Below are 288,358 nucleotides of genomic sequence, written 5' to 3'. Positions count from 1 at the left end.
CATCCTTCCACTGACTGACTAGCCACAGGATCTTAGACAAGTCACCTAATTTCTCTGAGCTTTTCTTATCTGTAAAACAATGATAAAAATCCCTGCCCTACCTAATTCAATGAGGTTGTTGTAAATATAAAATGAGAAAGACAAAACTGTTACATAAACATAAGGAGTGACCTTTGAGGAGCTCTGTTGCCACATTTTATACAGGGAAAGCTCAGTTAATACACATTTTTATTATTATAGTGAAGGCAACTTAGAAAACAAAATTCCAGCATACAAATATAAATTATATGTTTGCATAAATGCTGAACTACAAAAATCAGACTCATTTCTATCCCTCCCCACATCAAGGTACTATTTTCCTATTCATTTTATAACTGAACCAAGTAATACCTGATCCATTGACAAGCTTCAAGATCTTCTGGCTCCTTAATATGCAGAATCAGTTAATTTTACCCTCTGTCTATACTTGGTTATTTACATGAACAGAGGTAGGATCCCCACTCTGGTTCTGAGACCCTTTGTTTGAATCTAAAGCTTAACCAGTTATGTCCAGAGAGATCTAAATGTTGAGACTTGAGAATCAAATATGGAAATAACTTAACCCAGGAACCCACTCCACTCTTCCTGCCTTCAGAAGGAGTTCTGCAAGTCAGAGTAGTAAAAATCAGCTTATACTTATAGAAATACAATTTCCTATTTATAGAAACCTTTACTTCCCAAGGGTCTCTGATGAGATCCTCACAACAGTATCACCAGCAGAAGCCTTAAGAATACAAACAGCATTAAATGCACTAAGTCAGAACCATTTTATAACTTAGGCACCATTCATCACATAGTGGCAAATGACGTTCTTCTATTTATCCAACAGCTGCGTCCCCGTGACTGCCCAAACCACCCCAGAACCTAATACACAGACAGACATGCAAATACATAAAGATATTTACCATCTTCAGCACTACGTACTAATTCTTCTGGCAGAGTATCTACTTTTGCTTGATCTGTTCAGGAGAAATTAACAAATGGTTAACACAGCTGACCCTTGGCGAGAAGGAACAATGAGATTGTCCCTGGAAGCCCCTGGAGTTGGAAGAAATTAGTCAAGATGCAGTGAGGGGTGCAACCAAGATGTCTTCCCCAAAATACTTTCTCCTTAGATTAGCTACTTGAGCCAGTGCCATAGCGGGAGCTCCCATTTCAGCTCCGATGCAGCTTACATCAGCATACTGCTGCACACGGACTCCCAGGGGTTAGAGGGTTAGCTCAGAGCAAGCAATCGGCTGGCAGCAGGAGAAAGCACAGCGCTGCAACAGCCTCCCTATTCTTCTGGAAAGGGTAAGATGCTAGCCATGACTAACACCTTCCCAAGCCCATGGTCATTAACAAATATTTCTGTGCGTGCATCATCATTTGTGTACGCCTCTGGGAGCCTTGCTTGGGAAGTCAACTGAAGAGATGTAACTGGGGACCAGCTGCTAAGTGGAATCTTGGCAGGCTAGCGTGAGAGTGGGTATCGGTATTTGGAAAGGAGCGTGCAGGAATACCCGTCAGCTGATGGTGATTTTTTTTTTAACCCTACCCATTCCTGACTACTTTAAAGCTGTACCATGGAAATAGCCCCATGCTTCGCAGGCAAGAGGTTTGCCAAGCTGGACAATTGTTACAGAGTCTCTTTCTCAGGGTCCATCATCAACATCAGGAAGAACAATCGGGGCTGTCCAACAAAGGATTGGCCTCGCCTTCTCTGGAAGCGTTCAGGCGGATGTGGGGGTTGGCCACCTGTTGAGGAGGCTTTAGAGGGAATTCCTAAATTGGGGGGAGTTTGGAATGGGTGACCTTCAAGGTCCCTTCCAACCCTGAGATTCCAAGATCTTTGGTAGGTTTAGGACTGCATTCCAAATTGAGAATACTGTCTTCAGGGCCTTGAGAATCTCTGAATTTTAGTTGTTGTTTAGTGGAGTGGCTTTTTCTTTTCCTTTTTAAATTCTGACTTTCTAGTCTTAATTGCAGATGCATAACAAATATTCTAAACATGACAGTGGCTAATTTTTAATCGTGAGTTTGGCAGTGGTTAACTTTCACTCAGTAAATTTCCTCATGACCATCTGCAATCCCAGGGGAGCATCTTAGTTTAAAAACAACAAGAACAGGGGGCCGACTCTGTGGCATAGTGGTTAAGTTCCGTGTGTTTTGCTTCGGCAGCCTGAGTTCACGGGTTCAGATCCTGGGTGTGGACCTATACCACTCCTCAGCCATGCTGTGGCAGTGACCCACATACAAAGTAGAGGAAGACTGGCACAGATGTTAGCTCAGGGCTAATCTTCCTCAGAAAAAAAAGAAAAAACAGAAAAAAAAAAAACAAGAAAAAATCCTTAGAAGTCACGATTTCTAAGTCCATTTGTCTGGCTCACAAGTCCCTACATACATTATGCTTTATGTTAGTACTCAAGAAATCCTTCATCAATTAAAGCAGCAGCCAACAGGGAATAGTGTGCCTACAGTGTTGTGTGTCAGGTAGTCTTTGGGCTTATAGGTCCAGTATCCAAAAGAAACACATGAAAAGAAGGGATAAAAGAGAAAAGAAAGTCCTTGAAGCCAGGGCCTTTCCATCTCCATATCATGCAAAATTCATCAGACATCCAACACTGTCATATGGTCACTTTATAAATGATCTTGATTTTGAGTCTCAGCTCTGCTGTATGACACTAAGCAAGTTACTTTACCTTTCTGAGCTTCATTTTCCTCATCTATTAAATGGAGATAACAATTCATCCCTCACAGGGTTGCTTATGCCACTTAAATGAGATAATGCATGTAAAATGCTTAGCCAAGTCTTGGCACCTAGTGCTAAATAAATGTTACCTATTACTACTAGAATCATTAGTTACCACAATCTTTTAAAACTCACTGTACTTGAATAAACACTCAAACTGGGATTCTTCAATTCAAGGAAACCTAGTGTTCTAGTAACTAAAACTTGTGCAGTATTTTAAAAGCAAAGTTCTAGCCACTTTAGGGTGCGCCTCTTCAGCTCACTTGGAAAAGGTTATTCTCATCTGTTAACCGCTCCCTTTTAGGGGTTTCAGTGCACAACAGCAGGCAGTGAGGCCACAGAAGAGCACGTAAGCATTTTTAAGCTTAGATGGGGGCATGAACAGTGGGGCAAACTTTATTCTCACTTGATGAATCTGATGAAATGTCTTCTAGACTTTTGGAAGGCATTTTTCTAGCAGGACTCCTTTCCAAAGTTTTCAAAACAGGACTGGGTTCTTCTTCTGAACCTGTTACAAGACAAAACTGATGAACACTGAGCAGTACAAAAAAAAAAAAAACCAAATTCTTAATAACCAATGGACATTGAAATAGGTCAAAAGGAGGCATTATGCCATAAGCCTCTATACATTTACTTTATTATGTACTTCACAGAAGAAAATAAAATTTATCCACTATTAGCATACTCTTTAAAAAAATAGTTTTCCTGGTCAAGAAGTATTTGCAAGTATAAACCATATAGAAACAAGACTACCACATAAATAGAAATGTGATTTCTTAGTCTTCTACACCTCTATTTTAGGCACATGATTTGTTCTGTGCCAGACTTTGAATCTTTCCACTTCACTTTCAGCTTTTGAAGACAGCCACAAAATGGTTTTAGGAGCATTAAAAAAAATTAGCTGAAGGCAAGATTCAGCTGTTTAACATCTGTGTATAATCGGGTACACAGATTGTTGAATTCTCTAGATCAATGGATGTAGGCTTTTTGGGGTTCATGAGCTAGCAAAATTTCCAACAAAATGTTGGGAAATGACACGAGGTTGTCAACTTTTTATTTTACCTAAGGCATTCTAAGCAGGGGGCGGGGGGTACTCTATCATCTACTAATGAAAAGGCATTTTAAGGACCAAAATTTTAAAAAAGAAACAGGGCATAATCTCAGAATAAGAAGAGTCTTTTAAATTAAATATACCTAATGTTACAAAAAAATTTCTCTAGACAGTCCTTAATCTTTCTGTTTGACAGTGAAGACTCCATCATGGATAAGCCCTGGTCTGAGTACTATCACTCATGACTATTGTATTCTCAGTGCCTAGAACAGTGGCTGGCAATAGGCACTACAAAAATGTTTGCTAAATCAGCGAATGATTCCATTAATGAGTCAATGAATTTGGGAACCACTTCTCCAGACAATACTCTCCTGAAATGCATCCCAGTTCTGCCCAATGTTAAAAGGCATTCTACAGCAAATTGACTCTAAGATGAATTAGATTTGGGATGCTCTGTGTTCAAATTTAAAAGAATCCTTACTACAGGTCTTCTCAGACACTTTAATATGCTAATAATTTGCATAATCTCCCAGCATTTCCAAAAGTATTTGACTATGGAACCCTTTTTTTTTTTTTTTTTAAGGAGCACATTGAGGTATTGGTTGATTAAGAGCTCAGCTACAAGTCAAACGTGTTAGGTTACTCACCAAAATTATGGTGCCCTTTTAGTCAGGTTCCTCCCTACTCTCACCCCACAACCCATTTGTTTTGAAATAATAATTTAGGTTAGAGGATAAAAAACTATGACTGTACCATTTTATACCCCTTACTTGGCTTATAATTTTAAAATGTCCTATCTGGGCTCTGTCTGGGGGGTTATTTAATATTGATTATTTTGTTTTTAGATGGGCTTTTTGCTGTTCAATTAGTTATGCTGGTATACTATAAACATAGCTATGCACGTTAAGCACTAGTCTCCAAAGTAAGTGCAAATTTACAAGCCCTCCTCTTCCTGTGGGTCGGTTTACCCTGGTAACTCATGGAGTAGTTTAGTAAAAGTCTACTTCAACAAGTTTAACATGCTTATACTCTTGTGTATGTCTGGTTTCAGAGACTGGTATCTCACTTTCCTTTTCTTACCAGCAACATTTGTTAAAGGGGCTTCAACTTGATTAATTAGGTTTAAAGGTGGATTCCCTGGTCAGTTTTCAGGGAGAGGCCCTAGAGCTACTTGCAAAGGAACCCAAACCTCATAAGTCAGCCACGCAGTAAAGCTTATTTATTCTCATTGAGAGTGAGGGAGCTAAAAAATGACAAATTTTATTAAACTAGGAAGGTGATCAACACTAGTTGTTGTGCAACTTTGGTTAAAATGACCCAGGCAGAGAGCATCCTTTATCATTTCATCACTCTAATCAAGTACCTTCTCATTCCTATTTGCTCCTGGGTTTCTCCGCTAAAATTCCCTTGTTGATCAGAATAGCAAATGGAAACAAGCCCTATGTTTTATAGCCTAGCTGAAACCAGTACCCCTAAGTCCACTTAGATGAATGTGGTATTGATTAAGATCTCCATCCACTTAGCCAAGGCTGGAGCCAAAGAAATACAGCAGGCCAGGCAATGCCCTTAGGTGGAATCAGGTGAAGTCATCTGACCAAGGTCATATTCTAGAAGGGGATTCTGCACATAATTGAAAACGAGAAGGAGAGTGTGGCAACAAAACCACCACAGCACAAGGCATCTGAGGGAAAGAAAGTTCCAGCCTTGCACTTTGTTCCTGGTATTTAGCCACTACTGTGGGAAAATATTGCTCCTTAAAAGGGAAATTTGAGCCTATTTGTAGCAATTTCTTGCCACAAATCTTACTAGAAGCTTCTGTGTGGATTGCCAATTGAGAAAGAAATTCTAATTATTTCCAGGAGGAAAACCAGCTTGGATGTTTTAGAGGTACTTTCTAAACCCAAAAAAGTTCTTTAAAAAATGTTTTTGAAACCTAAAAATTGTATCGTTGATTAATGAGAATAAAGCCAGATTCTGAGACACTGCCTTAGGCAAAGCTGTCTCTCAACAACTCATTTGATTAAAGAATATAAAAGGAAATGGAGTTTTTTCTTAAGAAAGGCTAGGGAGAACTGAAGTGGTAAGAATTTAGCACCATTTGGGAGGGTCAAATTAATCCCAATTTAAAAAACTACATCATCCTTTACATCAGCATTCCATAAATCAACTAATTCACCAATGGTTTAAAAACTTCAAAATGCTCACTGGAGGTATTTCTCCAGCTTTCTGCATTAGAACCAATGTTTCCAGCTGAAAAATCGGAGTCAGAGAAACCTTCTTTTTCTTCCTCTTTCTCTTGTCTCTTATATGGTGATGCCAGAATCAATTCAACTCTACTTGTTTTTGTAGGGTTTTCTTTGTTCGTCAGGAGAGGAGTGGGTTGCCTATTCCTGGGCACACTAATTGCTTCAGGAGCCTCTTCGAAGCCAGGCTCCTGAAAAGCCCCTTCTCCAACCCTTGCAACCTTACTTTCACTATCCCTGTCCTCTGGGGGTTTTATAGTTTCAACAGTCTCTATTTCATGGTCCACATAAAGTTGTGGGGTTCCAGCAATCTCAACCCCACTTTCAGAATCACAGAGATCTGCCGACAAATCAGTCACAACTTCGCCTCCTCTCATCACTTGCTCACACTGGTTGACTTGAGATTTGAAAACATTACTCTTAAGCTTCATTTCAGAGGCCTCTGAGGCTGCCCAGTAAAAATGGGGCACTGTCTCCAAGAACCTGGCCCACTCTGACTGTGAAGGCTCCTTCTCAGGAATTTCCTCCTTCACTGACACCTGGAACTGATAAGAAGGAGTTTCAGATGTTTCTTTAAGGAGTTTCTCAAAACCAATATCAAAAGCACTCTCAGTTATTGACAGAGCTTCAGACTTTTTTACTGTTTCTTTTATTTCCTCAGGATGGAATTCAGAAGCATCCTGCCTGGGCACCTCAGTACTACCTATTACCTTGGATGGAGAAAGAGTCCCTGTATCACTTTCATGTTTTGAGGAAGGGGTTTCAATTGTTTCCTTCAGTAGTTTTTCTAAGCCAGCACTGAATTCAAGGAGCTCTGATTTAGGGTGAATAATTGTTTCCCTCACAATTTCTACCACTTCCTGAGGTAACTCTTTGCCATACTGAGCAACACTAGAACTGGATGAGCTAAGGGTTTGTTCTGATGGAGACATCTGGGCAGCTAAATATGATCTATCTTCATGAATTTCATCAGGAACTATGTTGAAGGAATAAAAATCCTTTCTGTTTGGAACTATGGTGTCCATTGGAGCCCACGGTGGGATAACTCCCAGAGAATTTTTAGGGCTACCTGCTGCCTGTACTCCTTCAGGAAATTCTGCTTTTACTTCTCCAGGAACTACTTCCCTCCCAACTGGATAACTAAACCAAGCTTCTCTATGTAGATTCTGTAATACAGTGTCTATATCATTCAATGCATGTTTGGGTGGAAGAATGACTTTTTCTACAGTCTCTGAAATTTCCCTGTGAAAAGGTAGTGCCTTATGCTGGGGAGCAAGATGAGCATCCCAGGAAGAAGGCATATCTTGGGGAGTGTTGGTCACATCCCCAGAAGAACCCTTTCTGTGAAGATGGGATGGTTGATCCAATGGGTGAAAACCTTCAGTCATCTGAACCAAGTTCTCCATGTTTAGCGGACACTCACCACCTTCAGCGTTCTGGGGGAGAGGTGTATTTCCCAAAGTTTCTTCCTCTCTCTGAAAGGCTGATGTGTTGTAACTCTGTTCTATCCCTTTTTCAAAAACTCTTTTCCCTTCAGGCTCAGAATTGAACCTAGTGGTAACAGATTCCAACTTGGTTTGCAAGGGAGAGGCTGAAGTTCCAATTGCTTCCTTCAATAGTTTGTCTAGACTAGCAGTCAAAGTGTTTGGTTTGACCTTTGGAGGAGCTACTGTTTTGTCTACATGCTCATTAATGATCTCCTTAGGTCCTTTGGCTTCTTCCTCAGTATTGGCAAAATCCGTCTTTTGAGGCCATGTCCTATTTTCAGAGACACTTGGTTCAAGCACTTGTTTTCCATGAACTTTTCCACCAGAAGGTTGGATTGCTGGTGATGAAGCTTCTGAAAGCAGCTTCTGTAAGCTGTCATTAAGAGTGTCTTTATAGTCTTTAGATAAAACAGTTGTTTTCACTATGGATTCTTGAATCTCTTGGTCTGAGTAATGCTTTTCTTCCTTGAACACTGGAGTAACAAACCATTCCGTATTCTTTTCCACGTTTTCCTTTGATGACTCATTTCCTGGCAATTGATGAGTGGACTTTCTGGGTGGTCTCAATGAAAATGTGGTTTCATCTGGTAACACCTGGAGTGTGCACTTTGAATTCAATTTCTCTAGTTCCTCTCTTGTGGGAACTTTCTTTTGGCTTAGAAGTGTCTCTATTTCATGGGTATTTTTCCCTGGTGATTTAATGTCACTGAATTCTTTGTGTTTCTGGCTATTAAAAGGCACAGAATTTTTTTGGCTTGTTGTGGTAGTATTCTTCTCAACATTATCCTGACTGTTCACATTGGCTCCTAAATCCCAAAACTGTCTCAAATTCTCAAATTGAGAGTGATTATAAACCTGTTCTGTGGTGGGTTCATCCATTCTTTCTTTTAGGGACATAACTTTAAAGTTGAGATTTGATTCACCAATTGGGGATCTGTCTTCCTCCAAAGGAGTACGTATTTCACTCCCAACATTTGAAGGATGTTGCAGTGCCGGTAAGGTAATGTCCCTTCCAGAACGCAAGCTGTCTGCCACTGGCAATGTTTTTATAGGCTCATTTTTCTTATTGTGAAATAGAGATGCTTTACTTGATTGGTCAGCTGAAAGATAATTTTTGAATGGACCTGATATTTGGGGCCTGGTCTCTTTAGGTTTATTCGAGGAATAAAAACTGGAGAGATGGGCTGCTTGGCCATCCTCATCTAGGACCACTTGTTTGGCAGTGACTTGATTATATTCATTCTGGCCCATAGATAAACTGTCCATGGACTTCACAAGCTGATATGCTTTAGCAGAGGGTTGTTCCTGACTGCATGAAGATGGGTGTTCTTGATGAGTTAACTTAGCAGCAGCTTTCTCACCTTCCCAAAAGGATATTCTTTCACTCACTCTTTTGTATTTCTCTCTTTGCACTTGGTTCTTGGGAACCTCATCAGCTTCTTGGAGCTGGACCTCGGGCTTCTTCCAAGGAGATTTGTCGTTGGCAGCCCCAGGTGGTGACTCAATATTCTTTGACTCTAAGGAAGCTTTTGGGACGTAAATATCCCTCCCCTTGCTCTCTCTCTTTGCCTTCACATTGTCTTTCAAACTTGGTTCTTTGATAATGGTTGAAGAATCAAAATTCACTTCTGAGTTTTCTCTATTTTTTTCATAAGCACGATGCTTGGCCTCTTCTTCACCCACGCTGCCAACATCCTGAACATTGCATGGGACTTGGTGTTCTACAAATTCAGATCCTTTGAGAGCACGGGACGAATAGTTTGGAGGAAGTACCCCATTTCCTTCTCCTATGTTTTTTGAACCTTGGCTATAGTCCAGAGCTTTACTCCCTTGATTTGGACCGCAGATTTCAAATGGCTGCAATATGCCTGGACCTTCCTTGCCTTGTTTGGACAAATTAATAGATTTGGGTTTGATATTCACATTACTATCTTGGCAGTTTCCAGAAGGCAGCATATTTCCCTCTACCTGGAACATTGAATCAGATCCCATAGGTGTCAATTCAACTTCAGTGGATAATGGAGCCTTTGAGCCATTTTCTTTTAGACTGATGTCATCTGTCACCAAGGCAATAGCAATCTGTGATTTTGAGTCTGTTTTTTCTTTGGGGTCTATTCCTCTGGGATGTTGGAAAAATGACTTATTGTCATCTGTGTGAGAACTTCTGTTAAACCAGTCTAGGACCTTAGATATGGAATCATCAGTTGTCTTCCTTATCTCAGTGGCCTTTGGACCAGAGCATGAGGACGTCTTAGCTTTTAGGGCCTTGAGAAGAGGGGGCTTACCTTGCTGATGGTCTCTAGAACTGCGATCTGGCACCTGAGATGGCTCAGGCTCAACATGAGACAGTTCATCTGCAACATAGAAATGCTTTTCTAAATTAGAAAAGAGAATGCTTAAAGAATTACTATTCAATCGCTCACATTATCTCTTAAAAAGGCACTTTGTATTTATACTTTCCACACCACTGTTTATATCAGCATTTTTCAGGGGTTATAACGTAAACCATCCTAATTAAGATATTCTACCAAAGATGTCCTATGACAGTAAAGGAAGATAAATGTAGACCCCTGGAAGTGAGGAGTGCAGACCAAACTGGGAAATTTCTTTGAAGTCTCTGGTTTGTTTTAAAAATTCACGTGAATTTTGAATTCTGATCCATATTATATTTTAAATATTTTTTCCTACTCTCAAATATTTGCATAAAACTGACACTCCAGGAAGATACACCATGTTGGTGTATCTGGCCACTCATAAACCCTAGAGGGGACTTATACCCAAGGTCGAGGAACACTGACTTAGGAGATTTCAGGAGTTGGAAAAACAACTTTCAAGGAAGATTTCAAAGAGCTCCCTCCAGAACGTTAGAACTACACAAGGAGGATATTGCATTCCTGGGAGTTATTCCTGATACATTAAACCAGAATCTCTGAAGATGGGGCTCAGGAACCTTTACTAACAGCTTCTCAGTGACTGTTTTGCATTCTGGAGTTTGAGGACCATGATATCAAGATGCTCCTCCATTATCCTCTATTTACCTTCAACAATTGTGAGTTATAAGTAGTTTCTGTGAGCGAAATAAACTAAAATGAGGACTGATGGAGAATGCGATCTCTACCTGTTCCCTGATGTTGGCTAACCGATGGCTAGGAGGCTAGAGAAGGATATTTAAGTTCTTTCTAAGTTATCGAGAAAGCAGAGAGAGTCCTTTCTAAGCCTTAATCATAGGGCACATTTAGAAGAGGAAATTCAGGCATTCTCCCCCTTTACTTAAGACTCAGGTGTTTCAGCATTTCTCCCTCTCCCTTATAAATGCTAAGCTATGTAGCACATTTTCCTGAAAATTATGTGAACTAAATTTTTAAGAAGTCAGCTACATTTCAAATTCACTAAAGGACATATCAGTTAATAAAATTCTATCTTTAATTTTAATCATCAACGTGGGCTAAATGTGAAAACAACAACGTCTTATACAATAATTGGCACATAGTGAGTGTTGGTTTTCTTCCTTAACTACACATTGTACTATTAAATACACGTTAATAATTGTGAAGTTCCTTTGAGAAATCTTTAAGAATTCCATGTTAGTCTGTTTAACAGAAGACTATTTAATGATGAAAAAACGTTAACACTGTCAGTGAAAAAAGAAGTCTAGGCATATAAATATAATTTAAAATTATATTCATGTCTGAAAATTATTGAAAGGCTCTACAATTAAATGTTAGCAATAGTACATACAGATGATATCTGTTTTCTGCGTGCATTTTTTTATTTTTTACATGAAGTGAGTTACTGGGAGTGATGGTGAGAGGGGCCAATTTTACTTCTGTCTGTTCATCCCTAGACCCATGTATTTTAGCTGTTGAGCTAAAATACCATATATCAGCTGTTGGCTCAGTGCATCTGAGGGCATTTCTTCTTTTTAAATGTTTTACAATGAAAGTTTATTACTTTTAAAATAAGAATAGTTATTTTAAAAATTTGATGCCAGGTAATGTTTTGTTTCCCCTGGGAAATTCTTTTGTTTTTTTCTAGCGTAATAAGGAGTATGATATTGACTATCCTGAAGCTCAGAGCTGAAGTCAAACTCTTATAATTTGCACAGAGTTTACCATTTTTTTGGCCCTAATTTTCTGTTTATGCTCCATTTCCCCTGTGTATATTTCTGTGGTAAGCAGGGAAAAAGCAGGGCACTAATGAGTAAGCAGAATTTGTTTATAAGCTCTGAGGCCAGAAGGCATCTCAATCAAAATGGGTGTAGCTGATGATGACTTCCTCCCAAATATCACGGTCAGTTGGGATTTAAAAATCAGAAAGCACAAATAAGTAGTTAATACAAAATTTTAAAGATAGCCTGTGGGAAAGCAGGTGCAGTTTGTAAAACGAAAGGCTTACCAAATATTTTCTATGAATTATAATAAAAGAAAATATTACCAAACAAATTTTTCATCTTTTTTTTTTCTTTCTTTCTTTCTTTGTGAGGAAGATCAGTCCTGAGCTAACATCCGATGCCAATTCTCCTCTTTTTGCTGAGGAAGATTGGCCCTGGGCTAGCATCCGTGCGCCTCTTCCTCTACTTTATATGGGACGCCGCCACAGCATGGCTTGATGAACAGTGCATCGGTCCACGCCCAGGATCCTAACCTGCGAACCCTGGGCAGCGAAGCCAAGCGCACGAACTTAACCACTATGCCAGCAGGCTGGCCCAAAATTTTTCATCTTTTGAATAAAGATTTAAGTAAGCATCATCCAATTATTTGCTAATGTTTACTCAAACAGTAATTTCCTCTAATGTGAGTTCCTTTATTTCTTGAAGAAGCACCTGATAATTTTTAATTTTTAAAAAAAATATTCTGTTCAAATGATTTAAAATGTCTGGGAGGAGGGGTGGTGAAAATGCTTTCTCATTTAAGAAGTAAATCGATCTGAACAAATATGAAACCATAGGGCTGAGCAAAAGTGATTCAGGGTTAACAATATTGACTACTAAGGGAAAGTGAGAGCAAATGAGTTAGAAACTTGACCGTTGCTACCATAAATTTTCCTGACTATAAAGAAATTATCATGGGGGCCAGCCGGTGGTGCAGCGGTTAAGTGCACGCGCTCCGCTTTGGTGGCCCAGGGTTCGCAGGTTCGGATCCCAGGCGTAGACCGACGCACCGCTTGTCAGGCCATGCTCTGGCAGCATCCCATATAAAGTAGAGGAAGATGGGCACGGATGTTAGCCCAGGGCCAATCTTCCTCAGCAAAAAAGAGGAGGATTGGCATTGGATGTTAGCTCAGGGCTGGTCTTCCTCACAAAAAAAAAAAAAAAGAAATTATCATAGGGTTGGATTAAGACTTACTAAAGATGGGACAGTGTATACAGAAAGATTTTTCCCATTGTTTCTATTTTTTAAAACATAAGAATTATGAAGTAATCATATACATAGGGGAAAGCAGTTTGAAGCATCCCATGAGAGTTGCAGGATCTTCAAGAGAGGGCTAGTTAGCTGGTTAGCAGGAAAAAGCAGCACTTGCATTGCCTCTCAACTCACACCAGCTGAAAGAGAAAGTTCCTCCAGAGTTTTTAAAGGCTAAGAACAAATGGCTGGAGGCCCTGGGCAGGCCAAAGTCTGAGGCTTTTTCGTAGTAAGATCTCAAAGTCTAGTTCCCATCCTTCGAGGCTAAGAAAGTGAAGGTTCTCCCGAAATTAAAAGAGAAACCAAAGTTTGATTAAACGATAATTGATAAATTTGCATTAGGTGAGTAATAATATATTTACTCTATACAAGGGTATTAGCATATCTTTCTTACTCTGCATAGATGCCTTGATTTAACTCAAAACACTGTAATTTGTTCAGTTAAATAATTGATAGTTACATTTTTTAGAGTAAAGCATAATGGGCCAGAAACTGTGCTATCCTGGTTCTTTTGGTTATTGATGATTGAGAAAAACCTCCAAACCCATTAAGAAGTATGTACATTCCCCAGTGGCATCTTCCTGAATTCTAGTTGGAATGCCTACGAGGCGAAATGGGGCTCCTACAGGGCTGGCTGGCCTGGCCATTCCAAGCCCACTGGGTGAGTTTTTATACTCTAGTAGTGACAACTCTCTTACCAGCAGGGGTTTTGGACAATTCTGATTCAAGCCTTGATAATTCTGATGATTTAGCTTTGTGTTCACTGATGGTGGGTGAATTCTCAATGGACTGTGGTCTTGCAGTTAAAACTTCTGAGGAAGACTGGTGCCCATTAATTGGAAAAGAACCAGAAGTTGTTGGCTGGTGTGTTTCATTTTTTGATGCACTTGGGCTTGAGGCTGATTGATGTAAAGGCAAGGGCCTTCTGTATTGGGAAGTCTTAGGGTCATTCCAAAACTCATCTATGTCCCTTGCATTTTCTGTTCCATTTTTCAACCTGTCAGATTCTAAAACACTGAATTCTCCCACTTCCTGGCCATGGCTTAGCCCAGGACTCTGTGGGGGTTCATCCTTCACCGCAGAGAATCTCACGTGCTTTAATGGCTCCTGTGAGTTTGAGGAGGAGTCATCGTCTAAAGAATGCTCCTTCTCAGTAATTCTCTCATGGATGGTTAGGCTAGGTGACACAATTTTGCTTTTTGGTTCAAAGTTCTGATGAAAACGAATGGTTTCTGAGTCTGTGCTGCTGGAACTGGAGTTGCGCTTCAGGATTCCTCTCGGAGCCCCTCTCGCATTCAGGGAGTCTGTCCTCTGTCTGGAAAAAGACTGGTTATCATCTTGCTTTAAAGTATGTGATTTGTAGATCATTTTCCTAGCTTTGGGGATTGGAGCTTTGATTTGAGATCCATTCTCAAGGTCTGGAGAAGTCTGCTTTGGTTTCTCTAACTTTTGGCTTAAAGTATCCAGGGTAGATGACTTTTCTTTTGACTCTGACACTTCACCTGAAAATTAAAACATATTAGATGATATATCAAATGGAAAATAACTCTATAATTTAAAACACCTATCATAAACAATCTACATTTAGCAAAAGTACTAAAACATTAAGGACAATAAAGTATGTAGCATAAGCACAGACCTAATTTAAGTCTTTAAAAATTCATGCACGATAATATATAAAGAACTTACACAACTGAACAACAAAAAAACAAACAACCCGATCAAAAAATGGGCAGAGGAAATGAAGAGACACTTCTCCAAGGAAGATATACAGATGGCCAATAGGCACATGAAAAGATGCTCAACATCACTAATCATCAGGGAAATGCAAATCAAAACAACACTAAGATACCACCTCACGCCCGTTAGAATGGCTGTAATCACCAAGACAAAAAAACAACAAATGTTGGAGAGGATATGGAGAAACAGGAACCCTCATACACAGCTGGTGGGAATGCAAATTGGTGCAGCCTCTATGGAAAACGGTATGGAGATTCCTCAAAGAATTAAAAATAGAGATGCCCTATGATCCAGCCATCCCACTACTGGGAATCTATCCAACGAACCTGAAATCAACAATCCAAAGAGGCTTATGCACCCCTATGTTCATTGCAGCATTATTCACCATAGCCAAGAAGTGGAAGCAACCTAAGTGTCCCTCGACTGACGATTGGATTAAGAAAATGTGGTATATATATATAATAGAATACTACTCAGCCATAAAAAAAGACAAAATCGTCCCATTTGCAACAACATGGATGGGCCTGGAGCATATTATGTTAAGTGAAATAAGCCAGAAATAGAAAGACCAACACTGTATGATCTCACTCATATGTGGAATATAAACCAACACATGGACAGAGAAAACTGTACTGCGGTTACCAGGGGCAGTGGGGGTGGGGGGTGGGCACAAGGGGTGAAGGGAGTCATATATATGGTGATGGACAAACAAAAATGTACAACCCAAAATTTCACAATGTTAGAAACCATTAAAACATCAATAAAAAAAAATTTATGCACGAACTTCATTGAACTGTACGTTTAAGATTACTCTGCTTTAGGGTCGGCCTGGTGGCTTAGCGGTTAAGTGCGCGCACTCTGCTACTGGTGGCCCGGGTTTGGATCCTGGGCGTGCACCCACGCACAGCTTCCCCTGCCATGCTGAGGCTGCGGCCCACATACAGCAACTAGAAGCATGTGCAACTATGACATACAACTATCTACTGGGGCTTTGGGGAAGAAAAAAAGGAGGAGGATTGGCAATAGATGTTAGCTCAGAGCCGATCTTCCTCAGCAAAAAGAGGAGGATTAGTACGGATGTTAGCTCAGGGCTGATCTCGCTCACAAAAAAAAAAACAGAAAAAAAAAGGAAAAGAAAAAAAGATTAATCTGCTTTACATACATACTTTGTGGTATTTTATACCCAATAAAAAAGTTTTTAAAAAAGGAATTTAAAATAAAATCCTTAAGGAAGCTAAGGAAAAACACAGAAGTCACTTAAAAAATTCATGTATGGGGCCGGCCCCGTGGCTTAGCGGTTAAGTGTGCGCCCTCCGCTGCTGGCGGCCCGGGTTTCGGATCCCTGGTGGGGTTCGGATCCCGGGTGCGCACCGACGCACCGCTTCTCCGGCCACGCTGAGGCCGCATCCCACATACAGCAACTAGAAGGATGTGCAGCAATGACATACAACTATCTACTGGGGCTTTGGGGGAAAAATAAATAAATAAATAAAAAAATTCATGTACGGAAACCAGAAAAAGGAATTCAACTTTAAAAAAAAAAAATCTCAGTACCTAAAACAAAAATTAATTTTGTCAAAAAGTTAAAAAAAAAAAAAAAGCAACATGTCCCAGTGACTTTTTTTTCTGTAAAATGTTTTATGCTATATAAACTGCATCCAGTGGAGAGGGAAAAATACACTAATATCAAGACAGGATAATTGAAACTCCTAACCTCACTGTTCAATTGTTAATTTTCTACCCTTTGTCCAATCTTTAATGCTTATGGAATCTTCTTACAGTTGCTTTTGAAGAGACTGAATTGTCTAGAATTTCCTCTTAGTGGTATGAAAGAATGGTAAAACTCCATAAGAGGCAGACTTAAATCAGTTAAGTCACAAACCTGATCAAATGCTCCTGTGGGACTAGGCTGATAATTACAGACGACAGAATCATAACATTGTCAAGTGGTCTTTTTTTCTTGAGGCAAACTTTTAATTTTAAATAGAGAACTGTGTCTGCACATGGTAGACATTCAATAAATACTGTTAAATGAATGAATGAATGCCTCAGGTCAAAAAATTTTCCAGTTCACTCCAGGGGAACCCAAAGCATGGAATCTCAACAAATGTCAGCTCCAAGACTGGAATGCATGAACTTCCAGTTTCTAAAATTTCTGCTTCCTTCCCTTAGGCAGGAAACCAATGGGCATAGTAGAATAAGAAAACCATCAGGACTTTTCACATTCTCTTGAAAGTTATATTAGTTAAAAGAACTCTGAGAATTTCCCTTAGTCCACAGATAACAAAGATAAAAATATCTAGTCCGTAAAAATAATATTTACCCTCTTTTGAAGTCTGAAAGAAACCAGCCCTTCCATTTTCTGACTGCTCATTTTTGGTTTGTTGAGATAAGTGATCTTCTGGCAACCTGGAGCTGTTAAACGGATTCTTCCTTTGCTGGGGAAAAATATTGTTTATTAAACTCATTTTAAATGTCATAGCAGCAACTCAGTGTTGGCAAATGCTTATTATCTCCAATATTTGATAGTTTTATCCAGTAAACTCTATCTGGCATGTTTGAAAAATGATTGTCCTGGTTAATCTGGCTAGCACAGAATTACCATATATGTCATACAGAAAAAAAAACTGTATAAAATATACTCAATTCTAGAGTCCTACAAGTTAGACAGAACCAGGCATTCAAATCTAAATCTCACATTTTGCAGAGGTGAGAAAACTTGGGTCTGGATATATCCAAGAGCTGGTCAAAGTCAGGGTAAACCTGAGACTCTAATCAGCACAGCTTCCCACCAGTGCTCTTTCTGCTGTACGAGACTCTCACTGTGCTAGATTAAAGCTGTAGTAAATATAACTGTAACTGACTTTTCCTATCAGGGTTTATCAAGGTATCTTGAAGTGCTTCATAATCACTATTATAATCATCAATTTTAATGTCAGATAGAATATCAGTAAATAGAATTTTTTTTCATTACTATAAGACTATCAATGTTCACTGCCTGTAAGTTTCATAAATTGGCAATTCCCTCCCACAAGCAGACCTCTAATACAGATTCAGGAAGCTATAAATAAGAATAAGGACTGACATGGAGCCAACAAGTCACATTCCATATGCTTAAAAGAAGCAGCCCCCAACAACTTCAGACTTTTTTATTCTCTATGGCAAGAAATCTGGGTCTTCAGCAATGGTATTCATCAACTTTTCCACCACAAGAGTGACTTCTTATATTAAATAGTAAAAATTATCTATATTTGGTACAAAAAAAAGGTACTACAAAATTCTCTTTATTACATAGTGCTTTGATAAAATGAGAAAAAAAGGCGTTCCTGCCAAAAATGAGATTTTCGAAGTCTGAGCTCAATCTACCTTAGCTGGAGACATAGCTGACTTTCCTGAGTTTTCTTGGGATGTATCAATCACGGTGGAAGCTGGATTTACCATGCTGGAACTGTAAAAAAAAAAAAAACAATAATTCAGAGAATAAAACCTCACCTTTGAGGAAGTATAAATCATGCCTCTGAAGCAGAAAGCTATTAAGGCAGGATAGGAGAGGAAGTTTGTAAAATCAAACTGCCAGGAAGGGAGAGGGAGTTGGGGCCTGGAGATGATTAAGCAGTGAAGAGAAGGCAATAGCAGAACAGAAACGAAAGACAGGCACGAGACAAGACAACACCATCCATCAGAAGCCTTGAAGTTTTTATCACAGGATCAGGCGCACAGGAGGTTCACAATTTAAATTTGTAGAAATGAACTCGTCTCAAAGTCAGAAGCTAACATCAGATGCAGACAAAAGGGAGCAATTGATCTCAAGGAGAGACTGTCATTGCTGAAATAAAGCCCCCAAGAGTTTTAGGGCCCAATTCCCCAGGCCAGGAGCAGAATGGCAGTGCTTACTCCAACTCAGGTTGGAAATAACTAAAAGCTGAGACAAGGGACTTGGCAAAGGAATGGAAGAAACAGCAGATCTAAGAGATGCTGTGCAGGGAGACCAGTGGGTTTGGGCAAGTTACTGAGAACTTTCAACCCAGCTCTCCAGGCTGGCCAGGTGAGTTCTTGTTCAAATACAAGAGGGATGAGGACAAGCACAGCATCCAGAAGATGGTGGGAGGTTAGAAGCCTGGAGCTGGCTTCAAGGAGTGAGGAAGATTCTCTAGACTATGATTCCCTCTCTGAGGGACAGGACAGCCCCAGGGTGAGAGTGAATGGAGAAAAGTGAGTTGAACAGGCACCCTCCTGAACAACTACTCTCTGGGCTATTGAGTAAGAGGGGCAAGAGAGGGTGAGAGTGGCCCTGGAGGGGAAGAAAATCCTCTGCTCAGACTTCCTGCTCCAGTCACCTTGCCTCAGGCATAAGAGGTGAAGTCACTGTTGGCTGAAACCGGTGTGCCTGGTTAAACTCCACCAGCTCTCTTAGTGGCACTACAGAGTCAAAAACTTGGAAAATACCTTGGAGAGTGCTGGCTGTCTACCATGCAGCAAAGGAACTAGAGGTTGGGGGAGGGGAGCAATTCGCCCCAAGGCCACAGAGCCTTACCCAAGATTATTGTCACTAAAATCATGGGCTAGATGTTCCTGCAGCTTCCTTTCCTTTCCTTCCCTCTGCATTCTGTTATTTTTGTACAGAGTTAGTCCCAGGAACAGGATGAGCTTTTGAGGAAGCCATTCTTCCTTTCATTACTCTCCTCCTTATTCCAGAAAGGAATTAGAGTAGATGATGTAGATGTATATAAAATACAGTCTGATCACATGGATGTGAGAAAGTGGAAAAAAAAAAAAGATGGGGAGCGGAAGGGAAGAAGAGTAGGAACTTATAATGGAGCCAGAATTAAAGCTAACAGAAAAGCACGCAACAGGAGGCCTCTATTCTTGCAACACGTAGACGTAAACTTGAACCAAGTTATCTAGCAGCCCATGTGAAAAAAGAAACCTGGTCACTGAAAGAACTCACAGTGTCCCTATAATAAAAATAGCCAGTAGCTCAGGACTAGAAAGTAATTTTTCTTGAGTATCATTTTAAGAAGCCAGTGAGTGATATGAGGAACCTTATAGCAGATGCTATGCTCAGTTTCTCAGAGCGTTTTGTATCATCTCCCTTGATAAATAAAGCAGTCATATAACCAGAGGACCTGAGCCAAGTGCTGATGGTTGGGGGTCTCCATGGAACACCCATCTTCTCCTGCCATCTTCCTCCTTTCCCCTTCCCATTCACCAACAACAAATGATAAGCAGAGCCTCTACATTATTCTCCCTCCGCTCCCTGGAAATTCAGTTCCTGTGCCTCCAGGCCCCCAACTCTGACTGCCCATCTTGCACATCATGTTTGCCCCTTCTTCCCAAAGATGAAACCAGTCTCTTACTAAACTCTATCCAGCTATGTATTTCATGTCTACTATGCAACCTCATTCTGTGTATACATATCTTATCTTCATAGTAAACTGGAGATCCCTCAAGAGTATCTTGATCATCTTTATATTCCCTGCAACGCCTTGTACAGCGCCTGGTACACAACTGGTAAATGACTGAACAAGGGAAGGCTAACTGAGCCAGTGCCAGGGAATGCAGCAGCAGACAGGTAACCATCGTTTTTTTTTTTTAAATCCATGTTATCTGCCAAATACAATGAGGCACATTATCTAGGTTTTAAACAAAATGTCTCTATCACTGTATTCAGAAAGCAAAAAAGAGGAAGAAACGAGGCATTCAGAGTACATGGTCAGAAAAAACATATCAGAAATACACAATATTCACTGAGTTACCTTATGGCTGGAATGAAGAAAAAGGGGATAAGGATGGGACACTGGGTTAGCTACAGTTCACAAGTCTGGTTAATTAGAAAAATTAAAACAAGAATCTTATGCTTCAAACTCTGTCTCTGAAAATAGAGTTACTTCCTAGGTTAAGCTCTGGTTTTGCTTCTTTCAAGGAACACAACAATGTTTTGCCTGCCTGTCTTTTATTGGGCAACCATCATCACAGCAACCATCTCAAGTGATGGTTGCAACATCCCTATGAGGTATGTTTCCTTCTCCCTATTTTACTTGCGAGAAAATTGAGGCTGGGAGAGTTTAAGTAAACTGCTTGATGTCACAAAATTAGTTTGTGAAACAGCGGGGGATCTGAACCAGGTGTGTCTGATCCTGACTCCAAAGACAACCATGGTAATGGCTAATACTGCCTCTGATTTCTCACATCAGTAAAGCGGTGGTTTGTGGCAAGAGGATTGGAATGAAGTCTGGGTGACTTTCTTCTCAGGAACTCTCACATCTGTCACTTTCTTTCCACTTGTACTGGCACCTCCTTTATTTCTGTCAACTGTACCAGCCTCACATTTGACCTCCTGACTCCAAAGTTCCACTCCCCTAATCCATTCAGCATTCCACCACTAAGCTGGAATAGCCTAACACACAACTTTGAGCATGTCCCTCCTCTGCTCATTACCTTTCCCTGGATCCTCAAGGCCCGTGGAATGAAGTCTGAACTCCTCAGGAAGGAATAGGAGATGCTCCACCATCTGCCCCCATAGAACTTCCCACTCCTCCTTTCTGTTGACCCTTCATGCCAAACAAAGTGGTCCATCTACTCACTGTCCCAAAAACTCACCTGACACTTTGCTGTCTCCACTCAACCTATCCCCCAGCCCCTCCCTCAAGTGTTTGCTCTGCTGTCTTTGCCCAAATCCTCGCTGTCATCTCCAAGCCCAGTTCAAATCTCATGTCCTTTGTGACACTGCTCCTGTATCAGCCCAGGTGGAAGTGGGTCTCCTTGTCTCAAATATTACAGCACATTTTATTGGTACTTTGGATTAGGAATTTGCTCCCTGCCTGGCACTATTTGTTATCATGTGATCAGATATTCATATACAGATGCATTACTCTTCCTAAGAGAATATAGTCTCTTTATAGCCAGATATTGTGTCTTTTGTTTCTTAGAATCCCTCTCAGAAGGGATTGAATATAAAAGATATTCAATACATTTCACAAGATGAGTTTTTTAAATTGTACAGCAAACCAAATTCTACATCCTGTGCTCTGTAATTTCTTCCCTCAGGCATCCTTCAAAAACTACCTGCAATACTAGAAGGAACACCTAGACAGAATTTGTTTACTTCCTTAAGAGGATTATTAAAATATTAGACTATGATATTGGCATTAGCATTCCCCTCCTAAAAGTGTCTGCATTTTACGATAAGTCTTTGATGACTTCACTAAAAAGAAAAATAATGTTAGGTACTGTGGCAGGAGTAGGTACGGGGCAAGAGGTGGGGCTTTACAGCAGTCTTAAAATCACATCACATAGGCAGCTGGACACTCCATCTGCTTCTAGGCCCAGCCATAAAGTGCTTCTGAGTACAGACAGCAACTTTAAAAAGCTTTTGAACCTTAACCAACTTTTCTCTCTAAAACAGTTAAAAATAACAACAGCAATCTTATATCTTCTTCTGAGGTATTTTTCAGCTTAAACTAACAGCGTCTAGAATCAGAAGCAAATTCTGCAAGTGATTTTTTTCACTTGTTTCTTGCTGCTGATCTCTCCCTTTGGACTGTGAGTTCCTTGGAAGCTAATGCTGTGCCTCATCCCCGGCGCCCAGCACTGTGCTAGCACGTGTTACACTTGATGAAGCTTGAACACATGAATAAACAAATGAAGAAATGGCTCAAGGATAAAGTGAGGAAAGCAAATTACAAAATATACTATGCCAAGCCCTTCAAGTCAGTATTTTTTTTTTAAGTAAAATATTACTTCTCTGGTGCTACCACATTTCATGCCACAGATGTATAACAAATATTCTCATCCAAGCATAAAGCACTGTGATGTCACAGTGAAACTATTCCTACCACAACTGATGTGGGTAAATCCAAGATCCTATAGGATTAAGAAAGATTCCTTTAAGAGCTCAATGTAAGTAATTCTGTGGGGCAGGCCTCCAAGAAATGAAATGGTCACATCACTGGATTTGCAATCAATCCAAGGACAAAAGATCAAATGCATTGTCCATTGATTGGCTCATCTCTACCTTGCCTTTGGGAGCAAGCTAGGTGCATGACATTGATCTTATTATTGGGGGCAAAGGCAAGTAGCTAATCCTTCTGGGAGAGGGAGATAGATATATACAAGCAAAAGCTTTCCAGGAAAAAGAGCATATAAGTGGAAAAAATGATTCTATTTCAGAACTAAAGTCATGGTTTTAATTGGTTGGTTTCTGTTCAACGGAGGGTAAGAGGGAGATTGGTGTCAGAAGTGAGTATCACTGAAGCACAGGCAATGAAGCTCAAAGACTAGCATTTTTCGTTCATACAATGACTTACAACAAAATAGTGTTTTAATTCTACCAAAAACAAAGTGAGGTGAGGATGCATAGTTTTGCTTGCAAGAAAACTCATCGTTTTCTCGCAATTTCATAGGGAAGTGCCCAGAGGAAAACCTGCCAATGCCATGGAAAGAAATACCACAGGGAAGGCTTTGCCCTGTTCTCCTTGAACTCATGTTGGAGACATTCTCTAGAGATGATTTTGATTAATGGACATTACAAACCTCTGCAGCAGCCAAGCTCCCTCCTACCTTCATGCCTTCTAGTTCTCCATCTTGAATGCTCCTCTCTTGTAGTTGTCCAAATTTGACAATGCCCCTCAAATTCTTCTCCATCTTTTATAATCACCAAAGTTGATGAATCCCTCTGAAGCGAGGGATTCTCAGTAATGCAAAGCAATGAAATCTGGATGCTATCAATCCTGTTCTTACCTTGTAGTTTAATTTTTTCTCACTTCTCTTTTTCTACTCACTTCCTGGGTTCCAAACCACTTCATTCAACCATTCATTTATTCATTTATTTATTTATTTATTTATTAACCCCTGATTCACTGCTATTCTTTATTTCATAATTCATTATCAGGTCGACTATTCTCATTCATTCAGTTGGTTAGTCTCTCACCCTCCTTCTTCATTCGTACATTCATTCATTCGTTCCACGAGACATTTTTTGCGCACTGTTGTAAGTGCTAGGAATAGGGTAGTGAACAAAATAAGTTATAGCAGTCAACAAAAAGTCCTTTTCCTCGTGGATCTGGGGGGGAGGGGACAATAAATACATACAAAAATAAATATGTAGTATAATGTCAGGTAGTGATAAGTGTGATGAAGGACGATAAGAGAGGGTACTGTCATTCATTCATTCATTCCGTAGATACTTACTGAGTACCTACTATGTGCTGGATACATTGTTAGATGCTTGGGACATGGTGGTGAACAAGATGCAGGTCCTCAACCCCGAGAAAGCAATGCAGTGATACTCAGCCCTGGGATTTTTAAAAGTTCCCTGGGCAGTTCTGACTTATAGGTCACAGTTGAGAACTTCTCATCAAGTAACCCACATATCCTATATCAATTATTAGATATCTGTGCCCTACAAACACCTCAAATTTCTTCTAATTTCATCTCTAAAACTCCATCATATGTTTCCTATTTTCTCCACTCCCTTGGATAGGTTTTCACCATCTCTCACCTAAATTTCTGTTATAATGTCCTAATAGAACTGTCTAACCCCATAGTTACCAGAATAATCGCTCTAAAAAGTAAACTTGATCAAAAAGTCATTTGGTGGCTCCTTGTTACTTAAAGGAAAAAGTCCAGCCTTTTGGCCAACATTCAAGGCTCCTCACAGTCTGGTTCCAGCCTCTTCTTTCAATATAGTTGCCCACCAGTCACGCAGTACATCTACCACAGTAGACCACTTCAGGTCTCCAACACGCCGGACCCGCATGTCATCCCCTCTGCCTGTACTGTCCTCTCCCCATGTCTGCCTAACATAATCCTTATCATCCTTTAAGAATTGCCTTAACTATGACTACCTCTAGAAGCTTCCCTGGCAATCCCTCCCATCCACCCTAGACACAGTCAATGTTGCTGTCTCTGTATTCCCACAGCTTTTTAATTACACTTATCACACTGTATCACAATTTATGGTTATACATGTCAGCCCCTTCATCAATGAGTACCTCAAGGGCAGGGACCATATCTTGTTCATCTTTGAATTCCTAGCTACCATCTTGTACACAATAAATACTCAATAAATGTTGGCTGACTGAATAAAGAACAAATCAGTATCCCTACAGAATGATTTATTCTACTAGGTGCTAGCAAGATATTAAATCAGTGTTTTCAATCAATTGCAAACAAGGACATTTAAAGACTTTATTTCCGATAAATATCCTGATAGTAAACCTAACCAACCTATGAATTAATGGTTCCATCCTCACCATTCATACCTATTTCTCTTTCCTATTTTCTCCACATCTCACTCTTACACTGCCTTTCTTCTGGCCTTCCTAACTCTTCTGCCTACTGCTCAGGCTGGCTCACAGTACCCCAGCTACATTCGCTCCAGCAAAAGCAGTCACTGACCTCTGACTGATGACATCTATTACTAGGGCTGGTTTATATAGTCAGAATAGGCTACCACCTCCTCAGTGTGATGTCATGGCACTGAGATGCCCACTGCCCCTAACTTAACTCTCTTTGCACCTAAGAACTTGCTTCCCTTGGCTGAGGCTCTGATCTGTATCAGGATGTATTCTAAGGGTAATTCTTTACTCTTTTAGAAACCATCAGGAACTGGAAGTCTTTCTAATAGAAAGTCTGCACAGTGTGGGAGACAGGCACATGATAGACCTCTGATTCCTTTCATTGTAATGTCCTCATTTGTGCTACACACCAGATGATAAGGACAACTTGGGCTGTGTGTTAGGATGACGCAGACATGTTCAGACTCATGTTTCTGTAAGGTGACCATTAAGAAAAGGAAAAAAGCTCAAAACTGCCATCCATACAGGCTTAAATTATTAAAAAATCAAGTATTCCTCAGAGTGGGATGTATGTTAGATCTCTTCAAAGGAGAAAGGAGGAGGCCACCAGGCAACTGAGGGATGTGGGATGGGGTAGGGTATGGGAGTAGGAACTAGAGGGTAAAAGAATTGGGAAGCTTGGAACACATTTGAGAAGTTATCATTCTTTTAGAGGCTCGGGCTGGCCCTGTCTGAGGCCACAGACCTAAAACAATATAAGCTACCAGAGGGATCAGTCCTCAGAGAGGTGGTCTTAAGGAAGAGATTCGAGAGAGAGAGAAATGAAAAGGCCAGTCCATTTCTAGGCTCCTTCAGACCAAAGAAGTGCCAACAGCAGGGCCATCTAAGGTCCTGGTCAGTAGAGAGGCTACTAGACGCTCAGTGTTGTTTCACAGAACACGTCATCTCAGGTAACAAAGGAGGGTCTTCTTATCCCAGAACAGGCCTACCTCTATAGTCAGGACAAGTTACACCTCATTTGTGGGCAGGGTGCTGACCCACATGGAAAGAGCTTCTCACCTCTTTATTGTTTACTCTCCACCTTGGTTCAGCCATGTCTTGTGGATTATTGTGTACATGTTCCACAATTATTTTGGGGGGGACATGATGTGCTATCAATGTGTAGTTCACCGACCAGTGCCAGTCTGTGAACTATTTGTTAGTGGTTCACAGTGAGATAAGTACAGAAATTGAAAGTATGCATTTAGAATCATTTACAGCAATTTGCGGAGACATCCCAGCACATGACCAGTGGGTTTATACTTCGCATGCCCTTGTTGTTTTCTGTATTTCATTTTTGTCATATTTTATAAAAGAGACCAATCTGTGATGATTAGAAATAAAAATTTTTTGTGTGTTTGAGGAAGATAAGCCCTGAGCTAACATCCACGCCAATCCTCCTCTTTTTGCTGAGGAAGACTGGCCCTGAGCTAACATCCGTGCCCATCTTCCTCCACTTTATATGAGACGCCGCCAGAGTATGGCCTGACAAGCTGTGCGTCGGTGCGCGCCTGGGATGCCAACCCGGGCCACCAGCAGCGGAGCACGCGCACTTAACCGCTACGCCACAGGACCGGCCCCAAAAATGTTTTTAAAAACCCAAACAATGCTCCTTTACCAAAGTTTGTGCCAACACTGCCCAGCTGAAAGTCAGTAAACAGAACTAGAACTGTGAGCATTTGGAGTTTCCCTTGCCACTTGAAAGGAGACCTCGTCTCTGCTCCTCCGTTCATCAAACCTCTCTCTGCTTCCTTGTGTAACAGGTGCAAACAAAGCTGAGTTCTGAAAGAATGCAGGCACCTGACAATGCTTGAGTACGTGCTGGGTTTTAACTGGTTACAGGCAGAACCCCACAGAATCCGTGCCCACAGAAAGAAGGAATCTTGCCACAGAGCCTATTAGAAAAACTCCTTCAGAAACTGCAATATCCAGTCACTATTGCCTCACACTCCCTGCCTCCTGATTCCTAGCTAAGAAAATATTGACAGGTATTGAGTCATTCTATTGAAGTTCACTTAGTCTAAAAGTACAGGCCCCAAAATATACTTAACACACCCAGTTTCCAAAGGTTAAAGTATAGGTGAGAAACATTGCAGGAACCTGATACTGAGTAAGGTAGCAGTTTCTGACGTGGAAAGGAGGAAGTAAACAATAGCTCCTTCTACAGTTCTAGATGATTACCACCCATGCCACATAATGAGCAAAGCATGCTGGATACATCTAACATTTTTTTCTTGCCTTCTCAACCATACCTCATCTATGTTATAACATAATTATAATGCCACCTGGAAATTGCCAATTTTCGTTCTTGCTGAGAAATGCTAAGTGGTTCCCACACCTCATTTCATTTAATCTCACAGCATCCTGGTGAGGTAGCTCTGTTCTGATTTACAGATGAGACCCGAAAGACTTGTCTGAGGTCACACAAGGAATGCAGAAAACAACGGAGACACAAATCGTGGAAGCTATATTAATGGCCTCCAATTTAGGAAAAGTGTAGAAATACCCACCAGCCTGCATGAGGTCATGAAGAAAATGAGTCGGCCTATGAGGACTGTGGCACCTCTGTCCCTCAGGCCCTTTAAGACGAAATGAGTTCCTTGGAGAAAGACAGAAAATCTGACCCAGAAAAAACTGGGCAGTGAGATAAGCTTGTCTCTGACACCTCCTAATCATCTTCTTTCCCCTTCCATGGTGCTTGCCCCCCTTCTCTCAGTCAGTCAGTGATCTGATGTCCCCACCCCCCATCAAACCCAGCTCTTAGGAGCTGCTTCTCAGCTCCTTGGTGGTGAATCTAAGTGACTGTGTTTTCATTCCCAGAGTTTCTAATATTTAAGATCTCATCTTTCCCCATGGAAGGAAGGCAGGTCTTCATTCCATTAGGGGGGTGGCAGGCAGCTGGTAAATGGGGAGTCACCAAGAGGAATGGGGTAGGGTGTTCCTCACACACTTTCTTGAGCTTCCTGAAATATCTGTGTGTATGTGAGAGCCATGCTTCCATTCATTGAACATCTACTATGTGCTGTGGACTGTTTTAGGAATTCTACATTTACCAGCTAGTTAAATTCTCAATTATCCTGCTAGGAAACTATTATCATTCCCATTTTACAGCTGAGGAAACAAAGGCCCGAGAAGTTAAGTCACGTCTAGTGCAAGGTCACAGAATAATTTCATGGCTACTGTTAAGGTGTATTAACCTCTAGCCAACATGGCCTCTACAGATATAACAGAATATTACAAACCGTCCCAGAAGGAAAATAGTGCAGCCTGCCACCCATGGAAAACAAAGTGAGTCCTCTCCAACAGGGAAATGAATAAATAAATGGGTATCAATAGAGTCAGTATTCCATTATCCATGTGATATAACTTCACTCATATTTGACTCTGAAACGCTTGTTGGTGCCTATATTATAGACCTTCTCCCTCATGTGTAAACTATGTTGGAAACATCCCTATTCCCCAGGGGCCTCAGACTTGGACCCTGACTCAGTGGCTGTCTCACCAGCAAATTCATTGACTTCATCCCAGTTGGAGACTCTAAATTGAATTGTCTTCACTGAGGAGCTAAAGATAAAATGCAACTGTGCTCCTACCAAAGGGTAACAGCTATAGCCCAAGGGATAGACACCAATGAGAAGATCCTTACATACCTAAAAGCAAATCGTCATGGCTCAAAGGTTTGTGGCAATGTAGCCCCACAACCAGCTACTTCATAGGAAGGATGTACAAATGTACATTTTGATTGGCCAGATGATAACATGTATGGAAAAGACCCAAAAATCAAAGCTGACGGGGAGGACAGTCTGCACCCTTAAGAGGTATTTATTGAGTACCTACTATGTGTCAGGTTTTCTGCATACATTTTCACTAATTCTCATTATCGCTTTTCCTGGTATATATTATCATTCCTATCTATAGTTAAGAGAAGAGACTCAGGTTAACTGACTTGCCCGTGGTCAAATGGCTAATAATTGGCATATTCAGGATTTGAATGCATGCCTGTATGGTTCCCATGCTCAAGTTTCTTTTACTGCACCAGGCTGTTACAATTTGATCATAATTCATCTCTTTCCTGAAATGGCCTATTTCTGTATTCATTTTGGAGTACCTCTTCATTCTTTTTTTAATCTTTTTTTTAAATTTACTTTTTATTTATTTATTTATTTATTTTTTGAGGAAGATCAGCCCTGAGCTAACATCCATGCTAATCCTCCTCTTTTTTTTGCTGAGGAAGACAGGCCCTGGGCTAACATCTGTGCCTATCTTCCTCCACTTTATGTGGGATACCGCCACAGCATGGCCTGACAAGCGGTGCCTCGGTGCACGCCCAGGATCTGAACCTGGGCCGCCAGCAGTGGAGCACACTCACTTAACCAATACACCATGGGGCCGGGCCCCCTCTTCATTCTACTCTAAGGAGAAATCCTTAGTACAAATAAAAAACAGCTATTGTTGGTTCTGGAAGAAATCACCACTCAGCATTTTAATTTTATTTAATATTCAGATGTGCTAGAAATTCTGGAAGCTGGGAAAGAGTACTACTCAAGCTTTGTCCACATCAGGCCCAGAATTCTCTCATACAAGCCCCCTTTCCCATGCCCATGAGACCAATCTGGCATTTGCACTCCTAGCCCACCATTTTGCCCATACAGCACACCAAGCCGTGAATCCCACGTGCAGCAGCACTCCCCAGGAGCTTTGTCTTACCTTGGGCTTGCGGGTGCTGCATCTTCTTCTGGCTCTTCTACAACACCGGCTAACTCTGAGGGAAGGAAAGCATCTTTGTTGACATTATTCACCCAGCTTTCCTTTGCCTCCTTTGCTCTGTCCTTACTCTGCTCAGCTGAAACAGGAAACAATAAAGACAGGAAGGTTATCTCTAATCTCTGTGACCTACAACTCTCATATCGGGCTCTTATCACTGAAGGCTCGAACCTGAACTTCAGGCCTTCCCTGACTGCCAAGGCAATCACTAATGAGTCTGAGTACCTCGGATCAGAATTTATCTGCAAAAGAAGTCAGTAGATTCCCATGATGTTAGCTCCCCGCCAAGCAGAGCCCCTGAGAGCAGGGGTGTACCTTTAAATGTGTAGGTAACTCCAAAGACAACTGAAGCAAAATTCTGACTGCCTCTAGATGAATCTGACCTGAATTTGGGTCAGGACAGAATGTGTATGGCCAGATGATGCTCAAGATAGGGAGTCCTCAGTGGGATAGAAGCATCATCATTACCAACCACTTAATCAACATCTATAATGTGCCCAACTCAAGTCTGGGCTCTGGGATACAAAGGGGAACAAACACTTCTATTCTGGAATGTCCCTCTCCACTGCCTCCTCCTGCCCCCAGTCTCTACATATCCAAATTCTACATACTCAGCTCAGATGCCAGGGCCCACATAAAACCTCTGTGCTCCCTTTTCAGGAAATAACTTCTTTTGCCTCGGAACACCAAGGACCCTTTACCTGCACCTCTTGGATAATTAGCATCAACAGAGTGATGACTAAGTGCCAGGCACAGTGCTGAGTTCTTTGCATGCATTATCCTATGAGGAGGGAGCTATTTTCCAAGTTACAGATTTGGAAATTAAGGATCAAAGAGTTCAAGAAACTTGCCTAAGGCCACATAGCCAGTGCCAGGAATACTTTTATTGGTGTTAAGAAGCTGAAGCAATAATAGGGCTCTCAATTTGCAAACACTCACATTCCAGGGTAGTATTCCCCACAAGTCTTTTTACATAAAGGCCTAGTTTTTTCAACTGCAAAATGCAGTTCGTAGTACTAACCTATACTCCTCAAGATTTCTGAAGGTCTGGGTGATTTTGACAATCAAGACGGCTGCGAGCAATGTGTGGCACATACTAAGCAGTCAGCCCTCATCTGCAAGGAGTCAGAAGAAATGAAATCCCAGCTCTGCCATTTGCCAACTATATGACCTTATCCCTTCTCTGAACTTTACATACCTCTTATATAGAATGGGGATAATAATACCTCCCTTACAAGATTGCTGCTACAATTAGAAATAATAGAGTAAATGACTATCACATATGAGATGCTCAAAAGGTGATAGCTATCTTCCTTATCAAGTACAGGCCAAATCTAGACAGCTTCTTGGGGGTAAAGGTTTACACTGACTAGTCCAGATTTAATTAGAGAGAAGGCAGCTGGTAAATATCTAATGAACTCAACAGAATTCTAAAGAAGCCCTCAAAATACTGTCTTTACAGTCTCTTAAATGATGCACTTGGTTGATTAAATAAGTACCAGATGTCAAGGTCATAGAACAGGGAGGCTAATCTCTTTCTCTCTAAGCTCTTCACCCTATTAAGCAGATAAGTTTCTGAATCTTCAGTGTTAAAAGCCAAAGAAAGGAGAGCTGGTAGATCTCTTATAAATCCCAATTGTCCATGAGGCTACAACTCAACACAGCATCTAAAGCACTTCCTTTGTCCTTCTATACCACACTGAGTCACTTAGCCTTGATCTCATCCATCCAAATCCAGGGCAAGAAAATCTTGAGCTAGAGGTCTACACACTTGCAAAGTATACCTCTAAATGATTTCCCTCAGCAGATTTCAGTAAGGGTTCTGACACCCTTCCCTTCTCCTGACTCCTCCTTCCCAAACAAATGCTGGCTCTATATGTACTAGCCAAATCAACTCACCTGCTACCTGGAGCCTCTTCTTTCTCATCGATGCTCTGATGATATCTGTGCCATGGATTTTGTCTCTGTGCCTTTTTGCTTTGGCTTCATAAAACCATTGGCCACTCATATTCTTCAGCTGCTGGTCATCTTTAATTTTTTCAGGCAAATGTCTACAAAAGGAAAAGCGCTTTACTTTGCTGAGAACTCACAGTAAATAAATGAGTTCACTGTGACTCTGCATAAACTTGTAAACATACAGCCAAAATGAAGCTCTCAATATTTTAGAAGATCCTGCACACTCCCCAGATGACTAACATATGTATGTTCCCCTTTGACTGAAAAGTCAGAGAAACCAAAGCCAACATTTTTAAAAAATTCGACGATGTAATCCATGATCCCCAGATGATTACTGTAATTTCTCAAGGGCAGATTCACTTTTTGGTCACAGTCTCCTATGTCCATTGTTCAAATGCAAAGACCCCAGGGAAAGATGACATATTAAGCTTCCCTAAGCCTTGGTTTCCTTATCTGTAAAAAGGAGTTAATAATAGTAACCCACCTCATGGGGTTGCCATGAGGATTAAATTAGCTAATGCACGTAAACCACCGTCCGAACATGCCTGGTACCTACTAAACACTCAGTGAATAACTGGTAGGGTGGTTGTCAGCTCACCAGTCCTTTCCATTCAGTGAAATGAGTTTATCAGAGACTTTTCTGGAAATCTACAGGGGAGGGTTCATGATGTCCCTGATTCTTAATGTTAGGGAAATGAAAACTGAAAAGGCAGGCTGGACTCAGAGAAGAACAAATTTATGGTGGAGAGGGAGCAGAGGCAAAGGCAGAGGCAAATTCCATTTGTGCACATACAGCTTTTAAGGGCTGCACAATCATTCATGCTCCAGTGAAACAGCTAAAAGTCTAAAGAACAAACCAAGTACTGCCCTCCTAAAGCATCCCTAATTTACACTGGCTGGAAAGACATTCTTCTACTTGACAAGTTTTTTAACCTCTGCATCTCTCTATCCATCTCAATAAAATAAGATCACAAAATCTATCTTTTCTTATTCAATAGAGATGTACTTAGAATAAAATGGAATAAGAGCCTTTAAGAGACTTTGAACTCTTGGAAGATAATGTGCTACATAAATCCAAGAGGATTTTGTGATTGACATTCAAGCTAATATGCACTCTTCCTAAAGTAGCAAATATAAGTGCTTTAGCCAGAGAACGTATATGGTAGCCACACCAATGGCTGTGCATGTGGGTTACACACAGGCACACCCGGGAGTGGGCAAAACAGGAGGGCAGTTACTAGGCTCTAGCAAGCACAGTTCCTCTCTCCCAAGTGTGCCTGGAGAGTGTCTTTCCACACCAAGTCCAACTCTGCTGGAACGTCCTGTCCCCTCTCAATTACCTAGGAAGAATTGACCCTATCCCAAACATGTCCAATCACAACCCTTGGACACACAGTGTCATGACAGCCCATCACCAAATCCTGACAGGGACAGTGTCATCACTTCATGGTTCTGAATCACCAGAGAAGTCATGGTTCTTACTCAACACTTCTAATGGTTTCCCATGGCCTAGGTTTTCAGCAAAGGTTTCCTCTTTCTGATTAGAGAGTGAATCCCTAGGGGCAAGGCCTGTACTCAATACATCTTTGCTTGGTGTCTGGAAAACAGTAGGTATTTATTCAGTGCTTGCGGAGTCAAGGAATATATATGAGGCCCCTGACCACCTGGCTTCAGGCCACCTTTTCAGATTCATTTTCTAGCACTTAACCCCCCTGCTCCCACTTGCCAGCATACTAGACTTCTTACTGTTCTCCAAACTGTTCTTTCGTGACCTCTGTAGATGTTAGAGGCAGGAAGGTGTGGCAGAAAGACTATAGGCTATGGAATCTCCCAAAATTAGGTCTAAATCCCAGTTCTCACCCTTCCTAGATATAACCTTGCACAGCTTACTGAACCCTGCTAAGCTTCAGTCTCCTTGTTTGTAAAGATAGGGGAAAGTAAGACCTAGTCTGCAGGACATTGGGATGACTAAATGAGGTGTGTACCTGAAAGTACCTAACAGGGCCTGGATCTTGGTAAGAGGTCAATAAATGTGAAATCTCTTGGGATGTCTTTCCCTTACTTCTATGTCCAGCACGTTGCTCCTCATCCTTCAGATCCAGCTCAAGCATCACCTTGCCAGGGAAGCCTTCCCTGATGCCTGAGGATACAGTTCAGCTTGCCTTCCTCCCACTCCTACAGCACCTCCACAACAGCACTTACCACACCATGTTCCAATGATGTATTTGCACATCTGTCGCAGCCACTAATCTGTGAACTCTGCAAACTCCTTCAAGGCGAGGACTATCTATTAAATCACCTTTATAATGCCAGCACCTAGCAGAGAGCCTGGCACAGACCTGAGACCCAGAAACTGTTTGTTGAGTGAATAAATCAATGAACAAATAAATGCTCAGCAGCCACCCCAGTCTGAGTCAGGCAAGAGATAAGAGAAGTCCTATCGCTGCTGGGGTCAAGTGAACCATAGTCCATCGCAACGGCAGTACCTTCTCCTGATGAGGCAGGACATCTCATCTCTTGGCAGAATGGGAAAAAACATGATGAATATGGCATCAGTCATCATCTTGTTGAAAGAGACCACAAACCCTCATAGCATAACAGCTCTCAACTTCTCTTCATGAGATTATTTACTTATTTTTGTTGTTCAACTGGAAAGCACTTTGTAGGAGTCCTTGTGCAACTCTTGACCTGCTCCTGCCTAAATGACTGTCTGTAAGACCCTGATCACACTAAGCTTTCAGTGCACATGAGCACACACTATGTGAGTCAGGCTCACTGAACACATGGTCCCTGGAAAGGCTGGTAGCCATTACAGTATGGAATTGAGGTTGAGTTTCTGGCTTATTTCTTTTAAAGTGGCAAAAGAATAGGAAATTCCTAATTCAATAAGTGCTATTTATGTATTTCCTAACATGAGAATCACTGCTAGGTTTAATCAATTTCTTTTTCTCTCTTAGTCACTTGGAATATTTTATAGATGAATCCACATGTGTGACATCAAAGCCAAGTTTTGTAAAGATGCAGATCATTTAAAAAAAAAAAAACCACCATTTAGGTGGTACTGTTAAAATCTTCTCTTTTACCAGCCCATGTTAATCTCTCATTTTTCCTGAACTCTCATTGTACCAACCAAATTAGCATTTGATTCCCTAATTGTTGTACCATTTAGTTAAGTGTGAAAAGGTTAAGTTTCTTGGGACTCACAGTTTTTAGCCCTTACCATCCTCTCCACAGATGCATGTTGTGCTTAGTAGAAAGCTGAGAATAGAGAAGAGGCTCAATACACACCCATGACTGGTGGGTAGAAGTGAAGGCAGAAGAGCACTGAGGCCAGAGAGGACACTGTCCTGCTGGTCCTCCAGGCAGAACATGCCAGTCATACCCCTATTCCTTCAGCTAATACATACAAAGAATGTGTTTTGTACTGGGCACCATGCTTGGCACTTAACATGCATCATCTCATTTAATCCTTACAATTTCATCATGATGTACAAAGAATTTACTCAACTGCAAAAGACAGCCATCTTGCCTCCTTTGTATGTTAAAGGCCATATCTGTTCATTTTTTCATCCACTAATTTATTAATCCCCTATCATATACCAGGAATGTGCTTGGAATTGTTAATAAAAAATTCAATCTACAGCCCTAACTGCCAGTGTCAACTCCTGTGGTGCCGAGAGAGTGTGAGCACTTGCAGAGGAAAGCCGGAAGAGCAGTGAGGCCCTCCAGCCTGGCTTCACCACTTTCCCCTCAGCCTACGCCCTTTTCCTCCTTGTACTTACAGAGCACACTCCTGCTTCTAGCTCTGCATGATGATTAGGCAAAGGCCTAACATCACAGACAGGATCTGGTTGATAATATTTAGTCAACTGTGGATCAGCAGGCTGGCCAGAGAGGCTGACTGGTCCATTCCCCACCTTTTTTTTTTTAACCTCTCAGTATATTCTGGGCAAGATGGTTAGATTACGTGATTTGAAAGTACTCTTAGGTGTTTGTTTTGAACGTGAGACCTGGAAGGGATCATAGATAGTTACAAATGGCCTCACTTTATAGATGAAACAATTGAGGCCCAGACAAATTAAGAGGTTGCCCAAGGTCACATACAGCTGGGATAGGACGCCAGCCTGACTCCTGGTCAATGCTCTTTCTACTACCCTATCCTGCCTCACAGAACCAAACATGACATTGGTTTCTAAGACGCCTATCAAACTTCACTCTTTCTATGAAGGAATGCAACCTTTGATAGAGAATCTGAAAACTAATATATGTGAAAATGAAATAAACTGCGAATGTTCTTCACAGTGGAAGATGAGAGGAAACATACGTCCTTTGTGTCATGGACGCACCATAGACTCCCACAATCTGCTGAGAGGCAGCACAGCACGTGGGAAGCACAGGCTTTACAGTTTGATAAGCAAGGCTTCAATCTTGCAGGGCACTTTACCTTTTCCACCCTATTTCCTCATTGTTGAGTGGGTTCAGTTACGCTGTTATGCAGATGAAAGGGGAAAATGTACATGAAGCTCTGTGTACAATGCAGTTCCTTGACAAACGTTGGTTCCTTTCCTCTTTGCTTTGATGGAAAACACCACCAGAGGTCTTGGAAAGCAGTTCTTCAATGACAACTGCCTTCATTTAAAAGAAACTAGGTCTTAAAGAAGCAGCTGAGAATCATAAGATGTGGTCGTGGTTGAGGTGGTATCTACTGCAAGAACGCCCATCACTGTAGATGTGGTTGTGTGTGTAGGGGGTGGGGGACGTGGTGCTGGTGGTGTACATACGCACACCGGCAACGATTTCCTGCTGGCACTGTGACACAAAGCACAGGAAACACCACCTCTAGAGTGTGTCATTTTCAAACCATAAAAGACTAAAATTATACATGTGTATGTATGGCAGTGATTCTTAAAAAACAAAAAGAGAGACAGAGAGAGGGAGGGAGGAAGGGAGCAGGGAGGAGAGAGAAAAAAATCCATCTTGATGTCTGCTTCACTGCTGGTTTGTGAAAGGTCTCCAGCTGGTAGTGAGGGAAGCAAGCTGGGTAGAGATGCATCATGATAACTGGGCCCAGCACTTGTGGCTGCATGAAAGACAGTTGTGGTGGCAACAGCGACCTGGACCTGTTATCTTCTAACTGTACCCCAGAGACAACACAGTGGATATTCCCTTGGGTTCAAATCCGTGTTCCACCATTAACAGGTTGAGTGATTTGGGAACTGGATACTTCCTCCGCATGACACTCATTTTTCTCATCTTTCATGAAATCAGGATGGGAGGTGACATATAGAATAAATCATCTCCAAAGTGTCTTGAATGAGCTTGGATGTGAAAAATTCGAAGCACTGGATATATCAGGAATGGCAAACAGATTTCAATTTGAATGGCAAATCTCATTTACAGCCATGCTGAAAAGGATTCTGAAGCAGAGTCTGGTCTTAGTGGGCAACAGTGCTGTCACCCATTAGTAATGTCTTCGTGACTACAGGAAGCTTATACTCCAAAGTGCATATTGAAGTAGCATTTCAAAGGACAGTCTGAATTTTAGTGGCAGGTTTGCCTTTCTAATGATGGTTTGTTTAGGCCAATACTATAATTATAGAATTCATGTTTCTAAAGCCACATACGAACTAGCAGGAGGATTGGGGCATTGTAAAATCATGTTAGGGAAACAGAGTTGAGATTTTAAATTTGCAATTGATAATCCATTAAATAGATAAAAGCCATTACATGGTAAATTCCTTGAGGCTGGGATCACGTTTCAATCACTCTAGAATTCCTTTCACATCATTGTCCAGAGCAGTTACCTATACTTAATAGGTGCTCAATTAAATTTCACTGCATTAAATAATGAAGAGTTGGTTGTAGGAATAATTTCCTCCTAAGGAATGAGACTATTAACCAGCGACTTCTGTCCTTTTTTAGAGGCATAGGTGGTGTGGTGAATAAGGGAATTAAAACATATTCATCACCTATTATGAGCTAAGAAGATTAAGAATTATCTTACTTAATCCTGACTTTAATCCTTTGAGTTTGGTACTGTGGTCATTCCTAGTCTCCGAGTTGAGGCTCAGAGAGGTTAAGTAACTTGCCCAATGAACCACAGTTGACCAGTGGTGAGGATAGGATTCCAACTCACGTCAGTTTTGACTCCAAGGCCCATGCAGGGAAGTTCTTTCCCTGTGTCATGATAGAACCCTTACTGTTCTTCTGAAAGAATAATAGCAATGAACAGCATGGGGCAGAGGGAAAAGCTCTGGACCAAGTCCTATTCTTATCATAGCTTTGGCACTGATCAGCTGTGTGACCCTGGCCAGACACTTCCCTCTCTGGGCTTTACCTTCTTTATCTATAAAGTGACTGATATGGAACAAAAAATTTCCTTTCCAGAGCTGTCAGGCTATAACTCTAATGAAAGAGCCAAAGACAAACAGCTGGGGGATGGTCAATGGGCTGGAAAGCAAAAGCCCATGGAGTAGCATTTTCAGAGACCAGAAACCTAGTTCTAATTCCATCAGCCCAGGAACAGAACAACTTCAGAACCAACCCCACAAGTCCCTTCAGTCCTAAAGCAAAGAGGGGGTCAGTGCTCCTCTTGTGGGGAGCAGGCCATGGGTTGGGCCTCTTTCAGTGTCCACAGGCTATAGGCCTCATGCCCATCTGCCCTCCCCACCCAGTCACTCCTCCCCAGCCCCAGGATTCTGCACCTGCCCACAGCCAAGTCGACATGAGGTGCTTGGTGCCTAATCAGATAGTCCCCCAGAATGCTGGAAGTAGACAGAGATTGACTCATACCAGATTTTTCACCACCTCAAGCCTTCTTCCTATCAGTTTACAAAAGCAAAAAACAAGGTAGTGGCAGCTGCTGGGGCACCCTCGGAAACGGGGGACGGAAGGAGAATCTGCAAACCTACCACTACAAAGAGACTCACAGCATTTCTGCTGCGGCTATAGGCTGGCTGGTGCCAGGGGCTACACACTCACATCCCTTACAAGGCTCAGTTCCAAGAAGAACTTTGCATTTTTGAGGATATTTTCATCAACCACTGCAGGTCCCTGAGAACCACCACCACTCTACTCACACAGAAAAACAGAACTACATGGAAGACTCATTAGCTTGGAATCCCAAGGGCCAAGAAAATATAGAAGAGAGGGAGGATGAATCCCTCTTCATAACCTGGCTAGAGAGAGGAGGTATAATTGCACATAACACATGACACCTCATTAATGGGAGGAACTGAAGGTACTCGCAGCAATCCAATATTCACAGTCCCCATGTCCTGAGGTAGGAAGAGGAACCCAGCGCCATCCTTGCTCCACTGCATTCTTTTCAAGTCTCTCCATCTTGCCTTCCAAGAGGATAAAAGAATTCCCACTATGTTTTAAGAATCAACTAATATTTTCTGTGTGCTGCCCCCTCCCTTTATTTCTAAAATGGGTATAACAGTCCTTACCTTGCCAAATCTCAGGGTTGTTGTAAGGAACATAAGAGGATAATGTTCATGAAAGGGCTTTATAAACTGAATGGGTAAAGGATTAATGCTACCAAGAGGCTCTGAGGGCGGATTAGTGAAAATCCCTGCCCGTTCTGGAGAAACTGCTCAAGGTACCCCACTTGCTGAGAATGGGGAGCAGTGCCCCACACTACGGTGACTTGTGGGGAGGAGCATGACAAGTAAGGAACCCCATTCTCATGATCTCCACTACCTATAACCACCTCCTGTCACCATCACAGCTTGGTGTCCTTTCTCAAACCAATACAGCCACCCCCTTCTCCATGGCCAGGTCCCAGGTTGGGCTGTCTGCTATTGTTTTCTCAGGAAGAGGAGGTGGAGTTAGTGAATGAGTACCTGAAGAACAGGATTTGATTCTCACTTCTGACACCTATGGGTTGTACAACCTTGGGCAAGTCACCTGAGCTGTCTCAAGGTCAACTTCCTCACACATCAAGAGAGTGTAATTATATCCCACCCCACCCCACTAACTGCACAAGAGTGTTGTGAGCTCAGAAGAATGCCCTTTGCAATTTGTTAATCACTGTCATTGGTTAATCATTTGTTAATTTGTTAAGCACTGTCTATAAATGAGTTATTATTAGTAGCCATAATTAGTTACTCTGGAGGGCTTGAAGTGAATTTCAGCACGTTCTTTTATAAAGCATTCATGTTCAGTTAGGGTCAAAATACACAAAATGGTGCAAATAAATCCATTATTCATGATCCTTGTCCCAGGAAATAAGATGGCTTATGCTCTTTTTAGATAACTCCTGGGATGGGGACCATGCAATTAATACTACTACCTCACATTCTGGAAGCCTTTCACTGTCTTCAAAGCCCAAGATTACACAGGCAATAGATGGCAGGGCCCGGACTCAAGCCCAATTTTTCAGCATCCTGGTCTCATGCTCCTTCTACCCTGCAGGTGAGTGGAAAGTGGTAAGAATGTTGACGTTGAACATCTAGGTTCTTCCCAACAAGGATAGTGTGTCAAAGCTGCCACTCCTTCTTGTGAGACACAAATGAAAAACTGGCTCAGTCAGGGCCAATTTCAATGGTTGTTAAAACCAATTCAAACATTTCTGAAAGCATGCAAAAATGTGAGCTACTTCTCAATTTATTTTCTTTTAAAAATTTTAGAAATTTAAAAAATTTAGTTCATGATTCAGTAAAAAAATAGTGAATTTGGTAAAAGAAAAATGTAGATATAAGTATACGCACATCCATATACATAAATGTAGATGTATATATATGTTTGCATATATATTATTTTTTAATTCAATGTTTAATAAATTAAAAGAGTTTAGTTAGGTTTTTAATCAAGACTCTATTTCTGGCAGGAGTCCTATGGGATAAATTAAGAGATACCAAGACGGAAAAAGTTCCTTCCAGGAAGTAAACCTAAAATTGGAACCCATAAGTTCAGGCTCCAAGTCAGAATTACCACTTATGGTTGAGAAAAAAAAGTGTTTCATCTTTTCACAGACGGCCTCTCTTTCCCTCATGCCCCAGGACCTCTCTGGCTCCTTACCTGACTCTCTCTTCTTCAACCCTCTTCAGGGCAGCATCCCGCTGCAGAACCTTCATGATGGCCTCTTGCTCCTCCTCCGTCAGGAAGCTTAAGTCAATCATTTTGAAAAGTGTACACAAAAAAATAGTAACAAATCTGGCTCAAAATTCTCAAAGCGAAACCACTATGACAGTAGCCCGTTGGTTAAAAGATGCAAAACGAAATGAAATAATATCTTGTTCAGTTCTGCAGCAAAAGTCTTGTGTTGGCTCAGCAAAGGTTTTAGGTGGCTGATTGCAAAATCTTGAGCACCCTCTCCCGTGAGGAAGTAGCGGTCTGTGGGATGATGTCGAGATGAGGCTCTCAGAAGGATGCTGCATTCCTTGCCAGACAGGTCACTTGTTCCTACAGTGGCATTCCTACTCACATTCCTCCTCTGGACCAGTCTTAGACACAGTTTAGTCTCCTTCTGTCCTTGTCATCGACTTGATGAGAGGCATCTGAGCATCACCTACCTGGGGAATCATGAGACAGTAAACACAGACAGTGAGAGGCAGTTCCTATAAGCATTGCTCATTACTACAAGATTTAAAATGTACCTGGGGAAAAAAAGTGACTATGTGAGATGGTCTCTGAGATCAGGGAAACCAGTTCTGCCGGCTTCCTGAGCAAATGGCAAAGGGGTCATGAAATATGCTTCAACTCAATTCCAGACTGCCAGATGGAGAGCACAGAAAAACATCTGTCAATGTTTAACAATCCACTGAGGAAAGGGCTGGTTGCAAAAAAGGAGCTGATTCTCTCTCCGCAAACTCGCGGGATGCTAGGCTAACAAGTCACACTAATGGTCAGTAAGATCAGGGAGATGTGATTCCAGTTGTCAAGTGACTATGGGTAAGAAATTAGAAATAAAAATTCACAAATGCTCACTTCTTCATGAGTAGGAACATTCCACTGGAGTATATCTGGGCTCCATAATGACAAGAGAGCTAATATTAGGTAGAGGTAGTTTGCACAATAATAGGAGTTGTAATTCTTCACCCAGTCCCACCTCTCACCTTTGCTGGGCCTGGAGAAACTCACCAAGCTTGTCTCTCTTCATTTCTGAAGAGAAAAAACACACACTGGTGTGTGTGTATAAACTGGGGGAAAGGAAGAGGCAGAATTTCAAAACACCCCACCATACAAAGAGAGTATTTTTAAATAGGACCATGGGCAAGAATCCTATTTTCTTTGAGGCATCTTAAACCCATGTGCAATGAGAAGAAGGTGACACCTGAAGAATGCCATAGCCAGATGGGACTTCAGAGGTTACCTATTCCAGGAGTGGTGCCCTTTAACAAGCACAGGGCTGCATATACAGTAGACACTAAAATCCAGGTGTTTAGTACATTTTAAAGCAGCCCCACTTAGGAATAAAATAGAGTACGTACACTAGTGAGAAATTTTTACGAATGAATTCATTTTGGCAAAACAGAACTATGAGGAAGTTCTCCCTCCTCCACTTGCTAGCTATGAACCATGAGCCAAGGTTCCTCCCTCTCTGAAGCTTGGTTTTCTCATTTGCACTTACCGGACTTTAGGATGCCCCTCACAGGTAGTAAGGATTACGTGAAATAATGAATATAAAACAGCACATACCTTGCATCCTATAACAAACATAGCTACTAAAAATATATTCTAGCTTCCCTTGAGTTCACATTTTGTTTGATCCAGCTGAATAAGAGTGTAGTTGGTTATATACGTTCCTTGCCTCTTTTGTATTATGTTTCTTTCTGATCTCCTCCATAAAGTATGGACTTCAGGGACAGGTATTCTGATGACCTTTGCTTGATCTTTTTGTAGCTCTTTGCATATTGCCCACAGTGACTACTCAAATAAATATTAAGACAATACTTCATTCTCTCCTTTTTTTAATTTGCATGCACTTGCATATGTTACTGCCTGCTTGTTCGTCTTGAACACCTTTCATCCTTTAAGATGAAAGTTACTAGCCTTCTCTAATTTCCATAGTCAGAGTTAAATGCTGTAGTAGATTTGCTTATTGTTCCTAACTCTTCACTCCCTCCCTGAAACAGAACTATACAACCATGTGCCACTAGAGTAAGCAGAGTATTCATCCTTACCTTCCTGATGTTGGCCTTGGTCTGTGACAATGAAATCAATGTGTCAATGAAATGTTACAAATGCAATGCAAGCATAGGCTGTAGATGCGCCTGTGTGGTTTGGGTTGGCTTCTTATATACTCCTGCCACGTGCCATAAGAAAAGCTTGCCCCATGTAGCCATTGCCTCTTCAGTCTGGGTCCCAGAAAGAAAGATACAAGGACACTCCAGAAACTGACCCACCCGAAGCAGGACCACCCCAGCTGACCTGTAGATATGAAAGCAAAAAATAAATATGTGGTGTTGGAAGCCACTGAAGTTTGGGGTTGTTATATAACACTTTTGTAGCCAGACCTTGACTAACACAAAAATGTTCTCCTCCATGTCTACACCTCCACTGCTATAATTATTTGTCTGCCTTCAGTCTCTTCCATTTGACTGTGAGTCTCTGAATGTGAACAAATAAGTGAATAAATAAATGAATGAATGAACCTAATCTAAACATACAACTTCACCAAGGGACAGCTATCCCAATTCTTCCATGCACAGTAGCTTTCTTTCATATGCAGTAACTGCCTTTGATCTCAAAGGCTGGCAAGGAAATAGATTCAGGCCACATTCTGGGATCCATGTCCCTGATGAGGTGTTACACTGCCATATAGTTCAATGGGAGATTGTTTTTAAGTTCAATAAGTAGGGGACAGGAAGAGAACAAAGAGAAAAACAACTTCAGATGTCCAGCAGTGGAAACTGGTAGGTTTGCTAAAGGGGGAAATGCCGGTTTCACCCATACCTTCAAGTAGAACTACAAGCTAACAAGTGCTTCTGTGTAAGAGCTTCTAAGGGTTAAAAGTTCTTCCTAGAAATAGACTGTTAGTGAGGCAAAGAGCAATGTCCTCATTTTACAAAGGAGTTCACACCTGTGTTCTATCCAGCTGAATAAGAGTGTACTTGGTTATATATTTTCCTTTTCTATTTTGTATTATGTTTCTTTCTGATCTCTCCCATGAAGTATGGACTTCAGGGACATGTACTCTGAGAACCTTTGTTTGATCTTTTTGTAGCTCTTTGCATATGGCCCACAGTGACTACTCAAATACATATTAAGACAATACTTCATTCTGGAACCCTTGACTCCTAATTGGGTAGCCAGGAGTCACTCCCCAGTCAGATTGCAGGACAGCGCTCAGATGGCAATCAAGACTCTTCAATATCAGGTGCTCCCCCAACTCCCAATATTCTGATGTTATCTATCATGAGAGCTAATCGAACATTTCATTCATTCATTCATTCAACATTTATTGAGAGCCTGTTACGTGTCTGGCACTGTTCTAAGCACTAGAGATACGGCACTCAATAAGATAGAAGAAAACTTCCTTTCCTTGAGGAGCTTACATGCTAGCTGGAGGAGAGAACGATCAAACTAAATAATAAAAAAATAAAATGAAATAATTATGTAACTTGTTGGAAGGTGAGAAGAGCCATGGAGGAAAACAAAGCAGGGAAGGGAAGGGAATAATAAGGTGGGGGGAGTTGGAGTTTCAAAGAGAGTGGTTAGGGTAGGTCTCATTAAGAAGATTGGGGCCGGCCCCGTGGCTTAGTGGTTAAGTGCGCGCGCTCTGCTGCTGGCAGCCCAGGTTCGGACCCCTGGCGCATACAGACGCACGGCTTCTCCGGCCATGCTGAGGCCGCGTCCCACATACAGCAACTAGAAGGATGTGCAGCTATGACATACAACTATCTACTGGGGCTTTGGGGGGAAAAATAAATAAATAAATAAAATTATAAAAAAAAAAGAAGATGACATTTGAACAAAAGCTTGACAGAGATGAGGAAACAAGCCACACAGGTATCAGAGGGTCTGAGGTGGGAGTGTGTCCGGCGTGTTCAAGAAGCATCAAGGAGGCCAGTGCTGGAAGACTTGAGTGTGCCAGGAGGAGGACAGGATAGAGCGGGTCAGAAAGGAAATAGATAAGACTGTAGTAGGTTTTGTAATAGATCAGACTGTAGTAGGTTTTGTAAGGGCTGTAAGATTTCTGGCTTTTCCTCTGAGTCGGAGCAGCATTAAGGAAAGGCAGAAAAAAAAGAGAAGGGAATAAATATTGACTGGGCACCTCCTACATGCCTGGCACTTTACATGTAAAGTAAAGATCATAGGATCCTCACAAAGATCTGAGGGAAGTATTTTATTATCTGTGCTTTTCAAATGAGGAGACTAAGGCTCAGAGAGGTGTTTGCCACCAAGCTTGTGTGCAGTGGGGCTGGCACTTGCCAGTGGCTTTGTCAGATTAAGCCACCCCGAGGATGACATCTCATTTAATTCTCCCCTCCACACAGATTCCTCAAACTGGAGATGCAGAACAAAACTCTTCTGTCTGGCTGTGAACCCTCATTCTCTGCTTAAGCGTAAAAGAATCACTGGCCCACAGCTGGTGGTCAGCATGGCGGCAACCTCAGTGCAAAAACTGGGAGGGATGAATTCTGGCAACAGGGATTCCCAACGTGTTCCCAGAAGGAGTAGCTCCCGGTGTGAGCAAAAAGTTCTCCTTAGGTTCAGCCTTCCCTCCCACCCCTCCTCCTCATGCTGCTGAGGGGTTTTTCCAAAAATCAGATCTGACTAAGCCATATCCCCAAGCTTAGAACCCTTCATCAACTTCCCATTGCCCACTGGCTAATGCTCAAAGTCCTTAACATGGCCTGCAGGACTCTACGTGAACTAGCGACTGCTTTCTTCTCCAAGCTCTTTTCCTTAGGCTCCAGCCACACCACACCAAACTTTTTTCACTTCCTTTTGCCTTCAGGCCTTTGCCTTCCTTTGCCTGGCACAAGGCCTCCTGAGCAAAGATCTCTTGGGTCTTAGATGTCACTTATTGCACAGAAGCCTTCCCTAACCTCTCAAGGCCAGGTTAGGTGTCCTTCCGGTAGAACTTGACTTCCTCAGTCAAGATACTCATCACGCTATCTCGAATCCCTGTCTATTCGTGTTTGTCTCCCACTAGTTTATGAGCAAGGTCTCTGAGTGCTTTGTATCCCCAGCACCTGCCACTGTGACTTGCATCTACTAGGCACTCAAATATTTAATACATGGACACAGGTGGAAGGGAACTGAGCTTCCACTTCCTCTTTAACATGAACCTGGCTCTAGGGGCCATAACGGAAAAATCAGATCCATATTATTCATTGAGGTACAACTCCAAGTCCTTTGCATGACTTTGTGGCTTAAATAAATCACATGACTTTTCTAAGTCTCAGTTTCCTCATCTGTATGATGGGTACATTCATGCCTACCTTCCCTTCCTTATGGAGATTATTGTGAAGCTCTGGTGAGAATGTAGGACACTGTAGAGGACAAATAAGGAACGAGCAGCAGCAGGAGCAGCAGAACAAAAGGGCAATTTGAGGGGTCCAAATGCAAACTGTGTTTAATTCATATTTTCCATGTGTCAGCCCTGCTACGCCAGATCTATAAAGGCCAATACTCTTCTCCTTGTCAATTGTCCAAAAGTTAAGCTGGAGAGAGAAACCAAGGCCCCCAAACAGTTGGTGCTTTCTTTTGATGGCAGCAAGAAAAGAGATAGGTTTGTAGCCCTAATCCCAATCATTTTGCCTGACCAAACCCAGGTTAAAGCCTAATTAATAACAGCATTTGTTCCCCAATGCTCTCTGCCACAAGGAGCCCAAATAGCACCTTCTTCTTCCCCAGACAGCTGTTGTTGTACGAAAGCCTGCAGACCCCAAGGGAGGGGAGGAAAACTCAAGTAAGTAGTGACTCTCACATGATGAGGTTTTCAGAAGAGAAGCAAATTGTTCTGACAGTCCCATGACATCAAGAATGAAGGCTTGAAAGAAAAATCTGGGAGGCAGAAGGAGAGCAGGAACAAATATGCTTGAGTCAGGGTGGGGTTGGGGAGAAGGGTGCTGGACAAAAACAGGCCCGATCAATTAAGGGGCTCACTCCCAGTGGTGACAAACCATCATGCATAAAACCAAATGCTTTGGAAACTTTCTAGATCACAGCAGCATTGAAGGATAAATGGGATACCTCACAGATGGTTCAGGAGAAGCCTGGGAAGGAACAAATGGAGTGGGACAATCAGAAAACCTTGCTCACCAACTTCCCAGTGGAAAGATCTCCCCACTGCATACCAAACTCGTGGTCATCACCACACTGCCAGGGCACCCATGCCCAAAGCTGCCAATTCCCCTGCTGGGCTGCTCCACTTCTGAGGCTTAGTTTGCACTATGGTTGAACTTGCGCATAATTTCCACCATTTGCCCTGCCTCCCTCAGCTCACCCTCCCTTTCACACAACAATTTAAAAGAAAGACAGCTTTCATGTTCTGCCTGGGTCTCCTTTGTTAAGGGTAAGAGAACTTCCTCCTTCCTTCAGCTGTTCCTCACATGATGCTTTCTAAGCCTCTCATGATCTTGGTCATTTTTCTCTGGACTGAAAAATGAGCAGGTGGTGTTAAGTGCTTTACACATGATCTCAGTGAATCACTCTGCCTAACCAGCAGGGCAGGTATTCTCCACATTGTGCAGACGACATTGGGCTCGAGGAGTTAACTTGCCTATGGTTGCTCAACTAGAATGTGATTTGAACCCAGGGCTGTAAGATTCTAAAGCCACAGTTTTTCATCTTTCACTACATCACCACCCCGCTTATTCTCACAGAGGTCACACAGCTAGTCAGGGACAAAGATGAGACTAGAACCCAGGTTTCCTGATTCCCAGCCCAATTTTCTTTCTACTCTGCTGTTCTTCCTTCAGTACATTCTACTTTCTTCTCTGTCATTTCCTCTGAGCAACATGCATCGACCCTCAAAGCATGACATGCTCTTCTGTGCACAGCTTGCTAGGAATAGGAAAATGACTGGGCCCTTTGGGTTTGTTTTATGGATAGACATGGAAAAAAGGACAAACATAGGACAGAGGAAAAAAGGCACCTGTGTCAACATGGAGGTGTTTATAACATGCTCATTAGCCTCTTAGAGTAGTAGAGATCCCTGGAACCAGAAACTATTACTAAAAAAACCTACTTTGTATGTTTAGACTCAATCAGAACCATTTGTTATAAGCTTACGTAGAAATGTGTTTATATGAACAGCAAACTTTGTCCACAGCACCATCAGGAAACAATGCTACATGAATATTTTCTTGTTTCTGTGTAGTCTGGGCTTTTTTCACTCTATTAAAAAACATGCAAATTATTCAATCTAATGTGTTGCCTAAATTGCGCTTCTTAAGAGGAAAGAATAATTAATTGTCTTGTGCTGGTTCAACGTAGCCTCCTAAAAAATGAGCTGAATGAATAAATAAAATGAACAAATGAAATGAAACTATGAAGAAGTGAACAAATCAAAGGACATAGATGGAATAAGAAACAGTTTGTTATCTGATAAGTTTCTGTTATATTTTTTCATAAGGAACTGAAAAATCAAAACTGACAGGCACCGTCAAGATACAAAGCTTTCAATTTTGTGAGGATTCTTCTAAAGGTGGAAGACTTCATTTGTCTCCTTCAGCTCCAGGCTGATGTAACTGACAGCTAACGTTTCCCATAGACTGTCTTGATGATCTCAAAGACTGAGGAAGATGAGGAGAAGGAAAGACTACTTGTATGTGACAATCCTCCCTACCCCTTAATCTCACATTCAAACCTAACGATAATGTCCCTGGACTTCTGAAGAGCTCACCTTCTGCCATTCCTAGGCCTCATGTGCAGACTTACGGTGCCCAAAGGAATCAAATATTTCAATCAAGCCCCAACCAAGGGCAAGACTATGAGAGGAAGATAGTATCACACACCACTAACCCTCATACAACTACTATGTTAACTACTAATGAGGGAGGCACAACCAAATGTTCGGGCCGCAGGAATTTAGGAAGGAGGTAAAATGAGGTGAGCCCCGAAGGCTGAGACGAAGGGAGGGGGCATTCTGGGCAAGAGCAGTGGGCCATGAAACCATAAAGATGTTCAAAAAGAGACTGGAAAGTAGAGTATAGGGTATAAAGGGGGAAACAGTACCTGGGGTCTGACCCCAAGGGGCCTGAAATACCAATGGCAGGAATTTGAACCTGAATTTTTCACATTTTCCAGTCTTGATAAACGTGCCAGAACCACCCTTTTCATTTATATTTCCTTGGTATATCAGGATTCCAAAAGATGAAAATAGTGAAGAAAGAAAGGAGCTGGGGAAATGGGCAGCTGGAAACTCATTTTAAACTTCACACTTGGGCTAAAAACTCAAATCTAAAAAAAAGATGACAATCTACAAAAGGGATGACTTACCTCTGACAACACATCAAGAAGGAACTTTAAGACACAGAGCAAACTTCATCTGACATTGCATGGAGCTGCTGTAAAAGCCAATGTATCCATGGGCTCTTATTGGCTACCCAGCTCGGGAAGCACCAGGGGCCTTGCCTAAGTTGGAAACCCCAGAGATGAACTTCCTCTCCCCTTAGAATGGCAGCATCCCCCACAGCCCCAGACCTCAATTCTGGAAGAGGGTAAGTTGTAGGTCCCAAAAGTTCTGATAGTATAGGTAGTCTCTGCCCTCAGAGCTTATATTCTGGAAAAGAGGACAATGTTGAACAACACCAAGAAGTCCTACAAAGCTGAAGAGCAATGTGCTATAAAATTTTTAACGAGGGGGGCTTAATGTAGTCCTGGGGGGCCAGGGAAGGCTTCCTTGAAGAAATATGGTATCTGTCAACTGTAAACCCTACAGGGATATCTAAACTGGGAGTTCTGTCACTTTAAGTATATTCATTATTGCTTGCATCCAAATCTGACTGATGAGCCAGACATTGCTCAAGACCTACTGAACCAAATCTTCAGGGCTGAGGCCCAGGAATCTGCATTTTTAAAAACATTCCCCTATAATGCAGATGTTTGGCCAGGTTTGGGAATCACAGCTGTAAAGGATTCCCACTAGGTCAGAAATGGCTGATGACTGGTTAAAGAGCACAGCAATCTATCAACGTTATGCATTTTCATTTGTATATTAAGTTTTCCAGCTGTAACGAGCAAACACAAAAACGAAATAACAGCTGACTGAGAGTCATAGCTAGCTCTTTGTGCAGATGAGGAAGCTGAGATGCAGAGGGGTTAGACAAATTGCTTAAGGTCACATAGCTGGGAAACCCAGAAGAGACCTTTATCTTCCAGGACATATGCAATTTCAACATAAATAAGGGTGTGCAAATGAGCTAATAAGTGGGTTAGGCTGCATTTCACAGCACCCCTGAAACCAGCATACTGATAACAGCAGGCAGTACAAACGAATTCTAGATTTAATTATTTTCTAGGTTTCAAATTCAGAGGAATTGAGTAGAGGAACCAGCTGATTTATTAACTAGGCTGGAATTAAACCCAGAATCATAAAGTTAACTGAACTGTAGCAATCACCAACTCACAATTTAAAAGGACTACATGAAGCCTTACTTTTGGTACTATCATGAACATTCCTACCTGGCCTGGGAGTGAGGGACTCTCTCCAAATGTACTAACTCGGGGGGGTTCCCGAACCTGGCTGTACAATAGCATCATCCGACAAGCTTTATAAAAAAATACGAAGGCCCAGGTGTCTTCACCCTCCTCCCTCCGCCCAATGATTCTGATTTAACTGGTCTGGGGTCAGATCCTACCTGGGATTTTTTTTTTTAAAGCTGCCCAGGTGATCGTAATGTGTAGCCAGCATTGAGACCATTGAACTAACTGGTCCTTTCCTATTTATGGGCCCTGCTCAAATCCAGGACCCAGGGGTGAGGCAAGCAAGGTGCCCAGGGCACAAAATAAGGAGGCAAGGTTGTGAGAGCACAGTCCCATGCACCTGCAGCATCCTAAGAGTGAGGAGCCGAGGGCACAAAATTCAAGGAAACACTCACTCTCGGGGCTGGTACAAGTGCAGCATCAGCACTTATATGATCTGTCTCCATAGATTTTGTGTCCTGGGCACCTCACTTGCCTCACCCTAGCCCCAGACCTGCTCAGACCCCTCTGGTCAGGCCATTAATTATCCCATCAAGGATAACATTAAGTCCCTGCTGCATGCAAGGTCTTCTTGCTCCTCTCCATCCCCTAAAGAGACACTTATTATTAAAACTGATACAGGTGAATAATGTCTACCACATCGGTTTACTATACCCCTGATATAAGAGGCTGCTGTGATGGAGTGGAAGGCACTGGTTTTGGAGTCAAAACATTGGAAGGGGATTGATCTTTTATTAGTTCTTTGACAGTTCCCTTATGGACTCTGGATTTGTTTCTTGGTCTGTACCATAAGGGCAGCAAAACCTACCTTACAGGGTTACTGTGAGGATGACATTAGGCTGCAAGTTAAATGGTCTGGCACATAGTAAGTGCTCTATAAACACCTACTGACAATAAATCTCCAACATTTCACTGACTCTATCACCTTCCCTCCTCACTTCCCTCCCCCCTACTTTGAGGTTGAAGTGTTACTGCTGCTGCTTTTTCTATTTACCTCATTGTACTATCTCCCATCTTCTAATCTCCCACCCCAATTTAAGAAGTCAAATTCCTGGTTTCTGCAACCATCCTTCCCCCGACTCCAGAGGTCTTTGAGGAGATAAAAGAAATCTAAATTTGGGATGAGGGATTGGTTGTAGAGAGGTTGAGTGGGAGGATCCTATTCTTAAATTACCAAGAATTCTTCTAAATCTTCCCATTTTATGCCTGGACCTCAGCTTTAGAAAATCAGAAGAGTCTGACATCTTGTCTCTGGTTCTGCACTAACAGCCTTCATCTAATTCTTCCTCTAGTGGTGGGCAGAGAAGTACTTAGCCTGGTGCCTGGCGCACAGCAGGTATCTCATTTATTGAATAAATGAAGGAAAGAAAAAAGAGATTAGAGGGAAAAAGCAAGACAATTCAATGGCATAGGGAAAAAGCCAAGAAGATTTATAAGAGTCGTAAAAAAAAAAGTTTGACAAGTTATCTTCCACAGATGTATTTGTTAACTCTCTGTGGTAGGCAAAATAATGGTCCTCTAAAGATGTCCACATCCTAATTCCTGGAACTTGTGAATATGGTACATGGTAAAAGATGTGATTAAGTTAAGGACCTTGTGATGGGGAGATTATACTGGATTACCTAGGCAGACCCAATGTAATCACAAGGTCCTTATAAGAAGGAAGCAAGACGGTCAGAAGGAGAGACAGCAGATGTGAGGATGAAGACAGGTTGGAGTGATGTGCTTTGAAGATGGGCATGAGCCAAGGAATGCAGGCAGCCTCTACTGGCTGGAAAAGGCAAGGAAACAGATTCTCCCCTAGAGCCTCCAGCAGGAATTCAGTTCTGCCAACTCCTTGATTTTATCCTATAAGACCCATTCCAGACTTCTGACCTCCAGAACTGTAAGATAATAAATTTGTGTTGTTTCAACCCACTAAGTTTGTCGTCATTTGTTACAGTAGCAATAGGAAACTAATACACAGTCTGAGGATAGATAATGTGCCTTAATCGTCTCTGAACTCCCAGCTTCTTGCCTGCAACTCTGTTGACTAAATATATACATCCTCGTAAGCAACACAGAGGTGGAAGCTTTCCTCTCCTTGCCTCATAGCTAATCAGTTGCCAGGTTCAATTGACTGAACCTCTGAAATCTCCCTCCAGTTTAACCTTTCTCTCCTTTTCGACCACTCATTTAGAAGGCTGTAATTGTCTCTGAACGTGGCTTCTTTCATTCCTGATTCTCCCTCACTTCTGTCTACTGTATACAATCCAGTATTCATATTCATATTCCATAATGTATACAATAGATTCATATTCCAAAGCCCCACTTTGATCATGCCATACCTTGACATAAAAACCTTCCCTAGTTCTTCCCTGATGGCAGGGTAAGTCTAAATTCCTTATCCTAGTGAATATATCCTTCTGGTTCCAAGCTCCCTATCCAACCTTATTTCCCACTGACCCCTTCCTACTCCATGAACTCCAGCCAAACTGCTCCTCAATATCACCTCTAATGCTATCATCGCCAGACCTTTGTTCTTGCTGTTCTCTCCACCTAGAATGTCTTCCCCTTATATCTGCACACATCCAAATCTTACCCATCACTCAAGTCCCAGCTTAAATGACACCTCCTCCACGAAGTGCTCCTGCAGTCCCCTTTCCCTTCATAAATATCCCTTCCACAAGCTGGCAATAATCACTTCATTCAATAGCACTTATCTGTACATTTCTCATCTGTAGTAGGAAAGGGCACAGGCTCTAGAGTCAGATAGACCTGAGGACAATGTGACCCTCTTATGCTTATTTAGCTTCTCTGGGCCTCAGGCTTTTCATCTGTAAAATGGGCATCACACCTATCTTACTGGGTTATTGAGAAGATTAAAGTTCATATATAGGTGCCCAACACAATAAGTATTCAATAATTACATAAACATTATAGTAGCTTATATACACATCAAATTCCCACTTCATGACCCTTTCAGGGAAGTATTTATGTCCACTTCATTTTTGTAGCCACATACTACCTTGCATGTAGTAGTGAAAAAATCTTTTAAATATGGAATAACTCACTAAAGTGTTGGGAGCATCTCTTCAGGCTTCCTATTCTGTCTATAGTATGGATGGCCTAATTTTTCTCCATTTCAGAGAGCAGGGGAGAAGTATGCCAGTGTTCTCTCTGATCATCAGTGTCAGAATTCTTAACATGGAAACTTCGCACAACCCACTCCCTTTGGTTAATGCCTCTAAACTACTATTCATCCAAACCAACAATAATAAATGAACATTGTCTTCATTAGCATAAGTTATACATTGTTTTTTTGATGTCATCGAGTTCTAGCTCAGAAAACAGCTGTTGTTCAAGAGCTAGCAGAACAAAGTTCACATTTACTCCATCACGTTTAGAAATCCCTTGCTGGAGATTTTCCTTCATTCCTCAGTTGGGTATGCAACAGAATTATTTTCCTTTAAAGGCATTCCTTAAACCGCTTCTATGTTAGAGGAGAAACTTGGTCCTTTTTTTCTCAACCCAGTTGGCAACAACACGATGGGGAAACATAACATTTAAAGACATAAGATCTGATGTGAAATCTAGTCACCCACCTACGAGTTTCGTGATCACCAACATAGCACTTACCTGAGCCTCAGTTTCCTCATTTCTAAATTGGGACTAACCACTACCCACCTCCCTTGCTGAATCACTACGAGGGTCAATGAGACTACGTATGGAAAGACATTTTGTAAATTGCAAAATGCTATATGATTATATTTATCCATTCACCTTCTAACACAGCATGAGCTCCAAGCAGACACCCATAAGACTGGATAAGAGGAAGGGCTCATAGCGCGTTCTAGAAGAAATGAAGAATTCTTTCACTTCAGCTGCCTTCATATAGTCCCTGAGACACAATAGAGAGTAGTATTGTAATTGTAGATGCCAAACAACCACAGGTAAGCTCTCCTCACAGGAGTCTTAAGGAATATCTGACTTGTTATCCGTAAGGTGTTCTGAGGTGATATTCCTGAAGGAAAGGTGCCAGTCGGTGTAACTACCACATAATTAGTCAGCACCACCTCTACCCAGGCATCATGTCAGACTCTTTACATATGTGACATCCCTGAATCTTCAAAATCCAACCATCATTCAAGGCAGTTGCTGTAATCCAGAAGGACCTTCACTATGATTGAGAAGGTGTAAGAAATGACCAACCAACCACATCTAAAACAGCACTTAACATTAATTAAAGCTTAACATTAAAAAGGGCAGCAACCAACCCAACCCCAGTTTAATTTTCCCCAAACTCCAGTCTCCTTACTTATTTCCCAAGATAGGCTGGCTCGGACTCAGTACAATCCCTCACAGAAGGGTAAAAGCCCTAATGAGCAAATCTCATGAAAAATTCAGCTGGTCTTTTGGAGAAAAACAGCTGGAGTTGACCTTAGGAATTCCACTAATTCCCCCTACCACACAGCCTAAAAATAGCCAAAGAGCATTTCTAGCTAGCGATGGCCCTTCCTTTAAAGGAAATAAAATGCAAAAAGGCATGCTGGGGTCATTAGCCCAAACCATGTAGTCCCCATGATAAATCCTTGGCCAAATGTTCCTATGAGAATCTGCCTTCACAAGGTCAACACTGAAACTTCATTGTGAAGGCTCCCCAGGCACTACTGGGTCTGCATAAAGATATACACTATCAGTCACTATTTACCTGTGTGGCCATGAGGAACTCACTTCCCCTTCCTTGGCTTCAGTTTCCAAATCTGTAAAATGAAGTACTAGACTCTGACCTCTAAGGTCTTCTCTGGGTGTAAGACTCACTGGAAGGGACGTTCAATGGCTCCTCATTGCCTTCAGGATAAAAGCCAAACCCCTCAGTATTACAGGGCCCCTCCATATCTGCCCCCTGCCTTCTTCTCCATTTTCCCCTACCCCATACCTTGAGGGTCCTTAAATTTACCTCTGACACCTCTGTGTGCCTTTAGAACATCAGCTCCCTCTGCCTATAATGCCCTCTCCCAGCTTCTTAAATTCCTACTCATTTTTCTTCTTCTTTTTTTTTTTTTTTTTTGCTTGAGGAAGATCCAACCTGAGCTAACATCTGTGCCAATCTTCCTCTATTTTATATATGGGTTACTACCACAGCATGGCTGCCGACGAGCGGTGTAGGTCTGCACCCAGGAACCAAACCTGGGCACAGAAGTGGAGCACACCAAACTTAACAACTAGGCCACAGGGTTTTTCAAGACACAGTCCAGGCATCACCTTCTCTGGGAAGATGAGTCTAGCCTCTTCCTTACAAGTTGGGTTAGAGTCTTCTCCTCTGTGGTCTCACTGGACTATGCATTATATACCAACTATCTGTTTACTTATCTGTCTTCCTTACAGGCCTGGCTGCTCCTTGAAGGTAGAGACACCATATCCATCTCCTCTGTATTCCCAGTACCTGAGCCTGTGCCTGACATTTGATGTTTGCTGATACTGTGCCAAATTCCACCAAAGTACCACATACCTTTTATAGTGTTACTCCAAAAGACCTGAAATTGATTTATTTTTTTAAAGGAATATTTTCTTTGCTCAAAAGGCAAGAAAGTAAACTATCTACAAGCTTTGCCTTATTAGGAAAAAATATATATAGCTGTTCGGAATTGTGACATAATCTTTGTGGAATGGAAAATATACATTACATTTATCCCTGAGAAACCTCTCTTCAAACCAACTGAACCACAATTTTTTTAAAAGGAGATTCAAATTTAGAAATGATGTCCAACTTGATGGGTTTTTGGTTTTGTCTTGTTTTGTTTTTTTACCAAGAGGAAGGAAAGTCTCCAAAAGGGATAAATTATACACTAAGCTTTCTGAAAATTCTCAGCCAAGCCCTGGAAAATCAGAGGAAAAGCAGCAAGAAAGAATGTGATCATGTATAGAAAAGCAAAATGCCTTATAACTACTAATAATATTGAAAGGTATGTGCATGTATTATGAGATAAAAAACTAAGTTAATTAATAGGTAGAACTTGGACTTAATAGAAGAGCTGGAGAAGAAACAGACATTTTTCTCTTCCTCGAACACTTTCTTCCATCTTTACACACATTATCCCTACACCATAAGGCAAACCAGCAAAGTAGGCAGTATCGTCTGTGTTTTACAGATGAAGAAATCGAAGTTCATGGAGGTTAAGGGACTTGCCTAAACACATACTTCTTCTAAGCTACAGAGCTGGGATTTGAACCCAGGTCTGCCTAATTCCAAAGTTCTCTCCAAGACACTAGGAAGAGCTGTGGTAAAGACGGAAAGAAGGGCCAGCCACACAAGTGCCCTGTGAAGGAACCCAAAGATGCAAAGAGGAGCTGGGGTTTCCCTCAAAACCCCTACACAACCAAAACACTGAGCTTTGACGTGTAATGCAACCAGTTACAAAGGGATTTTTATTTTTTATGTGATCTCAATTTACCAGCACATATAAACAAACTTCTGAAGCGTGGAGAGCATGCAGGGAGTATGACATTGCAGCATCAGCACATGTATGTTTCCAAAACCCTCATGAACAACAAAAATCCTTGCACTGATCTGGGAAAGAACTCTATAGTATTAGTCAATTCTTAAAATGCCCTCCAAAAGCAGGCAAAAATGCTCATCAACACTTCGTTAGCCAGGGTCAGCCTGTGCCCTGCCTGGAGGAACAGCCCAAGACCGGGGTTCTGGGCCTTGCTCTGCCACTAATGACTGAAACCCTTGGTTTCTGGGTGGCCTCGCCTGTAAAATGAGGCATTTAGTCTCTGATCACTCAGATATCTTCTACTTGTATAATTTTTTTTTCTCATAGGCCTAAAAGCAAATGGCCAGAATGAATTCCAACACCAGCTATCTACCAGGCTAGTTGAGGGAGAAAGAGATGTAGAAGATGACTACGGGAGAAAAAAAAGTCATCTTGCTGCCAAATGCAAAACGCCTTTTTAGAAACTAAACATTTTTCATAAGATATAGCTATACTGAAGGAGATAGTGATAATTAGGAAAATAGGATACAAAAACTGACAAAAGTCTTCCTTCCCTTCTTTCTGTTCCTCCCATCTTCCTTCCTTTCTCACTGTCCCTCTTCCTAGTCCCCCTGTCTGGGACTAGGCTCAGCACTAAGGATGCAACTATTAAGTAGTAAGACCGAGTTCCTGTTGTCAAGAAGATTTTTGCTCACAACAATAATAATAGCTCCCATTTGTACAATGTTGGGGTTTACTCTATCCTCTAGCATGTGCGCTCTTCACAACAACCTTGGGAGGTAAGGAGGACAGATGGGAATAAGTATCATCATAATCCCCCTTTTATTGATGTAAAAACTGAGGTTCAGCAGGGTCAAGTGGCTGTGTCCACACAGCTACTAAGTGACAGCTGGGAAGAGAACACATTTGCAAAGAAGGAAAAGGACTACAGATGAAGGGGTATATTTAAGTGTCAATTGTGTGATAAGTGGGGAAGTGAAGAGATCGGCACGAACTGCGAAGAGGGGAGACTGAGTTGAGCTTTGAACATGGGGTAAGATTCAGACAATTCACAGCCTACACTCACTGAATTCAATGCAGAAGACAGCAGAGTACTACTTTAGAGAGGTTGGAGTGCAGAAAAACAAAAGGATGTCTATATTTGTACACACACAGAAGCACACTGTCTTTCACTTAAGAAGTGGGCATTCTTTAGCCACCATCAGTAATCAGCACATGTGTACTCTGAGTATTTTTCCCAGGAGCAGAAACGGCCCTGAGCCTTTTCCCTTGGCACTCACAGTGGGTATCAGGGAGAGGACTCACTTGGGGTCAAGGGTATGCGATCTATAGCACTGAGCTAGGGTGAAAATCCCTGACCTTGGTACTCTTGACCAAAACTAACTACCTGAGCTAACTGGCCTTCTCAAAGTATTTTTCTCTGTGGGTGTGATGAATCACACGCTTGTAGAGCAAGCCTGCTTTCCCAGACTGCATTCACTGCTATCAAGGCTCAAGAATGTAATTAATGAGAAACCTGGACCTCCTCCTGAGGTGGGAAGGGAGAGGAGGAGAATGGCTGGGAAAGATTTCAAGGTGATGATAGAGCCTCAAAATTACAGAAGGGCCGAATAAAACAGGCCCAGGCTCTGTATATCAGACAGAATGGGATTTAAGCCAAAAAACAGGAATTGGGGAGCCTGTGGAATCAGGCTGAAGGATCCTTGAGAGGGGAGACCTCAGACACAAAGAAGAGTGAGAATCGAGTTAAACCAAAGACCTGTTTGGGGTTAGGGAATTTAGGCGACAGGAAGTCTAAGGTTTACTCTTAGCACAATTACAGGTTTTATGTCCTACTATGGGAGACTTCGGTCAACCCTCTAAAATTCTAATTCCAGTTTTATTTCGTCAGGTAACATTTCAAACAATACCTATTTCATCAAGGGTTCTGAGATGAAATTCACATGTATAATTCACACAATATAGGGTATGATGAGATTAAACAATCCCCCCTCATCCGCAACCCCAAGCAATCGGCAAGCAGTAGGGAAGGGATGGAGGCAGGGACTATTTGAGGGTGGTACCCAGGAAGTAGTTTTGGAGTTTGGACTTGAAGCTGCAAGTGACTCTTTCCATGAAAGGGAATTTAAACCTTCTCTTCCATCACATCAGAACCCAGTATTATTTGCAGAGCAAATGCAATGACCAAAGAGAAAGAGCTTCCAAACAAGAGAGCGAACCAGTTCCAGCATCGTTTCAGCCTTTCTGGCAGCTTGAGGAGCTCATGAGAAGGCAGCAAAGCCTTCCATAGACATCCACCAATGGAGACTCGAAGACTTGTCCTTGAGCAAGTGCCTAATAATGACTAAGTGTAGTGAGGAGGAACAGGATAGGCACACATACACTCTATCTAAAATATAGAATATATATATTTCCAATACAGAAGAGTTTATTTTTATGGATATATATATATATAATATACGACCATATTTAGTTCTCAGTCACTTGCAACTAATTTATGAAACCCTGAGAAGTCCTCATCCTATTGTTACATAGAGAAAGCTAGGCAGTGTGACTGCTAAGTGACTATAAAACCAGGATTCTGGTGCCCAAGTGGTGGGTAAAATCAGGGACCCTCCCCCGTAAAAGTCCCAACAAGGCTTATTTTAGTTCAGATGCAGTTGTTTATTGGGAGGGGGAAAGCAGGATGATACGCGAAGTTATTGCTATTGCTGCTGTTTCTATGAAGATCAGACATGTGGAACACTTATACAAGCTATCTCACTAAATTCTCAATGCAATACTGTAAGAGAAATATTATTATCATTCCTATTTTACACAGGAGGAACTGGGCTTAGAGAAATAGAGTAACTTTACCTCACCTGTCTTCTTAAATATTATGTCATATACAGATATGTGTACATATGTGTATATTACAGCTATCAATTACTTTCCACAAACTGAGATAATAGAATTTCAAGTTTTCATTTCAAAAACTAAAAACATATGGGTCAGATAATACTCATAAAATCCCATTCTTTTTTTTTTTTCCTAGCAGAGGTAGATCTTAAATAGTCAAACTATAATGGAAAACTGAAAATATTTAGGTAAAACAATCTTGTCTATAACTTTGATTTCAGAAGAAGATAAACACTCATTTTATAAATTTTTAATCAACAAAGGTCAATCAATAACTACCTCCTAAGGAGGTGCTGTGTGAGAGAACCTCATTAGGTACATTACACTGCAGAGACAGGCCATGATTGTGGAAAATCTGTGTGTTTTGGAGAAAGAACAATGTCCTGGGAAGTAGCAGGGTAAATTTTTATCCCAGCTCAGTTACTCTCCAGCTATGTGATGTTGGGCAAGTCAATTAACTTTCTGGGGCTTCGTTCTCATTTGCAAAAGGAGGGCGCTGAGAAAGATGATCTTTCTCATAGACCTCTGCCAGCAATAAAATGCTCAGATTCAGACTAGTTGAAAGAGCAAAATCCAGGCCACAGCAGAATTTGGCTACCATGGACCATGGCCCCATAACTCCAGAGTAGATCTTTCATTTTATCTCAAAGTGCAGAATAACACCACCCCAATCCTGCAGAAGCAAGTTAACATAGTCATTCTTTCAGTAGTGCTCAGGCTCCTCTAAAGAGTGGGATATTTTACAACCAAATTAAATATCCCTTATTCTTGACGGTAAATAGCAAATTGGCAAAATTAGTTATTATTAATCACAACAATAAGAATATCAAAGGCTTACACAGCACTTACCACATGCCAAGCACTGTTCTAAGCCCTTTACATCATTAACTCAATTTCACACAACAACATGCGGAGGTAAGGATTTTACAGATAAGGAAACAGGTTTAGAGAGACTAAATAACTAGCAAGCAGCACGTAGCACTCCACTCAGGCAGTCCAGCTCCATTGTCCATGCTCTTAACCATCACACCACTCTGCCTCTCTCAACAAAGGTGTCACAAAGCGCAGAGTCATTCTCTAGATGGCCTGGGTTGTAGCTTTATAAGTCTTAGGTTCTTTCTACCCCTTTCTCTCTGACCCTAGGGACTCACTGGCTGCCTCATTTTCTCATCTCTGGCTGATTCTGCCCACATATTTCTTCAGACTAGATTTCCCCAGTAGCCCAAGGAATGGAGGTCCCAGGAAGCCTCCAGAAGCCTAAAGGGCACTATTCAGCCACAATAGCCATGGGCTATGTGCCCCAGGGCAAACTTCTTAATATGACCTGAGACAATGTCCTAACATCAACCTTTACAAGGTGACTGAAAATTCATTTTTCTTAAACCCAGGGAGAACTTTGACCCAGTCAGAGGAGAAAAGAAACGTTTCCTCCGGAAAAGCATTTGATGAACTCATAAATTACGACTGAGCTTTGTAAAAGTTTAATGGCAGAGATGGTGCAATACAATGGTCTGAAAATAGAGTTTGGGTTTAAGGGCTGCTTAACCACTAAACGCCTCAAATTCCTTCTGCCTTATTCTTCCATTAGGAAAGCCAAAGCCCTCAAGAGGAAAAAAAGAACGTGGTGAATCCCATGAATGTGTTGCAAAAAGGAATAAGTAAATTAACAGAGATGTGAAGAAAAAAACTTATCTAAAGATCTAATATTCTCTGCCTCACTGAATTTTTTTTCATCTTAGATACAAGAGAAGAAAAAGTGGAAGAAAACACCCAAGGAGATCAAGAACTAGTCAGCCTGCAAAGTTTTTTCACTTCAAATTCCACGTCCATAATTATATCATTTCCCAAAATAATGGCTTTCAAATGCCACCACTAGCTAGGCTGAGATACAAGGGAAATAAATGATACCATCATGGGGCTTAACTTTATTATATGTTCATTTTATTAAATTTATGCACATGAGAAGCATAACCATACCAGCCTTCAACATTCACACACACACACACACACACAAAGAATTATACAAAAAAAAAATACATGGTTTTAAATCTTAGTTTCAATTTCTTCCCACAATTCTACAGAGCTGGTAAGGACAAAGTGTTTCCATCATCTAGATTTATAAACTAGTTTCTATCAGCCCTGGGAATCACTGGTTACTTGTACCACAGCCTTCTGCCTGCTGCAACACATCAGCATTTGCATGCATTTAATGCAGAATCTTCTTATTTGGCTATGACTTCTTGTTTGAACCAATCAGAAGAGGCTTCAAGGTAGGGAGGGAAGGATTAGGAGGTGAGAAAAGGGCAATTTAAGCAAAGAAAAATCCCACACCCACTCCACGTTGAAATTACAACTACGTATGGTCCCCGCTAAGGTGAAAAGCACTTGAGTGTCCCCTCAAAGCTGGAAGGCAAAAAATCCAATGAGGTCTTCTCTGTGGGATTCAGTCTTACCTGAGGATAGAGGTTTTTGTAATTCTAAACAAAACTAAAATGAAAAGACATTTACTAAATACCAGAGTGGATAGGACAGGGTTTCAGTACGGGCTCAGGCAAACAACACAGCTTGTTTGAGGGCCCCTGGAAATAAATCCCCTTCAGGGATGGAAAAGTGGGATTTCACTTCTTCCCTAAACAAGTATTATCTAGCAAATGTCTAATATCTTCCTAGGAATAAAAGTCCTTGCCTACCAATTTTGTAAAAAGAAAAGTAGACCTTTAAACAATTTTTACAAAAACTTCTTCCATTCTTCTGTTTCCAAAATAATTCAAAAAACTGATTTTTAAGATTTTGAATGAGATTTTTAATCAACAATGCAAAGTTACAGAAAGTCTGAATTGATCCAGGAGAATTAAAGAGAGTAAAACCCCCAATTTTAGTTCTTGGGGTCTATCAGAGTACACAGGAGCTTAAACGAGGCCCACAGACTGCACTTCTAGTTTGTTCTTCTCCAAAGCAGCTATATCCTGAGAGCTGTAGGCCACTGAAGGGCAAGAGTCAACAAAGGTAATCTCCATTCACCTTCTTCTTAGTAGAATGTTAATAGTAGAATGCCTAGCTCAAAAAGTACTTGTTGAATGAGTGCAAAATGAAAGAACAAAATATCCCCAAGGAAAGAGGGACAGTGACTTCCAGCTCATGCTGTGCTTAAGGTTGGACCCAACTAGGCCACATAAATAGTGTAAAAAATAGCCTGTTCTTGGCAGCTTTATTTGTAATAGCTAGAAATTAGAAATAACACCTTCGACAGGTGAATAGTTAAACTATGGTATATTCATACCATGGGATACTACTAAGCAGTAAAAAAGAACGAACTATAGATACATGTAACAACTTGGATGAATCTCAAGGCAATTATGCTGAATGTAAAAAAGCCAATCCCAAAGGGTTACATACTATATTGTTCCATTTACATGACATTCTTGAAATAGCAAAATTGTACAAATAGAGAACAGATTAGTAGTTGCCAGCGGCTAGGGATGGGGGTAGGGGAGGTGACAGATGCATAAAGTTATAAAAGAAAAACGGAGGGATCCTTGTGGGGGTGGAACTGATCAGTATCTTGACAATGGTAGCGGATACATGTGACAAAATTGTATAGAACTTAAGAGCACACGTGCATGCACACACATGCACATACGAGTCCATGTAAAATTGGGGAAATCAGAGTTGTACTGATGTCAATAACCTGGTTGTGATTATGGTACAACAGCTGTGCAAGATGTTACTATTGAGGGAAATGGGTAAGGGGTACACAGATTTCTCTGTATTATTTCTTGTAACTGCATGAGAATCTATAATTATTTCAGAATAAAAGTTTAATTTAAAAAAATATCTTGAAGGGGCAGGCCTGGTGGTGTAGCAGTTAGTTCGCACGCTCTGCTTTAGCGGCCCAGGGTTTGCAGGTTCAGATCTCAGGTGCGGACCTATGCACCATTCATCAAGCCATGCTGTGGTAGCATCCCACACACAAAATAGAGAAAGACAGGCATAGATGTTAGCTCAGGGCTAATCTTCCTTAGCAAAAAGAGGAAGATTGGCAATGGATGTTAGCTCAGGGGCCAATCTTCCTCACCAAAAAAAATAAATAAATAAATCTTGAAGGAACCTCTCCTCTGCCACCATCAGCACCACCAATTTGAGACAATATGTGTGTGTGTGGTTAACACATAAACCTTTCCTAACCACCTACACAGAACTCTCCCACCTCTAAACTCCCAATGCATCAATTGTTTTTATCACACAATCTAACTCCTGTTTTTAAATTAAGGACAAATATTTCAGGACTCGTATATCTCCTTAGCTAGGATAAAATCTCCTGAGACAGGGCCCATGTCTTATGCTTTTTTGATACCCGCTCAATGGCTAGCACAAGGCTGAGCCTAGAACAGAGACTGAATATAAGTGTTTTTAATAAATGAATAGGTGAACGAAGGAATGTATACATTTTCTACTCCTCACAGGAGAACTAGATAAACCAGAAATTTACAGTGCTTTTGCTCTGATTTTCTCAATTTCAAAAGGTCAGTAATAATTGTGCCTACCTACCTTACAGGCCTACAGCAAGATTAAAGACAACCTCCAGTTGAACCCACGCTAGTGGCAAGTGCATACATAGCTTTAGTCACAGATCTGTACTGATTATTTGCTGTGTGATCTTGTGCCAGTTAATTTCTCTGAACCTCAGTTTTCTCATTTCTAAAATGGTGGATAATACTATTTTTGCAAGGTTGTTATGTGAACGAGACATGGTGTACATAAACAGCCTAGCTCAATGCCAACCAAAGTAGATGCTCAAAAGATGTTTTTATCCTTCTATAGATACTTTCACGCACTAATACTCACTTCATAGTTCAAAATGGTGGCCAATTCTTAGAAAGTTTATGTCTTTTCAATAAATAAGCAGTACTTGATTCACGTAGCACCTTTCTCTAAATATCAAACTTTGCTTCCATTTACAATGGCAAAAGTAATGTAGACAAAGTAAATGCAGAAAAAGGATGGAGTAAATAGGAAGAGGTCAGTTCGAGGGGAAAATAATAAGGGCATTTTTGCAAGCTGTTAGGACAGTGTACTGCAAGTCCCTCTCCCTGCATATCGCTGTGGAAGAAGGCTTGTCTTGGGCTTGCTCTCCTCCTCCATGGTTTCATGCACTGCTCCCGTCCAAAGGCAGCACAGACACTGGAGGAAGACACACAAAAGACCTACTGATCCCTAAGAATGGCGGGCTGGTGGTACTGAAGGGAAGGAGGGAGGGCCTCTGTTTATTTTCTCTGTTAGGGAAGTATTTGTTTTCAGGGTAAGTCTACTGCTTCCTTCTCAGGGCTGGGAGTGCCTTGGTCCATTCTTAGCCTGAGGGTGATAACTGTGTGCAGCTGCCTGAAAACATATTTGCTCTGGATGTGTCATTGGGTCATGAGGAGTTCTCTGAGAAATACTTTACACAGGGGTGTCTCCAAGCCCAGGTAGTGGAGATATTTGCTGTCTCATGAGGCAGGGATGGACAAACACTGGATACAGTTCCAGAGTCCAGGTTTTAAAAGAATGTTCTAACTCAGTCAGTTGGTCAATCAACAGCATTTTGAGCCCTGACTATACACCTGGCCTCTGCTAGAAACTGAGGAAGAACCATGAACGACTGTGACAGAAGAGGTCCCCTCCCCTTCTGGAGCTCATGGTCTAATTCTGCATACTCACATATGTTTGCTTTACTCCTACTGTAGTGATCTTGCATGGCATAAGAGTACATTTTGTCAAAACAAATGTCTTAAAAATAGATAGAATATCTTTCCAAGCGGATTCTCTATAACTAGCAGAAACATACGAAAGAGAGAGAATATAAAGATACGTCTATGTTAGACAAGGAATGTGTGGCATATCCTGTCGATTTCAGGAAAGATGAATGTGCTGTCCAAAAGGATTATAAATTTTTAAAGCCTTATGAGTTTTACTCTCTTCCTTATTAATACAATGAATAATAGCATATATTTATTAAGTAATTACTATCTGCCAGGCACTATACCAAACCCTTCAAAGAATCATCTCATTTAAGCTTTAAAACAATCTTAAGAGTGATGCACCTAATATTTTTCCTGTTTTATAGATGAGGAAACTTCAGCTTAGAAAGACCAAGGATATAGAACCAGCGTCATGTGATTCAGAACCAGTATTCTTGATTTTCACAATAAGCTACACTACTCTATGTTGCTTGTTTTAGAGAGAAGGCCAAGGTTATTATTATTGAAATACGAAAGTATTGATCCTTCAAACATGTTAGGTTGAACCATGCACAATTTCCAATACACAAATGTTTTGACCCACAGAAACAGCAATGTCACATTGGTTCAACCTAATGTAATATGAAGACACAGAATGACATGAGCCTAAGCCCCAGCACAGCCCCTAACTAGCTGTATGACTTGGGGCAAATCACTTAACATTTCTAGTCTTCACTTGCTTCACCCCATAAGATGAAAAGGTTGAGCTGAATTTGTCTTTAGGTTCCCTTCTAGCTCTATAATTACAAGGAAAGAAGGCAGAGAAGCACCATAATTCATTTGTCCAACAGTTATTTATTAAGTGACTACTACATGCCAAACACTGTGCTCTCTCTTTCATTCTAAATTCATCCGCATTTTAAGGACCGCCTCCCAGCAACTTCCTCTGACCCCTGGGTTCCCACACGTTAGAGATAAAGAACTGCTTGAGAATTCTTACTAGTCTGCTATTTAGGAAAACTGGGGTATGCCCTATGGTGCTGGCAGCTCTTGCCCCATCACAATTCCACAGCAAAAGAAAAAACCAAAGGACCTAGAAGCCACTTTAGGGTGAAGAGATGAAGTATGGTGTGGCAGAAGAAATGGTACATGTGAACAAATGTGTATCTTCCAAAACAAAGAACTCTCAGTAACTTTGAGAGCCAGAACTCTGGCTCACAGTGACTTCCAGAAACATATTCCACTCCTTTCTGGACTTCACTTGCACCTCTGCAGGAAGACAGTCATTTAACCTTCTAAATTAAAAAAAAAAATCCAGAAAGGAGAGCCCTCAGCTTTGCTGCGTAGAGCATTCGAGCATCTAGTCACAACTTTTGCAATGATTAGGATTGAGAGTAGAAGATTACAGGAAAACACCAAATTGCAAGCCTAGAGACACTGATTCAACCCCTGGCTATGCTACTTACTAGCTTTGTGGGCCTGGACTTATCATTCAAGCTGCCTCTGCCTCAGTTTTCTCATCTGTAGAATAAAGACTGGGATAGATGACCTCTACACATCTTTCCTCTTCTAAAGGTTGACCAGCCCTTTATCATCTAAGTTTTTACCATCTAATCTGCCATCTGTTCCTTCTTGCATTGTCCACTGTGGACACAGCAAACAGCTGTTTTCCAACACGCCCATAATAGCTCTTCAAATACATACTTGAAGACTCTTATGAGTACCCACTTCACTCCCTCTCCCTCGGCCTAAATCAAAGTCCTAGATGAAGTGTGATTAGCAAGATGTTGAGAGCAACTCATGTGAGGTCATATGCCTAAAATTTGAGCTTATAAGAAAGGGAATACATGCTGCAAATAGCTGTTTGCTTTCTCAACTTCTTGAAACAGAGAAAGACCCTTAACTCTCAACCTCATTCCCTGGGAATTCTACCAGCTGTTATAAGAATACAAAAGCTGCAAGAGAAGGGGATTAGTAACCTCGACATGCTAACAGTCTAGCTGAGATTGAACCTACACACAATATGTAGTTTATGAATTCTACAGGATAGATTATTATGTATTAAAAAATATTTTTTCATATATGTGCTAAATTAGAGTATATACCTAGTAAGAGTCAAAAGAAGCCAGAAGAACAAGGTCAGATAAGGGATATAGTCTGCCCAGGGAAAGCCTATTGTTCTGTAGAAGATTACACTCTGTGAATCACTGAAAAAGATATAGCTCACCAGGGAAACCATGACACCAACCCAGCCTCTAGCGGGGGGTGGTCCTCAAATTAGGGGTGACCATGAGTTCTACCAAAAGAGCTCAGTCAAAGCTACCCTTCTGGGATAGTTCAAAATGTGCTATCTGACAGGTCAGTGGAGGCAACTGACAGCCTAATGTCTTCTGCCTTTCTGTATTCTATTCCAACTCAGGGCTGCTCATTTCTCTCTTAACCTGTAGCTTAACTTTCTGGTCTATTTAATGCAAATCATCTCTGAATGGGGCTCCTATGAAATGTGTCACTTCAAGTACCTTGAAGTCTCCAAAAGGATGTTTTTTCCTCTTCAAACAAGTACCTTTTGGAAACAACAAACTAAAGAGTCAAAATGATTTCACAAGAGAAGTAATCATAAAAGCAAATTGTTTGTTAATAAACTGCCCCTCACTCCATGCCACCCAGATTCTTAGTTTCAGAGCTTTTATTATATCTTAATCACCAAAAACAAATACTTATAAGGAATGGAATAATTTGAGAATTGTTATTGATGAAATTCTGTGTTTTAGAGATGAGCAGTTTTCTTTTTTCTCTTCAGGGACTTTGAATTATAAACCTTCTCCAAGAGACAGACATGGAGAAGAGTTTCAGCCACCTCAAATTTTGATAACATCCATGAAATGTAAGCTGATATATCTCATAACTGATGTTTTATAAACCCGTCCTTAAAAATCAAGGGCATGCTCTCAACACTTTCTGTCATGGAAATTGTTCCAACAGGAAAATAAATAGGCCTTTCCATGGTTAAGGCCTCACAGCTGTCACATTATTTAGTTCTGCACAAATGAAAAATCCTATTACCAAAAAAAAGGCTGAAGAATCTGTGGCTGGAGTCTGGCAAGCAATTGCATTTCCACGTTTAGTCAGTATGCTCCCTCAACGCAAATATGAACCCTTCAAAGTATTTAATTAAAAATAACTATGTGGTCTGAAAAACTAGTCCAGCACAACTGGCAACATGTCAAAATGAGAAGTTATTGCTTTGCCATCTTTAATTAATGATACTAAGCAACTCATTAGAGAAAAAAGCTCACAGTGTCCCAATCCCCATGCTCCAATGACTCAAAAGTGCAGGTTTGAACTCTAAAGGACAGCAGAACAAGCAATAAAACCTCCCACTCATTCAAGGTCACAGATAGACTTTGATATCACAAAACTCAAAAGAATAGAAATTTCCAACTGGGTATCATATCTCTCCATGAACTGCTTCCCCAACGATGGAACTTGAATTTATAAAGTCTTCTCTGCCTGTGTGGACTTGATTTCTACTATTTGCCTGGTATTTGAAGGGAGAAAAAAATATCATTATATTGGGGGGATAATACAGAAATACTCAAACATGAATTCTCATTTCTTTCTGATAAAAATTTAAATATTTATTTGAGGCTTACATAGAAGTAAAAAAACAAAAAAACAGAATTTCCAGAAATTGCTCCAGGAATTCATGGAAAGTAGAGCCCTTCCTCTGCACTTTCTTCTTGATAAATAAAACTAAGAAATACAAATAACTACATGGCCTTTAAAAATGCCTAGGTTCCCTCAAATGATTTTTGACAAGGGTGCTAAGACCATTCAACAGGGAAAGGACAGTCTTTTCAACAAATAATCCTGGGAAAACTGGATATCCACATGTGAAAGAATGAAGTTGGACCCTTACCTAACACCATATACAAAAATTAACTCAAAATGGATCAAAGACCTAAATGTAAGACCTAAAATTATAAAACTCTTAGAAGAAAACATAGGCCCAAAGCTTCATGACATTGGAATTGGCAATGATTTCTCAGCTATGACAACAAAGGCACAGGCAACGAAAGAAAAAAACAGACAAATTGGAATTCATGAAAACTTAAAAAATTTGTACAGCAACATACACTACCAACAGAGTAAAAAGGCAACCCACAGAATGAGAGAAAGTATTTGAAAATCATATATCACTAATAAGGAGTTAATACCCAAAATATATAGAGAACTCCTAAAACTCAGCAACAAAAAAACCCAATTAAAAAAAGGACAAAAGACTTGAATACACATTTCTTCAAAGAAGATATACAAATTGCCAATAAGCACATGGAAAGATACTCAACATCACTAATCATTAGGGAAATGCAAATCAAAACTACAATGAGATACCACCTCACATCCATTATGGCGGCTACTAACAAAAAAGCAGAAAATAACAAATGTTGGCAAGGATGTGGAGAAATTGGAACTCTTGTGCACTGTTGATGGGAGTGTAAAATGGTACAGCCTCTGTGGACAACAGTGTGGTAGTTCCTCAAAAAATTAAAAATAGAATTACCATATGACCCAGTAATCCCACTTCTGGGTATATACTCAATAGATCTGAAAGCAGGTTCTGGAAGAGACATTTATACATCCATGTTCATAGCAGCACTATTCATAATAGCTAAAACATAGAAGCAATCCTAGTGTCCATTGATGGACGAGCGGATAAGCAAAATGTGGTGAATACATACAATGGAATATTATTGAGCCTTAAAAAGAAAGAAAATTTTGACAAATGCTATAACATGGACGAACCTTGAGGACGTTATACTAAGGGAAATAAGCCAGTCACAAAAAGAGAAACACTCTACGATTCCACTTAGAGTAGTCAAATCATAGAGACAGAAAGTGGAATGTGATTGCCAGGGGCTAGGGGTAGAACGGAATGGGGAATTATTGTTTAATCGGTGTAGAGTTTCAGTTTTATAAGATGAGAAGAGTTATGGAAAGAGACGGTGGTGATGGTTGCACAACACTGTGAATGTGTTTGATGCCACCATACACTTAGAAAAGCTTAAGACGATAAATTTTATGTTACGTGTATTTCACCACAATAAAAGAAATCGGGAGAAAAATGCCTAGGTTCCTACTCCTTATAATATCACTAAGGAGAGATTAAGTGACTGCTCTTTGGTATCTACATTTACATTTCAGAATTACCACTTACTATGTGACCTGGAGCAAGTTACTTAGCTTCTCTGTATTTCAGCTTCCCCATTGGTAAAATATCACTTAAAATTGTGATGTGAGGATTAGATGAGTTTGTATGTATAAAGCACTTAGTCTAGTATAGTAAACATCACTTGAGTATCAGCTGTTATAATTACTACCACCACTAAATCTATTCTCAGCATCCCAAACAAAATTGTAACCCACCAAGGAGAAACCATTTGCATTTCATTCTCTGAAATGATGATGGCCTGGCCCCAGGTTGGATACCTGATCTAAAAAATTAAATCTTCCCTTCCTCAGCCAAAGCACACTAATGGGAACTAGGGCGCAAGTCCCTCTGTCCTTTGGGCAGCAAAAGAGGTAAGATATTATTCCCAGTTGCATTCATTCACCAAATCTTAATTGTGTACCTAGTCTGTGCCAGACACTGTACCAGGTGCTGAATTTATTTGCTCACAGCCAGCACTTTCTCCTGTGCTCTCTGGAGCCCAAGGCCTTGTTTCCTCACTGAAGTGTGCTGATTATCTAAAAGAAATGTTATATAAAAACATTTCCCAAGATGAAACTAACAAGAATAGAAGAGGGCACCCTGAATTGTCCATTTCTCTTTTCCTCCCTATAGTTCTATTTTTAAAAAAACTCATCTACTTTCAAAATTAATAAAGCAGATTATTCCCAGATAAGTTTTTGCCCAAAATCTATCAGGAAGGAAGACTTCAGGCAAACTTGCTTTGAAATTGACAAAATGACAGAGCAGACCATCCCTGCCTTCCACGCCACCCCTGGACTGCAGCGCACTGCTGGGCGATGTGAATAGAGCTGGGAAGGCTGCCCTGTGAGGAGACCAATAGGACCCAGGAAAGGCAATACACAAGCACAGAGAATGTACATAAGCCATCACTGCCGAGGAAGGTTCCTCCTTCTCTAAAACTTCCAGCTAGGCACCAGAAGCTAAAACTTCTCAAAACTTAACATTTACTGAGGCCCAGCTAAGATTTAGCCACATGTAAAAGAGCTGATATGATGATTGGTAATAACCAATTTTATGAAGTCACACCATTGTGTTCTGGCAGGACAGTGTAAAAAAAGAGCCCTGACTTGGGAGTCAGACCTGGACCTGAATTCCAGGGTTACTACTTAACAGCTGTGTGACTCTGGGCACATATTTAACTCCTCTAACTTTCATTTTCCTTATCTATGTTATACAGCTTAAAACTCTGACCTTTGAAGATCTTTGTGAGGATTAAAGGAAATGATTCATGTTAAACACCTCGCTGATGTCTGACACAAAAGAAACTCAACATGAGTTGAGGATGTTGAGGATACCTTGCCCTCTCCTTATTGTCAGGCAGGAAAAATGTCCCAAGGAACTCAACTGCTGATTTAGAGGAATAATGAGAATGGATCCCAGGCAAATATTGCCCCTAGTCTTTCTAGCCTAGTTCTGAAAACTGATATTTTTAGGACTCTGACAGCACTTGAGATATTATGAAAAATCCAACCAAACCTCCTCCAATAGCTCTTTCTCACCCAAATTTTATAATGGGCAATCAAGAAGGCTTCAGCTTTAATCCTGCTGAGACCCATACACCTTCACAATGCCCATATACACACAGTCTTAAGAATTGGGCTCCTCTCTTATGTAAGGACCAATAACCTGAGTCTTTAACATCTCTGAAGTCTTAGCTAAAAAGAAAAAAAGGAATTGGCTCTGCATCTGTGGCATTTCGTGGTGTGCTGAGGGGGTCCCCAAGACCAGCCCCAGGTTTTTGATGGTTCACTAGGAGGACTCATAGGACACATACAGTCATACTCACAGCTATGATTTATTACAGTGAAAGGATACAAACCACAATCAGCAAAGAAAAAAGACAGATGGAGTGAAGTCTCAGGAAAACCAGGCATGAGCTTCCCACAGTCCTCTCCCAGTGGAGTCACACAGGACATGCAACAAGTTGTGACAACAAGTGTGAACTATTACCAACCAGGGAAGCTCATGAGAGATTCAGTGCGCAGGGTTTTTATTGGGGACTAGTCATGTAGACACCCCCTGCCTGGCATGAACCCAAGTTCCAGACTCCTAGAAGGAAGGCAGGTGATCAGCATAAACTACATCGTTTGCACAAACGGTTTAAGTACAGTGAGCTACTCTCATCATTTAGAGTGGTGGGAACCCTTCTGAAATCCAACTACCCAGATGCCAGTCAAGGACAAACCTTGCAAGCAGGCCTTTCTAAGGACAAACAGTCTCAGACTTGCTATGTTAATTCTTTTCTGCACACATGGAACAAAACCCAAATATCTAATTAATAACTGCCCAGTGACCACTGAATTCTTATAGCCAATCGATGTATTGAAATTCTTAAAAAAGATAGTGAATCTAACTCAGTGCTTCCAAATATATTCATTCAGCGTATTTGTACTGTGTCAGCCTGCTGGTCTCCAGGCATTACTAAAATAACAAGTTCCTTCAGTCCCTGCCCTCTAAGAACTTTCAGACCAATAGGGAAGATAAGATGAGGACATAAAGAGCAATAACACAAGGTGGTATGCGGTGCCGGCCATAAAAGAGGTACAGGCCAAACACTAAACTGGTTAGAGAAGGGAGAGGAAACTTCCTGCTGCGATGAACCAGGAAGATCTTGGTAAGAATTATCAGAGAGCTACAGTTTTAAGGACAGGTAGGATTTGAGGGTAAGTGACAGGGGGCGGGAAGTGCTCGACAAGTGGAATAAAAGTACCAGTCCAGGCACAGACAGGAAACTACATGAACAAAGCACGGAGGTTGCTAAAGGGAAAGGGGAATATGGGTTGATTGCAAATTTCATAGAAAAAGCTAGTGGGAAATAAGAATGTAAAACAGAGGCTAGGATCAGATCACTGAAGGTCTCAAATGTCAGACTGAGGAGATTGTCCTTTATGCAGTGGGTGATGGGGGAGCCTGTGTGTTTTATATTTTTACTTTTTAAATTATTCTACTTTAGCACAAATGAAGGAGAGGAGTCACTACAAGCAAAAGGGCCAGGGCTTTCACAGTAGACCTCACAAAATCTAAAGAAAGCCAGAAGTGCCAGAAGAGTTGAAATAGAAATGCCATTTGGGAACAACGTTGGGAAGGAAGCAGTAACAATGCTCCTCGGGAGACGCACAAATCAAAGAAGACTCAAAGTTCTTAAACCGAGTTAACTGGGGGATGAGTGCACTGAGCCAGAAATACCTGGAAGGGCAGCCAGGTTAAAGGTAGAAACTAGTAGCATGGCAGAAAATTCAGTGGACACATCTAGAACTCCGATGGAGAAGAGGAACCAGCGCTCAGGAGAGAGGCTGTGGCTGGAACTGTAAATATGGAAGTGGTCGCCAGCTTAGAGGCTCAGCTGTAGCAGTGGGGGTGACTGAACTTGCTAGGGAAAGAATGCAGTGAGAAAGCACAGAGAAAAGAGCAGATGACATTGTACCTGTCAACTGAAAAGAGAAAGAACAGTTAGGCTGGAAAATCAGAATAGTAGTGTGTCACAAAGCTGGGGAAAGAATTTCAGGAAAGAGAGAGTTGTCAACCTAGCCGGTTGCTGCAAGGAGTCGAGGCTGACCAGGGCAGAGAAAAAGGCAGTAGATCTGGCAGCTGGCATTCACCCGTGACTTTTGCCAATCAAAGACGGGGTGGGGCAGAAACTGTGTGTGAGGAAGAAGGTGAGATAAAGTTCTGGAGGCTGAGGGTAGGGGAAGTGGTATAAAGAAGATACCCATTCTTCAAAAGAGATGGTTGTGGAGAGACAGTGTCCGAGCAATGGTGACACTGACTGAGGAGTCAGTGACTGTGCTAGGAGCAGCCGCCTGCCTCTTCTCCCTCAGTGGGCAGAGACGGGGAGCAGCTCAGGAACAATCAAGGGTGCTCTTCACCACCCAAAAGGACAGTGACAATTGTGCAAAGCAGCTGGCTTCCTCAGCCGGCCATGGTGGCTAACGACAGAACTGGTTTGAAAACCAGACCCTGGTTTGAAAGTGTTGGAGTCCGTTTCTAGTAACAGGTGTGTGAACAGACACAGAAACAGGTGTATCCTGGTGCTCTGCAGGATAAAGCTGAAGCCTTCTTGATTGCCCACTATAAAATTTGGGTGAGAAAGAGCTATTGGAGAAGGTTTGGTTGGATTTTTCATAATATCTCAAGTACTGTCAGAGTCCTAAAAATATCTGAACCAGATGGTTCATTTCACTCCAGAATTAACCATTTCCAGGTCACTGTTGTTCTTCTTGAGGAGAAGAGAGCATCTCCCCAGTCAGAAGCCTACCTGCCTGGTGTCCACCAGGAGGCACAATATTTGTCCCCAGACACACAAACCCCTTGGTAACAGGCATTTTGGAGATGCCAAACACTATACATGGTAAGTCCACAGCCATGCATTTCTTTTGCCTCGAGCCAAAAGAACTTGGCTCTTGAGCTTGGCACACATAAACACACACACACAGACACACACACAAACAGACACACACACACACAGAAGTTCTCTCTAGACAGACTACCTTGGTTCAAATCCTGACTCTACCACTTATCAGCTTTATGATCTGAGACAAGTTACTTAACCTCTGTGCCTCTTTTCTCATCTGTAAAATGGGCTTAATAATAGTACCTATCTCATAAAGTTGTGAGGATTAAATGAGTTAATTCATGTACGTGCTAATTGTTAGCTATTATTATTATCTTATTTGAGTCTCACTACAATGCCATGAGATAAAGCCAGGCAATCATTATCGGCTCCATATTACTAATACGGAAACTGAGGGTCAGAGAGAAAACTCTTGCCCAATTTTCACACAGTGCAGGACACAAGGCAGGATTTTTTAAAAGTCCAGTCTCCTTAATGAGATGTACAAAGCTCTCCATGATCAGTCTGCTGCCTACCTTTCTGACCTCAGCTCCTACCAGCCTTGAACATGAACATGAAATGTGCCCACTACACTATTTCCTGCCCTTCTTAAATTTCTGATCCCTATTCATCCCTCAGATCTCCTCTCAAATGTCACCTCTTCCAGGAAGCCCTTGGCACCTGATCTCCCTTCCCTCTCACCACCCCACCTCCCTCCTCTATGCTCACATCTGACTATTAACAGTATATTGCATGGTAATTACAGAGGTCTGTCTTCTCCATTGAACTCGGAGCCTAAAACAATTTTTGGCACATTAAATACAGTGAACACTCAGTAAGTATTTGTTGAATAAATAAACTCTTGTCTCTAAATCTGATATTCTTCCCACTAGAGCATATTGCCCCTTTGATCAACAAATGTTCACTTTTTAATAACAGTTTAAAAAGAGTAGCAACAATTTCACCAAAGATCAACCAATCATACTGTACTTAAATATTAAATTAAACTTAAACTCTTGGTCATTCCACCCACAGGTAGTGAAGCACACAAACACATTCTTCAAAGACCTGACCATTCACACCACAGTTGGTCCCATCTTGGTGCCTTTGGTCTCAAAGGAAAGAGACCAAACCCAAATCCATCAAAGGATTCATCCAGTGAGAAGGATCTGGAGCTTAGCACATGAAGGAGAACAGATTCAAAGTTCTGTATTCCAAAGCCTAAGGCGACATGCGTCCAGGTGTTCAAAGCATATATCTTGCTCCCCCTGTGCCCTGCATGCCAGCCAAAGATTGCTTTCAGTTCCTGACTGCTCGGAGTGATCCTGAGGAAAGGTTACCAGAGAAGGGAAGACAGGAGCACATTCACTCCATCCTCACTTCCTCACACACCAAGCAAACACCTGTGCTCAGTTCCATGGTAGGGTCACATCTGTCCCTGGCAGAATGTGACAAGCAGAGCCACATCTCCTCCATACCCCTGGCTCCCAGCCACCACCCAGTTCACGAGGGGAAGCAAGTGATCTTCTCTACATCCAGGCACCTCTAGCAACCAAGGCTGATCTCCCTAGTGGCTCTCCCCAAGGAACTCCGAGTATATGCCAGGTTTTCCCTCTGGTCTGGATAAAGCAGACAACACTCGAGAGAACATAAACATAGACCTAGAAACACACAAACACACACTTGTGTGTACTTGTGTCTGACCCTGACTGCTTGGGGAAAAGGGCCACCTAGTTTCTTGCAATTTGCCCATAAATGATAGTTTTGTAGGCCAAGCCTCCATACTCCTCCCCCCAGGAAACCCAGAGACTGCTAACCACAGCAGTGCACACTGAGCACAAGAAACTCTACAAAGCTCTAACCAAATTCAGCATGCACTGGGTGTCAACTATCCCCAGAATCCTAGTCTCAATTCTGGAGACATGAGAAAGGGCCTAAAACATTTTTTCTGGGTCCAAGCCTCAACCATTTTGACAAAAGCAGACCTAGGCCCTTTATTGAAAAGTGGTAAATATGTCCAGCTCCAAAGCAGGGCATATTTATCTTATTGGAATAATTTGGCTCCAAGTGGTCCAGTCCATAAATTAGTATACGGAGTCACCATTTTCCTACACATATTTATCTTCCTGTAGAAATCTTGAATTAAATAGCAGCACCATCTCTACAAGTACCTTTTACAAAAGGCTTTAAAATATGTTATCTTGTCTGTACTCACAAGTCCAAACAAGTGTGCCTTCAATCAACCTCAAATCCATCTTCCATACTTTGGACAGTGTTACCATCCTAAAGAAAAATCTAGTTATTTCACTCATAATATTGAGATATTTCCATTAGTTCCTTGCAGCCTCCAAGGTAAAGGACAAGTTTTTAGCCTGGTTTCTCCTTTGGGCTTCAGCCCACCACATGAGCAGCACCTCCAGCCATAACTTAGCTGCCCTGTGTGCCAACTCAGCGGTCTCTTCCTGTTCCCTTAGTATCCCACGCCCTTCCTGCCTCCATGCCATTGAACATGAAAGTCCCTCAAACTCTCCTCTCTACCCCACCCCCTTCTTAACCTAGCAAACTCCTACTGGGCCATGGTTCTACCTCATCTGTCACTCTCCAACTTGCCCTGGCAGTAGTTCTCTTTGCAATCTCACAATAAGCTATACGTATTCTAGTAGAACATTTACTGCATTATATTGTAAGTATTACTTTACCATTGTTGCCATTATTATGGGCGTTTTCTTGTTCTTTTTTTAATCCCAGAATCTGGTTGTCAACCTAATGATTAGATGAAAATCCAATAAAATAGTGGGGCTAATATCAGCAACTCCCATTTTCTATAGGTGGAAACTGAAGCATCTGTAAAATTACAGGACTTGGTGAAGTGCAGTTGGAAAATGGCAAAGCTTGTACTGTGAGAACTCTCAAGAGCCAACAGAGGAAGCTGAGAGAAAGAGAGGAAAGGAAGGAGAGATAAGGAAGGGAAGGGAACTGACACTTACTGGACAGCTGCTCTGTGCAAGGTGCAATGTTAGGCACTTTCATATATTCATTATCTTATTTATTCCTTAGAGCCACCTTGTGAGAGAGAGGTCACGAAAGGAATTTTTTCAGAAAAGGAAACTGAGACTCAGAGAAGTTAAGTTACTTGTTCAATCACACAACTAGTAAGTGGAGCCAAGGTTTAAACACAAGATCGTCTGACTCCAAAGCCAAGTCACTCTGCTACAAAGTGGCCTCTATAGGAAACATGGGCTTCCAGACTCACCTCGCCCATGGACACAAGCCAGAAACACCTTCCTTACTATAGCCCCTCCCCCATCACCTTGCCAGCCATTGTGCTGCATAAAACTCTGGTTTCTGACTTCTGCACCTCACAACCATCTGTCACTAACTATCAGATAGCAAGGCGTCCCTAGGATTCTAGCAAGAACATAGTGACTGCATTTGCAGAAAGGTGGTACGATGCTATTTCAAAAAGACTCAAGGGTGCATGTTATAAAAAAGAGTAAAAAAGTGTCGTATTTAAGTGGTCTGAGTCAGGCAACATAAAGAATTCTTCAATTTTAATAAATCCCCACATCAAGTACAATATGAAGACCTACTTTGCTTTTACTCAAGTTCTTCAATATAGTCCCTCACATTTATTAAGTTGTGATATCCCAAAAGAAGATGCAATTGGGGTCTTCCAGAACTAAAACATAAAGAAAAGATGACTTCCCAGTTCTCTAGAGTCATATTTCAGTTACTCCTTCCAGGAAGCAGCTGACTCCTCAGGCCATGGTGTGCTGGGGGAACCAGATTTTTTCCCTGAAAGACTTATATCAAGTCCGACACTACTATCTCTATGGTAAAAGAAATGTCCCAGGTTTGGGGGACAGTCCCAGTTTCAAATATAATAATCTGTTATGAGACTCATGCCAAACAATATGTCTTAACATAGGATTCAGTAAATGTGAATATAACATCCTTCCTCTAAAGGTGAATATAACATCCTTCCTCTAAAGAACCCCCCAAAAGAGGCAATACTGGGTAGTGGAAACAGCACAGGCTTTGAGTCAAGCTAAGTAACCTGAGTTCAACTGTTTTGCCATTTACTAACTGTGTGACCTTGGGCAAAGTACTACTTAACTTCTCTGTGCTTCCATTTCCTTGTTGGTAAAATGGATAATTATCATCTAGTTCATAGAGTTGTCCTTCCAATTAGATGAACACTGACCCAGCAAGGGACACATAGTACGTACTCAACAGACAGTAGGCATTCTTTTTATGATCATGTTCTTGTTATTATCCATAGCATCACTAAAAGGAACGGAAAAGAAAGACAATTTTGCTCTTCTAAGTAAAGGACCATAGATAACGTGATTTACCTAATGTAAACAGAACTATTACTTTACTTTCTAAGATACAAACTTCAGTTACTACATTACAGGGCAGTATTGATACTGAAATAGGGCACTAAGTTGCTGACTCATCATTTTGTAGTCCAGGGTTATCACCAGATATTCCCTGCAATACTTAAACTTAATTAATTATTTCTCTCTCTAGGTAATAAAATCTCCTGAATTTCATGCAACAAGCCCATTTTCAAGTATTATCTTGTGTGATCAAAACACTTGCCAAGGGACCAGCCCCATGGCATAGCGGTTAAGAGCGCACACTCCACTGCTGGCGGCCCAGGTTCGGATCCTGGGTGCATACCAACACACCGCTTGTCAGGCCACGCTGTGGCAGCGTCCCATATAAAGTGGAGGAAGATGGGCACGGATGTTAGCCCAGGGCCAGTCTTCCTCAGCAAAAAGAGGAGGATTGGCATGGATGTTCGCTCAGGGCTGATCGTCCTCAAAAAAAAAAAAAAAAACACTTGCCAAGCTATGCATCCTCATTCTGCATCTAGAACTGTTTTCAGCTTCCTCCTCCCCTGAATAATAGAGTGAAATGCTAGTAGGGCACAGGGAGATACTTGGTGTGTGAATGTGACTTTCTCATACTTCATAGACAAATGAGAGGAACACTTTTGCTTGGAAAGATTATCCTCTGATGATCCAAAACATGGGCTCTGCAGTCATATTGCCTAGGTTCAAATCCCTGTTCCTCCCCTTATTAGCTACGTCATCTTTGGCAACTTATTTAACTTATCCATGCCTTAATTTCTTCATCATCAAATGGGAAAAATAATAATACCAAAAATAGTATCAGTAATAGATTATTGTGAGAATTAAATAAATGGATGTAGGTACAGTGCTTAGAAGATTGCCTGGTACATAGTAACTGCTCAATAAATGTCACATATCATCAGCATCATTCACTTGCCTCACAGGGTTGAAAAAAGCAGGGTGAAGCAACCAGATATAATATAATATATTATACTAGCAACAAAAGACATACCAGATCAGATAAAAATACTTCTAAAACAATTAAGAAAGATGAATGCTACATAACCAATTACTACTCCCATGTGCCATCACTGCAGTAGACTCATAGTATTTTCAGACTGAATGACTATGGTTTCAACTGTTCACCAGTCACCCTGAATATGTGTCACATAGAAACTGTAGTTAAATCAGCAATGGTACCAGATAGGTATGAGGTGGTGAGTCCTTGGCTCATGAGTCTTTGGCCAACCACCCAGCAACTGCATCTCAATCTGTTTTTGCTGGTTTTCATTACATACATGACCTCATTTAATCCTCTGAATACCCTTGTGAGGCAGGTATGATACACTGAGGAAACAACACGCTATGGTGATAGTTGCAGACGTGGGGGTAGAAAGGTCTCAGGATGCACTCCCTAAACATGTCCCAAGATGGCAGACCTGAAACAACCCCAGAATCCATTCTAAATAAAAACCAAAGAATTAAATTTAAAACCCAGACCCCTCACTTCTAAAACTCAAATGACTAGTCTAAAACCAGCAGTGGTAAAGAATCTGCCCTAAAGAATCTAACATGCCACAGTTCAGTTTTCCTCCCAATGTAGATCGCAGGCAGAAGGGGCGGGAGTGGCTGAGGCACAGATCTGACTTGAGTGACTTGGCGTGGTCTGGGATCCAGCCCAGGCCCTCAGCCTCACGGCCCTGTGTTTTAATCAACTGACTCAGCCAGTGGCAGGAGAGCCCAGGCGCCTGTGGCGATGACTAATGGCAGCACAAAACATCTGTCTAATCAGAAGTTAATGGCGTCAGTTCTGTCAAGACTTACAGTAAAACAATGCCTCTGCAAGGGAAAAAAATGTCTATGCATCCAGAAGTTAAGCAATGTCTTTCTTTCTCCCCCTAACATGGAATGAAAATTTGTGAAACTGTTTACTGGGTCTTATACCCTCCCAAAATATTTATTGGTGCATTTATAGAAAGATGACTTATCTAAGAATAATAAATCAAATGTATTTCTAGTAGCAGCTGTGAATTGTCTAGAAAGTGTGACATTAGGAAGTGCTTTTATTTTGGCCTCCTTTTATTGCTATCATCATTATGTGGGATAAGATATAGGAAAGTGATTTTGTAAGTTTAAGTACTTCACATATGTAAAGAAGTCATTGCAATTATCTGAGGGCATCGCACCACATTTCAAAGATTTCATTTCAGAAGAGTGATTCATCCATTCTTTCATTTGTTCATTTACTAACCATTTAAAAATACTTTACTAAGCACCCATTGAGTGCCAGGCAATGTGGAGGCAGAACTAAACCAGACAGTCCCAGCCCTTGGGGGCTCAATCTTTTCCCAAATTGGTCTTTTCATCTCTATCGTATTCCAACCACATCTGGCTCCTCTCCTCTCTCCTCTCTCCCGTCTCCCTCTCCGACCCTCCTTCTCTGTCCCTCCCTCTGCTGAGACCACTCAAAAATGTTCTTTTCCCACATCCTGCAAAAGTCCTAGCACAAGGCCAAGTTCCCAGTGGGCACTAAGGAAAAATACTGTATTTACTGATTTAAGAGGTGAGGACTTAGTGACACACATGGCTTTTACCGTAAATAACCTGTTTTCATTATACTTGTCACCTTACCTTCCCAAAAGTTGCCTGAAAGCAGTTCTCCCCTCCCAAGAATCTGAGGAGGTTCTAGATTAATAGTAACAAACAGATGAGTGGAAACAACTCTCCTCTTAATGTCCAATGGATCATGTCTTCTGCACGAAGGCAATCAGCTGAGGAGTCCCTTAGAAAATCATGAAGGGGCACAGAAACCTCGACACAACAGGAAGTCAGAACATTTTCTGACACCTGATTCATCTGGCGGGGTAATTCTCTACCAAACTTCTATTTGGTAGACGTGAATGGAAAATAACCCAGAATCATAGATTTTTAAGACTGGAAGGGACCTCATCTGGTCCAAATCCCTCATTTTATAGATAAAGAACTAAGGCTCAGGGAGAGGATATGACTAAACTCAGATTTCCCAGCTGGTCTTTGGGGCACGAGTAGAAGCAGAGCCACCTGCCTCCCAAGGCAGGGCCCATTCCTCTCCCCAGAGCTGCCAGGAGCCGGGTGCCTGCCTGTGAGCAGCCCTGGAGGCAGTGGCTGCTGGTACTCAGCCAGGCCCCCACAGGTACACCACCTTTCCAGTTGCTTTCATTGCTTCCTCCTTGCATGCCTCTGTCTTGCTTAAGCCCGCAGGAGCTCTGGGACTCCCTGGGCAAATGAAAGGCTCTCTTGAATGGCAAGCCTGCTTTTAATCTACAAAATGGGACGATTTTCTGTCCTTTTCTTCTGTGCAGGATCGTGATGAAGATGAAAGAGATGCTAGCCATCAAGGAATCCTATATTCTTTGAAGAAAAATTAAAGTAGGGATCCAACAGGGCGTTGCACCATAATTAAATCCTGCTAATGTTAAGCCCAAGAGTTAGATACCAGCATTTTATAAAGACTGACAATGCTTTTGATCTTTCCACATTTAAATTTTTTTTTGAAAGCATACACACTTACATACAATTCAAATAACAAACAATAACACCTGACACTTGGTCCTCATAGGGACTCTGATGGGGAAAGTAGAGTAGGTGTCATTGTCCCCAATTTGTGGAAGGGAAAACCGACTCAGAGAAGCTACCTGTCACACAAATGCAATGTTGGAGCAATGACCTTGTCTAAGGATCTCGCCTCCTCACTGTGCAATTTAGCTTCAGAATTTTCTGCTCATATTTGCACATTAAAAACACTGAAGAGCTACCTTCTCTGCTACATTTGAGACATTTAAGACACTTTGAGTCAGTTAACAAGGAGCACAGCTTGACCCCGCAACTTCAGCAGCAGACCTCACAACAGGCGCTTCTCTCTGATGGAAACTAAATGACATATGGGAACTACGGGGGGTGAACTTTGGGGTTCACAAACATGATTAACCTTTATGACATTTTTAATTATTCATAATTTATTTTCTACATTCTTTCAAAAACAATCTGAGATAGCTCTTAGCTCTGACAATAATTCAATCAAAAGTAAGGGTTGTATTCATTTGTTCATTTTTTTAAAAAATTTACTCATACAGACACAGAGAGAAAGATTTGGAAGGCTATATCCCAAGTTTTGTCTTAGTTATTTCTGACTATAGATGTATTGATTCTTATTATTATTATTGTTATTATTATTAATGCTAATCTGTACTTTATCTTCTTCTACAATGAATATTTATAACTTCAGTAATAAGAAAACAAACAATAATCTCACTTATATGTAGAATCTAAAAAAAGCTGAATTCATAGAAACAGAGTAGAATGGTGGCTGCCAGAGGCTAGGGGTGGGGGAAATGGGGAGATGTTGGTCAAAGGGTACAAACTTCAGTTATAAGATAAATAAGTTCTGAGGATCTAATATACAGCATGGTGACTATAATTAACAATACTGTATTATATACTTGAAAGTTGCTAAGAGAATAAATCTTAAATGTTCTAACTACAAAAAAAATAGTAGCAATATATACGTGTATCAAATCATCATGTACACCTTAGACTTACACAATATTATATGTCAATTATATCTAAATAAAATTGGCTGGGGGAGAAAAAAATAAAAATTATTTTTATTTTTAAAACATATTCTTCATTCTGAAAAATGGGAAAAGAGGTTATTTCCACAGGGGTTTGAGAAGCTCTATTACTGTGAACCAAGTGAAGAGAAAATGCTAACAGTTCTCTAAGCCTCCAGATCAGAACCTCTGCTCTGCTTCTCCATTTAAGTATTCTCAGCCGCCAAGAATATAAAACAATATGCCAGGACATCCATTTTACACCAATATTTTGGGGAAAAAACTTTTTTATATGTATTTAAACCAAACTTGACATATGAAATCAAATGAAAAATTGCATAAATCCTTAAAACAATTTTCAAGCATGCTGGGGCCAATCTGAATGATACCCCAACCCCCAGGAACACTTGTCAGTCTTCTTTGCTACTGGGAACTCGTCTATGGAGAAGTTTGGGAAGCCCTAAGGCAAATAGTACCACCTTATTCTCTCTCCTTTTTGAGAAAGCAGCAACCTCATTAATAATGTTGCTTTTCCTGTTTAAAAAAAAAAAAAGTCAAATTTTTCTGCATCTACTATATCTTTAAAATTCTGCATAAAACAGGTGGCAGCAAACATATTACCAGGGAAATCTGGAAGCCCACAGGGGTGTAGGTCACCCTACCTCCCTCGTCTAAGGGGAGAATTGCCTGACCTGGTGTCCTGGGTTCTGAGGCTGGTGGAGCCTGGGCCACCCCTGGACCACCTCACATTTCTGTAGGACAGCAGACCACTACACACAAGGTGCCAATTCATTCATTCCACAAACGTTGATTGAGCAAAGCCTGAGAAAGGCCTCTTAGGGGACAGTGGAATCATTCACAAGCCAACGGTCAAATCTAACGGATCAGATGTGGACAATCCATCTTTCATTAGACCTCAAACCACCTCTAGGATAAAGCAAACAGGGCCCCTGCCCCACCCACTCACCAGCAGCTGGGCGGGATCAGGCAGGCGTTCCAGAACAGGAGTGCTGCTTGAGAGAAGCTAAGGATTCCCACCAGGAGGACTGAAACTCCTGCACCATAAATGACAGAACACCTCTAAAACGCTTTGAACAGTGCCTGGCACCTAGTGAGAACTCAATAATAGCCATTTTTGCTGTTACTATTCCAGCTTGCCCTTATTCAAGGAGCACCAAAAAAAGTGGAAAGAACACAGGTTCTAGAATCAGAGGCACTGGATTTGAATCCCAGCTATGCCACTTACTAGCCGTTTGACTAAGGGAAGCAATTTTTCCAGGCCTCAGTTTCTCATTTGTAAAATGGGGTAAATGACAGTATACCATCCCTTATGTGGCTTTGTGAGAATGAAGGACATATTATATGCAAAGAAGAGTGTCTGGCCCATAAGTGCCCACTAAGACTGTCAATATTGCTACTGCCCTGCCCCCTTCCCCACTGCTCTTTATGGTCCTGGAATCTGATTTCACCTGCATACCACACCAAGGGGCAGAAGAACTACAGGGGTGAGGGATGGGGAGGGGAGGGAACTGCTGAGGACCTTCCACAGAAACCCATCAATGTTTTCAGCTCCTTTCAACCATCCTCCTCTCTTTGGCTGTTCCATCCCACTGACAGCTGGGACCACCATTCCCTAGCTGGGAATTGCTGCCAAGAAAGGGACAGGATGCGGGACAGCAGTTTGAATTCATCCCACCTTCCAGTGTTTGTCTGTCTGTCTCTCTGAAGCCCCACTGGGCTTCCTCTGTACATCCCTGCCAGGCTCTATGGGTCAGGAGGCTGACTATGATTCATAGTCTTTTCTTATCTAGGCTTCCATCTCAACCCAGATCCCAAAGCTCTGGAGGCTGCTGGTCACAAACCAGCACTAAATGAAAATAAGGACTTTTCATAAGACAGGAAGTGGAGCCCCTCAAAGTCAAAGGGGATTTATAAAGGGAGAAGGGAGGAAAGGGAAGAGGGAGGAGGTAGGATGGGTGCAGAGAGAGAGGCCCACTTCCTACATGCTTCCGAGACAGGAGCCCTCTGTCTTAGCCGCTGAAACAGTTGGTTTTCCACTTTGAAAGATGATAAATCCCATTCCTGTGATTTATAACTTACCGCGGGACGAGGTCTGGGTGTAGGAAGAGAATTCCAAAACAAATCTGCTTATTTTCCAAGCAGAAATCATCAACCCGCAACTCCCCCTTCCCAACATCCCACCTAACGCCCTACCTTACTTCACCTGACCCATTCGGGGACAGTTACTCCGCAGCAGCCAGAATCCGCCAGCAGCCAGCCCCAAGCCCAGGGCCCGTCCTCAAAAGCCCTAGGAAACTCGAGATCCCAGCAGAACCCCCGCCGACCTGGACACCTCGGCTTCCTGGAGACTCGGCCCCCTGGGCAGCGGAGCTGGCTCTTAAGTGGGTGGGAAATTGAGGACGGCAGCTTGCCGGGCGCCAAAGCGCAGGTCACGTTTTAGAACTCACAAGATTCAAAAGCATCATTCAATACCAACTCCCTCATTGAACAGAGGAGGAAACAGAGACCCAGAGAGAAAGAGAAAGTTGCCCGAGGTAACACAGCGAGCGGGCAGAGAAGTCGAGACTAGAACCCGGGCGCTTTGCTTGAGTCGCAGCCGGGCAGGGAGCGCGTCTCGCCGCCTCCCGTGTCCTCTTGCCCGCAGACCCAGGTCGCGGGGTGCAAAGCCCGCAACCCCGAGCGCAGCGCATTACCTTCCTCGGGACTGGGCGCTGCGAGCCTGCTCTCCCCGCGCGGGGCGCCGGCGGCTCTGCCCCGCTCTCTCGCCTGACAGCCCAGGTGTCGCCCGGCCGCTGTCAGCGCAGGGCGGCGTGTGCGGGCTCCCCCCGCGGGCGGCGGGCGGGGACGCAGGGGCCGCTCCCCGGCGCGCGGGCCAATGGCGCTGCGCCCGCGCCCGCCCTCGGCGCCCGCGGGCTCCAGCCCTCTCCCTGCCGTTCTCCCACTCTTCCTCGCCCCCTCCTGGTTCTTCTCTCCCCCTTGGCTCTCCCCTCCTGGCCTCCTTCTCAAGTGTACCTTGCTCCCAGACAACTTTTTTCCTGTGCAGATAAAGAATGCAGCAGTTATTTTTTGACTACTGTGCGTTACGGGGCCTTGGAGCCCGAGAACGCGGAGCACGACGACCCCTCCACTCAGACAGCGGGGTCAGCCACCGCGCGGGGAAAGGGATGCAGAGTGGTATGGAGTCTCGTGAGCGGAGCAAGATGCTTTAACCGCGGGGGTCACGTCAGTTTACTCACACCTGAAATAGATAAAAATGCCTCCCAGGTTGTGGAAGGGATTAAGTGAGGTGATGGTTTAAAAGTATCTAATACAATAATACCTGGATAAATGGTGAGTGCGATGAGTACGGTCTGAGCCACCCTGTGGGTGTGCAATGAGGTACACTGCTGGAAGGTGCTGGCTGGTGGACAGGCAGGCACACCTATAAATACAATATTGTGTCATTGCCAATTAAAAAAAGTTACGCACGATGGGGCCAGCCTAGGCAAACTTCCGAAACTGGTTAACCTTAAGGTCTCCTCCTTACCATCTCCTCAGTTACTGTTGCCCATCCAACTGACGGTGGCCCAGGTCTGCCTTGGTTTCTTCCAAAGATCTTCCAAATGCTGATCCCCAAGGGCCTCATTCAGTGGTGGGTGCAGAACTGCTAACCTGGCCTAGGAATCCTTGCACCGGTGTTAATGTGTGTATTCTGGCTTTCACCCAAGCTTTGAGAGTCTAGTGTGTCCCTGTGCTGGGTGAGCACTCGGGATGCAAAAGAGGATTAAGCCACTCGCCTTGCCTTTGAAGAGACAAATATGTAAATAATTTCAATTCAGGGTAATAACTGCTATAATAGGTGTACAAAGTGTGATAGAATCACACACACACTGGGAGAGGAGGGCAATCAAAGCTTAAATAAGGTGTGACCAAGATAAGTCTTGAAGAAGGGCTCTAACTTAGGTCAGATGGAAGCAGGAGAGAACAGGGGATGCAGAGAGGCAGGTGAAGACATGGAGATGCCTGTCATATGTAAGGGCTATTGCACAGGGTGTGTGAGAGGGAGGCAAAGATGAAGCTTAGGAAGTAGGTAGACAGATGCAAGAGGAGTAGCCATGCCTGCCTTGCTTGGGGAAGCGAGCTTGATCCTGCTGGTGATGGCTGCTGCAGAATGATTTAAGCAGAGGAGTGGCATGACCTCATTTGCTTTTGGTACCTCGCCTTCAGTATTGACTATGCCTGCCTTGGTTATCTCCTTCCTGCCCCTCTAGCCTGGAGGGCAGGCACTGGATCTTGCTCACCTGTGGGGGCCTTGTATCACCTGGTACAGGGCTTTGAAGAAACTCAAAGCTCGCTACTCCCAGTGTTACTCCTCCCTAGGAAACAAACAGAAACTCCTAACTGCTAGGGAGGGTCTAAGGATTCTCACTGCAGGCTCTGGGGCAGGCAGGTGGGCGAGAAATTTTGAGGCAATGTCTCACTGGGGGCCCTCATCTTATCCAAAGAGGTCGTATGGCTAAGAGGTTAGAAGCTAGAGCTCTGAGGTCAAATGGCCAAGGTTCAAATCCTGGCCCCATCATTTTCTAGCAGGACCTGAGGCCAGTTACTTAACCTTTCTGTACCTCAGTTTGCTCATTTGTTAAAGAGACGATAATAATGCTCCTCTCCGAGGCTACTGTGAAGGTTAAAATGAGAAAGTGCATGTGTTTAGCAGAGGGCCTTGCACATAGAGAATACTGAATAAATCTCTGTAAACATGATCATATCAAGTCAGCAGTGGTTTGTTCCTCTTAACCAATGGTAGATTGCCACTCTTCAAAATGGTTTTCATATTTCACAGAATTCTCTGTTGACATTGAAGGGAAGGGCATAGGGATAGTTCAGTGCAGCGGTTGAATGTACACACTTTGGTGCATGTCCCGACTCTACCACTGGCCTCCACCGCTGAACCAGCTGGGTGACTTTGGACTAGTCACTTAACCTCTTTAGGCCTCTGTTCCTCTTCTATAAAATAGAGATAGTAATATGACCTGCCCCGTGTAAGGGAGATGCTATAATACACATAGCACATTGCCTGGCCCAAGGTAAGATCTCAATAAATGTTAGCTAATAGTAAGATCATGGTTAGAAGAAAGGCCTTATACTTTTTGGAAAGGGAGAAGTAATCTAACAGAAGTGCATTGGAAGGGGGAAGTATAATCCTGGAAAACTAAACCTAAATGCAAAGATTGGTATTGGATTTGTGAAAACTGGGACAGGAGTAGAAGTCAGCTTGGAAACCTGAAGGTGGAGCATGGGCCTGGAGGAGTTTTCTAGTTGGTCATGGGTTATTTAAATTTGGAACCCCTGTCCAAACAAAGATAAAATTCTTGCAACTCAGTGGAACTAAAATAAAATGGAGTGTTGTTTGCAGGGTTGTGTATGCCTGCTCTCTGAGCTGTCCTCCTGGAATGGTGGAATGCCATAAGCCTGTTGCTTTCAAAGGAGAATCTAGGATTTAACCCCTAACACCATCCAGCTGTGACTTTGTAGAGCCACAGGCACATTACCAAGTTGTTTAATCAACTAGTTAGTAGGTAAATATTTATTTGTGGGATAGGCTAGGTGTGGTTTCTTCAGATTTGAAATATCCCCTCCTCTATTTCTGACCCAAGAAATCCTTCTCATGCATCAAGGCCTGGGATAAATGTCACGAGATTCTGCCCTCCTAGGTTGAATGAATTAATGCTTCTAACCCCTCCGACTCCCATGGTGTATTCCTCAAGCCTTTTCCTTGGCATTGATTTCATTCTGTCTTTAGAGTTAGTTGTCTCAGGATATGCCACTACCCACCAGTGTTAAAGCTTACCCAATTCAGGGACCTCTTTTTGCTCTTTGTTTTTCTTCTCACCACCTCCATCCCTCCTCTGACCCCTCTGTACCCCCAATGACTTATACGCCACAGGCACTCAATAAATGCTTGTTAAATTGCATTGGCAGCCAGGTCTTTTATAGTACACATGTTGCAAAGAGCAGCACTGTTGCCACCATGGAAAAGTAAAACAAAAAACAAAAAACAAAGCTTCCTTGTGAAGACATGACTTTGTCTTTAAGCTATGTGGATTTATAACTTCTTATCCACCAAAAATGGAAGATATTGCTGAAATGCTGTACAATTACATCTAGTGTGGTAATGTGGTTAGATGACTTATAGCAATAGGTATCAAATGTACAGCATTTAGAACACAATTCAGTCATGGTACTGGGTCACCAAAGCAGGAATTTGGTTTTCTAAATAATTTGAAAATATTGAATATCTTTTTAAATTTTGGAAGTACAAAACTTTGGCCTTGGATCAAATTGTGTTAGCAATCTCTCCACAGTCTTTAATAATGCCTTACATTTCTACAGGGCTTTGTATTTTTCAAAGCTTTTTCCCTTTGATTATCTTGTTTGATCTTCACATCAAGCCTATGATGTAGGAAGGGCAGCTATTAGTATCTGCATTTTACAGATGAAGATAGGAAGGACTTGAGAGAATCAGGCCCTAAGCACAGGCCAAATGGCAAACTAGCAACAAAGTCAAGGTCGGAAACCAAGGATCTACTATACCAGAGAGATTTCTGATATTCATGAAGATTCTGGCATCATTATTTATGACCTGTATGAGCAATGATCTTATGCAGACATGTCTTAATTTATATTCATGTGCATATATTTTCATACAGAACTCCTTTTGAAAAGTAAAGAAAAACCTTTCTAGTAAGCATCTCCCTCAGATACATATGAGTAATAATCACAATTTATTACTTCAATGCCTTTCATCTGTGCATATCAACTTGCATTCCAACATTATTCTTTTAAAAAATCTCTAGGTTTACTCTATAAGTGTTTCAGAACAAATTTTCTTATTTTAATGTTTAAAGAAAGAACAAATGTTACTTCAGAGAACAGAAGACCTCCATTTATGTAAGATACCTAGAATATTTAAATACAAAGAGTCAGAAAGTAGAGTAGTGGTTACCAGGGGCCGGGGAAAAGAGGAAATGAGGAGTTATTTGGTGCAGAGTTTCATTGTGGGATGTTGAAAAAGTTCTGGAGATGGATGATGGTGATGGTTGCAGAGCAATATAAATGTACTTAATGCCACAAAACTGTACATTTAAAAAAGGTTAAAATGGTAAATTTTATGTTATGATACTTTACCACTATAAAAAAAAGTAGAAGACCATCTTGTTTTATTAATATGAGATTCCCTCTAGTAGAAGGCTCGTTATAATGTAACTCCTAACCTTTTTTGTTTGTTTTGTTTTTTTGAAATTCACCTTACCTAAGAGCCCCTTTATACTTGCTGTGGAAGAGAAGAGAGTAATCTGTAGGGAGCCCTACTAGCCTCTTTTTTAAAATCCAAACTGAGGTTGAGGTTTGTGTGATAGGGCAAGATCCTAGTAGATTATTGTAGCTACTATTAATCAAGTGTTTCCTACCTGCCAGGTATTGACTAGATGCTTTTACCTGTTATTTCATGTAATCATCCGAGCAGCTCTAAGTGGTAAGAGATGAGAAATTGAGTTTTATGAAGGTTAAGTTACTTGCCCAGGGCTACACAGCCAAACATCTTCCCAGAAGGTTATCGGAACTCTGGGGCTGACTTCCCCAAGAGGTAGTGGAATCTCCCTTCAAGCTACAGAGGTCTGGGTTATATGGTTGGACTAAAGCAGGGTAATTTCCTCAAGTATTCCTTCGGATGCTACTTCCTCTGTGCTATAATTACTGTTGCCTTCTCTTTACAGAATCACTGTGTCCTTTGTGAGTAGGCCTGTACGGTCCAAAATGGTAGCCACTAGCCACACGTGGCTACTGAGCACGAGAAATGTTGCTAGTCTGGATTAAGATGTATTATTAGTGTAAAATATCCACCAAAAAAAAAAGTAAAATATCTCATCAATAGTTTTTGTATTGATTACATGTTGAAAAGATACTATTTTGGATATATTGAATTAAATAAAATATATTAAAATTAATTTCATCTGTTTCTCTTTACTTCTTTTTTTGGTGTGGTTACTAGAAAATTTTAAACGAAATATGTGGCTCTCGTTATATTTCTATTGGACAAGGCTGTTCAAGGCTGTCTGGGTCACTTTCTCTACCTCAGTTTTCCCCCTTGGGAGAAGGGGTGTAACCTTTGTTTCCCATTGTCTCAGCAGGAAGTTCTCTCTTCACCTTATCCCACCACTGTGCCATGTCCAGAGAGGGCCTTTTGAGTTATTACATACAGATGGGCGAGACATATTAAAAGGGCTCACCTTTGTGTTCATTCCTCTGCTTTAGAATTCAAAGCACAGTAATTAAAAAATGTTGCCATTACTACTGACCGGAGTTTTTATCCTCTATTCCTTTTCAGATACACAGGAATCTTGATTAACTACACAGTTCGAGAATGGAATGCCTGGTAAAAATGAAACAATGTTGTTCCATTCCTTGTTTATTCGGTTACTCATTCATTCATTCATGTATTCATTTCATATTCCCAATATTTTTGGAGTGACCATTATGTACACAGTATATCGCTATGAGGAATTCAAAGATGAACCAGATTAGTGTCTGCTGCTGATTCTCTCTCAAAAATATATTAGTTTATTTCCTGCTTTTTATACTGAACATCATAGGTAGCATGACATAATGAAAAAGCCCTGGACCAGGGGTCAGAAGGCCCAGAATCTAGTCCTGGTTTTATGAGTTATGTGAAATGAGTTCTATTCAAATCCAAATCTCAGGTTTTTCATCTATAATATTGGAAAGGATAAAAATATCCACTTTGCCTATTATGAAAATAAAGTCAGATAATGGAAACAGTAATATACAAATTACTACTTCTTACTTATTAAAAGATGCTGCATTAGAAGCCAGAATATTTGACTTCCCTTCTAGACCCTACCAACAACATACTGTGTGGCTTTAACCTCTCAGGCTTCAGCGTCCTTAGCTCTAAAATTAAGAGGTTAGGCTGCATAGATTCCAAGATCTCTTCCAGCTCAAAATCCCAGATTTTAAGACTTTATTATTTTAAAGTAATCACTCTCTGAAGATCAGCATTTAAGTTTACCAGAGTCATAATTATCATATCAATTTTCCAGCCATAGATCTTATAAGATTTAAATGTATGAAACATTAGAAGCTTCTCTGGAAATTGTGCTTATTTGTTTGCAGAAAAATCTCTGCATCAGCTTATTTTACACTCTTTTGTCCTTTGCATCTTTAAAAGCCAAACGGAAGAGGAAAAATAGTAAAGAAATTAAAAACAATTGTTTCAGTTATCTATCGGTATGTAGCAAACCACTCCAAAACATAGTGGTTAAAGCAACGACTTATTATTTCTCATGATGCTGTGAGCTGGGCAATTCTGCTGGTGCTCACTCACTACTTGGTGTTTTTTTACATGGCTATATTCAGCTGGAGCTCAGCTGAGGCTGCAACATTCAAAATGGCCTCTCATCCTCCAGGGCGGCTCTCCACGTGGCCTCTCCTCATTCATTAATCTAAGCCCAAGCTTCTTCCATGGTGGCAGAAGCAGAAGCATTACAAGAGAGAAGCCCCAATGTGCAAGAATTTGTGTGATGCTTGCTCATGTCCTCTGACCAAAGCAAGTTTTGTGGCCACGTTCAGAGTCAATATGAAGGAGCCTGAATATCTGGAGGTATGCTTCATTAGGGACCACCAGTGTAACAGTCTACCACCACAACTTCCACTCAGCTGAGTCCTAGTTAACTGAGATCTTATCCCTGTCTCTCATGCTTCTGTATAAATCATTCCATTCTTTACTTCCGTGCCTTGTGCATACTTCTATTTTTGCATAAGTCACACTCCACTTTAATCATCAGTTTATATTTCAATCTTCCCTCACCAAAATGAGATGTTCTTGAATAAGGGAAGAGACAGCATCTTATTCCTCTCTGCATGTTGAGCATCTATCACAGTGTCTCCACATAGGAGATACTGAATAACATTGAACCACATGGAACTGAATTCCTTGGAACTTCACCAGATGTAAAGGGTAGAGCATCCCATTTCAGATTGCAAGGATTCCTAACCTAGGTTCTTTATTGTCACTAACTTCTATCTGAAATTTATCATTTTCTTCAGTTTTAAATGTAAGCAACAAACCACAGTAGAATTATCAGTAGGTGTGTGAGTTTATCACCAATAGAAACCCCCAATTTTTCGTATCATATTACAACTAACTTGTTGCAGATATTGTAAATAATACAATTTTTTAAATAATTTGAACAACTATTTTAATAGAATTGGTTTTCTCTGTGGTCTTAAGTATTTTATTTTATTCCACTTAGAAATATATTTCTGAGGAATACATGAGTTTCCCACACTGCCCAGGCTGTCCATGGCAAAGAAAAGGGGAAGAACCCCTGAGTAGAATGAGCATTTGACTTGGGAGACATTTGGGAAGACACCCCCTACCCTGCCCCCAACACCCCAGTAGAGCCTCATCAGCATTACCTTGTTAGAAAAGCAAATTCTTAGGCTCTACCACAGACCTTCTAGATCAGAAAACTCAGGGAGTGGGGCCCAGCAATCTGTGTTTCTACAAGCCTTCCAGGTGATTCTGATGCATACTAGAGTTTGAGAACAATTAAACTAGGGAAAACAGGCAGTTGAACCTGAGGTACACAAAGATAGCTGAAGACCATTTAATCAATCAGTAAGTATGAATAAATATTGACCGACGTCTCCTATTTCCTCAGCACTGGGAAAAGTACTGTAGGCAAATGTTCTATACCTTAATTTGAGTGATTATAATGCAGATGTATACATACACAAAAATATTTTATGCTCTACACTTAAGATTAGTGCACATTACTAAATATATGTTATATGTCAATTTAAAAAATAAGTATACATAAGTATACATAATCCCTGCCTTCAAGGAACTTTCCATTCACTTTAGAAGTCCATTTATTCATTTGAGTGCCAGGCAGTGTGCTAGATGGTTAGGGATACAACAATGAATGAGCCAGGCATGAAGTCTGTCCTCACAAAGTACGCATTCTAGCTGGGGAATCCAAAAATAATCAGGCAATTATGAAAAAACGATGATGCCCATTATAATTATGAATAATATGTACCACTAAATAATTACCATATTTCATTGATTCTAAGATGCACTTTTTTACAGCTTAACATTTCTGAAATAAGGATGTGTCTTACATTCTATGGTTTCCAGTTTAATTAGAAGGGTTTTTCTAATGGTACATAAAATAATGGTGCATCCTAGATTTTGTGAAATCTGATCAGTTCTAAATTATTAAGTATCACAGGAGTTCAGGGATATGTAAATCTTAAGCATTGTAGGAGTCACAAAGGGCTTCAAGGGCAAGGTGAGAGTCGAGCCACATTGAAAAAAGAGTAGGATTTTAAAGAAAGGAAGAACAGGGGCAACTGGATGAAGGCATGCAAGTGGGAAGGAGAAGCTGTGATTGAGAGACACAGGTCTGGGTGGGACAAGGAAGCGGGAGTGTTAGGAAGCAAAGAGAGCTGAGTGGCTAATAAGTTGAAATCAGATTATAAAAGGCCTAGAAAGTTGAGCAAATGAGGCAGTTAAGAATAAGGAGCAACTGAAGATTTCTGAGCAGAAGAATGAAAGGTTAAGTCCAACTTCGATATGAGGAATGGACTCAGCAACAGGGGCCATATATATATATGTCTGTTTTCAATTTTTGATCACCATTGTTTGAGCTTAAAGGAATGAGACACATTGCCTCAGTACTGAGGGAGATTATGAGCTCACAGCAGAGCCATGGTAAATACAAGATTACTGTATACACATGAGCATGTGGTAGAGACGAATGATCCAACACTCAGCCACTCCTCCAGATCCAATGGGAGAGCACACCCACTGGGTGTTATTGCTCTCCAGCAGCCAGACCTGAATGACTGCACTAAACGACTCCTGAAACCAGAGCCAGCTATGCCAGCGTTGAGCTGTTGACCACCGTCCCCTCCCGACTTGGGCCTCATGGGGAGTCCTAGATGCTCAAAGACTTGTTTATCGGCCTTTATTTTTGAAGATGTCTCATAGTCACTCCAAATTCGTTCATTTAATCCTCACCACAGTCATGTAAAGTAGGTGTTACCATCCCCATTTTACAGGTAAGGAGACTAAAGATCAGAGAAGTGAAGCAATTCGCCCAAAGTCACAGAGCTAGTAAGTAGCAGAGTTGGGATTCATACTTGCTTCTGTCTTCTCTCAATGTTTGTGCTTTGAACCAGTACTATCTGTGAATCTCAGCCCTAACCATATGGTCAGATCAATAGTTTCAGACCCCCTCTTATGGAGTCTGGAATTACTACTAATATAGCATGGGTTTGGTGTGTTCCCTTCTGCCCACCAAATTACAGCCTTGTCCCTAGCCCCTGTCATGCTTGCCTGTCTAGAAGACTGGATCTTGCCTTAACTTTTTGCATTGTACTTTAATTACTCTGCCAGGCAGAGAGCCTACCCTGAATCTCTGACCCCTTGACCTTCTTCTGCCAGTCTCTTCCTCCAGTAGAGGTCCTGCTCCAAATTAGATAAATGCCTGCAACCCCAACCTTGTTGCCCGCCTGCATCTGAGCACCACCACTGTCTGGAAACTGCGGCTGCTAAGCCCCAATCCCTGACATCTGATTTCCCTTTGTTAGGTCAGGGGGTGTCTAAGGCTCCAACCTAGAAACTAGAGCTGGGCCCAGATTGAGGGAGAGCTGGCCAATAACTGTGGGATGTAGAGGTAAGAAGGGATCCAAGGAGAGTATCTAAGATGAGGGCAAGGGGATGAACCCACAGCCAGGCCAGAGAAGTATCAATCCATAGGAGGCTGACAGAGAAGAGGAACCAGCCAAGAGGGAGGAAGACTGTGACTGGAGCCAACATTAAGGAGCAAGTGAGTGCAGAAGGGAGGATGGAGGTGAAAGCAGCAATGACTTCCCAAGCACTTGAATGTGGAGACAGGACTTCCTATAGGGTCTATGAGTGTAGATAGGATGGGTAAGGTCACTGAGCTGGTTCAGACACCCAGAACTGACCTCCTCTGGCTCTGTCTAAGCCCTCAGGCACTATCAGGGATTGTTGGTTGTTCTGACCAAAATCCAGCCCAATCCCAGCCTCCTTTCTCTCTCCACCCTCATTCATTCATTTACTTATTCAATTAACAAACATTTGAGCCTCCACTAGAAGATAAACTCCATGCAGGCAGAAGCATTGTCTATCTTTTTCATCATTCTGGGCCTAAAATCCAGAACAATTTCTGGCACATGGTAAGCACTAGATATATATTAGTTGAATGAATGAATAAGTGATGAATGTTTGGAAAATGTTTTGAGTCCTAGAGTATCTTCTGAATTGTGACAACCTTAAATAGAGTGCCACTCACATGTTGCCTGCTGATATTCACCAACAATAAAATTAGAAGTTTGAGTAGACTAACAGCTATCAGCTTGTACAGTCTCTAGTCAGGTACGTCCCATGTTAAGATCATTTTTAAATTTCTAAGACAAGAAATAGCACATGGACTCAAGAGAAGGTAAAAGTACATTTTAGTCAGGTTTTAGAACATTAAATGAAGTAATTTATTTTTTCCTTTTTTTTAATTTCAAAACTAATTTTTGGTCAATGATATCAATGCTACTAAGCATTTGCCACTGGTTTCAAAAGAATTTGCAACAAAGAATGCCTAAAAATTGCCAAAAATTATACAGTCAACATATACAGTAGGTAAAAAATTATGGAGTCTGACCACAAAATTTTCTGGACTTGAGTGGAGTCCTAAAAGGAAAATATTGATGCAAAGCTTTGAAATTTTACTTTGGATTACTTCTTAGGGCACTAGATCAAATAATACTCAAAAGTTTTCAAGATGCATGTAAACTCTATGTATCCCCAAATCATCTACACACTGACTACAGGATGCTGTGGTTAGTCAGGTTGAAGCTCTATCAGCCATCTTCATGTTCAGGGTAAACAAATAACAATTCTGGGACTTGCACAGAAACCATGGCAAACCCTGAGGGGTGCTTTAACTTTGAATTAAAGGAAACCGCAAGCCGCCATGCCGCTGACCATGACATGTTTACATCTTGTCTGCCAGGGGGTGAGTGCAAAAGAAGTTTCAGTGACTGACAGAGCTGTTGCCCATGGTGTGGTTAAAGCAGCCTACCAGTGTCAAGGGGAGGAGGACTGGGGGAAGTGTGATCAAAGGATCCAGCTACACACAGCTAGAGTGTCAGAAGGTCCGAGGCAAACTTGGGCTTGTGTTGGGCAGGTATTAAATCTGTTGGGTAGGTGAGTGGAGGAAAGGAACAGTTAAACGAGTAACAGATGTCACTCAAAGTGACATACAGTCTACCTGAAGATGACCTAAATTCTGGTTTATGACCATCAAAAGTGTCAGTCTGAGTATGGGAAAAGGCTTGCAGAATTTTGTTCAAGATTTCTCACTAAAAGTCATCCTGAGTGTCTTGAGGTAGAACGAACTGCATTGAGTAACAGAGAGAATGTTGCAACAGTCAGTGAGAACTGGCAATGATGCATTTCAATTCCTAACTCTTGCTAAATTCTGCCCCTCTAAGTAAGATGAAGCACTTGAGGCAATAGCAAATATTTCCCCTGACCCTGCACTGCATAATTAAATGGGAGTAAATGAGCCAATAGGAAGTAAGCTCCTTGCTTACTTGAGAAGCAGGCCCCGCTAAGAGGGGCAGGAGGAGACGGAGTGGGGAACACTACAAGAAGTCAAAGCCACGACCACAGGCCGGGGCTTCTGGGGTCTATGTAACGTTCATCCTGTGCAGGTGACTCGCAAAGCCTCTATCCCACTCTTTCTGCCCTTCCAGAGCCTCAGCAGAGACTGGCAGAGCTGAGATAGGGTTTAGGACAAGTAAAATCATGAGCTCCACTAGCTGCTACATCCCTCCCTAGGGAAAGGATGCCTGGCCCATTAGGTATACTGCCCTGGTTAAGAGGTCAGAGAATAAAGTTTGCATAAATTAGTGCTGCTTCCTTTTTTCTCCACTGTGCCCATTACATCACTCATTTACTTTTTGAAGGGCTGTTGCTAAGTGTGAAACTCCAAAGAACCAGAAGGATGAGTTATAGAAGAACGGGAACATTCCTCTGGCTAATTCCTAGAAGCTACTTTGCAACCTGGAACAATGATTTGTGTTTCCAGGCAATTGGACTCTCTATAGCAGAATCCCAGCTGGGGGATGGTGGGTGAGGAGGGACTGGAAAGAGCTGGGTGCATGCTCTCTAGCCAAGTTGGCTGGGGTTTGGAGCAGGGCTCAGCCTAATCCAAGGAAGCGTTAGGCAAGGAAACCAAGGCAGAAGCCCAACTGCATGGATTTTGTCAACACAAGAAGATTAAGGAAAAGGTGCCTAAGATATCCTAAAAAGCATGAAGGCTCAGAGCCAGAGATGTGATCTGGAATCCAGGCTGTCATTTCCCTGTTAGCGTAACTTTTGACCAGCATCTCAACTTCTCTAAGGCTCTGTTTTCTCATGTATAAAATGGGGATAATAATAATCTCATAGGGATGTTGTAAGAATTAAGCTCTATAAAGCATATGGGCTCAAAATAAACACTTTATTCTATTAGATTGTAAGCTCCTTGAAAGCCAAGAGTACATCTTAGGAGCACAGCAATGGCCACATAGAGTGTTTAATAAACGTTTACTTATAAATGAAAAACAAAAACCCAACATATTCCAGACTCTATCCCCAGGTGAGGCTGAGGGTGCTAGTCGATACATATTCTCATTCTTACTACTCAATGTGAAGTTCATAAACCATTGACATCACCTGGGAACTTCTTAGAACTACAGGATCTCTGACCCCACCCAACCTAATGAATTAGAATATCCATTTTGGCCTGATCCTCAGATGATTTGCTTGCACATTAAACTCTGAGACACACTGCTTAGTCAGTGTTGACTGGAGGACTGAGGAGGCCTGCATCTCCAGGTGGATGGCATCTAGTGGCTCCGGCTGGGAGGGGCTGGGGAAGGCAGGAACTGTCAGGTAGTGTCCTTACATTGTGACTGCTGTCTCTTGGGGCTTGGGCAGATGGCCACGCTGCTCTGCATCAGAGGAGCTAGAACCTCTGCTGGCCGGGCAGGGGCAGTCTGCAGACTGCAAGGATATGTGAGCAAAGGTTGAGTTTCAGCACCTCAGCCTGGGCTCGAAGGCAAAATCTAGAGATCAAGGAGGCAAGAAATCAAGTCCAGGGGACTCAGGTGCGAAAGAAGCTATTCTGGTCTAGAGAGCCAGAGTCTAGAGAACAAGAAGATGGGAGAAACAGAAAACAGACGATGCTACCAATACTTACTGAGCCACTTATGGATAAGATAGAGAGTGAGTCTTCATTTTAGGAAAGGTTGTTCCTTGTTCTGAGTCTCACCCTCTTCAGTGTGTAGGTGGATGTGTCTTTATAGCCTTGTGTGTGTAGTCTGATGGGGACTCAGCATCACGATGCACTTGCTCCTTCTGAAGCCAGGTATGAGGCAGGCTGGAAGGTTTCTCTGTCCTGCCGATTTAAAGAGACAACAGTGAAGGTAGGAGGGTGGACATTTCAGGGACTATTTTTGAAAGTTCTGTGAAAAAATGGATGGAAAGTCCCCCAACAACCTTTTGCTTACACTATAACCCACTCCTGCTTGCCTGCCTCCTTCATAACCTGCAGATCTCAGCAGAGGCCTATCTTTTCTGTTCACTGTGCCCAGCACAGGGTCTGATCAATAGTAAGGGCTGCGTATCTCTTTTTTGATTGAGTGAATGAGAACACTTACAGGAGACTTTCTCCATGGCTGCGTAGCTGGCTCCAAGGTTCAGGAATGCTGAAAGCCCCTCCACTCAAATAAGGGGTGGTCTTGAGCAAATCTTTGTGCAATCTGTGTTGATTCCTTCTCAGGGAGTTCTGATTAGCGTACAACACTGTTAGGTTGAAGATCCAGGTAATGGGAAAAATGTGTTTAGGAAATACAAAGTAAGACACACTTAGAAAATGTTGGTAGGTCCACGTGATAGCTGCCTTCATAGGGAGTTATTGGCAGATATCTGTTTCTTATGACGACGGTTTTCAGACATCATCCAGAACTTCTGCCACTCTGAAAGTTTGGAAATAAATAGGTCTTAAGTCTGACTATCTTTGAACCCCAGTAACCATATTTGACATTCCTAGTAGGTAATCTTCCAAAAGTTCCACAAGGAATTATTCATGACTTCCCTGATGACAAAATACAGCCATAAAATATAGTGTTTGGTATTTCTCAAGCATCTCTGTGGTGGATGAATGACTCTCTCCTGAAGACCCATCTGACAGAAAAAAAAAAAAAAGGCAAATAAATATGATTTAATGCTGCACTATAATTTTTCAGAATATGCAAGCAGCTATAAATGCTAAGTCAACATATTCCAAAATTGGCTCTCCCTATTAGTATATGTGCAGTAAATTATTAAGAAAAACTAATTATCTCTTTAGATAGTATTACCCCAAACATTACTTTTACAAGCATGGTAGAATGATTCAACAGGTTAACTCAAGTCTCTGCTTAAGCATCATTTTATTTAAAGTGACACTTCCTGTTAAACAGGTTTTAAATTAAAAAGGAAAATTATATTTGCATCCCTCGAAGATAAAGGAGAAACTACAGACTATTTAACTATCTACACTCTCTGTCTATCTCTACTTATCTTTGGCACCAGTTACAAAGGAAAACTACCTGGAAGGATAATTTCTCCCACAATAATCCCTTCCAATTGTACAGGACTTAGCAATTTATAAAGCATGTTCACATACATGATTTCATTTGATCCTCTTAACAGCCTTGTAAGGCAGGTATAACAAGAATTAGAGTTAACTTCATTTTATGAATGTGGATGCTGAAGCCATGGAAGCTACGTGACTTGTTCATGATCACCCTGCCAGTAGGGGTTCAGCCAGGCCTTGAACCCAAGTTTTGTGATCTCAGGTCTATCTCAGCTTTATCATCATTAGGTAAACTATAGTTAAGTCTGCCTGATGTCTTAGATCACATTGCGCGGGGAACTTGAAGGTCTTCTAGTGCAGTGGTTCTCAAACTACATTTCTGAGAACCCTAAAGGTCCATAGCGATGCTTAGGAAGCCAACAAAGGGAAAGTGAGAGGATAGGTACTGGCTACTATCCCAACCAAACAGCTCTGTTTTTATGTCTCATGTACTGGTGTTTCAAGTAAAATTTCTTTGGAAGAGAGTATTCCACTGCTTTAAAAAAAAGTTTGAAATTCCAGTATACTAATCCAAACTTCTCATTTTACAGATTGAAAAAGGCCCATAAAGATGACGTAACTTGTCCATGTTCACACCCAACTAAGACTAGAAACCAGATAGTTTTCTCCGTACCCAGTCCACTACCCTGTGGTTGGGGTAAAAGTTAAATCTCTCAGTACAGTGTTTTGTCTACATCTGAAATTCTCCAACCTTTGTGTGCACCAGGATCACCTGCGGGGCTTGTCGCAGATTTCTGGGCCCCACGTGCAGAGGTTCTGATTCACTAGGGCTGAGGTGGGGCCCAAGAATTCGCATTCCATGTGCTGCTGATGCTGCTGAGCCAGAGACCACATTTTGAGAACCACTTGTCTGCAAGATCTAAACAACTGAAGAGTCAACTGAATTGACCAGCTAATGGCACATTTCATCAATTTTATTTCATTCTGGGAAAATGGTAAAGGGAAATTCCTCCTTCAGAATTTATAAACTCATTGCTTTAGTCATGCCACCACACATTCCTCAACACCTAGCATTGATATTCTATCACATCAAAGACCTAAAACTATCCATGGAGCAGATGATGTGATGTTCCCGCCCATATCCCCTCATCTAACCTCTGAGTTTATCTGCAAAGGCAGTGAGCAGTTTCCATGCCAACTGCCAGCTTCCCAGCTCAATGGGTGGCATTGCTTTGTGTCTCTGTCTGAAGACTTTCTTTAGCCAACAAGAGCTTGCTCAGTCCACAAGCGGGTGTGTGTGTGTGTGTGTGTGTGTGTGTGTGTGTGTGTGTGTGTAATTAATGCCCCCACTTTCCAGGGCATCCTTCAAACAATGAGGACATGAATCTGCAGATAATTACTCTAGCTTCCCTATCCCTCTGTGGGACAATTTTGAAGCTTGTTCAAATGACTCCTCAGAGAGTCCCTAATGAGATTGAGTCCCGGTTTCCCACAGCAGTAACTCGCGCATGAATGCACCCTTGATTGGCATTTCTCCGTTTCCTGTCCACTTCCCCTACTTCTTCAATTGTGCTTCCTGGGATCACTTCCTAAATAAACTCCCTGCATCCAGTACTTCTCTCAGAATCTGCTTTTGGAGGAACACGAACTAAGACACTATCTCAAAGTTCTTCACCAAATTCGTGGAAGCATCACCTGCTAGCTGACCCACAATTGCTCTCGATCACCTTGCAGTCCTATGCCCTGGGGCTTTATCACAGATCTTTGCGCTGGCTAACATAAGTTAGGTGTACTCAATGGGTGTTAACCAACAAATAATACAATGATTGTTGCTGCCTTAGTAGCAGAAACACAGACTGTTGAATCACATACGGATACTCATGATGCATTAATTGTATACTTTAGTCATTCTTCAGAGAGAGGCCCAACTTCATTAGTATCAGATCTGTGAAGGATGACAGTTTAAAAAGACTGGCATTATGCATATTTTTCAGGGCACCACTATAAAAAGCATCTGTCAATTCTCAAATGGAGATAAGTTTCCTTTTATACCGTTAAAGTACGATTAACCTTCAGCAAATATTTACATTTGAGGAGTGGAGCTTCGGCCATAATGGCATCAACATTTGTCAAACTGCAGTGCAAATCTCAATTAAAAAGAAAGAACAAGCTGAGAAACAAATTATCCTCAAATTGAAGCCAAATAATGAAGACAGATACTTTTGGTTAAAAAAATAATTTAATGAATCAAACTTCATCCTAAATAATAGAGCTATTTTGTGTATGTCATTCCACTCATTGTTGGTGGCTTGATTTTTTTCTTTTAAAAAATAGCCTCATTGCAGTATAATTAACATATAATAAACTGCACGTATTTCAAGTATACAACTTAATAAATTTTTACATTCGTATGCACCCATGAAGCCATCATGTTGCCTTATTTTTAAAAGCAATTTTACCTAGTTTTAAGTCTATATCATTTTAAAATCTGATTTTTGGAATAATCCATTAATTATCACATTTATGCAGGTATTCATTATGTGCTAAAAGCTCTTTACTCCCTATTTGAAATGGCTATAGGAGTATGCTTCAAATGCATATGTGCAAAATAATTATTTTGGTTGGCACAAATTCCCATAACTTATGAGGCATATCTGGTAAATAGTAATAAAAGCTACCACTTATTTAGCATCTATCATTGCCAAGGTCCATTTTGTAGTTCTTTAGATACATCATTTGTAACCCTCACAACAATCCTATGAGGTATTATTAATTCTATTTTACAAGTGAGCAAACTGAGACTTAGAGACATTTACATAGCTAGAACATGACAGAGCTGGGAACTTCATTCATTCTACTATGGCAATATTTCCCAAACTGCTAATTTATTCATTTTTATTTATTCGACAAATATACCCCAGGCCCTAAGTTAGATGTTGGAGACATAGGAGTGAAGGTGATTGACATGGTTCCCAACATCATAAAGTTTACAGCCAGTGGTAAAGAGATTTACCATTTCATAGAAATATAAGTTTTGACTTATCCACGCCCCTTTGAAACCAACACCACAGTATAGTAAATATATGTATTGCAACCCTCATGACCCTGTGTAATTCCTGCCTCCTGCCTCTACCCAACTCCCAAAGAAGCAACCACTGATCTGCTTTCTCTCACTATAGATTTGTTTGCATTTTCTGGAGTTTTATATAAATGGAATCATACTTATGTATTCTTATTTGTCTGGATCCATCTCTGGATATATTTGAACTTTATTCAATTTTAAAAATTAGCTTTATCGAGGTATAACTTACATACAAAGTCACTAGTTTTAAATGTAGAATTTTATGAGTTTTGATATATGAATATCATCATGTAATCACCACTACAATCAAGATATAGAATATGTTAAGCAGAATATTTTAAATTTAAGCAAAGTTTTACCATTAAAAGCACAAAATTTATTTGTTTCAGAGAAAGTGCTGTGCACATGGAACATTCATACATTATCCCTTGAACACACAAAAATCAACGCCACTTCACCTCATTTTTAAACTTACACAGCTGTGGGAACTCACATTCTTGATTCTTGACAGGGAACCCTGGTGGTTGCATATTACTTTTCTTACAAACACCCCTTTGGTGCTTTAGGAAATAACTTCAAAGATAAAGTAACAGGAAAGGGTGCACTTTGATTCATTCACCGCAGTGATTCCTCTGTCCCCAACCAGTCTAGTGACCCACAACGGAAAGTTTCACACAGCTCAAAAGTTTCTATCAGCCACGTTGTCTCAGGCCTCTTCCCCTCCCATCTCATCTCCCAGCCTCCAGTCTCTCCCCATCCCATTCCTGCCTAAATATCATTGTTCCATTAATTGTTCTGAAGTCTTGCTTTTGGCACGCTGAGAAACTTTCCACGGCTTGCCCGTGCTCACAGGATTATGTCCAAGCTCCATAACGCCAGCTTCATGTTCTCCACCTGTTTGTGTTTGTGCTGATGGGCAGCTGGGAGCCATCTGGAGAGAGTCACGGGGCTGAGCCCAGCTGTTGTTTCGCGGGCGGGCTGTGTGTGTTTCATCTTCCTGAGCCCCAGCACAACATGTGGAGTGGCCCTGACCTAGAAAAATGGTATTACGACTGTATTTGCTGCAAAAGGATAAAAATTTACACCCTAAGCTTTAGAAAGCTTAGTAAGGCCCTTAATCAGCTATTGTTAAGAAATTTCAGTGATTTATGTGAATGTGGGAAGTCAGATGTAACAATAACTTAGAGGTTTTATGCTGCATGTGTAATTTATTTGTCAAATGCACAGCAGGATGTGCCTGAGTTACTTTCTGAAAAAGATCACCATTTATTCATTTGTCCAAATATTCACTAAATATCTCTTGAGCACCTATTACATGTCAGACTGTGCTAGGTCCTGGCAGTCTATCGGTGAAGTGGATAGATATTGTCTATACCCTTACAGAGCTAACAGACTAGCTGAATGAGTCATTACAGGGTAAGGAGAGCTACAAAGGGGAGGTACAGTGCATTCTGGGAGCTGTGGTGGACACTACTGCCCTGGCCATACGCCTCAGCACTCACCAGGCCAGCTGAAGGCTTCTTCCTGCAAGAGAGTCTCTGGCTGAGTGAGGACTTCTCTGGCCCACAGAGGGGAGGAGCATGCTCAGCCCCTGCACGGTGCAAAGCCATAGTGCTGGGGAACCAATGCCCTCAAGAGCATTCCTCCACCAATGGCAAATGAGAATTAACTACCCAGCTTCCTCACCCTCTGGGTGGGTTTTATGTTGTCTTAGCTTGGGCTGCCATAACAAAATGCCAAAGACTGAGTGGCTGACACAACAGAAATTAATTTTCTCACAGTTCTGGAGGCTGCACGGCTGAGATGAGGGTGCCAGCCTGGTTGGTTTTTGGTGAAGCCTCTCTTCCTGGCTTGTGGGCGGCTGCCACATCACCATGTGCTCATATGACTTCTTTGTGCGCTCTCTCAGAAAGAGAGAGAGCTCACAGGAGCTCTCTGGTATCTCTTCTTATAGACACTAATCCTATTGTATCAAAGCCCCATCCTTATTATCTCATTACAGACCCTCCTTAATTTTTAATCATCTCCTTATAGGCCTTATCTCCAAATACAGTCACATTGGGGGTTAATCCTTCAACACATGAATTTGGGGAGATCACAATTCAGTCCATAGCGTATACTGTCTCCCAGAGTTGCCCAGTGACACTGAGCCCCAGACACCCAGCTCCCAGTAACTTGTTCATTAATGCACTCTGAGTTGGCTTCTTTTTCTTCTTTCCTCATTTCCCCATCTTCCTACCAGAGATTCCTGACACTACCTCCCAAATAAGCTACTACTTGTACTCAAAATGCAATCCCAGGGTTTGCTTCTGGGGGAACTCAACCAATGACCTAGACTTGGTGGGCCTAGATTTCAGAGAGCCTTACCAGTTATGTCAAGATTTCTTTCCTAAGGGCTCTGTGGGAAGCCACTTAGGTCTTAAGCCAAGAAATGAATCTCTGGCAGAACATGGAGAAAGGATTAGAGGAGGTAAAAAGTATTTTCAGGGCAACTAGTTGGGAAGCAATTTCCTCAGTCAAATCAGGAGAATCTAGTGACTAGTTCCAGTAAGGAGGCAATGAGGACGGAGCTTGTCATGGTGCCTAGTCCATAGTAGCTCAACAAATATTTTTGGATGAAAATTAATGAATGGGTCCAATCCACCCAATCTCTAGGTAGATTGACAGGACTTGAAGATTGATTAGATCTGGAATTTGAGGCAAAGGAAAGAGTCAAGAATGACTCCTGGTCTTCCGGCTTGAAGCTGAAGTAGATGCTAGTGCTATTTACTGAATATGGAACACAGCCTCGAGGAAGAGGGGCAAGTTGGAGGGGGTAGGACATAATGAGTTTGGGGCATGATGTGCCTGTGAGACATCTAATTGATGCTGGGTGGGCAGGTAAGTGTACAGGTTTGGAGCTGGGTCAGAGATGCAGATTTGGGTCCCACCAGAGATAGATGAGCAGAGCAAGCCCTCTCCAGCCACGCGGGAAACGTGGCCCAGAAGAGCTCCACATTTTTCTACTTTCTGGCATTCATTCTAAAATAATATTTTAGAAGGAGTACAAGGGACAACTATATTTATTAAGAACCTACTATGCGCTAGGAATTGTACCAGGTGTTTATTTTTTGTTTGTTTGTTTTTGTTTTTGTTTTTTTTGTGAGGAAGATCAGCCCTGAGCTAACATCTGATGCCAATGCTCCTCTTTTTGCTGAGGAAGATTGGCCCTGAGCTAACATCCGTGCCCATCTTCCTCTACTTTATATGGGATGCCACCATAGCATGGCTTGACAAGCCGTGCGTCGGTGCACAGCAGGGATCCGAACCAGAGAACCCTGGGCCGCCACAGCGGAGCGGGCACACTTAACCTCTTATGCCACCGGCCCGGCCCCCTAGATGTTTATTTAATCTTCAGAACAGCCCTGAGAGGTATGTAATATTATCTCCAATTACAGGTGATGAAATTGAGGTGCAGAAAGGTGAAGTAACTTATCCTAAGTCACACAGCTGGTAAGCAGCTTCAGAAAAACTCTGCACTATCTTACTCCAAATTTCATGTTCTTAAAGAAAATAAGCATCAACAAAGTGTGGTTCTGTATCCTATGTCTCTCAGTCTCACCAGACTCCACAATGAGCAATTCCCAAAGTCAGGTGCATTCACTAGAAGGATCTTTCTATTTCAGCGTCCAAAGACTATTCTCTCTGCAGGACCCTGCTCAGCCACTCGTCACTCATTTGGACAGCTCTCTCTCCAAGTGGTCCCCCTGCTGGTGACCCTATTCTGTACAGCGCTAGCCGAAGTCTCAATTTCTGTCTCTGTAGATTTGCTTCTTCTGGACATATTGTTTAAATGGAATCACATAATGTGGTCTTTTGCAATGATTTTCTTAGCTAGTATGCTGTATAAAAGGTAAAATATTTAGCGTTTCCTCAACACCATACAAAGTGCAGGGAGTAACTCAAAACCTCCTTATTTCTTTTTATTTAAAAATATAGCATACTACCTTGGATTTGCTAATGTTGATATATAGTCCTGAAAATGTCCCAATTATTTTCCCTTCTGCAAACAAATACTTTTTTTTCATAGATCTACTTTAAACTTATACATTTATTTGGAAAGAACTGACATTGACAATATTCAATATTATATATTTTTCTATTCAGGTACATAGTATTTCCTTTCCAATCCAGTCTGTTAAGTCCAAAGTTTTGAGAACTTTCTTTTAGATTATTATTTAGATTTTGAACATATGCTATCAGTATTGTAGTTAAACTCTTTATACGTTTTGTGATGTTTTTATATGGCACATTTTCCAATGGTCTATTCTAAATTGTTGTTTCCAATAGACAGGAAAGCTATTGAATTGTGTATAAAAATTTTGGAAAACAATATGGAGGTTCTTCAAAAAATTAAAAATAGAACTACCATATGATCCAGCAATCCCATTTCTGGGTATTTATCCAAAAGAATTGAAATCAGGATCTCGAGGAGATAGCTGCACTCCCATGTTCGCTGCAGCATTGTGCACAATAATCAAAATATGGAAACAACCTAAAGGTCCATTTGAATGGACATTAGGTATTAGGTACGAATAGATAGAGAAAACGTGATATAGTCATACAATGACATATTATTTAGCCTTAAAAAAGGAAGAAAATCCTGCCATTTGCAACATCATGGATGAACCTGGAGGACGTTATACTAAGTGAAATAAGCCAGTATCAAAAGGACAAATACTGCATGATTCCACTTATATGAGATACCTAAAACAGCCAGACTCATAAAAACAGAGAGTATAATGGTGGTTGTTAGGGGCTCAGGAGAGGAGGAAAAGAGGAGTTGCTGCCCAATGGGTATAAAGTTTCAGTTATGCCAGATGCATACATTTTAGAGATCTACTGTTAAATATAGTGCCTATAGTTAAAAATACTGTATTGTACACCTAAAATTCTGTTAAAAGGGCAGATTTCATGTTGTATTCTTACCACAATAAAAAGAAATCAACTGGAAAACAATTATGCAAATACAGTTCTTAAAAGCTGGAAGTTAGAATCTATATTGCCTCATTCTCCAGATGTGAGGTAGTATTACTCTATATGTTCTAACTCTTTTAATATGTTTGTTGGAGACAGAGTTTCATAGACTACTTCCTGGTGTGGGGGTGGGCATCTCACCTGAGTCATAGAAGACTCCAGGGATTGGGCAAGCTGATTAACTTGAGCCAGAGAGATGAGGTCATTCTTTTTCTAGTCACTGTAATCTTGCAAAGAGCAGAGACTGAGACATGTTTCTTGGACCAGAAACTAGACCTAAGTGAGAGGCCCTTAGGCAGAAGAAAGAACGGAACAGTGGAGTTCACTCTGGAACTTGTCCCTGTCTTGACCTCTCCCATCCTCCTCCACACTGTAGCCACAGTGAGCTTTCGTCACCATAAAAGAGCATGGTTCAGAGGACCCGTCATGATCTGTCCTTGCTTGCTTCACCAGCCTCCTGTCTCCCTCCTCTCCTCTCTCTGGGACCCTATTCTCTAGCCATTAGTCAATTTCTTTCGGTTCCATAAGAAACACATCATTTTGATTTTTACCTCTAGGCCTTTGTACATGCCCATCCCCCAACCCCTCACACACCCAGCCCTCCAAACTGACTAATTCCTGCTTGTTGTCAAGTCTCCATTTAGACCTCACTTCCTCTAGGAATTTTTCCCTGACCCTCAAGACTGGGCTAGGTTTTCCCTTAGCACTCTGCTTTTACGCCTATTCCAGGGGTTATCCAACTGTGTCGCAATTGCCTATTAACTTGTCTGCCCCTCCCTCCTCATAGACTGAAAGCTCCTTCAGGCAGAGACAGAATCTATCCAATATCTGCCCTCATGAGATACGCCAAGTTAGAGCTGCCCAGTCGTTGCTCCCAAATTCCTGATCCATAGAAACTGTGAGATAATAAGTGACTATTGTCCTCCTGAATCACTAAATTTTGGGGTAATTTGTTATATAGTAATGGATAACTAATATACTATCAAAACTTAGTGGCTTAGGGACCACCTGGTGGCATAGTGGTTAAGTTCGTGTGCTCTGCTTCGGTGGTCGGGGGTTCACTTCCTGGGCGGAGACCTACACCACTCATCAAGCCATACTGTGGCAGTGTCCCACATACAAAATTGAGGAAGACGGGCACAGATGTTAGCTCAGGGCCAATCTTCCTCACCCCAAAAAAAAAAAAAAAAAAAACCCAAACCTTAGTGGCTTAAAACAACAACCATATCTCAGATTTTGTAGGTTAGCAATTGGCAATCTCTTGCTCCTTGTGGCATCAACTGAGATCCAGGCAGCAATACTCAGCAGATGGAGGATCCAAGATAGCTGCTGGCACTTTGTGGCCCAGAAGGCAGGACTCAGCTGGAATGATTGACCATAGAGCCTACCCTTGGCCTCTCCATCATGGTTGTCTCAAAGTAGCTGAACTTTTTACATGGCAGCTGGCTTCCCTCAGAGCAAGTACCCCATAAGAACCAGGAAGAAGCTGCATGACTTTTTATGACCTAGCCTCAGAAGTAACATAGTCATTTCTGCCATACTTCCTTGGTTGAAGCAGTCATACCACCACCCAGATTCAAGGAGAGGAAACAGAGACCCCACCACTTGATGGGAAGAGTACAAATAATGTGTAGCTGTTTAAAAAGAATTAACTTTATGAAGGTATAATTTATATATAATAAAATACACCTATTTAAACACATAATTTGATGAGTTTTAACAAATGCAAACACCCTTGTAACCGCCACCACAATCAAATTATAGAACATTTCCTTCACCCCAAAAAGTTCCCTCTTGTCCCCTCGCAGTCAATCCCCTCATCCCTCCCCCTCAGCACTAGGAAACCACTGATCTGCTTTCAGGCTTTTCTAGAATTTCATATATAGTTTTTCACACTTAGCTTTTTCCCTTGGCTAAATTCTTTTGAGACCCATCATGTTGTTGCATGTATCGATAGTCCCTTACTTTTCTATTGCCAAGCAGTTTCTATTGCATGGATATAAACATTTTGTTTATGCAGCTACTTGTTGATGGATATCTGGGTTATTTCCAGATTTAGATTATTATGATAAAGCTATTATGAACTATCATTTTCATTTCTCCTGAATAAATAACTAGGAGTGGGGTTGCTGGGTCATACAGTAGAAGTTTTTAACTTTATAACAGACTACCAATTGTTTTCCAAAATGGTTGTGCCATCTTACTTTTCCACCAAAAATATATGAAAGTTCTAGTTGCTCTATATCCTTGTCAACATATGGTATTGTCAGTCTTTTTAAGTTTAGCCATTCTAATGAGTGTGTAGTGGTATCTCATTGGGGTTTTAATTTGCATTGCCCTGATAACAAATGATGTTGAGCACATTTTTCATGTATTAATTGGCCATTGATACATCTTCTTTTGTAGATTGTCTGTTAAAATCTTTTGGTATTTATAATTGGTTGTTTTATTTTCTCATTATTGAGCTTTAGGAGTTGTTTATAAATTATGGACACCAACCTTGTCAGGTGTAAGTATTACAAATATTTTCTCCCAAACTGTGGTTTGCCTTTTCATCTTAACTAAAGAGAATTTTTTAATTTTGATGAAGTCCAAATTACGATTTTTCTTCTTTTTTTTGATTCATGCTCTTTGTGTCCTACACACAAAGATAAGAAATCTCTGCCTGCCCAAGGTCACAAAGATTTTCTCCTATGTTTTACTCTAGAAGTTTTACAGTTTTAGCTGGTATATTAAGATCTATGATTCATTATGAGTTAATTTTTTATATGGTATACGGTCAGGTCAAGGTTCACTTTTTTCCAAACAATATGCAATAGTTACAGTAGCATTTGTTGAAAATACTATCCTTTCTTCATTGAATTACCTTGGCACATTTGTCTGAAGAAATTGACTATATATATATACAGTCTATATATATATATTTCTAGATTATTTTTTCATGTTCTATTGATTTGTATGTTTATCCTATGTAGTCATATTTTAAAACTGCCAAAAGCATGTAGCAATTCACTGTAGCTGAATTGCTCTAATGACATCACACACTAAGCCCTCAGGCACAGTCCATGTCACCTGGCTTAGGTTCCTAGGACATGACACTCAGGCTCCAGCTTACCAACCTGGGCTCCTCTCCGTCAGAGAGAACAAAGACACCATAAAAGTAATTTCAAAAATTAGTTGGGCAGAGGAGATAAGTGGGAAAAAGATCTGATCTCTTTTTGCCCGAGTTCCGGTCATTCAAGTTAAACTTGGTTTGAAGAGACAAACAGAAGGGGGTATATTGCTGAGCTGTGCCTCTGGCCTAAAGGAAAAACTGCAACCCTTATAAATAAAGTGGGAAACAATCCCATTTTATAATATTGCAACACGCCAACGGATGTTGGGTCACAATATAATCCCCTCTATGAGTATGTCACCATGTCTGCTTAAAGGTAGGGCAACCTTCTCCTCTCAAGAGAATATTCTACTTTACGACTATTTTTTTGCAAAACCCCAATTTAGTTGTTTCACATTTGTCGGGAACAAAGAAGCTATAGCAGGGCTTTTCTATTTCTCAAAAGGAACTTTGTCAGTAAAATTTCTGATTTACTAGGAGTTTGAACTGGTTTGCAAAGTCAATAGGTTAATCACTAGCTCAGGTCTCTAAAAATTATTGTGAGATTTAATATTAAAATACTAAATCCCAAAAACATGCCTTAGGGTTTATTTGCAGAGGTAGAGATCCTCAGGGAAAATAGGTGAAAAATAAAAAAATTATATAATGTTTAGCAACTGTGCATACCAAACAGGTTCTTTGTAGTTTTGCCAAAATCAGACAACATTTTTGGCTTTTTCTACCACAGAAACTCTCCAACCTCTATTTCTGCATCATTCAACATGGCAAGACTAACAGAAAATCAAGGTCAAACGAGGGAACTCGGCAAATGGTTTTTATCTGGCTTCACTGTTTGACCACCAACTGGCAAACACCATAAGGAAAACTGCACAGGAGATAAATGATAGGGTAAAAGTACATTTTTGACCATGGGCCCAGGCTCTCGTAAAAGAAGCAGGCCTAAGATTTATAGGAAATGATTTGGGAATGAATTCAAAGTGCTGAAGAATGTCAAAACTGTTTTTCCATTTAACGAAAAAAAAAATCTCCATACTTTAAAAAATTTTCATGGTAGCTTTTTTTTCTCCTGCATCTGCACTCTATTTAATAATTTGACTCATAACCCCACCTGTTGTTGTTATTCTAGGGAAGACCAAGAAACCAAAAAACCTTTATTGGATTTGTAGATCACAGCAAATTACTGGCACTTAACAAATACATAACACTGATAGAATAAAGAGAGGTTCAAATGTGGTGCAACACAAATGATCTCAAACTGGTTAATTTTTGGACGACTTTTTACTGATGAGAAAAACTCCCTTAAGCAATAGCTAATTAATATTTTTAACCCGTTCAGTTCCCTTCCTCTAAGAAGTTCTTAATATGTTAATAGAACAGCATTAATCATAAAACATATGATAACCTATTTTTTAAAAATCAAATTCAAGAATGCCAAATAGGTGGCTTATGAAGAGAGTGGATGCCCAAGGGAGGGCCTCACTTCTGTCTTCCCGGGACAGAAGGATAAATAACTGACTCGGCTGTAACTAGGGGAAGTAGGTGCTCCCAGGATGTAAGCAATTGTCTTGATGCAGAGCATAAGAATACAGGAGAGGAAAAGAGGAACTTTAAAGGTTGTAGGTGTGTGATATTTTTTTCCTTCGAATTAGCAAAAAAGGAGAAAGAGGGGCAAGACGGAACCTATATTGGTTTTCTTGAGCAGAAAAGCAAAGCGAGAAGGAAAATAGGCAGGATTAAGGACTTTCAGAGGGGGAAGTTAGCAGGCAAGCATTTAGTCCAGGGGTCTGCAATTCTATTTGGAGCTAAACCCAAAAGAACTCTTACACAAAACAAAAGCAGAGAGAAGAAAAGCTGCCGCGGGAGAAGGGGCAGAATGGGGCAGAGGCGGGCAGAACCGCCATCACGCACACACACCCCTTTCCCCAGGGTACGAGTTGTTTGAAAACCCCCGACGTCCTGACGTCTCATTTTACAGCGGAAAAAACACAGAGACGAAAGTGACCAGCTCACGGTCACAGCACAGAGCCCGGATGTCACGTCTCTACACAACTCGTCACTTCCCGGTTTGCCAACAGAGGGAGGCGAGGAGTGCCTGTGCGTTTTCTGGAATCAGCAGGATGAGTTGTGACGGTGAAAATCACGCGGGGAGGAAGGCGGGAGGGCGCGACCGCGGCTGCGAAGGCGGAGGCACGGGACCCCTCGGCCTGGACTCTTCCCCATGCGGCCACCAGGTGGCGCGCCCGGCCCGCCGCTCGCGGCTGTGCCGGATGGTAGGAGAGGGAAGCCGTGGCGCGCCGGTCGCCTTGGAAACGGAGGGCGGGGCGGCGGCGGCGGCGGCGGCGTGGGTGGGCCTGGTCGGCTGGCCGGCCGGGAGTGCTACTTACGGACCCAGTGCCGAGAGTCCGCACTTGAAAGCCGTCGAGGGGAGGTCGAGAGACTGGCTGGCCTTCTCTCTCGGCCCTTGACTCCTTCCATTCTGACCCTTAAGACTTTACGAGCATCTCCGCCCCACCCCCGCCAGCCCTGGAGCTTGCTCTGCCCCAAATGAACCTGAGGTCGCGCCCTCCTGGTGTCCTCCACCAGGCGCTGTTCCTGGGCCGTTAGGCGCCGCTAGGAGGGGTTCTCACAGACCCACCCCTCCTTTTCATCCAGGACACGGAGAGAGAGGGAGATCTTTTGATCACTCCTCTCTCTTTCTGCCTTGCAGTAGAACCCCTGGATTCGTTGCTTATTTGTCCTTTGCTCCTGGAGGACAGGATCTGAATTTGATTAAGGTTTGTAGCCTCCATGATGCCCTCACAGTCTCCAGCACACAGCGGATACTCAGTAAACTAGTAATGCCTTCCATTTGTGTGGGGCTTGACCACTTGACAGTTTTCAGCCCGACAGGAACTAGGAAAGATGGAAGAGAATCTGAGGGTCAGAGAGGTTTAGAGTCTTGTCCGAGGTTGTCCTTCTCAACACCAGCATCCTTCTCAATACCAGCACAGAGCCCTTCCCACTGCTGTACCTCATAAGCGCTCCTGCGTTGTTGATGGTCTTTCATCCTCACGACCCCAATCCACGAATTGGTTTCAGCTCCTTGCCCTGGGTGCTGCAACATCCTTCTAGACAGGATGCTTGGTTTCTTTCTTTTATTAATTTGTTAGATTTGTATAGTACCTTGTTTGTTTCCTGACTCCCCTTCTTACCCCATAATTAACTCTGCTGGGCAGAGAGAGTTGAGGAAGTGATTGGGAGGTGGGAGAAGATGTCTCATCTGAGATAAAAAAGATTTCTGTGAAGGTAGAGAAGGAAAGTAATGACTGGATATTTACCACTGTGTGTGATAATTGCTCATGGATTTCCTTACCACCACCCTTAAGACCCGGCCCCAGGAGATCGTTTTTCTATTCACCACTACTCTTGGAAGACGGAGAGAAGCCTTTTTGTTCTCCACCACCAGAGTATGGAAGTACTGCATATATTTCCATTATCCTCACAATATTGTTTTCATGATTATGTTTCTTTTCTTTTTTGACATTTCTGAAATTGAAGGACAGCAGGAGTTGGAAAAAAATGTAGTTCGGCTTGTTAGAGGAGTTAATGTAATATACTACATTTCAAACTATTTGTTGTTAGTAATTCTGGATCAGAAGATAGACCAGTTTTTAAGCTGAGTCCAGTATAATTTGGGAACTGCAGTTCAAAAATGTGCCACTGACCAAAGGATTTGTATTGGTAAAGAAAATACATGCTAATATAATGCACATTATCAGTCATGCAAGTGAAAGTTGAAAACGTCATTTATCCAGATATTTTTAAATACCTTGATTTGAATATATGACTGTTTAACATATCTCCAAACTGGCTGTATTTCACATTTTAAAGCTGCGGTTGTATATATATAACCTATACAAAACGACATCTGATTTTTTTTTTTTTTTGAGGAAGATTGGCCCTGAGCTAACATCTGTTGCCAATCTTCCTCCTTTTTTCCTTTTTTCTCCCCAAAGCCCCAGTGGATAGTTGTATGTCATAGTTGTACATCCTTCTAGTTGCCCTAGGTGGGATGCCACCTCAGCATGGCTTGATGAGCGGTGTGTAGGTCCGTGCCCAGGATCCAAACCCGCAAACCCCTGGCCGCCGGCCACTGAAGCAGAACTCACGAACTTAACCGCTACTGCCATCATCAGGCTGGCCCCCATCTGAAGTTTTTTAAGCTAACTTTTGGGTGAAATTATCACTACTAAAAAGCTTTAAATGAATTCAGGTTTTTGGGACATATGCTCAAAATCATTTCTAAAACATTTAAAAATTGTATTAAAAATGTTCTTCTAGTGTAAGTGAGAATTTGAGTTGAAAAGTGATTTCACTTTCCAAATTCAGGATATATACAACGTTATAAGCAAATAAATAGGGCCAGTGGTAAAGAAAGTGCACATGCAGTATTTGCAAGTCAGTCGTTTAAATCAGACATTTATTGAACATCTATTTTGTGCCTATGGGAGATGCTGGCCTATGTGCCAACATCTGTTTTTGAATTCCCAAAGATGAGGGTTTACTGAAGTAGTTGCTGTTCAGGATTAAAGGAGTTATATTTGGTTGAAGATGAGTGCCATGAATGTTTTCAAGTATATAGTGCAATTAACACTAAGGTAAGATATGTGCCTTTTAAGTTAGATTGCTCTTTAGCAAAAGCTTTTGGAAGTACTGCGTTATTATTATTATTATTATTAGACTTACATGGGTGTATAGCTAGTTAATGGCAGAGCCAGGACTAGGCTTCAAGACTTCCAACACGCATATAGAGATCTTTTAACTAAATCATGCTCTCAACCCCTGATGGAATCTTACTCGGAACTTTTGTCATTACTAATGCTATATCTTCCATTTTATTCTACATTTATACAAAATATTAGGTAACAAACATCAGGATCCATTCCAAATGTCCAGAAAGGTATTGGAGCAGAATTGCCACCCCTCCCACCCTCCACAAAATTATGAAAGGAATAATTAGGAGACTTCTGGATTCTCATGGCTCCACAAAATTATGAAAAAAGTCATTAGGAGCTTTCTAGATATTGAGCCAGGATCCTGAGACTGTGCAGGAACGGACACACTCTTTGTTTTTTGGGTAATTTTGCAGAATCAAGTAAAGCGTTATGGAATAACAGTACATTTGAAGAAGATGGCTATTCTATGTCCATTTTTACTAAATAATCTTACTTTCCACTGAGAAGCATTTGGGGAATATTTTTTGAAAGATTTTCTGACAGAAAGTGATTGGGGAATAGACTCTGAAAAGGCTGGAGACCTGAGTCTTTCAAACCCAGCTTCCTCACCTGCCCTCACTCCATGACGTATGTTATTGAACGCCCAAACAGAGTTGGGAGAGGAAAAACAGACAGGCACAAAAGGTCACACTGTGGGCGAAGATCTCTGTAGCATTTGTTACCTGCACGATTTTGCTCAAGTCTTTTACAGTTGCTCATTATTTTTTAAAGCTCTCCTGGAGTATGCTTCTATCTTCCTATCAGTCTAAGTAGAGGTCTTGCTTCTTCTATATTTTATAACCAAGGGCCACGTAAAGTGCCAGGCACAGAGCAGGCACTGAACAAATGTTTGAAGTTATTGATGAACAGATTAGGTATCCATTTGTCTGGAATTATTCTAAGTGAAACCTCCCTGGAAGATACTTACATTACTTTGTGAATATTTTTCTAGGATTCTCACCCTTTACTGAAATTGAAATCCTCTAGGTGGTCAGAAACTGTAAAACCTTGTAAATGTTTATGAAAATCCCCATTGTTTGTAGGACATTGTCAAATGCAAAAGTACATTTTGAGGTAATGTCATTAGCTCATTGCGAAAATGCAACTATTAAGCAGGCAATCCAATTGGCTTACTAATTTTCTGGAAACTGTGTGAAACAATGAATCTTAATATAGCTTATGCATAAACCATTTGTCCTTAATGGATCCACATTTTCACTCATATTTTATTAAATTCCTTTGCTATGAGCTGTAGTTAGGTAACTGATTATACATTAGAGAGTTGAAAACATAAGAGCCAGGTAATTGAGGTGATTGAGCGAGATGGGGTCTTTTTTCCTCCAGTACCAGATGGGTACTGCAGGTGGGAACTGTAACACTTGATCTCTCCCATATGACTCAGAAAGAAAATGAGAGATTAATGTTGACATTTGTTTTAACTTTTAAATAAAATATTTTATAGTAAAAATCATTGTTAAATAATGTTATTGTAAAATGAAACACTTGTCAGCATGCTGTCTTTTTGTACGATAGTCAAGTTAAAAATTCTAATTCTAAAATAGAAAATAATATAAAAATTCAACTCTGCATCTGAAACCAAAAAAAGCAATTTTTTTCTTAGCTGATAAGATTCTGTGAACTGCGATGGTATAGTGACACATTTCGGTATGTAGCTTGTGGAATTATTCTCAATACTTTCATATCTGAGAAGATATCACTTAATATATTACCCTGTCTTAATGTGCTAAATCTTTGTGTTGTGTCACTTGTATAGTTTTCAGTTGGAAAGTATTGTAGTCTATTTTCACTCACATGTACTCAAATCTGTTAGAATATAGAAATGAACACACTTGGCTAGAAAAGAAAAATCTCAGACAAAGACTGCACCTCGCTGGAGGTCTGAGTGTGCAAGCAGCGTGTCTACAGGGAAGAAGCATGTTTTCTTTCAGAGAGTTTTTCCACGTGAATCCAAATGATCTATGTAGATTGCCAATTCAGTGATCCAAATCAGTAATGAAGGTTGACAATAGCAAGCCACGTAGATTAGTCTTTCCACGTAGCATCGTACTGAGCAGCAGGCAGACGTGCTCTGCTTTACAGCCACTTGCAATCTGAAGAAACATGATCTGGAGCTACAACTAAAGGGGCATAATGCTTATTAAGCTCTTTCTATACGTCAGACATTATGCCAGGCACCTTAAATATTAGCTTATTTAATCCTTACAACAGCTTTTAGAATAAGATTTTTGTTCTCACTTTACAGATGTTGAAACTAAAGCTCAAAAAGATTAAGTAACCTACTCAAGGTCACATAGGTAATTGGTGGTGGATGTAGGATTAAAACAGGTCTGCCTGATTCGTTTGTCCATTCACTCATTTATTCATTTGACAGAGATTTATTGTGCATCTATTGTGCTAGGTGGAGAAATACAGTAATGCACAAGAATTAGATCATCCCCACTCTCGTGGAGTTTCCAGCCGTTTTAACAAATAATTACAAAGGTTATGTTCTTTCCACCACACTCTGCTAGTATGTTGATTGAAGGTTAAGCACTTATTTTTTTGAGATTAGTGGAAATTAAAAGATAAAAATCTGTTGAGGAAGACTGTAATCTGAAAAGAAGTACTTTAGTACCATTATCAAATCCATGAAATATTCCTGCTTACTGTAAAAATCTGTGAATAAGCCATGCTGTGGCGGTGACGCACATACAAAATAGAAGATTGGTGCAGATGTTAGCTCAGGGCCAATCTTGCTCACCAAAAAAAAAGAAAGAAAAAAAAATCTATGAATAGTGGGGCTGATTTTGCTCTTTAAAAATATTATTTTTGATAATTTTTTATTATTAGATGCAAAAGCAATTAATAGCTGGTAAACAGTTACTGTTAATAATACTACATTATTATTATTATTTTGCATTTGTAAACCTCTTAACTGTTTAAAACACACTTCAGTATGTGCTTTTATTTGCTTTTTCTACCAAACCTGGCCAAACCTAATTCTTTTGGATCCTCGTTTCTTGGTGGTCATAGAAAGTTGTGCTTTTGTTTTGTCTTAGTTTTTAGAAAATAAGAGACATTTATTGAGCTTCTGCTATATGCAGTGCACTCTGTACACTATGGGGAAATAGAATGAGTCAAATTCTTCAGTCCTTGCTGTAAAGGAAGCTTGATAGGGGCAACAGATGTGGATGGATAACATAAGGGAGTGAGTCTCTTAGAAAGTTTGGGGGGGGGAATGCTGTGCCTGGGCTAAACACGGAACTCACCAGACTCAGGGCTCCAGCTGATGCGTGATGTCCCAGCATGTGGTGGGTGTTAGGTCCAGGGACATGGAAGCAGTCTGGACGGAAAAGCCAGTTTTAAATTAAGTCCCAGCAGTGCCTTATCTTGGGTAAACACAAGTAGAGGGGCAAAGACAGAAGTTATTTACTTTCCCTATGTCTCTTTTCTGAACAGGTCTATGTCTTACTAGCTAAGCAACTCAATGGAAAACACGGCGAAAGCAAATAAAAAGGATATTCAAAATGGGCCACCAAAAGAAGTCAAGTTGCCTACCAGTGAAGCACTTCTAGACTATCAGTAAGCTTAGATTATGATTATTATCCAAAAGTTCCCATATGTAAATGGCAATCATTGTTAAGACTCATATAACTCCAAAAGGAAAATGATGCACCCAAAAGCTGTCAGGGGAGCTGGATGGGAGGTGGACTGGAGGCGTAACTGTACTCTTGTGCTATGTGCATATTTTTTAAAGTTTTTGAAACTTTGACTATAACATAGTCCAAGTGGTAGCTATGAAACAGCACTCATTAATGTGGTTTTGGCTCCCTCCCTCCCTTCCTTGTGTTATTGATCACTCTCGCATATATACACAACAGCTTGCTGGCTTACCTCTTAAAATACAACAGAATAGTTAGCATGCATTTATAGAAGAATAAGAGAGGAAATTTCTCTTCTTTATTTAACTTTTCATTTATAGACATTCCAATTTGCGTTATCCCCAAATGGCTACAGATCAAAACCAAATGATTTAGAGAGAATTACTTTTCATAAGAAGAATTTTTCTTAATGTCTCACTCCCAGGAGCTGGAGACAAAACTAGAGGTGATACCTATTCTGTGTTTGTCTTTTATCCAACTAATGGAGAGTAAGCCCTTTGAGAGCTTTTGAACCTCAACTTTTGGCACAGAGTAGGTGTTTTAATGTATAATTCTTAGGGAGTGAATGAACATGTCAGTCTTTTCCCAAATAAGAATGTACTTCATTTATGCATTTATTGAACAAGTACTTGAATGTTTACCAAGTGCAAGGCCAGTGCTGGGTACTGCAGGACAACAGTGAACAGGACCACATGGTCCCTGCCCTGATGAAGCATGGAAGATGGACATTAAACAACTAAAACTTTTAAAAAAAATTACATAGCTATAATTAAGGTGCTATGAAAGAGAAGTGTAGGGTACTGTGTAACCATATAACTAAAGTACTTGATATAGTCAGAGGGATCAGGAAAAGTTTGTTTGAGGAAAGGATGTTTGACCTGATCTCTAGAAGAGGAACAGGTGTTATGGAGACATAGAGTGGTGGAGAGAGAGGCTTATGGAAAAGACACTGCAGGGAGGAAGAGCTTATCAGAGTCCAGGAACTGAGAGAAGGCAGAGTGAGGGAGAGAGGGCAAGAGCAGACTCTGGTGATTTAGGCAAGCGTCAGAAAAGCAGAGCCCTGTAGAACACTTGGGATTTGGGAATAAGAAACCATTTATTGGAGGGTGACAAGGTTGAAAGTGAGGAGCCCGTGATACTGGTGACTAGATCTTAGTTTAAGAGAATTGATTTTAACAACATTCAAGGAAAATCCGTCTCCTTCTTGAGAGACTCCAAATCCATTCATATGTTCTTTTTAGAAGGCAGTGAGTGAAAGGATCAGAACACTGAGAGAAACATCCATAGGAAGTGACTTTTAACAAAGTTCCCTTTTATTTTCTACTTGAGATAACATTAAGTTACTACCTGCGTGTGTTTCTCAACATAACTGAAAACTTCTCTAATCTCATCCTGGGAGAGGTGGACAAAAAGTCAGGCTCTGTGAGTACAACCTGGTCTCTAATTTGCTCCCACGTTTATACAGTGATGACATCCAATTATAACTGTTTCTCTCTCTTCTGGGTCAACCAGAGGCCAGTCTTTCTCCTCTTTACCAGAGGTTTACAAAGAAGCAAACGTTTAAAAATTCTCATGATCTAGTGCAAGATATAAATTGAACATCCCGTGCTTTTGTTCTCTTTCCTTTGTAAAAACTAAATAAATAATCTCATGGACTGAAATAGCCAAGGCCTTGCTGTACAATGCTCTGCTGGGACACTTTACTCATTCCATGTGTTCCCAGGTGACAGAACTTTTGACGCATGACAAATAGCCAAGACACCCCCCTCACCATCTGAGGAAGGATTGTCCAAGGGTCCCCAGGCAGCATCTTGTATTTCTCTTATACAATCTGAGCTCCTAATAAAGACCTGAGAGCACATAGTAGGTAGTCAATGGTTTCTGAACAACTGAACTTTTTTTGAATCTATCCCAAGAAAATAAGGTCATAAACTTCTATGGCTGTCTGTGAAGAGTTGAGACTGCCAATGTTAAATCTATAGTGATCATCTCTGAGTAATGATGGTTTTTATTTCCTCCTTTATATTTGTTTTTCCCCCAGTATTTACAGTGAGTATGGATATAGATATAGAAATAGACGTGGATATGGTTGTAGGTAAAAATACAGAGAGATTAAAAGTATAGATTTTTTGAAAGTCAAATTTACTTGGATGGGTGGTTTGGAGATTTGTGTTTTTATGTGGGTAAGGCACTGGGAATATTTAAGGTAGGGGAAAAAATAGGGAGAGTAATTTCTGCTTGGCTTTCTCAAAACAAACTGTGCACTCCGTGAAGACTGTATTTTACTCCTCTTTGTATCTCTTGCACAGCCGGGTGTATAGTGTGAGCTCAGAGTTTCTTCATTGAATAAATAATATTGGATCTTGTCTGAGACCCAAATCACACTCATGAAAACAAAAAGATATTTTTGCCTATCAATATAGGAGATAAATTTTTTAAAGTACTATGCTCAGTGATGAAATGCCTACTGTGAAAGAGGCACTTTCTTTTTTCTTTTTTTAATTATTTTGTTGAAGTCATATTGGTTTATAACATTGTGTAATTTCAGGTGTACATTATTATTTGTCAGTTTCCGTATAGAGTGCATTGCGCTCACCACCAATAGTCTAATTTTTATCTGTCACCATACATATGTGCCCCTTTACCCCTTTCGCCCTCCCCCCACCTCCTTCCCCTCTAGTAACCACTAATCTGTTCTCTTTATCCATGTGTTTGTTTATCTTCCACATATGAGTGAAATCATGTGGTGTTTCTCTTTCTCTGTCTGGCTTATTTCACTTAACATCATACCCTCAAGGTCCATCCATGTTGTTGCAAATGGGATGAGTTTGTCTTTTTTTAAGGCTGAGTAGTATTCCACTGTATGTATATATCACATCTTCTTTATCCATTCATCAGTTGATGGGCATTTGTGTTGCTTCTAGTCTTGGCTATGGTGAATAATGCTGCAATGAATACAGGGGTGCATAAGTCTCTTTGAATTGTTGATTTCAAGTTCTTTGGATAAATACCCAGTGGTGGGATACCTGAATTGTATGGTATTTCTATTTTTAATTTTTTGAGAAATCTCCCTACTGTTTTTCATAGTGGCTGCACCAGTTTGCCTTCCCACTAGCAGTATATGAGGGTTCCCTTTTCTCCACATCCTCACCAACATCTGTCTTGTTAACTATAGCCATTCTGACAGGTACGAGGTGACATCTCATTGTAGTTTTGATTTGCATTTCCCTAATAGTTAGTGATGTTGAACATCTTTTCATGTGGAAACAGGCACTTTCGTACCCACTGGTAAGTATAAATTGTTCAAATATTCTCAAACTTTTGACAGTAATAGCAATAACTATAAAGCAGACCTGCCCCTTAATCAGGTAATCCTGTGTATATAGGAACTCTATCCCAAGAAAATAACGTCATGAACCTCTGTGGTTGTTTATGAAAAGCTGAGACTGCCAATGCTAAATCGGTAAAGTGATCATCTCTAGGTAATGGTGGTTTTATTTTTTTCCTTGGTACTTGTTTTTCCCCCAGTTTTCTACAATGAGTATGGATATAGATATAGAAATGGGTGTGGATATGATTATAGGTTAAAAAAATAGATAAAAGTATAGATTTTTTTGGAGAATCCAAATTTGTTTTCCTTCTCAGAATTTTCAATGCAAGTGCATGGAGGGAGACAGTTGACACATTACTAACATTTTAATAATACAGGGAGGGAAGGGGAAAGGTGACACATATTGCTAAGAATTTCATATCGTTGTGCTTTAGAATCGTGCTATATCCTTTGCAAACCACTTTAGTATATAGTACCTTGTTGCTTTATCATCCCACTCACTTCAGCATTTAGTGTGACATGTGGTTACTAGAGCACTGAGTAGATGAGGGAGATATGAAAAGGAAAAAGTATCTAGAGAACAGTAGAGCTTGAATTCCCACAATGGCTGATAGTGTGGAGTTCTCAAGTTCAGTCTCCTCTGCTTCCTGGTAAATCCATCTCTTTACGAGGCCTGAGGAGGTTCAAGTGAATTCCCAGGAAAGGCTAGGCTAGGTTAGACCTGGAACTACCATATAATCCAGACAGGTGGCAATGAAGCCACCAAAACCTTTAGGGCATTTCACAATTCCCCCTGAGTCTTGCTGATGCCACTCAGATCTTTCTGAACTGCTTGCTGCAGAAGGAACACAAGACAAAGCCCTAGGCTGTTTGCTCCTCACTGCTCTGAGGGGAGGAGTGGTAGGCTTAAGTGTAGGGTTGCCAGATATAGCAAATAAAAATACAGGACGCCCAATTTCATTTGAATTTCAGATAAACAACAGATAATTTTTTTAGTGTAAGTGTGTCCCATGCAATATCTGGGGTTGGGGCTGGATATAGTCCCCAGTCTGATCTTTGCATGCTCAGTCATCACCAAGGTAGGCTGTCAGCTGAAGGCAGGGAGTCAGTCTGTTAACCAGCCCACCCAAAGACTCAGTCCCAACCAATGGAGACCACATACTAGAGATTCATTTGCCTGCTCCACCCATGCAGAGAATTAGGATTACCATATTTATAATTGTGGAAATTATGTGAGTAATTAGCACATATTTGCATAAGCTCTTTTTGGATAATTTTCATTTGTAATATTTTTATTTTTATCCTTAAAAATGAAAGGTGTAGAAGGCACTCCTTTAAAATTTTTGCACACTTGTACTTTAGTAAGAAGTAAAGGATGGTTTATACTTACCTATAGCCTTATTTTTTACTACTGTGTGGAGACCAACCTATCTATAGTAATCCCTTCCATTTACTGTTCTTCTCATATCCTGTTACTTCCCCCATAGCGTTTATCAGAATGTGTAAATAATAAGTCTATGTGTTTACTTCTTTACTGTCTAGTAAAACGTAAGCTCTTTGAGGGCAACGATCATGAAGATCTTGTTTGTCACTGTACACTGCCTAAAACAATGCCGGGCACATAGCAGCAACTCATTAAATCTATGTTATATGTGACTGCATGAAAGGGAACACTGATCAATTTAAATTGCAGAATTTTGGAACCGAAAAGGAACCATAGAGCTCCTCTCCTTCAATTCTCTCTTATAGAAGAGCAAGCCAAGGCCTAAATAGGTCCTTAGGCAGTTAGTGAAGAAGCGGCCCTAAAATCCAAGTTTCACAGTATCCAAACGGAGCTTTTTTGCCACTAAAAGATTTGCTTGTTTTGTTTTTATGTTGCATTTTCTCATCATTTGGCAAGAAGGAGCCTTATTTTTCTCTCTACTAAGTAGACAATGTCACAAATATAAATGATGTTTGGGGGGAAGGCTGAGGATGTAGGATTCAAATTCAATTGAAATTTACTAAGCACTTACTTTATGCTAGAAACATTCACATATTTCTTATTTTAATCCTTATAAAACTTTGTAGAGCTGGGTATCATTATCTCCACTGACAGCTTGGAAACTGTGGCTCAGAGAATTGACTTGCCTGAGTTCATATCATATAGGTAAGAAGTGGCAGGGATAGGACTGAAAACCAGAGTTTTTCATTCTTCAACCACTCCTCGGTTCACCACACCACGGAGGTGCTGTATTTTTGTTTTGTTTTTTTAATTGAGGCAAGGAGGTTTCGTAGAGCTATTTCCATTGCCTTATTTTGGTCTCAGATTTCAAGCTGTTAAGATTTACTGGGTAATAGAGATATGTTTAACACTTCAATAGCTATCAAATGGCCTATACCAAAGTCTTTCTGCATTTTTCTATCTCTTTTTCATACCTAACATATGCTCAACAAATACTTGTTGGGTGTTAAAGAAATGTTTTTGTGTCAGGAAAGAAGATTTTATTATTTATAGAAGAGAAGGTATGCTAATGAGTGTGAACCAATGGTTGTGCCTAGTTTATCTTACTCTCTCAAGAGGATGTGCTTGCCCTTATCAAGTCTTTGTTTCATTTGTCATTTTTGTCTGAATGTTTTTAGAATTCTAGAAAGCATGTTTTCTGTGTGCCCTTTCATAGGTTCTCTTAAACTGAATTATTTGTAGATAATTAGAAAGTATTAAAATCATGACTATGAAATACAAATGGATATTGATTTAAAAAAAAAACTTGAAGTTATCTCTCCAATATATATTTTACTGAGTAAAATATACTCAGAAACACAAAATCACTTAAGAAAGGTTCTTATCCTGAAGAGTGTTATAATATATTCAATACTTTATTTCATTTCAAATAATTTAGTTTAATTTTTAAATTTTGTCTCATTAATTTTTCCTAAGTAATTATAACACATCTTATCTTTGTTTATTATCAGCTGTCAGATAAAGGAAAATGCAGTAGAACGATACATGGCACAAATAAAGAAACTTCGAGAAAAGAACCAAAAGTATCATGAAAGAGTGAGTATCACGTTTAAAGCATCTATATCTAGTCATTAAATATTTACATGAATGCTTTTAAAAATTGTGAATTGTAATGAAATGTACTCTAGGAAATTATCTTCTTTGGTGCTTGGAATTGATTAATTTACAATCTATTTAAGTGTTTTTGTACACGTGCGTTGAGTGTACTGCTGTTCCTATTACATTAATTATAATGTCAAAGGAAGTCAGCTTCAATTATGTTATTTAGATCATGAGGACATTGAGTCTTATGTTCAAAATTTTAAAGCTCCAAAACCACATTTATCTTTTAATTTCTTATTTAACCAAACTATAAAACATTGGTTCTCTATTTTTAATTTATGTTATCTGTTTTCTTTTAGATTTTCAGAGTGTGCATATGTAAATATTATTTGAAAAGTACAATCTTGGTTGTTAAAATGGCATTTAATGTTTAGGACAGTATGTTGTTTTTATAAAATCAGATTAAAATGAATATCAAAGGGATGCTGTATATAACTATCAGGACTAAAAACCAACAGAGAAAAATTTGAGGGCAGTAAATGATAATTAACACAATTTATCCCTTAAGGCGTCTCATGAATAAGGAAATACTGAGGGTGTCTCCTATAAAAACATTTATTTTATATGGACCCCGAAACTTCCACACTTATCTGTTTTAAATGTCTTTTGTCTAAAAAGACTGTATCTACAAATTTTAACAGAATCTGGAGTCAGAGAACTGAGTCTGCATCCTGACTATTCAACTTACTGCTGATGTCATTTTGGCCAAAACTGGTATGAGCTTCAGTTTCCCTCTTGTAAAATGAGGATTCCTATCATCTCCATAGGGCTAATTTGTTCATTCATTCAGCAAATATTTATTGGGCAAGACAAGCCCTGGTGATGACATAACTGTGACCTTGACATTGTCATGACTCTCAAGGACTAGTCACTTATAATAGGGACTAAAACAGAAACTCAGGTCTATGGATGAGAGTGGAAAGGGGAAATTTGGCCTAGGTGCTTAGATACAAGTTCCACATGATGAGATCCAGAGCATGTAAGAGGAGTGAGCTGCCATCAAGGGACCAATGCACATCCCCCAGTGGTCAGCACTGGGACTCCTAGGTCAGCTTTGGGACTTCCATTTGGTTGTGGAAATGTTACCACCCAACGTGGGGCCTTCTGCTCGCTGCAAGACATGCCAATAGTAAAGAGGCGAGGTGGTAGGAGAAAAAGGACTTTTTTATTACAGCTTGCTAGCAAGAGGGAAGATGGCTGACTAATGTCTGAAAAAAACCATTTTAAGGGGCACAAAGTCTTACAGCAGTTATATAGGCTGGTGGGTTATAGGGGAGGGGCTTAGGAATGTTGACCTTCTGATGTTACAGACTGGGAGTCGCCACACCAGATCTTTCAGTTTTCATTGATGATGGCTATTAGCATAGATTCTCTGTTCAGGGGTCATCACATTCCTAAGGAACTGAAAAGAACAAAGTTATCATGTAATCACAGCTGGGAGATACATGCACAAGCAGGGGTTGTAAAATCAACATAGCATTTAGATCTCCTGGAGGGTGCATATGCTGCTGGGTTAGTTTGTCAGAGGTCATTCAAAGTTACAATAGGGTTTCTTTTCTACAATATGGCTTCCCTTATGTCAACCTTGTCTTGAGCCGGTATCAGAAAGGGTAACAGATCAGGACTGAGAATCACTTTCCCATTGGCCATCATTTGGAGCCAGAAACAAAGTTCTTGTTTCCATGAGGATTAGCTCAAGAATAGGATATGCCTAAATCTGTTCTTGGGGTCATTAGTGGGCCCAGCAGAGAAGAGCATGGAGAGGCAAACTCTACCTCCAATGGTATGTATCTATTTCTTTCCATTTATGCTGATACTGGCACAATTTAAGTCACCATCGTCTCTTACCCATCCTTCCTCTGTCCACTACATTTTCAACAGTGCCACCAGAATTACCCTTTGAATACTGTAAACATTTCAGTGCTTAAATCCCTGCAGTGGCTTCCTATTATACAGGAAATAAAATCCATAGTCCTTACTAAAGTTTTCAAGGCCTTGCAAAATCTGACCTCTACTCACCTCTCCAGCCTTGTCTCCAGCCATTCCACCTTTTGCTTACCACTGCTTCTTTTAAGTCTTAGAAAAATCAATCTCTTTCTGTTATTGTACCTTTACCCAGGCTGTTTCCTCTTTCTGGAATGCTCTTGTCTTGGCTAGCTCCTTTTCATTCTCCTAATCTAAGCTGGAGTGCTATGTAAAAATATGTCTCCATTACTAAATTGAAAGCTCTTTAGGCAGCAGCAGTCAAATCTAGGTAACTAAAAAGTTATCTTTGTTTCTCTGGAAGGACCCGGCATGAGTAGCTGTTTAATAAATACTTGTTGAGTAAATTCACACTAACACCAGTGGAAGCAAAAATTTTTGAGGTCACAGTTATTTAAATTGCTAAATTAAACATGACTCAAATAGCAAGACATATTTTTCTCTTCAGTTATGTCAAAATCAGAAATGCCCTTCTTCCTTCCCACTCATCATCTCTTCCTGTGTGTGTTTAGTTTTGTGTGGACTATCACCTCATTTATCTTTCTTTCTCTCTGTTTGCATTTATTGCTCCACTTACATCATTAGACATTACATAGTTCACTGTATCCACTTCCTTACCTCCCAATTCATTCTTTCGCCTCTACTGTTCCACCACAACTGCTCTAGCAAGTTATTAATGACCAATTAGCCAGGTCCAATGGGCTCTTTGTAGTCTTTCCTTTACCCCTCATCCCTTCAGCAGTCACTCCCATCATCTTGAAACTCTCTTTTCCTTTGGGTTCCAGGACATTACTCTCCCTTAGTTTTCCTCCTACTTCTCTGACCATTTCTTTTTGTTTTTCATTCATTGGCCTTTTCCTGGACCCACTCTTTAATTGTGGTATTTACAAGGTTTCTGATCTCAACTCTTCTCTTTCACTAGGAACTCTCTGGTGGTCTTACTTAACGCCATAGCTACAAATACCATCTATATGGTGATAATTCTCATATGTATATGTGACAAAATTTCTTAATACTATATACTTAAAAAATGAGCACATGTAAAAACTAGTGTAATCCAAGTTAACATTGTACCAACCTCAACTGCCTGGTTTTAATAATGCGCTATGTTTATATAAGATGTCATCATTGGGGAAAGCTGGGTGAATAGTAGATGGAAACTCTGTGTACTACTTTGGCAACTTCTTGTTCTTGTTCTTGTGAGTCTTAAGTTAAAAGCCTGTGTGATGGCCTTATAACAAAACAAAATCAATCCTTTTTTTGTTGCTTATTTACTGAATTGACTTTCTTCTATTTTATAATGTGATAATTATTCTTACCTCAAATAATAATCATTTACTTTACTTTGTAGGATAAATGTCTTTTTTAAGCACATTGGTGGATATATCTAACTAAATTCTATTTCAGTATATCACTCAAAATAATTTTTCAGATATAGTGTATTTTGAACATGTTGTCAGACACATTTCCCTTTCACCTGAAATTCATACAGGATTTGGGAAGTTTAATATAGATGTTATTAAATTTATATATAATGCCAAATATGATTTAGTAATGTTTATGGAACATTCAAGTATATTTTTAGGACATGTGATGCTGTTTTAATTTACAAATGAAAAAAGCACATGTTTGAAAAGAATAGTTATTGTGTTAAAAATTTGATCTAAGAGGATTAGATTCACTTTGAGAAATATTGTGCTAAGTATGGAAAGTAAAAGGAAAATTTCTTTATATATTACATATTCTTTCTTTATGAATTGCATATAATAGTTTTTAAATTATCAGTATGTTTGGAAATTTTTTGCTTATGTATTATGGTAAATATTTTTGAGCTAGAAATGAATTTAGAGGCCATTGTTGCCTTACTAAAATTAACTAAAATCAGATAAAGATTTATTTAGTATTCAGATCATATTGGATAAAGGAATTTTCCACTTCTACAAAAATAAGTGGAAAAGTCCATATTTGGAAAAAATATCAGCAGTGCAATAGTTTGGCAAGGGATATTTCCATTGCTATTATTCAAGTTTCTAAAAATATTTCATTTTAAAATAACTTATGTCAAGCCAAAATAATTCAGTTTATTTACAAGAAAACAAAACACGAATCTATTTCATTCAAGAAAATGGAATATTGGAAAATTGATTAAAGAGTAATAAATTGGTTATCAGTTACTAATATTGATTGACCTTCATTTTTTTAAATTAAACTTTTTATTTTGAGATAATTATATATTGGCATGCAGTTCTAAGAAATAATACAGAGAGATCCTGTGTACTCATTATCTAGTTTCCTATTACAAAACTTGAGTACAATATCACAACTAGGATATTAACATTGACAATATTGTCGTTGATGTGATCAAGATATAGAACATTTTCATTAATGCAAGCATCTCTTTTGTTGTCCTTTTATAGCCACTCACTTCCCTTCTAATCCCACCCCTTCCTTAACTCCTGGCAGCCATTAATCTGTTCTCCGTATTTATAATTTTGTCATTTCAAGAATGTTATGTAAATGGAATCATACGGTAAGTAGTCTTTGGGGATTTGCTTTTTTCCTTCAGCATAATTCTCTGGAGATTCATCCTGGTTGTTGCATGTATCATTAGTTGGTTCTTTTTTATTGCTGAGAAGTATTCCATGATATGGATGTACCACAGTTTGTTTAACCATTTACCTATTGAAACTATTTACCTATTTACATATGAGTTGTTTCCATTATTTGGCTATGACAAACAAAGCTTTTTATATACAGGTGTTTACATGAATCTAAGCTTTCTTTTCTCTGAGATAAATGACCAGTAGTGCGGTTGTTGAGTTGTATAGGAAGCTAATGTTTAGTTTTATAAAAAACTGGCATCCCTTTTAACAGAGTAGCTGTACCATTTTACAATCCCACTAGCAATGTATGAGTGATCCAGTCTGTTCACATCCTTGCCAGCATTTGGTGATGTCACTATTTTGTTTTAGCCATTCTAATAGTGATATCTCATTGTAGTTTTAATTTACAATTTCCCTAATGGCTGATGATGTTGAGCATCTCTTCATGTGCTTATTTGCCATCTATATATCCTCTTTGGTGAAATTATCTTCTTGTCTTTTGCCTATTTTCTAATTGGATTTTTTTTTTTTTTTACTGTTGAGTTTTGATAGTAAAAAAAAAATAGATAGATAGGTAGATGAAATAAGAAGCTTAGGAACATAGATGAGATAGCCACAAGAGGAACCCAGTCCAGATTTCAAGTGTGAAGTATTGGAATGGTGAGTAACCATTACGCTAAAAGAAAACAATTAGGGTCATTTGTCAGAAAAGTAAAGAGTAATATAAATTCCACAAGAGCAGTACTTTTTGTCTATTTTGTTCACTGATATATTCCTAGTGTCTAGAAGCCTACCTGGCACATGGTAGATGCTCCATAAATATTGACTAAATGAATGATGATTGCTAGAGAAGAACGGTGTCAGTGAGAGATTGAAGAAATTGACCTCCAAGTTCTAATTTTAATGTTCATTGATCCTATGATAGAGTGATAGACTGGTAGATTAATAACATAATTTTTTAAATGTGACTTTCTATCCAGTGGTTACTGTGTTGATGGATTTAATCTTATTTTGAGTCTTCCATGTTCCATAAGCTGTTAGAGATATTATTGTATAACTTATTTCATTAAGTGTTTCTTTGTCACTTTGCAAGCCTCAGTATGTGACTCTGTTTTGAAGAAGATCAAATGTAAATACTTGAGAAGATGTAGTTAACTACTGTTGATTTTCATGATAGAATAGACGCTTAAAGGATGAACAGGTTTGGCACATCCGGAACCTACTAAAGGAACTGAGTGAAGAGAAGTCAGAGGGATTACCAGTTGTAACAAGAGAGGATGTTGAAAAAGCAATGAAGGAAAAATGGAAGTTCGAAAGAGACAAGGAACAAAACTTGAAAGGTGATTTAAGAACTTAGAAAATTATCATAAAGCTGTATCAAGTTATTTCTTGAATGTATTAATGCTTTTGTCTCCCAATATGTTCAAAATGCTGTAAACATATTTTGGGTGACATCATTACCACCACGACCACAAACACATGTAGGTAAATGGACAGGAGAGGCAGATAACGAAGTGGGCAGAGATACTGAAACCAAGTGAGGAGGAGGGTTAAGGGCAGTGATCAAAAACAAAGACAGGCCGAACCACCTGACTCTTAACACCAGAGAGGATCCTGTTAGATACCATTCTGAACTCCTCACTGTGGGAGTTTGTTCTTTCTTTTCGGAAATTCTCTCATTTGGTGGCTTCATTGACTTTAGCCTCAGTTCAGACTTGAGAATGATAAGGTGAATATAACCATGAAGCTTTTCTCCCCCCAATATCTTTAAGGGAGCTAAGCCCCCATTTAGATGGAGGAAAAGGGATTACAGTTGGAAAAGGGGAAGTTTGGAGGACATGGATAGAATTGATGCTAGGTGTGGAAGATAAAAGACCCAGGACATGCTCTTGCCATGGGCTTAGGCAGTACTGTGATCCTGGGGGTGAGTCACACACAGTTCTAACACATATATTTTTAAAAAATTCCTATTGCTTCATTCTAAACTTGTTGCTAAGATTTCTAAAACCGCTTTTGCCGGAATCTCCATAAACATCATCTCTGCTAGGAATATGGAAAACATGGGAAAGAGACTTGAGTGCTATCAGGAAGCAGGATTAGAAGCTGAGAGGCCAAACAAGGGACTAGATTTTCCTGAATTTCTCCAAGTATGTCAGAGAGCCTACTTACCCAAGCTCTTTGCATAGAGCAGTCACTCTATTCATAGATATGTGTTGTTTTGAATGAAATAGTCACCAAGGCCAAACATCAATCAGCAAACTTCATTTTTAGGAGTCTCCAAAACTGTTCCTCCAAACCTCCTCCAACTCAAGTCTCTTTGTGGTGATGTCATGAGCTAATAGTGATGTCATGAGGTGGCAGCTCCTGTATTTTGCAGGGCTCCTCTCCAGGAGAATTCTGCTTATGTTTGAAAGAAATACTTTAATAAGTCCCTTGAGATGGGAGTGAAACCAAAGTGAATACTCAGATGTGCTCACTAAAGTGAGCTAAAGGGAAAGGGCCCAGTTAGTGGAGGTGTGCCCCTTTATAGTTGGGGCTGAGTGCTGGGATATGTTACAAGACTGGGGCCAAGCTGGGTGACTGAGCACAGTAGAGGAAGGCTGGGCAGGCATGGTAGTCCAAGGAAGAAAGAAGCCCACAGATGCTGAGGAAGAGAGGGAAAGATGTGTCTGCAAGGGATTTCTGAGGCAGTTATGTTACGTACCAGGTAGCCACTTGTAACTCAGTTTGGTTTGTGGAGCAGCAGCCACAGCTTCCCTTGGCAGCTTGTTAAAACGCAGAATCTCAGATCCATCCAGACCTACTGAGACAGAATCTCTCATTTTGACAAGATCCTAGGGGATACCTATGCAGAGTAAGATTTGAGTACTGATGTAACTCCTTTCTTGCAACTTTTAGTTAGGATTCTTTCGGTTGCAAGGATGAAACTCAAACTAGACTAAAGCATAAAGAGGATGTTAATTTTTTCATATAACCAAACAGAAAAGGCAGAGTGCTGCTGACCTGGACCCAGAGCCTTACGTGCTGTCAGATCTCAGCTTCATTTTTTTAGTCCCCTCTCCCACTCCCTCTCTCTCCCTGTTACCTGTCCTCTCCCATCCCTTACCCCTCTTCTTCTTGCTGTCTTCCCTCTGAAAGTTGGCTCCTTTTTCTGAGGCTGTTGTCCCAATGAGCCTGGAACTCTGATCGTAGACACCTCTGATTTTACATTCTTTTAACCTCAAAATGGAGGCAAAGGAGATATGTTTTCCACCAGTTTCAGTGAACATATTTCTAGGGAAGAACTCTGACCATATGCCTAACTTAGGGCACATGCTGACCCCTGGACCAATCCCTATGGCCAAGAGAAGGGGCCACTGTAATTGGCCTACTTATTTGACAAAGGGTAGGGGAAGTTTGTTACTAGAAGGAAAGAGAGAGGTGTTCTGGGAAAGTAGGACAACAGCCACTACATCCACCTCTCTTTCAGAGTCTTCCCTGGGGTCAACCAACCCTCCCTGCCAAAGCTGAATGTGGCACATGGCTGAAACAGCAGCAGTTTGCTCAATTAAGAGGACAGTTGACCATCTGGCTTATAGTAGTACTAATTGTTTAATGACAATAACAAGTGCCATTTATTAAGGGATTTAAAAATATGTTATCTTATGTACATCTTTGGAAAAAGACATGTCTGGAATCCTTCTGGACCTCTGGACTGAAGAACATTCCTCTGGCCTGATTGGAATGCTTCAGTCATTCTATAAACATTCATTGAGCATCAGCTAGTTACCAGACTCTGTGCTACATGCTGGATTTACAGAGATGAATAAGACGTGGTCTTGCCCTCAAGAAGTTCTCAAACAAGATAGTGCGTGGCAGTGAGCCAAATAGCCATTAAGTTCATTGTACCTGGCTCTTTGTAATTCTTCCTTTTCCAAAATATTCAACAGCATAATACTCAGCCTAAAGATTGAGTAGAATATCATAGTTAGCAAATACACCAGGGCAAACTGAAAGTTTGTATGGTTGAGATAGCTCAATATTTGTATATATTTAACTGGGGAACTTATCTTTCATGCTGAAGTCTTACTAAGTGGGGGGGGGGCGAGACATGTCGTTATGACTATCATGTGCTATCATTGCACACAAGGGAAGCCTACACAAATGAACTTTAGATAATAGAATCAAGCAACTTATTTACAAAAATGGTTGCCAAGAACCACAGAAGGATGTAAGTTGAAATCACTTTGCCCAGAGACTTAATGGCCAGAAAAATGACAATTTACTAATAAAAAGTATATGTAATATAATATATTGTACAAAATAGGACCCTTATCAGGCTGTCACAGGAATAATTAAAACTTGTGGGTTTTTAGGCATATAGGTTAATTGTCTATTATAGCTCTCAATCACAGACCAAAACCACACATCTATTTTATAATTGGAAGTTTAATTTTACTTAGATTTTGAATCACGAGGGATAGATAGTTTGAATAGTTTAAATTTCCTTAAATTGTAGATATAAAATCATATTGATGAGTTAACAGCACATTAATATCAGACCTTAACTTCATAAAATCAGATTGCAACAATTAATGGTTGCAAGGACAATTGAAATGACATGGTGTCTTGGTTTTCTTTCAACAGATATGCGCATGCAAATAAGTAATGCTGAGAAACTATTTCTTGAGAAACTCAGTGAGAAGGAATATTGGGAAGAGTACAAGAATGTAGGGAGTGGACAACATGCTAAACTCATTATCTCCTTACAAAATGACATCAATACAGTTAAAGAGAATGCAGAGAAAATGTCAGGTCAGTTGCAACAAAGCTAGTTCAAGTTCAGTAAAAAATCTCTAGAGGGCAGACATTTAGTGGAAGAAAAAAATGAGTACTCCCTGAATCATTCGTTACTCTCTGCTGTCAGCACAAGGCAGCTATGATCCTAAGGGTAAAGGTTGGAAGGAGGAAGTAGAGAAACTATCCCAGGACCACCTGTGAAACTGAGAAAGGGAAGTAAAGGGACTGGGGGGTAGGGGCAGAAGACTTGCAACCAACGGGCTTTGAGAAAGAAGCTTCATTCAGTTGGTGGTGTCTGCATGCTCCCACACCTGGGTCTGGGGAATTCCACTGAAGTAGGCGGGTCCTGACGGGGCTATAGTAGAAAAGGAATTCACCTGAGGCAAGCTAAGACAACTTAGCCAGGCTCAACAACCATTACAGTAGTCCCCCCTTATCTGCGGGATATGTGTTCCAAGACAAGACTTGCAGTGGGTGCTTGAAACTGCGAATAGTACTGAACCCTATATATACTATGTTTTTTCCTATACATACCTACCTATGATAAAGTTTAGCTTATGAATTAGGCACCCACCGTAAGAGATTAACAACAATAACTAATAACAAAATAGAACAATTGAAGCAATATACTGTGATAAAAGTTACCACAGATCTTAGCAACCTCAGCATATGATTTTCTTTCTTTATTAAGTCTGGAACTTTCACCTTTTCACTTAAAGGAAGCACTTTATGGCTTCTCTTTGGCATATCCTAATTGCCACCATCACTACTCTTGCACTTTGGGGCCATTATTAAGTAAAACAAGGGTTATTTGAACACAAGCATTGCAGTACCGTGACAGTCGATCCCATAACAGAGATGGCTACTAAGTGACTAACGGGTGTGTAGCATAAATGGTGTGGATAAACTGGACAAAGTGATGGTTTACTTCCCAGGCAGGATGAAGCAATACGGCTCAAGATTTCATCACCCTACTCAGAAGTCTCACGATTTAAAACTTATAAATTGTTCATTTCTGGAATTTTCCATTTAATGTTTTTGGACCACAGGTAATTGAAACCATGGAAAATGAAACTTGGATAAGGAAGGACTATTGTATAGAGAAATGCCCAATAAATGCTAAATTGTAGTCAGAAAAAACTGGAGAACAAACATGAGATGGGAAGTAGAGAGGATGTGGAGCAAGATGGCATCAGGCGTGATGAAGCTTACCAGGACTAGATCTGGGAACTGTGAGGCCACCTATCACTGAGGCAAGCATAGTGGCTTAAAAGAACATCAGAGACACAGAGTCAGCAAAGTCATAGGACAGAATAAATGGGAGAAATCTGTCCCGAAAGAACACTGTGGGTGGGTGACAGTTCTAAGTCCAGCTGGTGATGATGCCCTGTGTTGTGGAGCGGTTCAGGTGGGGTCATTCCCATTGTCCCCTGCTGGGGCCCTGTCTGGACATCCCACCTCTGGACCAATTTTTGTATAAGTTTCTCAGCTCGGGGCCTCTGTACCACAATGGTAGTGTAAATTTGGCCCCAAATCAGTCTGGGCTTGATGTTCCAATTTTTCAAAATGTTCTCCTCCCCAAAAGAAAAGGAGAGAATAAAAGTGACACTCAACTACCCCTGTCTATCCCCCAGCCACTCAGATCCTCTCTTCACATAAAACCACTATCACCACTTCCTTGTGTAGCCTTTCAGAAATATCTATGCATATATCAATATATACAAAGCATGCTACAAATACAATTTTTGTGTGTGTGTGTGAGGAAGATTAGCCCTGAGCTAACATCTGTCGCCAATCCTCCTCTTTTTGCTGAGGAAGACTGGCCCTGGGCTGACATCCGTGCCCATCTTCCTTTACTTTATATGGGATGCCACCACAGCATGGCTTGAGAAGCGGTGCGTAGGTGCGTGCCCGGGATCCGAACCCCAGGCCACCGCAGCAGAGTGCGCACACTTAACCACTACGCCACCAGGCCGGCCCCAGATACAATTTTTTACTTGCTTTTTTGTGTAGTAATATGGACGTCCTTATAGATCTGTACATATTAGTACTTCCTCATTCTTCCAATGGCTACTTTGTTTTGTTGTACTATAATTTTTTTAACAAGTCCCATACTCATCAGCATTTTGTTTCCTGTCTTTTACTATTATAAATAATGCTCCAATGAATATCCTTACACATATCTCATTTTACTTCAGTGAGTATCCTTGTATTTCTGTAAATCTCTAAAGAGGAATGGCTGGCCCAAACAGCCCGTTTATTTTTGCTTTGATAGGCCTGGCCCTCCATAGAGGTTGTACCAAGTTCACGTCCCCCTGTGTGCATGAGGATGCCTGTTTTCCTGTCTTCAACAACAGGGGATACTATCCAACTTTTTGTTCTTTGCCCGACTTACAGGTAGAAAATGGTATCTCATTGAAGCTTTAATTTCCATTTCTCTTATTATAAGCGATAGTGAATAGCTCTTCATAAGTTCAAGAACCATATGAATTTCCTTTTCTGTGAACCATCTGTTCACATGCCTCACCCATTTTTCTATTGTATTGTGGAGCTATTTGCATTTTAAGGAAACTAGCTCTTTAACTGTGATGGAAGGTGCAATACTTTCCCCTTTTGTCTTTAGTCTTTTGCTTGTGGGGTGTAGTTACGAGGAAATTTTGTAGTTTATCAGTGTTTGATTTTATGATTTCTAAGATTATAAATAAATTCTCCAATATTTTCTTCTAGGATTTTTATGGCTTCATTGTTCTATTTAAATCTTTGATTTGTTTGGGGTTTTTTGTGAGGTAGGAAACCAACTTTATTTTTTGCCAGATGGTTTTCTAGTCGTCCCAACATCATTTATCAAATAATCCATTTTTACCCTACTGATTTGAAATGCTGACTTTATCATACTTTAATTTCCCACGTGTGTTTGGATCTCTCTCTGTTCTGTTCCATTGATCTGTCTATGCATTTGTGTACCAGTACCACACTTTTAAAATAGTTATTGTTCTGGCATGTTTAAAATTTTTAAAATAGTTTATCCAGCATTTCTTCATTTTGCATTTTTAAAATAGGACGAGCAATCTCATATAAACTTACCCCATTCTCCTGATCCGCTCTGTGATTCAATGAATTAGGGATGGCTCTCTAACACACACTGGGCCTGAAGAGATTGCTACGTGGTCGGTATTTCCACCTGCACCTGCTCAGTTTTCTCCAGAGGAAGCTGAAAGGAGACCACACCACAGGAGAGGATCAGCACAATGAAGCTGTGTGACACCCAGAAGAGTGTGAAGAGTGGACAAGACCCCCAAAAAGCTGTGGAGGAGTAAACCAGAGCAGAGCCAGACACAACGGGGAAGGCAGAACAATGCGAAGCAAGCTCCAGCCAGCGCGGTTTTGCAGTCGGCTTCTGAGAAGTGACCACATTAGACCCGGCATATGAGCAGCCAGGAGTCTAAAGGCAGGACGTCATAATCTCTCACGCTCCCACTTGCAATGTCGCAAACTTTTATGAGAAGGAGACTTTTACATACTCTCAGTTTCTTCGTCTATATTCACAAATGAATGGTTAATGGTTGTTACTCAAAGCATCATCTCAATCACAAAGGAAAACAATGAGATTTTCACATCTTCCCTTGTGCCGGTTACTTTTCTTGTAAGAAGAAAAAGAGTCCATAGAATTTTATATGGAATTTGGAATGGAGTTGGATGTTATTATTGCTTTTTCAGTGTTAATATGGCAATAAAGAGCTACAGCTTTAGTCAGAGCATATTTGGTAATCTATTTTTTATGATTTACAGCAAAGCATTAATAGTTAATGTTATCAAACTCCAGGTTTTATGGTTTCAGATGCTAAGAATGTAAAATCCATTATAGCTAATCTCCTGATCCATTGCAACTTTTAGATTGATTGTTGTGTTTTGTTGGGTAGAAGTTTCGGATAAATAGCCAGCATTTGTCTGATGAAGTAGGTCCTGAATTGAAAAAGAAATTCCATCAGAAATGAGATTGGAATGATTAAAATATTCGAGTGATTACTTTGAATAAGAGTAAGAAAAATACCAGTTATATAGATGAGCATATGTAGGTTAAAATAATGAAGACTTCCATGTTCTTATTCTCCTGGTGTCAAGTTAGGCTATTCCCCAAACCTAGTGAAATTTCTTGTTTATAAACCACTGCCTCCCTCAGACACTCTTGTTCCAACTCTGTTAGGGCGGAAACTGACCTCTCCCAGCCCCGTTCCTGGCCGCTCCGCAACTTGGGAGAGCTCTCCCCTTCTCTCTTTTTACTCCCTCTTCCCTCCTCACCAAAGTTGCCACCAAAGCGCCATCATCTGCTGCTGCTACCCTGGTGCTGAAGCCTCAGATCACTGCCCACCAGATTTGGAGTTTGCCAAATTTAATTTTCTTCAAAATATTTTTCATTATCTTTTGTGTCCCAGGGACTTCAGTAATAGAAAGATATGGAAGACAAATTTTTACACTCCGCTTTCAGAGTTTTCATCTAACAGGGGAGCAGTTCTGCCAGTGCAAAGTACAGATGAGGGCTGAGTAACTCCTCTCTAACTCCCTGGCCCCCTTTCCAGAGCTTTGGCTTGGCTTCGGTCTACTGAAAGACCAGACCAGGTGATCTCCTCCCCTGTAGCCTAATGTCTTAGAGTTCTGCTTTGGTTGATTTGCTCTGTGGGGAATATTTCCCCTTTGGAACAGTGTTCTAAATAGCAGTTATGTTCCACAGCACTACTAGTACAACACTATTGTTTAGTTACAGAATAAGTTAAATGGGTCTCTGTGGACCAGACCAAATATCTAGCAACCATATTTTCAGCATCATTTGTATGGGGAAATACTTTCTGACTTCCAAATAATTATCCTTCAGATAGTATAAATAAAACACAACTAATGGGGACATATAACATAGATGTTATCATAAAACACAGCTAACTTGGATTACTCTTGGGTGAACTCATTTGTAGTACAGTTTCCTCCTGTTGCACGTGGCTGACTACTTCACTTTATTCAATCTTTGCTCAAATCTTACCTCCTCAAAAAAAACTTCTTCTGATCACCCTATCTAAAATAGAGAATTTTAGTTTTTCTTCATCACATCACCACCTGAAATATTATTTGCTTATTTACTTATTTACTGTCTGGCTTCCCCTCTAGAATGTTCATGTCATAAGGGCAGGCAAGATTCCCAGTGCCTTAAATAGTGTCATACATGTCAAAAGAGCTTGATGATGATTTGTTGAATAGAAGCAGGCACAAACTGGACTCCTTTATCCAGCTTTTTCTCTCCACTCTCTAAAGCAGCCTTAATGTCACTGCGCCTTGCTTTCCTTAAACAGAGGTGTTGATTATATGATCTCTAAGCATCTTTCAAAACCTAAACTTTTATGATCCTTTGCCTTCTCAGTTCTGACATTTGTAACCTAAGAAAATCTGGAGAGGACAGAGAATCCTGCTCTTCTTCATCTCTGTCCTCCTTCTTGCTCTGAGCCCAACTCGGAACCAGGTCACCTGACTTTCACAGCCCCCTACTCCACTCTCTGCTCTTCTCATTCTGTCTTTCCTGACCCAGGGAACGCATGCCAAGAATATTGGAAATTTACTTAGATGGAACCAGATGTATAGGATGCTATTCAAGCAGACAATCAAATCTTCTTTATATTTCTGTTGTAGAATCAGAAGTTGTGTGATACAGGGCCAGCCCCATGGCTTAGCGGTTAAGTGCGTGCGCTCCGCTACTGGCGTTCCGGGTTCGGATCCCGGGCGTGCACCCACGCGCCGCTTCTCTGGCCATGCTGAGGCCGCGTCCCACATACAGCAACTAGAAGGATGTGCAACTATGACATACAACTATCTACTGGGGCTTTGGGGGAAAAAATAAATAAATAAAAATTATAAAAAAAAAAAAAAGAAGTTGTGTGATATGAAGTGTGGGCGGCCGCACAAGTACTACAGTGTTGGAAAGTCTCCCTTTGGAGAGACAATCCCTTGAAAATACAAATATCCATGGGAGAGATATCATCTTAAACTAATTCACATTAAGGTGTTAGTAAATTATGGGTGCATTTCTTCTAAATGGAGGTACTAGATGCTTCAGTAAAAATGTGCCTTGAAAATTCAGGGAAAAAAAAAATGTGTAGAAAGGAGAGGTGAGGATCCTGGAAGATAAGATTTACTAACATCATAGTTTTCCCTGGGATCAGTCTTGTGAAAGCTTCTCATTTTCTTTTTAAAGAACAGTATAAAATCACTCTGGAAGATGCTAGAAAGAGAATAATCAGAGACACTTTATTGCAACTGGACCAAAAGAAGGAGTGGGCCACAGAGGTATATTTCAATTTTCTTAAAAACAAAACAGAACTTTTTCCCCTATTTTTTCTTGTGTTATATTATAATGGTTAAGAACTTGGGTTCTGAAGTTAAGCAGTTTAGTTTAAATCACAGCTCTACCACTTACTGGGTGTATAGACTGAATTTGTTATTTTTCCGGGCTTCGGTTTCCTAATCTACAATAATAACCTTTAAATAACCTTTAAAGAATAGTATGAGGATTGAATGAGGTGATTTAGGTAACATAGTGCCTCATAAGGAGCAAGAGCTCAGTAAATTATTATTCAGTTGTTTTTAAGTATAATAATAATGGCTACAACAAATTATTACATAAAAGTTTTAGATGAATGAAATATAATTTATCTAAAAATTACTTTCTTACATATCCAAACCTAAGAGAGTACAGTTTACATTGCTAGAACTTTAAAAATTGGGGATATAAAAAATGTTTGAGATAAAATTTCCAATCTTACATGTTTTCTAGTCTCTGTTTTGCACAAAATATCTGAGTCTCTTTCCCTGTCACTGTGCTTCCCCTCTCCCCAGACTATCTTCTAAATCAGTGAGGTCCCCACTGGGATTTTGTCTGGAACATCCCTTCTTCAGTATCACAAGTGTCTGGTCTTTTCTAAAGTTCTTCACTGAATTTCAGTTGCTATTTTTCATTGCTTCTCTGTTGGTTCAGTTGTTCTTTCAGTGTTACTATCCTATTACACGATTTTTACTGATTTACACAAATATAGAGGATTATGGAGAAGTGACTAATGGTTTGTCTGCCCATGCAATGTGGCCACTTTGTGACTGAATATAACTAAATGGTGAAACCAACAATTAAGTGATATGACTATAGTTAAGATGATTAAAAATGCATATGTAGATCAAATATGCTTCGAGTATACATATTCAATATATAGTGAGGACTGTTCCAGATACTGTTCCTAGCATTTTACACTTAAGTCACTCAACAACCCTATAAGGACTCGCTGATGAGAAGACTGGGGCACAGAGAGATTTTGTGACTTGCGCAGAGCAAGTGGCAGAATAGAGGTTCAATTCAAGATGTCCCCTTCAGATCTTTGTTCTTAATCATTACACTGTACATTTTCTTTTCTCTACATAAGGCTGAACACACACTTGCGTGAATGAATTTTCCTCATTTCATCTGGCTATTTTAGCATATAGTTTACTTCCTGTATTCCACTGTTGTGCAACCTGGGCTGTATATTGCAGTCACCTGAGAAATTTGTTTAACCCAGGTGGTGCCTGGGTCCCCCCTACAGAGATGCTCAAGTAATTGGCCTGAGCTGTTGCCTGGGCTTCTGGATTTTTCAAAATGGCCAGGAGATTCTAATGTGTAGCCAAAGTTGAAAACCACTGCTCCATTATTGGTGAATTAAGCCATTAGCCAACTAACTTCATTTATGAGCAACTTCTTAACTTTTGTTCAAATGAAATTCTGTGTTTGAGGAAACTTGAGAATTCTCAGTTGTAGCTAGAATATAAAAGTTCCTGGTTCCTAGGAAATGTGGGTCCACTCTTAGTTTAATTAACATGATTTAAAGAAAAGAGTTGTTATTGCAAGGCTTCCAACTTGAAAGACTTAGATAAATTTACCCTTAACATATTTTTAAATTATTTCTATCTATGTTTATGATCTAGAAGATTTTTCCTAATTTCTCTTCATTTGGTTGTGTGCTTCAGTTACTAAATATTGAATTTGTAACATGGTATCCACATAAATGTACCTCACAGTTAAATATGATCTGTCATCCACTATAAATTTCCTTTGGGTGGAACTGTAAATATCCAAGTAATTGAAAATGAATTTACATTTTATGAGCCTTCTGACAAAGTAAGGCTTTTCCCGTTTTCTTCGTCAAAGTTTCTTTTTCTAGGAGACTGTCTAGCTACAGCCTGCTACCCTGAAACTATTTGCTATTAGGTTTGTAACATGTATATTGTTATCACTGACATGCAGAAATATTTCAAATTAAAAATGTAGTAATATAATCTATTCATGCTTTTGCTATATGTTGGATTATGTCTGTGACCATAAACTTGAAGAATGTTTGATCACTGCTGTTTAGCCATCTTAATTGTGGAGGAGATCAACTTAATGATTGATTTCACCATGGCAGTCAGATTCAGTCACAATAGAGGCCAAATTGAATGGACAGCCATTGTCTAGTCTCTAAATTGCCTGTATTAGGCAGTGTAAATCAGCAAAAACAATAAAGTAGGATAGTAAAGAAAGAACAACTGAACCAAAAGTTCTTAGGTATGTTTCCAAAGTAATTGCAAAACATAATAATTTAAAATGAATGATGAGATTAGTTGATCGTGCATCAGCACTGATAAAATTGAGAATCACCGTGTGACAACTCTTCCTTAATACAGAAACTTTCTTTTAGAATGCTGTAAGATTCATTGACAAGAGCAGCTGTCGAGAGATCTGGGAGAATGACTGGCTAAAGAAAGAGATAAGTGGAATTTTTAAAAACAGTTTCTTCTTTCTTGTTTTTTTGAGCTGGAAATGACTTTTGTTTGTGAGCTGAAGTCATGGGAAAAGCATGGAACTGTGACTGACTGAGGTAAAATAAAAATCAAGTGGAGTCCTGATCTTATTACAAGCTGTTACGCGAAGAATACCATAAATAATTTCAACAATAACCAGAAATCATTTTTGGGGTCACAATTCACACAGTATACTCAAATACATGAAGCTTCTTTATGCCCTAAAACTGATCTGGCCTTTCTTAGGACCCTACTTCCTTCTGGGTGGTGGGAGCACGGCTAAAGGATCATTCTAACCTTATTCTCTGCTGTTTTAAGTTGCCTTTTTGGAATGATGTGGTCTTCTTTGGATAAATGTTTAATCTTCTAAATATCCATTCCTCCCCTTGCTCTTCTGCAAGATGTTCCCTTGGTGTATAGGGAGGTGGGGGTACATGCCCTCTTGTGGGGCATGTTACTAAAGAGGGCTCAGATCTAGGAGGTCTCCTGTGGATCCCGGCTCCCTCTCACTTTCTGCTGTGGAGAAGTGTTTTGGTCTGGTCCCTGCACTGGTGACTTCTGAAATGGACTGCTCTGGCCTTTTGGACATTGTGTTGCAGCCAACATCAAACCCAGAGTTACAGCCATTTGCCACTGGTCAAAATGTCCCTGCCCACTGCAGTCTCTACATCCCATCCCAGCTTGGTCCTCAGGCTGTCTTCAAACCTCCTTCTGGAGAGTATGCAGGAATAGTGGACCCCCCGTGCTGCCTTAGACTTAGCTGTCCGCCTGTCTCCCTACCAGTGCTGCAGTACTGCTCTTGCTTCAGCAAGACTTCTAGACCTTCTTTGTTATGAGGTACTGCCCTGTTTTCCTTACATTGTACATACTAGTCCCTCTGCCCTTATCTCCTTACCTCCTTACCCACATCTGCCTGGAAAATGCCAACTCATCCTTCAGGCACGGACTTTATCAATTTTGGGGGAATCATTTTGTAACCCCCCCAAGGAAGTCTTCAGTGCTTTTTCCCCAGTGCTGTCTTGTTTCATTGTAACTCTTGCTAAAATATGTTGAAATTATCTGTTTTTGCATCTTTCTCTTCACTGCACAGAGCATGCTCTGCCTTTTTGAGTATATATCCATGAAACCTAATGAATAATTTATGTTCATTAAATAGCTATTGAATGAAAGAATGTCTATGAGTATAGATATATTCATTGGAGGGATAAATCAAATATACGGCTTAGATGTTGGGTGAAGATGTGAGAGCGTGTTGTTGGATGAAACAGGCAGATAATCTTTGGCCTAGATGTTATAAGAGTGCTACCGAGGATGTGCAAAACTCACAACTTTGAAATTCCTTTTACATCCAGACAAGTAGCCACCCAGCCTATGCTTAGATGCCATCCAAGAAAGAAAACTATTTTTTGAGAGAATTCACTTCAACTACATACTGCTCTTGTTAGCAAGTTATTTGTACGTGATTCTCAAATGTACATCCTCAGCACTAACTTGTGTGTGTCTTTAGCTCTGGAGGTGTATTTTTCTTTGCCTGACGATATTTCCACATAGATGTCCCAAAGGCTCTTCAAACTCAGCATGCCTAAAGCAGAACTCATTAAATTTCTCTTTAAATGTTCTCTTCCTGCATTTCCTTTTTCACAATCTGCTCAGATCCCTGAGATAAAAACGTCACTGTCAGTTTCTCCTCTTCTTTTTTTCTTGCTCCCTGTTTGACTGAATCGAGTTGGTGAGTCTAGAAAACAAGGAATTTAAAAATTAATATGCTTTCTGTGATATTGACAATTATCTTTAAATTGCCTTTATAAAGTTGTGGCGAATAGGAGTCCATACTATTTCCAAAAACTAATCAAGATGAATCCACAATTTAAAAAAATAAGTATTAATTAAAAGAAACTCAAGGTGAGCTTAACAGTTAAAGAATATTAGAGAGGAATTTTGTTCTTTTGCTTTTATTAAATACAACAGTATGATCCTAACCATAATAACTTAACAATTCAAATCTTAAATCTTGTAAGTTGTCATAGATATTGGGTTTCAAGAAAGTGACTACAAAAATTTATATTTGACTGATAAGAAAGGTTGTTTTGGTGCCTTGATCCTTCCCACTAAAGCCATAAATTACGTTTTGTTTTGTTTTATTTTTTTACTTCTCATAATTCAGTGGAAATAAAAGACAGAAAAAATGTCAAGTTTAATTGAATTTTCAGCAAGAGGAGCTTAGTAAGAAAGGATAAATTGTTTTAAGGAAATTCAATAGATTTAATTTCTTTTTATTTCAATAAATATTCATTTTAACATTACTAAATTTTCTCACAAAATTAATTAAAACCATTTCTGGTTATAAGTACTATCACAAGAATTGAAAATTGTCTGGAAATAGAACAATGTATGTCAATTAATTTCTTTGAGGAAGGTTTAGAATGAGTAACAAGGGATATTTAATAATGGAAATCCTGAAAATATTTCTCCATTTAACTATCTCTCAACAATAACTAAAAACTTAGATCTCTGGGAAGGATGTGAGACCTCCTATACATGACTGTCATTATCTGGTTTTATTTAGCATGCTTATTAGGAAAATGAAGAAAATTGAAATTTCCAAATGACTTAGAATAACCTAACAAACGGAAAGCCAGAAAAACTAGACAAAAGGATTCAAAGAGGTTAGCAATCAGAGTTTCAAGTGTGGGGAGGCATAAAGCTAACTTGGATCTGGCAGGGGAAAATCAAGAGCATATATTTAATTCAGGATCCTAGGTCCCTGACTTATAATAGTTTTAACTAAATTGTCTTTCCCTTCTGCCTAGAATGTATCCTCTCTTGTCGGCCTAGAGAATCTCTACTTGGCCTTCGAAATCATCTGTTCTGTTAATCCTCCCTTACCCCTCACACCTGGCAGACGCAGGGTGAACCTCTGTCTCCTCCCACAGCAGCTTCCGTTACAGTTTTATCACACTGTATTCTGTTTTTATCCCCATCTTTCTCACTAGGCTAAGAGATCCTTGAAGATTATTGTATTTTATTGACCCTTTGTTCCTAAAGTGTACTGTAGTTTCTGGCACATAATAGACATGCAGTACGATTGAATGAATGAATGAACATATTTCTCAGAACCACCCCAGCACTCAGAGAAAATGTAATTGTATTATAGAGGCTGATAGAAAGGACTACTAGGCCTGTACTTCTGTTTTTTTTTTTTTTTTGGTGAGGAAGATTAGCCCTGAGCTAACATCTGTTGCCAATCCTCCTCTTTTTCCTGAGGAAGATTGGCCCTGGGCTACCATCCGTGCCCATCTTCCTCTACTTTATATGTGGGACGCCTGCCACCGCATGGCTTGATATGCGGTGCGTAGCTCTGCGCCTGGGATCTGAATCCACAAACCCCGCGCAGCCAAAGCGGAGTGCGTGAGCTTAATCACTACGCCACTGGGCCAGCCCCTGTACTTCTCTTTTTAAAAATGCTGTGATATAGTATTTTTTCCAGTCTTATTAGTTTTCTATGTTGTTTACAGTTAACCTTAGGTAGATCCTCATATACCACATTGATAAATTAATTAATTTTATTTTCTTATTTATCTCTGCCTCTAGCTCATATGCAAGTCCAGTGAGTTTTTGAAGGGTAAGGAAGGACAACTCCTGCCATTCAGTAATAACTGCCTAACCATGCAAACAAGTTCTGCAAATGATCTAGAAGAGTCCTACCCCTTCCTTCTTAGAGAGGAGGACAAAGCAAACCCAGTAACAAATAATACAGGATAGATCTTCCCCTCAGGCGAATGCACTTTTAGGGGTTGAATTTCCTAAAGACGACTAAACAGAACTAAGTCCATAGGTACCAACATCCATTCTCTTCCTCTGAAAACAGATTGCAAATCACAGGAAGGAAGTTGAAGAATTGGAAAATGCTATTTATGAACTGGAAGAAGAAAATTTGGTGCTTATTGATCAACTATTCAACTGTAGACTTGTGGATCTCAAAATACCCAGGTGAAATATCTAGAAAGTATTTTGTAAACATTTATATCTGTAAAAAGTTGTTGTTTTTTAAGATGATTTAATTCTTTAATGCTCCAGCCAGATTGCAATAGTTGAAAAGAAAGGAACTCACAAAATAGTCATGGTAAATGTATAAGATTATTACAATTGACCATTGGTACAGTGCAAACAAATGCTTAACATGACCATCACAACTGTTGACCTTCAGAAGCCCTCCAGGCCGTAGGGGAAATGGGCATGAAAATATTAACAGTCCCACCAAAGATGTTTGAGGACGGACTTAGCACAAAGGAGGAAGTGGTCAACTTTGTGGTAGCTTCCTGGAGGTGCTCTGGGCCTCTGGTTACCTTGTGGACTATAGAATTGTTTCCTTTGGTAGTTAATGAAAGAGTCGAACTACCTTATAGGCAGAGAAAATAGCCTGGCATTCTGAGTCACATTTATTCTTGCGCAAGAGAAACCAAATGTGTACGTGGCTTTGTATTTTAGATTATCTCTTTTTCTTATCTGACAGAAGAAGTCTCAATATACTAATCTTGATGGAAACTGGGACCCTGGAACATAGAATTAAAACTCAAAGTGGCATTCATAATTTGGACAACTAGTCGGAAATAAGAAATAATCTAAATAGCAGCGTGTTTAGGAAGAGAAAGAAAGCAAATCACACAGTTGTAGGGTGTACATGTGTGAGATGGGAGACACATGTCTGGGTCTAGGAATTAAAGCAAAGAAGTTCAACACGGTGGAAGGACCGGAAAAAAATTTGCACCCAAGTAGTTCCTATTGCTTGTGTGGCATGGAAAAATACTATTTGAGGCATTATAAAGTATTTGTTGTTTACAAGCTTTCTAAGGTGTTCCAAGAAGGGTGGATACAGGTAAGTTGTGAGGTTTTTGTTTGCTGGGTTAAGTGATGGGTGTCAGATACAAGATTGGAGAAAATGGGAAATAGTGCAATTACTTGATAGGCGGAAAGCTGGGTGAGGCAGGATAGAGAAAGTGGCTGCCTTGCCCTCCCTTCCACGATTTACATCTGCTGCCCTGGAGAAGTAGATACTGATGTAGATGATGTAGGTGCTCAGGCTGAATGAATCATCAGGCTGAATGGACTCCTGTATTTCCAGTCTCTTAAGCTGATGCCCTTGAGGGTCTCACTGTCCCCCTAGTAGGCAATACTGTCTTTTGCCAGCCATCCTTTTATGATCAGGTCTCCCGCTTCCACACTCCGTCCTGCCTCTAATCCTTGCCATCTGCTGCTGCTGTTGCCTTCTTTGTAATCATGTCTGATCTCTGCCAGCTGTTGCTGGTGCTATGGCCTCAACCACTGCTCTACCTGCTGTTCCCTGACCTCTTTTCCTCTTTTCTGAACCGGCCAAACTTTAGGAAAGAGCCACCCTCTAAACTGCCAACTCTGCTTTCTGCTTCAGTCAGTGCAGTCTGCTGTATTTGATTTGGCGCTGACATGGATGTGAAGTGCTAATTATAACAAAAGGGAGTTCCTTCATTGGCCAGAGAGAGCTTGGCAAGGGCAGGAAGGGAGATGAGAAACTTTTAATGGGGATTTTTATTAAGTTGTTTGCTGTGCCATATGCAATTTAACACTATCCTGTCTTCCCCACAAAAATCTTCAGTAAAATCCACATTGTTCATCAATGCTTTGTGGATTGGTTTTCTTTTTTTGTGTGGGTATGTAAGGAAGATCAGCCCTGAGCTAACATCCATGTCAATCCTCCATCTTTTTGCTGAGGAAGACTGGCCCTGGGCTAACATCTGTGCCCATCTTCTTCCACATTATATGGGACGCCACCACAGCATGGCCTGACAAGCAGGATCTGAACCCGGGCCGCCGGCAGTGGAGCACGCACACTTAACTGCTACGCCACGGGGCCAGCCCCTGGAGTGGTTTTCTTCGTTGAGAGATATGAGTGCTTAGTCTTGTTTCAGAGTTGGGAGAGATGAAATCAAAATCTCTCCAAGGGAAAAGAAATGGGTGACATTTATAAGAACTGGGTTAGGTGCCCTGGTGTAGGCTTCCATGGGAGCCTGAACTTTTCCTTTGTAACCAGCATTTATCACACTCATGATTACTTCTTTAATGTCTGCTTCCTTGCTAGATTGTAAACTCCTTGAGACAAGTGTTAAGGACATTTTAGAAAGATCTGTGTAAAGAAACAAAGACATATGTAAACCCTCAATTATCTGTTACACTGCTTATCCAGAGGGATAACTTTGAGTGTATTCAGGAGCTTTTACTGTACCCATTTTCAAGTCAAAGAAATATAATACATACTGTATATATTTAAAGGGTAACTGCCCTTTCCACCTCTTTGCTGAGAATTCAGTCCTGTTTAATATTAGTGAGGTGATGAGAAATAGACATGAACTGTCCCCAGTGGACATATTAAAAGTTCTATTTTCCTATTTGAATGAAAAATGGAGTATTCTAGCTAACAGAGTTACTATATTTCCCATTCAGAGCGCCACAAACTCTTTCCCTTCACAAATCACACAGAACGTCATAGTATTTGCTTGATACCTGAGATGAGGCAACTGTCATCCAGAGGTGACTGCCCAGGGACGGCAGTGCCCCAGAACTGAGGCTGGTGGGCCAACACCTACAAATCTACCTAACACTAACTTCATATAATAATGTTCTTTAAAATATTTTCTGTATCATTAAATATCAAGAGTTGTTGCCGTAGGGTGGTACAAAAGTGACAATAACAATAAGAGAGAAGCCAGATTTATGAAGCTTATGGCATAAGATCTTAATTATTCAAAATGGTAAAACCAGGAAGGAAGAGAATTCTACAGTCTCAGACATGTCTACCTGCAGACCAGAGCTACCTGTGAAACTAACCTTTACTACCTTCAGTCTTCAGAGAGTTTTACAGATATAAATATTGTATGTAGTTACATTATTTGCTGGAGGCGTAAGCATTTTAAATAACGCTTCATGCTTGTTCTTTAAGTAATTGACAGCCTGTAACCCAAGGGATTCACTTTGGTTGCTGAGCTGCTAAGCATGAGGGGTTGTTTGCATACCTGCAAAGGTCCAATTGCTTCATGCTGTCTTCAAGCAAACTTCATGGGAAAGCCATATGGAGCTTTCAAGGCATCATATTTTCTAGTTGAAAATTCAGGGGGCATCTAAAAAACAGAGCACAGAATTAAATACATGCACGAGAGCTGCAACAGCAGACATACAACTCACCGGGCTTGTAGCTAAAACATGCTGCTCTATGAAAGCTTGAACCTAGTTGTCATCTTGGATTCCTACTGCTCGCTGTCTTTCTTTCTCTCTTCATTTTAAAACCATCCCATTCGGGCTACTATAATTCTCACCTGGATTACTACAACAGCAACCTAACTCGTATCATGCTCACTCTCATTTCTGGGACTTAAATGTGTTATTCTCTTATCATGGAATGGCCTTCCCTCACCCCAAGTTCTTCCTTGGCAAACAGCCCCTGATTCTTCAAGACTCAGCTCAGGTTTCACCTCCTCCTGGAAACTTTCCTTTATCTCCTAAAGCTTAATCAGATGCCTCTTCTCTCTCCCCCCAAAACACTTCTCACACAATGCTAATTACCCATCACAGTACACCCCATCACCCTAAAATACTGTAAGCCTATCTGCCACCTCGCTGGGTCTTATGTTCCTCAAGTGTAGAAACTAAGTCTCATTTTTCAACTATGTGTCTCCAGCACCTAGCAGCGAGGTAGACACTAGAGAGCAGGTAGTACAATCTTTGTTGACTGACAGACTGCTTTCCTTATTTGTTCATTTAGGCGACTATATCTTACCCAAGCTGCTGGACAGGAAGTGCCACCTGAAGAAATGCCTTTGGAGTTACCAGAAACATATATAGGTATTATTTTATTGTAATGATGATGGATTTTTTTTCAATTTGACAAATGCTTATTGAGCATCTATTATAGACAGGCACCTCATATCCAAGAGCTATTCGGGGAATAGGTACACGCCAGCTCCTCTGTATTTCTCTTCTTCTTGCAGTGCTTGTCCTAACCTATCTCCTTTCTGTAGTCCTATTTGCAAATCAAAGTCACTATGTTTCACGGTGAATTAAATAGATACTGGTGGAGAGGGACAGAGTGTTGTCTACACTGGCGTGTTTTCGGTTCCAATTTAGCCGGCCAACCAAAATACAACACACAAGTGAGTTCCCATATGATTACTGCAGTTGATTAGCTGACAGAAGGAAATAACAGCTTAGAGTTTCTAAAAATGAGACTGACTCTCACTTTAATACATAGATTCTACATTTCTGATATAAAGGTCTTTCAAATTAAAAATGTGACAAGGTATGTATTGTAGTTTTATTTTTATCTGTCCAAAATGTATATATAATTAATTTCTTTGCATTCATCCAGAAAAGTCAAAATCACAACCCATAGAAGTAAAAAGTAGAGACACGATGATCTCATCAGTTGGGAGCAGTGCTCTACATCTTAGTCATGAGGATAGCATCGGATACGGCCAGTATCTGAAGACAGATGAAGGAGAGAGCTCATGTATAGAGTTTGGGACCTCTGATATGAAATACTTACTGTATGAGGATGAGCGGGATTTCAAGGTATGATTCATGAGAAAAAAATTTTGACTACTAAGAGAGTGCTATTTTATTAATTAATGGAGAAAATTAATCTAAAATATGGATATTGAAAAATTCTCTTTGCAATTATTAGTAAAATTTGCCCACCATTCACTGGATAATATTCATTGGATACTATTTTCACTCCTACTCGTGCCCAATTTGCTACATATATTCATTTATAGACCTCCATTGCTAGTATACCATGTAAGTTATCTAATGCTACATAACAAATTATCCCCAAACTTAGTGGCTTATAACAATAATCATGTATTCCGTTTCAGGGCATCTGTTGGTTAGGAATTCAGGAAGGGCTCCACTGGACAGTTCTCAGTCGGGCTCTCAGGCAGTTGCAGTCATATGTTGGCTGGGGCTGCAGTCACTGGAAGGCTTGATTGGGGCAGGAGGATCCACTTCCAAGTGGCTCACTCACATGGCTGGCAAGTTGATGCTGGCTAAGCTGGGGACCTCAGTTCCCCCTGACATGGGCCTCTCCACAGGGCACCTTTATTGTCCCTTTGTTATGGTATCTGGCTTCTCCCAGAGCAAAGCAATCCCAGAGACCAAGATGAAAGCTGCAATGTTTTGTATGACTTAGCCTTGGAAATCATACACCATCACTTCCATCAAATTCTATTGGTTGATGTAGTTACATAGTTCCATCCAAGGAGAGAGAATGTAGCTCCTGCATCTTGAAAGAGGAAGGAGTATCACATTGTAAGAAAAGCATGTGGGATAGGATATCTATTAGTGTGGCCATCTTTGGAAAGTACAAACTGCCACATATACTATTAGGTGAAATCTAGAGTATCAAGCCTTTTAATTTTAAAACCTTTTGGTACATTGCAATTACTCCCACATCCACCTCCTCTTATTTTCCTTCTTGGTACTACCAATACCTTTAAAAGTTCTCCTAGAACTTAAAGTCTGGTGGGAGAAAGAGTGATGTAAGAAAGCAGAAGAAACTGATAAATCAACAAAAACCATTTTAACTAAGTACAACTCATTCCTGCTACCATCAAGTGACAATTTAAAGACTAAAGTTCCAGTCTCTATAGCATTCAAACACCTCCAATAGTATCTTGGAATCATGACACTTGTTATGTTATGATGACCTCAGGCTAATGGACAATTGTCTACAGAATTCCAAAACTACATACCATTTGGTTGGATGAAAGACCTTCTTACTTTCCATGGAAGCTTTTGATGTGGTGGAAATGGCATTGTGTATGCTATGGACTAAATTGTGTCTACCTCTACCCCAAATTTATATGTTGAAGACTTAATACCCCATGTGAGTATATCTGGAGATAGGGTCTTCAGGAGCTAATTAAGGTTAAATGAGGTCATAAAGATGGAGCTCTAATCTTATAGGACTGTGGCCTTATAAGAAGAGGCTCTGCCTTGTGAGGACACAGTGAGAAAGCAGCCATCTGCAAGCCAGGAAGAGAGCTCTCACCAGAACCCAATCATGTAGGCACCCTAGTCTTGGACTTCCCAGCCTCTAGAACTGTGAGAAATAAATTTCTGTTGTTTAAGCCACTCAGTCTATGGTATTTTGTTATGACAGCTTGAATAGACTGATAACAGTGTATTACTTCAGAAGTCTCCTCCAGAGGATTCTGAAATATGTGGTAGACATCTATCGATTTGTTTTTCTCCTATTACCTTTATTGTAGCTCTATAATTATATATTTTTAAAACTAAATACCATTATATGCATTTTTGAGAAATAAAGCATTTCCTTCCTTTTTCATTCTTTGATTCTCCTAAATTCTAATAAATGTTTATTGAGAACCCCACAACATGCTTGTTAGATGCTTGGGAATTTAAGGGAAGAGCAGGAAGAAATGAAATGTCAAAGATGCCTACATGGCAGGCCCTACCCTCAAATTGCTTACATGCTAGTAGAAGACAGATAAGAAAATCGTTAATTACTGTACAAGAGGATTGTACCCCTGTATCTGTCTCTCTGACCAGTCTGTGAGCTTATCATTGCACCCCAGTACTTGGTATTTGGTATAGTATTTGGTATAGGGCCTGACACATAGTGGGCACTCAGAAGAGGTTTGCTGAAGTGTTGAAGGAATTCAATAGAGAGAATTATGGCTTGAGGAGGCTTCCAAGAGGAAGGCACATTGGGTAAGGCCTGAGTTGTTTCAACTCAGTTTGAGGTTGGCTGTGGGATTTCATATAAATTAGACTTCTAATTCTGTTTGTTGATATCTTAAACTATAGTTAATTTAACAGAATGTGGTAAGTTTTAGCTATACAGTAGCCAGAGGTCCTGTGAAAAGTACAAAATTCATGGAGAATGTGCTCAATATTAGAATATTTGTAGTCAAAGTGATGTTTGCAGATCTTTTCCTTTCCACTGAATAATATAGAAAACTCTGCTGTGGTTATATCCGGGCCAGCAGAAGGCTGTTATATATACAGCCAACACTTTTTTTTTACCAAAGAGCTTGCAGGAGATATATCTCCCCACTCCAGCTAGTGCCCCCACCCAAGCTCCCCAAAGACAAGCCTGCCAGCCTTGCTGCCTGCTCTTCGGGAGACCTTGCCTGCCATGCTCCACTGGGTATATAAGTTTACTGAGTGGTTTTTTATTTACAGTAGCTCTCATACTTCACATGCTATACAGCATTCAGGCAATTAGGAGGGCAATGAAATCTGTCAGATAAAGGCCAACCATTATAAAGAAAACCTAATCTATTGAGGCTGGTAACTTGCTGAATAACCTCTCCTGTTCTCTTCTGTGTCTGTTTACCATAGGATTATGTAAAGTTGGGACCCCTGGAAGTGAAGCTCATGAGTGTGGAGGGCAAGAAAATGCCCATTCATTTTCAAGAGAAGGAAAATCCAGTCACAGTTCTGTGAAGATGTCAGGAGCCCAGAAAGCCACATCACGTATAAAATTAGGAAGTCTTTTCTCTAAGACTGAAAGCTGCAAAGTAAAACAACAACTTTTCTTTATAAATTTTCTTTGGGAACTAAAGTATATCAGTTGCCCATTTTATTTACACTTAGGTCCATTTTTAAACCAGTTGTTATTTATAAAGGTCATAATTACACTTAAAATCAAAGTTCCAAGTATTCAGCTATTCATTTACCTGCATGGCATGAGTGACCAAAATGAAAGCACACTTTATGTTTCCATATTTTAGTATTCAGAGGGAAGATAGTGAGCCCAAGATGGTCTCTGAGGTTCCTTACCACTTAAAAATTCACTGATTAATCCATGATTCCAATATGAAATAGTTCAATTAGAAATTTTTCTAAGAAAAATTTAGCGTAGTGCTGACTACGCATCTTTCCCTCTCAGGGAAAACATTTCAAAAAGATATAATACAAAACATACACAAAGTCTTTCAGAGAACTGAGAAAAAAGAAACACTTCCCAATCATTCTATGATACCAATATAGTCTTTTTTTTTTTTAATTTAATTTTATTTATTTTTTTCCCCCAAAGCCCCAGTAGATAGTTGTATGTCATAGCTGCACATCCTTCTAGTTGCTGTATGTGGGACGCGGCCTCAGCACGGCCAGAGAAGCAGTGCGTCGGTGCGCGCCCGGGATCCGAACCCGGGCCGCCAGCAGCGGAGAGCGCGCACTTAACCGCTAAGCCACGGGGCTGGCCCTAGACCAATATAGTCTTAATACCAAAACCTGGCAAGTCATTACAAGAGTAGAAAATTATGGGATAGTATCTCTCACGAATAGACAAACAAAATCTTTCACAAAATATTAGCTTATTGAATCCAGCACTATATATATTTCATGAATAGGGAATTCAAGGTTGGTTTAATGTTCAAAAATCAGAGTGGAAACATGAGCAAGATCTGTGGATTATATCAATGTCAATATCCTCGTTGTGATGTTGTAGTATAATTTTGAAAAATGCTATTATTGAGGGAAACTGGATAAAGAGTACATGTGATCTGTCTGTATTATTTTGTACAACTGCATGTGAATCTATAATTATCTCAAAATTAAAAAATCGAGGTACAATGAAGAGAACATAGGAGGTAATTCATATGATCATCTCAATAGATGCAGCATTTGATAAAATTCAACAGTATGATAAAACTTTTAGCAAACAAGGAATATCTAAAAAAAAAAAAAAAAAAAAACCCTAAGCTGACATCACGCTTTCCCATTAAGGTCAGGAACAAGACACTAATGTTCACTATCACACTTCTATTCAGCAGTGCTAAATAGAACTGGAGGTTCTAGCCAGTTCAACAAAGGCAAGAAAAAGAAAAGCATAGAGATTAGAAAGGAAGAAGCAAACTGTCTTACTTCTAAATGTCAAGGTTCTGTATGTAGATAATCCAAAGTAATATCTACAAAGTATTAAAATTTGTAAGTGAATTTAGCTAAGTCACAGGGTACAAGATCAACAAAGATCCATTATATTTCTTTATACTAGCAACAAACAATTGGGAAAAAATAAAATAATATCATTTGTAATAGCATCAAAAACATCAAAATCAAAGTATGCATCTGGTGAAATAGGAGCAGACTTCTATGCTGAAGACTTCAAAACATTGTTGAGAGAAATTAAAGACAACTTAAATATGTGGAATAAACAGAGAGATACACTATCATCGTAAATTGGAAGATTAAAAATAGTTAAGATGTCAGTTCTTTCCAAATTGATCTATAGACTCACTGCAATCCCAATCAAAATTCCAGCAGTTTTTTGGAGAAATTAACAAACTATTTCTAACATTATTATGGAAATTTATAATCTAGACAAAAGGCCTATGATAGATGAGACAATTTTGAAGAAAAACAACAAAATAGAGAACTTAACACTACCAAATTGCAAGACTTAATGTAACATTTCAGTAATTAAGACAGTGCAGTATTGGCCCAAGGATAAATAAAAAGTCCAATGGAACAGAATAAAGAGTCCGAAAACAAACCCACACATATACAGTCTCTTGATTTCTGACAAAGATGCCACTATAATTCAGTGGGGGTGGGGGAGGATGGTCCTTTTAATAAAAAATGATGCTGAGGCGACTGCATATCTGTATGGGAAAAAAATGAACCTTGACTCCTACATCATACCATACTCAAAAATCGAAGTGGATCAGAGTCCTAAATATGAAAGGTAAAATAAGGCTTGTAGGAGGAAATATAAGAGAATATCTTCATGTCCCCCTCTGCACACCCAATAGATCCTCAAAGCCTATGCTCGAAATTAAAAACTACATCTGGTACATGGGTCAATGTAGATTTGGCAGTGTTCAACACACACACCTTCACCCCCCAAGCCTACTGCTCCCTATGTCGCCCATCTTCCTGGAAAAAAAACATGCCATAAAAATCGCTAACCATAAAAAGATTGATAAATAGGAGTTTGTTAAAATTAAGATCTCTCTTCATTAAAAGACACCATTAAGAGAGTCAAAAGGCAAGCTGCACACCAGAGAATATATTTCCTATACATGTATCTAACAAAAAAATCATATTCAAAATATATAAAGAACTTCTACAAATCAGTAGGAAATAGGACTATCCCTTTTAGGGAAAAAAATGGGCAAAAGACTTAATAGGCACTTCACGAAAGAGTATATCCAAATGACTAACAAGCATAAAAAGGAAATCTACATTATTACTCATCAGGGAAAAGCAAATTAAAACCATGAGATACCTTATACACCCGCTAGAATGGCTAAAATTAAAAATTTGAAAATAGTAAATATTGACAAAGATACAGAGCATCCTGAACTCTCATATATTTGTTGGTGGGAGTAAAAATTCACACAAACACTTTGGAATATGTTTGGCAGTATTTATTAAAGCTGAAAGTATATGTATGTCATGATCCAGCAATTCCACTCCTGGCCTAATAAGAAACAGAAAGGAGTGTTTATGTTTACCAGAAGGCATGGATTAGAATGTTCCTTGCAGCTTTACTGATAATAGCCAAAACCTTAAAACAATCCAAATGACTATCAGCAGAATGTATAAATAAACTATGCTATATTCACACACTGAAATACTATACAGCAACGAAAAAGAATGAACTGCCATATTTGGCTATATAGATCAATCTTATAGACATAATATTGAGTGAAAGAAGGTAGACACAAAAGAGCACATACAGTATGATTCCATTTACACGATATTCAAAAACAGGACTAGCATACTAATCTTGATGACAAAAGTCAGAATAGGGGTTACCTTTGTGGTGGGGAATGACTAGGATGGTACATGAAGGAGTTTGCTGGTAATCTTGATCTGAGTGGCAGTTAACATTGATGTGTTCACTTTGTAAACATTCGTCAGGCGGGACACTTAAGATGTGTGTACTTGACTGATACATTTTATACTTCAGAAAAATTTCCCCCAAAATTGTGCCGCAAGTACCTGTATTTCAAGCCATTCCATAAAGTGACAGCGTGGAAAGGCCATGCTTATGTCTTGCAGTGCAAACGGCAGCAAGAGTGTTTCCTGACAGGAAGGCAGAATACTTTGATAGGGCAATCTTTCAAAGGTCAACAGAAACAGAAATGTCCTTGGAAAAGTTAATAACAACATGGAGCAGATTTGCCAATTTTCTCTTTAAGAAAGAGATGTAAACTTTTTATAGATAAGATTTATCTCTACTTCTGTCAGATAGGAAAAAAAAACCTACTGACTTTCCACTGGGACAAATCACAGAGCTTCCAGTAACCAAGTGCAGCCTATGTGACAGCTCACTGGTTTCAGCAGGTCAGCAGAAACTGACATTGTTTTTCTCTCACACTTGGAAAGTTCAGACCGTGAGATTATTAAAACAAGCCAGGCATAGCAGGGTAGGACTCCAGCGTTAATTTGTTAGTTGTGGTAGTTTCTATTTCACAATGTGAATTTGAATCAGAAGAAACTATCACATGACTTAAAGCCTTGTTTGCTGCCAAGAAAATGTCAGAGTCGAAAAGTCATCCTTTGGAAAAGGAAGGGGGAGACTGTTCTTTCCTTCAGTTAATATTGTGTTTAGAATTTGCAGACCAGCCGTATCTCTAAAACAAATATGCGAGATTTTCCTAACCCAAATTCTAAACAGCTTATGGTGGGAGCTTCATTAGATGACTACATTACAAAGGAAATTTCAGTAAAGTTGTTGTACCACGTGAACGTCTTATCAATGTCACTTATTCAGTGAAGAGTTTATCAAACGAGTCCTTCCAGGCTGGCACTGTGTGTAAAACATTAGGGGGCAAAATACAATTGCCCCTTTCCTCAAGATGCTCCAGGTCCCATAAGAGAGCCTGATGGGTCAGGAGAGCCTGTTGGGGCTGGAGAAAGCTGCTTTTGCTCTTCAACAATAACAGCAGAGAAGGAAAATGGGATAAGGCAGGACAAGATATTCTAGGTGGGGTGGGTGGTTGTGTTTAACTGGAAATATTCTATTTTTGGCACTATTAGTAGTAGGTTGGGAAAAGAAATTTAAGATGAGTTTAGGAGGATTTTATGTAGGTTTCAGTTCTCAGAATAACCAAGCATGTGAGTTTTACATATTGTTATTCAAGATTTTGGGGGGTAGGAACTAGATGTCAGCCTCTTTAGCCTCAGGCTCGGAAATTGCTTCTTTTGGCCCAGACATCAGATAGGTTTGAGGAAATTAAGGAAGTGTAGAGATACAAGGTAGAGTATGGGAAAACACATTCTAGGTAGTCCCTTTAAGTGGCTGCCTTGAATCTCCGGCAGTCACTCAACCCCTTTCAAACCTGGTTTCCTCATCTATATTCCATGGACCTAATTCCCATGTTGCAGGATTATTTCAAGGATTAGAGAGAGTGGATGTAACCTGCCCAGGGTGGGAAGGCAACACATGCAGTTGAAACGATGACTGACTTGTAACAGTGCTCTCGGGAAGTAAGGCCCAAGACGTCTGGTTGACTGTCCTCGCAGTGCATTTGTGTGGAAGATCGCAGGGAGCGCCTGTGTCCCATCCATCACGTGCTCTGAGGCGCTGACCGGGTCTGATGACAGCTGGGCCCTGATCGCTGGTATCAAGGGGCTTGCTTCATCCCAGGGTGGTGAGGGGGAGGGACTCAGCCGCCACCTGAGGGGAGGGCTCCAAGGCACCATACCCTGGATCTGCTGATCTACATCAGGCTGTAGGGACAAGCAGTAAACCCAGTTCCAAAATTCTTAAGAGTGTGGGGAGGGAGGGTGCGAGGCACTGCGGGTCTGTGGTAACATTTTTGTTTCTTTCTGAGTCCCATAGTCAGACACTAGAGCGATTCAGGGAACGGGAAGGCCAGAGGATTTCTGTGGCAATAAAGGGCTGTTTGTTAAAGGTCCCTTGATCCTTGCTTGTTTTACTAGGTCTCAACACAACAGTTCTCTGTATTTTTCTTGGAATAAAACTGGCCTTTGCACTAGACACAAGGAAATGTGCCCTCAGGCAGCGGAGGCTTTCTAAATATTAGTGACTTGAACTCGATTAAGTATTTCCATTTCCTATTCCCGTGACTTTGTGAGGCTCAAGTTCCCAGAACAGCTGTTTTTTTTTTGACCATGACTCTTTGGGTTGGTTATGTTTTAGGTCATGCTGTTCTTATGATCTGAGTAAGTGCTAAAAAACTTCAAGATACTTTTAAAGATTCTTCACATAGAAACATTTTCAGATTTCCAACAGTGAGTTTGAAAGGGACTGCATATTCAGATGGCCTCTCAGATTCTGAGTAAAAGGTTTTGTCAGCATTTCCTTCCTCAAGTCCTGTGCTCAACTCGCTGACCTCTCGCCTTCTTGGGTTAGGGCCATCTTTTTGTATAGTCTCAGCTATAAAAATATGCTAGGCCTTGCAACATTTCCCTCCTAAGAGGAATAAAAATTAGCTATGTTGGATTCTTCTCCATATGACTAACCGAGGCCAGGGAGGCATTTTTATCTTAAAGCCCTGGGACACCAAATCAGAGGAATGGCGGGCTCTGGCCTCACTTGAGGTTCTGGTGCAAGTGTGTAATTACCTTCAGATCTTTGATGTTCTTTGACTGTTTTACTTTTCATTTTTGCATCAGTCACTTTCCCCTAGCCACTTAAAAAATGTCTTCTGTGACTTTTGTGCTATTTCTGTAAAAATGGCAACATGGGGTACAGCTGGGGCTAAAATCTGGGGAGAAGGTACAAATTTTCAACATCTTTTAACGTTTACTGAACACTAGCAGTTTGAGTTTGCTTATTTTTCATTTTTTAAGCTTTTGATTTTTTTTGTATTTAATTTCTTTGAAACATTTCAGTTCTAAACTATAAACTATAATTCTTTTTTAGGATATCTCAGTTCTCAATGTACAATATGTGACATGGTAGGGTTTTGAAGTCATTGATCAGAAAAAGGTTCAAGAAATTAGCAATTCTTTTAATGATAATTGTATGACTATGACAGCAGCTGTTAGTTTTCCTTCGCATCTGTTCCCCCCCTTCCTCTATAACAATGCATTCATTTAGCTGTTCTAGCTGAGTACACGATCACCCAAATTACAGACTCTATTTCCCGGCTTACCTGGTAGTCATGTGACAAAGTTCTGGCCAATAGAACATGAGCAAAAGTTTTGCACAATTTCTGGGTCATCTCTTCCTCTGCCTTTCTCCCCCTTCCTCCATCCTGCTGCTTGGGATGTGGTGCTGCTCAGCAACAGTGGATTGTGGGACGAGAGGAACACCTTAAGGACTGTGGAACAGCAAGACACCTGTCTCCTAAAAGTGGACATCTACCAATCTTGTGGGCAAAGCTGCCATGCCAGCTCAGACTTTATGTGAGACAGAAAATAAACTTCTGTCTTGTCTGAATCATTGTTAGTGTCAATTTTCTGTTATCCACAGCCAAACCAAATCCTAATACAGAGGCTAATAAATATTTACCTCACGAGAAGTCAGTGTTTTCAATAGTAAACTGTAGTCTCTAAGACACTAAATAAGGCCTGGATAAGTATTTATTCTCTGTTAAAGGGGGAAAAAAAAACAGCTTAAACTACACACTTTATCTGAAGGCATCTAAAATTGCTGACCTGAGTATACCTAGACATGGGGGGCTGACTCTTTTCAAAAAAATGTTGTATCGCACTAAACTGTAGTCTTACTGAAGCTGCCTCAGGACCAAAGACTCCTGCGTGGGCAAAGACATGTGGGGGTTCAGGGCTCTGCTTTGCAAGCAGCTCGTGGGACCTCCACCACACTGGGCTGACATCAACTACACAAACAGAGCAGGGCGGACAGTTCCAAAGACTGATATTTTACAAGGCTCTGTAGTAATACCAACAACAGCAAACAATGTGCTTATTATATGCACTTTACATATATTAACCTAGTTGATCCTTCTTATAATTCTATGAGGTAGAGTCTATAGTTACTCTCATTTTACAGATGAAGAAATAAGAAGAAGGAAATCTAGTAACTTTCCCAAGCTCCCCAGCTAGTAAGGGGCAGGGCCAGGATTTGAACACAGATGTTTCATCTCCAGAATCTGGGTCTCGGCCACAAGCTCTTTTGCATCTCTATAAGAATAATAGCGACTATGTATTGAAACTTTGTCATGTGCCAGGCTGTTCTAAATGCTTCTATTTATGAATTCACTAAATACAACCACCCCATGAGGTAGGCGCCATTATGTCATTGCACGGGTGAAGAAGCTGAGGCACAGGGAGGGTATGTAACTTGCCCGAAGTAGGGTTTAAACACAGCGTGGCTGCAGAGTCTACACCATGACCGCTGTGCTGCACTGTCTCAGCAAGCAGCAGGCGCTTCCCTCGACGATGCAGATGCGTTCAGAAAGGGCAAAAAATTCTCTTCAAAAGATAAAATTTTATGCAAATTGTCCTCTGTATATGTCCATATTCCAGGCTCTCCATCTGCATTTCTTCCATCTCCTACCCCAGTTCATCTCCAGTCCTAACTACTCAGCATTTCCCTTCCTCCCATTGATTCTGCAGCCTATCTCCTTGTATCTCTTTTTTTTAACTTAACTCCTACTCTAAGTAATTAACACCATTAGTACATTTTCTTTTTTTCAGCTTTATTGAGATATAATTGACAAAATTTTGAGATATTTAAAGTGTACAATGTGATGATTTGTTATCTGTACACACTGTGAAGGGATTCCTCCCAGAGTTAACTAACATATCCAGCACCTCACATATTTACCTTTTTTTTTTTTGGTGAGAACATTTCAGTTCTACTCTCTTAGCAAATTTCATTATAGAATACAGTGTTATCAGCTATAGTCATCATGTTATACATTAGATCCTCAGATGTTATTCTTCTTATAACCAACACTTTGTACTCTTTTATCAACCTCTCCCTATCCCCACAGCAACCAATTTTCTACTCTCTGTTTCTATTATATAGATATATATATATTTTTAGATTCATATAAGTGATACCAAGCAGTATTTGTTTTTCTCTGTCTGACTTTCACTTAGCATAATGCCCTCCAGGTTCATCCATGTTGTTCCAAATGACAGGATTTCCTTCTTTTTTAAGACTAAATAACATTCCATTGTATATATATGCCACATCTTCTTTATCCATTCATCCATCTATGGACACTTAAGTAGTTTCCACGTCTCAGCTATTGTAAATAATGCTGCAATGAACATGGGGGTGCAGATATCTTTTTGAGATAGTGACTTCATTTCCTCCAGATATATACCCAGAAGTGGAATTGCTGGATTATACAGTTCTATTTTTAATTTTTTGAGGAAACTCCATACTGTTTTCCATAGTGGCTGTACCAATTTACATTCCCACTAACAGCGCACAAGGGTTCCTTTTTCTCTACGTCCTCATCAACACTTGTTATTTCTTGTCGTTTTGATAATAGCCATTCTAACAAGTGTGAGGTGGTATCTCATTTGGTTTTGATTTGCATTTCCTAGATAGTTAGTGATGTTGAACATCTTTTCACATTTCTGTTGGCCATTTGTATGTCTTCTTTGGAAAAATTTAGGTCCTATGCACATTTTAAAAATTGGATTATTTGGGTTTTTTGCTATTGAGTTGTATTAGTTCCTTGTATATTCTGGATATTAACCTCTTATTGGATATGTGGTTTGTGAATATTTTCTCCCATACCATAGGTTGCCATTTCATTTTGTTGATGGTTTCCATTGCTGAGCAGAACCTTTTTAGTTTGATGTAGTCTCACTTGTTTATTTTTGCTTTCGTTGCCTTTGCTTTTGGTGTCAAATCCAACAATTGTTGCCAAGAGCAATGATCAGGAGCTTGCCCTCTAGTTTTCTTCTAGGGGTTTTTCAGTCTCAGATCTTACGTTCAAGCCTTTAATCAATTTTGAGTTGATTTTTCATGGTTGGTGTAAGCTAAGGGTCCAGTTTCATTCTTATGCATGTGGCAATCCAGTTTTCCCAACACCATTTATTGAAGAGATTATCCTTTCTCCATTGTATATTTTTGGCTCCTTGGTTGAAAATTGACCAGATGTGTATGGGTTTGTTTCTGGGCTCTTTATTCTGTTCCACTGATATATGTGTCTGTTTTTATGCTGATACCATATTGTTTTGAAGACTATAGCTTTGTAATATAGCTTGAAATCAGGAAGTGTGATGCCTCCTGCTTTGCTGTTCTTTCTCAAGATTGCCTTGGCTACCGGAAGGTGGTACAGGAGGTGCCAGTGGTTTCCCATTCTCCAGGGAGAATCACAGCCAATGCCTAGGTGTGTGCTAAATAAGAAGCCTGACTCTCAGGCAGCAGCTTTCAAAGAATGCAGATGGACCCCTTTCAGGGAAAGGGTAGGAGATGGGCTATTTGCCTGCTTGCTCTGCGCTGAGCCCTGGGGGGACAATCCGCTGTGGCAAGTCCTCATGCACCATTAACAACTGCTCCTTTGTTTGCTATATTCTCCTGGGTCTCACGAACACAAGTGTTACTGCACAAAGGGCACAATCTCCTCGCTGAAAGACAGAAGCCAAAATAAAAGCCAATCATCAAGAGGCAAGATGGTGGCAGAGAAAGGGCATTTTATTAAGCGAAAGCTAGGAAATCAGAAGATGGGGGTGCCTAGTGTCCTAAAGAACCATCTTAAGTGGGCACAGAATCTTGGAGCAGTTATATAGGCCAGTGGGTTATAGGGGACGGGGTTAGGAATGTTGACCCTCTGGTGTCACAGACTGGGAGTTGCCACACCAGATCTTTCAGTTGTCATTGATGATGGTTACCAGCATAGACTCTCTGTCTGGGGGTCATCACATTCCTAAGGAACTCAAAAGAACAAAGTTACCGTCTTATCGCAGCTGGGAAGTACATACATAAGCAGGAGTCGTCAAGTCTACAGAGCAGGTAGATCTCCTGGAGGGTGTATATCCAGTTGGTCAGAGGTCATTCAAAGTTACAATATGGTTTCTTTTCTTTTCTTTTTTTTTTTTTGGTGAGGAAGATCAGCACTGACCTAACATCTCATGCCAATCCTCCTTTTTTTTTGCTGAGAAGATTGGCCCAGAGCTAACATCTGTGCCCAGCTTCCTCTACTTTATGTGGGACGCCACCACAGCATGGCTCTACAAGCAGTGCATTGCTGCACGCCCGGGATCTGAACTCGGGAACCCTGGGCTGCCACAGCGGAGCGCGCGCACTTAACTGCTTGCGCCACTGGGCTGGCCCCTACAATATGGTTTCTTTTCAACAATATGGGCTCCCTTACGTCAACCTTGTATTGAGCTCCCTTACGTCAACAAGCAAGCATCGCTGGCTTTCACAGCTAGGTGTTTTGGGGGCTCATCCCTTCCGTGGGAGTCTTAAAAGTTCAGGTACTAAATGTGGGTCCAAATCCTTCACTCCTCAGGGAAAAGCTGGAATTGGGAGTTCTCTCCTATTGTATTGTGCTGTGCTAGGGGTGGGGTTTATGGCAAGAGTGTGTCTCAGCCTTTCCCTCCATTTCTATGTATTTTCTCTTTCACCTGATGTGTTGGAGTCTCTCAGCTAGTTTCTTTCAGAAGGAATTTCTCCGTGTGTATCTATACATTCAGTGTGTCCATGAGAGGAGGGGAGTTCAGGCGCCTCCTGTGTCACCATGTGGGTCAACCTCCAGTACCTTCTTTTTCTACTGATTGTCTCTTATCTTTGGCCAGCTCCTCCAGCTGGAAGGAGCCTAAGTTTTGCTCATGCTGGAGGACTATTACAATAGTCTCCTGACGGGTTTGCCAGTTTCTTCTTTTGTCTCTCTATAGTCCACTCTCAATACAGCAGCCACAGTGATGCTTTTACCAACAAACACAAGTTCTTAAAGAATTCTCTGCTCATCATTTGCAGTGGCTTCCCAGCTCAGAATGAAATCCAAACCTCAGCATGACCTAAAAGCCCTGGCCCACTGCCATCTCTCTGACCTCAGCTTCCACTGAGCTCCCTCTCACCCACTCCGCTCAAGCCTCGCTAGTATCCTTGCTGCTTCTCAGAGAAGCCAAGCACAGTACCCTTTAGGATCCTTGCTCTTTCCTCTGCCTATGTGGGTAGGTGAGCCAGTCTACACATCTTTCCATCTTGCTTCCTTACTTCATTCAGTCTCTGTTCAAAGGTCACCTCATCAGAGGCCTTCCTTGATACCCTATCCAAAATAGCACCATTCTGCTCACATCACTGTCTCTTCACCCTTTTCCTCATAGCATTCATCACTTGTCATAAACTATTTGTTCATTGCCTACTCTCACAAGAAAATAAGCTCCATGAAAGCAAAGCCCTATGACTTATCCTCACACCTAAAAGTACTGGCACATAGAGGACATTTGATGTGTTGAGTGGATGCACAAAATGAATTTACTTGCATGGCAAAGAAAACTCTTCCTTGGCCTGTATGCCAGTTGCTTATTGTCCTTTACTTCTTTCAGTTCACAGCCAAGCTTCTTGATGCCTCTACATTCTTCCCATCTCAAGTACATGTCACCTGGCTCTGCCCCTGCCAATGCCTGGGTGTAACTGGGGGTAAGATTTAAGTTCCTAACCGCTGGATCCCATGGGCACGTTTGAGTCTTTATTTCCCTTGTGTTGACCATGCCCTGCTTCTTCAACTATTTCCTTGACATCTCTTTTCTGGTTATTCTCCAGCTCTGACTGTTCTTTCTTAGTCTCCATCAATCCTTTTATTACCCTTTAATAATGGAGATATTCTACACTCATCATTGACCTCTTTCTTACTCCACACAGTTGTTCCTTTGGTAATCTCAATCACTGTGATGGGTATTCTTCTGCATCAAGTATTTTCCATACTTTGGATATTGATTTCTTTAGATTTCCAGAAGTGGGATTACAGGGCAAAGGATACATTTTTATGACGTTCTGAAACAGCTTTCCAATTTACAACGCCCTTAAAAATGATCCGAGTTGTGAGTTTTCCCTCCCCAGAGTGATAGGATTTGAAAAGGCAGAATAGGTAAAGAATATAGATGCAAAGGGGCAGAGAACTCCAGAGTTCCATTAAGAGGCAGCGAAGTTTCAAAAATGGAAGTATGAGAAACGTTGGAACTGTTGTAGGCCTGGAATTCTTGATAAGCGTGAGCCACACACACTGGAGGATTCCAGCAGTTAAAGCGCAGGATTGAAGGGGAGGGGCTGGAGCTTACCAGACACATGACTCTCCCATGTGACGGATCAGCCTCACCCTTCTCAGGAAGCGACATTTGGGGAGAAATTATAAGGGTTTTAGCAGCTCTGTGCCAGGAACCGGGGACAGAGACTGTTACACATATTTCTATAGCTGTTATGAACACCAAACAATGGGTGCAGCCATCCTCACACCTACCTCTTAAGACCTGCTTGTTGGGCTTCTTGGGATCTCGGAGTCTTTCCCCTCCTACTGCAGTACCTCTGCCTCCTCCACGCCCTTGAAAGCTCCTCTCAATAAGCAATTACGTGGAAGTGAAGGGCTTTTCAGTTCCTACCCTACTTCGGGACAGAAACGATCAGAGAAACACAGATTTCACTTTGTGTCTTTTAAGACGGCCACTAAGCTAGCTGGCAGTGCTAGTGCAGTGAGCTTGATGCTTCCCTGTAAAGGGGAGTGGGGGCTGCTTACTTCTCTTCTGATATTTCCTTCCCTACAGTCCCAGTCAAGGACACGATAACTCGGTGCTTGTTTATCAGGAGTACAGGCCAGCTGGCAAATGCTCAGGCTCAAGGGAGAGAGGCAGGCTGCCTGACTGCAGACGGCTGAGACAGGGCGAGGTTTAGCTCCACACAGTGATTCTCACACAGCAATTTTTATTTCAAAACCAACTTTGAAATAGTTTTTGTAGCAGAAAAAAGAAAAGCCATTTTGAATGAGAACTTATTAGGAAACAAACTTTCCTTAAAATTTTTTTTTCACTTTTCTCTCCTTCTAGCTATTTGCCTACAAACACCAGTTTAACCTACTCTGTCTCAAGACACTCACATCTGCCCCAAAAGAAATACCATAGAAAGAACTTGACACAACTTTTGACAATGTGGGTAGTTTCATACAGCATAAAAACCACAGCTGCATGCTACATCAATAACAAATGGGACATTTACTAAGTGTTTATACCAAAATTCAACTAGAAATACTAGCTAGCAACTTAGAAAACACTTCTGGTGACACACCAAATAGAATGTCAATTCTTAGTAATAGCAAGGAATCAGCTTGAGGTTTTCTGAGACAGACTGCATGGAAGATGATACTGAAGCCTTTCCATTTAGAGCCTATTCAGACAGCAGAATTCCAGAAGGGCTAGTCAGACCCCTGGAAGATAGCAAGTATGGCACAACAAAGATCTAAGCTAGCTGCAGAGGTCACAGATGGAAGCTGTGGAGCCATCTTCTCTGGAAGGTGAGAGTAAGTCCATCTGGTTGAGTGCTGCGGCCTCTCCAAACACTCTGACCCAGTCACTGCTGAACACACAGGAGCCACACTCACCCTGAATGGAGAGATTTTTCCCTCCATGGAGTGTTGAAGAATAAGCATTTGCATCAGTACTCTGAATTCAGAAACATGTTTATTGATGATGATGAACAAGAGAAGAGCCTTGAAATTATTTTAGTTCAAGGAGAAACTTTATCCCATAAAGGCCTATTTTCCAGGAGTCATGTTTTGTTGGCTTGTGAAGAAGTAAAAGATTCTTAGTCGAACATAAGGCCTCTTCCTAAATACGGATTCTGGTTAAGAATCCTGGTTAAGGGGCCAGCGCGAGCGGTTAAGTACATGAGCTCCGCTGCGGCGGCCCAGGGTTTGCCGGTTTGGATCCCGGGCGTGCACCGATGCGCCACTTGTCAAGCATGCTGTGGTGGCGTCCCATATAAAGTGGAGGAAGATGGGCATGGATGTTAGCCCAGGGACAGTCTTCCTCAGCAAAAACAGGAGGATTGGCAGGTGTTAGCTCAGGGCCGATCTTCCTCACAAAAAAAAAAAAAAAGAATCCTGGTTAAGGATATCTTAAAAAAAAAAAAAAAGCTGAATGATAACGAGATGTTAAATCAAAACCAAAAAATTAATTGTGAAAATGATTTGGGATGGGTACAGCTGCTCTCCGCTAATAACCTTATGTCTCTCTACAGCCACTATCAACTTGCTAGTGCGGTAGTAAGATGGTTGTGGGCACATATAGGTTTATAACCTGATGAAGTCATGCATTTAACAGCTGATTTATCTCACTTCTTATATTTTGATTAAAATTAATATGATCATGTTTTGCATTTTTCCTTGTCAATGATGTCTGGGCATCAGAGCAGGAAGCAGGAAATTTCCTCCATAGGAGAAGACCATCTGGGAACAAAGAGTGGTCATCAGTCTAGACCTCAGAGGGACACAATTTCCCTTTCAGTTTATATATCTGAATTAACAACAGCAGGTCACAGAGAGAACAATGGACCATGAAACCAGTCTGACTTCTCTGCCTTTGCTTACCCACCTGAGCAAGTTCCTTTTCTGGTTCCTGATTATAATCTGTAAAACACGTAAAATATGGATAATACTTATCCAACAAGCCCAAAAGTTGTTTGAATAATAGGATGGAAATGTTTATGAAGCACCTTCACAAACTGAAACATACTAAAAAAATAAGGTAATATAAAAGGAACAAGCCACAGACCTCAAATATAATATCCACTCAAACACCAGAAGAGACAAATCAAAATCTGTGGTAATGTTAAAGAAGTTAATCTACAAAAGTACAATTTTTCAGTTTATATGAAAATGGTTTAATAATAGTGAAACTTAAAAACTGGTAAAATTAACAAAGTATATTGGCTAAAGACTATTTTTTCCAACCATGGCAAATATTATGCAGACATTTATCAATGCAAAGCTTTTAATCCCTCTATCATGTACTCTGAATCCTACTTACTATTCAATGTGAAACATACAGTCAGAGGTCTCTTTGGCACACATAATTACATGCATCAATATGTCAAACTCAAAGCATTTTCTCCCTTAAACTTACCTGACCAAAGGCATCTGATCAAAAGACAAAAATGAACAATTTTAATAAGTAGTTCAGTTTATCACTAAGAGTTTAGAAGGTAACAGAGTACAAAGAAGTCTTTTTGAAAATTAAGTTAAAACAGAAATAAATTTTACATTTTATTAAATCAGCAAATATAATCACCTGGGTATACTTTTATTAGCAAAAAATAATATTGATGATAAAGAAAAAGGAAAAAAGAAAATGCACCTCAGACCAGAATACCATAACAAAAGTTTTGTGGAAGCTGCATTTTATTTGAAAATCCACCCATTTTTGCTAACATACATTTTAATATTGTAAACAAAAATAGAATCTGCAGAGACAATGCAACAAGTATGCTTAAACTCATGTACAGAATTGCTTTCCTACAACGAACTGTCCTTCTTAAGGCCCCTCTCAACCCAAATGTTAAGATGTATTTACACAAAGCACCGATCAACAGTGCAGTTTAATTCTTTGTTAACTAAACTCTTGGCTAGACATTAACTTTAAAGATACTATTTCCCCTTATTTAAAAGGTACATGATCATAACATGGCACAAGCCAAATAAAAGGTTCAAGGATTTTGTCCCCTTCCCTCCCCCCATAACACCTCCTAGAGTTTTACTGAAAAGAAGGAAAGTCTTGAAGTGAAAGCAATTCCTCACATTCATTTTGGAAAGGCCCTAATGTCAAATGGAAAATAATGACATGCCAAGCACAAAGCAGTAAAGTTCCTTCCCAATGCACTAATGCTGAATTTAAAATGTAGTGCTTTTCCTAGTCAGTGAACTGTTCCCTTGCAAAATCCTAGGCACAGAATTGACTATAAGGATTAATGCATTTATAATGCTTCCCTAAATCCCATAGAGACTGAGAATTCTTAAGCGATTCAGACCTATGGACTTGCCTTAAAATATTTAGTGCTCTGTATGTCAGCTGCAAGCATTCTGAATCAGATTCATTCTTATGGATAAAAATCAAACATACTGTGTACATCCATACTCATTTTCATAAGGAGGTTTGATACAATATTAATGTTACGTAAATTGATAATCATAAATAAATACAAATACTTAAGGAATGTCTACTGCAAACTGAATATATAATTTTTTTAAAAAAGAAAAGTTAATTTTAGTTACTGTTTCTGTGAGGACTGGATAAAAGAAAGATACTGCATAATTAAGAATTATGATTTTGATCCCCCCAAAAGAGTTCTGTTGCATTACAGTAAAGGACACAGCTCTTCTTCTCTCCAGGCAGCTTTTCCAAATACAAATTTCATACTTTCCAAATAAGGGCTTTTCTTGGTAGGTTACTGATTATGGGTATTAATAGAAGTTGAAAGAACTGAAGGGTTAGTCACCAGAAAGACAGATCTTAGTCTGAAATCATGGCAATTCTTGGCTTTATAAATTGTACTGATATGTTCTCCTATAGACTAGTCCCAATTTCCTTCGTGGGCCTTCACTGGGTTACTGTAGCATTCTAATGGAAGAAGAGAGTTTAAGAGACAGCAGTTTGGATTTTGCTGGAAGTAAGTATTTGCTGCTTGAGCACTTGTCTTTTTGAAATAATTCCATTCTCTTCCATCTAATTACATAAACTGTATCTGGAAAAAAAAAGAAAGAGTGCAGGTTATTTCACTGCATTATAGGATGACTTCTCACAAATACAAATGTTTTTGTGGCTTTCACCATTAAACTGGCCCAGAAATGTTCACAGCATGCTTATCACAAACTCTGATTACAAAACAAAGTCAATATTATCAGCTTATCATGTGCCAGAACTCAATATTTGAAGCCTAATTACAGGGCCTTCCAAATATCTTTCTAATTATAAAAACCGAAGGGTAGGGGGAGAAAGAAGCCGAATGAACAATTTTTCCATGACAAGCTCAGAAAATCTCTCCATGAACACAAATATTCCATGTAAAAATCTCACTTAGGAAAGCAAAATTTGAAATATTATTTCCAAATGATATCATAAAACTAGCGATAATTAAGGAAACAGTAATATTATGCTTACTAAATCATTTCTTTACTAATATAAACCAAAATCTGAAAGATCTACAAAAGAATACTTTTCAATAGGGTGTCACTGTTCACTCTGAGACTTCCCTCATGATATCCCTTAAACTGCTCATCCAAAGACATTACTGAAGTAGATGTGCTAATAAACTGTTGTCAAATCAGACGAGTACAAACTCACAAAGATCTAGAAGGTTTATCTATACTGGGGGCTAGAGCACCAAGAAGAACAAATTACACTGTCTTCCAGCAAAAAGAGGCAGTGTGGATCAAATGCAGAATCTTTCTATCAAAAAGGGCGTAAGTATTCACTTGCCCTTAATTTTTAAAAAATAGTAAGCTGTTTTTTGGAAAATGTTATTACTTTTTAATGAAAAGACATATATAAAAATATAACCCCTTAAAGAAATTGTTAAAATGAATTCTTCACAACTAACTCTGGCCATTATATTACAACTAAAGATGCTCCTAATCAAGCTCTAATCCAATGGGTAAAATTGTGTTATTTTCTACAGATCTTTTAAGACTGACTAAAACACCCAGTTTTTAAGGGTGGTATTTGATCTCATCCATCTGCTCTGAGCAGTGGATGCTTCTATGTAAACATGAGAGATGGTCCTTTGATTTCACACCTTCTAATTATGTTAAAAGATATTTTCCAAAAGTTGTTTGTCTTTATGTCCTATCTTGATCTATTTTTATTCTTCATCTAAAGAACAGAGGAGGAGGAGAAAGAAAGAGAACCTAGAGTTCTTTAAAGAAACAAAGGAGAAGAGTGAACTGTGCTTCATGTTTGATAACTTTTTTAAAGTATTTAAGTCCCCATCTCCCCCAACAAGCAGCAATACCTAAAGTGATTTATAAGAAATCCTCCAAAGAGAGCTCTGCAAAAGGGTCCTTTCCTGAAGCTCTGTGAGGACTGTGACTGGAGGGGCTGGATGCTGCCGACAGCTGGGGGAAAAGAAGACAGAGAGAAGGAAAGAAAAAAAGATCTCAGAATGACAGAACATGAAAGCAGAAAATGTAATGAAAGAAGAAGTGGTTTTTGTTTTGTCATCTTTAATAAATATAAAGGCAGCCTTTGTAGAAAATGGAATTATTAAAACAAAAGTTTCAGTCACGTGTCAAGTTAAAGGGTATCCAATGGCATGTGTTTTTCAGAAAACAAATTCTTGTTTCTGAAATTCCAAAGGAATAAAGTCTTTTACCCAAAAAGGTCAATATAAGCTGACCCATGGTTAAGACTTTTATTGTATGTGTGTGTGGGAGAGGGGAAGGGAGTGCATAACTGTGTGTGTGTGTGTGTGTGTGTGTTTTAATTGAAGGAAGATGGCTTCCAGGAAGATGGCTTTCTGTATCCAGGATATCTCTCAAAAGCTGTGCAAACTCTGACCTCAGTCCAGACCCAAAGCATCTAGCTGCAATATTCTTTCCTTCCTTCCTCATAAGAGGTAGAAAGTCCTGTCCTTAGCGCTCACATCTTTTCACATGGATTTGGCTCCTGCCTATTTATCTGGAAATGCTGCCGTTGATACAGATACTCTGGGAGGTGAAAGTGATCTTAGAGGTCACCTAGTCTAACTGCCCACACTGCCCTGAATATAGGGAATACTTAAGATCTTTGATTCTGCTTCTATTGGAATACATTTGCTTAATTCTTGGAATTTGCTTTTATCATTTAATTTGAACATACAGTAAGCAAATAGACTGTTGAACTCAATAATATATCTTTAGTATTCCCTCAAAGGAAGAGAGTTCCTGAAGAACCAAGATGTTCGTTTTCATATATGTATCTCCTTCACCAAATCTAAGAGTATTTCAAACCAGACATTAGCCATTTTAGTTTGGAACAAACTTTAAATTTTTTTCCCTCTCCCTAATATCTCCCATAAGACTGAGATATTATAAAATGATCTGTTCTTTTAGGGACGTTCAACTGAGCATTAAATCAAAGTTGACTAAGTGGAATAGTTTCAATTCATACTTGAACATTCAAATCCTATAAAGGATTTCAAGCTTCAAAATGTGGTCTTTGCTGGTTCAAAGTGATCTCATTTCTGCCTTTTAATTTTTTTTAAGAAAGGCACTATAGAGAATGAATAGCCAAGGAGTTTCAGCAAATATTACATCACAAGTATATGCAATTTGTTGTCCTGGATGTCAAGATCAACAGAAATCATCCTCAGTTATATTAGTGGTTGAGTCAATTTCCTAACCCATACCTTGTTCTCAGAAATAAATATTCAAAGACAATGGGAAGAGACAATGGGAAGGATGATAGAATTACACAAGCAGCTACACACGGGAGGACGGACGCATGTCTGGGTTTGGGGATTCAAATATCATCCATGCAGAGACAGATTAAGGTGCAACGTAATTGGAAAGACATCTCTTCCTCCCCCTTCAGCCCAACCATGGACAACCGTTCAGAAGCAGAATGATTTTAAGTAAAGTGATCATCAGTTACTGAGGTGGAAGGAGTTTAAGATTAACTGAGTTTCTCTCCAAAACAGATTTTTCTCTTTCACTTGAAATTAAAACAAAAGCCAACAACAACAAAAAACCCTGCTTACTGCAGACAGCATCCTCAAAATCATAAGTCTCCTATGAGAGCCCCACACTACGATGTCTTCTTAAATTACATGCTTTCATGAGGGCGGCAGTCAGAAGACTTCACAGTTCTTGAGGAAAATGCTCCTGAAGAATATGCTCAAAGGGAACATTTCCATTTTTCTCAATATGTGAGCATACTACTAGAGAGAAGTTCTAGAGGCTTACAAATAAGGATCAATTGATGACGATCAATTTTCCTTGGGAGATATAGTGCTCGTTTCTAACTAAATACTTCTGTTCTCTTTAAATGGTAAAATACACACGTACACATATCTTATACCAATAAATATGTAGCTAAATTAAAACATGAGAAAATAAGACTTAATATCCTGCAATAAGTTTCATATCATCCATACCCATCTCAAGCAGACAAAACCATGGCCCAGTCTGGTTTAGCTGACTGCACAGAGTGCCAAGGACCAGGACACACAGTAGCCCTTGACTCTCCGGTCCCACCCCTTCCCGGCACCTGTACCAAAGCACAGGCACACCATGCACTGGTGAGAAAGTAGTCAGCTCAGAGAGTAAATAAGGAAAGAGAAAGAAAGTAAATATGCTGCAGTAACCCTATTACAGCTCAAGGAAAGCAGAAAGAGCACGAAGGAGCAAAAGGATCCTGGTGGGTGAGAAGCAGCAGGATTTAAAGGGTCTGAGAGAGCCACCTGTAACTACAAAGGGTTGACTCTCCCTCTCTTAACATTGTTGTGAGTAAAGTAAAAAACATGTAGGACTGCTAAGTACTGGAGAATAAGGAATTTAAAAAAAGAAAAAAATCCAACTATCATTATTTGAAAAATCACCACATTTTGCAAGCCAGCATAAGACAAATTGTTATTGACCATTCCAGTCAAATCCTATTACAAATCTGTCATCACAAAACACAAAAACAGCCTTCTGCCCATTTATTTTGAATAATATTCTCTATACCAAAATTCCCTCAGAGCTAAAAAAATGAGTTCGGCTATCAGTTTGTTCAAATTAAATCCACCTATACGACAACTGAATACGCCTTTTACACAAAGTGGTCATTTTTACTAGTCTAATACAGACATACTTAGTCTTACTTTCTCACTTTATAGGAAAATGAAATATTGAGAAACAGTGAAAGAAGAGCAGCATACAAATAAAAATACTAAAATTTATAAGTAATTGATGATGGCCACTCTTAGTTGAAATTCCCCTAGCCGCCCATTCCACTCTTTAAAAAACAGTTGAAATGAAAAAAATTCTAACATTACCAAAAATCTTTGCTTTTATTTCCAGAGCAAAGAATTTTTAGTTGTAGAGCATGTTTAGTATAATAAGGATAGAGTACAGAAATCATAAGTTAACTTTAATAAAAAGCAAACATACCTAGAGTAAAAGAATTTTTAAAAAAGAATTCTACTGATACACTAAACATAAAATAAAAATGGTTACTTCTTCATTATACTCCCACTAAATACCAAAGAGAGAAAATTCAGGTTAAAACAAGAAGATAGTAGCAGTCTCAGAAAGTGAGACTTAGCGCAACTGAAAGCTTGTGGGAGAATAAAGAATTGGATATTTAAGGGTAAACCTCTGATACATATATCACTGGCTGTGCTTAAAATTCTTAGAAGCAACTTTGCCACATCTTTACATTTGAATGTTTTAGTCCCTCAAAAGCCTGGATGATAAATAGCAATGCTGTAGAGACTCATTGGGTCTTTGTTGGAGAAGCACAGTCAACATCTTAAGAGAAAAATGGGTATACTTCCTTTGCCTGGGATGATAGAGCAGACTTTTGTAGAAAGATAGAACTGAATCTAATCCTTGCTCTTTTATAAAATGAGGTTTAGAATATCTAGGCCCAATACTCGTATCCCCCTTTATGGTGGTCTTAAGGATTAAATTAATATACATAAAGCACCCAGCACGCTGCCTGGCATATATTAGTTGCTCAAATTAGTTCGACCTTCCCTATCACCTACAATCAAGTGCTCATCTGTTCTTACGTAAGAGGCCCAGCTCAAATGCCATCAAATCTGTGCTGCTCTCGCTCTTCCGCTGTGTCCTCAAAACTGTATTTCTCTTACAGGGGTTCTTGCTCTACTGTCAACCAGTCACTTGTGCTTCCATATTAGATTCACCTTTATGGGCTCCTCAGATGTAAGAAACATATTTTACCTGTCTCTTGTTCAGCAACTAGCAGTGACTTATATATAGTAAGCATCCTATAACATGTTAAATTAAAATGCTTTTTGGTGATAGAACAAGCACTGTATAAAAACGGTCTCCAGGGGCTGGCCCAGTGGCGTAGTGGTCAAGTTCACATACTCTGCTTCAGTGGCCTGGGGTTCTGGGGTTCAGATCCTAGGCATGGACCTAACACAGCGCTCGCTCATCAAGCCATGCTGTGGTGGCGTCCCATATACAAAATGGAGGAAGACTGGCACAGATGTTAGCTCAGGGCCAATCTTCCTCACCAAAATAAAAAAAAATAAATAAATAAAAATGGTCTCCGAAGTGGGATATTAGAAGAAAATATTAGAACTTCTCTTTTAATTTTTACCCTTTTAAAATTTCTGGGTTTTTTTACATTTTTTAACATACCTAATATATTGTTGTAGAAATATATAATTTATAAATAAACATATACTGAGGGTACATGCGTAAAGAATATTTTCCTGATATCGCTGTGCAATCAAAACATTTAAAGACTACAGCTCTACTTAAGAGGATTCCACAGAGACATCAGCTATAAAACTAAGTCACAGAACAGTATGTTGTTTCTGGATAATGTTACTCATGGCGCATTTGAATCCAGTTGCATAGGGATATAAACATACAGTGTTGCATTTCAATATTTTATATTAAAGATAATGCTATTCCTCAGTTGTCTCTGTGAAGTGTAGCTAAAAGAGAAGATTTCTCTACTGTATAAGGTAGACAGCCTGCCCTGTAGGTTGAGTCTAGTGTTTCTGATAACTACGTCTTGGGTTTGTGCTTAACAAAACTCCATCTTGGGCTTCTGCCCATCAGTAACATCACAAAGTTATGCCAACATTACTCATGTCACCCTCAAAGCACTACTCATCTTGTCTTAGAGGGCACCAGATTGTGATCTAGGAGCATTCCTCTTTGAAGGTATGTTGTATCTAAATCTCTCTAAAACTGACGACTAATGCTGGAGTGTACAATAACTTAAAACTGGTAACAGAAGCAATATGTTATTCCAAAATGGCATCTTAAGTCACCTTGTTAGAATTATGGCAACCCCAACTGACAAAGAGTTAAAGAAAACCAAACTGGAGAGAGGGAAATAGATCACAAGATTGCCTAAACTCATGAGAAAAAATACTATGAATTGACATAGGCTAAAAATAAACATCCTCCTCCATATCAGAAATGCTTCCAAGGGTAAGAGAAGTTCTTTTAAAGTTCCATTTGATGGATGGGAATCACGAAAACTGGCTCAACTTATCTGAATAAAGTGTACACTGCTGATTCATATTAGATTTCAACTTTTTACCCTTGAAAACCAAAGACAATGAAATGCTAAAGTTTATGTCAACTGGTACTACAAAGAGACAAAATAATTAAATGCGCCTACAATGCACCACTTACTTGCTATTTATTAGAAACACGGCACTTTTGTTTGGTTAAAAACAAATTCCTAACTGTGTTCCATATAGGAGCTGGAGGCTACCCGCTTTCACCTGATTTATATAGTGGGCTTCCACTAAAAATATCTAAGGAGAAGAGTTCCCTAGACTTAGACATTTTCAAAAAAGGTTTGTTCCTCCCCAAAAAACAGATTAGAGAGCTTATACATTATATTAAATTGGACCAAATAAAATTTTTAATTATTATAAAATAAACTTTGGTACTTCAGGGTAACACCATCTCCACAAATGTTGAGTCAATTCAGGAGCTGCTGATATAGTCCTGAAGAGTGATGTGTTGTGATTCCTATGAACAATGTCCACAGTCTATGGCTCATATGGATGATTCAGGCCCTAATGGAAACCATGCTGAGCCAGGCTGCCCCGCCCCCAGCCCCCAGTCACCACCCTAGCCTGTGTCTATCTATGTGTTTATCTGACGTCATAAGATAACAGTGAGTCATAATTAAGGCTGCAAAATAATGAACTATGAATTATTTACAATCAAATGTAATCAATATAATTATTACAATAATCTGTAATGCATGGAAAGAAATATAAACTGTACTGTATTATAATAAATTAGAATTTGAGAATAGGACAATTCAGAGAATAGGGACAATTTCTGAAAATAGGGCAATCTTGTAAAATTTTCTTCTAAAAACAAACAGAAAAAGTTCCTTATAATCACCAATAAAAAAATACAACAAACCTCCACATTTCTAAGTCAATTTCAAATATTTTCACTTGATCCTTACAGCAAACCTATAAATTACACAAGGTAAAAATCAGCATTTTATAAAGAAACTGAGGCTCATCAAAAGTTACACAGGCAACTTGCCCTGAAATACCTGGTTAGTGAGGAGAAGAGTTGAGACTGTTGAATTGTGTCCCCCAAAAAGATATGTTAAGTCCTAACCCCCAGTACCTAGGAATGTGACCTTATTTGGAAACAGGGTCTTTGCAGATGTAATCAAGTTAAAATGAGATCATTAGGGTGAGCCCTAATCCAATGACTGGTGTCTTTACAAGAAGAGGGAAATGCCACGTGAAGAGGACGGAGACACAGGGAGAACACCATGTGACAGAGGCAGAGACTGAAGTGCTACAGCTGCAAACCAAGGAAGGACTGGGGCTATCAAAAGTCGGAAGAGGCAAGAAAGGATCCTCCTCTAGAGCACAGCCCTGCTTACACCCTGTTTTTGGACTTCCAGCCTCCAGAACTGTGAGAGAATAAATTTCTGTTGTTTTAAGCCATCAAGCTTTATTTTATTATCGTAGCCCTAGGACACTAATAACAGACTCGAATGTAGATCTGCTGACTCCAAGGCTGGGGCTTTGTTTCCTCTCTAAAATCTGCTATCCCAATTAATTTCAACTCAGCTAGAATTTATGGCTATATTTAACTTAGAGGAAAAAAGTTAAAGTAAGAGTAGAGAAATAATTTTTTTAAATGAACTTCTCTAGTAAATCTGTGCTTTCTATAAACACCGTGCCATACATAGTCACTGACATTTATTATGAAGATTTTGTAGAACTTCACAGTCACCCCAAATTTTATGAATATGTTCTGGTTTTGTTTAACACAAGAAATTAGATTCCCACCTTTTAGAAAGAATGTCCTCAGCAAAAACCCAGTAAAAAGGCTTTATTCTATAGGCTGTCTTATTAACAATAGTGGTCAGCAGATGGGACTCAGCAAATTTCTGTTTTGACTGATTCTGGTGTGCTCCGGGGACTACAGAACCATTTTCACTTATGGTACTAAATCCCAATTCTCAAAGTAAATTCCCTCATGGTATCTTCTACTAGGCAAGGATGAATGAACACAACTCACTGCTGACAAGGCAAAAGGCCTCCTTCACAGAAATCCAGCTGGGCAGATCAGCTGACAGAAGAGGCACTGCCAACACCCACAATTAACACACCAAGAAAATGCAAAAAAAAAAAAAAAAAAAAAAATCACTAAGCCTAAAAGCAAAGAGAGTCATTAGTTCTTACATACAAGAAAGTCATTAAAAATGCCATTTTTTCTAAGACTTGAATTATTCCAAAATCTAAAACCAACAGTGTACCCATTTAGAAGGGTTAAAAAGCACTCACAACAAGCCATTGTTTCCTTTCAGACACTTAACTGATGTCAGACTTACTTAAAATTGGCTGTTACAAACAAAAACACAGCCGCCATTTTGCGTCTTTAGCCATATCCTCCATAAAAAAACCTGGCAATCCTCATAAAAAAACACCCAATACCAATCAAGAAACCAACAAAACTTTTAATACGCTTATTTTAAAAATTAAATGCTGGGGACGGCCTGGTGAGGTAGTGGTTAAGTTCACGCGCTCCGCTTCGGTGGCTCAGGGTTCGCAGGTTTGGACCCCGGGTACGGACCCAGGCACCACTTATCAAGCCATGCTGTGGCAGGCATCCCACATATAAAATAGAGGAAGATGGGCATAGATGGTAGCCCAGGGCCAATCTTCCTCAGCAAAAAGAGGAGGATTGGCAACAGATGTTAGCTCAGGGCTAATCTCTCTCACCAAAAAGAAAAAAATTAAATGCCCAAATGTAACACTTTATGGTTTTCACATTGCTTTGGGAAAACAAACTGATACGGGATCAGTGTGAGTTTCTCATAAAAGGATAAGAACATAACAAACACAACAACCCTCTCCCACCAAAAATCTTCAACAGCATCTAAACTGTGTTATAAACATTCTGAAAGAATGTTACTTCACATCACAGTGACTTTCAAAAGAAAAGTGATACTAACTAGGTTAACTGTCTTGAGGCTTAGTAACATAGTAGCTGCGTACTACAACATGGAACTACTGGTCAGCAATGGACATTTCAATTTATATACCAGTTAAGTACCAGTAAGGTTTATATAAAGTACCAGTAAGAGAAAGCATAAGAGTCCCCATGTTCCCCAAGTTAATAAATAGACACACTAGCAATCTGTAACAATCAAATAGTGAGCAAAATTGCGAGGAAGTACAGAAGAGGAAAAAAGCATTAACCACAGGGATCTAGTATTTTCTATATAGCCAAACATCTAGGAAAATGCCTTATGTAGAACATACTAAAAAAAAAAAAAAACAAAGCTACACAATGTTAGGCAGGAACAGAACATAATACCCATCTTTAAGCAACTAACAGTTACATAAAAAATATCTTAAAAATACAGAATAAGCCAGCACAAAAAAATGGGAAGAGAACAGGGTAAGTGCACAGGAAGGCATAATTTCAATACTAATACTACAGTATAGTCTATTAAATTAAAGCTATAATGAAGACAATTTCCTAAAGAACAGAACAAAGTCTGAGCAAACAGCCATCTAGAAGGTACGGCAACTTTTTCACTGGCAGGCACTGATGCAGCACTCATAGTAACCTAGATGTACATTTGAAATGCCTCACTAAATAACAAGAAGATCAACATAACTGGGAGGGCTGAGGTACTCTCAGAATTATTAACTTGATTTAATAGTAAGTAGGGAAGAGACCAGGAGCTACAAGTTACGCCCTAGGTAAGAATGGCTCCCAAAAGAAACACTTCAAAGAGCAGGGGAAGAGTTTTGGCAATAGCTGTAGAACTGAGATTTGATTAAAGGTTCCTGTTTTGATGGGATTTCATTTTACGTTTAAACCACCAATTTACTTTACAATGTACAAAGAGATGTTCTCTGCCCTCAAGGAATTTTTAATCCAATTGAAAAAAAGAGAGTAAAATAATGAGAGAACAATTAAAAGGTAATTCCTTAAGAAAAATTATTTTGGTTATGGCTAGCATTGAAAGGACAAAATTAATCCAAGGGACTGGCTAAGAATCATTAAAAACTAAAGCATGAGAAAAATCTCACCTACTTCAAAGACAAATAGCTTAATTTTAAAATTACTACAAATATTTAATCATGAAATTAAAGGTGTCTTCTTCATTCCTCAGGTCATTTAATATTTTAGCTCACAGTAACTACTAGCCAACAAATTAAACCAATTTTGAATACTGCTATGAATTATTACAACTGCTATAAGTGAAAAGAGAGATCAATGAGGAATAGAGTAAGTTACATGATGGAAAAGGCAAGTTTTCAACCAGATTCACTTGACAAATAATGTTTAAAAACTTTTACAAGTCAGGCATTGTTCTAGAAACCAGGGACACAGAAGAAAACAAGCCACATAGAAGCCTGCTTCTATGAGGCTTACAATCTAGTATAGGAGTCTCTTGCTAGATTGGATGGATGTATGGACAAAGGACGGACAGATGGACAGACAGACAGACGTGAGGTAGTGATAAGTTCTATAAGAAAAATAACGCAGGATAAGGAAAAGAACTTTATATCTCAGAAGGACTAGAAAGGAACGAGAGATGACTAAAGAACGAGTAAAGAGAAAACCCACGTTATGACAGATGAAGGACTTTTGGAAAAGACAGCAGCAGAGCATTGGATACTTATTGAGAATTGTAAAGGCGTGGTGAATTGAAGAGCCTGAATATTCAGTTTACTCATTATTACTCTTACAAAAAGGGAGACCTGGTCAGGTAATTTTTAAGACAGAAGGAAATCTGTGGGGATATCTTGTATGTTCAGTTATATTTAGATTCACCTCCTTAGATTTCTGAGTATAGAGACAAGATGCTACAAAAATTGTAGAAGATTATTCTAGTATCTACATAATGGATTAAATCAGAAAGGCAAGGAACACAGGGAGATTTGTAAAATAAGCATGAGATAGAGGTTCCAATCTGCGTGAAGGCTGTAGAACGCAAGAAGAGTGGATCTAATGACAGCAGAGGAACAATCAGTGGGACATTGTGACGAGACACATGTGGAACAAAGTGGGAAAAAGAATTAAAAGTAATATTAAAAGAGTTAAGATTCTGACTTTCAACTAATTCAAATGACTGTGTGAGGAGATTAGACCCTCTCTGAGCACTCCATTGCCACCTGATTTTCTCTTTTCCTATTTAGCAATTTGCTTCCTTCATGTAATTTTTTCAAGTAATAATATAGAGGTAAGTATTCACCTCAAGTTTGATTTTTCTACTAGAAACTTATTATCCTAATGTTCTCATTCTCTTCTCTCTGGCATAAAATAATTAGGAAAATGCATTTCTGTCACTGTTTATTTTCATGCACATGGAAATTCTTATACTTTTTTGGTGTTTTAGTGAAAGAGTTACATGGATTTTAGAAGACAACAGGATATAAAACCTGGGTTAAGAGCAGATGCTAGGGGGCCAGGAATCTTTTTAAAGGTAGATTTTTTTTCTTTTTATCATATTTTAAGAAAAAAGCAAAACTCATATAAAATGTTTCAAGGTTGAAAGTATTATCCAAAACTGTAGAGGATGTTCTTGACAACTGTAGCAGTTATATCCTGAATGTGTAAATGCATTTTGTAATTCAGCAGGAAATCCAAGGAATTTTCAGAATGGTTCACTGCTGACAAAAGGAAGACAGTGCTACTTACTGTAGTGGCCATACGGGCTTAGTCCCATTGGTAGAAAGGCAGTGTGGTACAAATGAGCATTGGATTAGGAATCAGGGATTCCTGGGGATAAGCTGTATTTCACCACTTATGTAGTTGAAGAACCTTTCCAAGTCTCAGCTTTCCTTACCTATAAGACGAGTTATGATACTAGGCCCATCTACATTAAAGATTATTTTGAGAACAAAGCAAAATAACATATGTCAAAGTGCTTGGAAACTGTCGGGCAATATCCAAGCTTAAGGTGACGATATATTTCTGTTTCTGAAATAGGAGCTTGCAAGGCAAGATCCAGACTGAGTGCAAGGTTTAGCCATAGATCAGGGAAACAAGTTCTGTAGCCAGCGGTTCCTGGTAAATTTAGAGCTCTAGACTGTAGTTTTTTTTTCTGATATATATCTAGGTTCTTGTCACTTAGTCTCTTATAGCATAAAAGCAAATTATTTTTTAAAAATAAATGATGTATATCTGACGTTAAAAGTATGAATAACAGAAAAAAACTAAAGGACATGAGGAAGACATATAATCTCCAGAAAACACTACATCAGTAGTTACGGAAATCACCAACATCTTAAAAGATTATCAAGATCTAGCTATGTTTCTTTGGCAAGTTAAGCCAGTACTTAGAACTACTGCTGAGAGAAGACAGAAGAGAAAGAAAACTATAAATATACCTAATCCATTTTAAAAAACAAATGCATAAAAGTAACTGACTTATAAAACAGTAATGACTGCATTAGTTACCCCAACTCCCAGCTATCTTTATTGTAAATTTACATTGTAAAAAAATTACACTGTAAATATTGATTAAGGAACAGTTACAGGAAGAAAAGGTCACTTTAACATGTACAAGGGGGAAAAGAATGAAAAGATCTCATGTACTTCACAAGTCCATGATATACATAGAGACTACATTCAAATTAGATCAACACAAACTAATTTTGGAAATGTAACACGATATGAGTTGGCAAATGTAACGTTACATGCATTCAAGTGGGAAAGGAAAAACAAGTCCATTACCAAATGCTCACACAAATGCTTTTAAATAAGCATTAAACACATAAAGTAACCAATCAGTTGGCATCGGAAGCAGTGTAAGAAAAGGAGGAGTGCTTTAACAATTGCATACAATTATTTCTCTTAAATAATATGAGCAGAGCCACAGACCTGGAAGGATAAGCCGTCCTATCACTTTACAAGGGTCTCATCCCATAGTATGCCATCAGAGAAGTGAATAACAAAGAAATTTCATATCTTCTCTCCTAACCACGAGGAGAAGCTTTTTAAAAATAATCCATATTCCTCTAATGTTAACAATAATGGGATGAAAAACAGTGAATATTTAGGGTGAATTTTCACGAACTGAGAGAAGGCCTAAGAAATATCTGAAGAAAGTTTCTCCTTTAAGGAAATTAGGTCAGCATGGCATTTCAAGCTTTTTTGCCCTTTTTTTGGTTTGTTTTTAAATACAATCATCAGTGGCAGGAAGTTATCTAATGAAAAAATAACAGTCACAACTTTTTAAAGACTTGTCAAGTTTTACAAACATCTCAAGGGCAACACCCTTTGTCGTAGCACCATTCAAGCAAGGCACTGGAGCTCTGAGTTCAAGGTTTCCAGGTTTACAGAGGAGAACAAGCCAGAATCATGAACAGAAAGTAGGTTCCTTCATCTCAGAAAAACCATCCTCTGGATCCATCAACTATAAGTTACCAAGAATTTTCCATCTTTAATATCTGTAATCTGTGTGCCCTTTCCTTCCAAATAATTAATATACCCAAAAGCTCTTAAATGAGAAAGATATGAAGCAAATAACATCCACTGTGAAGAGGAAAAACACTAATAACTAGTTTCTCAGGTTGCATAAAGGGATTTTTAAGTATTATATTCTTTCTTACACCAAGCAGATTAAAACAATTACATGTAGCACGTTAATACCTGTGCTCCTGATACAGGGCCAAAGGGGTTCGGTGGTCTCATGACAGGCTGGCTGTATATTAAGGTTGGTTGTGTCATCACAGGTACACTTCCCATTTGAGGTGGCTAAAAAAGTAGAAAAAATATCAAGTTAAAGGATGTCAACTCAAATCTTCCTTATTACAAGTAAGTAAACAAGGATGACAGGGATAAAAAGTACTAGTACTTTTGCTTTAACTCAAAGGGAAAATTCCTGTAAATGCAAATAAGACTGACAGCTACAAATTTTTAAGAACATTTTTTGGTATGGAGTCTTTAATGTGCTCATTTTTAAAAGTTTGTAAAAAAGCTTAACTTCTATACAATGAGTTGCAAAATTTAAACTTTTTAATAGTTTAATAGACAAAATAACTTGGACCAAAACATTTCCAAATTTGCCAGCTTTAGACATGGGGAAACTTAAAACTGTAAAACAGTTAAGACATTTCAAAGTAATCTGCCTTTGTATATTAAATCAAGTTCTTATGCTATTATGCAAGTGATCATAAGTGAACACAGTTGATTCTTTGAAGAGGTTTACTCTCTATGGTTCTTTCATTTTATTTCAGACATTTCTAGAGAGAACCAAGAAGACGCTTAAATTACACACAAAAGAGGTTAGTTTATTCTTGAGTAACTGAAAACAGAATCTCAACCGACCATTTCTTTCATTAAAAACTACTACTCGATGCTGTAAAATTAACATAAGTGACAAAATAGAGCACATATAAATCACTATATTATTTTGGTTAAAATGCAATACTCTAAAATCTTATCTGTGTACAAGTTTTATTTAACCTTTCAAGTTCACTCCTATTTGTAGTAAGAGCTTCACTTTTAACTTTATGGCCTGAGTTTTCGTGCAGACTCCTTTCTTATGTGATGACCACCAATCCAAAAGTTGTGAAACTTCTTCAAATGCAGGAAAAGAGCTGCTTCCATAAAATGTAAATAAAGAAGTAACACAGCAGCTGCAGCAGCAATACCAAGGGATGTAGTGCTGCTTCCTACCAGCAACAGTTCCTCAAACATGTACAGTGGGTTGAAGCCACTACCTCCATTTCTTACCTAAGTGAGTCTATATATTAAGAGAGTTGGGAGAGTAAGGGCAGTCTAGAATGTGGATTGTGGGCAGCTTAAAGGTTAAAGGACTGTTTGTGTACTATACCAATCATTGTCATAGGAAAATTTCTCTGGCCTTTACTAAACTAAATTTACTCCTATGCAATTCAAGAAATGTTAATTCCTCCCTTTCCTCCTAATGTTAGTATTAGGCTAAGAAGACCTCACTGGTATTAATGTAAGGTTACAGCAACAAAGACTTGGAGTTAACATTAATGTTTAAATGAGTTTGTAATGAACTATAAGATGCCTAGCAAAGTTATGAGGGGAAAAATAAGCCAAGTAATACTGTGAACGTTAATAAATGATATCTGTTGTATAATGACTACTCTAGAAATACTTATAAAACCAATGCTATGGTACAAGGTTCTGTGTTAGGCACAAAGGGTATGTGTGACACTAAGTTCTTTTTTCAGTTGAGTTTGTAATAAAGGCATGTTAAATATGAATCAACTTATTTTCAAAAAGTTGTATCTGGAAAAATACTTACGATTCCATATCCTATCATGCCTGTTGGTGTAGTAGCAGGATAGGCCATTACAGGGGGTGCCTGACATAGTGAAACAAAAAATGAACAAGGAAGTATAATGCACGTATGTCAACTGAATCCAAGGAATCAGTAGCTGTAGTTCCACTAAAAAGAATTGCTAAGACAGCTGTGATTAAATGTGACACTTGTGATCATTAATAACTGTGTCAATTAAAAGTGTCTTGCAATTAGTAGAAAAGCAGAATTATTAGAAAGAAAAAAAATACCATTTCAACTTAGATACAACAGTGATCTAAGATTTCAACATGCTTTTACAGCTTTAAAAATCTTGAGATTTTTAAAAATATTCAAAATTCTAAAATTTGAAGCCTATCACTATCATAAAAAATGTTTACCCAGAAAAGGTAATATTACTGAATGTTTTCCTAGGTACTTTATTTTTTGAGCAAAGAAAAAAATTTAAAGATCCCAAATTAATTAATAATCTGATCTTCCAAAAAATCAGTTTCTATGGCCCTCATTCACTCTTTTCAAAGAACCCCAAAGATTTTAAACCCCTATTATGTATGACTGTTTCTACGAAGCACACAGTTATTATATGGAGTATGTGTATTAGCATTCCTTCTTATTCCATAAATTATTTAAACTATCTTCTGCAAAGCACCAATGCAAAAGAAGAAGAATAAATTTTTAAGTCTGTTCATGATTTAACGCTTAAAAGAGCCATCTACCACTAAGATGTTTAAGTTCCCCTCCTCCTCTTACTTTAACTCATGCTCTGTAAATATACTTTCACTCATGCTCTGTAAATATACAATCTGAGCACAGAATCATTTTAGATATATTTGCTGTCTTAACAACATTCCCTGTGTGTGTTATCTTTTAATGAAAACTGAAACTAAATACAGGTGCAAGACCAATAACATTGCTGAAACATAAAAAAATAACTGAAATTATATGGCAATTTGAACATATGCATGGAGAAGTTAAATGAAGCATAACTAAAGTGAATAGTTAAAAGTTTAGTATTTGGGTGAGCATGTAGGACTACATTGGTCTCTCCCTACTTAAAACCAAGAGCTGCAAGAGCAGTAGACAAACTGCCAAGTACAGCAGAAGCCTGTAAGATTTCATGCAATTGTTATTTTCAACATTACCACAATCAACATTTCCCTTCATTCAGAAGTCATCAAGTGCATAGTGGCAGCACAGATACAAACACAGACACCCAGCCATCTGGCAGCAAATGGCAGAATATTAAGCAAGAAAAAAAATTTATATTTCCCATGCCACCATCAGAATCAATTCTGCAACATACCCATGAAATCAGTAGATGCTAGGAAGAATTTCTGGCACATTGAAAATCTGAATGTGAAAGTAATAGCTGGAAGTTATGAGATTCTGCTACAGCAGTGGTTAATAGCATGCCAATTTATTGCAAAAAGGCTAGTTTTTGGTCACTTACGTATTGTGGAAAATGCATGCCATTCTGTTTTTCCCAGGGAGAACAATTACATAATGCAATAACACTGGATTAGAACAAGTACTTACACAACAGAAAATACACAGAGAGCATTTTAGTTCACATGTACATTCATTAACCACCTAAAATCGCTTGTATTTCCAGTATCTAATGGAAGGACATCTATACTAAAACACTATCAAGGTTGACAAGGGACACTTAGTCATTGGCATCATCCCCTTACATACATAACAGTTTATTGATTACAAGGGTCATGAAAACATAAAATCTATCAGTAGTTAATAGCGCAAAATTCAGTGAGTCCCATAAACAGAGTTGTATATATAATGTCTACCACAGAAAAAAAGTCAGCAGTAATCAAAAGAATTTGTAGTACAACATCATTACATATTTTAATAAAACACCAATGAAGTTGTTTTACATTAAAAAAATATTTAAAAACCTTGACAGTGTTTAAGGATTAATAAAAAGGTTAGAAATGTAAAGAAACGTCATAAGCAGCAGTTTATCTAAGTAGTGAATCACATCACCAGCCCTAAATGTTAGTCATTAAAAAGACTCTCTATAAAATACATACATACTTTAATAAAATCCTTAAGAGATGATACACATTACCATATACAACACAGCACCAAAAATAGTGCTGTCTTATCATCAACTTACATACAAATTCTAGATGGCTAGAAGCCTATAACATTCTAGTAGTCAATCTTAAGTGAAGTGTTATGTACAAGGTTCTAATATTTCATATAGATTAATACTAATTTAATACAAAATAAGAAAATATTCATTGTATTTTCATATCAGCATTTGGATATGTATCATCCCTCATATATTATCAATGTATAATTCACACCTGAGGCTAGAAAATCCACTAACCTAACCTCCTGCCATTCCCTAGTCAGTGAGGTGTGTTATAGTGGGGGAAAACACTGGATTCAGAGTCAGAAGGGATGGATTTCAATTTATATCTGCTTTCTAGTTGCTTTGCACTTGAAAAAAAAATTACATAACTTTATTCTTACAATTGGGATGATACCTGCTCAAACTCCCCTAAGAGTGCACTGTTCACAGACTCAAGATAGTGCGTGTGTGTGTGTGTGTGTGTGTGTGTGTGTGTAAAAGCTTAAACTATTTAAATACAAGGTTTTATTATTAGTGATGGTAGTGATCTCCATCAGTGAAAAATTACTGCCTTAAAAAGGTGGCTAAATTTCAATATTATTTTCCATTTATGAAGACTGAAGCTGACAAAAATCTTTAGATACTGTCACACAAAATTTTATCAGCATAGTATTTTTAGCTCAGCCCTACTAATTTTAATATGTGATTAACCCAAGGAAAACAAGGCAATGCTCTAGAAGGGATTTAATAACAAGATAGCGGCTATAACAAGGAAAATGGGGGTCTCTAATAACAATAGGAAGGCTACAATGCGTAGCCTGTGTAATCAAAATGCTGCACAATTTTAAAAGAAGGCATGCCTCAAATTTTTCTACAAGAAGAAATTGGTTTTCTCTGAGCCAGGAAGACTTATTGGAATGGTAAAACAGCAGCTGACTAAGGACAGGGGTACAGCCACAAAGCTGCTCTGGGACAACCAGACCTTACGGTAATTAAAATCATTAGCAGAACTTCTTCAGTACCAGATGCTAACTAATTAATTAGCATATACAATTAATCCTCATTATTCATAGATTCCATATTTGCAAATATGCCTATTCACCAGAATATATTCTTAATCCCAAAATCAATACCTGTGATGCTTTTGGGGTCACTTACAGACATATGCAGAGTGGTGAAAAATTTGTCACCCAATGCATTCGTTCCCAGCTAAAACCAGGAAAGGCTCTGTCTTGTTTCAGCTCAGATATGAAGATGATCAGAGGACAGAGAAGGTAGGGAATATTGCAGTGTTCTGCAAGAAGCTCTGGCTCTGGGGCCAGTTGGATAGGGCTAGAATCTCAACTCTGGCACCTGTTAATGGGGCGGCCTCAGGCAAGTCACTTAACACTTCTGAACCTCATTTTCTCTTTTGTAAAATAAAAAAATATATATAACCTACTAGAATGAGTTTTTTAGGATTTAAGATTATAATCTATGTGAAGTGTGTGTGTATGTATGCATATACACATACACAATTGATTCTCCTTATTTGCTGCACTTATGTTCTTAAAGTCACCCTAACACTGAATTGGTGAACACTGAACCATTGGCTAGGGGAAATGCATGTGTTGAGTGTGTGAGTGAACCTAGCGATGGTTCAGTGTTCAGGTGACTTTAAGAACGTAACTGAAGCAAATAAGGAGAATCAACTGTATAAATTATATGACAGTATCAACAAAAGCCAAGCAAGTATAGTTTCTTTACTAATGGGGAGACCAGAAAAAAAATTAAAGATTTTATATTCTAGATGAATGAATAATATATTTGAGACCAGCAGTAGAGAGTAGTGATTAAGGTTAGGCTGCCTGGGTTGTAAAGACCCACCCAATCACTTAAGAACTCTGTGATCCTGGGCATATTACTTAATCACTGTGTCTCCATTTCCTCATCTGTAAAATGGGGACAATAATAGTTACTACCACATAAGGTTAATTTGAGGATTATAAATAAAACCACATACTATTTATTAGAATAATACCTGGCACAAAATAGCCTTTAAATAAATGTTAGTTACTAAAAGGTACCTGGCAAATATAGTCAACCAAGCTTCCTTTAAAGAAATATAAATTACTTCTATTTCAAAAATTCTGTAACAATAACAATCTTTCCATTTATGCCTATCACTTTAAAAATATTTTCACATTACACATTTACCTAACACATTCATGTTAGTATATCAGGAGCTTTTTCAACTCACCATTGTTGCAGCATTCCAAGCAGTTGTTGGAGCAACCTTTGGTTGCCAGTTAGATCCTCCAGTTAGCTTCTTTTCACCGGGCTGACTCCAATTTACATCACTTTAAATAAACATAAGTGAGAATATTAAACAACTCTAATTTTTTTACTATATATTTAGAATGAACAGAGCATTTAAGAAGCAGATGATATCTCTACACATAGTTTCAAGATAAAAGCCAAATCAACCTCTAAATGGCACATGGGGAAAGAATACAAATAAAACACTCACTTCTTAGTGGTTCCATTTCCAATGCCAAGATCTAGAAGAGGAAAAAAAAGAAAGCAGTTAAAAGCTAGACTCACTTTTATAAAACAACTTATTTTAAACAAGATTCAAGAATCCAAAGAATACTTACTACCCACAAGGTTGGCTAAGGATGAATCCAAGTCATCAGATACTAACTTGTTAGGTGGGAGTTTGGCAACAGGAAGACTCTGGTTCTGAGAGGCCACTGTTGGTTTGAGAAGTCCACCTAGTTCATCAAAGCCTTAAAGTTACAAACAGATGAAACAGGATTTGTAAGGAACTTTATGGTACTACAGCTTTCTAAAGGAAGTCTCTGCCTTTTCTCCTTGTTTGTTTACTGGAAAATTCCTCCAAAAAAATGGGAACTAAACAATGCTCTTAAATGGGAAAAGGAGAAATTCACCATTTCAAAGTGAACTGATTGAGAATGCTGTATTTGCTTTGATGGAAATCATTTGTCTTATTTCACAACAAAATTACATTAAGCTTCAAGGGGATGAATCAAGAAGCATTCAAGTAAACTATTCTTATTCCAAAGTTGTGAGAGAGAAAGGAATGGAATGTAATTCTCCTTTTCACCTGACAAAATTTTCTGAAGACTCACTTATACCCAAAGCAATATATGTGAAAAAATATATCTCTGTAACTTTGAAAGAAGTTTAAGAAATAATATTTTATAGACTTTTTTATACTCTTCAAAGTGGAGAATGTAAGGTATATGTAAAACAGTACATTAGAAGTAAAGTGAAAATGAACCATCAGATTATCTCTTTTCTTCTGTCTAAAACCACTTAACCTAAATTATACCTAAGAAATTGCTTGGTTTGTGCTCCAACTGCATAAAACCATCTAGTAAACTAGAACAAAGCTTGGAAATGAAAATAAAATAAAATCCCTTAAGGTTCTCTAACAAAGGGTAGAAGGTAAAGCAAATCCAATCAAACTGACCCACTAAAGGACTCAATAGCATAAACTGGGAATACCAGAGGATTTGAAAAAGAAAAAGTCACCAAAATGGTGGTTTACAAAATATGAACAATTTGTCCCTATTTCCTTTATCCTTTTCCCCAGCAAAACAAACTCAAAAGGAAAAAGTCAAATGCACCAAAAAATATAATTATAAACCTACTAGCATACAGAAAAAAATAAATTCTTAGTCCATACATATTCTTTATACATTTGCTTTTTTTTAGATGACTAACAAATTGTATATTATAAAATTAAGAACACCTCAATACATTTCTTTAAATGGCTTGAATAGAATTACTAACCAAAATCAAAGGCCACCCCCTGGTAAGAATAGAATTGAGTATCAATTTCTAGGAACTCTTAATCTTTAGGAGCTTCAAAATATGAAGATATTAAATTGAATCATTTAAGTGGAAACCTGGCTCTACAGATTTATAAAGTTCTTTTAAGACAGATGAACAAGCATGCTATAGTAAGAATCATTCTTAAAACAATAAAAAGCCCCTGCACCCAAAGCTCTGATATTTAATACATTCTAGCTGTTTACACATGGACTATCTCAACAAGTCAAGGTACCACAGGTTATACTTTCCTAGTTTTCAAAAAAGCCAATTTCATTTCAGTAAAGGTAAAAACTGAAAATGACTAAAAGGTTATGTCTACACACAGTCACTAGCAACTTAGCAGTCTAATCTGAGCAAAATCTCTTTTTTTCTCTCTTATTTAGCTCTGGGAAAAACAAAATCCTCCCAGAGTCAAAACTGCCACTAAGAAAAGGACAACGGTTAATAGTTCCTTGAAGTTCTCATCTAGTGGTTGGGCAAGGAGGGACAACTTCTTTGGCTACTCCAATTTAATCTATTTACACATGTTAAAAGGAACATTACCTGTCCTTACACAGAATCTAAATTAGAACATTATAGTAATGCTAATAAAACAATTTTTTCTTACCCCCAGAATCTACAATAACATTTGTAGATTTATTTCCAAACACAGATTCAAAGTCAACATTAAGGCCAGCTGAAGGATGTGGCTGTGCAACTGGAGAAGGAGTGAATCCTAAGAAAAACCAAAATGGAAAAAAACTCAATTCTTTAATAACTCTACATTTATAGCTCTTTAATAATGATGACAATAGAATGGAAATAACAATAAATTCCCACAACAACAAACAAAGCCAACCCTTCAAGCAAAATGTTTCCTACACTACCCACATCTTTTTGTGGTGATTACATTTTCCAAAACAAAATCATCCCACTTTAAAAGAAAACTAACAAAAAAGCAACTTAAGTTAACTACTAGCTTGTTTCATTACAGAACTAAAATCTTTTGCTTATTTTTTAATTTTATATGCCGATGATCTTTAAAAAACAGAATGCATCTAAAATTCCAGAATTTTCCATGAAGCAAAATATATACACAATGTAAGGAATCATTTGGGAATGAAATAAGTATTCTATGGTGCTTTAAAAAATATGAATCTACTTAGTATCCCCAATAGTCTTTCTCCTTCTACCTACTCACCTTCCCTATTTCTCTCTCCTTCCTTCCTTTCTTTCTCTCTTCCTTCTTTCAATGGTTAATCAAAAGCTATATGGTTTAAATTCATTTGAGAAGTGACTGGATTTTGAAAGTTATAACCCACTAATCCTTATGTCCCACTTTGTGTCCAGGTGCTTTTCCAATATCAAAGAAAACACAGGTCATTTTCAACTCCCAAACACCCTCTAACTTCAACTTACTACTTCCAACAGTGGAGCTGACAAGTATACAATCAAACATGCTAATTTACCTAACTCTAGTCTGAAATATCACAACCTAAATAGGAAACCTTTTTCTTTCCTGTCCACGTTACACCAATGCTAGTGGTATTAAGCCGACAGACACCCAACTCATGTCTCTGAAACTAGACTATGCTGAGGAAACAAACAGAAGATTTTCAATTGTGTGAGGTCGTATTTTCGTGAGGTGAGGTCCTGAATTTCCAAGGGCTGAAAAGAATTAAAATCACCTAAAAATATTAGGGCTGTCACATGAACTTGGGGAGCTTTCAATCACTGAGTATATATCCAAGGAGGGAACAGTTTAGCAAGGATCACAAAGAAGGATTTCTTTCGCTTTGTGAAGGCTGTAATAAATGGCTCCTAAGTTCTCTGTTCTCTTCCATCTCTAAATTCTATACAGTCAGATTGTTAAAAAAAAATCTGATATTAAAAGATTAACAACTATATCATTAGGGAGAAAAACTTTTGAGTCCTAAACATAGGCTCTCTTTCTTCCTTTCTCAACTTTCCGCTAAAGGACTTTCAGTCTGTCAGAATCTAACTTTGAACCTTTGAACTCTTAATGTACACCACCAAGATATCAAGAACCACAATGATGTCATACTAAAAAGACTGAGCTTAAAAAAAGAACTGTAAAAAGTAGGGCAAGATTTAGCGAGAAGTCCAAGGAGGTCCTCAAAGACAGAGAAGCCAGAAAGCAATGACTTATTATTAACAGTGACTCATACAAGCTAGTCCACATCAATGATACTACTTTAAAAGTACCATTTTACATCAATAGCATGAATATTATGTAGGGCACAAATTTTTAAGAATGTACAAGTTTGATATTATCCCATAATTACATAACTCTTAAAATACTCTTAACTCAAAGACACTGGCCATACAAATAAGAACACAAACACTATCAAAATACAAAATAATTTCGTATATAAATCTAACTGTTCATCAAAAGGTTCCTGGAATTCTAGACTTACCAATTTAACAGCATTTTAAAAGACATAAGTTGTTTAAGAAATACACCATGGGCTTACTGGTTCTTCTTATAATTCCTTAAAAAAAGAACCAATGTATCCACTCAAGAAAGACAAAAACCTATCATGCTTAATTATGTGCCCACGCTACCATCACAGTGTAAGAAGCATGCAAACTGTTCTTTAAATTATTCTGGAAACAGTATACAGGTTATGGTATCACTAAACTTTAGAAAATACATGGAACAATAATTTAGGATAGTATATTAAATTCCTATTTTCTCCTGCTATTTTGTCCCGTTTTCTAGAATTTGGTTGATATCAGAGATAAGTCTATCCTTTATAGTAATACAGAACAACTTCATTCCTTTCTGTAAAGAGAGGAGCTATCTCCTGAGGTCTCTGGGGGCACCAATCTGTGAAATTACAGTATTATCACCTATAAGTATAAAAGGTTTGAAAGGATATAAAGTAATCCAGAGCTAGCACCTCAAATTTAAAAAGCCTCTACACAGACAGAAGAAAAAAGTAGAATGAAAATTTTTAACGAATTATAATATCTGATTGGCTACCAGGGAAGCAAGCAGTATATTTTCAAGGTAACAATCTTTTAAGTAATTAAGGAATGCCTGTAACACACACACATTCAAGGTAAGAGTTCTGTATTATTATTTCAATGCACATTATCAACTTAACTTAATGGCCTTTTGTCCCCAAATGACTTTTTGGGACACTGTCAGGATTGTCAACCTTTAATTTTTAAAAGTTACTAAAACAAAGGTACAAAACTGATACCACCATTTCAAAAGGGAAATTTCAGGGACACACACACAAAATGAACAGGCTATCCAGAGTTGAGGTTCACTTATGAAATAATTGCTACATTGAACTACTCCTTCATTTCACCATGTGTAAGGTCCCAGTGAAAACCCTGTCACTGGCCAGCACCAGTTCAAAGATTAATGTGTAGAAACCACTGTCCTGCAGGGCAAATCTCAAGAGGACAATAATAAATTAACTGAAAGGTACAAGAGGAATGAGCCTTGGGGGCAGAAAAGCATTCCAAACACCTTTAAGAAAAACTGGCTGGGTTGTTAGTGGATTTTGGTGGTAGTTCATAATGAATTAGGCCTCAAACTTTTGTGAAAGTAACTGCTACTAATTATTCAACTCTATTAAACACTATGTAAGGGCTTTATAAACAGGGTACTATTTAAACCTCACAAGACCCCTATGAGATAGTTATTATCATCCTCATTTTACAGATGAGGAAACTAAGAGATTAAATAACTTGCCCAAAGTCAAAGATTTATTAAGTGGTGGAACCAAGACTTAAACGCCAAGTTGTTTGGTTCCAGAATCTATTAGGGGTTTTCAGTTGATCCTAAGTATTTTATCTTACATAAACTAGTAGGTATAAAAATAAATTTTTATTTTTATAGCTATAATAATTAATTATATCTAGTCACTAGGACTATTCAAGTTTTATAAACTTCTTGAGCTTTTCATAGCAAACGCTGGGCCAAAAAAGTGAACAATCCTTGGCAATTTTAAAATCTAAAAGCAACGCAAAACAATCAGTGTTTAAGATTGTATCTGACGATTAAATAATAATTTAGGTAAGAAATAAATTCCAAGTATGAAAGGATCTGCATACACAAAATGGTTTTTAATAGCAGTAGTTTTAAAGAGAATTCTATGTGTCAGGCATAGTGCTAATGCTATACAGTCATATATGTAAACCTCAAGACAACCTTATAAGACATTATTGTCCTAATTTTCATAGGCTTAGAAAGGTTAAATACTTGCTTAAAGTCACACAGGTAAGGAAGTAGAAGTGGAATTTAAACCCAAGTTCACTGGATTCCAAACATATTCTTTCCATCAAATGCCCTCATAAGGGCCATTTTAAAATACTTTTAACCGCATCCAACTCTTACTGTCAGTCAAGACCTCAATTCTTTAGTTGTGTCAAACCTACTTTTTAATGCCAATTTAACTAAGGTAATCAACTCTTATGCACAAAACATCAGCTAGATTTTGAGGTTTTATTGCTACTACACTGGGCTAAAATATATTTGGAAAGACACAGATGAATACCAAATTGGCCATACCTCCCTGGAAACTGCTTCCTATTTCTACGGCCTCTGTATAGTGCTGGAAAAGCATGCTTCTTTCCAGTAAAATCTCCCTACACCTATGCCACAATTGCTAAAGTCAAAGTAACTACTGCTCTATCACTAACATCTACACAAAGAGCTTTAAATTCCATAAGCTTGTAATATTAAAACATTATAAACTCTTCTGAAAATTTGAAAGTTTTGGGTACGGATTAAAGTAGGAAGATGACATGCATCCATTCACAAAATAATGTGTTTAACCAAAGAAAACAAAGTTAGGCAAAAAGTGATCTGTTCTCCAAACACAAATATATATATTTTTCTTACCAAATTAAAAAAAAAAACTCATTTTAAGTAAAACAACAAAAAGAAATAGCTCTTGCATAAATAAATTGATAAATTTTAGAGATACCATTACCTACCTCCAAATAAACCAGCTACAGTAGAAAGGTCATGGCACATAAGGGTAGTATTAGGATAAGCTTGAGTGCCACAAAAAGAATCTGACAAGGCATACAAAGGGAAAAAAAACAAAGAAAAAAAAGAAAAAAGAGAAAAACGAGGAGGAACAGTTAAGAGTGGAATGGAGTAATTAAAAACAAAAAAAACCAGAGGCATCTAAGCACTTGGGGTTCTTCAAATTACATGTTACTGAAAAAGCACTTAAGGCTTCATTATGAGTATTATATTTAAAAATATATATATTACATTCACAAGAAATTTTAAAAAATAACCAACACTGCATCTCTTCAGATAAAGAAATATGAAGCAGTATCCTTTTAGCCAATATTAATCTGTCTTCTAATATCTTCCTTTAAAGGCGAGGAAGCCAGCCTGGACAAGGTCACAGACAAGGCATAGCTGAGACCACAACCCACTCTTCTTGACTTACAACTCAGTGTTCTTGTAGCTTTAATGAGGACAAGCTACCTAGTATACTGAGCACCACATCATCAGATCAACGTCCTCCTCGGGAAGGGCTGGAGGTATATCTACATAACTATTCCCTGATTTCTCCCAGTCATTCTTAACCCTATAGAGCGGGGGTTGGCAAACTATAGCCTGTGGGCTATTTTTATACAGCTGTGAGAGCTAAAAATGGCTTCTACATTTTTAAAGGGTTGTTTAAAAAAAATGAAAGAAAGGAAAGGAAAAGGAAGGAAGGAAAGGGAATAGAAAAGAAGAACGTACAGTAGAGATTTTATGTATCCTATAAAGCCTGAAATATTTACTATCTGGCTCTTTACACAAAAAGTTTGCTGACCATCATTTTACAGCAGCATTATCCAATAGAGCTTTCTAACAAGAGAAATGTTCTACAAATCTGCCCTGTACAACATGGTAGCTGTTAATCACATGTGCCACTGAGCAATGGAAATGTGGCTAGTACAACTGAAGAAGTAAAATTTTAATTTTATTTAACATTTAATTTTAATCAATTAAAGTCTAAATGACGACATGTAGCCGGTGGCTAATGAGACAATGCAGCTCTAGGAATGGCACACCTCGGCTGGTCCTTTCATGCTCTTACTGCTCTGAGTAAGAAACTATTGGAATTTTTATTACACAACTCTACTTCTCAGGAACTTTTAACTTAGACTGAAAGCTTCTTATTAAAAAGCCTTTTCTAGGACAGGCATCAGCAAACTACAGGTGCACGTCTTCGTAAATAAAGCTTTACTGGAACACAGTCAAGCTCATATGTTCACGTATTGTCTACGGCCACTTTCACACTATAATATCGAAGTTGAGTAGCTACAACAGAGGATCGTGTGGCTCGTGAACTAAAAATATTTACAATCTGACCTTCTAAGAACAAGTTTGCAGATCCCTGTTCTAGACTAAGGCCTAATGGTTGACATCAGTAGTTTTTAATTTCCCCTTCTGTACTCCTTTTAATAAAAAAAATGAGTATTTAACAGTAAGTTTTTTCTAATGACAAAACTTAGCAGATGTGATTTTTTAAAAAAGTATACAGTCATGGACCACATAATGACATTTTGGTCAATGATGGACCACATACACAGTGGTGGTCCCATAAGATCAGTAACGCGTAGCCTAGGTGTGTGGTAGGCTATACCATCTAAGTTTGTATAAGCACTCTCTATGATGTTCATCCAACGACAAAATGGCCTAACAATGCATTTCTCAGAATGTATCCCTGTCATCATTAAGCAACACATAAGTGTACTTCATACTTTCATTTGTACTATTTTCCTTCAGAAAAGGGGTTTAAATGAATATAAGGGTTTAAATGCAAGTCTGCACCTCCATATGGGAAAGAGCATTGCAGAGTAAAGCTGTAGGTCTCCTGCTTTAGGCTTTGCCCCACAACTAGCTTGGTTATCTTAGCATTTAACTTTTCTGAGACTCGGGTGATCCATCTCTAAAATGGTATTAATATTCTCTTACCAGTATGAGAGTTGAGAGCTGGACCAAACATTCTCTAGAGGTCTTTGCAAACTCTAAATCACCAATTTTACTCACCTTGGAGTATATGGCCATCAATTTTGCTTATGGCTTTGCTTTCTGGTCTTCCTCTTGCCCTAACCCCTAGGCCTTAAACTTAAGAAATATTAGGAAAATGACATTTCTCATATATTTCTCTTGTTACAGACTCTCCTTGAAAAGCCAAAATAATAATTAAGTAACCCGTTCACAATGGTATTTACATATTTTTACTCTGCTCCTCTTTGAATGTGAAATAGCTACAACCTTTAGCACTCAAGGTTACTGCCCTCCATTCTGTCCTTCTTCAGTGAACATAGATGCAACAGTCTGAAGCCTACGCATTGCTCTGACCTAAAAGGTGGAAATAGCGTAAAGCCTCAAAGCAAAGACATTTCTGTCTCATATTCCCTAATCAAAGCAAATGACTTAAAAAGATACAAGCAGCTATATTTTTAAACACACACTAGTTCATATTCAGTAAATATAAATAAAATATAAATTTGTAAAAAAAAAAACAAAAACAAAACAAACCACACCAAGGATAATTCTGGTAACTACTCATTACCAAGCAAGTAAGGTACTCCATCTGACAAATTTTCTAAAGAGTAACGAACTGTGAAATTTAGTTTCAACTACCTTTTATACAGTTTTTTAATGTACTACAATGACATGAAGGAATTATTACAATCAATAATTACACTGTGGAGCGCTTAGACTAGTTATATCTAACTAGAGCACCTGCTTTGGAACTTTCTCAAATCTGCAGCTATTGCTCTCTCATCTCCCTTCCTCCCTTCCTTCCCCTGTTAGATATATTTAACAGAATATTTACAATGTGACCACAAGATCTATTTAGGGTACACAGATGACTTTCTCCATGTTGCTTTAATCAAAGATTTAAGTTTGTGTCACCTTAAGCTGTTTCTCTGAATTCAACAGAAAGCAGTTTCACCATCTTTTAAGCAGGGTTTAACATCTTTTTAGCAGGATTCAAAAACATTTATCTCAGGTTAATACAGACATAAAAATTCCCTCTTACTTGTATAACTTTGGTCTGAAATTTTGCCTTTTTATGGATTTTTATACTGTAATTAAAGGCTATTCAGTCAAGTTGTTTTTTATTTTCTACTTTTCATTTATCTCAGGCTAACGATGTAGTGAGATCCTTAAGAATGGGACAAAGGGTATGTGTGGATTTCAGACAATCTAAAATTGTATTGTTCACAATTAAAAAAAGACTTAGCTACTAAGAGAGATAACTACCCTCTCTACCAAGCACAGAGAGAAAATATAAGCACACATAAACACGTTAAGAGATGTTACTCTTCAACCAACTCTCCTAATTACCAACTCTCTTAACTAATAAACAGATGCAGCATTGATGCTAGACAGCTTGAGTATTGCATTATAATATGGTAGAGAACAAAACACTAAAAAAAGTCCAACTTCAAAAGAAATTTTCCTTCCTAAGAAATTGTGTTAAACAAAATTAGGGATACTAGTGTCAATTTAAAAATCTTACTACATTATTGCTATTTAGTTTATTTTAAAATTTGATATTAAAATCCAAAGTTATTATTGCAGTGCTTTAAAAATAATTAATGGATAAGTAAAAAATACTTAGGCAGTATAAACATTAATTGGAAAGAAAGATTAAATGGTACTTTACCAACAAACATTTCATGAGTAGGTGTCCTAGTAGTAAAAGTGGATACATCTGAAGAAATGGGAAGGTGAACATCACCACTACTTTTTGTGAGGAAAGGATTTAAGCTTGGAATGGCATCATCAACAGCATCTACAGTAGCAGAGAAAGGATCTGTGCAGTCCAAGTGCATTACAGCAAAATGAAGAAAGGAAGTAAATTAATTAGTATTGTAATTAGTCAAAAGATGCAAAGTGAAAAAAAGTAGAAGCTCTATTATTGTTTATTAATCTTAAATGCAAAAATATCTAATGACCAAGAGGGAAGAACTACATTTAACATATTTTAAAATGAATCTTCAGAAAAAAAACATTTGTGTCCATTAACAACAGTAGCATAGCAAGGATAGATCTACTTTCTAACATCAGGAAGCCAACAGGCAGATAATTAAAAAAGAAGAATAACCAAAATGTTTCTACAAAAGAGCCACCCACCTTGAACCATGTTCCCTGCCCTAGGCGGCAGTGTACTGGTTTTGGTGGCATAGCTATGTTTACTCAAATAATTAATATAAACAATTGATACATGTGTGGTGTAAGTAAAATCAAAAAAAAAAAAAAGGGGAATTGGGGGTAAAAGGCTGTTTCTAACGTGTGCATACAACTCTTGTATAGGTTCAGAGGTAGGAAATAAAAAAAAAAGATGAAGAAAAGGTCTAATGATGGATAAAGAGATTTTAGAAAAATTAAGAACAGAAACAAAAGATTGGCCATTTAGTAGAATAGGAACAGCTTTGAAGGCCAAACTAAGAGTTTTAAAGCCAAATCATTTATGCCTTGAATGATTCGCTAAGGAAATAACAAAAGCATTGTTCCCTAGTAGAATGGTACCAAATATGTACTATTATCAAATCCTACATCTAAAGTTATTTTAGAATCAGATATTTACTGTACCTATACCTCATTCAAGATAACTATCATTCTAATGTTTAAAATCCATTCATCCTACCTTAAGTAAATGGAGAGAAGAAAAAAGAAAGAGCAGCAAAAATATAGTGTCATGATTTTTTTCTCATAACAATTAAAAAAGAGAAGATACTACTGTACTTCCAACCAGCAGCCTGTTCTTGTCTATTCTAGTCTAGTTCGTGACCCTTACCAGGGAATACGTATTAAGCACTGTATTTTACTTTAAGACTGTATGATGGAACAATAAGAAGGTAGTAATGGCCTAAGGACCAGATCAACCACTAAGATATAGGCACACTTGCCTTCAAGTCGATAAATTTAAGGCAAGTGTTCCACAAATCCTACGACTGTTTAAAAAAGGAAAACATAAAGAAAATATTGAGGTTATTGGCTTAAATATAATAAATCTTTTTTAAAAACTTTAGTTTTTGTATCACATAAGACCCCTTCTAAGAATTAAGTATTCCTATGGAACATCAATTCACACCCAAAAATAAAGTCTTTAAATGTTATCAAAATTCACTGACGTACTATTCAAACTTAAATGGATCATGTTTAACATCTTTCCCATTCCTCCACTCCTCCTTAAATGGAATGGGGGAAAAGAATCAGAAAAAAAAATTCAGAAATGAAAAGTAAACAGTCAGATATAATACGTTGGTTTTTTGTACTAAAATAAAAATGTAATGATGACCACTCTGACTCCTTCTTGCATAAGAAAGGAGCTGCATTAACTTTAGAGTTGATTAGCTCAGCTGAAAGTATGATTTTTAAATATTCAATAGTGGCATGGAGTTTTTAAAGTACATTGTACTTGGTTGTACAAGTAGGTAACACGAAACATCTCTCTAGTTTCCCATGCAACAGAAGCCATGAGAGAAGTCATTTGAAAAAAGGACACATTTCTATAACAGATCTATTGGTTTACGACAAAATACATGTTTGTGAAAGGTTACTAGCTATCTGCTGTTCTATTGATTGATACTGTTTTACCTAAGCTCTTAATAACAATCATTCCCCATTACATGAAGCATCCCAGAGAAGAATATGCAGAAACATGTGCAAGTGCATCTGTATTTAGGTCAACCAGACAATAAGAAAAACCAGCTCTTAAATCTACTTAACAAAACACTACAGGTAATCTAGATGATGCTAATCTACTAGTGGACACTATACTATAAATAATAAAAACAAATCCATAAAGATAAAAAAAAATACTAATAATATTTCAATTATTTCAACTTAAACTTTATGTACTAGACTGACAACTCTAAATTCCTTAAACTTTTTAAAAATAGTTTTCCCATTATTTTTATCATTATTCATTTGAAAGTTTAATTTTATGTTACACTACAGTCATAGAAAAATAATCCAAAAAAACAAAATTAAAATAGCACCATATTATAGTCTTGAGGTCCTAAATACTTGATACCTACATTTACACACAGAAAATTGAGTTTTTTCATAAAATGTTGTGTGTTTCATGGCAGCTGAGAGTAAAGCAAATTAAACTTCAAAAGTAGATAATTCTTTTTTGCCTGAATTAAATTTTGAAACCTTGCTTAAAATATACAACAGTGTACTGAGCTGATAATACTGTATATTTTTAGATCTGCTATAACTCAGTTTTCAGAGTGTTGAAAACTTAAATCTTCTCAGATATTAGTATTCAACATCAAGTACTTGTTTAGATTCCAGACCATTTCTTGAGAAATCAAAGGCTCATTAGTAATCCAATGAGAGAAACAGAAGAGCTTGTGTTCTCTCTTTCTACTTCATTTTTAGGTGGAATCTTAAATGCTTATAACATGCAAACCTTACCTCCCCTTAACTCTATATCACTAACCTATCTGTGACCGGGAACACACATCATCTCTATGGTGCTTATGATAAGAACTAAATTAAATACCAAATCTGTTATAACACCCATTTTTAGCAAACGAAAGCAAGTGAAGCACAGAATAAGATTTTAGAATTATCAAAAAATCATACGTTTTGTCACACACTATAAAAGCGGCATGATATAAAACATTACATATTTCGAATGTTCAGGTAAATGGTTACTTTCAAAAAAATCTTCAAGAATTTACCGTTATGATCAAAACTTTTTATATATTTTATATAAGATTTATTTATTTATTTATCTCAGTCTAATTTTAAAAATAAAGTAAAAAATCTTAATCTGAACGTCATGGATGTGAACAATACACTGACTAAATTAGAAGGTATTCAAAGTTCTTGGCTTAAAATACTCTTCAGCTATCCAATAAAACTCTAAAATTGTAACCAACTCAGAAGCCAAATATCTTTTTATGAAAGTCAACACAAGATTTAATTCTTCTTAATTTGAGGGGCTCATCGTAAAGACCACCCTCATTTCCTCGTATATAATGATAAGCTTTTGGAAAAATAATAGTCAATTGCTATTGCCTCTGCTCCCACTGTACTCGATTTAAATTTTTAACACTTTTACCTGTTTCATTTGAACCTGTTTCATTTAACATGATTAAATGTATTCTACCATGTTGTATTCACACATAGACTGCTATGGAATATTTCCCCTAACAGAACAAACAACAATTCTTACAGCCTGAAATTACTTAAAATTGTCCTCCCACAGTAATAGTCTGTCTACCTTCATATATGAGGTCAATAATTCCAAGCAGAAACTTTAACTTGTCATTGTTAGAATTAATTGTACATGATATCCAGACAAAATAATTTCATAGTTCAGTTTCTCTGAAATTTTACATTAGTTCTCATTAAGTCTTCTGTAAAATTTTTCATCTATTTAGAAAAAGAACTTTTCAGCCTTAATTTTAGAAAAACTACTTTGTTTTTAAGAGAAGCAAGCTAAAACTGCTTAAATGGGTCATGTTAATTCTATTAACCTTTCTAAAGCAACTCACAATAAGCAGAAAATAAGCATGTAAGTTTTGGCAGATTAAAAGTCTTAAAATCAAGATTTATTATCAGGATATTAAGAAACTCCTTTCTTAACCTTAATTTGCTGTCTACAGTTCATTCAGATAAATAATTCTAAAATATTTATTGACTTTAATAAACTAGCTTATCATTTTTAGAAACTACTCCTAGACTTTAAGATTTACCTAAATTAAACTAGCCTTCAGGATCAGTTTTTTCAATTAAATTATGGCTCACGAAATTAGTCTAAAAATCTAGTGTTTTAGTGTTTCATTGTTCCTGTTCCCTGCCCTATCATGCACCAGAAAAAAACCTATCCAGAAAAAAAGAAAACATTCACTCATTCAACAAACATTTACAAAACATCTATTATACGTCAAGAAGTGTTCTAGGCACTGGGGATATAGAACTGAACAAAATATTTAAAAACTCCTGCCTTCACAGAGATTACGTTCTATTTTACCAAATACAGCCTTAAGAAATAACTATAAAAAATAACAAAACAAAAAAGTTCTTAAAACTTAAATCATTAAAATAAAGATAAAAATGTCTAATTCATATACCATAAAAACTCACTAGAACAATTAATTTATATTTGCTATGAGAGATAAACGAATCAATTCTGATTTTACGTGTGAACCAATATAAATTTTAAGGTAGCTTGCCATTCTCTATGGTTCTCTAGACAGTGTCCTTTCTCAGAACACCTCCTTTCTTTTCCAAATAATTTTTGAGTGTTTGTAAAATAATACTTACATATATACAAACAAACAGAAACACCAAAACCAACCAAAGGAAATGATTTGAAAATATACTAAATGCCTAAACAAAACTGCTTAAAAATTGACATGGACTAGACATACTCCTTTCAAGGATGCCAGGTCATGGTCATAATATGGTCACCTTAAGATCAAGAAACTACTCAAGAGCAGCAAATATTCCTGTTGGTACTAGGGGAAAATTCTTTTTTTTTTTTTTAATTTTTTGTTTATTGCAGTAACATTGGTTTATAACATTGTAAAAATTCTTGACTCCGCCCTCTTTTTTTTTTTTTTAATTTTTTGTTTATTTGGGGGAAAATTCTTTGAATACCAAAATCTTATAGGTCTGAATTAAATCAACATTTTAAATCCAAGTAGTACAAAGTCTGTCATTATATTCCTGGTCAGAATATAGTTCACTGCCTGATAACATCATCCGAGTTTTACTAGAACTTTATCATACACTTACACAAGATGAGTCTTTTCCCCTGCAAGTAAACTTTTTTTTCTATACCAAAAGTAAAATAACCATTATACATTTTCTGACTATGGAACACAAATTCAACATTGAAAGAATGATTTCATACTTACACATTTGGTCCTTCCTCTTTATCTTCATTAAATCTTGTTTCATAATTTAATTGAACATAAATTCCAAACTTAGATTTATAAATAAATGAAAACGTCTTCAAGGGGCAAAATGACTTCACTGCCATTTTAATATTTTTCAAGTTCTCATGTATCACGTGTAACCAAAAACTATAAAAATAAGTAAAACACCAAAGAACGGGGAGGGGAGATGCCTACGCAACATATAAAATAGAATTCATTAATGCTTACCTCCCCATGTACTTGCTACCTGAGAAGCAGTTGACATAGGAAGTACAGATGGGTGAAAAGTTGGCTGCTGCAAATCAAGCAGATCATTTGGTAGCTTTGATGTGCTAGAAAGATATTTCGAAAAGATGATTTATTTATTAGGTAAATTTTACTACATTAGCCACTCCCTTCTCCTGTCCTAATAAATAAAAACATTAAAAAGAAAAGGGAGAGAAAGCCCCAATAACGTAAATGACAAAAGGAGGAATAGTTTCAGCAGGGGAACAGTTGCATATTCCTCATATAATAGTATATTTCCAAGGAGGCCTGGGAAAATATTCAAGTACCATAGCTTAAGTTTATATAGGATTCAAATAATAACAGCCCTTCTGCAAAAGATCAACGACTTCCCCAGGAAAATACTGATTTCCTTACTGAAATGAACATAAACAACATGATTCTGAAATATGAATCATGGCAATTTTAATTTTTTTAAGGAAATTTATTTTCTTACTTTTAATCTTCAAAGCACTTCAATTACATTTGCAATACCAATACCCCTACAAAGTAAAATACCAAACTGCTTCAATATCCAAATAATATATCAACAATACAGGGAAAAAAATTATGCACACATATATGATACAAACTTACAATAGAGCCACCACATTACACAACTCTGGGGGACACTACTTTAATATTATATATTTCTTACCATAAGACTTTAATGTGATTAAGAAATAACAACTCAAAAAAAGATCCCAGAGGGGCCAGCCTGGTGGCACAGTGGTTAAGTTCGCACACTCCACTTCGGCATCCCAGGGTTCGCAGGTTTGGATCCTGGGCGCAGACCTATGCACCACTTATCATGCCAGGCTGTGGCAGGCATCCCACATATAAAGTAAAGGAAGAATGGCACAGATGTTAGCCCAGGGCCAATCTTCCTCAGCAAAAAGAGGAGGATGGGCAAAAGATGTTAGCTCAAGGCTAATCTTCCTCATCAAAAAAAAAAGATCCCAGACTCCCCATAAATTGAGACGTTATGTGTACTGCAGCACAGACAATTTTTAACTTACTCAAAAACAAAAGTTGTGAAGACATCTTTTAGACGTAAAAAAATAGTTTTACAGGTAGATAAAAATACAAATGCATTTAGTGCTTTGGGAAAAAATACAGAATATGCAATAAGCATTCTGCAATAGGTTGTAACATGTGCCCTCAATTACTACTAAAAAGGTGAAAACTTTGAGTGTATTAAGTGAAATAAAACATAATCAAATTAATTCTTTATCTAATAATTTGTTTCATCCTCAAACATTCAACATTGTTTTCCATTTACCTCCCCTAAGACAGACTTCTTTCCAAGATCCCCAAGTGGAAAACTTGACACTTAATGGATTCAATGATATTTTATTGGATTAAGGAAGGCAGCTTACAAAAAACAAAACAAAACAAACAACCAAAAAAATACATTTGAAAGAAAAAACACATAACTAAATTCAACAAACATCCACTAAGACTCTAGGGAGCAGGAAGCAGTTGAGTTAGTAAAAGTTACACTGAGCTGTGACAGGAATCAGGGAGGAAAGACCTTTTAAGGATGATTTAATAAAATAAACAGCAATAACAATAAAATCAAAGAAAAACAAGGAATCAAAAAAAACCCATCACTCTGTAAGGAGTATTTACCATGTGCTAAGTAAGCACTGTGCTAAATCCTATACTAGTCATCTGGGAGCCCGTCTGAAATGAAAATTCTTGGGCCTCACTCACACCTACTGAATCAGAAACTTTGGGGGTGGGGAGCTCAGAAGTCTGTGGTTGAATAAACCCTCCAGGTGATTCTGATGCTTGCTAAAGACTGAGAACCACTGACCTATACCACACATTATCTTATTTGGAAATTGAGGTTTAAAAAAAAGATTAAGAAATAAGAGGCAGGATTCAAACCACAATCTGACTTTCAAATTTCTACTTTAAACCACTCTGTCCTAAAAGAAAGAATAGATTTAGAAAAAGCCATTATTCTAATTTGCCTGAAAATATTATATTTCCATTGTTAAATAACCTAAATTAGGCAATAAGATTATTGAAGTTGGTCTAGTAGGCTTCAATACCACAGAAATCTGGCAACTAAACTCTTACTGTGTTCCCAATTACCAAGTTTAACTAACACCAGGGCACAGACATGAAAGACACTTAATATTCAATGAAAGGATGTTTTGACATATGTATCATACACACATACATATATATACGGGGGGGTCTTAGACACTTCACAAATTGTGTTTATAACTTTTTTTTTTTAAGATTTTATTTATTTATTTATTTTCCCCCCAAAGCCCCAGTAGATTGTTGTATGTCATAGCTGCACATCCTTCTAGTTGCTGTATGTGAGACGCGGCCTCAGCATGGCCGGAGAAGCGGTGCGTCGGTGCGAGCCCGGGATCCGAACCCGGGCCGCCAGCAGCGGAGCGTGACCACTTAACCACTAAGCCACGGGGCCAGCCCTATAACTAATTTTTATACAATAAAATGTTTGCCCAGAGATAACCCATTACATTCCAATTAGTATAAATTTGTAATTTAGCCATCTTCCATTTCCTAAATGTGCAAGATATAAACTCTTCACTTTATATTTAGTTATTATACCTCTACCATCATTTATTACCACTTCCTCTGTGTGCATTTATGATTATAAAATCATAAATCAAACTAAGCTTGAAAAACTTGGCAAAATTTCTATTAGACATCCTTAAACCTAAGTATTCAAAGGTAATCTTTAACCTCTCCACTTACCTGTTAGAAGAACTAGGGGTAGAAAATATGTCAATGGCTGGTGCAGTCATTATACCCCCTGCTGAGGTGGACACAGGAGAGGCTGCAGTTGTTAAAGAGGTATGAGGTTTCTTTGCAAGTTCTTTTAGGCGCTGTTCCTGTTGAGAAAGGGAACTACCATAAGGAATCCAGAAACCAGATTTGCTTGTATGGCCTCTGAAACAAAGCATTTTCTAATTTTGTTTGGATAGCAGAAAAGTATTCTCTGACTGTTTTATCAGTCATTCAACCTCAGGATAAAAAATTAGAATACTGAGTCCTACCTCATTTGGATAACTATACATTCAATACCATTAGTCTTTGTCAAGGTCCCAATTACTTTATGAACAACTGTACTTGTTCTTCCAAATAAAGAGAATGCACACACCTACCTTTAAAGCTTTTAAACGAGCCTGTTCTTCTTCTAATGCTGCCTGCTTTTCCCTTTCATCCACTTTGGTAAGAGACAGGCCAGTATTTGCCAAGGAAGAGACTGCGTTGGAAAGCGTTGTTGCCCTAGGATAATTAAACAAAGGTAATTTGGCTTTTTGCCAACTATTTCACATTACAACCTGCTTATGAAATGGTCTGGCAACCTTGCCATGGATAGGCACTATAATTAAGAACTTAACTTATGGAGTCAAAACCAGTTCTTCAATGAGATATTTTACCCAATGACCTAGAGGATTATTAGCAAGTAGTTGATTTACACACACATTCACTGCTTTTTAAATAAGTGTTAGATTTTGGAAAAGGTTCACAATAAAGGTGAGGGACACTGCCTCTTCCATGCCCCAAGGGAGGGAACCAATGCAATTAGGAAAGAGCTCGGTACTCCCAGGAAAACCCTGATGTGTAAAAAGTGTTAAGTTTCTCAAAGGAAATGACTCTGCTAATTCACAGCCTGGGTTTTGGCAGCACTACTACAGGAACACTAAAACATGAGTACCAGTAATAAACAATGCATGTCTAGGTATGTTTCCCTTATAATAACATGCAAAGATGTCGTTCCCAGAGGACCACAGCTGCCTTCAAAGGAAGATCAATTTCATTTCAGTCACCGGTCCATCTGGCACCTCCTAGCTGCTACCCTTTTGCCAAGCTAGAATTTCCTTTTCAAACATATTATAAATGCACGATGCATCATCTCTCACTGGAAGATTCACAGCAAGACATCTCCTTTCCCTTATATCATAACCTTAACCAAACAATAAACCCCAAACATTAAAGAATTCTAACCTGAAGAACTACTCTTCAGTGACCTTTATTCATTTTCCTTTTATCACACATCAAACATCATTAATTTCTACTCTAAGCACACAAGTGGCGAAACTACTATTTAAATTTTATGTAAAATCAATTTTATAAATGAGCCAATATAAAGATACAACTCAGAAGACAAGGGAAGAGTAATATAGTTGTGATAGAAATGCAAGAAACCCAAAAAATTTTAAGAAAAAAAAAAAAACCACGATATAAATCAGTGTACCTGAACTGCTTGGCTATATTTTTCATTACTTTCTCAAAAAACTGGGCCTTATAATTTTGGCTTATATGTCTAAAAACCTACGAGAAAACTCAAAGGGCAAATCTGGAATGAAAAAGTATTAAAATCCAGTAAAGCATTTTCCTTTACAAATTACTTAATTTTTGTTGCTAAAAAAAAAGTTCTGAGCCAGCCCTGATGGCCTAGCAGTTAAAGTTTGGCATGCTCTGCTTTGGCGGCCCAGGTTTGGTTCCTGGGCATGGAACCACACCACTTGTCTGTCAGTAGCAATGCTATGGCGGCAGCTCACATAGAAGAACTAGAAGGACTTACAACTAGAATACACAACCATGTACTGGGGCTTTGGGGAGGGAAAAAAAAAAGAGGAAGACTAGCAACAGATGTTAGCTCAGAGTGAATCTTTCCCAGCCAAAAAAAAAAAGTTCTCAAACAACAATCAAAAAGTCTAAAAAGAGGAGGCCGGCCCCATAGCGTAGCGGTTAAAGGCATGTGCTCCGCTGCTGGCGGCCCGGGTTTGGATCCCCGGTGTGCACTGATGCACCACTTGTCAGGCCATGCTGTGGCGGCATCCCATATAAAGCGGAGGAAGATGGGCACAGAGTTAGCCTAGGGCCAGTCTTCCTCAGCAAAAAGAGGAGGATTGGCATGGATGTTAGCTCAGGGCTGATCTTCCTCACACACACAAAAAAAAAAAACTTAGGAAAAAAAAAAGTCTAAAAAGAAAGTTAGTTCTCATTATACTTTATACAACTTTTTTCTTCATACTGTTAAAAAGAAATCTTCATAAGAAAACATGAGAAATACTCAAGTCACTACCCAACACAAAAATCATGTTACAAGGTTGATATGTGCTGATCCGTGTTATTTTCAATTTGCTAGGTTAACTGGTCTTAGTTTTGGAAATCAGCTCAAAGTCTAATAGACTGATTAAAATATAATATGTCAATAATCAACCCCATAAACTGGCATTAGAGAAAGATGATAAAATTTAATGTCAGACATCCTAGGTTTGAGTCCCAGAATTACTACTGCATACTTCACAAGGCTATTATGAGGGTTAATAAAATTTGTAAAAAGGCATCTTATAATTATAAAACCCCATATGAATCAATGCATTATCATCTTTAAGAGAAATATTGACACTATGAACATGATTCTAAACCAAGTAGTCACTGTCATCATCTTAAACGATGTTGACATTAATTGAAGATCAGGAACTATTCCAATAATTTACATGTATTAACCCATTTAATCTTTAACAAGTCTATGAGGTTGATACTATTATTAAATCCATTTCATAAATGATTAAATCAAGATAAAGATAAGTTAAGTAGCTTGGAACTTGAGCTAGATTCATCTACTCTCTCAGAAACATCACTCCTGCTCTTTGCCTTAGGAAGAATAATATACCTGCTTGCAGCTGTAGAATCTTTGATTTTCTTTCCTTCCAAGGAAGCTAAATGTTGTTCCAAAGCATCAAGAAGACTGCTGGGGGCCTGAAATTGTACAAATATTAAGACTTTCATGATAATTAGGCCATTGGTCAAAATAAGTCAAGCATCACCTAACACAGGAGAGCAACAAAAATAAATAGGTAAATTCAGTGGAGTTTTAGCTACCTAAGATTGTTACTATTATTTTTATTACATAAGCATGATCTAATGGGGGCATTAATAAACTAAGACTATGTAAACATGAAACATTAAGAAGATCCTGCAAGTATTTAACTGTTTTTATATTTAACTTATTTGACTTTTAAACAGATGTTGAGCATATTCCTAGTACTTAATAAGTACTTGCTGAGTAACTGAAAGTGTCCAAACATCATTTCTGAATGGTTATTGATAAATGAAACTGAAGACTAACATCACAGAAATGCAAATTAAAATCACAATGAGATACAACTTCTTACTCACTAGAATGGCTAGTTAAATAGACTAGCAACATCAAATGTTGGTGAAGATATGAAACAAGTGCAACTCATACAATGCTGGTGGGAGTACGTCCACCCTGAAAAAGGTTCTGGATGTTTTTTATAAAGTTAAATATACACCTATCTTAATTACCCAATTCCATTCCTAATTATTTACCCAAGAGACATAAAAACTTATCCCCACAAGCAAAGACTTGTTCAAGAATGTTTTAAGTAGCTATTTTCACAATAGTAAAAACTGCAAATAATCCAAAAGTCCATCATTTGGAAAACAGTTAAACCAAGTTGTGGTAAATTCACACAATGGAATACTATACTCAGCAATAAAGAAGAATGAATTAATGGTACACGTGACAACATAGATCTCAAAACACTTTGATGAGCAAAAGAAGACAGATACAAGAATAAATACTTGCACAATTCTATTTATATTAAATCCAAGACCTGATAAAATTATGCTATTAGAAATCAAAACAGTGATTTGTGTGGAGAGGATAGGGAGTGACTGAAAGAGGACATGAGGACTGGGGTGATGGAACTGATTTACCTTGAATGGTGTGCTGATTACACAAATGTTTACAGTTATCACACCTCACTGAAGTAGATATTTACCTCAATTTTTTTAAAGGAAGATTGGCTTTTAAACTCTCAGGCTATATGTCAAATCTCAACTTAATATGAAGAGTTAAATACCTCCAAAAGGAAACCTTTTCAGTGAGCTGAGAAGGAACTGTTCTCTATCTTTAGGTGAAGCAAATGCATCAGTGGTATTTACTTACTCCAAATATTCTTCAGGATTTGAGATACAAAGTTCCAGGATTACAGGGATCTAAAAACAGCTGGAAGAGGCAATACTACTCTCTACCAATTATGACTTGAACAATTTCCTTCATCCTATTTTTTTCTCTCTATATAGCACAAGACGGATATAGTAGAAAATGAATTAAAACCAAAAATATTAGACTGAAACACTGACTTCCACGTTGAACTGAGAACACACGTGCACTCCCCGCAACCCCAACAAAATGTCTGCTAAATCTGCAGGCAAAGCACTGTTCCAAGAGCTACTGTCAGAGATGATGATGAGATTGCTAATGATAGCGGTTAACATTTAAAAAGCTCTTATAACACAACAGACACTGTGCTAGCTACCTTGTATGCAATCACTAACTCTACGAGGGAGACACTACTAGTATAATCATTTTACAAATAAACAACCTAAGACAGTCCAAAATCTCATATCTGATACATAGCAGGTGCCAACATAAGGTCTAAGGTATGTCTGACTTGAAAGCTTAGATAATAACTACTGTGCTACAGAATCCTAAACTAAAACTGCGGTCATTTAAACTGTAGTTTACTTTTTTCTCAAGGGTTTAAGCTGTGGCTTACAAATATTAAACTACCAAGTTATGATAAGTAATAGCAAACTAATTCCAAAATCCCTTCTAAATATATCTGGTTATCCTTTAAAAGTTAAACCCACACTACAAAGAGTGAAGGAAATGTGATGCTTCACATCCTAAAAAAACAGCAATTTATAACCAACAACGAATAAATAATCTCAAGTTCCTACTCTTGTGCATAACCACCATCTTCCCTAAAGTATAAACAGCTTTGTTTTAGTTCACTTGTGAAAAATGTCTCAATCACTCAGAGATCATCAATGAAGAGAGAAGAAGGGTCAGAAGCTGGTCAACCCTACCCAGTTATAATACCATGAATATTAAAATACAGACACGTAAGGACAGTCTGGCCTGAAGCTGATGCTTTTTAAACAAAAGATAGGTGAAGATGACACGACAAATGGGCTACGTAACTGAGAATTTGAAACTGTCAAATCGGTTTACACTACATATTGTTCAAGCAATGACTCTTCTCGTATTTAGCCCGCAATAATGTGCTCAATCCTAATAAGGTCAATGTATCTCATGTGAACAAATTCATGAGTATTTTTTTTACATATAACAGACTAGATCTAATGCATACTCTTAGCCTGGAGATCAAAGGGATGATCAGAATAAGTAAGTACCGAGAAATACAATAAGAACCATTAACAAAGTGTTTAAAAGACATCCCAGTACAATTTAAAATAAGGTAAGAGAAGTGTCAACTACTAAGGGGAGAGTTGATAAAAGTGTTAAAAGGATAGTTTATGCCAGGTACTTTCATTCTTAATACTCAGTAGACAAAAACCAGAAAAAGCCAGAAAAAAACTGCAGGTTTAAAGTTTCTTTCCTAGAAACTTTTTGAAGACGATGATGATAAAAACAATATAATAACAGCTAATATTGAGTGCTTAATGCTCTAAGTGTTTTTTAGGGACAAACTCATTTCATCCCCGCAACAATGTTATGAAGTAGGTATTGTAATATCTCCATTTTAGAGATGATGAAACTGAAGCATACAGTAACTTCCCCAAATCACAGGGCCAGCTAGTGGCACAGCCAGGACTCAAACTTAGACGAATCAAGCCTGCTTTCTTAACCCAATATCATGTTTTGAGGTTTATTTCTATTTAATACCCCTACCTGAAGTCAAATAGCCAAAGTGGAAGGTTTAAAACAGGAAAAATAAATCCTGCATAAAATAATTTTCTACCAATAGTACAGTGAAAAATTTGTTTTAAAAATGACATTCTCTAAGTTCAGTTCTTTCTTTTTTCTTTTTTTGACAATGATGGGGAAAAAAAGAGAATAAAAGAAATAAACTAAAGGAATGGTATAGTAATGGTTAGCTCCACCAATATAAAAGGTGAGTAGATTATTTTCTACTATCATACTGTTGGAACAATCATCAGCAATATACGAAAATGTTAAAATTTGTCAAGAAAAATTACACTGATCTCCTTGACAGTAGAGGCTGCACACTATTCATCTTTGTACTCTTCACACCAGCAGTACACAGCAGACAGTGAACTGATATTATAACAATATACTTACCTGTGAAAGGTCTGGTATATCACCTCTGTCAATTCCAACTTGCTGTAAGAAAAAGCAGCATTGTATTTAATAGATAAAATTATAATAAAGATGTTTTATAAATAAAAGTTAGAAAATGACACTTATGGCTAGTACTATGAACAATATTTTAGGTAGACGTCTTTAAAATCAGAAGAATATTTAATCTCCAAAGACATCATTCAGTATTTCCAAGGGCTTAGATGTTATTTGATGGCTCTGAAAGTTGTAACAGGAGGGGAACTAGAGTTGGAATTTCAATAAGACTATTAAGTTACCATCTCTACATCTTCTAAGCACCTCTATAAGCTACCTTGTCACAATCTGAAAAATCCATCACCTTCTATGCGTCATACAATAAAAACACTATGGCAAGAATAAGAAAGGCTGACTGTGAACAAGTTCCCTGGGGAATAAAAAGAAGTTAAGGAACAAACCTGATGACAATCACTTTGTCTGTCTCCATAAAGTATGCTTTCCCTAAAAATCACCATAGATAATTTTTAAAACCTATGTTCACTTGTTTATACAAGTACCAAGCGATATCTAACCAGGATATAACTGTCTCCATGAAGCAATCTCAACACACTTTCATGATGTTCAGGCACCAAGCAATTTCCAGCAAAAACGATAAAAACCATTCCTACTTATTCTAGCACTCAAATTAAGAAACTGTTTTCCCTCCCTGTGGCTATGTTTCATCTTCTAATCACTCTCTCTTCCTTTTCTCAACTTTTAAACGGCCAGTTCGAGAATGTATCAGTAGAAAATAGTTCATACTAAGATCTCAATAGCTAATCACTAACTGATAAAGAACTGTCCCCTTCGAACACACCTGAAAAGGTTACTTGTGCTTTTACTCCAAAAACTACGGTCTCATAATGGAATTGCAAGCCCAAAGACGGCCTCATGAAAGAAGACTTTAGGGCAGGGGAGTTTTTCTATTTCTCAGATCATATGGAGCAAACAGATGGTGTATTCCATCTTAGGTAAGACCAGCAAACCTGGAGGTAAATAAGGGTTTAAAACCTAAGTCAGTAACTAACTATCAAATGAAAAGAACATGAGGCCAAAGGGAAAAGTTAACAAATTAAAACTTATCTAAAGAATTTACTGGAATAATAGCATAAACACTACTTTCTGGTTTTAGTATGTAACTGACCCTAAAGAAATAGCAAAAATCATTCATCTCTCCTTGAGAGATATTTTAAATCCAAAATAAATTTCAGTAGACTTTATAAAAACAAAGCTATTTTCTTCAAAGGTCTCATCATCTTGTTGTATCCTATTCCATCTGCTACAGGATAAAATATTGTTATGGTAATAGAGTGAGAATCACCCTCACCAACTTGGAGTTCCAGATTAACTACTTTAATGTAATTATCAATTATAGCCTAGTCAACTTTCAGAATTATCCTACCTAAGCAAGACACCACTGGTGGTGATGGGCAGAGGTTAAAGAAAGGGAAAACAAACAATAACACACTAAGAGCTGCCTCTCTGCAAGCAAAACAATGCCTGCAAGCAGTACCACAACTGCCTTCTGTGACAATTTCAGAAGATTATTTATCAAACAGATTTGCAAAATTAGATTATTCTATTACCTACATTCATGGTTTTCATAATCAATGATAAATAATAAACACACTAAATTCACTTCTCTAGGAGAACAAAACATTTTGAACCCTGTGGTTCCAGTTGTAAGCCTCACTGGAGGAAAGAGACTTGCACTAACATCGAATATTCTCTACCACATTTAACAGAACAAATCTTCTAAAATACAAGGAATTCCAAACATGAAAACTGTTGCCACCACTGTTGCCCCATACGTCTAATTTTATAGAGAAATAATTTAAAAACAGATTATCTTTCAATATTCAATATTGAATTAAATATACAGGATATATTTTATTTGATACTATATCCAACTCATACCATAGCATAGAATTCAACACAGCATACTGATATGATTGAATATGTAGCTTACTAGATTTAAAACATTTCTTTCATTTGGATAATGACTGACTCCTTTAAAATCCACACTTCAAGACAAAAAGCAAGTTAAGAGAGATAGTCACTTAAAGATAGTTTACCTCTGCAACTTTGAGAAATTCTGAGATTCTTGTCATCCTAGTCAGAAACTTCTTATAGATGTCAAGACCTTCTTTGCACTGGTTCTTTTTCATATCAAAATATTTTTCTGCCAAAAGTAGATGTAAAAATACTTTTATTTACACCAAAATATAACACTCAAAAAGGAAAAAGATTAAGTATTAGCTCCAAAGAGAGCATGCAGGTAGCTCACAGAACACACTCAACCTACAGGAAAAATATCAGTGTTAAATTAGCTTTGATATTTAAAGCAAATTAAAAGAGATGCTTTTATATTAAAACTAGAAAAATTATTTTACTTTATTCATATTACTAGTTTGCTCTACAATATTTCTTCCCTCAGAATTCCCCAAATACATATTTCCACGTTAATACATATCATACTTTTACCATTTAAAACATCACTAACTTTCATTTCCAAATATTCTTGCTAATGATATATTAACAAAGATGGCAACTTTACCGTGTCCAAATGTCACTTGGAAAGCACATTTAAACTTAATATATTAACAGGAGTAAAGAAATTAATTTATACTAATCATAGGGTAGAAGAGTATGCCTTCCAAAGCTTTGTAGAAAAGAAAACCTCCATTTTTCACTTGTGAAAAAAATAAGCCCAATTTTCCTATCTCCATGGATTAAATCATCCCTGAATAAGTTCATGTTATCCCACCCTATGAAAAACAAATTTAAGTAAATTCTAAAAAGAAACAAAAAAAGGTGTGGGGCGGAGAACAAGCACGTTAAACACATTTGACATCTGACTCTTGATACTTTGATACTTTGCAGACTGTTATTTGTCTATTCCATCCAAATCCCACTGAAAACAATGAGTATTTCTAGGCAAAATTAACTGCATTCCATATATACCTAATATACAATAAAGCACCACACATTCTTAAAATGCCTCAAAAGTAAAAGGCATTCTTATAAATAAATGTTTAATGCATTTAAAGTAATTATCAATTTTAAAATTAAGATTAGAAAAAAATATCAGTTTTACAATTAGAGTTCATTATGGAGTAAACTGTGAGGAAATAAGATTTTTCTGGGACAGAAAAATTCTAACTTAATTTTTAAGGAATTTTTATATTTCTAAAAATAATAAAACTGATAGAAAAAAGATATATCTAAAAAATATAAAGTTGATCTAGCTGAACATTCCAGTCATAAAAATAAGGATTTGATCACTTAGCATGCATAATCAGGTATAAAATTCTTTTCTCCCAATAAATTGTTACAATGAATAAATATATGTCAATGAATTTTTAGGCAGCTTCAAGTAAGAACTCAGACAATATTATTTATCCATATGACACAAGATAATAAATAAAATGCTATTAAGCTGCAGCAATATTTACCCAACAGGTTAATAATTCCTTCATTGTATGCTGCAAACAGTCTAATGGCATCTTTAAAGAGGAGCATGAAGGCAGCATTTATTACCCCATTTGTAAGTTCATTGCTATTAACCTGGTGAAAAATTAGAAAAAAAGATTAGCTTATCTTATGTTTTAAATGACAATGACTTCCTTCAAATTTAAATACAGTGAATTCAAACATTTGGGTGTAGTAGAGAAAAAGACATTTATTTCTTGCAATCAGAGTTATAGCCAAATAAATAGTGCAAAAATTTTAACCAAAGAGTTCAGATTTATGTAAAAGGCACAAGCAAACAAATATCCTACAACATTCAATTAATTCAGAAATAAGTAATTGAAAACAAAAGTACCCTTTAACTCTTGCAATTCCTAGGCTATATCTCAAGTCTTTTAATTATAAGTTCATTTCAACATTAAATACTTCTAACTGCAAAATAAAGCCCATTTCTAGGTAGAAGTTCACTTTGAGTCAAGAAGGATTTACTGAATATTTTGATATCAGAAAGTATTTGTTGGGCCGGCCCTGTGGCTTAGCGGTTAAGTGTGCGCGCTCTGCTACTGGCCGCCCGGGGTTCGGATCCTGGGCGCGCACCAACTCACCGCTTCTCCGGCCACGCTGAGGCCGCATCCCACATACAGCAACTAGAAGGACATGCAACTATGACATACAACTATCTACTGGGGCTTTGGGGAAAAAAAAAAAGGAGGAGGATTGGCAACAGATGTTAGCTCAGAGCCGGTCTTCCTCAGTGAAAAAAAAAAAAGAGGAGGATTAGCACGGATGTCAGCTCAGGGCTGATCTTCCTCAAAAAAAAAAAAAAAGTATTTGTTAAATGGCTACTACAATCACCAAAACACTGAGCTAAGCTAGATAGAAGATACGTTGTTTTTTTTAAATATACCTTTTTTCAATATTACAAACTCACCTTCAAAGTGGTTATGATAATATTTCTACCTCATATCGTTACAAAGAGAATTGAATGAGTGTAAAAAGCGTAGCACAATATGTTACACATAAATTATCAATATTTATTATTATTACTGAATTATGCTGTAACAAAAAATAGCACTTATTTGTCTATCAAGAATACTAGAAATACCTTTAATTTTATCTCAAGGAATGAATCAACAGGATAAACCAAATAAACTTTAAGTTCTTCTTTAAATAAGACGAATATCTAGTACATGAAAATTAACTTGTTAGGTATAAAAAAACATAAGCGTAAAGTTGAATGGTAAGCAACAAATTGGTAAATATTTGCAGAATATCTAACAAGGCTGATTTCCATTATAGAGAGAATCCTAATAAAGCAAACGACAGACAATTCACAAAATAAAAAATACATATGGCTAATAATATACAAAAAGAAGTTCAACTTCACTTATCAGGTAAATTAAAATATCATAATCAAATTAAATTACTGAACTATCCTTTCTTGAGCATCAGACTAGTAGGTATCAAAATAATCAAAAGCAAGGTATTATTCAGGGCTGATAAGGATGAAGAAAAACAGGCACCTGTTGACAAGTGACTGGCTCAACTTTTCTTGAGTGTAAGTTAGCAATATTTTAAAAGTTTAAACGTTTATGTGTTTTGAACCACCAAATTCTTTTTCTAGGCATTAACCTTATAGAAATAGATTTATAAATGTGTACATACACACATTATCTCACATACACACACACACAAAGTATTTAGTGTCCTCCCCTCCTCTCTGTTTTTTTCCCATTTATTTTCTGGATTAAAAAAAAACAGAAAAACTCTAAATATCTATCAATAGGAGGATCAGGTAAATTGTTATATACAATGAAGTACAATACAGACACTGAAAAGAATACGTAATTTTATAAAGGCACTCACAATATATTAAGGGAAAAAAAATTTTCTGGTTGGATCCTCTCTCTCTCAAAACCAAAACGAAGCTCAGTAGTTACATCAGTCCTCTATGTCTTCTAGACTAGAGGCCAGGAAACTTTTTTTGTAAAGGGCCCGATGGTGAGTATTTTCGACTTTGCAGGCCATATGGTCTCTGTCACAACTATTCAACTCTGTTATTACATTGTAAAAACAGTCACAGACAATATGTAAACCAATGATCCTGGCTGTGTTCTAATACTACTATTGCAGACCCTGAATTTAAATTTCATATAATTTTCACCTGTCAAAAATATTTTTATAATTATTTTTAACCGTTTAAAAATGTAAAAATCATTCTTAGCTCACAAGCCATACAAGAACAGGTAGCAAGCCATAGCTGGATAACTCGCTCTAATCTATGAAGCACCTACAGGATTCATTTATTGAATGTTTATTGAACACTATCGATGTGTCACATATTATTAACAATGGGCACACAGCAAAGAAAAATCAGACCTGGTCCCCGCCCTCAAGAAGCTTAAAGACTACCAATTAATAGCACAAGTCAAAGGAAAATCAATTTCAACATGAAATTACCAGAGTTCCATTCACCAACTTGCACTTACAAGCTCTAAAATAAAATGTCTTAAGATAAATGACCTCAAAAAGAAGACTTGAAAATGCTAACACCTATCACATTACAAACAAATGACAAAGGTCATAACTTGGTTCAAGTAATGGTCATTAAAACAAAAATTCCAGGGAACACAATGCCCCTGGGTAATAGCTACATAACAGGCTGTCACAAGTGTATGTGAACTTCCCTTTATTTCTTAATAATTGTCATGTTTTGAGTTCTACAAGGCAGACAAAAGTGAAATATTAAGTTGGCTACTCATAAAAAAATCTTTATGTATTTTTTAAATCTAAAAACCATTATCAAAAGAAAGTAGATTTTCAGATCAATCCCTTCACCTCTCCATTACCTTCTTTAGCTTGTATATCCTACATTTATAGAGCTAGAGAACCGTCACCAAAGAAATCAGAGTAAACAATAATAGAAACGGAACAAAAATAAAAATGGAAAGTATTCTGATTTGGGACCACATTTATAAAAAATCTTTATCCAAACAGGATATTAGTGTAAAAATATTAGAGTCTATGAAAACATGAGAATAAAAATTCTGACCAATTATAATGATACAACTTTTTTAAATCTTAAATTATAAAAGCATTTGTGTAATCGACTTACATTAAAATCAAGAAGGGCATCCATTTGATTTTGAATAATTGGTACAGTTTTTAGGAGTTTTTCTGTGTTCATTGTTCTCATAACTCCATCAGCCCTGTTTTAAAAAAAAGAAACAACTGAGTTTGTTATTATATCTACATTTCGAACTCCCATCCAGTTCTCTATTTAAACAGAGAACAAGTTGTTGTGAACCATCATATATTTTTGAGGCATTATTGAATCTGAAACCTCAAGCAGAAATCATAAAGAAAAAACAAAAACAGGAAACACCATATGTCCAGTATCAAAGTACTCATTAAAAACAAAAAACAAAACAATGACATCAAGATGTAAAACATGAGACATAAAAATCAAAGCTTACATTATATAGCCAGGTTTATAGCGCACTTTTCATATGAGGAGATCATCTGATCCTCATATTACTCATGTATGTGAAGGGCAGTTTCACAGATTTTGTTTTTAATTACAAATTTTAAAAAAATCATTTGCCTCAAATCACTAACAATTAGGACATGATGGAGCCAGTGGTTGAACTTAAGTCTTGGTGAGCACTGCTTTATTTAAGGTATTTTATTCATGACTCAAACAGCAATGGCTTGTAATACAGAAAATTGTAACTAAAATTATTTTATTACAAAATAAAGGATAATTTTACCAAGACATTCTAATCTGGCCATTAAAATAAGTGATACCTAAGAGGAATGTTCTAATAAAATATTCTGTTAAATATTTCGAAAAAGATTTCTTTAGACATTCATAAAGATAGAGAAATGTTAGCAGTACCAAATAAACTGGAATTATACAAAACTGGTACCAAAAACACTACAGTAAGAGGTTCCGGGGCTAAGGTACACAACTAACACTAAGTGCTTATTATATATCGGGCTCCATATTAAGGGCCTGATGTATGTTTTTCAAATCCTCACAAAAATCCTATAGATAGTCTTGTCCCATTTTATAGATGATGAAATTTTAGGTTCAGTGAGGTTATATAACTCTCTAAGGTCAGAGAACTAATCAGTGGTAGGGTCATTATGTAAACCCAGGTTTATTATGATTTCAAAACAGTGCTTTTCATAACCTTTTGGCAGAGTAACAAGGCACTTTCAAAAAGTGTGTAGGCTTTCTCTAATTTACAAATGACCCATACTTATAAACAGCTGATCTACCCTGAGCTACCCCTTCAACAACAACCCCAGATGCCACAAAAACAATTAAGCTATGAAAAGCAACAATAGTGATCCGCATGACAGAGTTAAAAGAACAAATACTGGACTGCCTTAGGTAGACAGCTATTGACCAGATGTGTAAACCCCTGGACGCCTGTTTCCTCTCAAGTACTAAACTACATTGATTGGTACTAGCTGCTGAAGTTTGGGATAAGGACGCTACTACTTCTTCGAAACTCTTTCTTAATTCTCATACACATCACACTCTGTCCTTTTATCAGTCATCATTAGTTCCCTTTTAGTTCTCCCTCCTTCTCCTTGCTGAGGTCACTTTTTGACCTCCTGGTCACTTCCCCTCCATCACAGAAAGACTTGAATATTGGCTCACTTTTTCTTGGTTAACTTTAACATCTACCTGGACAACCAATCCAACATCTTGATCTTAAAGTCCCTTGACCACAGCCCCTATTCCCATGGTCAGATACTGACCTTACTGCCCTCAGAAACCACATTAACCACTCCTCCCCAGTGCCATGAAAAAAAGACAAAATTCAGACACCTTATCCTATGACAATAACCTTTTAACCTTCCAGCTGCCTTGGTCAAGTATCTCCATGGCAAAAACTATTTGACTTCATCATAAACTTCACATTGATCCCTTCTCATTTTTACTTCATCTAGCTTAGAATTCCACAGATCATTATTACAATCACTCCCTTGCAAATACCCTTAACTCTCTCGCATCTCTCTTCTTCCCTTGCAGTCACCTGGCAAATTCACAATCCTGGGTGAGCAAACATTTACCTCCTCCATGCCTGTACACACGCAGCTGAGCACTGGTAAAGAAAGCCACACAACTGAGCAAACTGGTAAAACTATAACCTCCAACAGGGACTCAGCATTGCCAGCAATCTTCTTAGCCTTCTCTAGTGAATTCCTCCCCTAAGTACTTTCAAATCTCCTTCTCCCACCCTTCCTTCCCTGCCTCCCCACACACAAACTCTCAGCTCTTAACTCCCTAAATATTTCATTTAGAAATAGAAAATGACAAAAAGAGATTAGGCATCTCACCACCAAAACTACATCTATCTAGTCTGCTCCTGTTACAATGGAGGAAGTCTATCCCTTTCTATCAAATGTAAATACCACTCACACAGGTCCTCTGGATCCCACTCCATCACAATCCTTTGGTTGTCCTCTTTTTCTTTAACATAGCACTAACAGAACTATTTGCAATGGTGGAAACGTTCCATATCTGCACCATTCAATATGGTAGCCACGAGACACATGTGGCTACTGAGCATCTGAAATGTGGGTGATGCAACTGAGAAAATGAATTTTTATTTTATTTCACTTAAATCAATTTAAATTTAAATTGCCACACATGGCAAGTAGCTACCACATTGGACAGTGCAGCACATTAATCTCTTCTTTTATACTAGATCATTCCCATGAACATACAAACAAAGTCTCTAGGATCACCATTCTTTAAACACCACCCACCTCCCATACACACAGTCTCTCTCCACTAATCTCTTATTCCAATTCAGCTACCACTTGCCTTGCAGAGCCAAGCATACTTCTCAAAAGAGTTGCCACTTCCTCGCTTTTCATTCATTATTCAGTACATTCCAATATGAGCTCCACTCCTACCACCTCAGCTAAACTTCTCTAGTTTAGGTCATCTAGAAATTCCATGTTGCTTCTCCAGTGGGTACTTGTCTAACTTTATTTGCCTAGACTTCTCAGCATCATTCAAAAGTTTCCCCCATTCTTGTAATACTCTACTCTCTTAGCATCCCCTATACCTCTCTTTCCTTGTTTTCTTCCTACCTCACTATCACTTTCTTAGTCTCTTTTGCTGGCTCCTGGTCCTCTACCCATACACTAAAATAGATGTTGTGTATCTCAAGGTGTTTCTGAACCCTCTTCTCTCATTCTATACTTACACTCCCCAGGTGATCAGTCATTCCCAAGGCATAAATTACCAAAATGCCATTGACATATTTATATTCCTAGACTACAACTCTCAAGTTTCAAGTTAATATGTCCAACTGCCTATTTGATATCTCAACTTGTACAAATCACAGGCATCTCAAAACTAGTATTTCCAAAACTAAATCCGTAATTTTTTACCACTGCATCCTACCCTACACCCCACCCCCAAAAAATCTTCCCAGTAAAAGGTGCTATCCCTCCAGTGACTGACATCAGAAACTGTGGGGACATTTTTGATTCCTCCCTCTCTCCCTAGCCTCCACATCATTTATTCCCAGAAAACTTTAAATTTCTCAATTAAGAAAAATCTTGGGGGCCAGCCCCACGGCCTAGTGGTTAAGTTTGGTCCGCTCTGCTTCGGTGGCCTGGGTTCAATTACTGGGTGTGGACCTACACCACTCGTCAGAGGCCATGCTGTGGCAGCGACTCACACACAAAATAGAGGAAGATTGGCAACAGATGTTAGCTCTGGGCAAATCTTAGTCAGCAAAAAAAAAAAAGAGAAAAATCTTAACAGTTACCATATACTTTATCTAAAACTTTGAAAAACTCAATTTACAAACACAAATGCTTGAATATGATTCAAACCAAATGCATAACAATTCATATTCCATGTAGAATACAAGTTTTTATAAATTTTTAAATAGATTATAATAATTAAATTCAGATACTTGCTTCCCAAGTGTAAATGCAATGGATTAAAGGCTGATCATCCATGTCCTTATTCACAGACAATACCTGGGTTATTCTCTCTTTTGCTTGTTATTATAACAGTGTCTTGTCACTTTGAACTGTACCAATTTAGAATTGAAGATAATTCAGCATAAGTTAATACTATCAAAATACAGAATGCTAAACAAAAAGAAAATGAAGGGACCAATGTTTAACAACCAACTGTAAAAATAAATGTACAGGCAATTTATTGGATCCATTTTTCATAGAATCACTTAATGTACTGCCTACAAACTCATCTAGTCATTTTTTCAAAAACTATTAAACATCTACTATGTTTAGACACTGTGGAAAGTCCTGAAGATATGAATATGAGTAAGAGTATACTGTCCTCATGGATGTGACAGCACCATATAAAATCCAACAAGAGAAATAAGGCTTTCTCAAAGAAATGATGTCTGAGTGAATTCTTGAAGAATGACTAACTATTTGCCAAAATAAAAAAAAGGGGCTTTAGAAAAGACGTAAGTATATGAGTGAAAGTAATTTAACCCTACTGGGTAATAATTCATTCTGATTTTTGAATATCCTGTATTTCTATTAAAAATTATAATTGGTGTCCACCTCGCTTTTTTAATTATACCAAGATATATTCCAAATGAATCAAAGATTTAAATATATAATACCAAATCCATAAATATATCCAATGAAAAAATGAATAGGAAATTGATCATCTTTGAGTAGAAAAGCTCAGAGTTTGCTTAAAAGACAAAAGCCAAAAAAAAAAAAATAAAGATAATTTTGATCACATAAGATTTTAAAACCCACAACAATGCTTAAAAAAAAACAGGAAAAAATATTTGTAACCCATGACAATTTATTTTCCTCATACACAAAAGTTTATTGTTAGAGTGTTTGTCATGTGTTAAGCATAACATACAATATTTCATTTAATTCTTACAGCAATCCTAATACATAAGTGCTATTAACATCACCATTTTACATTTTACAGATAAAATAACTCAGAGCTTAAGTTGAGGTTTCCCAGTTGTGCCAAAGCATACTACTATGGTACAAATGGGTTTACATATGCCAACACATTAATCCCTAACACTTCAGCCTCAAGCAGTCTTCTCCATTTAATCACTGTCCCGGTACAAATAGTATCAGTTTGTGTGCCTCAATGTGAAAAAAGTTAGCAAGCTGATGGATATGTAATAAAAGAACCTTGTTCTTAGGAAATATGCACTGAAGTATTAAGGGATATAAACTATAAAAAGGCATGAGGTATGTAATCTACTCTCAAATGGTTCAGAAAAAAAGTATACACACAGAATAATTAAGCAAATGTGATAAAATGTTAAAAATTGTTGAATCTGAGTAAAGCATATAGGACTTATCTGTATTATTCTTGCAGCATTTCTGGAAGTGAAATTACTTCAAAATAAAATTATTTTTATTTATTTATTTACTTATTTTGTGAGGAAGATCAGCCCTGTGCTAACATCTGCCAATCCTCCTCTTTTTTTGCTGAGGAAGACTGGCCCTGGGCTAACATCCGTGTCCATCTTCCTCCACTTTATATGGGACGCCGCCACAGCATGGCTTGCTAAGTGGTGCGTCGGTGCACGCCCGGTATCCGAAGCGGCGAACCCCGGGCCAGCGCAGCGCAGCGTGTGCACTTAACCGCCTGTGCCACCGGGCCCGGCCCTAAAGTTATTTTTAAAAAGTCAGCAAGCTAGCTGAAGTATCTTACTAAAGTCCTTCATCTAACTAGAATGAAGCTAGAATTTATCTTACTAAACCTAGATTTATTTGACTAAACCGCCTGTGAGCTCTTAACACTATTCAACACAATAGGAAAGAATAAAAAAGCCAATAGAGAACTGGGCAAAGGACACTGAAAGGCAATTAACAAAGCACGAATGGCATTTTAAAAAAGGAAGAGAGAGAAAGGTTCAATGTCACCATCTACTGAATTATTCAGTCAACCGATACAAAATAAAATGAATCTAAAGAGATACATTTTCATGAGGATGGAAGAATACAATGCAAGAGGGATTTATAACTGTATTTAATTCAATAATTTAGTACAATTTTTATAAAGGGTAATATGGTGTTTTCTATTAAAATGTTAAATGTATATACAACCTTTGACCAGTCAATTCTAAGAATTTATTCTATAGGAAACTTCACTTAAGAATGCAACCACATGTAAAAGGATGGTCAATGCACTGCTTTTATAAGATAAAAAACAGGAATAAATCAAATGTACATCTAGAACATAATTCTAAGCCATTCAAAAGAATGAGATGGATCTATGTGTACAGACATTGAAAATGTCTAAGAAATATAGTAGGGGAGAAACACAATCTTTAAATAATGTGATCCAACTTCTATGTAATTTTCTATGTGCCTTCATATACACATTTATTTCTATTTACACACAAAAAATAGATTAAATACACGAAAAATGTTAACATTTCCTAAAAGTTAGGCTGCTACGTTGTCTGAATTTTTTTAAAGTTTATTACTTTTATAAACATAAAAAATTATTTCCCTAATAAATAAAACTTTACTATTTACTACACTTTTTCTCCAAAAGTTAAACAGTTTACTGAGCTTTTGCCACGATATAATAAATTTTAATTGCCATGAGGCCCTGAGATTATACCCTATGTCCTATATTTTATCTTTAATTTGATATATATATGTATATATATGTATCTTGTGTGTTTAAAATGTCAATTTTCTGCTGCTTCTTGGTTCTACTCAATTATGGCTCTTCCTTGATTCCCTTTCCTTTTCCTTAGCATCAAATACGAGGAATTTCCTTTAACTCAATACTAATTATATGGTGCATAATCAAGGACTGTTCTCATCCAAGTAATAAAAGTTTGCTCTATTAAATACAGAAATGCAGCAACTCCCCTCAATCTCAAGCCTGGCCCTTCAGGTTAGAAAAAAAATTTTCTATTTTTAAAATCTATCAATCTGAAATCTACAAATATCTTGAAGATCAGTTTTACTGAACACACTTTACGGTGAAGAATTAATATAATCCAACTGGAAAATGGTTTATTGGACAGGATACTGAGGTTAAGAATCAGACTTCTAAGATGAATGTTTCTACCGTAATCTTCTACAAAAGTACCTAAATATATAAAACAAAATCTGTGGAATTTAGTTTTGATAAGTTCTAAACTAATCACTTCCCGATTAATTTGGAATAGTGACATAGAACATTTTAAATTCAGCTTTAAAATTTCTTGATTAACTAAGAGGTTACACTTCTACATTTGTATTAAATTTTCCATTTCAGTCTATTAACTTAACATTTCAAGAGAACAATTTAAAGGAACATATTAATTGCTTAGATCTGTGGAATCTTTGGGCAGCAAGGAAACTCAGAGAGACAGTCACCAGAATATTTCTGCAGAAGCCAGATTCCCTCAGGGCAGGCCTTCATAGCTACAAGGGTCATCAGTGCCCCTTAAGAATGTCCTTACTAGCTTTTTCCCGAGGTCTCATCATATATCCTAAGAAAATCCATACACCAGGCTTTATCAGGTATAGAAGTACTGATTGTATCATTCATGTGATTAGTTCTTATGACAAGAAGACTGTTACAGTCATGCTTTGCATGACAATGTTTCAGTCAATGACAGACCCCACATATGACGGTGGTCCCATAAGATTAAGTACCATATAGCCTAGATATGTGGCAGGCTATACCATCCAGGTTTGCGTAAGTACACTCTATGATGTTCACACAATGACAAAATAGCCAAACAATGTATTTCTTATAATGTATCCCTGTGGTTAAGTGACGCATAAGTGGCACAGCAAAAAATAAATTCATCATCTGCAACCAAGATTAACAAGCACCTTAAATACCTAACAGCACTGAAAGACACTGAAGAAGATTAATAGAAAGACACCCATGTTAATGGATTGGAAACAATGCGTTAATACTGCCAATACTTCCCAAACTGATCTACAGAGTCAATGCAATCCCTATTAAAATCCCAGCTGCCTTTTCTGCAGAAATTGATAAGCTGATCCTAAAATTCATATGGAAATACAAGGGACCCAGAACAGCCAAAATAATCTTGAAAAATAAGAGAGGTGGAGAACTCACACTTCTCAATTTCAAAACTTACCACAAAGCAACAGTAATTGAGACAGTGTGGGACCGCCATGAGGACAGACATACATCAACAGAACAGAACTGGCAGTCCAGAAATAAACCTTTACATTTATGGTCAATTCATTTTTAACAAGGGTGCCATGACCATTCAATCGGGAAAGAAGAGTCTTTTCAACAAATGGTGCTGGGACAACTGGATAACCACACACAAAAGAATGAATTTGGACCCATACCTAATACCATATACAAAAATTAATTCAAAATGGATCAAAAACCTAAATGTAAGAGCTAAAACTACAAATCTCTTAGAAAAAATGTAGGAGTAAATCTTTCTGACATTGGATTAACTAATGTTTGCTTAGATATGATGCCAAAAGTGCAAGCAAGCAAAGAAAAAAACAGATAAACTGAACTTCATCAAAATTAAAAACATTTGTTCTTCAAAGAATACCATCAAGAAAGTATAAAGATAAGCCACAGCAGGAAGGAAAATATTTGTAGATCATGTATATGATAAGGGACTGGTGTCCAAAATATATAAAAAACACTCCTGCAAGTCAACAATCAAAAGACAACGCAATTAAAAAGCAAGGAAAGGGGGCTGGCCCCATGGGCCTAGTGGTTAAGTTCGGCACTCTCTGCATCAGCAGCCCAAGTTTAGTTCCCAGGTGCAGACCTACACCACTTGTCAGCGGTGATGAGGTGGCAGTTACCCACATACAAAATAGAGGAAGACTGGCACAGATGTCAGCTCATGGGCAAATCTTCCTCAGCAAAAAAACCCAAAAAAACAAAAAACAACCAAAGGATTTGAACAGATATTCTCCCAAAGAAAATATACAAGTGGTCCATAAGCACACAAAAAGACACTCAACATTATTAGCCATCAGGGAAATGCAAACCACAATCATAATGATATACCACTTCATACCTACTAGATGGCTATAATCAAAAAAACAGAGGGACCAACCCGGTGGCGTAGCAGTTGAGTTTGCGCACTCAGCTTTGGTGGCCCAGGGTTCACAGGTTCAGATCCTGGGTGTGGACCAATGCACCACTTGTCAAGCCATGCTGTGGCAGTGTACCATATAAAGTGGAGGAAGATGGGCACGGAAGTTAGCCCAGGGCCAATCTTCCTTAGCAAAAAGAGGAGGAATGGCAATAGATGCTAGCTCAGGGCTAATCTTCACACACACCAAAAAAACCCAGAAAATAACAAGTATGGACAAGAATGTGGAGAAACTGGAATCCGCATACATTGCTGGTGAGAATGTAAAATGCTTCAACCGCTTTGAAAAATGGTTTGACAGTTCCTCAAAAAGCTAAACATTACGAGTTACCATATTACTCAGCAATTCCACTCCTAGGTATGTACCCAAGCGAACTGAAAAGATAATTCACACAAAAACTTATACACTAATGCTCATAGCAGCATTATTCCTAAGAGCCAAAAAGTAGAAACCAGTCAAATGTCCATCAGCTGATGAATAAAGAAAATGTAGTATGATCCACAGAGAAGAATATTATTCAGCCATAAAAAGAAATGAAGTACTGATATACGCTACAACAAGAATGCCACAACTTGAATACAATACGCTAAGTGAAAGAAGCCAGACACAAAAGGGCATATACTGTATAATTTCATTTATATGAAATGTCCAGAATAGGCAAACTCATAGAGATAGAAAGTAGACTTGTGGTTACCAGGGTCTGGACGAAGAAGAAAATGGGAAGTGATTGCTAACAGGTTTGGAGTTTCTTTCTGGAATAATGAAATGTTTTAGGATTAAATAGTAGTGATGTTCCACAACTTTGTTAATACACTAAAATCACTGAACTGTACACTTTAAAAGGGTAAGTTTTATGTTGTGTGAACTCCATCTCAATAAAGCTGTTATAAAATTTTTAAAAACTTTAAAAAATCCTAGTGCAAAAAGTATCTGATGTACTTCTTCGAAGAAAAATGAAGTTCACCTTTTAAAACTGGCCTGAAATTCCATAATTCATAATCTAATAATTTCTGTGGTTTACATTTTAAAATATGCAAATCCATTAGATGTCGAGAAAAAAACAAAGAAAGCTTAACTCACCCTCTTTTCACTTTTGTGAAATCAAATGCAACTTGTCTGTATGAAACTGCTTTTTCATTTAGATATCTACTATACCGCCTAATAAATGTAGACATGTCATATCCTGCAAGAAAAGAAATAGAAAAAGTTTTCATAAATTATTAAAATCCCAATTTGTTTAGAAAACCAACTCATTTCATCCAATGGCCATAATGTCTTTGATATCCCAGCTTGATTTAGTGATGTAAATTAAGTGACTAATGAATAATATCACATTAAAATCTCTAAGACTTCACATTTTTTAAGTCACATATACCATGTGTGGCTTTGAAAAACCTTCCCCCTTAGAATTTCACCTAAATTAATAATTATATTTTACTTCTGATCCACATCCCTGTCTTTTATTTATCAGGAACTGGAAAAACATGTTCTCTTACACTACTTAATAACCTCATAACTCAAATTTAACATCCCTGGGAACAACCTCACACCTCAAACCATTAAGTAATTTTATAATTTTCATATTTATGAAATCTTTAATTGTATATTATCTAGAACAACCATAACTTATATGTGCCAACCTTATAAAAAGTACAGAAAATTATTTCATGGTACAATGAAAGAAAGGGCAATATATAAGTTTAAGACAAAACAAAAAAACAATTACATGCGTGTTTTCAATAAAACTCTCTAAGTGAATACCTAAATCATTCCAAGATTTTGTTTTATTACAATCATGAGACTGGAAAACTTCAGCAACATAAAATCTAATCAGGGCTGGCCCCGTGGCTTAGAGGTTAAGTGTGTGCGCTCCGGTGCTGGCGGCCCAGGTTCGGATCCCGGGCGCGCACCAACGTACCGCTTCTCCGGCCATGCTGAGGCCGTGTCCCACATACAGCAACTAGAAGGATGTGCAGCTATGACATACAACTATCTACTGGGCTTTGGGGGAAAAAAATAAATAAATAAAATTTAAAAAATCTAATCAATGTTATACAACAAAAAACAAAAAAACTCGTATTTTAGTTATTGCCTGGCTCAAGGAAGTCTGTAAATTTTTGCTTCTCATTGAAAAGCAGGTCCATTTTATCTTGGCTCATTTTTTCTAACAAATTTAACTTCACTTGATGATCTCTGCTAATTTAAAAAGATAACAGTAAAACAACCAAAAGAAAGGGAAGGGAATGGATTTAATGTCATCACCAATTCACTTATTTAGCAAATATTTCTTGAGTGCCTACTAAGTGCCATTGGAGAAAAATGAGTGAACAAAATAGAAAAAAAATCACTGCCCTCATATATTCTCATAGCTACTAGTGTATTTTATAAGGTGTTACATACTCCCACTCCTCAGCTCTTTAATTCATACAAGTTCCCTCTAATCGACTCTACTCCATCCTCTCTGATGGGGGAAATACCTCTCATCCTTCAAGGCTCAATCTCTGAAACTCCCTAAACTCTTTGTGCTCCCATATTATTCTCACTTCAAGTACAGCTTATAGCTATTATATACAATGTCTATCTAACTCACTAGACTAGAAACTTATTTATATTTACATACACCCAGTATAATAGTACATATTTAATAAAATATACCAGACTCTACCCAACAAAATACATCAGCAATCAAAATTACTTTTCAAAAACACCATTGAATTATATGCTTTCAAGTACTGTTTCAGTCTTATCTTTATAATCTCTTTAGCATATGAGCTTTAAATAAAAGGTCTAAAAACTGTTCTCTACACAAAAGAAATGAACCTTATAATTAGAAGTGCTTAATTTACATCTTAAAGTGGAAAATCAGTAGCTAATAAGACAAAAAAAACCTCAGACACACGCATCTACTCTGTTCTGGAGTAGCAGTTTTTCAAATCAACTGAATAAGCGGGAAGGCAGAAACAAAAAGATTGAGCAGGCAGAGTTTCTTCCATGTCACCCAAAACAGAGTAGCTCCAGTTTTATCTGTTATATTTATCTAGCTTCTATTTAAGATTTTATTTGAAAAAGGGATTCCATGGCTTAATTTTCTTTTCTTCAATACTAGAGCACTATATCTCTCATTAAAGTAAAATCAATCTTGTAACATTTGGTCCTATGTATAGATTACTGGTCTTCCAAAATCTCTGGAAGATAGGGAATTCAATTCATTCTAATTAATACTTCTATCCGCCAAAAGTAAGTATTGAACTGGACAGGCCCTAGCCCAAACACAGCTAATCATTAAATTTCACTGATCTTATTTCCACAAGAGCCATAATTTAGGCCCTCATTAACTCACCACTGGATGACCAGAAATTGACCAGAACAGTTCCAATGTCTTCCAGACTCTATCCACCCTAATCCAACCTGCACTGAGGTTTCTTTATAAGCATCTTTATATGATGCTTTCTTTATAACACACATTCCTTCTCCCCTCCTCCCTCAAACCAAAAAACTTTGATGGCTTCTCAGTGTATTATAAAATTCCAACTCTATCAAAATCTTCTGTGCCCGATTTTGGCCCCAAGCAGCTTCCTGAGGGCTATCTGACACTACATGTTCTCCAATACATTCTATTCACACTCATTTCCTCTATAAATCTTAAATACCCCACGTTCTTTCATATCCGTGTATATCTATGTACCTTCGCTTCGCTTAAGCCAACTCATGCCCTCATTCATCTTTTAAAGCCCAGCACAATTCTCACAATTCTCTCTAAAGCCCACACCTTCTCTAAAGATATCTCCCAGATTGAGTCTTTCTATTGAATTAAGGCTTACTTGAATTCCCAAGTCGTTTGGTACGTCTTTTATAAAGTTCTTCCTAGTGGTGAGATTCTCTAATGCTAATGGTCTAGTTCTGGAACTAAGTACAACACATTCCATTAAGACAGAATATGCATGGAGGGCTACAACAGCAGATTATGGCAATTTTAAAGTAAAATAAATAAAATAACAGATGTGAGTATCAATAAGAAATTCATCTGAATAACACACTATACTTCCCTTTGCTACTAAAATGAATGATATTCCCAATTACATTTCTTAGAATAAAGCATAAAATAATAACAACAATAATAACAATGAAAGAGCATACTTAAATAGTGTCTTGTGTGTGCCAGGCATTGTTCTAAGCACTTGACATTTACTAACTAGGTTAAGCCTCATGACAACCCTATAGGGCAGGTGCTATCATTATTCCTGATTTTACAGATGCAGAGAGGTAAAGTTGCTCAAGTTCATGCAGCTGGTAAGTAGTAGAGATGGGATTCAAACCCAGGCAGTCCAGTTCCATCTATGCTCTCAAACCACTACTCTATACTGCTTCTCAAAGAGCTCTGAGTGTCAAACAGTTAAGTCAATCTTAATCTTCATATTAAAAGATAGTTTCTTCTTCCCTATAATCTTCACTAAAATATGAGGTTCCTCCACAGCACTTATTCTGAAAGACAGAGGTCAACCCAGCAGTAATCATCACAGGGGGTCGCTCTCGATTTTCTATAAGGAACAAGTTGTCTTTTACCTTGCAATCCGCTTTTATCCAAAAAATTGCTTAAGTTAAACAACGTGTTTCTTGAAGCCAAATACTGAATAAAACGCTGGAAAACAAACAAAAGACTATGTTAAAGTATTGCCATCTAACAAACTCTATTTTGAGAATTAGGAGGAAAAGTTGTGGTTAACACACTCCACTAAGCTTACCTAGTTTAAATTTCTCATCCTCAGTCCTCCAATTAACTAGTTACCAAACCTAAAAACATAATATATATTTTTCACTAGCATACAGGAATTTATTGAAGACTAATGTGTACATGTATGGTATTAAAGTCAAAATAAAAGGAAACAGGCACTTTTAAACTAGAACCTATAATTCTGTCTTTATTGTAGCATATTAGGGCTACAGCTAATCATACTCAGGTGGCATCTTTAAACAGTTACCTGGCGATCCAAATTTTTACGACACTTTTTTTAAAAACAAAATACTTGTAATCATACAAGAGAACAATATTATAGACATCCTCTTACCCACTGTCCAGATTAAACACATTACCATATTCACTTTAGATCTTCTTATAGAATCAAAACATTATAGACTATTGAAGACACACACCTTAAATCTCATTCCCCTCCCTCCCTCTTCAAAGGCAATCACTTTTCTGAAGTAGATATATATCACTCCCAAACACATTTTTACAATTTCATCACATATATATCTTAAAACCGTAATTTTTTTTCTATTTTAAATTTACAGAAATATCACACTGCACTTATTCTTTTCCCATGTGCTTTTTAACAACTTTTTCCCAAGAATTATCCATTTAATATATCCATTTTAGATCTAATTCATTCATTTTAAATGATATTCTAGTATTTCAATGAACTACTATATCATTATGTATCCATTTCTTTATGGACATTTAAGTTCTTTCCAATTTCACTATTATTAACAATATTTCATCGACATATTCATACTTAGTCTCCATGTGCAAAAACATACAACAGTTTGTCATGATATATACTTAAAGTTGAATTGTTGGGTCAGCATGTATGTAAAGTTCACCTTCTCAAAATACTGTCAAAATGCTCTCCAAAGTGCTTACCATAGAACACTACCTTAATTTCCCTTTACATACAACCTCTAAAACAGATGAGTTACTCCTTTCAACTTCACTTCTTAGAATTTTTTTTGAATGTATGCAGAGGGTCACTATCAATTAGGATGTACACCATCACTGCCCTGGCTCAATCTTGTTCACCTGAGATTACACCACACTAACAAACCAGGATTTTGAAAAACAATTTGTAAATCAAAGACTCATGTTTCATCATTTATCCTATAAAACAACCTGTTTCAAAAAAAGTGTTAAAATATCCTAAGACAATATTAGTCTCTATGATTTTTGTAAGCTTGCATAATTCTTTGTTGTGGAGGCCTGTCCTGTGCATTATAAGATGTTAAGAAACATCCCCGGCCTCTACCTCGTAGGTGCCAGTAGCATCCCCTCCAGGTGTGACAAACGTCCCTGGGAGAACGGGGGAATCACTCTCCTCCCTTGCCCTTTTGAAAACCACAGTTCCATGGTATTCCCATCACCACAGCATAGTGAAATCCTATGCATACTGTACTCTCACAGACTAATAACACCTGCCAATGTGAAAACCTGAGGCTTATACAAACGAGCACAAAAAATGAGCAGAGCATCGGATTTGCCTTAGCTGCTTAAGGAAAACTAAACATGAGTTTATCTGAGAACCACACTGAAATGCTATCTTTCTCCTCCTGTCAGTCAAGTGTAAGGAATGACAGTCAACTTTCTCTGTTGCTTTGCCTTTATCAAGGTTTTGCTTCTAGTATTATCACCTTATTTACAACCTCTGAAAGCCACCACTGATAGTTTGCCTCTTTATCAGGCATTATAGATTGGTTATATTTGTGGCTTTTTCCTTTTAAAGAATAAACTACACTAAAAAAAAAAAGGTGAAAAATACATATAAGCCTGAAATTCTTTGGAATAAATGACCATGATTAAGTAAATGATCATTTATTAAGTAAACACATTCCTGATAAAAGTAGAAACTATTATCCTAGTTAAGATCAAAATGTTTCAAGTTACACTGAAGCTAGTATATCCAAACATTTCTATTGACTCTGTATACTGCTTAGAATGAATTAAAAAGAAACTGAGTAACATGTAACATGTACTAAAAATGGTCATGTCTATTGACTAAGTAATCATATTTCAGGTAATACTTCTGGAAATAATTTTAAAACTTAAAAACTGCAAATAAAATCATTCAATGTGGTGCTGTTTCAGAAAACTAAATTTCCAGTAAGGAGAACAGTTAAGAAAATTATGGAATATACAATCAATTACGTAGTCATTAAAGATGATAAATACAAAGAATATAGAACATGGAGATGCTTATGGTATCATATAATATAAAAAAGCTAAATATAATATTTTATCCAGATTATGATTATAGCTATAAAAAATACTTTGGGACTAAACTAGAAGGGAACACCAAAATGTTCAAACATCTGTTAAAATGATAAAGTTATGGGTAAATTCCTGTTTTAATTCTGAACTTTAATGATGCTCTGTTGGTATCTGTCAAAGAAGACAGCAGAGTCTCATGACTGAAAAGCCCAAAATAATGAGTAAAGTGATGGATGTCAGAAAGTCATTATGCTCAGAAGTCTAATACCAATGATTAAAGTCCCTCCCCATTTCTATAGGAGCTATCTCCCAGCAACCAGTCAGCTGCATTTTTCTAAGGCACATACCAATATAGATTTATCTAGTTCCATTCAAATGTTCTTTTAATACAATTTTACAAGTATGTATACTGGGCTGAGAAAACCATATAAGGAGAGAACTCAAAAATTAGTTGCTAGTCTATCATGGAAAACAATATGATTTTCTCCAAACATTAAACTGCAAAAGCTCACGCATGTTATTTGTTACCCTTTTGGGCAACAAAGACTTCAGAGACATCTCTCTGCTGAAGGAGGCATTCTTCAATCAGGCCCTCTCAGCAAAATGCCTTCTTAGTCCTCGATATCACGGCCTTAAACTAGGCAAAGTGCTTCCACAGACAACTATATGAGTTCAGACAGAAACCTGATCAGGCTATATAACAAAAAAGCAAATGGATACAGACAACAAGGCCTGCAAAGACCAGTGTTGCTTATAGAACCCACCTCTAGGCATTCGTCTTTGCTTCTTGAGCCCATTATTGAAGTCCTCTGTGCTCTGACCAACTTTCTGCTTTCTGGCTTACAGGTCACCTTTCCTCAAATTGTAGGGTCTACAACTATATTTCTGCCTAGGCACATTGCCCTTTTTACCTATATTAACATATTCAGTTGCTGAAGCCATTCCTGAAGTTTCAGCAGGAGAAGCAAGCTGAATAATCAGTCAATACATCAGTACGATTGTTAACCAAAAATTCTGCTTACCTCATTTCCATATACCATCAAATGATGAGTTGTAATGAGAGATTTGAAGACCACCACCCAACTACTATTAGTAGTTCTTTCAAATAAACTGTCTGCCAACTGTGGGATGTTCACATTCATCTCATTTGTGCACTGAATCAAGTCTGCAATATATTTTAAAAAAAAGATTAATTTACTCTCTGGCTTTAATTTATTGTTAATGCCAGATTTGCATATAACAGGTAAAAGATCTAACACAGTAAAGCAACAATAGATAGTTTTGGAGAAGTTGTTAAACATTTCTCATGAGATAAAACTAGAAGAAAATACAGGCAGTACACTCTTTGACATTGGTCTTAGAAGGATCTTTTTGAATACCATGTCTACTCAGACAAGGGAAACAAAAGAAAAAATAAACAAATGGGACTTCATCAGACTAAAGAGCTTCTCTGTAATGCAAAGGAAACCATGAACAAAACGAAAAGACAACCTACCAACTGGGAGAAAATATCTGCAAATCATCTATCTGACAAGGGGTTAATCTCCAAATTATACAAAGAACTCATACAACTTAACAACAACAAAAAACAAACAACTCGATCAAAAAACAGGCAGAGAATACAAACAGACATTTTTCCAAAGAAGATATAAAGGATGGCCAATAGGCACATGAAAAGATGTTCAACATCACTAATCATCAGGGAAACGCAAATCAAAACTACAATGAGATACCACCTTACACCTGTCAGAATGACTATAATTACTAAGACAAAAAACAACAAATGTTGGAGAGGATGTGGAGAAAAGGGAACCCTCATTCACTGCTGGTGGGAATGCAAACTGGGGCAGCCACTATGGAAAACAGTGTGGCGAGGTCTCAAAAAATAAAAAATCGAAATACCATACGACCCAGCTATTCCATTACTGGGTATTTATCCAAAGAACTTGAAATCAACAATTCAAAGAGATTTATGCACCCCTATGTATGCTACAGCATTATTCACAATAGCCAAGACATGGAAGCAACCCAAGGGCCCACTGATTGATGAAGGGATAAAGAAGATGTGGTATATATATACACAATGGAATTCTACTCAGCCATAAAAAAAGACAAAATCACCCCATTCGCAACAACATGGATGAACCTTGAGGGTATTATGTTAAATGAAATAAGCCAGACACAGAAAGACAAACACCATATGATTTCACTCGTATGTGGAAGAAAAACAAATACATGGACAAAGAGAACAGGTTAGTGGTTACCAGAGGGGTTGGAGGGTGGGCATAAGGGGTAAAGGGGCACATACGCATGGTGACTGACAAATAATAATGTACGACTGAAATTTTACAATGTTATAAACTATTATGACCTCAAAAAAAAATTTCTCATGAGAACAATTAAGACCACCATAATCTACCTGAGAAGTAAACAGGGTATTGATTAGGATCACATAAATGACCAATAATACCAGAAAGTAAATCAAACTCCCTCATGGACTAACTCACCTTCAAGTATTCTATTTATTTCAAAAGGAACTGTTTCAAGGTACTGAGGAACTTTCAGTTCTCTCACTACTCATAAACCTTCAGAGTTACAATACCAGTATTATTCAACCCCACCTTTTAAAAAAACTTTAAAAAGAAAATCATATATACAGAAGCATGAATCAGCTGAAGGTCAAACTATCCCTATTAATATCCTCCCTAGAAGGCTGAGTTTGCACTAATAGCAAGACAACAGACCAGATACATGGTCTGTGAGTGGGTAAGATCTCAGTTTGTTTACATAAAATAATTCTCATTCTTCTCTCCCTTCAGTTCTAGAGGTAGCTCAGATATCAGTTGATATCAACTAACACTGACAAAACTGAAAATGAACTGAAGTTTCTTACTGCATAAATTTCCAAATAAGAAATGATTCAGATTTGCAAAACATACATCTGACAAGGGGTTGATCTCCATAATATATAAAGAACTCACACAACTGAACAACAAAAAAACAAGCAACCCGATCAAAAAATGGGCAGAGGAAATGAACAGACACTTCTCCAAGGAAGATATACAGATGGCCAATAGGCACATGAAAAGATGCTCAACATCACTAATCATCAGGGAAATGCAAATCAAAACAACACTAAGATACCACCTCACGCCTGTTAGAATGGCTATAATCACCAAGACAAAAAAACAACAAATGTTGGAGAGGATGTGGAGAAACAGGAACCCTCATACACAGCTGGTGGGAATGCAAATTGGTGCAGCCTCTATGGAAAACAGTATGGAGATTCCTCAAAGAATTAAAAATAGAGATGCCCTATGATCCAGCCATCCCACTACTGGGAATCTATCCAACGAACCTGAAATCAACAATCCAAAGAGGCTTATGCACCCCTATGTTCATTGCAGCATTATTCACCATAGCCAAGAAGTGGAAGCAACCTAAGTGTCCCTCGACTGACGATTGGATTAAGAAAATGTGGTATATATATACAATGGAATACTACTCAGCCAGAAAAAAAGACAAAATCGTCCCATTTGCAACAACATGGATGGGTCTGGAGCGTATTATGTTAAGTGAAATAAGCCAGAAAGAGAAAGACCAACACTGTATGATCTCACTCATATGTGGAATATAAACCAACACATGGACAGAGAAAACTGGACTGTGGTTACCAGGGGCAGTGAGGGTGGGGGGAGGGGGGTGGGGGGTCGGCACAAGGGGTGAAGGGAGTCATACATATGGTGATGGACAAACAAAAATGTATTGTACAACCCAAAATTTCACAATGTTAGAAACCATTAAAACATCAATAAAAAAAATAAAAAATAAAAAATAAATTAAAAAAAAAAAAAAAGGAATGATTCAGGAACTCTACTCAATATTACCATGAAAACGTTTAAAACAATGTTAAGTTCCCATTTTATATTTCAAACTGGAAAGTATTACTATAAAATAGTCTAACATACAATTGTCTCAGCACCAAAACTGAAAAAAAGCTCTTAATAAAGACCTCAGAGTTTCACCTCCAATCTGCTTAAGAGATTATTGGCAAATTCAATGAAGAAAATAGAAAATATGATCCGATTTAGAGAACAGCAAGGAAGATCAAGAAACGAGTTGTTTTAAAGTATGTACAGAACAAAACGTATCAATATCCCAGTTATAACTACCATAAAGGGAAAAAAATTAAAGTTATTCATGACTCATTAGCAGTTTGTCCACTTTTAATCTTCAGTGCATAATGATTAAATAGGAATTCAAGTGACCTAACTTGGCCTTGATTGTTAGCAAGAAAGATCAATGTAACTATGACCATTTATCTGCTTACAATCTTTCAAAAATGTTTGTTCTAATAACTCCAATTATTATACAAAGTAACATTTGGATAAGCAAGGGCATTTTAGATAAGCAGTTACCCTGGCCAACAATGCTTGAAGAACAAAGCACAAGATGGTCAGACAGAGTGCCCATCAACAGGAGAATGACAAAAGGCTTTCACAATTCAGATTACTTGCGACAAGAACAGTACATTCAACTTGGTGTGTTTGATTCAGCTTCTGACAGTAAAAAATAGAATTTGATGTCTGGCTTCTCTGAATCTTCTTGAATAGTACTTTATACCTAACCTATGGCACTGAATATGTTGATTATATTTGCCTTATTCCCAAAGCTAAGCTTTCTCTGCCTCTCAAAATATAACCTATTGAGGGTAAGGCTTATCCATGTCTTGCTCATTTTAAATCCTTTAAAACTTCAATCACAGTGATCAAGCTCTGAACATAACTATAAGAAGTTATATTCCTAGCTTCTTTTACTATATTTTTATATATATCTATTTTTCTATTTCCTTCCAGAAACTGTCTTGATAAGCTATTCAATTCTTAAATGTTAACAGGTACTTCCTCACAAAATCATCAATAATCATTTTACTCCTCAGAATCTTTTTTCATTTTTAAAATTGAACCTGTCACAAAATTTCTTGCTATAATACTGCCCCAAAGGTGCTCCTTTACGTGTGTGTGTGTATACGCACTCCCTAGAGCCAATCAGTAACCAAGTCTCCTAAACTTCCAGCAATTCCACCTTCTCCTCTCCATCCCACTATCACTCTCAAAGCTAGAGTTCAGGTCCTATTTATTTCTCAGCTAGGGGGTAACCACTTCTCCCGGGAGCATCTGGAAATTGGGCAGGCAGATTATCAGGCTCTCTAAAGGGTTTTACTGACATTTAGTATCAAGGACGACTAACGGTCCTGCAATGCACAATCAGCACTCCACAGTTAAAAATTATCCCACCCAAAACTGTCCCCACTGAGAAATGCTGGACTGACTGGCATCTTCACTTCCGACAACCCACACTCCCAAACATTCTCTAAAATCGCCACAGAATGATCTACAACACAACACTGTCACTGCCTACCCTCAATGATGTCCCTACTGCTTAAAGGATGGCATATGTTTCGTCCTTGTCAGTATCCTCCTCCTTGAATCTTAGCTTCCAACACAGAACCACTTTCCAATTTTCTGTTATGTACCTTGCAGTTTTCACATCTGAATCTTTCCATCCTTGCTTATTCTTCAATATGAATGAAGTCTTCCCCTCCACAAACTAAGGTACCCTCCACAGAGTCACTAAAGCTAACACATAATTCTACATTTCAGAATTATTCTACATTATAATTATTTACTTCCAAATCATTCTCTTCTACTAGATTGAGAGATCTTAAAAGGAGTCTGCAAACATTTTTGTTAGCAATTTCCATACTCTTCATCATGGAGGTAAGTAAACTGCTAGATTAGTCAGAGAGAGACTGATCTTAAGTGAAGCCAAAGGGATAGATTTCAGCTTCAACAACTATAGTATTTTATATATAATATTAGAATAGGTATATTCTATCTAGCCTATATTCCCTTTGTGATCGGCTCTCCCCCCACATCCTTTGCTTCAGTTACACTGACACCTCCTTTGCAATGCCTCCCACAAGTAAGTACTCGTACCTCAGGTGCTCAGCACTTGCTGTTCCTTCTACCTAGAATACTCTTCTCCCAGAATCTAGACTTCTTGCTCCCTTGCTTTATTCCTATAGATCTTTGCTCAAATGTCACCTTTCAGATGAACGTCTCTGAATATTTATAAAAACTAACAAAGCCTTAAGGCACTCCTCTACCTCCAAACCCTCACTACCCTTACTCTGCTTTATTTCTCTCCAAAACACTTATCATCACCTAACTCATCTTAATTTGTTTAATGTCTTTCTCTCCCAATTAAAATATAAGTTCCATGTGGGCAGGGCTCTGTTTTGTTCTCTGCTGTATCCCCAAAGGCCTAGAATAGTGCCTCCCATACAGTGGTCACTCATACTTTTTGAATAAATAAATTCATTTTAGTACACATTTAGTAGACAGTCAACAGGATTTTAAAAAGAGCATCAAAATAATATTTTTTACATAGACTAAATCAACAATCTACAATTATTTGCACAACCTGCTATTCTCAAAAGGTTGAAAAACAAATCTGAGCCCATTACATGTGAAAATTTTCAAATTTAAAGTTAAAAGGGATCTAACAAAAGTTTTTATCGTAATGTTAATGCAAACTCCAGTATGCTTTAGAAATGATCAAATAAAAACTGAAGGATAACTCCAGAAGCTAAAATATGACACCTTATATATAACAGGCAAAATGAAGTAAGAACTCATGCTGATATTATGAATCCAGAGTAGACCAAATGTAAAACCAAAGTTATACAAATATTACTGGGAGAAAAAAACACTGAATAGTTACACAAACTCTGCAGAATATACTTCCCCATAGTAATTTAACTCAACCAGTCATCTTCTCCATGCAGTAATTTTTCCTGTACACAACGGTTCTACTACAGTAGTAACTTGAAAATGCTTCCAAGTCTGAGATCCAACAACTCAGGAAGGAAAATGTTTTCCCCACCTCTGACTAACCAAAGGCAACTTGTTCCAAACAGAAGTTGAGCATATCTTGGGAATCTTGATAGCTACTGCTTTTCCTATTCTCAATCCAGGAGATCTCATTTCTTAAAAAAGCACAAACTTGGTATTAAATTTCCCTTACCAGTCAAAAGGGTTCCAAAGTAGAAACATATGTTGTATTTTTAGTTATTTACCTTAAGAATATAAAAAATGAAATACCTTCTTGAATATTACATTATTAACAATTCCTAAGCCTCACACTCAAAAAAATAACTACTACATGGCATATAGGTTCTTTGCTTTAGGTATATGTTAAAATTCATGAGGATTTCTAGTACTTAAGGGCAGGAAGAAAATAGGCCTACCATGGAAATGAAGAGCATTTTTCCAAAGAACCAATGGAAGGAACCAATCCCTACTACACAAACAAAATGCTCTGATTTTTATTATTTAATATGCCCCTCCAACAAACAACATCTGGGGTAAATAAAGTAAATGTTAATTTTATTAACACAGGTAAGGCACTTGCCCATAGGTAAGATCACAGGAGCTCACTACTAAGTGACAAGATTCATGAATAGAATTAAATTTTTATAAAAGATAACGGTGCTTGGAAACAAATACAAAGTGAATACCCAACTAGTCAATTTAATGCAAATCCTAAATTTCTAACTAATTTAAAACAAAAACAGTAAGAAAAGTAGTGAAATGCAAAACAGTACTTCTGCAATCAAGGGAAAATGCTCAGCCAAGCACAAAAAATTTAGAAGTAATCAGTTACCAGATGGCTTCATTAATCGGCGGCCACAAGCCTGTACAGACTTCTCCAGGCAGAGTTCCTCGATTTTAGAAACTTAGAGCGCTTAGGGTTCACTTCCACAGCAAGTCAGGCAACCCAGGCAGCGGCAGGCACCATCAACAGTATGTAGAGACCTCAAGCTCCCATCTAAACAGGCACTCACTAGGCTATATCAAAACTACACTGATACCAAAGTAGATTTCCTAATAAATGAGCTTGGCTAAAAACAATATTAGTTAAAAAAAAACCAACAATATATCATAATCACTGAGCCAAATGCTACTGTCTCTTTCAACAGTTACACTGAAAGATACTCTTTTTGCAACTGCGTTCAGAGTTGATTTTAGCAACAAAGACTGATTTCTTCAATCATCTAGAAAATTGAAGATACACTCAATTTGGAAGGCAAATTAAGTGGTTCATCAAATGTTGCTTCACTGATCACATCTTTGAAATTTTTCCTGGGTAGGAGTACAAACAAAAGGAACAAATAGTCACCAACAAACAGTAATTAGAGAATAAGAAAACAGTTTCTGAACTTTTGATGTAAAGGATCAGCAACATTTTTTCTATTTAGCAAAAATTTGAAGGCATTTAGAAAACATGCAAGTTGAAATCAGACTTAAGCCAAACGAAATTACAGACAGAGGCACATCTGCCCTTGTCCCAAGTGTCAAATGTCTGAGAAACAGAATGAACACTTCTATATCTTACTCCATTCAATTTTTGCGTAAGGTGTCACAAAGTATGGTCCAAATTAAGATGGAACTGTTACAATTTTGTGTTTAAAGTTTGTGGGGTCCTCTGTGACAAACACAATATTATACTTTTACATAATTTCCATTAGAATTAACTCAAAAATACAGTCTTCACAGACTGATTTATACCTTAAGAAATAAATCTAACCAACATATTAATTGGATGTTAGGGTAAAAACTGGGGAAAGACTCACAGAATATACAACGCTCAGTACAAGGAACAAGGATTGAGATAATCTGAAAGAGGAGAGAAAGGAGCATTCAAAGTATTAAAAAAAAAATGACCAACATATCCAAACGGCTTTTATCAAAGTACCATGAAGCTAAGAGACCTAAGTTACAATGTAAGTGGACATGTGCAATGGAGAAATAGTTCATTAAATGACAGCAGTCTGACAATGAAATAGTATGATGCCAACAAATACATGGCAAAAAAAAAGCTGACAGGGGAAAATGCTCACAGTATATTAAATCAAAACCATGTTAAAGGACAATACAGAATAAGATTCCCTTTTTAAAAATTGTAGATGTATATCTTCTGATATATACTGTACTTGCCCAAATACTAGGTGATATAAAAAGAACTGAATGCTTTCAAAATTACTCAGTAATTAAGTTATATATGAACAAGTAGTCAAAACCAATACGTACAGGAACTATATCACTGTTATTTCCATAATTTTACAAATCTCAGTTAAGCACCCCTCACGTCACACAGCAAATACCAATCCTGTACTATAATTCATTCCAGACCCTTCGGAGCATAAATGATCAATGGTAGAAAGGACAGCCATGATGCGTGCTCCTTTTATTTCCTCAAGGATTTGAGAAAGAGGTGGCATAAGCACAAGAGGTGCATGGTATAAAAGTTGGAAATTTGACAGTCACTGTTCCAGAGGTAGGCCAATATTCTGAACACAAGTGTAATCTCTCACCATGGTAGATGAGCCTTAAGGAAATGAAAGTAAGGCAAAGTCCCATCTTACTAAAAAAACAAGTTGCAGCTGTAGGAAAAATCCTCTGTTAGCACAACTAGATATGCTATTTGTCATTGTGTTCTCTGCAAAATGAATGGACTAAAGATTCACACATATGAAAACTAACAATTCTTAGTTAACAGTACATTACATTTAACTTGGTCATTGAGTAGTTTTTAATTGTTTTTTTTAATCACCATATAAAAGGAGAGGTTTTTTCCCCTTAAAAACTATTTAACAAAAAAGTTGCCATTAAATTTTCACAAATTCTCTCGTTATCTGCTCTCTCTGTTTATTTCAAAGTTTTTTTTGAAGAAAGTACATTAACCTGAAAAAACCTCCATCAGTGGTAATTTCAGATGCTTACGGAGGCCACATAAAGAAATCAATTTTTTAAAAAACAGGAATAAAAAATGTAACATATATTTAGGAAGTATTGTCAAACAATTGTCAAATGTTGAGCGTCTTCAGAACACTTCAAAAGGCAACAAAAGAGAAAGGACTGACCTCCTTTATATCTGTAGCAGAAAGAAAAAAGTGGAACTAAAGAGGGAATACCTACGAGAAGAAAAATTCAGATGGAGCTAGGTAAACAAAGCCAACCATAAGGTTGCCTACGTTAATATTTGGCTGAAATTTCGCCTCGTAAGTCATAGCTGTACACAAGCCAAGTGTGCTGAATTGTCCATATTTTAATTGTAAAAGTGAAAAATAAATTGTTTTAGTTAATTGAATCATTAGGTAATTGCCGTAAAACTTTCAACACACAAAGCATTTTTTTCAAATCAGCCTAACCTAGTGTCCCTTAGAATTATCTATTATTTATGCATTTGCCTCTTCACTCACAAATCTGTTATAAATACATGAAATTTTACAAGAGCAGAAGAACGTTTAAGTCATGAAAATGCTCTATATAAAAACATATGATCTTAGAATACTCTCCGAATTCACTGCCACTGACTTGTATTTTCAAGTGAAAGGGTGATTCTTTTTTTCCCCATTATCAAAATGTCCTAGCCTACCATGTAAGCATTCTTAATATAAAAAACTCTGAAAACCTAGAGCTTCTCCTTGATGTTCTGGTGTATTCTGCATTCCTACCACTGGATGGCAGATTGTACAATACGACTCTGGCAAAAACAGAGGCGGGTTCAGGATTATCTATAAAACTCCTTAATTTTCAGATTGTTTAGTATCCCATTCTTGTATTCCAAAGTGGTGATTTCCAAACCTAGATACTCTATTTCCATCCCAGATTCCAAATAAGGATCCTAGGGGTGAGGAGAACCATATTTTGGTAACCTCTACCTCAAAAGTAACTATTACTTCTATGTTAATTTTAATTTACCAGACAATGTAAAATGATAATAACAAGTTACTGGGGCCGGCCCGGTGGCGCAGCAGTTAAGTGCGCGCGCTCCGCTTCGCGGCCTAGGGTTCGCAGGTTCGGATCCAGGGCGCACACCGACACACTGCTTGCTAAGCCATGCTATGGCGGTGTCCCATATAAAGTACAGGAAGATGGGCACGAATGTTAGCCCAGGGCCAGTCTTCCTCAAGAAAAAAGGGGAGGATTGGCATCAGATGTTAGCTCAGGGCAAGTCCTCCTCGCAAAATAAATAAATAAAATTTTTTTTAAAAGTTACTTAATATAATAAAAAACGCATCACAATATAAGAATTAAAAAAATTTATTTAAACTGAATAGGAAAACAAAATGAAAGCATTACAGTGCTCTAACATAAAAAAATAACATGTCAATGGTATAAACACAAGGTGTTCTCTTTCCCTTCTTTGAAGATCTAAGGTTTCAGAATTACAACCTCACCTGCAGGAAAGTAAACATATTAAATATCAAGTAATTTAAAAACAAATGCCAAAATTACAAATTCTCTTTTTTTGTATTAGATTCTAAGAACTTACTAATAGTTCATTAGCCCAGTTAAGGAGATGCAACCAGGATTCTCAAAAATAATCTAACACCAGATCAGAAACACACAAAACCTGATTTCCTAAGCAAAATAAAAGGTCAACTAACAATACCTTGTGAATACTGTACTTACCTCCACCAATGCTGTAAACCAAACAGTCCAGGGAGAAGAGGGGCAGAAAAAAATGGAAAGAACTCTTTCATTCCAATAAGACCAACAAAATGGAACGAAAGCTTGAGAGGCTCTGTGAGTGCAGATCAGAGTACTCTGACAGAAAAGAAATTATCTGGACAGGTTTAAGGAACTGCGACTAAGTCTGGAGAAAAGTATGTTACTAGTAGGGGGTGATCAAGTTGTCCTGGTTTTCCTGGAACAGTCCTGGTTTACACCTGTTGTCCCAGTGTCCCATTCAAAATAGTACACTCTTTCACTCCCAAAAGTGACCCAGTTTGGAATATAAATTCTATGTCACCCTAGTTATAAGCGACCTAATAAAAGTCTACATGTAGCTAAGGAATTAATACACTACCACTATCTACTCCTAGCGTATTTGTATTTTTCTTTCTATAAGTGCTGTATTCTGGTTCTTCCCCAGCCTTCCTATAACACAAACATGCTTCCATTCCATCCATTTTGTCCTCTCACCTCAACCATTTTAATGTTAAGCATTTCTTAAACATTAATCGCTGGTTCTATTTTTTTCACCCTGAGAAAATCATTTAATCTCCTAACTTCAACAAAAACCTCTATGCAAATGATTCTCAAATTTCTTCTCTGAAAATCAATCTGAAGTCTTCCGGGAATCAGAGATATAAGAAATTTTCACCTCTATGTCCAAAAATATCTCACACTTAAAAAACAGGAACATAATCTCAACTGTAACCTGACTGTCCCATTTTTGTTTTAAGCAATCAAGACTCATTCTTTTTTTTTTTTTTTGGTGAGGGAGATCAGCCCTGAGCTAACATCCAATGCCAATCCTTCTCTTTTTTGCTGAGGAAGATTGGCCCTGGGCTAACATCCGTGCCCATCTTCCTCTACTTTACATGGGACGTCGCCAAGGCATGGCTTAACAAACGGTGTGTCAGTGCACACCCGGGGTCCGAACCCGCTAACCCCGGGCCACCAAAGCGGAGCGCGCGCACTTAACCACTGTGCCACCAGGCCAGCCCCAAGACCCATTCTTTATTAAAATAAATTCAGGAGTCTTCTGTTTTCTTATATCTTCCACAATGTGTGACATGGTGCCTTGTACATATGTTGATATGATGGCATAAATAGTTACAGATTTATAGATGAAAACAAAAGCCCATTTCTCCACTCACAAAATCCAGGAGGGATAAGAGAGAATAACAGGCAAAAAGTCCTTCCCATAGCTAGGCTAGTGTTATTCTCTAACAGCCAAGCCCATATCTAAAAAGTAGGAATCCAAAAGAATTTGCATGGCTTCTCTTAACAATGTAAATTGTGCCTAGTCAGAGAGAATAATGAACTGCAGTTGGCCTCTCTGCCAGAGTCTCTCTCACCCAGAAAACACCAGTTTCATGGCCCTGATGCAATTAGAACAATAGAATCTTTATACTCCATTCTCCCACAGCTTTGCAAACCTCAGTGTAAATAAACAGAAATTCCATTTCTTCTACAATATTCATTGCATACTATAATATGCCAAATAAGTCTCAGGAGTTAGAAATATACAATAACGGACAAAGTCCCTGCCATCACGAAGCTGACACACTAGTGGAGAAAGACAACCAGTAAATAAATGAACAAATATATGTCAGATGGTGATAAGTGCTAAGAATTTCTTAGCATTTAAGAAAGATGGGGCATGTGTTTAGGGGAGGCTGCTATTTATACATGATAATCAGGAGTCTGGGATAAAGACACTTTCGAAAATTACAGTAATAATGGTACTGTGTCAGCAGTGGCCTGGTGGCCTACAGAACCTGACCATCATGATCAACTACCATCTTCCACATAGTGGGGAAGTATGGAGACATCCCATTCATTCTACATCACACATGTCTGCTTCACCCTTGCCAAACCAAAGCCATGTTGAACAGGATCTCCCCTTGTTGATTCTGCAAAGCCTCTAGCTTTATGTAGAGAGTAAGTAGAGACAGTGGGAATCTTATTCATTCACACCCTTCAGAATTAAATCAAAGCAATCTGTTCACCTTATGGGAGTCAAAATTACACCAGCTACATCTACTACAGTTCATTAACTGCCACACCTACGGCAAGGAGGCATCAAGAGACCCCTCTCAGCCACTGAGTAACAAGTAAAAGCCATTTCTGAAAATTCTTTTCAAACTGCTGTAAACAGTAATGACAGATATACCCAGAAATAGTAAGCACCAAATATCCTGTCTACAAAAGCTTTAAGTTTGGAAATAATGCTCTGCAAGTGGAAAACGTGAGCAATTAATCACCATAAAATACAGCCAAAGTATTTTTCCCAATAAATTTAAACTTAAGCCTTTAAGTTTCTATAAGAAGAAATAATCACTAGGAGCATTTCAACTAAAAATATCTCCATCCTCACACCTTTCATAATCATACAACTGTTCTTATAAAATTCCATATCACCCATGTTTGCCTATTTCTCAGCATTAAAAAAAAACTGATAATTTCATTCCCCTGCTTCTACATACCAACTACAACACTAATAATAAAAGACTAAAAATAAAAACAGCTGATTATTTCATGCAAGTATCTACGTGTATTTAGGTAGATAATATCAAATATATTTCCAAAATCCACATTCTATCTGTGGATGGCTATCTGAAGAGTCTCTTAAATTTCTGAGACAATGTATAGTCATTGCTTAACGACGAGGATACATTCTGAGAAATGCGTCATTAGACAATTTCATCGCTGTGCAAAGATCATGGAGTGTACTTACAAACCTAGAGAGTATAGCCTACTATACATCTAAGCTATATAGTACAACCTATTGCTCCCAGGCTACAAACCTGTACAGTATTGAATACTGTAGGCAACTCTAACACAATGGTAAATATTTGTGTATCTAAACATATCTAAACATAGAAAAAGTACAGTAAAAATGTGATATAAAAGATAAAAATGGTAAACCTGTACAGGGCCCTTACCACGAATGGAGCTTGCAGGACTGGAAGTTGCTCTGGGTGAGTCAGTCAGTGAGTGGTGATTGAACATGAAGGCCAAGGACGTTACTGTACACTACCATAGACTTGATAAACGCTGTATTTAGGCTACACTAAATTTATAAAAAAATATTTTTCTTTCTTCAATAATAAATTAACCTTAACTTATTGTAAATTTTTTACCTCATGAACTTTTTTTTTAACTTTTTGACTCCTTTGTAATAACACTTAGCTTAAAACACACATTGTACAGTTGTACAAAAATATTTTCTTTATCCTATTCTATAACCTTTTTCTATTTTTAAAATTAATTTTTTTTTACTTTTTAAACTTTTATGTTAAAAACTAACACAGGGCCGGCCCCATGGCTTAGCGGTTGAGTGCGCGCGCTCCGCTGCTGGCGGCCCGGGTTCGGATCCCTGGCGTGCACCCATGCGCCGCTTCTTCGGCCATGCTGGGGCCGCGTCCCACATACAGCAGCTGGAAGGATGTGCAGCTATGACATACAGCTATCTACTGTGGCTTTGGGGGGAATGAATGAATGAATGAATGAATGAATGAATAAATAAATAAATAAATCTAACACAGACATTAGCCTAGGCCTAGACAGGGTCAGGATCTTCAATATCACTGTCTTCCATCTCCACATCTTGTCCCACTGGAAGGTCTGGAGGGGCAATTAACAGGCATGGAGCTGTCATCTCCTATAACAATGCCCTCCTCTGGAATACTTCCTCAAGGACCTGCCTGAGGCTCTTCTTGAGGAGGTATCACTCTTTTCAGAAATATGTCCGTGGTGGTTTGCTTGGTTTGTTTCTTTTTTTATCACAGATTTGCCTGTAAGCAGATAATGCACCATGAACACTCCTCTCTGTTAATGAAAACCTTTTGGTGTTGGGGTCCATGTTTTCAAACTTTTTAAGGAGCTTGTGGAGGTATGCAAAAGTTTCTGCTATACCCTTCACTGTCAATTTTCTTGGGGGTGGTTCTTCTTTTTCTTCTCCTGCAATTTCCTTTTCTCTTGCCTCTTCTTTAGCTATGCATTCCTATTCCAGTTTCAACAACTCCTCATTAGTCAATTCCTCAGGAATCACCTCTAAGAGCTCTTCAATGTCATCCTCATCCAGACCCAGGTTAAAGCTATTTGCCACCTCAACTACAGCCTTGTTGACTTTTGCAACCTCCTCATCCTTGGCAAATTTTTGAAGTCATGGACAAACCTCATGAGTGCCTTTTTCCAGACGCCATTCATACACTCCTCGGTGACATCACCCCAAGCCCAAGCAAGGTTCTTGATGCAGTCATAGACGTTGTAATTCTCCCAGAACTGCATCAGTGTCTTCTTCAGCTGCAGCAATAGCCTGGGCAAAGGTCCTCCTAAGGTAGTAGACCTTAGAAGCTGCTATAACTCCTTGATCCATTGGTTGGATCAAAGAGGTGGTATTTGGAGTGAGAAACACTGCTTTGATATTGGAATGAAGACCACCAACAAGAGAACTATGTCTGGGAGCATTACCAACAATAAGCAAAATCTTGAAAGTTATGTTATACTCTAAACAGTACTTCTCCATTACACCAGCACAGCAATTCAGAAGGGCATCTTAGAAGAGGAGCTGGGTCATCCATGACTTCTTATTGCTTCTGTAGTACACTGGCAGTGTGTGCTTACTGATATGCTTGAAGGCCCTGGGGGTTCTCACTGGGTCAGATCACAAAGGGATTCAATTTATAGCTGCAACGCTGCCCCCAAGCAAGACTGCTACTCCGTCCTTAAAAGCCTTGAAACTTGGCACTGACTTGGCCTCCTTATGAATAAAAGTCCTTTCAGGGATCTATTCCTAGAATAGGGAGGTTTCATTCACATCGAATATCTGCTCTGGCAACTAACTTTCCTCCAAAATCAGCTTATCTAGAGTTTCCAAAAATTCTTCAACTGCCTTCACATCAGCACTCACAGACTCACCACTCACGCAGACTCACCACTCCCTTTCACATTATGTAATGAATAACGATTCCTGAATCGTTTAAAAACACTCAGAGATAGTAGTAAGTTCAACATCATAGTCAGCTCCAGCCTTTTCTTTCAACATCACAAACAGATTTTTGCTTTGGCTGTGATCGTCATGATGCTGAGAGGGATACACTTCTGTGTCCGGTCTTCAATCTAGGTCATTAGAACTTTCTCCACATCTGATATAGGCCCTTCTCAAATTTTTATTAGTCTCCTTGCCTTCAATGAAGCATATCCTTTAACAGCCTACGTCACTGTTCTCGTTCCTCAAGATCATAGCTATGGTGGAACGGGATACGCCTGACTGGCGAGTAATAACCATCACTGATTTTCCACCTTCGTAGTCTTTAATCACTTTTAATTTCGTTTCCAGGTCAATCACTCAATGTGGCCTCTTACTGGCAACATTAGCAGTGGGTTTTGTATGCTTAGGGGCTATGATGAGCAAAATAACACGAGACTAAATCAAGCACAAGAGAAAATGATGCAATCAAGAGATGCAGTAAACACTAGACATATAAGGCTGCTGCCAACGTAACATGGCATACTGTTTTATAGTAAATTTTTTTTTATAAGTAGAAAGAGTACACTCTAAAGTAACGATAAAAAGTATAGTATAGTAAATACATAAATCAGTAACAGTCATTTATTATCAAGTATTATGTACTGCACATAATTGTACGTGCTATACTTGTATACAACTGGTAGCGCAGGTTTGTTTACAACAGCATCACCACAAACACATGAGTAAAGCACTGCACTCCGATGTTATGATGGCTACGACGTCAGTAGGTGATAAGAATTTTCAGTTCCATTATAATCTTATGGGACCAGTGTCATATACGCGGTCCATCATTGACCAAAGCATCATTATACGGTGTATGACTGTTATGTTTCCCTTGGCTTGTTATGAGAAGGTAATATAAATTTTAAATAGTCTAGACAAGTTGTAAAGAAAAATTTAACCATTTTTTTTCCCTTCATTCTACAGTACCAACCACTTCTTTTCCCTTCATTCTACAGTACCAATCTTTCACCAATTTCCCTTTTTGCTATGGTGACAAAGGCTCCCCAAATAAGCCCTCTACCCAACTAAAATGCTACTACTTTGAATACTACTACTTTTCAAGTATGATCCCTCCCTAAACTTGACAAATACTGGAGAACATTAACTAGCTTTTTCTTTCACTGCTATACTGGATACCTTCCAAAATCACTGATATTGGTAGGTGGGGAGAAGGGGTGTCTGTTTTCAGTCCTTTCTATTCCTATTTAAAGTTCATTTCCCCCCATTACACCCCTTCTCTGACTTATACTTATTTGACAGTCTACCCTAAGTGCTATTCATTTCCAATCTCTGCTTCAAACAGTAATGATGAGGATGCGCGTTTTACCATCACTAAAGTTCTGCTCTAGGGGCCGGCCCCGTGGCTTAGCGGTTAAGTGCGCGCGCTCCGCTACTGGCGGCCCGAGTTCGGATCCCGGGCGCGCACCGACGCACCGCTTCTCCGGCCATGCTGAGGCCGCGTCCCACATACAGCAACTAGAAGGATGTGCAGCTATGACGTACAACTATCTACTGGGGCTTTGGGGGGCGGGGGGGAAGTTCTGCTCTAGGCTCTCCCACTTTCATGCACAGCCCCTTCCATTTCCATGTGCTAGGACTGTACCATAACCGGATGAAGTGACATCAGACTGAACAAAAGATCTAGAATCAAATTCCAGATTCACTATTTACCATTATGACTTCAGACATGTTAATTATGATTAGCCACTCAGTTTCAATTTCTCCTTTTAAAAACAGGAATATTAATAATTTCCACAACATATTTAAAGATAACATATTTAGAGTACTTTAAAGCATCATTACAAATATTAGATATTGTTAGTTTTACTTAGTATCATATTTTATTGATGAGTTTTCCCTCATTTTAGTAGACTATTCCTCCACCACTTTTCCAATACAGTACTATGAAACCACCTCAAACTCAAATGACTTCTGCAAAACCTTGAGAAGGTTTATAAAGCCCAATTTCTTCAACTGGTGTTACCACAGTTACTTGAGCTCCATCTTAAGAGGGGCAAAATCTTTGTATATGCGGATTTCTTTATACTTTACAAAGCTCTTTCATATTCTTAAGTCTTCTGATTATTATAACAGCCTTTTGACAAAGCAAGGGATGTTCTGTTACCTCCAGCATAAAGATTTAAATACTTGCCTACCTAAAGTAACACAAACTAGTGGCTGCGCTGGAACTAGATTCTTTAAAACAGTAATTTTTCCCCTAGAGGGATGAAGATATATACATATTTTCTCTCAATTCTCTCTCTCTTTATTCCAAGTGGTCCGAGTCTTGTCATCACCTCTAATTACTCTAAAATTCACAATTCTCTCTTTTTAGCCCTCATAAATCTAATTCCTAGTAAGTAACCACCTCTTGTCTGGTATAGCACATCCCGCTCACAGGCATCACCATCTTCATCCTGGCTACAATGAACTGAAGTTGAGAGGATATAACGACGGCATCATATTATTCAAACCAAGTTCACAAGGAACAGGTTTTAAGAGTTTTGGACACCCCCATATCAGAGTGCCTGAAGAAACCGCAAGTCTTAAATTATAAGCAAGCCTTAAAAAGCCAAGAATGTTACAAAACAAACTAAATCAACTCACCAGATTTTATGTGAGTAGGGCTTATATGATGTAAAATAAGAGGAACACATGAAGCAGTTTCCAGCCATCTGCCCCAGAGATGTAATCATTCTCAATTCTAAGTAATAGTAGAAGAGGTGAACTTTGTTTTTTAAAAAAAAGGGGGACCTCAAAAGCTACAATACCTTCTTGGTTGGTCAAAGACTAAGTTAGGAAAACATAACTTGGATGAAAAAAGCCAGAGGGCAGCCGTGGTGGCGTAGTGGTTAAGTTCGGTGCACTCCGATTCGGCGGCCCAGGTTCGGTTCCCGGGCACAGTCCTACACCACTTGTGGCCATGCTGGGGCAGTGATCCACATACAAAATAGAGGAAGATGGCAACAGATGTTAGCTCTGGTCGAATCTTGCTCAGCATAAAAAAAAAAAAAAAAAAAAAAAGTCAAAGAAACAAAACTTCTAGGTTAAGTCTACAAGCCCCAAGATAGGAAGCAGCTTAAGTTTCTCTCTCAAAAGATTTCCATCTCCTGACAGGAAGAAATGGTTTTCTCCCTGCACACCACCTTCAGGCAGCTAGTCAAAGAGTGTCTCAGCCTCCTGAGCTGCTCTATAAATAGCTTTCTAACTTAGCTGCCAGCTGCAACTCTGTAACTAATTTTTAAGTCAGTACCTATGGTTGTTCTTTATTGCCACTCAGCTATGTTATATGCAGTGTTTCTGGGATGTGCTACAGAAATCACCTAAAATAATGCTTTGGTCCACTCTAGGTCACCAATTGAAAAAAATATTTTGCAAGACTATGAAGAACAAAAATGAGGAGTTACACTGTACCAAGTCTAAAATCTTATACTAAATTAATACCTAACACAAATTCCAAATCTGATAACTAATACACAATCACACAGTTCTGTGAAGAAGTTACAAAAGCTAATGTTGAGAAAAGAAAAATAAAGGAGGAACTACTGCCTGTTAACCTTAATTTCTCAGTCATTAAATAGATGGTTTTACTTCTAAAAGGAAATGTACAAATGGGAATAGGGATAATGTGGTTATATCTTCCAGATCTGAAAACAGAAGACAAAGTCATCATGTAAAGAACAAACCAGATCTCTCCTCCAGTTTCACACCAAAAGATCAAATGCCGCTATCCTATAACCCTCTTGGACATGCAGATATTGCCACTATTAATGCAGTCTAAAATAATCAAGTTAATATAAAAAGCCTGAAGCAGCAAAATCTCATTCTCAGCTTCAAGATCAGCAAAACTCCTTGCCTTCCCTATGTTAACACTGGCAGCAGAAAATAAGGACATAGCACAATTTTGAAAATCAGCTCTAACTATGGTCCAACTTTGCCTACAGTAGCAAAAAGCTACCTGGAGATGAGATATATCTAAAGGTCATATGATTAAAATCCATACTCTGTACACAATCTAGACTCAGACAATTGCTCCAACTGTACAGTATTTCTCCTTACACCCAAGCTGTCCCTCCCCTAGCCCCAAAGCACCCCATTTACCCTCTATAGTTAACAGACTCCTTTATTCTCCAAACACAGTTCCAGTCTTCCTACCTACAAATGTTTGCTCATGCTCTTTCCTCCACCTGAAATGCCTACTGCTCCTCACTGCTTATCATTTAAGGTCCAGTTCTCCCCCTTATCAAAAGCAGTATTTCTCCTCTGATTTTCAATGACATTTGATCTGAACTTATCTCTCACTGCTTGCTAATTCAGCTATCTGTATATGTCATCTTCCCTACTAGACTGAGGACATGATCAATGATTTCACTTTTAGATTTCTCAATTATCTTAACACAGTAACTTGGATATATAGCAGACACTCAGTATATAATTGCTAATGAGTATATTAACTTCCACAAGACTAATAAAGTCTTGTTTAGTAGAGATCTAGCTTTAAAAATCTAAGAATGACTGATAAAGTATCATTTGCAGATAAATAGATTTCAATAGTTAAATCACATAAATCAAACACGCCCCCAAGAATCTTATTGACTTTAACTGATTTATGAAAACTTTTCTATTCATACTATCATCATATGATAAGACAGTTTGTGTTTAAGTTCATTCATAAATTTGGAACTCAAGAAAACTTGATTTCCAGACAAGCCCACAAAAGCCACCAGATCAGTGTATATGATTTTAATTTAGCGCCTAAACCACGACGTACAACAATATTCAGAGGTCCAATTTTGGGTGCCAAAGCTCATCCAGCCCCTTGCACAAACGGCAAGAGGACTGTGCATTCCTTCCTTCCTACCCCTTTCAATAACCCTGCCACAAATAACCTCAGAAAAGGAAAGAATATTTCCCCAGTTCCATAGCACTGGCATCTAAAGTTAGGAAAGCAGGAGGAAGGGGGACTCTAAAATGAAGATTTGGGGAGGAGGGCTGAAGAGACCAAAGTCTATCAAGATAACTCCTGCCCCTACAAGACCTTTAAGGGTTCCCTCTCCAGTCTCATCTCCCCTCACCCCCATTAACACTTTGCATTCCACCATAGAGTACTACTTAAAGTTTTCTCCAAACACATCACAATCCTCTTTCTTGCCTCTATCTCACTGCATGTACTAATCTATTTAAGAGGAACCCCTTTGGCCATCTGGTAAATCACTAGTCATCCTTAAAATTCCTACTACCTCTTCTATGAAGCTGTCACTAACCTCTTTCAAAATTAATTACTCTAGTCCCTACTTTGATACTTTATGAAAAAGTATTATGCATTTATCTCACTGTATTACAATTATTTGTTTACACATTTTCATTACTAGATCTCATGTTCCTTTTTAGGTAAGAACCAAGTGTCATTCATCTTGACATTCTTTTCTAGATCTTGATCACCTTCCCTTAGGACCCAACTTATTGTTTCTGACTAGGGTTTTTGTCAGTACTGCTCAATGTTAAAACAGAACTCAATCTCAGAACTTTTGCCCCCTATTCTTGCTCATAGAGGAAGCAAAAGACCTTAATACAGTTTCCTAGAGAATTTTACTAAAATAACACAAAATAAAAAAAGATTTGCTCTTTAATTCTCCTTTTCCCACTCAAGCCTTCTCCAAGAAAAAGTCACACAAAATGATAAACTCTTGGGTCTTCAGGTACACAAATGAATTAAGATTTATCTACGTTTCACTTTCAAAAGAAAATTAATTTAGGGGCCGGCCCTGTGGCGCAAGCGGTTAAGTGTGCGCGCTCCGCTGCGGCGGCCCCGGGGTTCACCGGTTCGGATCCCGGGCGCGCACCAACGCACCGCTTGTCAAGCCATGCTGTGGCGGCGTCCCATGTAAAGTAGAGGAAGATGGGCACGGATGTTAGCCCAGGGCCAGTCTTCCTCAGCAAAAAAGAGGAGGATTGGTATTGGATGTTAGCTCAGGGCTGGTCCTCCTCACAAAAAAAAAAAAAAGAAAATTAATTTAGATTTTCATAGGCAATTCACCACAGAGTCCTAAGACCAGGAGAAAAAGGGCATAGCTAAAGTAGGTAGTAGGAAGAAGCCAATCGAGGTCAATGCCCACCTCATTCAATATAGCCTATTAAACTTAAATTCTTCATTTCTAACTATCTTTATTTGCACTTTAAATGTTTTCCCAATGTCCTACAACAAAGCACACAAGTGCTTAGTAGACAAGGCCTTACAGCACTCTGCTATCAGATGTGGACTATCACAGATAACATAAAGTCTAAAATCAAGGACTGCCTGGACTTCACTTTTAACAACCACACATAAGCAAATAATAATCTTAATAATAGCAGAAAAAAAGAAAAGCAGAAGAAAACCCACGGTTTGACTAGCTTGAATTTACTCATCTGAAGTCAAATATATCAATAATACGTGGGTCCTGGAATAAATAATATTTTAGTGTGTCAAACTGCCCTAATTTAACATAATCTAACTCTGGAAGTTTATTTCCCAACTTCCATAATTCCTCACGTTTTCAACCAATAAAGAATAAAAGTTTACTTGATCATGGAAAGAAAGAAGTTTAAATAAACAACCACTATTTATAGCAAATCTTATATAGCAATCTTCCTCTTCCTTTATGTAAAAAACTCTAAAGCATTGCTTGATAACAACACATTAGAAACTCTCTATGAAAATTTCATGCTTCCTTCATTCGTTCAGCATGTTTTTATTGCATACTTGCTATATGCTGTATTTAGCACAGTAAAGAAGATACACAAGGGCACTCTATAAACAATTATAATTATAGAAGCTATAAAGACTCACAACATATGAAAAGCATCATTATGAGGAAGTAACCAGAGACTACGGAAACATACACACTATTCTGTGTGGACAAAAATAACTGCTTATTGATACTCATGCAACTATATATTATCTCTTCACACATTTAAAAGACCATATGGAGAACCTAAAAAAAATGTATGCTGGATTAATTGTACATTGGTCCATCCAGTTGAAAGAATGTTTGACTCAAAAATTTCCATTTATCAGTCAATGAACTATACCAAGTACTGCAGGCTGCCATCAAGGAAATTTTTTTTTTCTCCCTCACTAATCTCTATATCCACATTATGTAGGGGTACAGTAGTAGAACTGTACTCCATGTCAGCTTCAGAAAAGAAAAAAAACTAAAATATCCTTAATTTCCCTTAATACCACCTTGCCTCCTCACACCACATTAAAATAATTAACTCAAAACTGAACAAACCTAAAAGTAAGAGCTAAAAAGTATAAAACTCTTAGGAGTAGTTTAGGTGTCAGTCTGCATAACCTTGAATTAGCCAATGGTTTCTTAGATATTATATCAAAAGCACACACAATCAAAGAAAAAACAGAAAAATTTAACTTCAAAATTAAAAAATTTTGTGCATCAAAGGGCACTATCAAAATAATGGAAAGACAGGGGCCGGCCCCATGGTGCAGTGGTTAAGTTTTCATGTTTCGCTTCAGCAGCCTGGAGTTCACAGGTTTGGATCCCCAGTGCAGACCTACACACCGCTCATCAAGCCATGCTGTGGTGGCATCCCACATACAAAAAATAGAGGAAGATTGGCACAGATGTTAACTCGGGGCCAATACTCCTCACCAAAAAAATATATATATAATAATAATAATGGAAAGACAAGCTACAGGATGGGGGAAAAAAGTCTGCAAATCATATCAGGATCTAGTATCAGAATGTGTAAAGAACTCTTCTAACATTCCAAATATAAAAAGAATCAAATTTAAAAATGGGCAAAGGATCTGAATAGACATTTTTTCAAAGATATACAAAAATCAATAAGCACATAAAAAGATGCCCAATATCATTAGTCATTAGGGAAGTGCAAACCAAAATCACAAGATACCACTTAACATCCACTAGGATGGCTACAATAAATTTTTTTAATTATTATTTTAAAAAAACCTGAAAATAACAAGTGTTGACAATAATGGGGAGAAAATGGAACCTTCCTACATTGCTGTTGGGAATGTAAAATGCTGCAGCTGCTGTGGAAGACAGGCTGGTCATTTCTCAAAAAGTTAAATACATAATTACCATATGATCCAGCAATCCTTCTCCTAGGTATATACCCAAGAGAACTGAAAACACATGTTCACACAAACACTTGTACATGAATGTTCATAGCAGTGTTATTCTTAGTGAGTTTAAAGAGGTAAACAACCCAAATGTCCATCAACGGATGAACGGATAAACAAAATGTGGTATATTCATACAATGGAAATATTATTAGGTTATAAAAAAGAATGAAGTACTGTTACACGCTACAACAGATGAAGCTTGAAAAACATTATGCTAAGTGAAAGAAGCCAGACATAAAAGGCCACATATTGTATGATTCCATTTGTATGAAATGTCCACAATACGAAAATCCATAAACAGAAAGATTAATGGTTGCCAGGGAATGAGGGTGGAGAGAATGGGAGTGACTGCTAACAGATAATGTGGGGTGATGAAACAGATTCTTTTTGGGGTGATGAAAAATGTTCTAGAATTACATAGTGGTGAGGGTGAGGGTTACACACAACATTGTGAATATATTAAAAACCACTGAATTGTATACTTTAAAATGGTGAATTTTATGTCATGTGAATTAAACCTCAATTTAAAAATTGCAAAAAGAAAACCACTTTGCCTCACAATCTCCTTTTTCACATTAGCTTTGGATTAGTTAAATAATATTTCAAATTATTCAACATCATGCATGAATCAAATTTCTGCAAACAATTGTTTCATGTACATCAAAAAGGTGTGCCAAACCCCTCCAGTGTAAATACCACTATTTACATTTTGGTATATACCTGAATTACAGTAAGATTTTCATATATTACAGGTATTTAAAATATGGCACATTTGTATTTCTTAAGCATTCATAAGATAACTAATTCTATTACCAGCACATAAAATTTTTAAACATTCACATACACCACAACCCTTGTTCTCAGAGCTTATAGTCACATGAGGAGACCTATAACCAGCAGAAATAACGTACATTTAAATACAGCAATTGAGTATGCCCGATAAAGTCACTTGTAAAGTACACCTGCAATCTTTAGTGAGGGAAGACGTTTGCAAGGCATGCTTAGCTTCCTCAACAACTGCTTGGAAGAAGTGTCCCTTGAGTAAAATTAAGGTCTTTAGAACACTATCAAGTAATAAGTTTATGACTATAAATACCAGCACCATTTCGGAAATCACTGCTGGAATTCCAAGCGTTCAGAGAGAACTTACAGCAATTCCCACTAGCCCCTAGAATCAAGTGATGGTCTAGATTTACTGGTCCTACTATCACCACCATCACTACTACCACTCCAACTCTTGCCTCATACCTCATAAGCCTTCATTCAAAACAGTCATTTCTTTTCTTTCACGTTTTGACATTATCTATTAAGTGTACTTTACCCATCCTTGCATCTAAAATGAGTCTGCCACATGCATTTTATATACTCTGGAGGCACCCTGCAAGTAGACTACAATGTGATCAGCACCTCCTACAGTTGTACAAAGCCACAGCTTCTATAAACATTTCAAATCTATTTCTGGTCCCCTGTTTAATTCTTAAAATTTCTACTTTCATAAACTTTTCCTCAAAAACACACATTTTAATATAGTTTTCAAACTGAGCAGCTGCAACCCCCAAGTTTTTTTTTAATGTAACAGTATTTTGAAAACATCATCTAATATCTAAACAAAAGTACATCTCTTAAGGCCTCATGGGTTCCATGAAACACACAGCCATTTGTTATGTTTTTATCAATGCTACTGACCGACTTTATACATAATTTTTTAACTAGGTAATTACTATTCACTGCAACTAAGATAATCATCATAAATATATTATTAAATGTCTACTGGAACAGATCTCTATGCTGTGTCCATAAGTTGTTCACGGAATAGTCTGAGCTGTGAAGGGAGATTATGTGTAATCATTCAATATCTACTGAGCACCCACAGAGTCACTGATTAAGTACCTCGAAAAAAGATACTCAACAGTATAGAAAAGAACAGTTCCTATTCTACAGAGAAAACACATATGAACCCAAAATGGATATAAAAGCATGATACTAACTATAGTTTAACAAAATTATAAACTTTAAATGGTGATAATAACGTTGGAATGACAGGACCAGGGGGAGTTATTCAGGAATGTCTTTATGAAAGCAGTTACTTTAAATGTGAAGGTTAATGAAAGCAAGCTAGTTTAAAGAAGGTTTAAAAGGGAGGAGGGATCTGTTTTCACAGAGAGATGAAGACATTTTGTGTCCAAGGACTGGTATGTACAAAGGCTAACAGTCTGAGAATCAAGAACTTATTTTGGCACAACTGGCACCTAACTTGCTTGGCTGAACAGGAATAGCTCAGATGTAAAAAAAAAAAAAAAAAAGTGAAGAAAAATGGAACAAGAGTTCCAATTAATGATGGACTTCATTAAGCCCCTTCGGGAAAAAAATTAGATATTACCACTCCATTTTAGACTCTTTTTGCCCCCAGCAGTCTCCTTTCCAAGTCACACAGCACATTCCTCCCAATCTACTTAACAGTATGACATAATCAAAGGATTATGCCACATCTCTTGCTCAAAGTCCTCCAATGGTTGGACTGTTACCCACCAAATCAAATCCAAACTTACTCTCAGAGTTTAAAGGACTTCCTTTTTTTTTTTTTGAGAGGAAGATCGGCCCTGAGCTAACATCTGCCAATCCTTCTCTTTTTTTTTTGTTGCTGAGGAAGACTGGCCCTGGGCTAACATCCACGCCCATCTTCCTCTACTTTATATGCGAAGCCGCCACAGCATGGCTTGCCAAGCAGTGCGTCGGTGCGCGCCCAGGATCCGAGCCGGTGAACCCCGGGCCGCCGCAGCAGAGGGCGCGCACTTAACCGCTTGCGCCACCAGGCCAGCCCCTTAAAGGACTTCTTAAAACTTAAATCTTTTCTCCTCTATAATATGCATTCTACCTTTGGGTTGTGTTTTTTGGGTCTCAGAACCTTTACAATATTAAAAATTGAGGACCCCAAAGAGCTTTCGTTTATGCAGGTTTTCTCTATCGATATTTACTGTGTTAAAAATTAAAACTGAGAATTTTAAAAATATTTATTAATTCATTTTAAAATAATAAAACTCATCATATGTTAACACTTTTAATGAAAAATAACTCTATTTTCCAAAACCAAAACTTGGAACAGTGGCATTGTTTTACATTTTTGCAAAACTCTGCACTATCTGGCTTAATAGAAAACAGTTGGATTCTCGTATCTGCTACTATACTCAATCTGTTGCAATATCAGACGTCACACAGCCTCTGGAAAACTCCACTGTACACCTGTGAAAGAATGAAAATGGAACAGGCAAATAATGTCTTAGTTTATGAATATAGTTTTGACCTCTCAAATATGCTGAGTCTTGGGGTCTCCCAGGAGTCTCAGGACCAAACTCTAAGAACCACTGCCATGAATAAATGAATATGGTTTATTCATTCCCTGGAATAAAAAAGTATTATGTAAAAAGTCACACTGAAATGAAAGCACACACCTGATGCTAGACTACGTGGGTTCAAATCCCAGTTCTCTTCCTGGCTGTGTGACCTTGGGCAAATTACTGAACTTCTCAATGCCTTAGTTTCCTCTTCAGTAAAATGGTAATAACAATACAACCTCTCTCACAAAGTTGTTGAAAGGAATAAACAAGTTAATAAACATATAGTGTTTAGTACAGTGAGTGTCCAGCACAAAATAACCATAAATAAATATTTGTTAAATAAATATAAAATCAATTTAGGCATAAACACAAAGACCATGTCTAGCTGTGAGTACTGCCACTACATTCTAATATAACTTGAGAAATCCTTAATATTCTCATAACCTGGCAAATTACAACTCTGAATTTTTTTTTTCCTGAGGAAGATTCACCCTGAGCTAACATCCATCGCCAATCCTCCTCTTTTTGCTTGACAAAGATTCGCCCTAACATCTGTTATAAATCTTCCTCTATTTTGTATGTGAGCCACTGCCACAGCATGGCCACCAACCAGTGGTATAGGTCCATGCCCAGGCCACCGAAAAGGAGCACATCAACTCAATCACTAGGCCACCAGGGCTGGCCCTGAATATAATTTTTAACACAAAAGTTTAGGTTCATCAAAATTCCCTTTTAAACAAATTAGTAAAATCTAACTGCACGGGAACGATTCTCCATCAAAAGAACCATATACACAATGAACATGCAAAATTCTCAAAGGTCAAATCCAAAAATTTCAATTCTCTAGAGAAATGTATAAAGCAGTTTAACTAGGAACATACTGAGAGCACAAAGTAACGGAAATGCCACTTCAGCCACCAAAAGAACAGGAAGAGCAAATACTAAGCCTCCACTTTGAAAACCTAACCCTACTTCTTTGTAGGGCTCTAACCTCTTGCCAAGAAGCCTTTAAGTTTATTTTTCTTACTTCTTTGATTTGAAGGGAGAAATCACGAAACTAAGCATTTTGGAACTAAAGAAAATAGAACAGAAGTGACTTTCTATGCATCATGGTGAACTTTCATATTAAATACTCTAAATGATAATCAGGTTCAAAAATGAACAATTTTATTTAAAGCAATTCTGATGATTAATTAAAATGGATTATTTTTAACCATTAATGTATCTTTAAAACATCTAATGAAATATTCATACAAGTGCTTCACAAATCAAATGAGAGGAAAAAAAGCCAAGTCACTTCATATGAAGTTTCACTTCTCACCTGCCACTCTAAATTCAATTCAAAGACACCTTTAAAAATTATTCGGATATATAAAATATATAGTAAACATAAACAGCACTGCTGTAAGGATAAAAAAAGATGCCTAAAGTCTAATATTAAGTATTTCTTAAAATAAGTCCACCAGTGAAATCTAATTACTTTACAAAGATATTTTAAAATATGCTAATTACAAATAAGGTGGCTACCAGAGCAGCTATGTGTCAAATTCTCCTCAGAGTTTCTCTTTTAAGACACATACTATTCAGAAACATAGCTAGATATATCAAGGAGGAAGAAATCTTACAGTTGTAGAATTCAACTATCTATCTCAGGCATTTGACATATGTAGGCAAATCTTACTATTACCAGTTTGATGACTCCATTACCATTTTCTGTATTTCAGAACTATTAAAGGCTAAACAGAATAGGTCAAATAACGAAAAATGAAAACATAAATCATATGATTAATTCTTATGGGAAAATCCAAACATTAACTACAAAAGAACTGTCTCTTTATAACAAGAGCCATGTGGAAAGCCTCAATTCAGTTCCTTTATTTCTAAACAAGAGATATCCTGGGGAAGATCTTCCACTTAGTTATCTTCCTCACATGCATCTTCTTGCAAATCAGATCCCAATTACCAGATATCTTCTTGACAATATGAAAACTAAGCACTCATTGGATGTCATTAAGACATGAAAAATCAATACATTTGGTGCTGGCCCAGTGGCATAGTGGTTAAGTTCACAAGCTCTGCTTCCATGGCCTGGGGTTCACAGGTTCGGATCCCGGGCGCAGACCTACACACCACTCATCAAGCCATGCTCTGGCAGCATCCCAAATACAAAATAGAGAAAGACTGGCACAGATGTTAGCTCAGTGACAATCTTCCTCAAGCAAAAAGAGGAGGATTGGCAACAGAGGTTAGCTAAGGGCCAATCTTCCTCACCAAAAAAAAAAAAAAAATCAATATATTTTGCTTAAAAAGGTAGTTATTTGGGGTACATTTTGATACTTTATATACATTTTCAATGGTTATACAAACCACTAACCCAAATACAAATCTCACCTTCTACATAACCAAAACATTCACAAATGCTTGCTGTTAAAAAAATTGTTTCTGCAATTAAAATTAGGCAGGGTCTACATCCAACATACAATACAAAAATACCCACATTGTATCTACCCATAAGAGATATGCTTATAACAGATGCTTAATAACAACATTATCTTGATTTTGTCGTAGAAAATGTAAGGCATATGGTGGCTGAAATGAAGTCTCCCTGGAAATTAACCAGGAAAAATATGGATTAAAAAAGTGAAGCCATTACAGCCATTAACATAAATATTACATTTCAGTGAAACATGTTGCAATGTAAATGTCCAAGGACAGTAAATGAAAACAAGTACAGATAAAAGAAAATTAAGTATTCATATCAAAAAACAAGGTAAGACTAAACTTGCCCATACTTTAATCATTATAGATGTTTTAAGCACTCTATACCCTCCTTAAACAGAATTAGAGGCTACTTTCTATGCATATGGCTTGCTGCTTCCATAGCTGTGAGAGAGGATTAAATTAGATAATGGTAAGTGCCTGGCAAATTGAAGTCCTTCAAATATAAGGGCTGCTATTCTTCTACCTTGATTATGGCCATTAGAGCCTTGCGATTAAATGCAAAGCGTGTTTATTTTTACAAACATGTTTCAAGTTTGACAACTCTTTTCACACTAGAGACACTAGTTAACTCTATTATACACTGACACCTAGAAGCAAAGCGAAAATATTTCTTAACCAAGTATATAATGTAATATGAATTAAGCCACAATTCATAGATTATAATAATCAGTTCCTAACATGGGAAGACCTTGACGAAGTACACAGAAACCACCTCCATGCTCTAAAGGCCTATAGGAAAAAAAATGGTCCTAAGCATATTTTTGTTCAATACTAACATTTAAAAAATGAAATTGTTTTCATTAGGTTCAACTAACTAGGCAATAGTTTTTCAGGACATTAAAAGTGCAAAAGAACTACACCTTCACTAGAAAGAAAAATTCCTCAAAGAGGAAAAATTATCTCTACATTAAAGCCTAAAAGTTCATAGTGTCAAGACCCAGAACTGTCTGTGAAAGCCTTTTCAATCTTCTCGAAGAATGTTAAAGCATGTGTGAGAGGAAGGTGTTTAGAAAAGCCACTCATTGGTTAGACTTCACCAATTTATTTCATTAATGAGAACTGGTTACAAGGGTATTTTAAACAATATAAGGAAAATAGTATCATTGTACTTTATAACCTCACTGAAAAGAAATAAGAGTAGTGGCTCCAAAAAAAGACAAAAACATTACTAGGAATATTCAAGTTCTAAAGTGGGAGCTTATAAACAAAGCGGTGGTAGAGAAAGAAGAACTACAAACGTGAGATTATCCTCCAAATCTAACCCTAGTTAGCATCTGCAGTAGCTACTATTCTAAGAGAAAAGGCTAACATTTATAAAACCACAAGCAAATATCACCATCTTAACCTTCTCTAGCCTATTTTCTGCCCTTTCTGGCAACAGAAAGTAGTTCCTTAAAAGAACTACTGCTACATTTGAAATAAAACAAAAACCTTTATAAGGACTTTTAAAAGATATATCTATTCTTGTTGTAATTTGTCATTTTGAAGTATGGGAAGAGGAAAATAGTTCACACAGTCAAGTAGTTCTTCACCTACTCCGCATCATGAAAAAGAAAAATAAAAAAACAAAAGAATTAACACAGTGTTAGGGCAAACCATAAGACTGGGTAGAGTAAGCCAAGCAGTCATTTGAAGAGAAGTGAACAGTAGAAATGTCTACTCCAAATATCAGATAATCAAAAAATCACTTACAGCTTCACAATGCATTTTAAAGAATTTTCCATTTATAAAGTGTCACTATTTAAATATATTCTGCATTTTCTAAACAGGCAAGGACTGAGAGTTAAAAAGCAGCCCACACGATCCACTCATCAGAAAGAACCAAGCAGTACTGATTTTTTTTTTAAACTTTTCCACAGCAAAGGAACGAGTACAATGAATAATGGGTTTGTCTGTAGCAATAACTTGTTCTAACAGCACTTCATGAGCAAAGCATCTTGAAAGAATTCACATTTTGCACATTTTTTTAAACAGTGTAAACCTTACGGCCAAAGTCCAAATGAGAAATCAAAACAGGACTCTTGTCAGTGAATTCCCTTTCAGGACATGCTCACTCTTGCTTCAAACAGTAAAGCAAAGTAACTTTCATGCAGGATGAAACTCAGTCAAGCTAAGTGTCCAGTAGCCATTTAAAATAGGAACTTATTATTGTGCCTATTTCCCTATTTTTCCTTGAAAAGTTTCAGGTCAAAGCTCCATTGAGTCAAAGCTTGAGTAATCCACTGAGCTTTGTACCTTGAGGTAAAGGAGTGGAAAGAAAAAGGAGGATATTACAAGTGGCTTCCAGGTTTGGAAAAAGTTGGGAGGAGTTAGCTCTTGTAATTACACCTAAGTTAGTAAAATGAGTAATACCATGCCGTATAAAGCTGGTCCCCCAAAAGATAACCAGTATAAATTAAAACGGAGTCCAAACTCAAGCATCGTCAAACATCTGTTTATCAGTTTTTAAAGGGATGTATGTTATTTGTAGGTTTGATTATTAATCCATTTTGAATTCCAATAGTCTACGCTTCACACACACAAGCTTCTAAATTCTAACCGCCTGGGTTAACAGTTCCAGGAACTGATACCAGTATCAGGAAACCCTTTTCCACATTCCCACCAGAAAAAAAAAAGGGAGGGGGGGTACCTTACATTCACAACTTACCCCAGACAAAAGTATGAAAATACAATGATTAAATTCCACCAGAGGCAATTAACAATCCCAACTTTCCCTATACCAAAAGGGAATCCCTTTACTTGCACGAAGAAAGTAATCTGGGATAAAAGTCGGGTATTAAGTATGATATTTAAAATAAAATGAGACAAGGAACTTAAGCTACAGAGGCAAAGAAAGGTAACCCAAATGGGGGAAGAAAAGTGGAAAAGGGACCCGGGAAGGGAAGGGACAGAAGAGGCTAGTGGAGCAAAGGAAGTGGGAATCACTTCAAGGGAGGCAGCCCTCAGGGTTGCGGAGAAACAGGGATCCGGGTCCACGGAACCCGGCGTTTACGGAAACCCGAAGAAGGCTAACGAGGAAAAAATGGGGCGCTGAGAGCCGGAGCAAGCGGAGAAACGCTCAGGAGAGGGCGACTAGGCAGCACGGGACGGCTGGGATGAAAGAGCAGAAGGCTGCAGCAGACAGAGGAGGCAAGCAGGCGAGAAGCTAGGTGGAGAGGCAAGTTGGTCGGGTGTGATGGGGTGTCGCGGCGCACGAGCAGGAACGCGAGGGTCCCCTAGGAACCTGGAGGGGAGTGGCTTGTCAGGGATTTTTAGACAGGGCACGGAAGCCGTGGAGGCAGGTGTGATGAAAGCCGAAAGAACACAGCTCGGACGAGCACCGGGCCCGCCGTGCCAGATAAGACGCAGGGAAGCAAGAGGCAGCTGAAGGGGGTTAGAAAGAAGACGGGGAGAAGGTCGCGGGGGCCGCAGTCGGCTTCACTCACAGTCCAGGTGCTTTTTCTTGGGCCCCATGATCTCGTGGGTCGTGGCCTTGCATACTGTCTTGGATACGGCGGAGCCGGTGACACTGTGCTGGGCGGCGGTGATTCGGTCCGTCAGGCTTTGGCCGGACATCTCTGCGGCTCCTCCGCCACCCCTCCCGCTCGGCAGCCGGCGGGGACTGGGACCCCCAAGCGCCGGAGGACCCCCACCCCCCCACCGCACCCCCTACCCCCACCGGCTCCTTCTCCGCCTGCCGGCCTGGGGCGGGGCTCAGGGCCGCGCGCTGCCACCCAACCCAGAAAGAACCGGCTCGTGTCACCCGCGGGGTCAGGCACGGTGTCGGGCACTCCCCTGCCCCCGCCTCAGCTCAGCCCACCCCTTCCCTGGTCAGCTGGAGCCGGGCAGGGCAAGAGGGACAGGCAGCTGCAGGAAAATGGCGGCGCCAGGCTCCTCCTCGGAGCTTTCCGGGCTGCCCCGGGTCACGTGACTCGGGCGCCGCCCCTCCCTCTTCTTCTCCCGCCCCTTATCCCTTCCCTTTCCTCTTCGACGCCCGCCCTCCCTCGCTTGGCGAGGGAAGAGCGGGCCGGAGCCCGCGCGTTACGTGATGGAACCCGCCCGGCGGGCGCAACAGGAGGCCGGCCGGGGGGAGTGCGCGGCCGGCCGCGTCACGTGACGTTCCCTGCCAACAGGTCGCTCGAGGCTGGGCCCGCGGGGGTCATAGAGGGGGAGGGGCGGCGGGTCCGGCGCGCTGGGGGCGGGCCGGGAGGGGCGTGGTTTCTCCCCTCTCCCACCCCGTGGGTGTCCTAGTGCTTGTGGTTGGAACCCAGGGCTTGACAAAGAGGAGGTGCAGCTGCCTTCACAGCTCCCGCTGAGGAAAGGGGTGTCGGGGCTCCGGCTCCCCGGGCTTTCCTAGCAGAGTCAAGAATGTGTTTAGGGACGCCCCCGAGACCGTCCTGGATTTAAGAAAAAGGAAAAGGTTTCAGCCAGCCCATTTTCTGAGCCTGCCAGCAGGCCTCTCTCTACTGTGGAACTGTTGAACCTCTCCCTGTCTGCTTACCCCAAAAGGCTTGGAGTTTTTTCCCCTTTTCTTGAGAGGCTTGGAAATGTCACCTGTTTTTGTTTCTCTCTTCTCTGAAAACTGGTTGCCGCCAGTCTAAAATTAGATACTAATCGGCCACTATTCTTTCTCTGGAGTGTCAAAATAGGACAGGAAACACGTAGCTTCACTGGAATTTGAAAAGGGAAGTAGTAGGATGATGTCAACAGAGATTAGGTTGACCCTACAAGGCTGACTGCTGTGAGGATTAAAGGTCCAGACCATAGAAGGAAGTGAGAGGGGTGGTAAATGGAGAAGTCCCATTCAAGGGATCCAGACATCACTACCTGCCATCTCCCCGGGTTTAGTCTTTCTTCCCTTTGGCCTCTTTTCTCTTGGGTAATCGAGATTTCCGGAGAAAGACGACATTGACAGTGCTCTGTGGGCATTTTAGAGGAATTACTATATCCTGTGAATCTGTTCTATGAGATCCAGATCTATTAACAAACCCTTTTAAAATGTTGTTAGGGCACCACATTTAACCCAGGTTTAGGGATAAATTTAAAAATCTCTGTGAATGTTGAATTACCCTGCAAGTTCTATGTAATCTTGCTAGTTTCAAATAAAATGCTAACATGCTCAGAAAGTCTGTGTACACCATCTGCCAGCCAAATTCAAAATACTGTGCTTCAATCTGGTGACTCTCAAAAGATGCAAAGCTAATAGATAGTTAACATTTTATGTATCATGTCATGAATTTTGTGGTCTCCTCCCATTCCCTTCCACCCCTTTTTTCACTATGGCTGGTGAAATTCTGCAGCACCACGCTTTTGCCAAGAACATACAGTTCCTAAACCAGCAGGCTTCATCTTTGTTAAGCCAGCCCCAAATTTCACAAAACTGTAATGACTTCCTTCAGTGCATCTGCAATCCATCTGCAGTTTGGTGCCCAGTCCATCAGGCAGTGGATTTACCCAATTCTCAAGACGTGTTGTCAGCCATCCTTGCTATTCTTTTTTCGGTTCCACTGAATAAGTTACCTGTTGGCCTGAGCCTCTGCACTGGTAAACCCACCGCTGAGGTCAACATGAGCATGGCATTTAGCTATCAATAGCAAAATATTTCATCCTTACGGAAAATGTAAAAGTTATTCCTAAGCACACAGCAGAAAACTTATATTTTTTGTACTACTATGAATGACATTCTAGGAACAGTATTTCGCTGTTACTTTTACTAGAAGTTCTTACAAACCACCTTTATTCAAATAACTATGGACATGTTCACCTTATTAATAAACTAGCTTCTGTTAAAAATATCACTGTACTTTTTTGTGTGCGTGTGTGAGGGAGATCAGCCCTGAGCTAACATCCGTGCTAATCCTCCTCTTTTTGCTGAGGAAGACCAGCTCTGAGCTAACACCTATTGCCAATCCTCCTCCTTTTTTTCTTCCCCAAAGCCCCAGTAGATAGTTGTATGTCATAGTTGCACATCCGTCTAGTTGCTGTATGTGGGACTTGGCCTCAGCGTGGCTGGAGAAGTAGTACGTCGGCGCGCACCTGGGATCCGAACCCGGGCCACGTAGCGGAGCGTGCGTACTTAACCACTAAGCCACCAGGCCGGCCCCCACTGTACTTTTTTTCAAGGGTACATTTTAGAAGTTTCTAAATAAGTAAACAATCAGTAATCATTGTAAAGGTGTATGTACAATTGTGAACTGAAAGATAGGAAGAAGTTTAGAAGATGATGGGGAAGTGTTCTCAGGATAGGAATTACTGACCTGCCCCATCTTATGTGCTTAAGTATTCGTGGGTTCCACTTTCTTTGATCTGTTCAAGAAATATCTTTACCTGGAGTCCCACAGTTGCCTCAAACTCCCTATGGCCAAAACTAACTTCTCTTGTCCTTGCCTATTCCACCTCCTTAATCCATACCAATCTTCTTTGTTCCTTGTTTCCATCAGTGGCCTCCCCAGCTGCCCTGAAGTCCAAGTCAGAGAACTGTGATTCATTCTTAGCTCTCCTCTCCTATTTCCCTTATCTAGCCTAATCTAGTTATATCCCTCAAACCCATCTTCTCCCTAACACCACTTCTATTGCCTTAGTTCCAGCCTTTATGATCTCCTTCCCATGTAGACTATTCTAGTAACTTCTTAGCTGATTTCTCTCTCTCATACCTCAACCCTCCAAGCCAGATCTTTCTGAACCTAAAATGTGATGCTCTTTTATTTGCATTAAAACCCTTCAGTAGCACCCCCAGCACTACTCTAGAAGATAAAATTCAGGACTCTCAGCCTGGCATACAAGGCCCTTCATGTTCTAGCCCCTACCTAACTAGTGCTTGTTGAGCCTCATTTCTCCCCAGTCCCCCACATGCACCAGCCAGTATCACAGTCCTGGCCACACCTGGATGTGCCATGCTGTTTCACACTGCAGTAGGCAGTCAGTGGTTTCCTTTTGTTACTTGTGTAATATCTTATATATCCTTCTGCTATCTAATTTTTTTATTGCACTAGCATACGGGACAGATATCTCCTTGCCGGTATATAGCTGATATGTAGTGGATACACAGTAGAATGCTGGTTGAATGAATGAATGAAAACACTTTGAAGTCACCCATTTGTAAACACCACTCCAAACCTCTCATTTGATAAAATTTGCCCACTTTTTCACACTTACAGCATGTCCATCCCATAATTATCCGTCTAGAGCATCATCCTTATTTCAGTACTTTATTAACTCATTCATTCTTTCAAAAAATATGTATTGAACACCTTCTGTGTGTCATGCACTGTCATTCTGACAGTGAACTCATCAGTCCTTTGGGAATTAATCAGCTCTTAACTTTGATCACCAACTTGAAGGCCTCTGTGCTTTAATTACAGATGAACAGAAACAAAAACAGAAGTAAGGAGAAACTTGAATAGCACATGATATTTTCTAGGCTCCCCAAATTAAAAAGTGTGTTGTAGAGAGTTGTGGAGTACAGGGAGAGGGAGCACCAGTTTTTTGAATGCCTTCTATGTGCTTGGAACACTTCATAAATTTTTTTGTTTAATTCTCATTACTGTAATTCTAAAAAGTACTGTGCCCATTTAATACAAGGAAAAAAGCCTTAGAGCATAAGGGCTTATGTAATTTTTCTCTATTGTTTAAAAAAGAAGGTAAGTCTTAGAAGTCCCAGAATCCCACTGATACTCAAGTGGCAGAAGCAAAATTTAAAAACTCCTGGTCTTTCCATTTCTTTATCTAGATCCTTTAGGCAATACTTGAAGGAACTACAATTTAATTTAGCAGTTTAATATAGATTAAATTCTTTCAACAAATAATTCTTGCCTGCATACTTTTATGCTAGGCATTGCTAGATGCTAAGATATAATAATGTGTGAGACAAACATGGTCTTTGTTCTCAGAGTTCTTAGAATATTTTAAATGGCAACAGGGGAGAAAATAAGTCAGAAGAAAATATGCTGCACTTGAAGAATCTCGATGGTGTCTATAACTTAAAAGTAAGAAAGTAAGAGAGAAAAAGAATGTGAAAGAGAGGATTGACCAGAATTTTTACCCCTTATTCCTTCACTTAAGCCCATTCCCAAATCCAGAGTCTCCCAGTTCCCTATTCCCACTCTTCTTAGACGTTAGGGTTATCTACATTATAATCTTTTGACATCCTGTTAGCTAAGCCGATATGAACACCTGGCAACCCCTTCCTCTCTCACCTTTGTATGTTTATACTTCCTGATGCTGCCAAATCAGTTAAAGATCATAATCTTATATAACCCTATAAAAAGGTAAGGACTCCTCTTTGAATGTAGCTGAGTTCTCTTGTGAGAATCTCCAAGCAAGTACTCCACTACCAACTGTGGAACCTGTATTCAGGCTTTCAGCATACATACTTGTGACAATAATAATATGTAGCTTTGTTGGTTACTCACCCTGTGATAAACACATTACATGCATTATCTCAGTTAAACCCTAAAACAACCTCATGACCTTGAGTGACAGAGATAGCTTTGTGTTCACCAAAGTCTATTTCCTTCTCTCCTGAGTGCACACACTGTATTTCCCAGCCTCCTTTGTAATTAGCTGGGATCATGTGACTGATTTCTGATGATGAAAGCCATTTAAGGTTTGGCCCACAAAACCTCCAAAACCTCCTACACGTGCTCCACATTCTCTTTCTTTCCCTACCTACCAGCTGAATGAAGACTTCAAATAATTTAGAGGAGTCAAAACCACAAAAGTGGAAGAAGCCTGGGGCCCCAAATTAATCCTTGGAGGAATGCTGTGCAGAAGAACTGCATGACCAAGAACATGTGTGTTAGATTTCACTTGTTTTATTCAATTATGCCTCTTATATTTTGATGCTGTGTTTTACAGTAATTAGCTACCCTGCCTAATACGCTTCTTTTCTCTCCATTTTACTGATGAGGAAATTGAGGCTTAGGAAAAGTTAAGGAGCTTGATTAAATTTGCTCAGCTGTTAGGTGGGGAAGCTGGGATTAGATATCAGGTCTGTCTGACTTTAGAGCTTGGGCTCTCAGTGCTTAAGTTTCTCATGACACTATTTCATGTACTTCTAAAAATTTCATGAAAGTTCCCTATGGCCTTTAATATGCACTGCTTCACCTAGCATGCTGAAAAGACACTAATCAAGGTAACCTCCAGGTTCTCTCATGTGTATGAGGCTCTTACTATCTTTTTTTTTTTTTGGTGAGGAAGATTGTCCCTGAGCTAACATCTGTTGCCAGTCTTCCTCTTTTTTGCTTGAGGAAGATTGTCCCTGAGCTAACATCTGTGCCAGTCTTCCTCTATTTTGTATATGGGATGCCGCCACAGCATGGCTTGATGAGCGGTGTGTAGGTTCGCGCCCGGGATCTGAACCTGCAAAACCTAGGCCACCAAAGTAGAGCACACGAACTTAACCACTACGCAAGCAGGCAGGCCCCAAGGCTCTTACTGTCTTTAACTCACTGCTGCCATACTTTCCTTTCAGGCATATTACTTGTACAATATCAGTATAACTTACAGTGTATTTGGACCTTTTTTATACCTGTTGAAAGATGATGTGTAGACTAATTGTTGAATACAGTCCTTCCCTTAAAGGGAAAATTAACCAAATCTTGACCCTGATTCATCATCAAAAACTCTCTAATTATGAAGCAGAATAAAAATAGGATACCTGAGCTGTTAAGAAGTCTGGTGTCCATTCTTTGTAATCTAAAGGGGCTGAATCAAGTAAAAATGTATTAGAACATGCAACACCAAACTAAAATAAGATCAGAGTTTTAATATTAATGTTATAATTAGGATATTGAATTTTGACCAATAAGTATCAGTAAAATGAAGGAGATTTATTAATTCACTTGAGACAATGGGCGAAGTACCAGATTTGGAGTCAGGCACACTTTGATTCAAAACTCTAGGCAAGTTATTCAGTTTCCTCATATATAAAACAGGGATAATGGTACACATCTTACATACTTCATCAGGATTAAAATAATGTACATAAAAACCTAATACACTGCTTGACACACAGTTGTCACTAAAGAAATAAAATCATTCAACAAACATTTACTCAATTTACTATGGGCAAAGCACTCTGCTAGATTCTCAGGATACAGAGATCAATTAGAAACAATATTAACACAATGTATTAAGTAATATGATAGAGGTATGCATAGAGTACTATAAGAACAGAGAAAAAGGACACCTAGTTCTTCCTGGAGGGATCAATGAAGGTTCCTCAGGAACACATAAACTAAGTCTTGAAGGATGATTAGGAATTGGGAGGGAATCAGGGAAAAGTTATTCTAGGCAGAGGAAAACCACATATACAAAAGAAAGAGCCATTTGAGGACTGTAAATAGTTTTATATGGCTGAAACATAATGTGTATGAGGTTTTTATTATTCAATCAGCAAGTAGTTATTGAGCACCTATGTATACTGGATAGTGTTATATAGGTGCTCAATATAAAACACATCAGTGAACAAAATATGTAAGTTTTCTACCTTTTTGAATGGTGCATACATTCAAGCAGGGCATATAACAAACAAACAAATAAATAGGAAACAAATACAGGGAGTGAAGAGTGCTATGAAGAAAAATTAAGCCGAGTAAAAGAATCAGGAATGACAGGGGAAGAGGACTTTAAATTAAATGACAAGGGAAAGCCTTTCAAGGAGGTGACATGTGACTTGAGTGTACTGTGAGACTCAGCAATGCAAATATTGGAGAGAAGATAGTTTTTTATAAAAGGAACAATAAGTACAATGGCTCTCAGGTAGGAAGAAGATTAACTTCTTTGCAGAACAGCAAGGCCAGGGTAGCCAGAGAAAGAGTGAAGAAGAGAAAGAGATTTAGGAAATAATCTCAGAGATATGGCCAAATCATGAAGGGCTTTATAAGGCATGTTGAGGAACCTAGATAATATCCAGAGGTAGATGTCCCATTAAAGTAGACAGCTAGTCCTAGATCCTTGGAAAAAGCTGATGACTACATGAAGTAGGCTGTTTCCAACCAAGACCACTGGAACAAGACTCCACTGATTGCCGTGTTCTTCTTTGTATGCGTATCCCCTTGGCTTTGCATCTTTATCTTCTAAGCTATTTTCTTCCCTCTCTTCTGGATTAAGGTCCTAGATTGTTAATGGACACCCTTGTCCTTTACTCGTGGTATTCCCAAGACCTGTATCCTGGGCAATTACTAGATATAGGACTAACTCTTTGTACACTAGTAAGATTGAACTAACCCTACCCAAATTAAAGGAAAAAAAGAAACTTGATTATATAAAGAAGATCCAAATAGATTATGTCACATACTTTCATTGTCCGGTTTTCAAAATCTAGGAATATGGCTTTGAAACACCTTGCAAACTCTAGTAATTTTTGTCTTAGTGTCTGTCTGCATTGCAAGTTACTAGATATATGATCTTCAGAGTCTTAAATGCTGCTGCACAGCCACTGCTACACTAGATGATTTACACATGATCATCCAACAAAAAGAACAAGAAGGCCTGATATTTATAGAGGTCAATATGACGACCATGAAAAACTCAATACATAATTGTGACTTATTAAATAGCAGTACAGATCTGGATTAGTCATGTCCCCAGAAAAATAATGGTCTTTCTTCCAGCTCAGGCTGAAGATTGACCAAAAGAAGGGGGACTGAGAAGTGAAGCAGAAACTATAATGATCGGCAAAATGAAATGAAGCAAAAACTAAAATAATTAATTTCCATTCCATGATATGCAACACAAACTATTTAAACTCTTATTGTTTTAACACAGCTTGTTTAAACCCATATGTTACAAGGTAAGACCACAAATAAACTGATTTAACTGTAACTCTGCACAGACTTGTATGTTCTAGTAATTCTCTTAGTTTACAAATTCTAACCAATCCCTGCCCAAGCTACTAACATGCACCATAAAAGCACTATATAATTAATAGCAACCCCCTTTCAAATCCTATAAGTATCTTTTCCTAACTACCCCCTTTTGAGACATTATTGAGACTCTGTTACTGTGATGCTTCCCCTTATCAGCAACTTTAACAAATCCAGATTTCTATGATCAAAAGTTTTTCTCACGATTTTTGTATGGAGTGTGGCAGACTGAATCATGCCCCGCCCTCCACCTCACAAAGTTGTCCATGTCATAATCCCCAGAACCTGTGAAATTGTTATCTTACATGGTAAAAGAATGGCATAGATTTGATTAAGTTAAGGAGGGGAAGATTATTCTAGATTCCCGGGTAGGCGCAATGTAATCACAGTGTCCTTACAGAGGAAAACAGGAGGTTCTTAGAGGGAAGAGAAAGCTATGTGACAACAGAAACAGAGATTGGAGTGATGTGGCCACAAGACAAGGAATGCCAGCCCCTGTAGAAGCTGGAAGAAGCAAGGAATGAATCTCCCCTGGAGCCTCTATAAGGAGCCAGCCCTACTGACACCTTGATTTTAGCTCCATATGGTGATTTTAGACTTCTGGACATTATAGGTCTAACATAAAACAACAGAATAAATTTCTGTTGTGTAAGTCACTAAATTTGTTGTAATTTTGTTACAGCAGCAATAGGAAACTAAGAGAGAGCTCTGGTAGGGATTTGGATTTTATTCTAAGTGAGATGAGAATGTTTTGAACAGAAGAATGACTTGATCGCAGAAAAAAAAACAGAAGCAGGGAAACCAATTAGGAAGGAATTGGTTTCTTCTTGTCTACAGACAAGAAAAGCAGCCAGTGACAGTGACTTGGATTAGAGTGGGAGGCATGGAAATGAAATGTAGATAGATTTAGATATATTTTTAATGTAGAGTCGACAGGATTTCCCAGTGGACTGAATGGTGGGGAGTAGAATCTATGGACAGTAAAGTGACTCAAGAGAGAGAGACTATACAAGGATGGCTCCCAGGATTTTGGCCTGAACAACTGGGTGAATGCAGAGTAGGGGCAGATGATGTTATAAGAAAGATAGTCGCAGGGTCATGAATAACCTGATATGTCATATTAAGGAGTCTGGATGTTGTCCTGAAGGCAATGGGAATACACTGAAAGATTCTAAGTACAGGAATGTCTTGAAGGACTAACTGATCTTTGTGGTCCCTCTCTTTTCTACAATTCAGTCAATATAGTAAAAAAAAGTCCCAGAGCCATAAACCATTTCTGTTCCGTCTCTTTCCTCATTCCTGTACCTGTGCAATGCTTTCATTTTTAATTTAATTAAAGCTTTGTTATGAGATAAGTTATCAAGTAAGTTCTGAACAGCTAAATTTTACTTTTATGGTGTGTATTAGGCCTGATTTACAGTTGTCTGATAGAAGATTAGAAAACAAAAAGCTCATAAAAATAGGTGTACTTGTTCAATACACTTAGCCCAAGGGCAGATCAAGGGAAAATTGGCTGGAGGATAGAGGACATTGTGGCAGTGGCATTAGAGAGGGGAAGAAGGATATAGATTCTAGAGATAGAAGGTAAAAATGCATAGGACTTAATAAAGAGATTGCACAAAATAGGTAAAGGAGAACACAAAGTCTACGTTGAATCCTAGGTTTCTGACCTAGGAGTTATCTGGATATGTCATGATTGTATTCACTGAAAAAGAGGATATTGGAGGGAGAAGTTGGGAAGGTGGCAGAGAGAGAATAATGCAATCGGTTTGAACACAATAGATTTTCTTAATTAATAAAATTTATATTTTAAGAGCAGTTTTAGGTTTACAGCAAAATTAAGTGGAAAGTACAGAGAGTTCCCATATACCCCTGTTCCCACACATGCACAACCTCTCCCACTATCAACATCTAGAGTGGTACATTTGTCACAATCAATGAACCTACATTGTCACATCATCACCCAAAGTCCGAAGTTTACGTTAGGGTTCACTTTAGGTGTTGTGCATTCTATGGGTATGGACAAATTTATAATAACATGTATCCATCATTGTAGTATCAGACAAAATAGTTTCACCGCCCTAAAAATCCTCTGTGCTCTGCCTATTTGTCCCTCCCTTCCCTCTAACCCCTGGCAACCACTGATCTTTTTACTGTCCCAGTAGTTTTACCTTTTCCAGAATGTCATATAGTTGGAATTATACAATATGTAGCCTTTTCAGATTGGGTTCTTTCACTCAGTAATATGCACTTAAGGATCCTCAATGTCTTTTCATGGCTTGATAGCACATTTCTTTTTAGTGCTGAATAATATCCCATTGTCTGGATTAATCACAGTGTATTTATCCATTCACCTACTGAGGGACAGCTTGGTTGCTTCCAAGTTTGGGCAATTATAAATAAAGCTGCTATAAACATCCATGTGCAGGTTTTTGTGTAGACCTAAGTTTTCACTTCATTTGGGTGAATACAAAGGAGCATGATTGCTGGATTGTATGGTAAGGGTATGTTTAGTTTTGTAAGAAACTGCCAAACTGTCTTCCAAAGTGGCTGTACATTTTGCATTCCCACCAGCAATGAATAAGAGTTCCTATTACTCCACATCCTCACTGGCTTTTAGTGTTTTCATTGTTCTGGATTTTGGCCATCGTAATAGGTGTGTAGAAGTGTCTCATTGTTGTTTTAATTTGCAATTCCCTAATGACATATGATGCTGAACATCTTTTCATATGCTTACTTGCCATCTGTAGATCTTCTTTGATGAGCTGTCTGTGATTCAGGTCTTTTGCCCATTTTTTAATTGGGTATTTTGTTATTGTTAAATTTTAAGAGTTCTTTGTATACTTTGGATAAGTCCTTTATCAGATGTGTCTTTTGCAAATGTTTTCTCCTAGTCTGTGGCTTATCTTCTCTTTCTGTTGACATTGTCTTTTGCAGAGCAGAACTTTTTGATTTTAATGAAGTCTAGCTTATCAATTTTTTCTTTCATGGATCATGGCTTTGGTGTTGTATCTAAAAAGTCATTGCCATACCCAAGGTCCTCTAAGTTTTCTCCTATGTTATCTCCTGGGAGTTTTTTAGTTTTGCATTTTACATTTAGGTCTATGATCCAATTTGAGTTCATTTTTGTGAAGGGTATAAGGTCTGTATCTACATCCATTTTTTTTTTTTTTTTGCATGTGGATGTTCAGCTATTCCAGCACCATTTATCCAGAACATAAACTATCTTTGCTCCATTGTATTGCCTTTGCTCCTTTTTCAAAGATCAGTTAACTATATTTATGTGGCTCTATTTCTAGGTTCTCCATTCTGTTCCATTGATCCATTTGTCTATTATTTCTCCAAAACCACTCCAAACCACTATCTTGATTACTGTACGTTATAGTAAGTCTTGAAGTGAGGTAGTGTCAGTCCTCCATCTTTGTTCTTCTCCTTCAATATTGAGTTGGGTATTCTGGGTCTTTTGCTTCTCCACCTAAACTTTAGAATCAGTTTGTTGATGTCCACAAAATAACTTGCTGAGATTTTTACTGGGATTGCATTGAATCTATAGATCAAGTTAGGAAGAACTGAAATCTTAACAATATTGAGTCTTCCTGTCCATGAATGTGCAATATCTTTCCATTTATTTAGTTGTTGTTTTTTTTTTTTTTTTTTTTTTTTTGTGAGGAGATCAGCCCTGAGCTAACATCCGCCAATGCTCCTCTTTTTTTT

General features: G+C 38.8%; 3 protein-coding genes across 12 annotated transcripts in view; 1 reads left to right on the top strand and 2 right to left on the bottom strand.

The window, feature by feature from the left end:
* SYTL2 (synaptotagmin like 2) overlaps window positions 1–86,769 on the bottom strand; it is a 107,089-nt gene extending 20,320 nt beyond the window's left edge. Inside the window, exons 1-10 of the mRNA XM_058545473.1 lie at window positions 86,699–86,769; window positions 40,775–41,268; window positions 31,694–31,845; window positions 29,738–29,873; window positions 18,060–18,141; window positions 17,017–17,131; window positions 13,652–14,455; window positions 6,027–9,905; window positions 3,177–3,278; window positions 945–998 (exon numbers count right to left, since the gene is read on the bottom strand). Coding sequence (XP_058401456.1) covers window positions 945–998; window positions 3,177–3,278; window positions 6,027–9,905; window positions 13,652–14,455; window positions 17,017–17,131; window positions 18,060–18,141; window positions 29,738–29,873; window positions 31,694–31,845; window positions 40,775–40,875 — 5,425 coding nt within the window. The 5' untranslated portion in view covers window positions 40,876–41,268; window positions 86,699–86,769. The remainder of the gene's footprint in view (window positions 1–944; window positions 999–3,176; window positions 3,279–6,026; window positions 9,906–13,651; window positions 14,456–17,016; window positions 17,132–18,059; window positions 18,142–29,737; window positions 29,874–31,693; window positions 31,846–40,774; window positions 41,269–86,698) is intronic.
* A 34,379-nt stretch (window positions 86,770–121,148) lies between these two features.
* Window positions 121,149–157,542, top strand: CCDC83 (coiled-coil domain containing 83). The gene is given in 11 exon segments (XM_058546218.1): window positions 121,149–121,265; window positions 127,632–127,716; window positions 133,546–133,708; window positions 136,995–137,162; window positions 143,383–143,474; window positions 145,889–145,955; window positions 149,858–149,981; window positions 153,781–153,860; window positions 154,384–154,586; window positions 157,380–157,472; window positions 157,474–157,542. Coding segments are annotated over 11 exon segments (1,239 nt in total). The 5' UTR covers window positions 121,149–121,170.
* Window positions 157,543–173,116: 15,574 nt separating this feature from the next.
* Window positions 173,117–276,403, bottom strand: PICALM (phosphatidylinositol binding clathrin assembly protein). 10 transcript variants are annotated; one of them, XM_058545470.1, is made up of 21 exons: window positions 276,224–276,403; window positions 243,215–243,357; window positions 239,777–239,852; window positions 236,294–236,396; window positions 226,215–226,308; window positions 223,084–223,195; window positions 221,704–221,810; window positions 219,593–219,634; window positions 216,128–216,213; window positions 213,603–213,726; window positions 213,193–213,329; window positions 210,415–210,518; window positions 204,945–205,094; window positions 196,898–197,005; window positions 195,087–195,218; window positions 194,960–194,990; window positions 194,690–194,789; window positions 191,809–191,832; window positions 190,344–190,403; window positions 188,714–188,818; window positions 173,117–174,621 (listed from the first exon to the last, which is right to left on the bottom strand). In XM_058545470.1, exons 1-21 carry the CDS (start codon window positions 276,351–276,353, stop codon window positions 174,607–174,609), a joined length of 1,983 nt encoding a protein of 660 aa, XP_058401453.1. In that variant the 5' UTR covers window positions 276,354–276,403; the 3' UTR covers window positions 173,117–174,606. The 10 variants fall into 10 exon arrangements, with proteins under 10 accessions (XP_058401453.1, XP_058401445.1, XP_058401449.1 ...); XM_058545462.1 differs by having other exon boundaries at window positions 195,087–195,203; window positions 276,224–276,401; XM_058545466.1 differs by lacking the exon at window positions 276,224–276,403 and adding an exon at window positions 261,584–261,742.
* Window positions 276,404–288,358: the final 11,955 nt, after the last annotated feature.

This window comes from Diceros bicornis, chromosome 7 (genome assembly GCF_020826845.1).
Source record: "Diceros bicornis minor isolate mBicDic1 chromosome 7, mDicBic1.mat.cur, whole genome shotgun sequence".
Classification (NCBI taxonomy): domain Eukaryota; kingdom Metazoa; phylum Chordata; class Mammalia; order Perissodactyla; family Rhinocerotidae; genus Diceros; species Diceros bicornis.
This window is presented reverse-complemented; position numbering and strand designations above follow the sequence as displayed.

Excerpts from the sequence above, each read along its gene's own strand:
- PICALM (XM_058545470.1), bottom strand. The coding sequence starts at position 276,353 with ATGTCCGGCCAAAGCCTGACGGACCGAATCACCGCCGCCCAGCACAGT. Across the intron at positions 194,790-194,959 it reads GGAAATGGAACCACTAAGAA|TGATGTAAATTGGAGTCAGC; the intron begins GTGAGTGTTTTA and ends GTTTATTTAAAG. Across the intron at positions 191,833-194,689 it reads CTTGGAATGCTGCAACAATG|AATGGCATGCATTTTCCACA; the intron begins GTGAGTTGAAAA and ends TGGGAAAAACAG.